The following is a 242,203-nucleotide window of genomic DNA, read 5'->3' on the forward strand; positions in this document are numbered from 1 at the left end:
TTGTAGCAGAAGCCAGAGGCCCTGAGCCAGACCAACAATTCATTGCTATGAGAAATGTTTGGGCAATTGCTCGTCATAACTCTCTTCCTGGGGATTCTGGTTTGTGTAGATTGACAAAGTTAACCTTCACAGACATGAAAGAAATTTACACTTCAGTCTGTCTGTATTTACGTGTGTGCGTGCGCCCCTGTGTGTGTTCATGCATGGGGGTGCATGTGAAGACCAGAGGAGAGCCTCAAGCGTTTTGTTCCTCAGGAGCCCTCTACCTTGCTCTGCTTTTGGTTTGGAAACAGGATCTCTCGTTGGCCTGGAGCCCACCAGTTGGCCAGGGAACCCCAGATCCTCCTGGCTCTGCCTCCCTGGCACTGGTATCACAAGTCCCTGCCACCTAGGCAGTTTTCATGGGTTCTGGGAATTTAATTTAGATCATCAAGCTGGCACAGCAAACACTTTACCCACTGAGTCATCTCCCCAGTCCAACACATTTTACATTTGCATTTATAAAGCGCTTGCTATGGGCTAGCCACAACTGCATTGCTGTAAACCATTTTTGGTCTCTAAAGGTGAGACTTCCGTATTAGTCAACTTAAGAGATTACTTCATCGGATGATAACAGTACAAGGTGTACTGTGACATATTGTGACGATTCTCATTTTATAGATGAAGATATAGATGGAGTCACTTACCCAAGGTCGCACACCTGGTTAATCATGAAATGAGGTTTCCTACCCAGAAGTTTTTGCAATAGCCAGTGCCTGTGATCTGCTTATCTAGATCCAGAGATGGCTGTCCTGCCTGGTACTTGCTCCTCACTCAACCCCCAGAACCATCAGGGCGTTAGATCAGCCTCCAAACTATTGGGGTCTTATCAGAATGCACAGAACATGTGCAGGCCCAGCCTGTGACCTAGTGCTGATGGGACCTGCAGGAAAATCGACGGGTTTGTGTGAACACCAGGCTCCTAGCTGAAGACAATGAGGCTTCTCCAAACCACAGCTACCAGAATAACAAACACCGCTGGCTTCCACAGTACTGGAGTTTAAACACTGAAGCCAAGCAGCCACGCCTCACCAGCTCGGGCTGGCAGTCCAGTTCAGGAGAGCTGTGGGTGGCTATTGTCTTTATTCCCTAGAGAGAAGATCTGAGGCTATTCCTCCCCTTCTGCCACCTCCCCTAAGGTCACTGCCTGACCAGAAATTTGTTTGATCTGAGTTGGACTTGGGGCCCCTGCGATGTCCCACTGTGATCTTCACTGGTGACTAGCAAAACAGAAAAAGAAAGACAATGTCAGTTTTTTTAAAGCAGATCCTGTTTGTCATGCCCAGCTTCCTTCTCAAGGAGACCCACTCCTATCAGCTTTTTCCCTGGATCTCAGCTTCCTTTTGGATGCAGGAAGCCTGGCTGTGGCTTCTCCACCTGCTGACTCTCCTACCTCCTTTCACTCCCTACTCTTGAGTAATGGCCTCATCCCCTCTGTATGTCTTTGCTAGAAAAACCTAAGCAGCTAAGATGCCTTTCTTTCTTTGGATGTGTGTACATGTTCATGTCTGTGGGTGTGCATGAATATGCACGTGTATATGGATGTCAAAGGACAACTTTGGGGTCGCTCCAGAAGCATCTTCCACCCTTTGGTTGAGGCAGGGTCTCTCACTGGCCTGGAGCATCACTGAATAGGCCTGACTAGCTGGTTAGTAAATCTGAGCATCCTCCTGTTTTTCATCTCGTCATTTCTGGGATTATAAGTGAGCACTGACATATCCAGGCTTTTATGTTCATTCTGGGGATCTGAACTCAGGTCCTCAAGACAAGTGATTTACTGACTGCGGCATCTCCCTGGCCCCCTAACATGCCTTACCAGACCATGACATCTGTTAATAACCAACCAATCTACTGACTAGCAGGCCCATTTGACCTCAAACTAGGTTCTTAAAGACAGGTAAAGCAAACAGGTAGCTCCCTTTGAGATGGACTTAAGGCAGGTTCTGTAACTGACAGGGTCCCTGGCAGGAAAGTCAACTCAGGTTTGTATCAAAAGTGCGTTTGTGCCAAGCAGTGGTGGCACACATCTTTAATCGTAGCACTTGGGGGGCAGAGACAGGCGGATCTCTGTGATTTTGAGGCCAGCCTGGTCTACAAGAGCTAGTTCCAGGATAGGCTTCAAAGCTACAGAGAAACTCTGTCTCGAAAAAAAAAAAATTGCATTTGCATCTTTGTCAGTCAAGGAAAGAGTCATGGCTCTGAAGAATTCTGAGACACAAAGGATTGTAAGACAGCTTGAAGTTGTTAGGAGAACAGAAAGCTGAGGGCCAGGTTCCCAGCCATTCACAGGGTTCCCCCAAGGGTCGTTGAGGCCCATTGGAAGACACCGGCTTAAAGAGACTATGAGATGACATTTGGAGCTCTGGGGAATGACCCACAGAAGGAATGGAGGACAGACAGAGGTGGTCAAGAAAGAGAGCGAGGGAGGAGTGCATCTTGTGATGGGAGGAGGGTGAGATCGTGCTGGCTCCCCAGGACAGGAGCTATCCTGCTAGATTAGCAGCAGGAAGCAGCTGTGCCAGGGTGTGATGCTCAGAAGCCTGGACCAGGAGGACAGAACCGATAGACAGTGATGGCTGGAACTATAGAGTGGATGAATGGGGGGACTGATGTGGCAACCCAGGCTTGGAATTTCCTATTGCTTCATTCCACAAGTGCCCAGGCCACTCGCTGAGACACTGCACTCCAAGAGTGCTGAGCAGGGAGTCTAAGGGATGTGGGCTTTGAGGACACCACCAAGTTCATTTCCATTCTGAAACCCAATGGTTCTGTGTCTGTGGCCTTCATCCCTAACTTCCTGTGGCCTTGGTTCCCAGTTCTCAAAGTGGCTGATATGTGCCTCACCAGACAGTGGGGAGGTTTTAGCAAGAGTGTCCGATGATGTAGGGAGTCCTTATGTATATGTGCTGCTTTTATTGGTTAATGAATAAAGAAACTGCCTTGGCCTGTTGATAGGGCAGAACAGAGCTAGGCAGGGAAAACTAAACTGAATGCTGAGAGAAAGAAGGCGGAGTAAGGAAAAGCCATGTAGTCCCACTGGAGACAGATGATGGAACTTTACTGGGTAAGTCACAGCCTCATGGTGATACACAGATGAATGGAGATGGGTTAATTTAAGATATGAGTTAGCCAGAAATACGCTTAAGTGATTGGCCAAGCAGTGATTTAAATAATATAGTTTCTGTGTGATTATTTTGGGAGTCTGGACGGCCAGAAAATGAGCAAGCGGCCTTCTGATAACAGTTTGACGTATGTAAAGAGCATTTGAAAGAAATCACAGAAGCTGGGGATGCGGTCAACTTGACTAGCATGCATGCAGTCCTAAGTTTGAGTCCCAGCATGGCAGAGACTCAATGTGATGATTGCATGCTTGTAATCCAAGCACTCAGGAGGTGGAGGGGGGGGGGATCAGAAGTTCAAGGTCATCTTCAAGTGTATAACAACAGCAACAAAAAGCAAGTTTTTGCCTGTTCCCGCCTCCTTTGCACCTGAGCAATTAAACAGGTGAAGGGTAGCACAGACATTGGCCAATGGCATTCCAAAGAACCCAGGGACTATAAAAGCTCTTTCCATAAATTGTCAGGAACAGAACCCTTGGACCAAACAGGCCTCCTTTCTGACTCCTCTGCATGGCAATGTGACAGCCCAAGCCCATTCATATGACCTCATTATTTAATGGTGGCCCCTAGCCCTCTTGCAGGACTCCCATAGTCTCTGAGGGTCTTTCCATCCCCTGTCCCATCTTCCCACTGCCTATAGCTATCAGGGCACTGTTCATGCCCCAGAGGGAGTGTATGGTTTCTAATCTCTCAAACCTTCTTGTGAGCCTTGAGCTCCCATTCTGGCACATAGGACATGCTGTGCTGGAAAACACATACCACCTTCATTGGGTGCCAGACATACAATATGTGGACATGTGTTTACCTCAAATCATAAAATTTCTTGCACGTGTATAGAGGCATGTGGTGAGTATGTGTGTGTATATGTCAGAGATCAATGTCAGATATCTTTCTCAGTTTCTCTCCACCACATTTTTTGAGACAGGGTCTCTCATTGAACCTGGAGCTCATTGATTCAGCTAGACTGATGGCCAGCAAACCCTGTCCCCACCTCCCAGCTCTGGGATTATAGGCATGTACCACAGTACCTGGCTTTTTACATGGGTGCTGGGGGATGGAACTCAGATCTTCATATTTGGTATGACAAGCACTTTACCAAGTGAGCCATCTCCCAATCCCCATGAAATGTCATGTAAAAAGGTTATAGAACCATAAGAAGAGAAATAAAGATGAGAATACTGAGCACATGTCCACTCCAGTCTAAAAGACTGATACCAACAAGGCAACAGTTTTCCTCTGGTTACCATGGAGATGATGTACTACTATTCTGTTTCTTGTTGGCAAGTTCATGATAAGTGGATCACAAGGAAACTTTTAGACTATATGATAGCAAAGTCCGAAGCTCTTTTTTAAAGGGTTAAAACAAATTTAGTCTTCCAGATTTCAGAACATATTACAAAGTAAAATTATTCAAACCATATGGTAATGGAGAAAAGTGATCAGTAGAAGCCCAAGCTAAGCCACTATATACTGACACTGAGAATAAACTAACAATAAGAAAAGTGATGGCTATCAATTAAATGTTTTGGAGATAATTGTTATGCAGAGAAAAGTTGCACACTACCATCTTTTTCTGTAGCATGTCTGAGAAACAACTCATAAAAACAAACAGAAAATTCTGGGGCTATAGAGATGACTCAGAGATTAAGCGCACTAGCTGCTCTTCCAGAGGACCTGGGTTCAGTTCCCCACCCCCAGGGCAGCTCACAACTGTTTGCAACTCCAGTTCCAGGGGATCTGATGCCCACTTTTGGCTTCCTGGGGTACCAGGAGCACATGGAGTACATGTACAACCATGCAGGCAAAATACTCATACACAAAACACAGCAGTTTTTATGTTGAAAAAAATGAGATGGAGGGTGGCCGAGGAAGGCACTAGACCTCGGGCCTCCACACATCCCCACCTATAGGTGTGCACACATAAACACCCACACATAGCCACATGTGTGCACACACAAATCAAAACCTTTTGTTGGACAAAACGTATCAAGGCCACAAGAGAAGAATAACAACCTGGGGGGAGTAACAAACTGCTGATACTCTGAAAGACTAGTAATTTTTAACTAAAAGCTAAAATCAGTGTCCAGATTCTACTCAGTCAGCAGCGAAGGAGACAAACGGTTTACACAGGTGCAGATGGTAAATAAAAACATGGGAAAGTGTGGGGTTCACCAGAAATGACAGAAATGCAAACCAGCAAGCCATAGGGGTTGCTGCATGTGTGTGGCGCTTGCACTGGTGGGAGGGTATATGGTGAAGGAGCAGGCGACAGGCAGGAGAGTGTGGAGAACTCAGAAGGAGCCCAAGTCAGCTGGGATGAGGGTACACTCTCCAGGGAGTGCCCCTTCTGGGGCCCTAGGCAAGGGCTTCACCTCTCTTCATCTGCTTTAGTTGGGCTATATGTCAAATGAGGCTTAAGGGAGTGCTTGCACACGTGTAAGAGTGTGCACTCACCTACCCACAATGCCCACCCATACCTACACACAAATCATGCTGCGCTTGGGGAATCTTTTTCACCTTTTCTGCCAGCTACGACGAAATGAGCAAATGGGCTTGGGAAACAAAAGCATCATTCATTCAACAAGTTATCGATCCCGGGGCAGCGAAGCCACCTGTGACAATCATGTCGCAATCCTGGATTGCAGACTCCGCCATCCATAACAGGAAAGGATCTAAACTGTGACTGCAGTGACCTAACTATGACATGACATATACCCACGAAGCACCAAAGAATGCCCCATGAACAAACCCTTAGGAGGCTCCTCCCACCAGAAATTCACCCCCGGGGTGGGGCTCAACCCACATCCTTGTGGTCCTGGATTTTCTCAACTGCCCTATGATTCTGCCCAGTTCAGATATTTAAGACCACCAGGTCCTCCGTGTGTCACGAGCTTCTAACAGGTGCAAAACAAAGTTAACATCAGAGATCTCTAAAATAAGTGGGCTTTGTGTGTGTGTGTTGTATGGTGTATGTGTTGTATGGTATATGTGTTGTATGGTGTGTGTGTTGTATGGTATATGTGTTGTATGGTGTGTGTGTTGTATGGTATATGTGTTGTATGGTGTGTGTGTGTTGTATGGTGTGTGTGTTGTATGGTGTGTGTTGTATGGTGTGTGTTGTATGGTGTGTGTGTTGTATGGTGTGTGTGTTGTATGGTGTGTGTTGTATGGTGTGTGTTGTATGGTGTGTGTGTTGTATGGTGTGTGTGTTGTATGATATGTGTGCTGTATGATGTATGTGTTGTATGGTGTGTGTGTTGTATGGTGTGTGTGTTGTATGGTGTGTATGCTGTATGGTGTGTGTGTTGTATGGTATGTGTGCTGTATGATGTATGTGTTGTATGGTGTGCGTGTTGTATGGTGTGTGTGTTGTATGGTGTATATGTTGTATGGTGTATGTGTTGTATGGTATGTGTGTGTTGTATGGTGTGTGTGTTGTATGGTGTGTATGCTGGATGGTGTATGTGTTGTATGGTGTGTGTGTTGTATGGTGTGTGTGTTGTATGGTGTGTGTGTTGTATGGTGTGTGTGTTGTATGGTGTGTGTGTTGTATGGTGTGTGTGTTGTATGGTGTGTATGCTGTATGGTGTATGTGTTGTATGGTGTATGTGTTGTATGGTGTGTGTGTGTTGTATGGTGTGTGTGTTGTATGGTGTGTGTGTTGTATGGTGTGTGTGCTGTATGATGTATGTGTTGTATGGTGTGCGTGTTGTATGGTGTGTGTGTTGTATGGTGTGTATGCTGTATGATGTATGTGTTGTATGGTGTGTGTGTTGTATGGTGTATGTGTTGTATGGTGTATGTGTATATACTCTCATGCATGTGTGTGTGGGAAGCCAAAGGTTAATAGTATGTGTCTTTTCTCTATTACTCTATACTTCACTTTTAAAAAGATTTTTTTAGATTTATTTTTCTTAGGTGTATGAATGTTTTGTCTGCACATATGTATGCATACCATGTGAGAGCTTCATGCCTAACAAGATCAAAAGGAGGTTTTAGGATCTCCTGGAACAAAAGCAATGGATTGTGGTGAACTGCCATGTGAGTGCTGGGAACTGAACTCCAGTCCTTTGGAGAGCAATAAGCGCTCTTAACCACTGAGCCATCTCTCCAGTTCCTTTTATAGCTTGAGACAGAGTGTCTCCCTAAGCCTAGGGCTTGCCCTTATGGCTAGGGTGGCTGGCTGACCAGTGAGCTTTTGGATTCTGCCTTTCTCTACTCCCCTTTCCCAGATCCCGGGGTACAGATGTATTGTTGCTGTGTCTACTCCCCTTTCCCAGGTCCTGGGGTACAGATGTATTGTTGCTGTGTCTACTCCCCTTTCCCAGATCCCGGGGTACAGATGTATTGTTGCTGTGTCTACTCCCCTTTCCCAGGTCCCGGGGTACAGATGTATTGTTGCTGTGTCTACTCCCCTTTCCCAGGTCCCGGGGTACAGATGTATTGTTGCTGTGTCTACTCCCCTTTCCCAGGTCCCGGGGTACAGATGTATTGTTGCTGTGTCTACTCCCCTTTCCCAGGTCCTGGGGTACAGATGTATTGTTGCTGTGTCACGATGTTTGTAGGTGTCGGGAATCCACTCTCTTCCAGCGTGGAAAGCATTTTCCCCACTGAGCCGTTTCCTTAACTAAGCTGGTGTTTTTGTGACATCTTCACTAGGAATATACAGCCGCTTACCTTTGTGTTTCTCTTTGGCTTATTTTGTTCCCTGTGAATGCCAAGCTTTTGGGATGGCTTGGACAGCCCAGTGGGTAATCCTGGTGTGCCGCCACATCTCACCCAGGGGTCTGTACCACCTCACCCCACTCCAAATGACCTCAGAGTTCTCATTCCCAAGACTGTTTATGTTTTAGGTGGTAGGGAACAAGTATTGGTGGGGCCCAAGTCTAGCACAGAATGGGGGCTCAGTCGATATTTCTGGAATAAAAAAAAGGATGAAAGTGTGGTGAATCAGTCTGGGGGAGTTCAGCTGCCTGGGAGGATGAAGATATGACACCTGTGCCTCTCCTTTTGGCCAACAGACAATCAAAACAATGGTCCCCAAGGAACTGACTCTCCCAGGAATAGTGAGCTGGGAGCAGGAAAAGGCTGAAGCTAACCAGAGGTTAACAACTCTATCAGCTTGGGATGGGGGGGGGGGGGTTGTGTGAAAATTGAGGGCTTCTGCCATCTCCCTTCTCTAGCCCTTGATTTCTCATCCAGAAAAAGAAACAAGCAAAACCTAAACATCTTGCAGATTCCGTCCAACCCCAGCCATCTGTGATTTGATTTTGTTTTATTTTGTTTGAGTTAAGGTCCACTGTAGACCAAACTGACTTTGACTCTCTGTGCCGCTGAGGGGACCTTGAATTTCTGATCTGCCCGTCTTTCTGCCTATCTAGGGCTGTGATGACAGGCGTTTCCCACCAGGCTGGGCTTCTACAGCACTAGGGATTGAACTCAGAACTTGATGCACGTTAGGCAAGCCATCCACCATCTGAGCTACATCCCCAACTTGTTTTGTTTTGTGATTTTAATATATCAATAATAGTAATAATAACAGCAATTTGTCAAACCCAGTTTGGTAGACGTGGTGCAAATTCCAGCCATTCTTGCAAGACTTGTCTAAATCAATAAATATCCCCAAGCTCACTTAGCAGTAATTCAAGAAGGACTAATTGAACCTTTGTGTGTGTGTGTGTGTGTATGTGTGTGTGTGTGTGTGTGTGTGTATGTGTGTGTGTACCAGGACCTGGAGACATGGATGAAGAAGACCTACTCAATTGTAAACTTTGTACCTTATAGACTTCCTTGTCCTACTTAGCAATCCTCCTGTGTAAGTGGCAGAAGCCAACTTTCCTGTGCTTGAGCAAAACAAGAATGCGATGTATAGAGGTAGGTGGGTCTGGGAGTCCTAGCAGAGCAAGCAGCCATCCCTGGCCTCGAACCTGGCCGAGACCGCCTACTCTCTACCACTCTTAGCCCTTGTGAGGCATTCCTGCTCTGCATGTCTCCTGCCAGACCTGGTTCTGATGAGAAGACTCTCTAGCAAGAATCTGATTGGTCCAGCTCGGTCACATGTTCCTTCCCAATCCCAGCAGCAGAACCACACAGTACAATATGACCTCAACCCTCTTGAATGAGGGGAAGTGTCTAAGACCTCTCAAAAGAGAGACTTGTCCCAGCCACAGTGGCGCACGCGTTTGATCCTAGCAGTCAGATGGCAGAGGCAGGCAGATCTCTGTGAGTTCAAGTCCATCGTGGGCTGCACAGCTAATTCTAGGATAGCCAGGGCTACATGTGAGACCTTGTCTCAGAGAAAGACAGAGACAGACAGACAGACTGTGGCTCCTGCTGTCCACAGCCTTCCCTCATAGAATGGGTGTGAGGTAAAAGGAATGCCACAGGAACAGGCAGACATGGACTAAAGCCCTGTGCCAATGTTCCGGGATCACACTCGGTGCTAAGGGAAACGTGTGTGGGGTGAGGGGCAGCGATACTGACGATGTTTTCCTGTCTCTCACATGTCCAGCAAGCGTGTGCACATCTTCTCAGTTCCTTCCTGCTTTGCCTGGGCCATTGCCTCACCTTGCTGGGTTGACATAAACATATCATCAGTTGAGCACACAAGATGCCCAGACTGGACCAAACCCATGGCCCTGATATGCTGAATGAATGAACAAGAGGCCCTTCTCCTGCCCAGCCCTCAGCGTGTCACTGGGGACAGGGTGGGTGGCGAGGAAAGGGAGTTCTTGTAATTGGTCTCCTTATCGCTTGTGTCTTTTTTGGAGACCCCATTTCCCCTTTTGTGCTTCGTGACCTAAGAATGACCTCAGAACCGGAAGACGAACTTGGGGAGATGGGGCAGGTGGTACAGTGCAAGCATAAGGACCTGAGGGGGACCCCAGAAACCAGACTGAAACAAAAGCCAGGCAATGGTGGTGCTCACCTTTAATCCCAGCACTCAGGAGGCAGAGGCAGGTGGAGCTCTGAGTTCAAGGCCAGCCTAGTCTACAGAGTGAGTTCTAGGATAGCCAAGGTTACATGGAGAAACCCTGTCTCGAAAACCAAAACCAAAACCAAAACCAAACCAACCAACCAACCAAACAAACAAAAAAACCCCAAACTGGGCACAGTGGCAACACTTACACTCTCGCACTGAAGTGACTGAGACAGGAGGATTCTGGGGTGGACTGGTCATCCAGCCTAGCTTCTCAGTGAGTTGTCAGGCCAGTGAGAGACCTCGTCTCAAAACAAGGTGGATGGCAACTGAGGCGTGACACCTGAGGCTATCCTCTGGCCTTTGTGCACACACACACACACACACACACACGTGTATACACACACGCACACACACACACGTGCGTGCATACACACAAGCACACATGTACACACGTGTACACACGTATACACACACGTGTACACACACGTATATACACATGTGTATACACACGCGCACACACACATGCACACACATTCATACACACAAGCATGGGTTAAAGGAAAGATTGAGGACAGAATTCTCATCCTCTGGCTCTGCCTCTAGTTTCCTAATTACCATGGAGCCGCTGACTTTGCTCCACTGGGCTCAGTTTTCCCACTGGCAAAGGGATACAGACACACTCGCGCTGCCTCCGTGACTTCAAGTGTTTGGAAGTTAGACGAAGGCAGAGATGGGACCGGCTTTGGCCAGCCTTGGCACTTCTCCAGTATCCGCAGGGACAACTTGTGTCTCGCTGAGTGCCTCAGGCAGTGGCGCCACCCCCAACACAGGCCTAACCCGGATGACGTCATGCATAGGCGGTAAGGTTGAAATTGGAGCCCTCTCCTTAGGGGCTGAGCAGGAAGTTCCTGTGGTGGGAGCTTTAGTTCTGGAGGCCTTGATGGTGAGGCAGAGGAATTTCCAGCAGCATCCAAGCTCAAGGAACCTGCAGTGGGGCAGCTGAGGGCAGAGTGCAAGGGTCCGCTGGGTGGCGGTTCCTCTTCCCACTCTTCCTTTATTTACACACAGAGGTTGTGCCGAGGCTGTGACCAGGTCAGCAGGGAGTCCAACTACTCTGCAGGAAAGCCTAGGGAAGTTCAATCTCTCTGAAGGTACTTTTAAAAACTGGCTGAATACTGGTTCCTGATTCCAGTCCAGCCACTGGGTGTCATTTGGTGACTTGAATTAGCCATGGGCCTCCCTGACCTTTGGTGTTCTCATCTGTGCTATGGAGATTATAGATCCTCTTGAGAGCGGTCCATAGAAAATGCTTAGCGTGTGGCGTTGGGGAGACCACAAATGCCTTCACTGAGCTGCCTCACTGCCCTAGCATGTAATAGTTATTATTTAATATGTTAATGTTTATCTTGTGTGAGTGCTGGCGTGTACATAAGTGCACCATGTGCCTCCCTGGTCCTCTCAGAACCAGACGAAGGCATTGCATCCCCTGGAGTTATATAGGTGGTTGTGGTTGCCACATGGGTGCTAGGAATTGAGACTTCTGTGAGAGCAGCCAGTGCTCTTAACCACTGAGCTAGAATATAATTTTTTTTAAAAAAATAGAATATAATTTTTAAGTGCCAAAGCTCACAGTACTAGCCCTCATCACAGAATAGGATGTAAAATCCCGCGCGCTTTGGAGCTGATGCAGGAGGCCGGAAGGAAACTGGAGAAACACTGGGTTTGTTGGAGCTGCTCCACATCCCACCCTAACCTCACCTTAACCCCACCCAAACCTTGGTCTCACTGCAGGGAGGGGTTTTTTTCTCCCCCACACAGCCTCAGATACTTTGTGCTTGGTGCTGGTGAGGGCTGGTTTGACAGCCAGAGAGCTGTGAGCACGAAGTCCATCTGTCTTTCCTCTCTTTTACTCCCAGGGTCTTATCCCTTCATAGCTCCCTTGGACTCCCTCCACTCCCTTTCATCACACATAAGCCAACATAGCGAGGTGATATTGGGCAGACCCAGGACTGGGAGAAGAGGTGCATAAAGGTGGGCATGGCAGCAGAGGAAGTGGGGTTGACCGTAGCAGGAAGCTGTCAATCTCATGGGGCTTCCCCATCTTACTGTTCCTCTGATGGTCACTATGACAGATAGGAATTTGAAAGTGAGAGTCTGCTTTCTCTCAAGGACCAGCCTTCCTGCCCCTCCCACCTGTATCACCTCAGCTGCCCACCAGTTCAACAATGTGTGTGTGTGTGGTGATGCCTTCCAATGTCCATCCCAGGCTCAGAGTAATGTGAGACCTTTCAGCCTGGCCACTTGGCTTTCCCCTGGACATCCCACAACCCTTTCCAATCGGGAGTGCATGCTGAAGGAGCTTGCATTATTAGTAGATTCTATCAAATGTCTTTCTTGATGCTGTTTTCAGTTTTTGTTTTTGCTTATCCCTTGCCTTTTGAGGGAATGAAATCCTTAGTAGCAGGAGAGTGTGGCAGCAAGAACTGAGGTGATTGGTCACATTGTGTCTGTAGTTAGGAAGCAGAGAATAAACAGGGAGTTGGGCAGGGCCTATAAAACCTCAAAGCTTGGACCACCAAGCCTATCAACCAAGTTTGATGACCTGAGTTTAGTTCTTTGAACTAACATGGTAGATGGAGAGAACTGATTTTGGCAAGTTGTGTTAATTCCCCAGAGGAGAGAAGAAAGACCACTGGCCCAAATCATCATGGCCAAACCAATTAAAGCAAGCAATTAATTAAAGCAAGCTTCTTTAAAATCTGTGTATACATGCTGTCTCTCTCTGAAGGCAGTGCTCAAGAGATTAGCATTAGACATGGGAAGTTAAGGGCTTTTATAGTTCAGGAGTAGGGATTTCCAAATGGGGAATTTGGTAGACAAATTTGGTGGAGCAGAACATAGGCATAACAAGTTGGTCATAACAAACCCCTAAAACAAAGTCGTGGTTGCAAGGGGATCATAACAAGGTAGTCACAACAAGATGGTCATAACAACATGGTCATAATAGAATTTGAAACAAAAGCATGGTTGCCATTTCCTGCAACAGGCAGAACAGAACCATTTGAGGTTAAGATTACAGGTGGGGCATTGCCCAATCCTTGAGAAACAGAAATGAATTTATAAACAGGAATGAACCTAGTTTGTTTTTGCTATAAGACGGCTATAAGATTTTTTTGCTATAAGATGGTTTAAGATGGAGGCAGGCTGGTTTATCAGTTGTTCAGACTTCCTCATGCATGCCACATCATGCTTCCTCTAAAAATATTAAATTACTACACAGAGAAACCTTGTCTTGACAAAAAAAAAAACAAAAAAAAATAAAAACAAATGAGTGGTGTACTCCTTTAATCCCAGCACTAGGGAGGCAGAGGCAGGCAGCTCTCTGAGTTCAAGACCAGCCTGGTCTACAGAGTTCCAGGACAGCCAGGGCTACACAGAGAAACTCTGTCTCAAAAAAAAAAAAGCAAAATAAATAAATATCAAAACCGTCAAGGTATGCTCCCAGTAAGACTCCACCTTCTAATAATCTCACAACCTTCTAAACATTGTCATCAGATAGGGACCAATTGCTCAAATGGACTAAAGACCTTAAAGACCCCAAATTTGTAACTGCTGGAGAAAAGGGAAATACTTGAATATATAGTGCCGATGCACAGGTAAGAATGTTCCAGAAAGGACTCTGGTTGCATAGGATGTGACAGATGATATTACCTGACATTAAACATCTCCTGTGCAGCAAAAGAAACAAACAGCAGAGTAAAGAGAACCAACTTATAAAACAGGCAAAACATTTGCCAATGTTATGGTAGATGGGCCCTAATACCCAAAATACATGAAGAACTGTAGTAATAAGAGCGGCGGGGCTGCGTCCCTGGCACCCGGCCGCCCACATGGCTAGCTCTAGCTTATGCCCCGAAATAATTACACGGAAACTGTATTCTTTTAAACACTGCTTGGCCCATTTCTACTAGCCTCTTCTAGGCTAACTCTCGCACCTGGACTAGCCCATTTCTAATATTCTATGTAGCACAGCTAGGTGCGCTTACCAGGAAGATTCTAGCCTATGTCCATCCTGGGTCGGAGCTTCATCGCGTGTGTCTGCCCAGGAGCCGGGAGCATGGCGCCTCAGAGGTATCTGCCCCTGAGAGGAGAGCTGTGGAGTCTGAGCTCACTTCTTCTTCCTCCCAGCATTCTGTTCTGTTTTCTCCACCCACCTATGTTCTAAGCTATGAGCCCAAGCAGTTTGTTTATTACTTAACCAATGAAATCAACAGATTGATTATATGACACTCCCACATCAAAGAACTTCAAAAATTAATGTTAAAACTCAAATCATTGAATAAGTGAAATAATGAACTAAAAAGACAGGCAGCTTTCAATGACAAATAAATATTTTAAAAATATTTAACAACCTTAATTACCAAGGAAACGCAAGTTAAAACTACTTTGAAAGATTCTGCTGACCTAACCAAAACGGCTATCATCACTGAAATGACAGACACCGAATACTGATGGCCGCGTGGAGAGAGAGGAGCCCTGGCATGCTGTTGGTGGGCGTGTAAACTGGGGTAGCCAGAGTATGGAGGTCAGTGTGGAGGTTCCTCTAAGAACGGAAAATAGATCTATACCATGACTCTGATCTGCACGCCTGGGTGTGTGGCACACCAAGTGCTGTAACGGAGATGCTTGCACAGCCAGGCTTGTTGATGTCCCAGTCACAGCAGCCAGGCCATGGAACCAGCCTAGATGTTCGTCAGCAGAAGAATGGATACAGATACCGTGGTTCATACAACAGAGGGGTTTTATTCAGCCTCAAATAAAAATAAAGTCATGAGATTTCCAGGAAAACGGAGGGAACGGGAGATCATTCTGTTAATCAAAGTAAGTGAGACTCAGAAGACAAATATTCCGTGTGGTTTTTCTTGTCAGATGTGGAGTCTAGACTGAAGCGTGTGTGCCTGTGTTTGATGGATGCACACATGTAGGAGTTATGAGACTAGAAAGGGACCATGAGGAGGAAGAGATCTCAAGAGGTGGGGATAATGGAGTACATGCGACATACAAGCAGTTCAGAGAGCTTACTGCTCTGGCAGAGGAACTGGGTTCAGTTCCCAGCCCTCACATGGCAGCTCGCAGTCACCTGAAACTTCAGTTCCATGGGATCCCGATTCCTCTTCTGAGCTCTGAGGGCTCCTGCACACACATGGTGGGTGCATACATACTGAGGTATACACACATAAAATAAATACATATACAGAAGAAAAGGACTACTTGGGGGAAGGAAGGGGACCATCAGAAGGGGATGGGAGGATGAGGAGAGGACAGTGAGGAAGAAGAACAATTAATATGAAAATGAAATGACATATGCGAACGAAGATGTGTTAATGAAACCTAACTTTTAATGTTTAGAAGCATTTTACAAAGACAGTCTACACAGACAAGATGGACTTTATTGAGCTGTCTTCCCTACTGCATTGGGAAGAATTTGTGTCCCCCCCCCCCCCCCGCTATGCTGATTCTAAATGAGAATGGGATTTTTATGACTGAATGCTGGGAACCTGTGAGGGTCCCCAGGGAGAGCCTGCAGGGGAGTCACTGTGAATCTCCACCCTAACTCAGCAATCCCCCATGTGAAGGGTGGCAGTTCCCCATTCCAGGGCAACCCTGACTACAGAGCCCTGGATCTCAGTGGGGAGGTAGCTGGTGACACCAGAAGATACTATGGATTGTCACAGCTTGGAGGGTGGGGGGTGGGGCTGGAGGCCAAAGATACCGTTACATACTCTGAAAGTCACAATTTGGCCTCCACACCAGAGAATGGTTTGCTCCAAGAGGTTGTTCGTGCCAAGGTAGAGAGACCTCACTCCGAGGTCAGCCCGCTTAGCTTCATGTGTCGATGCCACTTAGGGCAGCGTTCACCTTTCCTGCCTTAGGTGTTCAAGTGAGGATAGAGACACAGCTCTGTAGTAGTGCAAGTGTAGAAAGCCTTTGTATTAGTGTTTGTGGCTGCTTACTGCCGTGTAAACAGTCAAGGGTGGGAGATGGGTCAGCCACTGAGTGCCTGCCTTGCAAGTGTGAGGACCTAGGTTTAGTCCCCGGTAGTAAAAGAGCCAGGTTTGCTTGCAGTGTCAGCTCTAGGGGGGCAGAGACAGTGGATCCTTGGGTAGGGGGAAGTGCAGGGGACGAATTTCATCGATTAGCCAGCCTAGACTAACTGATGAGACCATGTCAGTAAGAGATTGAATCAGAAAACGGTGGGCGGTACCTGGGAATAACACCCAAGGTGTCCTAGGGCCCCTACATGTGTGCACACACACACAACATCCCCCACCCCATTCTCACAAAAGAAGGAGTTGACAGGAAAGTGTGACACCATGCTTGTTATATGCTAATGCACTCCAGAAAGTGTCACTGTTGTTCTTACCGATGAGGTGTCAGGGGTGGGCGCTGAGCCACTTTTCAGAGCATCACCTATAAGCACATGCATCTCTGCAGACCAGCTTTGGCAGAATTGGGAAGGCCCCATGCTGGAGTCCAGGCTTGGCCTGTGTGACAGGAACTTCCCGGTATTTAGACTTATGGTCTCAGGCTCTGCCCTTGTGTCTGACAGACAGGCTGCTCACTCCACAGCTTCCCAGGCTCGCTTCCCTATATGCCTCCACAGGCTTCCCATCCCAAACCTCCCCAGCCAGTCCCCAGCCAGGCTGTCCTCCTGGGGGCTGGATGCCAGCTTTCCCCCCATTCAGCTGTTCTCTAGCGTGTCAGGGCTCATGCGCATTCTATTGAAGCTGATGTTGCGGCCTCAGCTGACCCCAGGATGGATGCTGTCCACCAAGTGGCCTCAGCTGACTTCCTGTCCAGCTAGAGGACCAGCAAACACTGGAGAATGACACTTTTTTCATCTAGGTTTTAGTCATGCCTGCTGTATACCATACTGAGATACTTCAAAACACCAAACAGCCAAAGATGGTGTGCGGTGGTTGTGTATGTGTGTTGTGTGTGTGTGTATGTGTGTGAGGCATGTATATATTGCATGGGGTGTGTGTGTATTTGTGTGAGGGGGTGTATATAGTGCATGGGGGTATGTGTATGTGTGTGAGGGGGTGTATATGTGTGTATGGTGTGTGTGTGTGTGTGAGGAGGTGTGTATGGTGCATGGGGGGTGTGTATGTGTGTGAGGGGGTGTATATGTGTGTATGGGGTGTGTGTGTGTGTGAGAGGAGGTGTGTATGGTGCATGGGGGGTGTGTATGCGTGTGAGGGGGTGTATATGTGTGGATGGGATATGTATGGTATGTGTCTATGTGTATGTATGTGTGTCTGTCTGGTGTGAGGTATGTGTGTGTTTGTATATGAGGGGGTATGTATGGTATATAGGGTGTGTGGGGGTGTAGGCTGTGTGCCTATATATGTGTGTTTGTGTGCTATGGGGTATGAATGTGTATGTGGGGGGATATGTATGATGTGTAAGGGGTGTGCAAGGTGTATGTGGGGTTGTGTGTGGTGTGTGTGGTGAGTATGCAGTGGGGTGTGTGTGTGCGTGTGTGTGCACGTGTGTAGGCTGAGAGGGGCAGTGGAAAGCCCACATCCTAGTGACTTCTTACATAACATTTGAGAACACAGTGGCACAGTGTTTTATCAAAATCTACTCGTTTTTCTGACATGCTTCCATTGTTTACGTGACAAAGGAAGCAGGAAAAGAGAATATTAAAAACTCTAGAATTTATATAAAAAGAGAAACTTTTTACCGGAGAAATGATGGGGACAGGAGCCAGGCTTTTAAGTTAAAGTTCTATCTTTGTTTTCCGAGGTAGGGCCCATGTAGCCCAGACTGACTTCAAACTCTCCATGTAGCCAAGGATGGTCTTGAACTTCTTGGTTCCCCGGCCTCCACCTCGTAAGTTCTGGTTATACTGCTGTGCCTGATTTATTTGATGCTGGGGGTGGAACCCAGGGCCTTTTCCATGCTAAACAAGCACTTTGCCTACGTAGTCAAATCCAGTCTAAGTCCATCTGGAAAGGAAGAACTTCAAACATGCTACCATTCAGGGGACAGGCAGCTTGCAGAGGCATCCCAGGAACCCCCTCCCCACGCTTGCGGCGTATATAGATCGGATACCCTTGTGGCCTTTCTCCTAGCTGCCCAGTGGCTATGAAAGCTGCGGACGTTACATGGGGGATAAAACACAAAAGGCCTGTCCTCCTGGAGCTTGGTGGAGAGGAAGCAGGCAGGCAAGGAATGGATTGAGAAAGGGCCAATCTGTGATGCTGCTCAGAGCTGCCAAGAAAAATGGAGTCAAGGAGTTGGTAGGCTTTGGGAGGGAGGAGTGCTGCCATTTTAGAGAGTTCTTGGAAGGCCTCATTGCTATGCCTGCATTTCTGAAAAGACCAGAGGGTGTACTGCACAAACACACCAGAGTCTCCAAAGCCAAAACCATGGCAGGGCTGAACTGGTGTATTTGGAGGGCCAGTGAACAGGCTCTCGGAGGGATCAGGCAAGTGGAGGAACAGGGTCCAAGAGGCAAAATGCCTTGCAAATCCTCCTGATTTTGCTCCACCAGAGGCTTTCAGGCAGAAACCTGGCATCTCCTATTATAAGCCATGTTAACTTATTTACCAACTGTGTCTGTGTAGCTAGCAAGTGAGGCCCCACAAGGCAGAATTATCTGTGGGTGCTCAGTATGAACTGCCACAGTGAAGGCCTTTCCTCTCCCTTCCCAGCAGATTTGTCTACTCCTATATGGAGTGTACTCAGCTCCTCTCTTGCCCAGGGGGAGGCCAGAGACCTAGGGCTGCAAAGGGGGCCTCTGGGTACCACTGGCGCTCCTTGATGCTAGATATTGGGCTTTGGTTCCTCAGCATCGCAGGCATGAAGTCATGTGTGGGAAGTACCCTGGAGATCACTGAGTGTTGTACACATGGCAAGTCTTAGGAGAGATGGCAAAGAAGGTTCTAGTGATGGCTGCTGGACCTGGGCTGCTAGCATCCCAAGGTCCCTCTTTAGCACTGCTAGTGGCTGGCTGTCATCCAGGAAGACACCAGGGCCAGCTTTTGGTTTCCACTGTCCCACCTCTCCGATGCCAATTAATTGTCTTCTGGGTCAGTCGGTCAGCCTCAGAGGAAACATAGCCAAAGAGCAAGCCTGCCTCCATGCCTTGGAGTGTCCAGTGGCATTCTAGAGACCAATGATGCCATAAGAGCCATTGTTTCTGGGAACCTGAGCTTTGGCCTTCCAAATATCCCTTAGCAGCTGCCGGCTGAGGCAGACTTGTTCAGCAGTGGGGCCTGGACCCTGGGCGCTGGTCACAGAACTGCCCTGGCTTGAGACCACCAGAGTCTACAGTCCATTTCACTTAGCTGAGTACACAGGCCTGTGTATTGGGTGTGAAGGGCTTTTGGCCATGGTATGGGGCCTCAGAAGCCCCACTTCTTTTTCCCCAGCATGCTGTGGGTGGCAGTGCCTGTAGCTGGTTCAGTGGACAGCAACTTCTGTCTACCCTGAAAAGATGGTCCAGCCACCGCCCGCCTCTTGCCACCTTCCATGATATCATCTCCAGAACGGATTTCTTCCCTCTGTGGCATACATAAAGGGTACGTGGATTCGCGATTGCCGCCTGAAAGACTTGGGTGCTGAAATCTGATCTCATCAAAGAGGAAGAAAAAGATGGGAAAGAAAAGGAGAAAGGAAGAATAGGATGGGGGAAAATGCGGGGAGGACAAAAGAGGAAGAAAAGCTGTTCACATTAAACACAGCCACCCACGAACTGGGTGGGAGTGTGTACCAGAGCCCGTATCTGCAGGATGGTTTGGCAGCTGAGCGGGAGGTGACTCACTGCGAGCCTCTGTTTGCGTAATCCTCCTTAGCCCCGGCAGGAGAAAGAAACTAGGAAACTAATGCAGTGACATTTTCTGCAAAAAGGAAGCCCACATATTTGTTCAAGGCCATCCAAGAAGAGCAGGCTTCTCCAGTTTCGGGCTCCAAGTCTCTGTGTTTCCCTTGGAATGCTGAGTCGTGGCACATTTTTCTCAGACCACCCACCTGCATTCCTTCAGGTCTAATCCAGTTCACAGTTATTGCAGGCCTACTGATTGCTAGGTGCAAAACGAGGGAATGGGAAACACGGGAAGCGGCTGGACTGTGGTGCTTGAGACGCGGATAGGGAGGCCTAGGATTTGGGGCCCGGCATGGAGAGCACTGGAGGATGATAGCATTGCCACTAGAGAGCTTCGTTTCACTGGTGGGATGATAGCATTGCCACTAGAGAGCTTCGGTTTTCTTGCCTGTGAAGCAGGGAGGGCAGAGACCACCTCATCATACTACCTGAGGCTCAAATGACAGAGCCAGAGGGGACAAAAGTTAAGGTCAGGTGTCTTCCATCATGCTGCCTTAGTTTTGAGACGTTGCCTCTCACTGAACTGGAGCCCTCTGATTCAGTTAGGCCTCTGGTCAGCAAACCCTAGGGACCCCCTTATCTCCACCCCCAGCACTGGGATTGTGGATGTAAGCCACAACATCTGGCTTTTCTGCATGGGTCTGAGGATCTGAACTCAGGTGGACATGTTTCACTGCAAGCAATTTACCAACTGGGCCATTTCCTCATTCCCAAGACATGATTTATACACAAGTCCTCAGCATTGGGACTTACAACATGGCAGTGCTTGGGAGCACTTGGGAGCAATCTTTAGTTGGCATCCATTACATTGCAGAACCCACAGTGGCACAGGAGGCACTCAAAGCCATAGACAGTTTTGTGAAAAGATCTAACCAGGGTGAGTGGGAGGAGGGATCTTTGAAATGAAAGTTAACTGTGAGTTGATTGGCAGTCATGCCCCTCATATGCCCACTGGTGCCAGTTTCTGAGGATGCAAGGCCAAGGGAGACAGACCTCTCTACCACAGACAACAATTCTAGCTGCAAAACATAAGGAGTCGACAGGCGGTGGTGGCGCACGTCTTTAATCCCAGCACTCAGGAAGCAGAGGCAGGCAGATTCAAGGCCAGCCTGGTCTACACAGTGAGTTCCAGGACAGTCAGGACTGTCACATGGAGAAACCTTGTCTCAAAAAATCAAACGAAACAAAACAAACACAAAAACCCACAGGGAGTTGTGTGGGAAACAATTCCCCAGTGTGGCTGTGGACACGGATCCGGGGACAAATGTCAGCACTTTTGTTCCCACCCTCGGGGGTCAAGCAAGCTCTGCACCCACCCATGTGTGGTTTCCTTGCTTACACAGCAGAGATGTCCCTTCCTCAGAGGTTCTTATCTAGATTAGTTGAAATGATGGAAGAGCTTCAAGTAGTACCTGGAGGAGTAACCTACTAGCGCAGGCAACCATCACCTCTGCCGCTTTCCTCACTGTCACCGTGGTCACACATCATAGAGAGGAAGGTACAGAGGGGACCTGGGAAGTCAGGGTATCAGCAGAGAGGGGTCCGAAGACATAGCTCCATGGTGTCCTCCTCAGCAGCCCGAGGAGTTCTCCTAGACACTTAGAGACTGTGACTTGGGCCAAACCCGGGTTTGTGACATTGACACAAAAGAATTTCAAGACGGTCTATGATGAAGTGGCATTGGAGAGTTCATTCAATATATTTTAATATAGCCTTAAGCATGAAGTTTAAGAGAAAGAGAGGTACTCAGAGGAAAGACAAGCAAGTTGGGGTATGAGCTTCCCAAGAGAGAGCAGTGGAGAGTAAGACCGGAATCAAAGGTGTAGTCACAGTTCAATTTCATGTGAGTAGCTCTCAAGGTCCACCTCCAAAGGTTACCAAGAAACCCGTTTTTCCTCCTCCTTTTCTCTCCCTTTTGATAAGTGAGATCAGAAGGTGGTCCTGGAGATGCCCGGGATGGAATCATAATCAGGTGAGGTGAGACCAGGAGCCACTGGGATTGCACAAGAGGCTTGTCTTTTTCCCGTACCGGTTTCTGTTGAGATTCCTAGAAAATGGCAGGTTTATGGCTGGCCAGGGAGAAAAGCTGTAAACAGTTGTTCCTCAGCTAGAATTCTTGCTGGTGACAGGCTTAAGTGGATCTCAGGGTGAAAGGTTCTTGACTTTTTCATGTCTCCCAAACTCCCCTGCCTTTCTACCCCGCCTCAAGAGGACACTGTTGTTCTTGAGGTGAGTTTTGAAAGAAGGTTCTGGAAGGGAAAGGGAATGATCTGAGAATCGGCATGAATATGCTGAAGAGAGATGTTCAGGGAACAGGAAATGGCCCAGGCTGAATGCCAGGCAGGGAGAATGACCTGAACACAGAGGCAGAGGGTGAGTGGGAGAGAGGGAGTGCCTGGCCGGCCGCTGGCAAGGGAAGTCCACGCACAGGTCAGGCGGCTGGAGCCGGGGTCTGTCACCCTTCTGTTACTCTTGGCTTCTTTCCAGGAGGTATAAGGCCCAGCCATAGCTGCTAAGCTAAGCATGCAGCCATGGCTACCATCACTGTATTAAGGACGCTCAGTATTTTCTTTTAGGGTACACAGGGCTCTCTGTATGAGAACGTTCGAGATAAATTCATCTTAGAACTGAGCCAGGATGAAAAACATCATGAAAAGGAATTGCTAGTGTGGTAGTACATGTCTGTAATCCAAGCACTCCGGAGGCTGAAGCAGCAGGATTTGGGGTGTCGGAATGCTAGTTCAAGGCCAGCCTGGTCTTCGTAGCAAGACCTGTCTCAAAATAAGGTGTGATGGGGAGATAGAGCTCAGAGTTAGTGTGCTTACTTAACGTGCAGGACATCCTGGATTCAATCCCAACACTACTTAGATGGAACGTGGTGGAGTATATTTATAATCCCAAAAGGTAGAGGTAGGAAGGTCAGAGTTCAAGGTTATCAGCTCCAGAGATTAAGGCTAGCCTGGCGTGTGAGACCCATATCTCAAACAACAAATCCTACAGTTACTTCCTGTAGGAGTCCTACTGTGGCTCAGATTGGAGCCCAAAGAATTTCACCGTGATGCCAGGAATGATGTGTTTACTAAGTTGTCTTACAGGCAAGGATGTGTGGACCAAACATTTAATCCCCTGGCAGAGCCTCCCAAAGCTGTGATCCCACACCCTCCCTGGGTATGGGCTGGTTAGGGAGCATCCCCTTTGGCTTCAGCCTCAGCACCAGTTCCTGGATTTAGGCTGCTACCCTCCAGGATGTGGCCATTAGTGTAACCACACCCTGGAGAGGCAGAGAGATTAGAGAAAGCACAGGTCCAGGCACACAGCCATGGGATGCTAAGAGGGGCACTTGAAAGATGGAGCATCTCAGCTGTACCTGAAAGGTGAGAGAAGCCAGGTAGACACGATGGCAGGACATGAGGCAGCTCGTCACCTCGCAGCCACAGTCGGGAAGCAGAGAGAGATGAATGCCGCTGCTCACCTAACTTTCTCCCTTGTATTAGGGATACAAGACCATTGGGATGGTATAGGCAACTTTTAGGATGTTCCTTCCCACCTCAGTGAACCCAGTCTAGAAACTCCCTCACAGATGTGCCCAGAGGTGTGCCTCCTAGGTAATTCTAGACCCTGTCAAGTCGATAATCAGTAAATTACTATCACAGGGGAGGGGATTAGCTGGGGGCCAGAGCCTCGTCATAAGTCTGGGGACGGGGAGTGCCCAGATGTCTCCAAGACCTGTTAGTAATTTGTACACGTGGCCCTTAGAATAGCCGGAGGTGCCACAGAAGGAAGAGGCAAGCTCATCTCTATCTTTCTAAGGACCCTAATGTGGTCATGGCAAGGTGACAGACAGGGCAGCCCTGGGCTGAGGTCAGTCTCTGCTGGGTTGCTGTCCGGCTCAGCATAGGATCTCACCACCAAAGGCCGGCTGTGACCTCAAACAAGTCGATCCTTCTCTTGGGACTCAGTTTCCTCCTGTGCAGATGCTGAAGCAGGAGGCCAGATGGCCACCTGGAGCCTTTCCAGCTCTCCTATCGGAAGAGAAAAAAAAAAAAAAAAGACCTCTCCAGAGGAAGCAATGAAAATTCCAGATCGGTTTCTGGCCCGGTTCCCCAGCAGACTCACCCAGACCTTCCATATCAAGTATGACTCTGTCGTCTACAGAGTTCATCTGTGGAAAAACCACAAAAAGAGAGTTTAAAAAAATGCACAAAATAAATCACGTTTTTAAGTATGTTTATAAGTTTGTATGGATTTCAAACCCTGGATCAGATTTTCCTGCTGGAGGGTTCTATAGAAACAAAGATGCCCTTGGAGATGAAAGGTTAGAGTTCAGGGCAAGGGTCAGAGGGAGAACAGGTCAATAGGCATCTAAGGCCTCAGGAGTTTCATGCAGGCTCAGCCTTAGGGCACCCGCTCTCTCCGCTCAGGTCTCTGCTCCAGATTCTCAGCCTCTCTATCCAGACCCTGCTACACATGCTAACCATGCCTCCTTGGGTGTCCAGAAGGCATCCAACAGCCTGTGTGAAGGACACCTTAGCCTGACCTCCCATCTTCCTACTTGGTAGCAATGTCATTCTTCAAGCCACTCAGCTGAAGAGAGTGGCCTCACCCTTGACTCTTCCGCAATGCTCGTGTCCTCCCCAGCCCAGTCTGAGGTGTGCTCCGCTTCTACCCCATCGAGATCCTTGGGTCTTCACTGTTAGCTGCCTGCGTGGGTGAGGTCGTCCTTCATTGGCCTCCCGGACCTCCTCTGATCGTCAGGGTTGAAGCCACATCATTCACCCTTCTATTTGAAACTCTCCAGAAACTTCCCTTCCCACACTTAATCAGATTCAACATCCTTCCCCTGCACTACAGGCTTGTGTGATGTGTCCCCTTCATCTCCTATCTGCTGTCACCCACAGCACCCTTCCCTCTGCTCTTGCCAGTTCCTCAAACTCCCGCCTCAGGGCCTGGGCACTTTCGTCCAGTATCTTTGCATATATCTTCGTGTTTCCCTCCCTCCCTTCCTTTGGGTCTTTGCTATGTGGGGTAGAGAGGCTGTCCCTGCCACATACCATTTCTTCGGTCAGCAACATCCTTCCTCTTTCTGCTGCTTGGCGAGTGTGTTTATTATTTGTCCTTCCCCCCAGCAGTGTAAGTTCATCCATCAACCAGGACTTGTCTTCTGTTGACTTCAGTAGCTTCAAAATACCTAGAAGTACCTGTCAAGGGTCCCTGGTCTAAAATGCATGGCCAGAGATGTGTTTCCAGGCACTATTCCCTCTTAGTGATGGGGCTGGCCCAGACACACACTGAGATTCTCTGCTCTTCAGTCCTATAGTAGGTGGCCAAAGGGACCAGGAGATATAGACCAGAAGGCAAATGTGAGGTTCTTCTTGCCCTCGTTGTGGGGTGCTCGGTTTTAATGGAGTGGGGCCCAGGGTAGGGAGGGAGTGGAATAGGTATAGATGAAGGGGTGTGGCCCCTCCCTCCAGGCTCTCTGTCTCTGGGTGGGAGCAGGGTAGGATGCCGCATGGCTATACAACCTCCCTGGATTTCTGTCCTGGGGAAAAACCAAGTAGGCCCTGGGACAGTGGATCTGGGACTCTGGCCCAAGGAAGAGCAGAATAATCAGGAAAGAGGAACAAGATGAAGCCAGGCCAGCTTGGTTTCCCTGGAGAATTGGTGCTGCAGCATAGGCTGTGTTCCCAGGGGAGCCTGTGGTGGTAACAGTGGCTGCATGCCTGTTCCCATTGCGTGTGTGCTGGCCACTTTCACTGCCCTACTTGTTCTTCCTGTCCCCACCACCGCGGGAGGGGGTTTACAACCTCTGGATACTTGTCTGGGCAGCACATTCTCTATGTGCAGCTGGGATGCCCAGGATGCCCCTCACTCGTGGGTCATTGTGAGTCTGGGACCATGTCCCAAAAGAGCCTATGAATCTGAGGTCTCTTTGGCTGCAGTGACAGGATCTGGTGGCCCAACTAGTCATTATTAAAGCCAACTGCTCCCTGTGGGCCTGGAATCCTCTGACCTTTTGGTGGGAGTGGCTTCCCTTCTGTGTCCGAGAGCCTCAGGTGGGCAGGGGGACCTTTTTTCTTTGTCCTGTCATTTGGAGCTGGAAAGCCTGGAGCTTAGAAGTTGGGCCACCGGGATTCTAGGCCTTTTGATTTCTCTCACATGCTGTGTGACCTTAAACAGTTTGCTTACCATCTCTGATGTCTTACCTTTAGAACCGGCAGTCTATGACTCCTACAAACAGGGCCTGTGCATTCATGTTTCCCAGGGTCCCTCAATGGAAAGGCTGAGTGTGCATTGTGGTTAAGTTGCTTATGTGAATTGTTATGTGTTCCTGTTGGTGTGTGTGAGCATGTGTGTGTTATTTGAACCAGATGTTTTCCCTCCACTTTTAAAGTTATAAACGGCCCCCATTGTCCTGCAGCTGGAGACACAGCAGAGATTTCACACAAATGCCAAATTCACTTCAAGTTTCAGTTCAAGGGACCAGGACACAGTGCTGTCCTCTGACATAGTCAACTTGGTAGAAATTTCTCTGCACCTTTGAGGAGTTGTGGTTCCCCCACCCTTCTCATGGAAACAGCAGAACTTCAAGGTCGAGGCTAGGGAGTATCGCCAGGTTGTGTGGGAGCCAGAGTAGATTTGAGAGAGGCCTCTCTCCTACAGCTAGGGTGTGCTGAACGCAGGTGTTCAGAGATTTTGACAAAAACACCCAGAAAACAACATAATTTTAGCTCAGTTCATGCTGTAAGAGCCTCTCTCTCAACAGGCATTGGACATTGGAGAGAGGTGCGGGGAGTGGGGGGGGGGGTCACGCTTGATTCAGCTGCAACCCACGGGGAAGCATTTGATGACCTCTCACGTTCATTGTGCTACCAAGATCAAGGACATTAAATAGCCTTCTCAGGGGCGCACAGCTGGGCCCATGGGGAAAAGAACTTTGAGTGGCAGAACTCTTGTTTGTCTCCCAGGACAACAAAGCAGGAGGTAGCTGGGCTCTGGTGTGTTGAGGTGTTTTATCCTGGGGACCTGGGACAAAGCATCACAAGGCCAGGAAGTTAGATGGTAACGCGGAGCATGGCGGGAGAAGGGCAGGGCGGGATGTCTCCTTCTGAGTTTGGAGACTGGAGGAATCATGAGGCACTGTGCCTGGGTAGAGACTGGAAGGGCAGGTTGCCCAGCTGACATTCCTCAGTCCCCAGTCTTGGGTCTTCTCCGATGTATCCTGGCCATTGGAAGCTGTGAGGGGAGGGGACACCCTTCCAGGAAACTCGCTCTGGTGCTCAGCACCACAGAAGAATAGAAGGGCCACACCATGATTGCCACGTTTCACCCACATAACCTGCAGACTGTGGGCCACCCCTTCCTGTAAAGACAGACACAAGGCTCGGAGGGGTAATGCCACCCACTCAGAGTCAGAGGTCAAATGAACTCTTTCTGCTCACATTATGGAGTTGATGCTCATAACACACGATTTGATTCTGGCTGGCCCAACCCCTGTGGCTCCCTCTGGAAGCTGCCATTTTAAGCAAGTTATCTTCACCATGCCAAATGACACCACTTTTTCCTGGTGGAAGTTAGCTGAAGATACAGCAAGGAACGTGTGCCCTGAATCTGGCCAGCTTCCTTCACTTCTTGGTAAAGGCGGAGAGGGACCCATAGCTACACGCTCATCAGGGCCTGAGCATTGTCTTCTCCACCCTGGGCAGTGGTTATTGATGGCCAGGCTGTCCCTTTATAACCTGTAGAAAGCGACTTTAGCGGGGCTGTTTCATCACCATCAGAAGGAAGAAAAACAACTCAGACGCTTTTTAATAACCAGTTGCTACCAGAGGACAGAAACAAATGGGGCTTTATTAATCCCCCTGACCATTTCATCGTCTCATGTCCCTTGCTTCCAGAGCTCTCTACGTCATGCCTTATCGACAGAAACATACATGACCAATGTCTGGCCTCCACAGTAGGAAGGGAACACCCTGAAGAACCTGGAAAAACAAGGCAAGCACCCTGTGACATTTTCTTCCCTCCAGTAGGTGTCGGGGGGGGGGGGGGGGATGGGAAACAGTCATCCTGGTGGTAGCAGTCTCAAGTTTGGCCTGAAAAAGAAGGTTGGTAGCTGGGTTATAAAAATGCCAAGTGTTCCAGGTTTATCATGGATGACCAGGGGAATTTTACCAGGAGCTCAAATGGGCGCCTTGGTTGCTGGTGTACTGGGTGAGCTCACACCGCTGAGTGTGAACCATTTACCACATTCTATACATAGAGTGTTTCTAAAGCAAGGCAGGAAAACTGCTGAGCGTTCTGAATGAAATAAATGGATGAATAGATGAATGACCAAATCTGCAGCTAGCTCTTCACAAACACTCCAGAAGCAGGATGGGATCTGAATAATTAGTTGGTCAGTTCATGTCCCTGAGTGTCTTCATGAGGGGTGCATTGGCTACTGAACTTGGCAGAGAGCCAGGCTGTGCCTGGTTCCTCAGAGTCAGGTCACATAATGAGAGAGAGAGAGAGAGAGAGAGAGAGAGAGAGAGAGAGAGAAGTTAGTTCTTTCTCTGAGCACACAATACCTTTGTTCTGTCCACCGACGAAGATGTCAAGCGGTCTTGGGTTATTTAAGGAGAGAGAACCAGCATTTTTGCCTCTGAGATCATACTCCCCACCTCCCAGGATAAGATTACTTCCTTTAAAAGGATGTGTTCCTTCCCTTCAAACATCACTTCTGGGTTGCTCTGTCTACACGTACTCCTCTGGCCCCTTCAAGTCCCTTTTGTGGACCTGGCACTTCTGTGATGTTGACATGGAGTGACCCCTGAACTCCATGGCCCTTTCTCTGAGAAAAAGAAAATAAGACCCACCCTCCCCCTCTTTTAGAAGGGATAATAACTCCATTTGGCAAATATGTCATTTCAGCCCCAGCAACTGGACCTAAAGGCCACAGCTGTTTTGCTGACACCAGATAAATGGGCACTGCCCTGGTTACCATGGAGACAGGATAGTGAGAACTACACTGGGGCCCCAGCCTCTCTCTGCTCTCTGCTGGGGCCTCTTGTTTTCTGTTCAAACAGGAACAGGGACAACAATGATTTCTGCACTGACCTGAGATGCTGGGATGGGACTGGTCACCTGGGATCTCCTGGGACTTAGCCAGCTATTTGGTGACTAAGAGCGGTCATCTTCTCTCTGGGCCTCCGTCTCCCCAGCTGTATCATGAGGGAAGTCTATTAATTCTCTTAGCTTGGGTTTCCCAGGAGCGGACCCTGAGGTGGGGTGCAAGCTGAAGGAGCTGCTTTAGGAGGAGATCCGTGGGAGCTGAGGTAGGAGGTGTGGGCAAGGGGCAGAAATGAAAAGGAAGCATGAAGGTGTGGGGCCATCAGGGAGGAACCTGAGCCATCCTGCTGGAGGGTCAGGGAGACAGAACCAAACACACCCAGTGTCTCCCAGTCCTCCGGATCCTCACTGCTCCTTGGTTAAGGGCGGATCTCTGGGACATTCATGGACACAGTGCACTTGGTCCTACACTGGCCAGTGTGCTGCAAAATATGGGCTATGTGCTGAGCCAGGGAGGGTGATGGCAGCATCTACCCCCATACAGTGAAATTTATTTACAGCCTTGGTCATTGCCAGTAAACTTGGGGTCTTGGAATGATTGGAGGGCCATAGCCCCACACCCTCTCAGATGGCCCTGAGCCATTCTCTCTCCCAGGACTCCAGACCTCTAGTCTTTCTAGCTGGTCTCCAGCTTTTTAGAATGGTGAACCCACCCCTAGCCCCGGAGAAGCTTCTGTGAGACCCCACCCTCCTCTCCTGTGCCAATCCAGTTCTCAGCCCACCTGCCTCACCAGCCTCCAAAGCTCCTTTCTGAGAGGCTCTGTTGTTATTAGTGAACACTGTGGGAGATTTTGCTTTCCAACACAGATCCCTGCCCACCACCAGGCTCTCTCCCTCCCCCCATCTTTTACCCAAACGACCTGCTGGACTTCTGAGCACCCTCCAGGCTTTCATCCTCTCCAGAACTCGCCTTGAGGATGTTCATGATAGTTAGTGCTGACTGCTAACTGGATGGGCTTCTAGAGCCTCCTACGGAATCACCTATGAGGGAGTTTCCAGATGGGTTCATTGACATGGGAAGACCCACCCTATGTCACCCTCCCGTGGGCTAGGGTCACAGACTGCATAGCAAGAAGAAAGGGAGCTGAGCACCAGCGTCCATCTCCACTTCCTGTCTGTGATGCCATGTGACAAGGGGCCTCAGGTACCAGACGCCATGCCCTCCCAACCGTGATAGACTGTAACCTTGGGCCGTGAGCCACAATAAACCCTCCCTTAAGCTGCTTTACATGTATGTTGTCATAGCACTGAGAAAAGTAAGGAGATGCAGTGTTCCAGAGGCAGAAGGTTTTTTGTTCCTGGAGCAACTGTTGACAATGGAGGACACTGGCCTGACCACACAGACTCAGTCACTTTTCTGAAACTCCTTCCTACCACCCAGTGCCTGGCAACATCCTGGGAATGAGAAATGAGTGACCAAGGCTGAGCCTGGTCACGTGGTTAAGATTACTAAATGAATTCCTTTTAGCAAGTGCTTAATGACCACCTGTGTACACAGACCCTGGCTAAGGAACAATGGGGTTCCCCCCAAACACAAACAAGCTCCCCATGCTGGCCGGGAGGATCTTAGAGTCAAAGTTGTTCTGAGGAATGGAATCCCAGGAGGCTTTCGGAGATCACCAGGCCCAAAGCCCTTGATTCTCCTCTGAAAAGCGATCCTGCCTGAGGCGGTGGAGTGGGAAACTGGGCTCCTTTAGTGAGAGGCCTAGATTTTCTTCCCCAGGGCTTGTGTGAGTTCAGAGGCCATCTTCTTTCTCTTCCTATTTTTCTTTCTCTCTGAAGGAAGATGGGATGGAGCAGCTTCTGATGATGAGAAATACCAGTTACGTAACCTGCGTTTGTCTTAGTCATGCTGCTGAACAGGAAGGAGCTGAAGTTAAACAGTGCGTCTCGATTCCCCTGCGGACACCCTAATTGCTGCTGCTGCTGCTGCTGTAATTGATTCCACAGGTTATTTTTACTCTGAACGGGCCGGGTTCCTCCGTGCGCCTTGCGGATATGATCGTTCTTGAAGTCCAGGCCAGCGGTTGTCCAGATGCCCAGTTGTGGGCTGGTCACCACTGGAGGATGGGGTTGGGGGAGGGTCCCCGGGCTCTCCTGGGGACCATGGGCCTCCAGTGTGAGTAAATACTACTGTGTAGTTAAAGGGTGCTACGGGGAGGTGGGGGGGGGGGAAAGGAAGGAAAAGCTCAACAGAGCCTTAAAGGGACCAAGAGAGGAGCTAGAACATTTCTTCTAGCATGGATGTGCACGCAGAACTTTGCTGAGGGCAGAGTGGGGACTCACCAGCTTAGAGTAGCGGAGCAAAGGCCACGTGGGAAGAACTTTTGCCTACGGAGCCTTCTGTACTTTTCTGTCTATTCCAAGCAGCCACCTCTTCCCACCCCTGCAAGCCGCTCCCCGAGCACAAAGCACATAGAAGCAGCATTCCTGGCCGCCTGCCTGCAGCTCCAGCCACCTACACAGACAGCCTCGCCTTTGCACACAGCTCAGCCTGTGTGTGCACTGGGATGGGGGAGTGTGACAGGCACATGCTCAGACACTCATTCTAGGGCTCCAGAAGTAGGCAGGGACTCTGGAGGGAGTTGGTATTCTACATAGCCACAGGCCAAGGGCTGGAACAACCTTGGGGAACCTCGTGTGACTTTGGATAGCACCTAACCTTGAACTTCAGGGTCCCTAATAGCCTGTCCCCTGTGAGGTAACCACGGTTACCATCCTGTCCTCCTCTCACTAGGTCATGATAAGAGTTATCAGAAGTAAAGATTACTGAACACACATAGTGTGCTGACACCTGGTCACACGTCATCTTCACGGCATTGTAGGGAAGGTGCCATTTTTCTTACAGGCGAGGAGCCCAAGGGCAGAGAAGGAACTCCTTTAGGTGTCCTTGGCTCCTGCGTGGTAGAAATGAGGCTGGTGGATCTGGCTGTCATCCCTCAGCAGTACCGTATACCGCCTGTTAGCAGGGCTTGCCAGAGGACATGGTCTCTGAGGGGTGAGGGATGCACCTCAGCTTGTATAGAGTGCTTGCTTAGCATGCACAGAACCCTGGGCTTGATCCCCAGCACCACACACACTGGGCCTGGCAGTGCACACTTGTGAGATAGACAGGAGGATCAGGAGTCCCAAGTCAAAGCTTGGCTACATAGAGGGTTCAAGGACACTCTGGACTAGACTCCTAACTCCTTGGACATCTTTCTCCTCACGTATAAACTGGAAATGACAATGTCTACCCCACGTGATTGCTCTTGGAAATCTCGGTCAGTTCACACAAAGCCCCGGACCCAGGACCTGGGATATAGCAGATGTGCAATAATAGCAGCTCCTTTCTTCCCTCTTACTCATCCAAAGCTAAACTGAGAGAATAACCCCTTCCCCAAGCCTCTAACTTAAAGCTTTAGCCCTGAGCCTCCAAACCAGGAAGGGATCAGCCTGGTGGCCCAGCCCCAGCTGTTTTAAGCCATCCCTAGCAATGTGTGCACTCTCACGTCTACCAAGCCCAGCTGCTGTCTTTCTGTTTCTCAAGCATCCAGGATGGAGTAGATAGAAGCCCACACTAAAGCAGGCAAGGCAGGGAAGTCATGGCCCTGATGGCCCCTTGGAAGCTGGGAGAGGTCTGCCAGCCTCTGCCCAGCCCCGGACTTCACAGAACAGCTGTTTCTGGAGGCCAGGCTGGAATTCCAAGCGGGAATGTCCAGCGGACTGAAGTGGGGCAGGTGCAGATTCTGGAAGCCGAAGCAGCGTTTTCAGAGAAGTCTCTCGAACTCCACGCTGGCCTCCAGCTTTGGTCAAAATCTTCCTGGGAGTGGAAGGTGCTTTGGGCCGAGAGCAGGCCCTGAGCTGCCCGAGGATGTAGCATATCCTGGGATATGGTGCACACTGGGAACATGGTTCACCTACTATGGAAAGGTCATTCCAGGCTCAGGAAATGCAGAACAGATCCAGCTGATTGAAGGCACACAGGAGTCCCCTAGGGTGCAGCTCCATCCTGAGTACCTGTCTCCTGTACCCCTGTAGCTGCCTTTTCCTTCTTGCCATAGCCTCCCTAGGCTTATGGCTATGCTACTCCCAGGGGTCACAAGCAATACAATTTAGCCTAGGATATCTTAGCAAGCTGTCCCTTCATGGGATAGCAATAGGACCTTTTCTTCTGGGTAGTCCCAGATCCTGGCTCCAGCTGGTCTAGACAGCTTCTTGCCTTTAGGTTTCCTAGATATGAGCCAGACAGTCTTTGTGTCCCTCAGACTCTGAGGTCACACACAACCTCTCTGAGGAGTCATGAAGCACCTTCTCCTGTCTCTTGCATGTCCAGGGGCCCTGCCACACACTTGGCAATTCTTTTCAAAGATTTTTCCATCGCGATCTTCTTTCTATTCCGGTCTCTGTTACCCTAAAGTGCTGGTGGGATATGCTTGCTCACCCTGCTCAGATGGTCCAGCCTTTACTTTACAACATGGAGGTTCTTAGTGCCCATTGTGTTGTTCTGGGCCCTTGTGGTATCCGCTGGGATGAAAGCAGTTTGACTCATTGTGCCACTCTTACTAAGAGGGTTCCCTGTGCAGATATTGTGTCAAGCACCACCCCACCACACCAGGCAGCTGATATGTGGCTCAGACCATTTCTCTCTATTCAAAAAGAGAAGTTGAGACCAGAGAGGTTGAGTGACTATCCCCCAAGGCCACCAGGACAGCTAGTGGTAGAGTTAGGATTTGGACCTGGATTTCTAGACTGTCCAACCCTTTTCTACCAGGCTACGCCTTTTCTTTTCCCTCTGTTCTGTCCTGACCGGACGTTCCGCTCCAGTCCCACCCTTCTCCTTGTCCCATGAACACCTAGGCGTGCTCCCTCACTGTCTTTTGGGATGACCATTTCCTAGTCTGTATACGTAAAAGTCAAGTTGAAAGTCTGCCTGCTCTACAGATCTCATTCTCTTTACCCACACAGTACGCTCTCATGAAGGGGGTCTTTACATTATTTTTCTGTATGTATGTGCATGTGTGTGCACACATGCGTACAGCATGAATGTGGGGGTCAGAGATCAACTTCCAGGAGTTGGTTTTCTCCTTCCACCATGTTCCAGGGACCAAACTCAGGTTTTCAGGTGTGGTAGCAAGCGCCTTTACCCTCTGAGACATATTGCCAGACTACTGGTGACATCTGAGAGCCTTGGTGAACCAATGTTGCTTAAATTTCCGCCATGGTGATAGGTGTGTAGTGGTGTAGCTGTGGGCTTTGTTTTGTGTGTTCTGGCTGGTTAGTGATGTTGAACACTTTTTTTTATGTGCTTGGCACATAACAAGAATAGAAAAGGCTTCTTTTTAAAAGAATCATTCAGGGCTGGAGAGATGGCTCAGAGGTTAAGAATATTGACTATTCTTCTAGAGGTTCTGAGTTCAGTTTCCAGAAACCACATGGTGGCTCACAACCACCTATGATGAGATCTGATTCCTTCTTCTGGTGTGCAGTCAAACACGCATACAGAACACTGGACACATAATAAGTCAATAAATACGTTTTAAAAAATAAAAATGCCAGCCGGGCGATGGTGGCGCACGCCTTTAATTCCAGCACTCGGGAGGCAGCAGCAGGTGGATCTCTGTGAGTTCGAGACCAGCCTGGTCTACAGAGCTAGTTCCAGAACAGGCTCCAAAGCCACAGAGAAACCCTGTCTCGAAAAAGCAAAAAAATAAAATAAAAAAAAAAAATAAAAAATAAAAAAAAATAAAAATGCCATTCAAATTTGATATTTTAAAGTGAGTTTTTTCTTATTAATTTTTAGGAATTTATTGTATAATTTGGGAAAAGTTCTGTTTGTTTGTTTATTTGAAGCAGGGTCTCACTGTGTAGCCTTGGCTGGCCTAGAACTCACTATGTAGACCAGGATTACTTTGAATGCACAGAGATCTGTCCGCCTTTGCCTCCCAGCCCTCTGCTGGGATGAAAGCATATGCCACTATGCTAGGCCTGGATGAGAATTTTAGACATATACATTGTAAATTTCTTTTCAATATTTCTTGCCATGAGAACAGTTCTTAGTTCTAATGAAGACCACTTTACTGATCTTATTTTACAATTTGTGCTGTTTTGTGACTACTTAGGAAAATATGGTCTACTCCAAAGATATAGAGATTCTCCTATGGTTCGTTCTAGAAGCTTCCTTGTTGCCCACACACAACTTAATACTCACTATGTGTTCCCAAGCATGTGCAGTTGCTTTGTGTATGTGTAGACTTTACACAACCCCTATCCTTCAGTTTGCTCTTTGTACTCCATGGCACACTCATGTGGCCCCCATTTATTGCTCACAGTGGCTCTGACACATTTGCTTCCACACTCACAGCTGCACTGTGCACACACACCCTGTGACTCACACAGCATGCTCACGGACATTTGGGCAGTGACCAATGTCCCGCAAAGTCACAGCTTCTCAGAAGATTCCTGTGCACTCTTCCTTGTAAGAACAAGGTTGGGGGTTGGGAGCTAGAGAGATGGCTCAGCGATTAGGAGCACTAAGGTCCTGAGTTCAAGTCCCAGCAACCAGTTCACAACCATCTATAGGGCAACTCTCTGATGCCTTTTCTGGAATAAAGACATACATGTAAATAGAGTACCATATACATAAAATAAATAAATACATCTTAAAAGCATAAAAAGAAAATGGTTGGAGTGTGTTCCTCACAGGTGGGGGTGCTTGGGAGCTGTGAATGGCAGTGTTTAGAGTAGGTACCATGGGGATTGCTGAGGGGTGGGATTAGGGATCTAAGTGGGTGGGTGGGCAAACTGTGGGGCAGATAGTCCTGGCTCTAGGCCCAGAGCTGTTTCAGCCAGAGCAGACTTCATTTTCAGTTTTATAACCTCGCAGGTTGTGTTTTAACTCTTTGTTAGAAACATAGTTTCTGTTTAACAAAAAAGTAAAATATTTTTTCGTCTGAATTTTCAGTGATTTGGGTGTATGGTTCCTGTGTGTGCATATTCTCACATGTGGACACATGTACCTGTGCTTGTGGAGTCCTGACATGTGTGTATGTTCTCACATGTGGACACATGTACCCGTGCTTGTGGAGTCCTGACATGTGTGTACGTTCTCACATGTGGACACATGTACCTGTGCTTGTGGAGTCCTGACATGTGTGTATGTTCTCACATGTGGACACATGTATCCGTGCTTGTGGAGTCCTGACATGTGTGTATGTTCTCACATGTGGACACATGTACCCGTGTTGTGGAGACCTGACATGTGTGTATGTTCTCACATGTGGACACATGTACCCGTGCTTGTGGAGACCTGACATGTGTGTGCATATTCTCACATGTGGACACATGTACCTGTGCTTGTGGAGTCCTGACATGTGTGTGCATGGTCTCACATGTGGACACATGTACCTGTGCTTGTGGAGTCCTGACATGTGTGTATGTTCTCACATGTGGGCACATGTACCTGTGCTTGTGGAGACCTGACATGTATATTCTCACATGTGGGCACATGTACCTGTGCTTGTGGAGTCCTGACATGTGTGTGCATATTCTCACATGTGGACACATGTACCCGTGCTTGTGGAGACCTGACGTGTGTATGTTCTCACATGTGGACACATGTACCCGTGCTTGTGGAGACCTGACGTGTGTATGTTCTCACATATGGACACATGTACCCGTGCTTGTGGAGTCCTGACATGTGTGTGCATAGTCTCACATGTAGACACATGTACCTGTGCTTGTGGAGACCTGACATGTGTGTGCATAGTCTCAGATGTGGACACATGTACCTGTGCTTGTGGAGACCTGACATGTGTGTATGTTCTCACATGTGGGCACATGTACCCACGCACATGGAGACTGACATTTGGTCACCTTCTCATCCCATTGTACATTTTATGGTTCATGTCTGTGTTTTCCATCAACCCAGCTGGCTAGGAACCTCCGGGGTTGGAGAAATGCCATTGCCCACCCCATAGCAGGGGGGAAACTGAGGCTTGGAGACAAAGTGCAGTTTGAACATAGAGATGGTAGGTGGGACGGGCAGTCCAGCATGGCGCCCACTCTGCTGCTATGCGGCTGAGAGCGCTGCCTTCCTCCAGATGGTGATTAATAACTAACTTGCGCCTTGCCCTCTGCAGCGGCCCTTCCCAGGAGGCTGGGGTTGCTTTCTTATCTAAATAAACTGCACAAACATGGCCCCACTCCTTACTCATGTGTAAGTTATGTGAAAGGGCATTGCCCAGGGATGGGGAAATGCTCACACTGTAACCCTGACTTAACCTGGGCAAGAGCAGAAAGCAACACAGTTTTATTTACTTTGTATTTATTTTATAGTGTTGACATCAAACCCAGGGGCTTCATATATGCACGTTGCATGCCAGCCCTGGGAAATGGAGTTTTAGATCCCGAGCAGCAAAACTCAAGGTCTCTTTTCCTTGGCACCCCATCTACTTATTGAACCCCCAGGAGAAAAGGCAGAGCCCACCTGAGCTTAAGGATATCTGGGGGCTCCAGAGAAGACAGATGTCTTCCCATGATTCTCTTTGGGAGTGACAAAGACACACCAGGGGCAGGAGAAGCCATACTTAGTTCTTCTGTCTGTAACTAAATGCCTTCAACTCTGAAGCCTGATCTTGCACAGGAAGGTTCCTGGACCAGGGGAGGGCATTACAAGGCCACTGTGTAAATGAGTTGGATGTTGTTACACTCGTGGAGGTGACTGAGTGTGTGGTGGGAAAGAGGGGTGACGTTAAAGGAGGGTGTCAAGGTTGATGAGATGGCTCATTGGTTAAGAGTACCTGTTGCTCTTGCAGGGGCCCAGAGTTTGGATCCTGGCACCCATGTTGGGTAGCTCACCACCACATATAACTCTATCTCCAGAGGATCCAATGTCCTCTTATGGGCTCCCCAGGCAGTGCACTTATGTAAGCATACCCATGCTCATACACAAAAAACAAAAATAAATCTTAGGGGGAGAAGGGGCAGGGTGTCTCAGTCCCAAGGGTGCCTTCCCTTCATTACCTCATACAGGAAGGTGAGGAGCCAACAGTGACTTCTGTGATGTGCTCAGGGACCAACAGGAAGCTGCCTGTCAGCCATGGAAACTGGAGTTTGTGTCTCCAAAAGATCCAAAGGGGATTTCTTTGTTTTGTTTTGTTTTGTTTTTCGAGACAGGGTTTCTCTGTGGCTTTGGAGCCTGTCTGGAACTAGCTTTGTAGACCAGGCTGGTCTCGAACTCACAAAGATCCGCCTGTCTCTGCCTCCCGAGTGCTGGGATTAAAGGCGTGCGCCACCACCGCCCGGCTTCAGTGTTTCTTTTTGTGTTTGTTTGTTTTTTGTTTTTTTTGATTTTTCGAGACAGGGTTTCTCCGTAGCTTTTGGTTCCTGTCCTGGAACTAGCTCTTGTAGACCAGGCTGGCCTCGAACTCACAGAGATCCGCCTGCCTCTGCCTCCCGAGTGCTGGGATTAAAGGCATGCGCCATCATCGCCCGGCTCAAAGGGGATTTCTTGCAGAGACAGCAAAGCAAGCATCATCTCCTGAGACCTACATCACACACCTATGTGTGTGGGGGTGGCAGGACCAGGAATGTCTATAGGGATCACTGCCCAGCCAGCCCAGCTGGATTGGCAAGCTCTAGGATCAATCAGAGACCCTGTCTCAAAAAGCTAAGGTGGACAGTGATTGGGGAAGACACTTGATATTGACTTTTAGCCCCCATATGCACCCTATACACACAGGTGCACGTGCATATGCATGCATGCGTGTACCTGTGTGAGCGCCTGTGTGTGCACACCTGTATGTGTGTGAGCTCCTGTGTGTGCGCACCTGTGTGTATGTATGTGTGTGCATGTATGTGTGTGTGAGTACCTGTGTGTATGTATGTGTGTGTGAGCTCCTGTGTGTGTACACCTGTGTGTATGTATGTGTGTGTGTGAGCACCTGTGTGTGCACACCTGTGTGTATGCATGTGTGTGTGTGAGCACCTGTGTGTGCACACCTGTGTGTATGCATGTGTGTGTGTGAGCACCTGTGTGTGCACACCTGTGTGTATGCATGTGTGTGTGTGAGTACCTGTGTGTGCACACCTGTGTGTATGCATGTGTTTGTGTGAGTACCTGTGTGTGCACACCTGTGTGTATGTGTGTGTGAGCACCTGTGTATGAGCGCACGCATGTGTTTGTGTGTGTGAGAGAGAGAGAGAGAGAGAGAGAGAGAGAGAGAGAGAGCACCTGTGTGTGTACTGATGCCCAGATGCCCTGATGTGAGTGCGGCTCCAAGAACATGGCTTGACTCGCAGCATCTGACCCAGGACTCTGGAACTGTGGTAACCAAGCTGTGCAGAAACAAAGGCTGTTTTTCCTCTTCCTCAGCTCTGGGCTGAAAGTATGGAGCCTGGAGTGGCTGGGTTTTGGTGCCTGTGGTTGGGTCCTTGTCTGATTCATCTCTGTGCGCCTGTAGGCTCTGCCCAGAGGATGGGCTGGATTAAGAAGACAGCTTAGAAGATAAGGCCTCCCTTGAGGTTTAAACAGAGCTGTGTACTGCGCTCAGCATGGCTTCCTTCAGAAATTCTGACTATAAAATTCAGGATTTAGCCGGGCAGTGGTGGCACATGCCTTTAATCCCAGCACTTGGGAGGCAGAGGCAGGTGGATCTCCATGAGTTCAAGACCAGCCTAGTCTACAAGAGCTAGTTCCAGGACAGGCTCCAAAGCTACAGAAAAACCCTGTCTCAAAAAACAAAAAAAAAACGCAATTGAGTTCAACTTTTTTCTTGGGTTGAGGGTGGGGATGGGAGTGGGGACTTTGGCCCCTGGCCTAAGTACCTCCTTGCTTTAGTTGGTCCTCTGTTAGCCAAGGATGGTTTTCTTGGAGTGGGTGTCCAGGTTAGACCACATCTTTTAAATTGAATAAGGTGTGTCCACTCCCAGAAGGATACTTGATCCAAGCAGCAGCATGTTGGAGTATGGGCAGAAAATTAATCAGCTTACAGACACATGGGAGCGGGGAGCACTCATGTGTGGGAGTGGCAAGTTTCCTTTGTCTTGTTTTGAAATAAAAACATGCTCTTCCTTCTCATAATTAATATATCTACTTAGAGTCTCCACACATGGTGAAACCCCTTCCTGGTGCTGACTTATGAACAAAGTTCCCACTTTGAGACTGACCAACCCTGAAACACATAGCTGTAATACTGGGGTGCTGGGCTTGGAACCCAACCTTCCCAGAAGATTTGAGCCTAAGAGGAGTTTTTTAGATTCCCTGATGCAGCCCCCAAAAGATAAATGCATTTCTGCCTCAACCTGGCTTAAATCTGCTTCCAAAATACACTTAATGGATGTGTCACGTACCACAAAACCACAGGCAATGGGGTCTGAGTTTGAGGCAGAGTTTAGAATTGTGTGTGTTCTGGGCATTAAGTTAGGGTAACAGGGCTTTGCTTGGAAAAAGTGGGGTGAGCGGGAGGAGCCCCTGTGAAAACATGAGCTGCTGACTGGCTGGTAGCTTAGGGGTAAGCAGCAACTCGAAGGACGGAGTGTGTACCTCTGTTCATCCATTTGAACGCTTATGGACGGACTATCTTGTGCCAGGTGCTACCCGCGGCTACAGTCTTTGCTTACATAGTCGAGTCCCTGCCCTGTCTGTTGGGGTGAATGGGAACACAGCCCTCATTTTCTGGTTGTGGCACGAAGCTGCACTTCACCGCTCACGGGCCATGCTGTTGTCATCTGGCATTTCCTCCGTAAAATGCCCTGGATGTGCTCTCCCAAGATGGATGCTCCACATGAATGCGGATGCCCTCGTGGTACTAAGCTTCCTTCTATCGGCTCCTCTCTTGCTCTTATCTCCAGGGCCTCCTGGGTGGTCTTGGCAGGATCAGCCTGAAGAGTTCAGCTGTTGATTAAAGCCGACAGGAACTTGAGGTGTGACTCTCCCACAGTCATTTGGATCTGGAGGGGGATTCCCAAAGGCCGGAGGAATGTGTCTCCATTGGTGGGATGTGGCCAGAGCCAGAGTCTCACAGACAAACAGGTTTCAGTCAGCCACAGGAGAGCTGGCAAGTTTAAGAGGGATTCCAAGGAAGAGGAGAACTGGGTAATTGATTAGCAATGTCTGCTGTGGCTAATACAGTGAAGGGCAATGGAGTCCCATGCTTACATGGCCCAAGATGATTACAATCCTTGATCTTACAGACATGGATACCAATAGGTTTGTTGAGAGAGCCTGACCTGTCTCCTCCCCTGACACTTCCCGGAAGGCCCTAAATTTCCTTTTCTTTCTTTCTTTCTTTCTTTCTTTCTTTCTTTTCAGACTGAGGGATTTCTTTGCTGGGGCTGTAGCCACCCTCGAGACCTGTGAGTGAACACCCCACTGATGGAGAGCTGTTGGTCACCTTGCAATGTGCAGGGCTCTCTCATCCCCTAGAAAGGGTCTAAGGCCAGTAAGATATAGCACATAAAGCTGAGATCATACCAGAATCAGGAGGATGGTGATCCAGATTGCCTGGATCTCAGCAATGTGCACACACAATTGACCAGGCTTTCTGATACCACCCAACACAGACACTGCAGGTGCCCAGGGCTGCGGGAAGGCCTTCAGTGTAAGACAGTATGCCTTATGTAAGCTATGAGACCTCAGTTTCCACACTCCAAACATTTACTTTTTCCATTTTAAAATACATGTTAAAGCATAATAACATCCCTTTTCTTCTTCCCTTTCTTCTTTCCAACCTTGCCCAAGTCCACTCCCTCCAACGTCCATGTCCCAACCAACCACTCTCAATCGACAGCCTTTGCTTCTCCTTTTTTCCTCCTCTTCCTTCTTCTCTCTTTTGGTTTGTGATGGAGGAAGGTCATTGGCCAATAAAGAAACTGCTTGGCCCTGTGGGTGGAGTAGACAGAACAAAATGCTGGGAGGAACAGGAAGTGAGCTCAGAGACTCCACAGCTCTCTCGGGAGCAGACGCCTCAGAGAGAGACGCCATGCTCCTGGCTCCTGGGCAGACGCACGCTATGAAGCTCCGACCCAGGATGGACTAGGCTAGAATCTTCCCGGTAAGACTGGTTCTCACAGATTATTAGAGTTGGGTTGATCGGGATAACAGAATTAGCCAGTAAGGGCTAGGGCTAAAGGGCCAAGCAGTGATTAAAAGAATACAGTGTCTGTGTAATTATTTTGGGGCATAAGCTAGCTGGGCAGGCGGCCGGGGTGTTGGGGACGCAGCCCCGCTGCCCTTATTACTTCAGGTTTGTTTATATTTGTTTTGAGACATGATTTCTCTGTGTAGCCCTGGCTGTCCTGGAACTCACTCTGTAGACCAGGCTGGTTGAACTCAAGAGATCTGTTGTCTCTGCCTCCCAAGTGCTGGGATTAAAGGTGTGCGCCACCACACCCAGCTCAACAACCTATTTTTCTTTGATTACTATTGTTATATACACACAGACATATATGTATATATGTGTGTATATATAGATGCAAAATATGAATGCTGGGTCCGTTTTGGTGTGTGTGTGTGTTTATGGTTTCAGAGCTGACGACTTCGTATTAGCTAACCAGTTAGGAACTCGGTCCTAGGAGAGGCCAATTTGCCTGCTCTCAGCAGTCATTAGTTGCTTGTGGGTTTTTGTGTAGGGGGGGACCCCTTGAAAGACCCCTTCTCCATCTTCTCCCTTAGCATGTCTTTGGATGTTGCCATTGTTCAGGTCTTGTTAATACAGCCATTTGTAGGGGAGACTGTTTCACAGCAAACGTCTTGGTATTCTGACTTTTAAAATCTTTCTGCCCGCTCTTTTAGTGATTCTCCCTGAGCCATAGATAAGGAGCTGTGATGCAGACGTTTCTATTGATCCTGGGCTCCCCATGAGCCATGGATCTCTTCATTGTGTCCAGTTGTGGTTTCCTGTGATGGGTTATTCCGAGTTCTAAACTCACATATAAAGACTTGGAGCTAGGAAGCAATATGAGAGAGAATATACAGTATTTGTCTTTCTGGGCCTGAGTCACCTCACTTAATACATTTTATTCTAGTTCTAGCCATTTCCCTGCAAATTCCAAGATTCCATTTTCCTTTATTGGTGAATAGTATTTCATTGTGTATATGTAGCACATTTTCATTATCCCTTAATCTGCTGAAGGACATTAAGTTGCTTCCATTTCCTAGGTATTTAGAACAGGGCATCAATGAACCTTGCCTAGCTAATATCTGTGGAGTGGGATGTCCAAACCCTTGTTAAGCACATTTGATGAACTCAGGCACTGGCATGGCAGACAGAAAAGCAAGTCAAGTTCCTGGACACTAAGAGGATTAAATCTTATGTGTCGAGATCGGTGTAGCAATAGGTATGTGCACCATTAAACTATGGATATTAGTTGGCTTGAGCCCCAAATGGGGTAGAGTGGGGCTTAGTCCTACTCTGGAAATAAGAACAGGGGCGATTCTCAAACTTGGCCTCAGAAAAGTTGGTTGGGTTGAAGAGCTGGGTGGAGACTCAACGGGTCTGAGAGTGGGGGTAGCCAGTGGACAAGCACTTGCCTAGCATGGGAGGTCCAGGATTGAGGGGAGGGAGAGGGGCTCCATGAAGTGAGCCAAGGCACAGGGCATGAAAGAGCCAGAAACAATGTGATTTGCCTGGAGAGAACGCGGGATGTGAGGCAGAGCATGACACTCGAGGTGGGCCAGGTCATGTCTCCAGTGCCTTCTCTTCTCTGCTCTCCCACAGGACGGCTGCTTGCAGGTGTGGGTGCTGAGCACTTGAAATGTGTTCAGTCCTGATGAGAAGATATGTGACACGTGGAGTAAATTAGGAAGACTGAACGTATACAAAGTCGGCAGTGTTGTATTGATGACATGTTGAAATGACAATATACAGGGCATGCGCAGTTTAAAATAATACATTATTAAATTAATACCACTCCAGGCTCGAGAGAGGGCTCTGAGGTTAAGAGCACACAGTTACCTAGGGGACTTGAGTTTGGTTCCCAGAACTCATGTTAGGCAGTTTGCAACTGCCTATAACTCCAGCGCCAGGGGATCTGATGCCCTCTTCTGGCTTCCATGGGTGCCTGCACTCACACACACACAAAACTCCCCACAGATGCACAAGCATGTGCATAATTAAAAATAATAGCAATACTAAATAATAAAATAAAACTTAAAAAAACAATACCACATGTTTCTTTTTTATTCTTAACATAGTCTCCAACATTTCAAATCACACACTCATTATATTTCTATTGGACCACAGAGCCAGAAACAGTGACATCACCGACAATGATATTTTTTTTCAATGAGCAAAGGAGATGAAGATTAGGTCTGTGTCTGAGAACACTCACTCACTCTGACAGTGAGGAGCAGAAAATGGAAACAATTAGAAAAACATTACAGCAACTGGTAGAGAGCATTACAGAGGGTTGAATGAGAAGGAGGCTGGGGTGGGAGATGACCTTGTTTGGGGCTTGTGGAGGGCTGGGCTGCAGAGTGTGGGAAGGGAGAAGCCTCGGGGCTGCTGGCTGGGTTGACTTTAGAGCAAAGCTGTGGCCCTGGAGGATGGGGGACAAAAGAAAAGGCTGCTGGAGGAAGCTGATGAGTTCAGTAACTAACAGAGATGCTGAGATGCCCGGGATCCCCCAGTGGGGAGGCTTAGGGGGAAGGCTAGAGCTCTGTTGAGATTAAAGGCTGTCTATTCTCATTTGGGTATTGGTTTCCAAGTGTCCCCCTGAGGAGCTGGTGAGCCGACTCAATCGGTAAAGTGTTTGCCTGAGTTTGGATCCCAGCTCCTATGTAAAAGACCAGGTATGGTGGCGAACACCTGAAGGCCCAGCACCGAGGAGCAGAGCCAAGGGAATCCTTGGGTTTGTTGGACAGGCAGTCTCATTCAATCAGTGAACTCCAGGTGAGAGATCCCGTCTCAACAGCCAGTGTGGAAAGCAATAGAAGCCTTCTCTGGTCTCTCCATGTACATATACATGGGTGTACATGTACAAACACATGTATCTGCTTACACTAAGCACCCACACAAAACTTAAAAACATCCCGAGGCTCAGGGGGAATGAAGTTACCCAGGGAGAGGATTTAGCTCTGGGGACACCAGTAGCTGTAGGAATGTAGAGAGATCTCTGCCAACACTGACACCTTGTGATCCCTCACTGTGAGGCAGGCGGCTTTCGGCTCCATGTTGGTAAGTCTTTGGGAGAGACCCTTGTTCCCATTTGCTGGTTTTAGAGCAAACCAAAACAACCAAAGTGACAGCCAACACCAAAGCTTGCTGTCTTCATGAATAGACGTTGTCCCAGGCATCAGCTCTTTCATAGATGGTGTGGCAGGAATGGGCTGGTTCCATAGATTTTCTGAAGGCCATGTGGCCATGTCGTGGAAAGTAGCAATTCTTCTAGGAGTTAGTCAAGGTTAATCATCAGGAAAGTAAATAATGTAAACTAATGTGCATGCTCAGACATGTTAGTAAGTCACTTTTGTGACATCAAATAGAAGCAGAAGCCATTATGGGAAACGAGCTTAATAACTCATAGTTAGATCCACATGAAACATGCTCTACAGATGTTCAGGACACCGTCAGACACACATTTTTATGGACATAGTGAGACATTCACAGTGTGTTCGATGAGCGAGCAGGGGGCTGCAGTGAGGGGTTTTGTTCCTGCTGACTGCTGTTGGCTAAGGACGAGTGTGACCCACCCAACAGAGTGTGGCCACTCAGATGCCATGCTGCTCGTCTTGCTGTCTTCTGCAAAGGGACTGATCACGGCGTGGGCCGTGGGTAGTTATAAAAACCCAACAGGTTCACCCAGCTGGTCGAAACAGGGCTTCCTGCTCCAAAGATCTCAGTGTGGGCCCGCTTGTGCTACTTCCAAAGAAACCAGAGAGATACAGTCCTTTCGTACAAATCATCTAGTTTTCTTTAAAGATTTAATTAATTAGATTTCTGAAGACTAGATTCTTATAGATTTTTCCTTTAGATGTACTTACTTTATGCATGTGCACGAGTGTTTTGCCTGCATGTGTATATTATATGTGTGCCATATCCGTGCCTGGTGCCCTCTGGTCAGAAGAAGAGATCAGATCTAGAGCTAGAGTTATGGATGGTTGTGAGCCACTGTGTAGGCGCTGGGGCTTGAACCTCAGTCCTCTGCAAGAGCAACAAGTGCTCTTAACTAATTAGCCTTTTTTCGGGTCATACTTGATTTTAAATTATGTGTGTGTGCCTGTGTGTGTGTGTGTGAGGAGGCGAGAGGTGCTGGCGCTCCTGGAGCCGGAGTTACAAGCAGATATGAGCTGCTTGAGGCAGGTGCTGGGAACCAAACTCGGGTCCTCTGGATCGGTCCTCACTCATTCTCCGCTATGGAGCCAGCTTTCTAGCCCACATGTGACCCATTTCAAAAGGGGCACCTCAGCTGTGCTTAGTATATTCTGAGGTAACCTATCACACAAACCGTTTTTTAAACTCTTACCTTTTATTTATTCTTTGACATCTTCACACATGTATACAATGTTTGTTTTTGAGATAAAGTTTCTCTGTAACAGCCCTGGCTTTCCTGGAACTTGCTTTGTAGACCAGGCTGGCCTGGAACTCACAGAGATCCTCCTGCCTCTGCCTCCCAAGTGCTGGCATTAAAGGCGTATGTCACCATGCCCCACTACAGTGTATTTTGATCATCATCCCAAACTTTTCCCTTGTTCCCCTTAGGCACAACCTGAAGTTGCTGCAGCATGCATTCTGAGAGGTTTCCGAGCCACAAGGGCGTTACTAGGGATGCCCCGTCTAAGGCTGAGCACGGAAACATTACCTAGTCTCTTTCTCAAGGGGTTGACCAGGTCCAAGTCGATGTTAATTGCAGCTTGGTAGCCAGTTTAGGAACATTTTCATCATGGCATTTCCCCAGCCCTTGCCAACTAGTCTTTCTGTCTCTAAGATGGGCTTCCCCTGGACCTTCCTAGGGGTGGGATTGCTCAGTCTGTGGTCTTCTGCAACTCGTTTTTCTGCTAAGAACTGCTTTCAAGGACACAACACAGGCAGCCATTTGATTTATTTTTATTTTTACAGCAGAAAAGTCTTCATGAGCAAACAAGTCATAGTGAAATTTAAAAGCATCCCTTTGTGATGAAAATGGTCTGTTTTTACAATACCCACCAGACGTATTTCACTTTAAGCTATCATCCCTCTGCCTGGTAAGATTGAGTTGTTGGAGATGGGTAACTTTTCCTTGTCTCTCTAACCTTACATCGTCCTTCCAAACCAGACAGGACTTCCCGCAGGCTGCTGATGTGGGTGGCCAATGGGGAGCAGAGCAGAGGACTGGAGATGCACATGGGATCTTGAGAGGTCAGGATTCCACCCTTCCCCTGGTCACACCCCAGTACCCGACCAAACAGGAGTTCTGTGGCCCTCGGAGGCCCTGATGAAAGACACAAACAGCCATCATCTCCTCCTGGAGACACTAGGGTCTACTTCCTCACTCAGGGGACACTCCCTCTGCTGTCACCTGCACACTGTTTGCCTTCTGTATTTAAAATGCATTTCTACTCAGTGATTATTATTTTTTTAAACAGCACTCTGTATTCCGTTTAGACTTTTTCTTTTTCATCATGAAAAAGTTCAAGATCAAGAAAGAACTTCCCACGGCCTGAAATACATTCACATTGCTTTGTTTTGCTTTCCCCCACCATCACTATCCATTCCTAATTACATTTGTTCACTCTGTGTATTTGTGTGTGTGTGTGCATCACAGTGCACACATGGAGGTGAGAGGACAACTTTTGGGCGTTGGGTCTCTCACTCCGCCATGGGGCCTTGAGGCGCTAACTCAGGTTGTCGAACTTAATGGCAAACAGCTTGACTTGCTGATCCATCTTGTTGGTCCACTATCCATTTCTAGAACTTTCTTCATCCTGTAAAACTCTACACCCACTAAATGCTGACCCCATTCCTGCTCCTCCCCCCATGCCTATAAACCATGCTATTTTCCTTCTCTGTGACTTCATTGCTCTATGGATCCCATCTTAGCAGGATCAGGTGTCTCTTCTCCTATGACTGACTGGCTTATTGGGCGTATGGAGTCCTCAAGGTACGCAGGGGCTATAGCATATGTTAGAATCCCCTTCCTTAAGGCTGAATAGTATTCTATTGTCTGTCTGTACACACTGAATTCTCCTTCTGTCTATTGCTTGTGGCACTTGGTTGGCTTCTTCCTTTTGGCTATTGTAGATGATGCCTCTGTGAACACGGGTGTGCAAGTATTTGTTCAAGACCCTGAATTCAGTTTCTTTGAGGATATAGGTTTATTGATTTTAATGGAAGAATAACAAGACATTAGTAAGGTAATATAAAGGCACACTATCTTGTTACCTTTCTAGAACCTTTCATTGGCGTGTATCCCTCTGGGGGCTCTCCATGTGTCTGTGTTTTTAAAAATAATGCAATGATAACGAGACAGTGGTTTTCTAACTTCTATGCTTTAGGTCTATGTGATAAGCCAGGACATGAGCCGAGGCCATGTTAGTCACTAACTGTCCCAGGGAAGAGGGAAGGAAAAACACAGTGACCCCTATGAAGGTATGTGCATGTGTACAAGATAAATCCATATGAAGGTATGTGCATTTGTACAAGATAAATCCAAACATGAAGACCACGTGAATATAGGGAGAAAACTCACACGCATGTATCCATGTCACAAGAACATGTGGGACTGGGTTCTGAAAACACGACATGAACAGGAAGTATCCCAGGGAACTCAGAGTTGCAATTTCTTAGGGCTGGATGTGAGATCCTGTTAAAACAAAAACAAAAACAAAACAAACAAAGTCAAAACAGTTCCACAAACCTGACCTGTACTCTAATCAGCTACCCACACACCTGTCTTGACTGTTGCAGCCTTGGTCTTGCTCCTGGGTCCCTCATACTTTCCCTGACAATGGAAACATTGTTTTTTTCTGTCAGAGCCTTGATCTTCCAGGAACACTCCATAATCAACACTAGAGAGCTCACTGAGGGCTCTGATGACGGGGAGGGGACCATGTGGACTGGCAGTCATGGACCAGCAGTCCATTATCCATTCTAGTTTGGACGACAGTGGCTCAGCTTCTAGGCTCTCTGGTCTGACTTTCACAAAACAGTGGCAACAAGAGAAACTAAGAAGACATTTGTTTTCTTGCTTGCTTGTTTATTTAGTGCCAGGTTCTCGCGTAACCCAGGCGACCCTGGAACATTCTCTGTGGTAGCCAAGGATAATCTTGAACTTCTGCTCCTCTTGCCCTCAACCATCTGAGCGCTGGAATTACAGGCAAGCGTGACTGTGACCATTTTATTTGGTGCTGGGTGTGGCTTTGTGCACGCTAGATAAGCAAGCATTCTACCAAATGAGCCACAGCCTCAGCTCATGCCTATGAGAACCTTAAATATGACCTCATCCTTGAAATCTGAAAGCCTCACATAGAGCAGACCCATAGATGCCATTGTCCCCGACCTCTGCTTCCTAAGATGTCAGATAGGAAAATACCTGGGCCTGCACATCCCTAGGGAGGCATTTAGACAAGCATTTAACATCATTTTTACTGAGTTCACCATATGTAAGAGATCTTGATCCTAGAACTAGGAAGGACTGGAAGCCATTAACTGTCCTTTGAGTAAGCCATAAAAATGAGCATTCTTACCAATGCTATACATTGAACTTAGCACCTTAACCTTGCCAAGCTTGACCAAAATATTTGGTTAGCCATACTCTTCCTAACAGAGGACACTGATCAATATCCATCCCTGAATTTATTTTTTCCAGTTCTGCCTTAATTTTCCTGTCCATATATCCACCCTCAAATAGCTGTGTCCAATGTTTTTTTTTAAAGATTTGATTTGTGTGATTGGTGTTTTGCCTGTATATATGTCTATGTGAGGGTTCCAGGTTCCCTGGAACTGGAATTACAGACAGTGAGCTGCCATGTGGGAGCTGGGAACTGAACCCAGGCTCTCTGGAAGAGCAGCCAGTACACTTAACCACTAAGCCATCTCTCCAGCCCCCTCAATGTTTTTTTTTTAATTTTAAGTTCTACCTATTTTTAGTTAGTAACGAATATATTAAATATCTTACTCATTTAAATATTTTATTTTTATGTGTATGAGTGTTTTGCCTGCATTTAAGTGTACCATACACATGCAATGCCCACAGAGTCCAGAAGAGGGCACTAGATCTCCTGGTACTGGAGTTACAGACAGTTGTAAACTCATGTGGGTGCTGGGAATATAACTGGGTTCCCCTGCAAGAGCAGCCAGTACTCTTAGCTGCTGAGCCATCTTGACAATCCCACGTTACCCAGTTCTGAGTATTGTTCACAGTTATACTGTTTAGTGACAGCTATACCATTGATGACCCTCACCACCAGTTCTGAGTATTGTCCACAGAGTGACCCTCACCACCAGTTCTGAGTGTTGTCCACAGTTATACTGTTGAGTGACCCTCACCACCAGTTCTGAGTGTTGTCCACAGTTATACTGTTGATGACCCTCACCACCACTTCTGAGTGTTGTTCACAGTTATACTGTTGAGTGACCCTCACCACCAGTTCTGAGTGTTGTTCACAGTTATACTGTTGATGACCCTCACCACCAGTTCTGAGTATTGTTCAGTTATACTGTTGAGTGACCCTCACCATCCACTTCCCCACTCGAAGGTCCATGCCCATTAACTCAGAGTATCTCTGCCCCTTCCTCTTAGCTCCTAGCAAACACTACCTGCTTTCTATCTCTGCAAATGTGAATCACACCTTGTTAGTCATTTTGTGATGCACTTATTTCACCTGGCTTGGAGTTTGCAAGGCTCATCTGCGTCACAACACAAATCAGTGTTTTTTTTTTTTGTTTTGTTTTTGGTTTTTCGAGACAGGGTTTCTCTGTAGCTTTGGAGCCTGTCCTGGAACTAGCTCTTGTAGACCAGCCTGGCCTCGATTCACAAAGATCCACCTGTCTCTGCCTCCCGAGTGCTGGGATTAAAGGCGTGCGCCACCACTGCCCGGCTTCAGTGTTTCTTTTTAAAGCTGAATAAATCCCCGTGTGTTCAGACTACACTTTGTCTATCCACTCATAGACATTTATGGGGTTTCCAGCTTTGGGTATTGTGAAAAAAGATTGGTGTGAATGTTAGTATGAAGATGCTCTCTTTGGATCCCGGCTTTCAGTGCGTGTGGACGTACATGCACCTATAGGTGAAATCGTTGGACCCTATGGTAGTTATGCATTGATTTTTTTGAATAATTATTATGTTGTTCTCCACAAAGGTAACACCATTTCATATTCTTGGTGGCAATGTGCATATGGTAATTTTATATTTTACAAAATAGCATCATACCATTAATTTATTGATTTCATTCGGAACAGTGTTTTTCTTTAAAATGAAAATTACATTTACTTATTTGTGTATGTATATTCATTTATGGGGGCGGGGTATGTGCCATGCCTGTGTATGGAGGTCAGGGAACAACTTTCAGGAATTGGTTCTCAGCTGGACATAGAGCTCCATGTTGAGCTGGGTTTTTCTGGGGGGGGGGGGTTCTAAGAGGGTCACCTGTGGGAGGAGCTACAAAGAGCTGCCACCTGTAGACCACCAACTGCAGGGTGAGGTCCTCTGATGAAAATTCCAGCCCTGGTTTGTCTGCGTGCCTTCACCAGGTGTCACCTTTCTGTGTGAAATGGAGGCAGAACACGCCTGCGCTTTTTCTAGGTTCACCGCCTGTGGATTAATGATCTTGCCTGCGATCAGGTGTGCGCTTCTTTGCACGATTCCCAGGAACCACACCATGTACACTGTAGCATGCGGGTGTCCCTGGCTCTGACCTGAGTGTGCTGTCTGTTTCTAAGGAGACAGAGCTGCCTCCACCCCCTCTCCTGCCTCTGCTGAACTTTGCACTCACAGTGATGAAAAATTAACTGGGCTAATGTTTCCCTCCCAAGGACAAGGACAAAGTCTGCATGGCAGGCCTGGCTGGATCCCAGGAGACTAGGTGCCAGCTGAAGTCGTAGCCAACCCTGAGCCCTCACCTATTCAGTGCCCACAGGAGGAGGGGCTATTTCTCCCCCTTGTTCAGAACTTTGTGGAACTGGCCTTGTGCCCCAAATGTTCTCACAGGGAGACTTGAGGGAAAAAATCCCAGTGCTCAGGAGGCAGAGGCAGGAAGATCTCTGAGTCTGAGACCACCTCATTTATTGAGTGAGTTCCAGGACAGCTAGAAAAGAAAGAAAGGAAAGAAAGAAGGGGAGGGAGGGAGGGAGGGAGGAAGAGAGGGAGGGAGGAAGAGAGGGAGGAAGGGCGCTCTCAGACGTGCAGGTAGGTACAGCAGTTTTCTTGCAACTCAGGTGGTCCTTGTCACAGACGCTTGTTGAGTCGCACAGGTGTGTCTGTCTACTTATTTTCTTCCCTCAGAGAAATGAATGGGTGGGTAATGGTCCCTTCTGGAGCCTCAGTGACTTAAAGGTTCTTCCACACAGCTGACTCCTCTTCTCTCCCCTTCTCTCTGCAGCTTTTCTCTCTCCTCAGGCTCTCTCCTTTTCTCCAGGGTGCAAATAGCTTCGCTTAGATGTGGCTTCCCCTGTGGGCGAGGGACCTGTCCTGGAGAACAATCCTAAGGCTTCTAACTTACTTTCTAGATTCACCACGTTGTCCCGGCGAGAGAATGGAGGCTCAGCAAGATGAAGGGTCAAGAGCCAACAATCAAAATGGATCAGGGACGGAGCCTCAACACCTTGGACTTGACCTGGCTGCCTCACGAAGGCTAAACTGCCTCGGTTTGCTGAACTTGACTGGAAGATGATTGGTAGATCCCTTTCTGTCCTACTAAGCACACCTTCATTCCTATCTCTTGGTGCTTCTCTGGTCTGTGAGCATCTTGTGCCCTAGGACCTTCTTCCTCTTCCACTGTAATTTCCCAACAGCAGCAGACTTGTGACAAGGAAGTGCTGGAGAGACAGAAGCAGGATCTGACAGAACCCAGCTTCCCTGGCTGCGTGGTATCAACACGGGCCTCTGGCGTGGGTCCACTCCGATCTTGGACAGGAGGTGGAGAGGAATGGGCCTGGGAACATTTCTGGCAATCTCAGAATTAGGCACCTGTGAGAAGAGCTTTTGTTTTGCAAATTGTGTCAAAGACGCCCTTTGCAACTCCAGGCCCAAGAGCAAGACCTCAAAAACAAAACAAAACAAAACACCTGATTTTAAATCTTGGCTCCCTTCCTCAGGGTCATGCCTTCCAGGCAAATATGGGCGTGGACTTCGAGGGCAGACGCAGGACTGTCTGGGTAGAAGACAGCGGTTAAGACAGCCTACCTTTCCAGTCTCTTGATAAGGGCTGGGAAGTCGAGTGGAAGAGGAAGGCCACAGCCACGATCTAACAGGAGGGCAGGGACCGGCTTGTTAAGGTTCACTGGGTCTCAGGGATCATCCATTTAGGACTCGGCCTCCGGGATGTGGAAGGGGAGGCCTAGAAAACCACAGTCTCTGACGAGCTGTGGCTGCTGGTGGGGCATCCTCGGTAACAGAGCTGGGAGCCCCTGCAGCTTCTAGGCTGACTTTGTGGGATTGGCCACACCTCACAGGGCTTTGTAACTCCCACCGGCTCTTGGTTTGCAAATAAACTTCTTTCTCACCACGGGAGGTGGTGGAGGGGTTTCCCATCGTTTAAAACAAGCAATAGCTTTAGCTACTGGGCTAACCTGATGGGGAGGCGGCAACAGGGTAAAAGACCTGAGGGCCTGCTGTAACGCCCCCAAACCGGTGGAGGGACCCATGGGCAGTCAGCCCTGATTTCCGCTAGTTGGGGGGAAAGCCCCAGGGCTACCCAAAGTCAGGTTCTACTGGCCTCTCACCTAGGCTAATTTTGAATTAATTTCCAGAATCCTCCCGGCTCGCTCCACTTTGTGCGAGTCCACTGTTTTGTTAACGAAGCTCTCTTGCTTGTTTGGCGTCGAATTTCAGTAACACCCTGTAATGTTAATTCTCCCCCTCCCCCAAAGATAAATCCTAAAGCGCCCCCATTCATTCCTTCAGGAATTCAACAGATGTCTTTGAGGCCCGTTTTCTGCAAAGAGATTGGTTCACTAGGCCCAAGGGACCCCTGGCTTCAGCTATTGTTCAAGTTGTCACTGAGGTCTCTAACTCCACTTTTAAGTCTCCCTCTCCCCCTTCCCAACTCCCTCCTCCGCAGTCTCGGGGCAGTTAGCCGGTCAGATCTCACCCAGCAGGAAAACAAAAACAAAAAACACCAAACCAAAGCAAAACAACCCGGGCCACTGAGAGAGTTCAGTGCGCCCCGGCTTCCTGGGCTTGGAACAGAACCCCTCTTCGTGTTCGGGTCCTTTCCCGAGAGCAGCGAGCCCTAGGCGGCACACGCCTGTTCCCTGCGAGTCTAACCCTCTCTAGTCCCTGCAACTGCCTCTGAGCGTCTTGAGGGCGGCGAGTCCCCAGGAGTCCGGTCCCGCGGCACTTGGCAGAGGTGACGGCCGCCGTGCCCGGTGGCCCACGTGGGCGCGCTTGGCGGCGCGGGGCGGGGAAGGCCGTGGGTCCTCCCCGGAGCAGGGCGCGGGGGAGGAGCGGGGAGCCCCGGCGGCGAGGGGGCGGCGACAGCGCTGGGAAGGAGGCTGCACGCGGAGCTGCGTGAAACGTAGACTTGGGAGCGGGCGGGAGAGGAGCCGGGAGCGCGGCAGCACGGCTCTGGCCGGCCCTGCGAGGAGGCGATCGCAGGGGAGGAGGAGGAGCAGGAGGAGGAGGGCTGCAGAGGCGGAGGGATCTTCTCACCAGAGCCAGCCAGGCCAGCAAGTTTGGCTGGGGGTTGGACTTTCCTTCCCGGAGGCGGCACCCAAACAGCTACCCCGTGCGGAAACCCAAACTTTCTACTGCCACTCCGAGTCTCGCGGCCGCCGCCTCCGCCCCGCGCGCCCGGGGCCTGCCCGTCAATTCGTCGGTCCTCGTGGAGCTGCTCGGGCGCCGTAGTGCTCCTGATCCCCGCAGCTGCAGCGCCGCGGCCCCGGCCCAGAAGCCGGGGCAAGTTCTCCAGAGTTAGACGCGAAGTTTCGGGCGCGGCGCGGGCCGAGCTGCCCCTGTGCGCCCCCGGCGTCCCCAGTGCGCCCAGTCCCGCCGGGGGCGCCGGTGACCCTCCCGTGCCAGCCATGTCGTCCATCCTGCCCTTCACCCCCCCGATCGTGAAGCGCCTGCTGGGCTGGAAGAAGGGCGAGCAGAATGGGCAGGAGGAGAAGTGGTGTGAGAAGGCGGTCAAGAGCTTGGTGAAGAAGCTCAAGAAGACCGGGCAGCTGGACGAGCTGGAGAAGGCCATCACCACGCAGAACGTGAACACCAAGTGCATTACCATCCCCAGGTGGGGGCCCGGAGCAGCGGGGGGGCGCGCCGGCCCAGCCCCCTAGGGCGGCCTGGGTGGAGAGGGAGGGGGTGTGCGTGTGTGCGCGCGCGTTAGTGTAGGGGACAGGCAGTGGGTGGAGGGACCCCAAACAAAACCTTCTTCGGATTTGCCCAGGCTCAGAGCCCAGGCTTCCATGCGGCACTCTGGCATCCAGACCTCAAAGATCGCTAGCCGCCTCTGGGCAGCAGGGGTGCTGCTGAGCTTGGCCCCCCACTCTCCGTGCTTTGGGCTCTAAGTAGAGGCCCCGCTTTGTTCGGCTCTGCCGGCCGAGCCCCTCCTCCGCCGCCGCCTCCCGCCCCGCGCTCGTGGAGGTGGTGGCGTGTGTCCCTTTCTTTTCTTCAGCTCTGTTCCCCCACTTTTCTTCGTCTACAGGAATGCAGTCGGTACAGCTGTGGGTGAGGAGCGGGAGCCCGTTGATTGACAGATTCCTTCTTCGCTCTTTCTTTGCCTTGGGATTAGCATTTTTATCGAGTATTTTTAGATTTGGTTGTGCCAGCCTCCCACCCCCTGTGCACGCATGCACGCACGCACTTAGTTGCAGAGCAAAGCACCGACTTTGAAGCGGGAGAAACAAGTGGCAGAAAGTAGGGGCATTCCCTCTTCTCACCCCACCCCTGCCTTGTTTGCCATCATTTTAATCGAGAGTTTGCGGGTGCCGAGAACCGAGCAGGCAGCTCCAGACAGACAACAAAACACCCCAGAGCTGGCCTCCCATCCTCCCTGCATTCCTGTAGAGCCCTCTTTTCCCAAAACGCTTTGCCATCTGTCCTGACCTCCTTTATCCTTCCCGTCGGGCTAGAGGAGTCCGGCGGGAGTTCACAGATGGCTGATGGAAGGGGTCAGTGACTTCACTCCCAGGGCCTCCCCAGAGCATAACCGCGACTGGAAATTGGGGGTGAGGGCACCTTAGCCTTCTGTCTCCACTTCTCAAGACACCTTTAAAGATTGATTCCAGAGGAGGGACAGGTGGGAATGTTTGGTGGTGGGGGTGGGGGTTTGTCCTAGGCTGCAGAGAAATGGAGAGATGGCTCCCATGGCCTAAGACAGAGAGGTCATCGTCCTTCTGGGCCAGGGTGGCCTCCATCCTTGGCCACCTGCTCAAGGCAGCTGTGTATGTGCTGCCAGCCCTGACAGTAAGGCACAAAGCAACATCTGTCCACAGGAACCCAGGGTCAGCCTTCCCTGAAAATAAACACCACATATGGTGGGAATGCCTGCCTAAAAAATAGTTAAAAAACAAAACAAAACAAAACACAAAACCAACCCCCAAACCTGGGTGAGTGGATCCTATCAACAAAGGGGGAGGGAAGGCAGTCTGGGAAGAACACTTGGCCTGTGAGCCTCTGCCAGCTGGCTTTAGGGGAGGGGTGGGGATGTGGTGGTCAGAGGCACCTGGGTTTTAGCTCCGGTTCCGGTTCTTCATTCTTCTTTAGCCTTTTGATAAAGTGGGATGGTTGAGTCTCAGGTCTCTGTCAGATCCTGAGAAATGGCCTTTTCCTAATATGCCTGGGTGCACCCAGACCGATTGCTTTATGATTTGAGCCCCCTCCTCGGAGTGATATCATTTACGAAACAGCTGTGCAGGGTGTTTCATAGTGTACAAGGCACTGTCAAACGGCCTGGCGAAGGCCAGGGAGAAGGCAGAGCTGGGAAACAGAAACGGCAACCAGGTCTAAAATGATTTTGACTTTGAACCAGATGGAACGTCACAGGAGAGAGGGAAAACTTAAGACTGGGTCTAGCATACCCTTTTCCCCAGGCTCTTTTGGACCCTGGGAACCAGAAGCATCCTTATCCAGGGTGGGCGGTGGAGCTCCATCTGGAGGGTTCTCAGTTAATCTTTGGGCTGGGGGCATCTTAGAGGAGAGGCTGTTTTCCTTAGCCTGCATTTGCCTTCTGACCTTGCTTTCCCTTGCAGCCCTTCCCAGCCCGGGACAGTTGGAGGTTTGTGTGCTTCTGAGAGTTCATGCTGACCACCCTCACACCACCTGGACCTTCTAGGGCTAGGCATCTTCAGCGTGCACCTAGAAGGTGGGGTGTGGAAGCAGGGTTTTGGTTGGTTGGTTCTTTGGTTGCACTGAGGATTGAACCTAAGGCTTCTGAGGTGTTAGGCAAGCCCTCTGCTCCTGACCTACACACTCCTAGCTCTGGGATTGTTTTCTTTCCTCTCTTCTCAACTAGAGAGCCCCAGTTGCTTGGGTGGATCCAGACAAAGGTGGATTTCCATCCCTGGATTTTGTGCCCACGCCTCTGGGTCACGCTGTCTCCCTTGGCAACAGCTGCTGCTGTTTTGGCCATGGGCAGAAAGCTAAAGGCCACGGCTTGGGGAGGTGACTAGCTGGCTTCATGCTAGCGCTATCCCGGTGGCTGCTAAGCCCCAGGGTTGCGTGTTGCTTGTCACATTGCTGTCTTTGAGAACTAGGGCTTTGGAAAGTAGACAAAGGAAAGTGTGTGACTTAGTCACCCGCTTCGTGTGGGGCAGGAGGCGGGGACACTGGGTGCTTCAGCACATTCTGTCAAATCTGGAGCGCCCGGCTTTGACGACTCTCAGTCTGAGATATGGAGTGGACATCTTGAGCAGCAGAGGCACCGTTTGGCTGTGGTCGCTGTCTGCCACATGCCGGGTTGGTTCCCCCAGCTTTAGGCGATTTGAATGATCCGGAGAGCTGGAGTGGTACAATCTGGAGAGATGAGGTGTAGGAATTTGATCTTACGCCACAAAGGGGAGAGCAGGGCATCTCAGATCTGACAGGCGTGGGGCAGAGCTTGGGTGAGTTCCACACCAGCAGTCCACTGCTTGAAAGCCTGAGAGGAGCCACAGGTGTCCTCCTCTCCAGTTCCTGCACGGGTAGGTGAAGCATCTGCCTCTGAGAGCGCGCTCAGCAGCAGGGGCACCTTAGCCTCCTTTCCCGCAGGCAACCGCAGCTCACACTACGGTGTGTGGTCCATGGCTCAGTTGTTTCCAGCTGGACCATGCTAAAGGTATTGCTGGTTTAGAAAGTTATCTTAGGCTCTCTTACAACAGAGCATCAAGCCCAGAGAAAATTGGAGAAGTGAAGTAGGTCTCAGAGGGAGCATCTCCTACCTCTTTGTTCACCCCCTTTGTAGTGTGACCTCCTCCTGGGGCCCTCAGGAATGTTGCTCGGCTACCCTCAACTGGTGGAGAGAGGAAAAGTGTCTCCACCTGTACCACAGCTTTCTCAGGCTTCTGCGGACAAACACCAAGGCTATAGATGATGCCCTGTAGGTCTCTGCACCTGAGGCCTCCACCCTCTGTAAACCATCGGCAGGCAGCAAGCCTACTCCCAGCTGCCGTCCAGGCAGCCCATCCGATAGGGGCTGCAGGACACAGGGGAACTAGCTGACTAGAGGGCTGACCCAAGTGTCATTTAGCATTCTCTGGTTGGGGGGGAAATTTGACCCTTGCAGCTTGGGGCTGGATGTTGGGACCCATATATGTTGCAGACAACATTTTACTCTCCATCTGTGATCAGGCCTTGTTTTTGTGTATGAGGTGATATTAACCAGACCCATGCCCTTTAGTCTCTGAGTCAGTGTTCTAAGTTCTCCTGGGGAAGGATGCAGAGATACATTTGAAAAGATAGAGGGACTTTTGGAGAATGGTGAGGTGGGGTGGGGAAGATGCTTATGATAAATATTTTAAATGTGAAGCCACAGCTGTAGAATAGTAAACAGTGACAGCCACCTGTTTCCTCAGGGGAAAGATAAACCTCAGCCTCCCTAGAATTCAGGTTCTGGGTCTGCCATTTTAAAATCATTTTTATTGTATTAATGTATTTGTGTGTTTGTGTGTGGGGGAAACCAGAGGACAGCTTGCAGGGGTTGGTTTTCTCCTTCCACTATGTGAGTTCCGGATATGGAGCTCAGGTCACCAGGCTTGGTGGCAATCATCTTCATTTCCTGAGACATCTCGCCAGTCCAGAACCTGCCTTTTGCTACTTGAATGGGTTCGGGACGAGCAGGTTTCAGAACCCTCCTGTCTGCACCTGTGAAATCGGGGTGAGAGGAGGGACCAGAAGAGTTTGCAGATGTGCTGGGGAGATGTGTGTGTTTTGTCTTCTTTCCTTAGCACACATTGATGGGAACTTATTCAATCACTTATCAAGGGCCTTTCGAGATGGCAGTGCCTGGGCACTTGTATTCCTGGAGCTCAGCCATCCTACCCCAAGATGCAGGGCTCCCAGGGTGGTTGAGGGCTCCACAGTGTTCTGTGTTGGGAGCAGGTATGTGTGTGTGTGTGCGTGTGTGTTGGGAGGTGATGTGTGTTGGAAAGCTGAAGTTGGGATCATGGTCTGAGGAGTCTGGACTGACTGCAGGAAGCCCATGGGAACTGGTCTTGTTTTTATTATTATTATTAATGTCTATTTGTTGTACAAACTAGATTTCATTAAGACATTTTCAAGTCTTGTATTTTGCTCATATTTATCTCCCATTACCCTCCCTGATCTCCTGTTCCCCACTGGTTTCCTTGTAGACCCTCTTCTCTTTCATCTCTTACTTACTTGAAAGAAGGAAAACTCTAGATTCTGCACATGAAAGTGTGCTATGTCTGTCTCAGTCTGGTGTTTGCCTAACATTGTGTGTGATCTTCAGTTCTACCCATTTCCCTTGAAGCACTTCGTGTGTGTGTGTGTGTGTGTGTGTGTGTGTGTGTGTGTGTTGGGACCCGAGGCCCTGTGTCTTGAATGACATCTTCATCTTCTGACTTTTGCCAAGCAGACAGATGCCATGAATCTCTTACCTGTCACCTGCACAGCCGTGCTTGTGGGCTGAGTACTGCCTAGGACCCAAGTTTAAAGTGTTTTCTCTTTGAAGTAAAAGACAACTTAGTGTTGTAAACCTGAAATTCAGGTTTCCTTCCTGGGATCAGGGACTCTAGCAGATGACTGTGAGTGCTTAGCCTTTCCTTTTGGTGCAACTTGGCTTTTCGTGTCCCTAAATGACATGCTAGCCACAGGATGTGAACCCCAGCTTCTGAAAAGACAATGGAACTTTTAGTAGACCAGCTTTAAGCAGTCTTTGCAAGGATATAAACACTTGAAGCTACTTTGTTTACGTGCATGTGTGTATATGCATGTCAGTGCATTGTCCCCAGAGACCAGAAGGGAGCGTCACCTCTCTCCCCCAGATGGAGTTGCAGGCAGTGTGAGCACCCAACCTGCTGCTGGGAGCCTAACTCCCTCCCGTCTTCTGCCACAGCAGCCTGTTCTCGTAACCACCTAGCTATCTTTCCAGCCTCTGAAAATGTTTATGTTTGTGTGTGAGCGATGAGTGAGGATACCTGCATACCATAGCTCATGTGTGAAGCTCAGAGGACAACTTCTGGGAGTTTTCTCCTCTTACCAGGGGCTCCACACCTTGAACTCAGGCCGTCAGGTGCATGGCCAGAGAGTTTACCTGCGGAGCCATCTTGAAGGCCCTGGACATAAACATTTAAATGACCATTTTCATGATAGAAAAAAAATGATGAGTGGAGCCATCATTTAGTTTTGTTGAGAAATGCAAGAAGTTGATGAAAATGGAGAGAATTAGGTTTGAGCTTATCATATCAGGAATCTAATTAAAATGAGTTTTTGAAAAATAAATATTGGCTTAATAATGTAAATTTGTGATTGCTGCTGTATTACAATGGAAGTAAAATTAACACAATTTAATGGACTGAATGACTATTAATTTCCACTCATTAATTTATTAGGAGATTTTAATGCCATTTTGTGCTCTGTACAGCAATTATTCTTCATGTGCCTCTTTGTGGAATAAATGGGACTGGGCAGGGCTTGCTCGTTTGAAATGAGATTTTATTTTGTTATGGTATTCCCCCTAGATCTTCAGCTTCTACAAGCCCTCTCTTAGAGTCAGATTCCCAAACCAGCAGGGCCATGGGTAGCTAGTTAACTTCTGATCTTATCTCCTCTGCTGGACTGACTGATACATTAGCGGTCTTTCTTGGTACTGCACAAATACTCCCACAAAAAGCAGCTGAAGGGAGGAAGGGCTTATTTTGGCTCGCAGTTTCAGGGGATAATTCATCGTGGTGGGAAAGCCACCATGGAGGGGACATAGGAGCTTGGAGTGGCTGATGACATGGCATCCACAGTCAGGAAGCAGAGAGAGCTGAATGCAGGGGCCCCCTTCATTTCTCCCTTCTCTTTAGTCCAGGACACCTGATGCCCACAGTTAGAGTGGGTCCTCTCACCTCAGTGAACCCAGCTGAGGAATTATTCCCTTATAGACACATCCAGAGGTTTGTTTCCATAGTGATTCCAAATCTCATCAACTTGACAATCAAGATTAACTGTGACAGCTGATTAAAACCAAAAACAAGAAAATGGCCCCACTTGTTATCCCTAGTCCATGTCTAATAGTGTTGTTTTGCTGGCTGGAAGGTTGCTCTTGGGCTGGGACCTGGGGGAAGGATCCTGCTGTGTATGTGGCCCAGGGAGGAAACTGAAGCTGGTGTGGCTTGGAGGGGACCAGCTTTTCCCCACAGTAGTTCCTAGAAACAGTAGTACGTTGCCATGGGGATCCTTTGTTTATGTATTTGTGCATGAGGTACCCATGTGCCCAGGCATGCATGGGTGTATCAGAGAACAGTTGGGAGAATCAGTTGTTTCCTTTTACCAAGTGGGACCTGGAGATCAAATTCGGGCTTGGTGACAAACGCCTTTGCTTCCTGAGATCTCTCCTCAGTCCAGGAGTGTGGTTTCTAGAACAGAGAAGATTCTAGAAGACCTTGTCCAGTTTATTGTTCTGTTTTCTTTCGGTGCACCTGCCAGGTGCTCATTCCCCGCACTGGGTGACAGGTACATGATAAGGAAGAAGGCCAGCTCCTTCCTTCCGGTCTGCAGCTTCCCATCTGCCAGCTGGTTAAATGTGGCTTCTTGGGAGTTGTAAGACCGTTGTGTGTGTTTATCTTTAGCTAATTTGTAAATAACCTTTGCTTGGTGCTAAGAAACCAATCCCCTCAAACTCTGAAATGTATTAACTCCTGACAAAGCTGACTGTGTGAGTGTGTGTGTGTGTGTGTGTGTGTGTGTATGTGTGTGTGATGTGTGCGTGTGCACGTGCGTGCTTGGGGGGGGAGGAGAGAGAGAAAGCACACATTATTCTGTGTTGACTTAATTAACAGTGTGAGAAATAACATATCTGCAGGACAAGCGCCTCTGTCCTCTGTGGTGGATCTGAGCCCCTGCTGCCAACAGCTGCCTGCCACAGTAGCGCACTGCTACACAGTGTTTTGACAGAGAGACTCAGTTTAAACAGAAAACACAGTGGAAGCCTATTAATGAAGAAGTTTGGCTAATTCTGGACCAGGCTGAAAGTTTGTTTAGCAGGCTGCACAAATGCTATCGAAGAAAACTTAATGCGCTTGGTCACAGGTTGTTTGGCAAGTGGGCATGGCAGACATGGGTGGTTCTGGACCTTTCCCTTGATTTGCTGTGTTACCTGGGGCAGGTCACTCTCTTGTTTCTCGTGTTCTCAGGCGGCAGGTTGTCTAGGTAGACAAGCTCTGGTGGAGGGATCTCAGGACTCTGATTTGATTTTTGTGTAAGCATCCTAGGAGTTTCTGAAGGCATTTTAGAATTGCGTTGTCTTTGTGTTGTGTGTGGAGGGGTCACACGTGCCGTAGGTGCCGGAGTGAAGGTCAGAGGACTCCTTATCGGTTCTCTACTCCCGTGAAGATTCCTGGAGGAACGAACTAGGTCGTCATGCTTGGTGTTATGCACCAGTTACCCATCTCACTAGCCCTGTTTTAGAAGTTCTTTCTTTTGGCATACAGCTAGTTCATTAATTGAATCATGAATCTTCTTTAATTATTATTCCAAGACTCTATCGGTCCGGTTCCAATTAATTTATAAAAGTGAAAAAACAGCTCTATAATTCAATCTTTAATTTTGGTTATCTTCTCTACTTGCCCTTCCTGGTTCCTTGCTACTTGGGTCTACATCGGTAAATCTGAACTATAAAGGCATGTAAAAATACCCAACCCTAGCGTGAAGCTGGGAGACTGTGCGTCTTCAGATGCAGGGCGCAGTTTGCCTGCCTTTGTTGCTATTTTTGTCTCTTCTTGGAGCAGGAAGTTGACTTACACTAATGACCAGAGATGCCTAAAAAAGGTTAACGACAAGAGGTGGGCATTCTAGAAGACACCTGTGGAAATGTTTGCTCATGCCAGTGTTTACCCCGGAAGCATCCTCTGTTTATTTTCCAGTGTCTGTACTGAGACAGACATTGCCCCCCCACCATTGTGTGAGCACGGAGAGAGCAGGGAGGGTACAAATTTGAACCCCATCTAGGAAATGGAAAACGAGTTCCTCTGAGTTTGTTCTTTCTCTATGTCCCAAGGCTTTCCCCACTCAGTTCTGGCAAGTTCTCCGTGCTCTCTCTGCTGGGCTCTGCTGGGAGTTTGTTTGGGGCGAGTACTGTTTAGAAAGCAGCACACAGGTTTGCCTTGGAAACGCGTTAGCCTCTGCTTGCTCTCTCTGCCAGGCCTTGTATTGCCCATTGCGGAGCCAGTTTGTCATGGCTCAGAGGGGCCCCTATGTTGTTGTTGTTGTTGTTGTTGTGTGTGTGTGTTTTAAAGCTTTTAACAATAGTAATGCTTTTTGGGTGTGTGTTTTTTAAAGGTCTGTTTTGATGCTGTCACAGCTCAAAAATGCCAAAAGGCATTTTTTCCTTAAAAAATCACCTCTGGGCTAAACCCAAATGTGGAGTAATGGATCCAGAAAGAGCTCCCTTCCCTTTCCTTTCCTTTCCTTTCCTTTCCTTTCCTTTCCTTTCCGTCTCCCCCGCCCCCACCCCCAGTTACAGAGTGCTGAGGCTGAACACTGGATCTCTCTCTGCTCCAAAGCCTCACGAGTGTAAATTTTTAGGTTGCCTGGGCTCTGATTGTAGAGGCCCCGCACCTCTCAAAGTATGGTGGCCCCTTCTCTGTTTCCTAACGTTTGTCTTAAATCACCTGTGGAGCAGGAGAGGCAGCCAGAACGTTAAAAACAAAGCAGAGAAAAGGACAGCATAGAACCTAGTGGCTCTGGATGTACCTACTTCAACTTTCCCATTTGACAAGATGGGGAAAAAAGGACCACCAGCCTCACATGAAATAATGTCTAAGATAAGATGGGGGCAAACACCCAGCCCATGTATGTGGCTCACTGTGCCTCGTAGGTGCTCAGTAAATGCTCTCTTTCTTTTTCAAGAAGGAAATTTGGTGATGACATCAGCAGGGGAGCCTGGAGATCCCTGGTCTCAGAGGTCACCCTCGGGAAGAAATGGCAGTTCATTTACCCCTATGCCTGTACCCCTAGAGTGCCTAGAAGTGCCGGTTGTTGGCTTAGGCCTTGGTAGACTATTAGAAAAGTAGCTGTTCTTCAGCGACCCTCTCTTCCCCTCCCCCGTTCTCTACGGCGGTTTAAAACATTGTTTGCCTGACTAAAAATAATAGCGTTGAAAACAAACTTCGATGAATCAGTGCTCCTGGGTGGGGGATGGGCGAGCTCCCCAAGCAGAGCCCTGTGACTCACAGACTTGTCCCTGATAGCTGCCTGTAAGTGCTTGATGTTTATTGTTGCTGGTGTTTTCTTGGGGGCAGGGCTGGAAGGCTGGCCTCCTGAAGTTCACCTCAGCAGCTGACTTGGCTGTTACCAGAAGCTAGTGGCTCCAGACTGACCTGGACATGGGCCATGGGGCCTTTGACTGCATCTGGAGCAGAGGAGAAGGAACTCAGGCTTTAGCGAACCAGGTTCAGCCCTCCTGTTAGGCTCTTCCTCACGGGACAGAGCATCTGCCGTGCCAAGGGGCAGGCCTGGCCTGTGTCATGCCCGCAGCTGCTCTCCCAGGTCCATCGTCTAAGGGCAGATCTACCACAGACCGCCCGTGTTCTGAGAGGCACGGACATGGGAGACAAGGTGCCAGGGACCTAGGTAAAGAATTGTCTGGAATGGGAGATGTGGCATGGAACATAGCCACAGTGGACATGAGACATCTAAAGTGTAGGATATCTCCAGAGGGACCCAGGGCTAGCTCTCCTGGGTCTCCACGTTGGGAACTAAGGTGTCAGAGAGTCCTAAATTCCCAGCTGGACCTCTGGGTTATGCTAAGGTGTTTCCCAAGGTTGGATTGCCTGGACAATCTGGTCTAGTTTGTTCCTTGTGCTGTCTCGTTGGAGGATGCTGTACAGCACACAGGCCCACCTGTGTTAGTAGCAGGCCTGTTAGTACCAGGTGATCAGTAAAATGGCCTTGATTAGGCCCCTCCCACTGTGACAGGGACTATGGAGAAATCGCCAGGACTTGAGTTTTCTCACCTGGAACCCAGGCTGAGGCAGGCAAAATGCTGCCCATGGCTCTGGCTGTCTTGAGAGCAAACAGGGAGCCTGGCTCCTAAGTGTGCATTTAATTTTAGAGAACTGACTTCGTGTTGGGCCTCACAGATCACAGAAATGAAATCCTGTCTGGGAACTGTCCAGAGGCCAAAAGGGACATAAGGACCAGTAAAACTACCAAGGGCCCTCGAGGGAAACGGTCTGTTTAAGGCCGCCGAGTGCCATTTAGGAGCCCAGAGGGAGAGCAGCCATCCTCCGAGTACCAGAAGGTTTCGCAGAAGAGGTAAATGCTCTAGCTGGGCCTTCATGGATGTGTCCTGGGCTTGGAGTTCAGGCCAGACAGCGAGGAGAGGGCCAGTGTCTGGGAAAGGCAGGGCAGCTCGGGTGGCTAGAGCAAGGAAGTGGGAGTGGCCAGAGGAGTTGGGAAGGCTGGTGCCAAGCGCTTGGGTCCGCCAAGCTCGGGCGGGCGCGTCCGGGCCCTGCTCTGTAAAGTCCAGATTTTAGAGCAGAGGAATGATGTGTGTCTAAAGCCACTGCCCGCCTGCTTTTCTTCCCAGGCCTCGAGGCCAGTAACAGCAGGTTTACTGCCCTAGTTATCCAGGTCAGAGACATAATCCTTACACCGCCATGTGGACAGCTCTAGGCTATGTCTGGAGCAGGTTGAAATAGTGTTTTGCCCGTCAGTAGCAAAGACGCCTTGTTCAGCCAGGAGGCTCCAGAGTGAGCGTTCAGGTAATCAGCCATGACTCATGTCATGGGTTCCTTGGGAAATGAGGGGGAATGTTCCTGGCTCTGTGGATGCCCAGGCTCCCTACACAAAAGCTGTAAGGCAGGAGCACGGTCCCTCTGTGGCTCCCTAGGCCTGGTGCGTAGCCTTTATGCTGACTGCCTCTGGCCGGTGTGCCACATTTATTGGCTATCTAGTCCAGGTTTCCGATTCCAGAGCACACTGCAGCCAGCCAGCGTTGCTACACTGCCCAGTAGACTCAGAATGTTATCAGTGTATCAGAAATAGGCGCTGTCTCCTAATGAGTGTGTCTGATAATCGAGGCCTGGTGGTGCCCAGCTACAAGCCTGGTACCCAGGAGATCCAGGCCAACCTGGACTTCATAAGAAGGCCCTGGTTTAAAAAAAATGTGAGCGGGGGTGGTGTGATATTTCAGCTGCGGGGTGGGGGTGGGGTAATGCTTGCTGCTAAGACTCAGGACCTGAGTTCGATCCCTAGAACCTACACGGTGGAGGGAGAAAGCCAACTCCTATCATCTGACCTCTATACCTGTGCCTGCACACACACCCAAACACAAAATAAATACCCTAAGCAAACAAAAAACAAGAGAGTAAAATACTTGTTTAAACAAGTATTTCCCTTTATCACTAAGAAAAAACAGAAATCCCATCGCATATCTGGACAGTACCTACAATTCACCTTATCGGTTGTGAGTCCCTTGCTATTGCTGCTAATCTGGGTTGATTAGTTTTGTCTTTTTTAGATAAGCTTTTGTGTCCACGGACTTTTTTCTTTCCTTTTCTTTTCCTGGTGAGTGTGTGACATTGCTAGAAATGCAGGTGAGTCCAGAGCCACCCATAACTCTGAAGTGCCCTGCGTTTGAATCTCAGATTCTCCACATAAGGTACCGGTAACTGTGTGCCAATGCCTCCCTGTCCTACTGAGCAGAGAGAGACAGGGCTTCTGCCGTAGGCTTATGAAAGAGATTCGCGTACTCTGTGTGGAGCCATTTGCGAGAAGTAACATGTTAGGCCGTGTCACCTCCCACAACTTTGTCATGCACAGTGCTTCAGGTTTCCAAGTTCACACCCAGATTCTTATGGGGACCGCAGGGAACCACGAGCAGCGTGCACCTTGAAGAGAGTCTAAACTCAGGGCCTGTGGGCACCTGTGCCTTGGTCTTAGAGAGCTGCTGAGCTGTCGGCTCTTGTTCCTGTCAGAGGATGGTTGGCTTGTTAGTGCAGGCGTCCCGATCTCCCGTGAGCTTATTCTGTTGTGTGGTGTACAGACAGAGCGCAGGCTACGACGGGCTGGCTGCCGGTGTGAGGACTCGGCCACCGGCTCTCTTCGTCTCAGCACTCTGGATGAGTGAGACCTGGTGTTCACGTAGGGGAGGCTGAGGCCTAGAGTGTCAGCGGCAGGATTTGGAATTAAGGTGTCTGAGACTCGTCCCCTTGTGACCGCCATTTTCTTGTTGCTGTGATAGAAGCAGCATTAGGGAAGACCGAGGGTGTTTGTGTCAAGGATGTGGTCCTCCGTGTGGAGAAGATAGGTGGCATGGGCAGCTTGGGCTGTGGTAGAGGAGCTTGCAGCTCAGCTTGTTGATGCCTTGGCAAACCAGGAAGCATGGTGCACAGCAGAAGCTGGGCCAGGCTGTTGTCCGCAAAGGCCCACTCTGCAGTGATCTCACCCACCAGCCAGGTCTATAACCTCGTCACACTGTACCCCAGCTGGGAAAGGGAGTAGGTGTCCAGACACAGGAGCCTGTGGGGACATGTCAGATCTAAGTAGTATCACTGCTGCTGTCTGCCCTCTATCCCACGGTCACCAAGGAGGAACATCCTATGCATCCTGATGGGAAAAGCCATAAGATTTTAGCATTGTTTGCAAATGAGAAAATCAAAACCAGAGTCCTTAAGAAAGAAAGGGGATGGGCAGAAAATGGGTTTATGCATCCTTTTAGAATTGGAGTGATACATCAAACCACTTTGGATATTTCTTCTTCTTTTTTTTTTTTTTTTAAAAAAAGTGATTTAAATTTTTTTGTTGTACATGTATGGGTGTTTTGCCTGCATGATCTGTATATCAAATGCATTGCTGGTGCCTGAGGGTCAGACGAGGGCATCAGATCCCCTGGAACTGGAGTTATAGATGGTTGTGGGCCCCCAGTGTGAGCGCTGGGAACTGAACCTGTGTCCTCTGCAAGAGCAGCAAGTGCTCCCTAGGAGTTGAGTCATCTCTTTGGGCCCCTCTGGGTATTTCTAAGAGCATACTGTGGTTATGCCATTAATAATTACAGCCAGATAGTAGTTTTATCTGAGTGAGTGGCCATCCTGAGTCACACACCTCTGCATCAGTGACTGTGGTACCCAACCACAGTCACTGGGAGAACCAGCCGGTTCCCATGCTATTGCTCAGAGTGACTCTAAAGTAATCAGGTGCTGCCTGGGGAAGGAACTGGTCTGAGGTCCTGAAGTGAGTAGGTAACTTTAGGTATTATGAAGTGGGCCCAGACTCTAACCCGATGTGGTGAGGTCAGTGCTAGGGCAGGACTGGCTGAGTTAGGGTGATACTGACTGGATGGAGGCAAGAGGAGGAAGGGGTGGGGTTTGGGGATTATAGGGGTGTCTCTTACCAGGCCCTTTACAAATCCAGGACTTCATGCCACGAGGCCTCCTGCCCCTGGATGGTGTTCAGTGGTCTGGAGCAGAGTTGTCTATGGGGACATAGGGCATCCCTGCTCCATGTTAGCTGAGCTTTAGAACTGCTGTTTATTGGCTGGGACTGGCGGAAGTTTAGTGGCTCATCCTTCTGCTACAGAATTTTGGAAGGTGACGAGGAAGGAATTAAAATAACACCAAGCTTGCCTTTTCTCTTTGAGTTCAGCACATGCACTGTTTGCCAGGCTTGTGGGTCGAGCACGTGCCCAGAGTAATGGATGCCTGTGCCAGGGGAGTACTGTAGAGGACAAGCAGTAGGAAAGCATGGCTTCCCCGACTCCTCACCCTCCCCTCCCCTCCCCTCCCCTCCCCTCCCCTCCCACCTCAGCATTTGCCTTTGCCATTGTCTGAAGCTCATCTTCCTGCTGGTCAGCTATGGAGAGCCTTGAATTCTCTTAACTCTTAAACCGTTGCACAGGCAAGCCCCCGGCCCCCCACGTCTGAGTTCATAGGAATACAGCCCAGGGGACAGGGGACAGTAATAGGATGAGAAAAACAAGATGTCAGCACTTGATTGGAGAACATCAGTGAGTTCTGAGGTGCCCATTGGTCTCCCTCAGTGGCTCTGTGGCATCTCATAGATGTAACGATTTGGATTTTCCCTCTCAGTCACCTGCAGACACATGTATGGAGTGAGTGGAGGCACAGAATAGTAACTACTTATGCCCGTTGGAGAATTGGCACAGGGAAGAGCCCTTCCAATGAGGCTAAACTGATATGCGAATATTAAGCTGAGGCCCTTGGCACTTGTTCTTAGAGCCTGCAGTTAGCCCAGGGCCCCCGCTCCCTCTGCTCCATCCGCCACTCTGCCATGCAGCCAGGCCTGCTGTATCAGGATGCTTTTGGCTGAAGCTGTCCTGAACTCCATGAACAACTTCTGAGGTGTAGTGCCTCACTGTCCCTTCCACACCGGTGTGAGGTTCAGTCCTCAGATGGACTCGGGAGCCTTCGTCCTTCCACCCTGCCTGCCATCCTCAGCTCACTGGCCTTGAATCGCATCGTCTTGTGGTTGGTTCACAGATGGACACAGCTGTTGAGAACATCATTTTCTTTAAACATGTACAGCCCCAGCAGCCTCTCCCCAGGGGCCTCTGTCCTGGAAAGAATCCAGATGTGTCATTAAGCCTCTGTCATGTTACATACAGTTAGTGGCAGCAACAGTGGATTGTCAACAAGCTCTTTGGATGCACTAGGGCACTTAGTGTGACATTAATGGCCCTGGCTGTCCTGGAACTCACTTAGTAGACCAGGCTGGACTTGAACTTGCAGAGATCTACCTGCCTCTGCCTCCGGAGCACTGGGATCAAAGGCGTGCGCCACCACACCAGGCCCGCTAAGTACTACTACTACTACTACTTCTTTCTTTCTTCTTCTTTCTTCTTTATAATAATGTATTTATTTTTATTTTACATGCATTGGTGTTTTGCTTGCATGCATGTCTGTGTGAGGGTGTCAGATCTTAGAGTTACATACATCTGAGAGTTGCCATGTGGGTGCTGACAACCAAGCCAGGGCCCACTGGGAGAACAGGCAGTGCTCTCAACTGCTGAGCCATCTCTTCAGCTCTCCACTAGGTACTTCTTAGTTAAAACTTGTTGACTCGTAGTCTCCTTGAGTGGACTCCCAGCCTCATCTGTGTGTGTGTGCTTCCTGTGAACAGCACGGGTGAGAACTTAGGTGCTTGGTCCCATCTCCTGTTTTTGCAGTCAAGGGGGAGATGTACTCTGCTACTCAGAGCACCTAGCAGGCAGCTGATGGCATCCTGAGAAGATCGAAGGCTTTAGATGGGTCTTAGGAGACAAGACAGAAGGGAGGACCAGAGGGAGCTCTCACCTCTGAAGACTGTGCCCAAGGGCTATGCTTTTTTTTTTTTTTTTTTTTTGTGACCCAAAGTCAGGTCCCCTAAGGCAGTTCAGATATCTGTCTTCACCTGTTGCTCAGCTTCTCCTTTTCCTCTGAGGGAAGATAAAGCCTGCCTTAGCATTTGCAGTGAGGGCAGGTACCATGCCCAAAGCTCCTTCCCTGGGGGATGGAGTTGTCTAGAGGTTCCTGAGGATTGGTTCCTGCTTCGGAGTCACTCACAGTTAGGCTAGCCAGTCATGCTCTAAGCTAGCAGCGTCCAACGAGTCTCCAGGTTGCTCTGTGCCATCTCCTAAAACCATACTCTTGGCGATGGAAACCTGTAAGTGTTGCGTTGGTCAAAGCAGAGTTCCTACCATCACACATGGCAGAGCCCTCTGTAGCAGAATGCCTCCAATCTTTTCACAGTGGAGGTGGTCTCGAGGTCAGCTGCAAACAACCTGTCCCTGTCCCAAGCCTTCACCTTTTATTTTCGTATTGTTCTAGGAGTTGTGATAAGTTGGGACCCCAGGGAGTATCTTAAAGCTAATTCAAGATGTTTCAAGATGCCTCTCTTTTTCTTGCTTGACTGAATCGCTGTTTGGGCACACTCTCTCCCCCCTTTGTGTGTGTGTGTGTGTGTGTGTGTGTGTGCGCACGAGCACTTGCAGCTGTGAGCGAGTGCTGTACTCCTGCTACTGTCTGTATGCGCCTGTGGAGGCTGGAGGCTGGTATCTTCCTCTGTTGCTCTTTATTCTTTTAAGACACAGCCTCTCACTGGACCTGGACTTCGCCAGGTCCCTCGATTGACTGACCTACCCCACCCTCTAAGATCCACCCGTTTCTACCTCCCAGCACAAGGATTACAGGTGTGCCACTGTGCCTGCGTCTTCATGTGGATGGTGGGGATTTGAACTCAGGCCCTCCTGCTTGTGCAACATACATCCCATCCACGGAGTTGTTTACCCCAGTCCCTTTGATGGTTTAAAAAGAGTTACCATTACTGACCCCACAAGTGGAGTTGCTAGGGTGGCATGCAGAAGGTCAGTTGTCACACTGCAGAGTCTGACATAGAGATGGACCTTTGAACGTGGGCCTGGGACCCGAAGAACTGTTTCCCTTGAAAATTCTCAGGTTCCCAAGAGCAGTGGCCAGGTGACCGTCGCCGTGAATCCCAGCTAGGTTATCCCAGTGTGAGACCGCTTTTGTTTTGTAAGCCCTGGTTCTGAAGTTACTGGTGCAGGTTGACCACACATGGTGCAGTGGCATATGGGGAGCTGTGTCTGAGGCCCCCAATCTTTGATGTAACCACGCCGTGGACCATCAGCTTCAGATGCTTGCTGTTGCCTGTTGATGAGCAGGAAGTGTAGTTGTAGTTGCATGTCCCTTGTGGGCTGCACGGTTGCCTTGCTGGGGTTTGTGTGGGAAGTGGTTACAGCAGAAGGAAGATGGAATAGCGCTGTGCACAGAAGGGCTTTGCTCCAGAGATCTGTTTGAATGTCATCCTTTGCCCCTTCCCCCCTTCGTTTCCTCCTCCCCCTATCTGCTGTAACTTCAGTGATGGGAAAAAATGGAACCATCTGCTGGCATTGTCTTGCCCAGCTAGGCTTAGTCAGAATCCGAAATCACACTTCTCTCTCTGGGGTTCATTCGCAACCACTGTGGGGATGGCTTCCAGGCCTGCAGTCCTTCCGAGCTCCAGGGCCTCAGCTCTGGCTGCTTTCTTGGCATCGTCCTCCAAACACCTGTGCCACATCTGAAGCTGAGTGGGTACTGTTGCTCTGTCCACCACCTGCTCGGGTGCATGGGCGCCCCCACGTTCAGCTAAGTAAGCATGAAGAGAGTGGAACAGACAAGCTGAAACGCAAAGAGCCTGTGATATCTGGAGGTAATGGCTCACACCTGTAATCCCAGCATTGGCAGTGGAGGCAGGGGGATCAAAATCATCCATAGTTCCGTAGCAAGTGGGCGGTCATGGAGATCACAGGCCTCGGACAGAATGAAAACAGGACCTGCAATTCTCGTGCCATGCTTCTCTAGTAATGCTGATGTCCCTTGACCTACTGGTGGGCTTGGGCTCTGTGACCCTGGAAAGGTCACCTTGGCATCCTGCTTGCTGCTCTTCTCACCTACAGAATGACAGAGCTTGAAAGAGACTCTCAGGAGGTCCATGGCGGTCCTGTTATTGTAAGCTCCTCTCTAAGTGCTCTCTGGCTTCTTGCCTTCCTCTATAATACATTTTCCTGGGAGAATTCCCCATTCGTTAGCAGCCTTATTTGACTGACTGTACCACAGCCATGCTTTATTCTATTATTTACCAACCTGCTATCATCAGTGGTATTGATGGGGACTCTTGGGAGCTGCAGATGGATCCGTGAGTTGGAAAGCCATTTTCTTAGTTAGGATTTCTATTGTTCTGATAAAACACTGTAACCAAGAGCAAGGTGGGGAGGAAAGCGTTTATTCCGGCTTATACTCCCATATCACAGTCCGTCACTGAGGCACATCAGAGCAGATCTCAAGGCAGGAACTGGATGTAGGAGCTGATGCAGAGGCTGTACAGTGGTGCCACTTACTGGCTTGAAGCTCTTGGCTTGCTTAGCCTGCTTTCTTCTAGCACCGGAGACCACCAGCGGTCTGGGCCCGCCCACATCAATCATCAATCAAGAAGATGCATCACAGGTTTGCCCACCAGCCTGGAGGGAGCGTTTTCTCAGTTGAGATTCCCTCCTCCAGAATGAATCTAGCTCTTGTCAGATTGATAAAGAAAGTCGCCTGCATATCCATAAACACCTTGCCTTCGCAGAGCCTCACCTGGCTATCTGTGCCAGGGTAGAAGAAACCAGGCCACAAGCTAAAAGGAATTCATGTTGGGCTTCAGGCTCCGGTTTCCTGTGCTTCAAGGCACCAGCTGCACCGCAACTACCCTGCTGTAGAAACACAGGAAGGGGACCGCGTTCGCAGGTTGGTTAGAGAATGTGAAACCGACAGTCGGCTTTCTCCCATCCCTGAGTCCACTGCTGGCTTCGGTCTCTTGGTGTGGCCGCGGCTTCAAAGAGCACCCTTTTGAAACTGGCTGAGACCCATTCTGCTAATGACTTTCCTCGGTCAGCCACAGGGCCACGTCTGAGGACTCCAGGTGGTGACAGCAGTTTCAGGGGTTTCACTACCTTTGCCTTCAGGCTTCTTTTTTTTTTTTTTTTTTTTTTTTTAATTGAGAAAAGGAGAAGAAAAAAAACAAGTTTCCACCTCCTCCCAGCCTCCCATTTCCCTCCTCCTCCTCCCACCCTACGCCCCCTCCTCCCACCCTTCTCCCCCTCCCCCCACTCCTTTCCCCCTCCCTCTCCAGTCCAAAGAGCAGTCAGGGTTTTCTGCCCTGTGGTAAGACCTAGGACCTCCCACCTCCGTCCATATCTAGGAAGGTGAACATCCAAACTGGCTAGCCTCCCACAAAGCCATCACATTACGTAGGATCAAACCCCCGTGCCATTGTCCTTTGCGTCTCATCAGCCCTCATTGTTCGCCATGCTCAGAGAGTCCAGTTTTATCCCATGCTTTTTCAGTCACAGTCCAGCTGGTCTTGGTGAGCTCTCAATAGATCAGCTCCACTGTCTCAGTGGGTGGGTGCATCCCTCGTGGTCCCGACTTCTTTGCTCATGTTCTCCCTCCTTCTGCTCCTCATTGGAACCTTGGGAGCTCAGTCCAGTGCTCCAGTGTGGGTCTCTGTCTCTATCTCCATCCATCACCAGATGAAGGTTCTATGATGATATGCAAGATATTCGTCAGTATTGCTCTAGGATAGGGTCATTTCAGGTTCCCTATCCTCAACTGCCCAAGGAACTAACTGGGGACCTCAGCTTGGGCACCTGGGAGCCCCTCTAGGGTCAGGTCTCTTTCCAACCCTAAAGTGGCTCCCTTAACTAAGAATTGTGGTTCCGTGCTCCCCTGTCCAACCTTCCTTTATCCCAATCCTCCTGTTTTCCCAAGGCCCGACCTCCTACCCCTGGACCCAGCAATACCACTCTTGGGAATATACCCAAGAGATGCCCTATCATTTGACAAAAGCATTTGTTCAACTATGTTCATAGCAGTATTATTTGTAATAGCCAGAACCTGGAAACAACCTAGATGCCCTTCAATGGAAGAATGGATGAAGAAAGTATGGAATATCTATACATTAGAGTACTACGCTGCGGTAAAAACAATGACTTCTCGAATTTTGCATGCAAATGGATGGAAATAACACTATCCTGAGTGAGGTATCCCAGACCCAAAAAGATGAACATGGGATGTACTCACTCATAATTGGTTTCTAGCCATAAATAAGGGTCACGGAGTCTACAATAGGTGAATCTAAAGAAGCTAAGTAAGAAGGGGAACCCAAGGAAAAACATATAGTTATCCTCTTGGCTAAGGGAAGTAGACAAAATTGCCGGGGAGAAAATTGGGATCTTGGGGGTGGGGTGGGATGGGGGTAAGGGGAGATGGGGAGAGAAAAGCCTTCAGGCTTCTTAAGTGGGTGAGGTGAAGCCTTTTGATTCGGCACCCAGAGGGTGACCGTGAAAGGCATCCAGGAAGTACACAACCTACCTGTCCCTTCTACTTTCTTCTGTCCCTTTGTGCTAGCCGGACAGGGACTTAGAGACTTGGCTCTTGTGTAGCAGCTTTGTGGCCCTGGCTGAGTCACTTTGCTTCCCCAGCTGAAGGTGCAGGGCTTTCAAGTTTCTTCTGCCTTCAAGGTCAAATTCTTGTACTTGCATTCAAAGAAATGATAGTTACTCATTTTGGGAGTTTCAGAATCACACTGTAATCTCTCTGGGACTAGAAATTGGGGCCCATAGTTGAAGACAGGATGGAAAGAAGTTTGGGGTTCAAAGTACTGTGTGGTGTTGAGACTCTTGGTTCCTTGTGACTCACATTTGGTAGTTTGGACCACTGGAGGGTTTTGTTTTTTTGCCTTGGCTGCTGTCTTAGTTACTGGCTCATTGCTGAGATGAAATGCGTGGCAAGAAGCAACGTAAGGAAAGCAGGGTCTGTTCTGCTTCATGGTTTGAGGGTTCAGTCTGTCGTGGCCGGGAAGGCCTGGTGGCAGAAGCATGAGAGAGAGAGAGAGAGAGAGAGAGAGAGAGAGAGAGAGAGAGATGAATGAATGTGTTCACGTGGTTCTCTCAGAGTCTGGGCTCCCAGCCCGTGAGATACCACTGAGTTATCGTGGGTCTTCCAACTTCAGTTAACCGAATGTAGACACTCCCTCACAGGTGTGCTCAGTGGTCTGTCTTCTGGGTGATCCTAGATCTCATGAAGTTGACAGTCAGTGCTAACTGTCCCGGCTGCCTACAAACCTTCTGATCCTCAGACCACTGGGTTCCTAATTGCCGCGAGTCAGAACGGCAGCACTGCCTTTGAATTTTCCCAGGTGACTGTGGTGTGTAGCCAGGGCTGAGAGCCACAGCTGTAAGTGCTTATGTAAAGCTGTGGTTTGGTGTGACGGGCATGTGTATTTTGGGTGGAAAGTGATAGCGGTTGGCTACAAAAATAAAGCACGCGCACTGAGAAGAGAGGCATCCTGGGTCTGGAAGTGCAGATTTGGTCATCAGCTGGCAGCCCAGTTCTCCTAGCATCTCTTGGGCCGGAGGTTTCTCAAGAACTTTGAAGTAGTGGAACCATCTGCAGCTGGTTATTTCTGCTCAGAAAACACAGAGGAGTTGGGGGTGGGGGTGGGGCCGGGGTGGAGAAGGAATGGATTAAACAGGCCGTGACACACACCCACATTTGGTTCACGAGAACGAGGCCTCTGCCAGTGCTGGCACCCCTCCGTGCCCGATCCTTGGCTGTGCCCTGGTGGATTCTGGGGGCTGTGGAAGGGTGAAGGAGTGATGGGTGATGTTCCCTGGGGCTTTGGCTAAAGGGTTCCTATCTTTGGTGGAGAGCAGCTCCAGCTAAAGCAGCCTGAGATACCTGATAGGGCACGAGTAGGGTAGAGGGCGGCTAGGTTGGAATCTCTGGTCCAGATAAAGGAGCAGGCTTGTTTGGTGGGAGGAAGGCAAAGATGAGTATTCAGTCGGTGTGGCATGAGTCACAGGAGGTAAGAAAATGTGTCGGTTTGTATTAACCTTTAAGGTTCTCAAGAGCTGAGTGGGTAGACTAGGAGCTTGGCAGAAGATAGCCTTGGAGATACAGGTGTTGGCAATTAGGGCAGGTTAGACCGTCGCTCATTCAGAGGATGGAGAAATCTGTCAAGGCGAACAAGGTGCTTGGAGAAATGGAGAGTGTGGTCCTTGTCCTCGAAGAGCTTAGCGTGGCCCTGCAAATTTTAGCATGTGGCTGTCAACCAGCAATCATGAGGGCTTCCTGTGCCAGAGTCACACAGTGAATACCCTAGGGACTAGGAACCCATGGGTCCTGGGTGGGGACAGGGACATGAAGCGATGGTACCTGAGCTAGAAGGTGATACACATGGCCCAGCTTCTGCCTCCTGGTAGGTATGATGCTCTGTATCTGGAAGCTGCCCTGGTGGGCACCTCGTTGGCCGTCAGCTTTAACATGCGGTTTTGTTTCCAAGCACTTTCCCTGACTTCAGGAATCGTTTTCCTCGGGTGGGATTAATTCTCTGTGTGCTGGGAAGCTTCGGTTTGTTCTTTGAGGTAGTTGGTGATGAACTGTAAATGCTGCTTATGTTTTGTTCATCCCCGGTGTTGCCCAAGGCTGTCATTCTATGTGGGTGACTATTTCAGGTTTCCCGGTCATGAGCTGAATGTAATGGGGGCAGATAAGGAAGCCACATATAGAACAAAGTACATATTTTTAAAGGTGGGCAGCAGAGGCGTTTTATATATATGTGTGTGTGTGTGTTGTGTGTTAAAAAAAGCCCATATTTTCTGGGCAGCAGAACTAAAGTTTCCAGTAAACATCTCCGCCCTTTTTACTTTACCTTTTAATTTTGTGTTTATGGTCCGTGCTTTGAGATTGCATGCTCTGAGGCCAGCTCTGCCTGAATCCGGTTGAGCAAGCTACCCTTTGCAGCCTGTGGTACAGAGCTCTTGGCATTGCTATAGCCCAGCTGATTAACAGCTCCAGCCGTTTTCCCAGTTCATGGGGAAGAATCAAAATCAAAACCTCAAGGCGGAGGGAGAGGCTGTACATTCGTTGGCTTAGCCCCAGTGATCACCTTTGCTGGCTAAAGGAATATGTAGCTACATATGTAGATACATATGTAGCTCTGACCCAGGCCTGGTTTTTCTGGGTTCCCGTTTTTGCTTCTGTTGGTTGTAGGAACCCCAACCTGTGGTCCTGGGGCCTGTGTTTGAGGATGGGTGCGGTGTTGGCTTGGGCTAAGTGGCTATTGGTTGTTGTTCTTCAGCTCTGAAGGCTAGATAAGGGGAAACAGGTGGGTGAGCAGGGGCTGGGGGTAGCCCGCCATGGACACAAACCAGTGAAGTGAGAGCTGGGCTGCTCTGGGGCCAGGTGTGCCACCGCAGGTGCGCAAACAGGAGGAAGAAGGAAGCCAGCAATCAAGGCTGGGGAGAGAAACCCACAGAGGTAGCAGAACCATTCAGGGACCCTGTGTTCAGGGGAGGGGGGCGGGGCAGAGATGAGAAGACACCAAAGGCTTGCTGCCTTCCAGGCCACTTTTAGTTTTGACCTGCCAGGAAGACTTTTTTTTTTCAAATGTTGTCTCTGAATGAAGGGGGACGAATGGGAGGGCACCCTTGCTCTTCGTCCCAGCTGGAGGGAGTGGCTGTGTTCTGCAAGAAAGGAACAGCTTCCTGGCTGAGTTGGCGCTCACCTCTGACCTTTGTCAGGGTGACTTTTCTCAAACAGAGCTTATTCAGTGAGCCCGGAAGGGAGGGCCCCAACACTTGAACCTGTGGAGTCCCCCGTGTGAATTGTGCTGCCGGCAGCTTTCTCCAGCAGGGTGAATCTTTTCAGAGCCTACGAGTGGGACTCGGGTGCTGCTTTAACGCTGTTCTAAAGATGCAAGCTGGGAGCCCAGACTTGGAGAGGAACACACTCTGGAAACCCTAAGCCTCACCCTTACCCAGGCTGCTCTCCAGGAGGCCACTGTATGCTTTGTAGTTTTCCAAAGGTGCGATCCGATCCTTTTCTTCCTTTTTTTCTTTATGATCATCTCTGTGATTGGGAACTGAAGGAAATCGAGCCGGGCTCTCTTCTGACTGGGCTGGTCAGTTGCCCCCACCCTTGGAGGGGTGGGGCTGGACTAGGGCAGCAATGAGCCTACATTATGGTGTGCCATACACTGGCCTCTTGCGTCATGTCTTCATGGCCCTGATGGGAGTGGGGCAAGTGTCTTGTTCCTAACTTGTAAGTGACCAGGGACAGTTTGTACTGAGTGGAGGAGCAGGTTCCATGGCTACTCCCTTCAGGTCTACTTTTCTTTGATGGCGCCATTGCCTTAGAAACGTACCTGATGTGTGTATTCTGTCTTAGAGAACCACAGATTCTCCTTTTACGGCTGTCACTGGACTAGGGGGAGTAGCTCCACTTTCTCGTTTTCATGATGGTCTCTGGCGTCGCCTTCCACATGTGATTCCTTCTTGTCATCTCAGCGGTCCCTGGAAGTAGGTGCTAGAGCAGATTGGGGGGGGGGGCAGGGCACGCAGCTGTTTGGTGGTAGGTGTTTGTCCCTGTCTTGGGGCTTTGGATAAAAGGGTCGTGGTGCAAGCCACTATCAGTAGTTTACTTTGTCCCTTTACTCCTCTGCAGCCACAGCCATCTGTGTTGCTGAGGGCTGTCCTCTTCTGCATGGCTGACTGTATGCACTCTGCCCATGCAGTAGCCTGGGCAGAGGCAGAGGAGAACTAATGTTGGTGAAGCATCACCCTGAAGAGATGGCAGCAAGCCCCACAGGGGGGACTTCAGGTCTCTCCCAGGGAGCAGGGAAGAAACCATGCCTAGTATGGGGTGGGGTGGGATGGACACCCAGCTTTGCCGCTAGGTATCTGAGGGCACTGGAGTTAGTCGTGTGCCCTCTTCCACGCTCACCCTCCCTCAGAATCTATGAAGACATCTGTGGCACAAGATGGGCCTTACCCTGTTTATTTCCTTGTTCAGAAATGACTCCAGTTGTGCAGTTAAACCCTGTTGGTGACAGATGGGGAAACCGAGTCTGGGGTGAGGGGTGTACAAGATCAGGCAGTGAATTAATAGGAAAGTCAAAGTTAGGGATAGGTCTTTGACTCCTATGCCTGGTTTTTCATTGTTCAGTTTTTACATAAGGTCCAATGTCAAAAGATTTTTTTCCCATGGGGCATTTGCTTTCACTCACCCAAAGTAGGGTGAGCACAGATACACCAAAGGTGAGTCTGTCCAAGTCCAGCTTGCTGATCTGGTGAGTTACCGGGATCACTGGCAGGAGTATGGGCCTTCTAGGCAGCCACATCACCACTGACAAGAGCATCCTAGCGTGAGTGACAGCACCCCAAAGCTGCGTTCCTGGCGCTCCCTGCACAATCTACAGGCAGCTCCATCGAAGAACCCTCTCTCAGCGGTGATTTTTCTGCTTCTGGAACCCAGAGAGGAGCCTTTGCTCATCTTTGTAAGAGGATTGTGAATGTTTTAAGCCTTTCTCTTGTTCCTGGATGTTTGACCCTGAAGACGTAGCTGCAGAATACTAACTACATTTTCTTGGTAGCTGGCAGTCTCGCCAATGGTCACCTCCCAGAGCAGCCAGAGTCCTGCAGGGTAAAACCAGTTAGCAGCATGGGGTGGGTATATGGGCTGGGAGAGCAGGTAAAGAACTAGCAGTACTGGGCAGTGTTTTCTGCTGCTGCTGGCTTAGAGTCCGATGTGGGCTGGGTTTGTCGAGCCTGGTTTTCTTCTTGTGCTTAATGTCAAGTGTGACCCAGGAGCTGAATGGTTCCACTCAGGACTTTGAAGAAAGATGCACGTTTGCCTGGCAGCCCTCAAGGCTCTCTGCTGCAGGCCTCCTCCTTAAACCCTAGCCCCTAAGCTCCTCTGGCAAATCAGCTGGGGCTAAGGGGGAAGGACCCTTTTTATAGCGGTAGGTCATGCTCCGACGGTATAGTGTCAGAGGGCGTGTCCTCCTCTCACCACTCTGTTGGATCAAGTGTGTGCATGGGTGCGCTTGGATCAGAGGACAGCTTTTCAGAGTCATTTTTCTCCTGCTCCTTCCTTCCTTCTTTCCTTCCTTCCTTCCTTCCTTCCTTCCTTCCTTCCTTCTTTTTTTTGAGACAGGTCACTCTGTAGTCCCGGCTTAGCCTGCCTCAGTTTTCCATGTGTTGGGATTACAAATGTGCACTTCATGCCCAGCTCAGTCTAGCTCCTTCTGGTGTTAATTTATGCTTGTGGGAGAAGAGCTAGAAATCTCTCTCCCCTTGCTTTCTGGTTCTCTGTACCCTGGCTGGGCTCTGTCACCATTGTTGTTGTCCCCTTCTGGGAGATGAACCGGCTCCTTGCACGCGTGTGCCACAGGTGTTCTGCCACCCAGCCCCTTCCGTTACCCTCACATCCCAGCAAATCACGAGGCATCCAGACTGCCCTCCAGACCAGAACCTGACCCCGTCTCCAGCTAGAAGGGCTGGGTTCGGGGTCTCAGCTGGTCACCTGCTCTCCCCAGCAGCTAAGGGCCCAGCGTGGTACTTGTGTGACCTCTTCAGCAAGTGAGTCACTCACCTCTGGATAACCACCAGGTACTTTCAGGAGGAACCTCTGGTGTCATTGTGGCTGTGGCCATGGTTTCAACAAAATAAGGTGTTTTAAGAATTGAAAGTACAGACCTGGGTTGTCTTTTCTTGTTGTCATGGATTCTTACCTTCCCAGCCTTTTTCTTGCCATCCCTTTTGCTTTGTACTTGGCACCGGTTTCAGATAGTAATGATATTTTGGGTAAGAATGCTTTTTATCATTTTGCATCTTTAAATTCTTGCTCGCGGTCTTCCAGGCCCCTCCACTTGTATAAGTGTTTCTAGATTGCCATAACTGTGTTATTCGGAGTCTTAACTAGGAAGTGGGAACTGCGCTGTGTACTACCACAAAGGGAATTTAATACGGGCCTTTGGCTACACAGGCGAGAAAGGAGCTGAGAGCCAAACAAGGGAGGCAAGGTGACCCAGAGCTCAGTGGGAGGCCACTGCCACCGGTGAGCTGGAAGGACAAAGCTAAGAGGTGTTCCCAGTGCTCAGGATCAGGGTCACCGTGGGCCTTTCTGGAGATAATGCTAGAAAGGAAGGCCCGGGTCAGAGAAGCATCTTGACTTCTTTTCCCCTCCCCCTCCACGCTAACACGCAGGGTCCAGAAGGTCAGGGACCAGTCCTGGACAGACAAACAGAGTATAAAGAAATCAGGGAGAGATCAGAGAGCAAATAGAACTAAGGCCGGCTTAAGGTACAGGCCTGAAGTTCTAGGCTCCCCCCCCCCCCTTGCTTTCCTGTGGTTTTTGAATTTCCATGCTGTTACATCAGATAGGTGTCCCACAGTTAATCCAACCAGTCCCTGCTGTTTGTGTGGGCAATTCTCAAAGCATGGTCCTTGGCTAGCATCAGCATCTTGGGGACACTGGCTGGAAAAGCAGCTTCTGGGGTGGAGCCCAGCCACCTGTGTCTTCAGTCCCTCAGGGGATTGTTTGAGAAGCTCAGTTAGAGATGAGGCTGCAGGGTGGAAACCGAAGGTGCTGGTGGTCGGGGCTCTCCCCAGAGCAATGCACTGTGGCCTACAGAATGGTTGCAGAGCCACACACCTCCCAGATCAAGACTGCCTTTCGAATAGCCTCGGATGGAGTTTATCTTTCCTCTTTTGTCAGCTAAATGTGGCAAACCAGAGGCTGGGGAGATGGTTTAGAGATGGAGAACACTGTAACCATGAGGACCGGGGTCGGATCCCAGCATGGATCTCACAAACTGTGTGTCCTGTCTATATCTATAACCCCAACTCCAAGGGGAGAGAGGCAAGAAAGTGGTTGGGGCTTGTTGGCTTCCAATCTAGTAGAGAAAACACCAGCCTTGGGTTCAGAGAGAGACCCTGCCTCAAAGGAGTAGATGGAGAGTGAGAAGAGGTTAGTCAGCCTCCATGCATGTGCACAGATGCACACACCCACACACATACATGTGTACACACTCATACACACATGCACATAATTTTTAAAGACAGCAAGGATCACACTTGGTGATAGACATGATGCTTCATCTATGCTGGGGTTGCCCAGTGCTGTGTTGAAGGAAGAAGGAAGTATGGTCATAGCGGCTGACCTCCAGGCCATGGGAAGCTGAGCCCATGCTGGGGTGCTCACACATAATTAGGCTGTTCCCCCCCACACACTTTTGTTGTTAATGTTGTTACTCTGATGCTAATTCCCAAAGTAGGGTTTCCAGGCACCCTTCTCCCTAAGGCATGCTGACAGAGCCTCCAGAACTGCCCTGGCCTTCTCTGTCAGACCTCTGCTCCGTCCCCATCCTGGCCATGGTGTGGATCAGGAGGGACATTTGACAAGAAACTGCTGTCAACCCCACCCATGACTGGCTCCCACATACTCCTCCTGAGTCTGTGATTAGCCTGGGCATCTTTGTGTACTTCCAGCCTTGCCCAGTGTAGGTGCTCACCAGGGAAGGCCCTGAGCTAACTTCCTCCTCCCCCTCCCCTCCCTCGTGGTCCTGCAGGCCTACCGCTCAAATCCTGTCAAGCAGGGTGTCTTTGACAAGAAACAGCAGAGGCTTCCATGGTGTAGGAGGAAGGATGTGAGCTAGCCCGGTCCCCAGAGGCAGACAAAGGCCACTGTGCTTCTGAGCCATGTGCTGTGTGGCTGCTGCTAAGAAGGGGAAGTGGAACTGTAGATACTCTGCTGACGCGTGCTATATGTTGGGACGATGAGTTTGGCAAGGCCGGTTGGAGCTGGTTCCCCATAGAACGTCAGGAAGCTACTTGTGACTGTCTTCTTGACTCCTACAGCCGCTGGGATCCATGCGAGGCCTGACTAGTACACAGTGTACGCTTCAGTGAGGCTGGTCAGTGCCTTGCCTGTCCGGAGCCTTCCTCAGTGACTGAGGACCGCACGGCTCAGAGATGGCAAACAGTTCACCTGGGGTGAGTCCGGCAAAGAATCCGGCCCCAGTCACGTTATTTCTGGTCCTCAGCTGTTCAAGCACCTCCCCTACAGTGTTCCAAGCTCTTGCCCATCCGTCCTTTGGCAAAGCTTTGGGCACCAGAACCTTCTGAGGCCGCCTGCACAGTGGCCCATGGGGAATGGGCCTAGAAAATCCAGCCTGAGCCCTGGACGGGCTTGGACTTGCAGCTTCAGACCTTGGCACTTCTCTGGCTTGCGGTCGGAGGTGACATTGCGATTAGTGGTGAAGATGAGACTGGTTCCTGCTCACCCTGCCCCTGGGGTCTGCAGGCCCTGTCCCCTCAACCGCTGTTCCTACACAAGGTACAGGTATTTACCTGGCTGCCTTCTAAGGCCGACTCAGCACAGAATCCTCATGCTTGGCTCAAAATTGCTGCCCTGCGGAGAGGGCTGTGGCGGGGTGTGGCAGTGCGATAGCGTGGAGTCAGGGGCCTGCTCCAGCAGGTCCTAATGACTCTAAATAACCATGTTAGAAGCAGGGCCTTGAACTTAATAAACACACGTTACTTCTCATGCAGCCGCGACCATCGGGAGCTCATAATTACCCGAGATCTGCCGCACAGGCTACACTAATGCAGGCAGGGAGGTGACTGCATCCCTTATTGCGATCTCAGGGACTCGTGCTTGAACGTTTTATTTAAATCCCAGCAGGTTGTGGCTGCCTCGGTCGGCCACAGCATGTGGACTCAGAGTCACTGTCATTTTCTCTGCAGTTAAGTACATGTGTGTTTTGACCATACGGATAGCCCAAGCCTGAGATACTGCATGCGGGAGAGGCTTGGTGGCAGGGATGGAGGTGATAGTCACCCTGAAGCTAGCTCTCTGGGAAGGCCATGGGCAAGTCATGTCACTTCTCTGAGGCTATCTTCCCTCCACCAGGTAAGTGTGTTTTAGGGCTGTGATAAGGAAGTTAATGCACGCACATTTAGCTTGTATCTGTCACCTTGCTCACAAGCCAGGAAGTAGCTGGTCCCATCCTTCCATCCTTCGCTGATGATTAGATGTGGGTGGACACTTGGCTCACATATCTTTCTGTATTTTAAAGGTATCTATTTTTATGAGTGTCTGCAGTGTGTGTGTGTGTGTGTGTGTACGTGTGTGTGTACGTGTGTGTGTACGTGTGTGTGTGTACGTGTGTGTGTGTACCTGGTGCCTTCTGAGGCCAGAAGGGATGTCCTATTTCCTGGAACTGGAGTACAGATGGCTGTGAGCTGGGAACTAAACCTGGGTCCTTACAGAGCATTCAGTGCACCACTGAGCCAGCATCTCCATGCTCCCCAACGTGACTACTTTAGCTGGGTAGGCGAGCAGGTTACCTGACAGTGTGTCAGCCTCAGCCAGGGTAAAGAAGGCCCATGAGGTTTCCCAGTCCGCAGGTACTGAAGTAGCCAAGCCAGTCCCTTCTCCTATGGCCAAGTCTTTCTCCCCTTTCAGTGTTTGAGGTCTTAGCCAGCATTTCTCAGACTCGGGCCTCTGAGGTGCTGTCTTTAGCTCCAAAATCTTCTGAGTGTCCAAACTTCTGACACTATGACCCAACCTTGTTGTTTTTTTTTTTTTTGGTTTTTCGAGACAGGGTTTCTCTGCAGCTTTGGAGCCTGTCCTGGAACTAGCTCTTGTAGACCAGGCTGGTCTCGAACTCACAGAGATCCGCCTGCCTCTGCCTCCCGAGTGCTGGGATTAAAGGCGTGCGCCACCACCGCCCGGCCAACCTTGTTGTTTTTAAGGCTTACACCAGGGACAGACACAGTTGAGTCACGCAAAGAACCTCGCGCAAAGGGCCTCATGTTGCTTTAAGTGAATTCATGTAAGTTTTGGGTTAGGCTTCATAGTTATTACAGGGCACATGCAGATGTGAGCTGGACACACATACCCGCTAGACCAGTCAGTAAAGGGCAGCTGTGAGACTTAGTCTTGTGTGTGTGCTGAGCGTGTGCGTGGGGGGGTGGGGTATGCCGAGGCCAGCATGTGGAGATCAGAGGACAACTTGGTGGAATTGGTTCTCTCTCTCCACCTTGTGGGTCCCAGGGACCAAACTCAGGTTGTCAATGTCAGAGACAGGCCGCTTTGCCAGCCAGAGAGTGCAGCTTTCGTGTGTTCTAGCAGGTGTGACCAGCCGTATGGGCTGTCGTGGGCAGCTGCAGGCCTGCTTGGTTCAGTGCCCTGTGGTCACCATCTTGCACCTCTTCCTGGTGATTATTTTATTTGAATTAATGTTCTGTGAGGGGATGGTCAGTGAGCCGCAGAACCGGGAAGGGAAAGGAACACAAAGTTCTTTCTGCCAGGTCTCGTGAGCACAGGATTCAGGCAGATGCACAGTGCGGGGGATTGGAGCGGAGTGCTAGATAAAACGTCACAACTGTGGCCTGGACCTGTAGCGCTTAAACCAGAGTTTGTTCTGGAGCGGAAAGAAAAGACTTCGAGTCACCTCTGGGATACTCGCTGACCTGGCAAGCCTGTCTCCTCCCTCATATTTCTTCCCACCATTAGCCAACAACTTACTCTGAAAGTGAGAGTGAGGAGGAAGAGGAAGGACAGGGCTGCCCTAAGGCCTTCCTCACAAGAACTCCCTTCCCACGGCTCTTCAGGGAACTGAGTTCACTGGCTGATGTGAAGGAGAAAATGGCGAACGAAGGTTGACCCTGGGCAAATGCAGGGGTAAAATATAATTTCTGCATACAGTGATTCTATAGTTACACGCTCATGTAAAATCAACATCACACAAGATCACACGTCCTGGTGAATGGTAAATTGAAAAGGAGAAAAAGCTTTATTTTAGTGTCTTGGGTGGCAGGTATTCCAGTTTTTAAATTTTTTTTTTTGAATTTTGTGTGTGTTCATAGCTTGGAATTCACTATTTTTTGCCCCAGTCTGGCCTGGATCCTTCTGGTGATGCTCCTGCCTCAGCCTCTGAGTGCTGGGATGATGGGCAGGTGTCACCAGGCCCAGCTCATGGACTCTCTGCTAGGATACACACAGTGAGGTCCCGGGCTGGTCTTGTGCACACAGGCCCTTGCTGGATCCTGGCTCTGCTCGCAGGTTAGTTGAACTGAAAGACGGCTCGTAGGCAAATGAGCACTGCTGTACAGTGGTGACGGTGTCCTCACAGCTGAGAATTTCAGAGGTTACCCACGTGCCCTTGGGGAAGGCATTTTGAGGGTATTGTACATTCACTTTCAGGAGCTTTTGCACTGTCTAGTGTGGAAGCCTGGGCAGAAGGAAGCTGAGAACAGCTCTGGTTTGAGTCCCAGCCCCAGCGTGGGCTCCCTGGGTGGGTCACTTCATCAGGACAGGTCTGCTGTTCTGTGGCTTTTAGGAGCATGGGCCACATGGAGGCCGAATTCCTTGGATCGGACGGCTCCTTCTCTCACTAGTTGCCTATTCTGGGACAGGTCATTGAATTCTCCCGGAGCCTCAGTTTCCCCATCTGTAAAATGAAGACAATGGTAACTGCTGCCTAGTGTGGTGTTGAGGATGAGGTCAGTGCAGGGAAGGGCACCAGGTCCCGGCTGTGGTGTCACAGAAGTGCTTGCAGTGGTCATGGAGACGAAGGCTGGGAGGACACAGATCACACCGGGGTCCCCTCAGAGCCCCAGCTCCGAGCTTTAACTTCAGAGATGGTATCTGTCCTGAGGGATGCAGCCCCAGCCCCCTCAACAGCTCTTCAAGTTGTCCTTTTGCTGTAACAGTTGGGATTTGAAGATCTAGGTCCTCATTCCCTCAGCCTCTGTCCCTGCCAGTCACGTGCCCTTCAGCTGTCCTTTCCTCAGGAAAGCCCCTGTTTCTTTATCTGTGAAGAGAAGTGAGGATGGGGTAGGCCTGTCTTCTGGGATGAGGTTTTAGCTGAGATGCTGTGTCGAAATCTGAGTGTGAAAGGCTGTGGAGGAATTGGGATGGGGAGAGGGATGAAGAATGAGGTCTGTGGAGGGGAGGAATGGCTTGGATGGTGAAGTGTTCGCCATACCTGATACTGACCTCTGGCATCAACATACATGTGCACACATGTGTATGTGGACACCCCCCAAATGTGTGCATGTTAATATTCAAAAGTAGTTTTAAAAACAAAGTATGTAGCCAGGCAGTGGTGGCTCATGCCTTTAATCCCAGCACTTGGGAGCAGAGGCAGGCGGATCTCTGTGAGTTTGAGGCCAGCCTGGTCTACAAGAGCTAATTCCAAGACAGGCACCAAAGCTACAGAGAAACTCTGTCTCGAAAAAACAAAACAAAACAAACAAGAAGTATGTATGAAAATGTCATAATAAAGCCTACTGATGAAAAAAAAAATACCCTGAGTACCAAATGCAGGGAACTGTGGTATTTCAAATTATTCGTAGCATCTGTGAGGTAAGGAGGACTAGATCCTGTACCATCCAACTTCCTCTGTCAGGTTAGGAAGGGAGGAAGGGAGGAAGGAAGAGAGAAAGCTGATGGGGTTTGGCTTTGTCCCCTGGCTGGAGCCACAATGGCAGGTTTTGGGGCCTCAGGAAGGGAGCAGCCCTGCGGTTGCATGGCCAGCGTCAGCTGTGGGAAGGGAGAGGCCAGAGTGAGTAGCGGGGGTTTCTTCCTGCTGGCCTCCCAAGCAGGCCTCTTTCTGCCTGGCTCAGGCCCGGCAGCCCAGAGGCAGACCACAGAGTACATTTGAGGCCTCAGTCTCTCATTTCGAGGGTGGGGCAGCGTTTTTCTCCTGCCACAGTGAGCTAATTAAAGAAAACAAGCTTCGGGAGTTGGGAGAACCGGCCACAGAGTGCCGGTGAGGATGGCTGTGGCAGTGAGAAGCTTCGGTAGCCCCCATAGACCAGGTAGAAGTAGGCACCGATGTGTACCCAGGAGGTGGGGGGGGGGGGGACTGTGGGTGTACAGTGGGATAGAGGTGTGCTTGTCTCTGAGAAGACCGGTGTAGAGGGAGTTTAGGCTCTAGGAGGGCCAACATTTTGAAATATTGACAGATGTGGACTTTATGTTCCTTGGGGAAGCTGCACACCACTGCACATTCCCAGCTCCTCTGCTCCAAGACCATGTCCTTTCCATTCTCAGTCTTGCCTGGAGAGAGTAGGTGTGACTTCTGAGTTCCTCAGAGTGAACTGGGACCACAAGCAGGAAGTGACTGGAAAGCAGGGGCGAGGACTTGGGGCACGGGTCGCTGCTAGATTAGGCACATTCATTGCAGGGAAGGGAAACCCACCCTCAATTCCTAACCTCCATTGCCGGGGATGAGCTCTTGGCTCACACAGCTGCCTAAGCTGCTGAGACACTGTCTGTGAGAGACCAGGAAACCCATTCAAAACAAAACAACAACAACAACAAAAATCCTGTTGCCAGCCATTTTGCAAATGAATCAGAGCCCCCCACCCCCATAGTATTTTTATTTTGGTTAATTTCATGTGCAGTCATGGCTGGCAGAGGGGCCTGCCGGTCCCTGTATGTTTGTATGTATGGTTGGTATTACACAGGGATGCCTTCTGCCTCGAGTCATACTGGCCAAAAACTGGGAGGAGGGTAAGACTCGTGTGTAGGAAGAGGCTCCATTCACCTGCATGGAGGTTAGAACTTGAACAGGACCCCAGGCGGTGACTTCCAATGAGATGTGATTGCAGGTGGAATATGCCCTGAGATATAATACTGATGCTGGACCAAGCCAATGAACGCTCACCCTCACTTTAATTTTTTCTAGTAATTAGTAGTTCTAAAGTTTGCAGATGATCTACTTACTGACTCAAAAGGATATTTAGGGGCCGGGAATGTGACTTAGTGGGTAGATTGCTTGCCTAGCATGTGTGAAACCCTGGGCACCATCCCCAGGGCCATTTAAACCAGGCACATCTCATCCCAGCACTTGGGAGATGGAGGCTGAAGGATCAGAAGTTCAAGGTTGTCTCCATCTACATAATGAGTTTGAGGCCATCCTTGGCTCTGTGAGACTCTATCTCAAAACAAAACATAAACCAAAAACCCAAACATATCCCATAAAATGTTTTCAGTTAAGAAGCAAAGAGTACTTGCTGCATTGTGGTGTACCTTGAAAATGGGCCGAGAAAGAAGCCGGACTCCTCGCAGCCGTTATCGAGTGATTCTGTGCACACAGGGTATCCAGGTTTGAAGCAGGTGGATGGTTACATGGCCTGAGGTGGAGGCCTGTGGAGTGACTGCTCTGGGCAGGGGTAGTGTGCCTACCCTGCAAGTACAAACAAGTGGTCTTTATTGACAACATTGCAAATGAGCTAAACACCACTTAAACTGTGTATGTTAAAGCTTCAGAAGCCCGGTGGTGGTGCACGCCTTTAATCCCAGCACTCAAGAGGCAGAGGCAGGCAGATCTCTGAGTCTGAGACCAGCCTGGTCTACAGAGCAAGTTCCAGGACAGCCAGAGCTGTTACACAGAGAAACCCTGTCTCAAGTTCCAGAACGTTAGCTTTTTATCTATCATCTCTCTACCCAGACCAAACACATTCCTCTCCTGGTGTCCTTCTGATGCCTTGGTTAGTGACAGGTGTGTTGCTAAAGGAAGAAGGGGTTGTGTGTATGTACTGAGTTCTGTTCAGGCCTACCTTTATGAGGAACCAGAGAGCAGGGAGGGCTAGTGACTTGCCCAAGGCCAGAGGAAGGTGCTGGAGTTGATCTTTGGGTTCTAGCTTCAGCCTGCACTGGGAATACCACAGTGGGCGAAGTGGAGGTTTCGTTTTTACATTGCTGGGCACATTTGTTATAATTGGTTTATGTCTTCCTAGAATGCTGGGGATATTGCCTTTGCCAGTGGAGACTATGCCTATGCCCTGGATTGGCTCTGGAGATCCTGGCCTGTGTCCGCATGAATGTTCTAGAATAATTCTAGCAGCACTGCTCAGTTTTAGTGCTGAACAAAGGAACTGATTATGTGTGAATGTGTGCATAGGCTATGATGGGACATCTCTATGGTCTGCTGTTGCTGCACGTGTGTGCATGTGTGCAAAGGTACCCATGAAGGCCGGAGATCATCCTCAGATGTCATCTTCAGTTAGTTCTCCACTTTGCTTTTTGGAGGAGACAGACACTTTTACTTGGACCATGCCGATTGCCTAGGCTGGCACCTGCTGAGCTCCAGAGTTTCTCTTGTCTCTTTCTCAGTATTGCGATCATGACTGCTTGCTACCACGCCCACTTGTTTTCCATGGATCCTGGGGATTTGAACTCAAGTTCTTGTGCTTGCACAGTCGACTCTTGACTCACCGAACCATTTCCTCAGCCCTGCTCTTTCTTTTTGACTACAAACATGACAGGAAACAGGCCTTTCTAGGGCCCAGTTACTACTCACTTCTGTGAGACCTCTGTGGCCCTGGTGCAGGGTGGATGAATCTGTTTACAGTAACATGCATGGGAGTCAGTGAACTCTGTTTATGCTGCTGTGTCAGGAGAGGACTTCAAACTGAACCAGCCCCGTGTGGCTCTGCCCTCTCAGGAGCAGCTTTGACATGCTGCCCCGGTTGGTGACAATGGCCATAGTTGTGATGGTACCATCTGAAGAGACTAAGCTGGCATTGAACTGAATGTCTACTTAATCTTAGAAGAATCAATAGGAGGTTCCAGGATCTCGGAAATTTCATTATTCCAGGGAAGTTTACTGAAGTATGATCCAGGGACAAGGAGTGACAAGCCCGAGCCTTCTTAGCCCTGGCACTTTGAGGACACTACCTCTCATGCCCAAGCCTAGCTGTCTTACTCTGAGGGTGAACAGCATGCCGGCCACACATCTGGAGCTGATGTGAGGTGATTGCCTCGGAAGGCTTTCTTACCTGTGGGATGGTGGAACCGAGGGGTGGAGGAGATTGTAAGAAGGTCCAGAGTGCCATCGGTCTTCTCAGGGGAAACTAGACTCGGAGTGCTTGGGATCCATTCTGCCCCTGAGTCCGCAGGGTCTCCGGCACCTGCTCTGTTGAAGGTACTAGTGAAAGCTCCTCAGCTCCTTCTTTTCAAGGCTCCCAGATCAATCATATTCTCCCATCCAAGTACTAACCAGGCTGCCCCCTGCTTAGTTATAGCAGATGAACCCAAGATTAGGTGCACTCAGGGTGGTACGGCCAGAGACTGACTTAGTGCTTTCTCACGGGTCATCTGGGAGGTGATTGTATTGCAAGTGAGTGGCATTGACCTTAGGGTCCTCTAGCTCTGCCATGCTAATTGGTGTGTGTGTGTGGGTGCGTGCGCGCTGGAGACATGCATTGGAGCTTGTGCCACAAAGAGGCAGGAGAGTAGTGTGAGTCAGAAGGAACCACCGTTTTTTCCCTTTTGAAATGTGTTGTTCACACACTCAGCCACCACACCCTTGCTCAGAAATGTGTGAAAACCACTTACAATATCCAAAGACCGCTCTTTTCAAAGTGAGCCGGCCCAGTCACCCTCTCTAAACCAGTGGGATGTTTGTGGACATTCAGGGCCTTCCTCAGCTGCAGGAATTTGGGGTCTGCCTGGGGTGCTGGTCAGGGCTGGTGCTGACTGGTGGTTGTGAACGGATGCGAGTGGAGAGCGAGCCCCGGAGTCTGTTACACAAGTGTGAATCTGGGTTTCTCCACGGCCTTGGTTGGTCCAGAGCAGGGACAGATGGAAGTGGCTGGGAGGACCTGAACTCAACCTGTTCCCAGCCTGGTACATAGGCCCCTAGCACTGTCTAGATCTGTCACTCCTTCCAGGACTCACCCTGGTCGTCACCCCCCCCCCCCCCCACGCCCCGCCCTGGGCATGTTCTGTGCACCTGCAGCCACATTCATTACCCCTCACGTCTCTCAGGCTGCATCCCGGTCCTGTCTGCACCCTTCTTTACTTCTTTCGTACCCAGAATGGTTCCATCCCCTTTGCCTTGATTACCCCCAGCTCGCTCTGGCCACCTTTCCTTTCTCAGAATGTCTGCTGAGTCACTTCCTGCCTGGGGCACAGAGGTCCGTAAGTATTTTTTGAATGTATTAACTTGGCCCTTCTCCACGAAGGTAGCTTGCCCGTGTGTCATTCATCCGCCCAGTTCTGACGGCTGGCCTCTGTCTCCGCCTACTCCGCTCTCCATTCCCTGCCTCCCTCCCACGACTCAGGGAAGTCCAGGTTGCTGTGGCTAGGAAACAGGGCTGGGGATGGGAGAGAGTCTGAGGAAACAGCAGAGCCTTGTGCAGATGTGAGTTAGGGTTCCAGCTGTCTGTACCTGTGACCTGACCTGGGGTTGGTGATGGCTTAGGGTACCCAGAACAAGTGGAGCAAGTGGGAGCCTGGGGGTGCTACTGGCCCAGGAATAGGAACTCAGAAGTCCATTCCCTGCTGGGGGCTTCCATCTTAGCAGCTCACCTGGGATGCCGGTGGCCTTTGCACTGTCTGTGCGTGAAGGCCCAGTGTCTGTTCTTCACTCCTGTGTGGTTTTCCTAGGCATCTATTCGACATCGCTAGGCCCGAGCCAAGCTGACAATGAGAGTTTTTGTTACCTGATAATCCCTCTGGGGAGGCTGTGGCACCCTGTCACTTCCAGTAACCAATGTGAGGGGCCGCAGCGTACATACCCCTTTCTTTGTGTGTAGCTTATACCTGGACCTCAGTAAATCCTCAGTGTGGGCTGATCAGTGAGGCCTTGTGCTGTGTTTCAGGCGTGAGTAGCTTCACCTTTGCCAAGGTGTTGACATTCAGGCTGTTGGAGGTGACTATACAGAAGGGAGACAGACCTGGAGGAAGGAAGGGGGCCAGGGCTGAGCTGTGTGTAACAGGCCCTGCTTTTCAAAGAGCCTGGCCTGCTGGGTTTGTTGTGGCAATGTTCAAAGGCAGGAAAGTAGATAAGATCCGACTTCAGACTGCTCGCCCCCACCCTCCCCCGCCTCTAACAGCCCACAGTGTCACCCAGGGCGGGCAGGCAGGGCAGGCATGGGTATTGCTGCTAGCACAGTGCGTGGTACTTCCTTGTTCTGGGACAGTTTGGTGAATGAATGAGCTCATGGTTTCCCATTCTCGTGGGAGTGGGCAGGTGCCTGTGTGCACACTGAGTGATGGCACCCTTGGGGAGATGAGGCATGCTAACCATTATGCCTCATCAGAGAAGAAGAGAGGGTCCTGTTGGGTGAGGCGGGGCGTACCTGTAATTCCAGCCCTTGAGGATCCTGAATTCCAAGTCAGAGTAAGACCCTTGTCTCAAACCAGACCAAACTAAAACAAAACCAAATCAAGCCTGGTGGTTCATGACTGTAATACCAGCACCTGGGAGACTGAGGCAGGAGGATTGCTTTGAGTTCATAGTTCAAAGCTAGCTTGAGATATATAATCTGGAAAACCAACCAATGGGACAAACAAAGGCTTGTCTTTTGATGTGTCTTCAGTGGGTCATGCCACCCATCCTGGGTCCCGTTCAGAAGCATGCGGACCTCTTACCCTCTGTTTCTACAGGGGACACTTCTACATTGCGCAGACACTGTAAGCATCCATGTGCACTGTGGGCAGTGTCCTCCATTTTCCCATTAATCCTGTTCGTCTTGGCAGGTGGCGGAGGGCAGATGACTTTGGCGAGGGATCTGGCACAAGTGGCCAGGTTTATACTGGATCACTGTACTCCTGCTATCTCGCTATCTTGTTTCCTCGATGGTCATTGTCACACCAGAAAGTACTTCCTCCACGGGCGTCACCCACCCTCTTCCCTTCTCAGAAACCAAATGAACTTGTAACCCCTATCATGTGACAGAACCTGTTTCTGTCAGAGTTGGGATTTGCTGTGAGCACTCCTGGGAGGAGCCTTGGGGCCCAGCATTAGACACGAACCCCTACTTTCCAGGCGCAGGAAGGATAGACAGGTGGCCAAATGCGAAACAAACTTTGCAGAACTTCTGGTCTTGCTTCAGGGTGATGCTGCTAGGGCTTCAGTGTGGAAACCGAGTTACCCTCCTGATCAAGGGGGCGTGGTCTGTCAGGGGCCTCTGCCAACTTGGACCTTATCGCCAGGACTGCAAAGGAAGAGTCCCGACCTGGATTTTTGCCTCTGTTTTGCTGAGTGACATTAAGAAAGACACTTGATTTCCCTGAGTCTCTGCTCCTTAGAAAACCAGAAGGTTGGCCGAGGTGCTCTGCCATTGCTGCCAGCTGCCTTGAGTGAGCTGCCCCTGTCCTGTGGAAGGGACTTCAGGTAGAGGGGTAATGAGATCATGGCATCCCCCGGCTGGGGCACTGCAGAGAGCCTCATAAGACCTGTGGACAGCGAGTCTGGGATGCTGAGAAGTGGCTGGTGTAGGGGGTGAGGGAAGTTCTTTGGTAGCCAATGGGATTGCTGCCTTTATTGCATCCCAGAAGCTCATTCCTTTCCTTCAGGTCTTACCAGAGCTTGCAGTTGCAGACCTGAAGGGTTGTTTCCTGTCTTTCCTCCCCTGGGAACAATCAGTTTTCACAGGCACAGATCATATGTGTAGGATGCTTACCCTGCTGTCACAGGTTCCTTGGGTCTTTGTCCCCTCCTCCCCATTGATCAGACACTAAGCCTGCCTCTTTCTGGCTTCCTTTCCCCTGGCATCAAAACTTTATCAGTCCCCATCTCAGTCTTTTGCAAGGTGACACTTCATCTCATTACCTAATTCACACTGCGGTGTTAATGGTGCTAATGACATAGTGTTTATTACCCCAGGGGATGCATAATGATGGTATCAGAACAGATCTCTCCCCTGGGCTTTAAAACCCTTCAGGGGTTTCTCCGGTGGGTCAAGTCAGCCCTTTCTCCAGAAGCTTGGTTTCCATGGCCCCAGCGAGGGTTCTGTAAGCCTTAGTCACCTCCTCCCCCTTGCCCATGCCCAGTGCAGCACCTGGTGTGTTTACCATGTGGATTTAAGAGGAACAGGTTATGGTGACTCAGATTCTCACCGAGCTCCCTCAGAGTAGCCAGATGGCCTTTGCGCCAGATGCCAGATGCATGACAAAGCGGTGGGAAAGGTAGGCACAGTGGCTCTGATGGGCCAGGAGAGGGGTGTGCCATCTGGGTGGAGGGTGCTGGTCTTTTAGACTCTTGAATCCAGAGGCGTGCTGGCCTACCAACCTAGTCACATGGTCTATGTACTCTGTCCTTTTGCTGAAGATGAGATAGGGGACCTCTGGTTTCCCAGGTGCCAGAGGAAGGGGCATGGTGTCCTCTGCACACTTGCTTTCCCTGAAGCCCTCAGGTCATGGCCTCCGTGTCCCTGATGGCGAGCCACCTCTGAGCACTGCTAGGGCATGTCAGTGACCGGTTCACACCACTGATGACTGTCCTTTCTACATGAGGAAGCCTCTTCTATGCCTTGTCATCCTGCCCCCGCCATGCCCCAGTTGTTCTGAGCAGGGTTTCATATGGTTCAGGCTAGCCTTAAACCAAATATAAAATCAAGGTTAACTTTGAATTTCTGATCCTCCTGCCTCCACCTCTCAAGTTCTGGGGATACAGGCACGCTCTATTTTGTTCAGTTCATATGCTGCTGGGGGTCAAACCCAGGGGTTTGCACATGGTAAGCAAGCAACTGAGGCACATCCCATCTCTTGGGGTGATCTCTGTAAAGGACTTGTTCAGCCCTTCCCAGCCCAGACCCTATTCCTTGGCTTCTGGTCCTGCGCGCTGTATCTCTGTCTGTGTCAACTGTCACTTGACCTGACCCTTGGTGGCCCTGATGAATGACTTTCCACCCAGACTCAAATTCCGATTTTCTTTGTAAGTCTGGGGGTTGAATGATGTCAAGGACCTTGTGAGAGAGGTCTGTAAAAACTGACGAAGCTCAAAATAGCCACTGTGTCCAAAGGGGCCAAGAACACTTCTCTATGGATGCTGAACCCTGCTCCCCTGACACCCCTTCCAGCCTGTTCTCACCTCTGCTTTGTGGTGAGCAGCCTGGAGTACCACTCAGCCAGCTGCCTCCAAAATGCCCCTCCTTGGTTCCAGCAGGGGACCGGATGTCCTCCACTCTGCTGTCACCACTGAGCATCCTGCCTCTGTGTCCCCTCTGTCTACCAGCACGCCTGGATCTTGGCATGTACCACAGTGTATTAAAATAATGCGTGTGGTCTTTTTTCTTAGTCCCAGACAGGAAGTCCTTCACGGGCTGGACGTGGTAGACTGACCTCTGTGTGGGAGGCTGGCCCAGGTCAGCCATTCCTGTCTCTCATCTAGATCCCGGGGAGGTCCCTGCCCTCTGCAAGCTCTGTTTCTCATGAGGCTCTGGTTCTAAAATCCAGTGTTTGAGCTCTTGTGTCCTGCTTTGTGGTCGGTGACTTCATAGGGTGACAAAGATAGCCAGGCTTCAGTTGGAGAAAGAAAACTGGAATTATGGAGATGCGAGTGACCCTGAGGTTGAGAAAAACCCATGCTAAGGGGAAAAGAACTTAATAAATACCACATAGACCAAGGCACTGCCTTCTGTACGCTTACACGTGTGTGCTTGCCAGAAAACTCCAGTGGTCCCTGGTGTCTGTCTCCCTAGCGCTGGGTTTAAAGGCTCTAATTGCCACACCTGGCTTTTTATGTAGTTGCTGGGGATTGAACTCAGGACCTCATGATTGTGTGGCAGGAGCCTTGCCAGCAGAGCCATCTCCCCAGCCCTGCACAGCACTTTGGAAACTGACTTCTGAGATCTCTGGGTTGGCTGGTCCCATCCTCAGCAAGGGGACTGATTTCTTGTTCACCTTCAAGGCGTCTGCTCAAGAAGAATAGCTGGGTGATTGTTTGTTGAAGGAAAGGCGGGTGCATGTCATTTGGGAGACTTGACTGCTTGGCTGTTAGAACTTTCCCCGAGCCTTTTTTAGGGATAAGACACGATTTCCATTGTGAATTCTTTGCACGTGGGGACTGATTTTCCTGTTGGAGGCTTGCCTGGAGGGGAAAAAAACTGTTTTGTGGTAGCAGTTTTGAAAAATGGAGTCATTTTATTCCAATGGAAGCTGGGTGACCTAGGGCTAGTGCCTGGGACCCCTGACCCTTATCTGTAAAGTGGGTGGAGGCAGGGTCAGCCCCAGGGACTTCTGGCAGCCTTGGGCTCTTGAGTACATGAAATCTCCTCATCTCTTTCCTGGGACTCTGACCTCTGGTCAGAGTGGTGGAGGGGGGAGAGGAAGGGGCAGGTACACAGGGCCGGGATCCTCTGCAGTGGGTAGAATGCCTTTGCATGGGTGAGAAACGCTGATGTGGGGTTCAGAAATGAAGCCGGGAGCTACGGGATAATTAAAACATGTACACAAAGAAGGACAGGGAAGAGGAGGAAAGAAAAAAAACCATGCTTCATGGACAGGATGAGTAAAAGTCAATGGACTGAGAAAACCCAGCTCTGAACTTCGCATGACCCTGCGTGCTGCCTGCAGTTGCGACATCAAATGCCCCTTGAGTACTCTCAGCCGCTCAGTGATGTCAGCAGGCCGTGGCCCCACAGGAAGCAGGGCTGCCATCAGCATGGCTCAACACGGCCGGCTCCTCCTCCACACATGAAACCACAGCTCTGGCAGGGCAGTCAGAGGGGGACCCATCGCAGCTTCTTGGAAAACAAGCTGTCACTCATCCGTTCATCCCTTAGTGTGGTGTTCATGCTCGCAAGAGCAGCCCTAGAAGAACCGTTCACTTACGGGGTTCCCTGTGGGGTGTTGGTACCATGGGCTTCTGCTTTTCTGAGTCTAGGTCTTGCTATCCAACCCAGGCTGGCCTCAGACTCATGACCCTTATGTCACAGGTGTGGACCTGAGTTCATATATGTCAAACCCATCCATGTACAGCCAGATGCAATGTTCACATATAATCACAATGGAATTAGAGGTGGAGCCAGACAGAACAGTCCCTGCAAACTCACAGGCCAGGTAGCCTGGCATAGGCAGCACCAAACGATAAAAGACCATCTCAAACAGGGCACCTGCACTCAGGGTGCCTTCTGACCTCTGGACGATTACCTTGGCACATATGTGCCTGCGTGCAAATGAACATGTACACACGTGCACACAAGGTTTTAAAAAAATGACAGCTTTACTGACATATCCCACCTCCCAGAAAAACGCTCTCAGAGCGTGGCGTTCATGTGCTAATGAGTCTGTACAAACCACCAGCGTGGATGATTCTAGAGCATTTTATCACCACAGAAAGAACGCTTACCCCCGAAGTCGCCCCCATCCCTGTCCTTGGCTCTGGCAACTTCATCTTCTTTCTGTGGCTTTGCCATTTCTGGATGGTGTATATAGCAATATGTGCTCTTGCTGGCGGGCTTCTTTGTTGTAGCAAGCTGCAGCAGGCCTCACCAGCCTTCTGACCTTTTATATGCCTGAATAGTACTCCGGGGCATAGAGAGAGCACCTTTGATTTGTCCATTCTGCAGATGACAAGCAGTCTGAGTTGGTTTTTAACTTTTGGCTTTAATGAATAAGGCTGTAATGATCATGTGTCTAGCTTTTTTTTTCTTTTTTAATGTGTTCTCATTTATCCTCAGAAAATACCTAGTAGTGGACTGATGGGATCTTTTGTTACTCAGCATTTACATTTTTTTGTGCCATCAGGATTGTGTGAGAGTTTCAGTCTCTCCAGACTCGCTGACACTTGCTGTTGTCTGTCTCTTATTTTAACCAGCCTAGTGTGTGTATGAGGTCGAATCCTATAGCTGTTCTCATCTGCATTTCCCTGATGGCTGAAGTGCTGGGCAATTCTCACTGCTGCCCACTTTAAATGGGTCTGTCTGTTGATGCTCCAGAGCCCTGTGTCTGTCTATCCATCATTTCCCTTCATTTTGTGGATTTTCTCTTCCACTTCCCTGGTAAGCTTTGACACACAGAGATTTGGATAAAATGAAGATAAAATTGTTTTCACATTTCCAGCCATGCTCTTGGGAGCACAAGTTGCCAAGATTCGTTCCCCAGAGGTTTCTGACTCAGCTCTTACATCTTAGCCTTGTCCCTGTGTAATGTGCCGTGCCAGAACTCGGCTTCTTTCCGAAAAGTGTCTATTTAGCTCAGGTGCTTGAGGAAGATGATTCTTTGCCCACTCAATTATCTTGGCCCCTGGGTTGAAAGTCAGTTGACAGCAAATGCTGGAGTTGATTTCTGGACACTCAGGTACCTCAGTGATCCACAGCCTCCACCAGTCTCAATAATTGTAGCTTCATAGTACTGATCAACTTTAAAATATATGTGTATGCATGTATGTGTATGTTTTACACACACACACACACACCTCCTGTGTGGTGTATGTTTATATATGTATGTATGTATGTATGTATCTATCTATCTATCTACTTTTTATCTTTCTCTATATATAACTTTTTTACTTTGATGTATTCATGTATTGTAGCATTTTATTTCATTGTTTTGCCGTGTGGCGTGTTTGTCTGTGTGTATGTGTTTACGTATGTGAGAGCTCACACATGGAGGCTAGAGCAAGACACTGAGTCTCTCTCTTTCCCTCTCTTTCAACTGGGATCTCACTGTTTCTGCCTCAGTGGCTGGCCAGCCAGTGAGCTCCTCGAATCCACCTGTCTCTGCCAGTGCTGGGGTTCCAGGTGGGCCCATGGCCATGCCTAGCTTTTGGTTTTCTGGGGTACTGGGGATTCAAATTCAGGTCTTCATAAATGAGCAACAAGTGCTCTCCCAAATCCCTAAGTATGTTTTCTTAACCTACCTGTTCCAGATACACAAAAATTGCCAAAACTCTTTAAAAATATAGTATGTGTATATGTGTGTTTATATAAATATGTGTATACACACATACACACATATATAGTGTAGTCAAGGGAAGGAGAGGAGAACTAGGGAGAAAAGGTGACACCCGAGAAGTTAGCACTCAGTGCTACAGTAATGTTTCGTGGGATTATTGGAGAAGGTCCTTACATTTGGCTTTGAGCTTCCTAGTAGCCAAAGGTAAAATGGAAATGTGACTTGTGATTAGTTATACATACCTGTTCAGAATTTTAGAAAAGGTTTCCCTCTAGGGAGGAATCAGATGATTCAAGAGTTCTCCTGTAGATCTGGACTCAGACCTTCTTAAACACCGATTGCTATGTTTTTCTTAGCTCTACCCCTCTAGATTGACAGCTCTGGGACCCTATCTTATTTCCCACATGTGCCCCATATTGCTTAGGACAGGGCACAGAACAACCTAAGCACTTAGCGTAGGGAGGTGGCTCAAGGCAGTGCTTTGCCACAGGTGAGGACTTGAGCCAGGTCCCCAGAACAGCGTCCAGCCGAGACCGGACACACATCTGTCATCCCAGCATTTCTGCGGTGACCGTGAAGGCAGACTCAAGCATCCCTCGATGTTTGTAGGGCAGCTGTATGAGCAGTGGCCGACAGCACAAGACCTTGTCTCAAGGAAGGTGGAAAGGTGAGCGCCACACTCAAGGCTGTCCCCTGAGCTGTACACATGCACAGTGGTATGTATATGCCCTCACTCACACCAACATGCATAAGCGCACATAATACAAGCATACAAATACATGAACCCAAGTACACACATATACACAAATGCTAAAAAGTATCTCATACAAGCACATACACAAACATACAACTCCACACAGATACACATAATAAAAAAAAGTATCTTCACTAAATTCTACAGTTTAGACAGATACCTCTCTGTTTCCATCTTCAGGTGGAGGCTAGCTGAGACCAGGTGGGACCAGTTGGAAGTACAAGTGGCAACCTTGCCTTTCCTTGCACTTTAGTGACTTCTTGCCTTGAGCAGTGGGCACACTGTCAGCTGGGTGTGTGTGCCTTTGTCCTGAGACAGTGGTGACTTGCTCTGCCCGTCTGTCGCCCCCCCCCCTGCACTGGAGGGTCATCAGTGTGGCTCTCTGCCATGCTTTGCTCTTTCCCTACCTTATGGAAAAAGCCAGCGTGTGTGAGGGAGGTCCTGGCCCAAGCTGGCCAACTTCTCATGGATTTGGGGCTACTGCCACCTCTGGTTGTGCTTGGCACGGGCATGGCACTTGGCTGAGTGGCCACCCAGACAGGCCTCCGGGGGGCAGGGAACAAGCAGCCTTTAACTCACTACATCTGTCATCGTGGGTGGCCCAGTCCCCAGTAAACAGGGCTTCACTGTTTCTCAGTAGCATCTTCTTTTCATCCTTAGGAGATAGGATGATAGATCTTTAGCGGGGCTTGGGGGCGTATCATTATTTCACCATTGTCAATTGAGGAAATGGATAGAATGTGGGTCTGTCACAGGGCTAGTGACATGAAGAAAAGTATGACCTCAGTAAAGAATCTAACTTTGAGTCTCTTGGTTGGAATCCATGGACTCATTGGCTGGCCTCTTTTTTTTTTTTTAAACAACAACAAAAAAACAAACAAGAAATCCTAGTCTGTCATGTACCCCAGGCTAGCCAGGAACTTAAAATATAGCTGAGGATGACCTTGAAATCCTGATCCTCCTGCCTCTACCTCCCAAGTGCTAGGATGGCAGACAGCACACCATGGCCCCTGCCCTGGCTTGTGTTCCTGGGACAGATCCCAGGGCTTTGTGCCAACTAACTGAGCTGTGTCCTGTGAGGAGCCAGAATTCGTCCTTGCTGGGGACTTTAGGATGGGTAGGTAGAGTCTCTTCCATGTTTGAGGCTGTTGACCAAAGCTGCCCCCATGTGGGGCCTGACACGTTCTGCTGGCAGAGTCTCATAATAACTCCACAGCTGGTGACTGCGCGCTCACACCCATTTCCGTGGAGCCTGGCCATAGCCCTGTGTAAAAGGCAGAGCAGGTGTCATTAACCCCTGTCCCCACAGGGAGTCCATTGTCAAGGGCCATGCAGGAAGCTGTCCTGGGCCTGTGCTCTTGTCTCGGTCCTTCACTGAGAGAGAGCATGGGTGTGAGGTAACAACGGCAAGTCTGGGCTTCCTGGAACCCTGACGAATGCCCGTAGGACACCTTAGCTCGGTGTCACTCAGAGGACGCAACTGTAGGAAAGTCACCCATTCTCCCACGCAAGTCACGTCTCGCCCACAGGTTTCTCTGTGTCTCTCCAGCACTGAGTGGTGTTCTCAGAACAGGGGTCCGAGAGGAAAGTCACATGGTACACACAGCCTTGCTCCTTACAGAAATGTGCTGAGCAAGCGAGCTGTCTGGCCTCTGTGCCCTCAGAGCACTGGGCAGACCTCTGAATTTTCTTCTGGTTGACACACAAATCTAGCAAGGAATGAGTGTCCCTGTCCCCTGAGGACACTTCTGTCATCATCTCGAAGGATGTCCCCCAGCCCAGAGAGGGACATGTGACCTTGAAACCACAGTTCCCTGGGGGGATGGTGACATCTGGCTAGCCTCCCTGCTAGAGTGATGGGTGGCAGCCATCAGATCCGCTGTTCACTCACAGGCCTTGCTGTTATTGACCGCTGAGTGGTGCTGGGGGCTGCTTACAGCGGTGAGCGAGGAGGAGGGACTCTGGGAGTGGCATGGCAGACTGCAGGAATGGAGTGACAGCAAGACAGGGAGCCAGGTGAGAGACACTGGGTTGGAGCCATAGCACGGAACGAGGAGTCACCAGAAAATAGGACTTCAGGATCTTGAGCATCCTTCTCTCTTGTTTCCTGTTCCATTTAGTCTGGTGGGTCTTTCCGTTTCATTTTTTTTTTTTTTTTTTTTTTTTTTTTTATGTTTTGAGACAGGCTCTCATGTAGTTCATGCTGATTTGAAACTCGCTATGTAGTCAAGGATGGCCTTTGAACTCCTGATCCGGCTGAGTGCTGGGGTTAGAGGAGTGCATCATTACATTCTGTTTTCTGTGCTGCTGGTGACCAACCCAAGGCTTTGTGCACACTGACCAAGCTCTCTGCCAATCGAGTTATACCCCAGGAGGCCTTTTCTGAGTCTCTCTTGGGTCCCAGAGCATCCTCAGGTACTGGGGCCTGAGCATGGCAGGGATCCATAGGGCCCAAGAGTAGCCTCCAGGTCAACCCGGGACCAGCAGGAGTGAAGCCACGCAAGCACAGCATGGCTGTGTGGCTCTGTGCCCACAGCGGGGGCACAGGCATCACGGAGGGTGTTGCCTTAGAGTGCAAGTCCACAGCTGGCCTTGCAAGGTGCTTCGAAGTGTTCCGCTTCTATAAGGGTTATAGGTTAGCCATGTGGCCTCAGTCGCAGGGCTTGGGCTTTTCCATCCACTCTGGCTACAGTAGGCCCAACAGTAAACCCCATTGTTCTACTTTGTTTTCTCTTGCCACCGATGAAACACTGACTATGTCAACCTGGGGCGAAGGGTTTATTACACCTTACAGATTGCAGGGAAGGGAAGTCAAGGTGGGAACTAAAGCAGAGACCGCAGAGGAACACTTGGTACTGGCTTGTTCTCCTGTCTTGTTCAGTTACCTTTCTTAGATAGCTGAGGACCATCTGCCTAGGGACTGCACTGCCCATAGTGGGCCTGGTCTTCCTACATTAGTTTGCAGTTAAGGAAATGCCTATAGAAGTGGCCCTAGGTCAGTGTGATGGAGGAGATTCCTCAGTTGAAAGTCCCTCTTCCAGGGATACCTAGGTTGGGATCAAGTTAATAAAAATGGCCCAACACATGCATCTTGTAGAGTGTCATGGACATTGCCATGGGCATGTCTGTGATATGACATAACGGGTCCTGGGCTAGTGGAATGGTCACGGGTCTTCAGGACATTATTCATAGCAGGTAAATTTTGACAGTGAGTGCTGTGGTGAACTCAGAATAAAGCACCCACTACTGGGGAATGCCTTCAGATCTGTCTGGTCCCAGTAGGCGCTGCGGGACATGGGGGAGCATTCTCGGGAGCGGTTGGAATTCTCGGCCCCAGGAAACGATTACCTTTGGTGTTAGGCAGGCAGGACATGGACTTGTGTTTAGGAAGCTGGGACCAGGTAGCTTCTCGACCACCAGGAAGCCAGCCAGCTCCCTATGTAATGGTTGTCAAACCTTGTGACAGGACACATGGCTTGTCGCCTATGTCAGGGTTGTTTATCTTGATAAAGCTTGTGAGCTGCCTGGAAATCCCCAGGCTCACTTCCTCCAGGAAGCCATTCTGGACTACACCCAGTTCTGTCTGCTTGGGCTTTCCACCTCCCGGCACTCAGCCGGGCATCCGTCTCCATGCATCTCTGCCCACCCTCTGAGAACTGGGGCTATGAATGGGCTGGTTGATGGGTTCCAGAGGAAAATAATAGTCTCTTTGGAGGGATCTTTGAATCACAGGTCGAAAGGCCCAACTGCAGACAGATCTGGATCTTTTGACTTCAAGCCAGATATTCTTCCAAGATGATATTCTTCTCACTCAGGTGGTGGTGACCCCAAGTTATCCTAACGTAAGACTGGGAAGGTCGGAAAGAGCTGGATGTGAGAACCAGCAGGATCCTAGCTCTCAAAAGTTCAACTCATTCATTAAAAAAGATTTTTACTTATGTATATATGTGTACCTATGTGTCTGTATATGTACCATATCCATTCAGTACCCACAGAGGCCAGAAGAGGGCATCGTATCCCTTGGAGCTGGAGTTCCAGGTGGCTATGAGTCATCCGATATGGGTGCTGGGAACCAAGTCTGTTCTTTGCAAGAGCAGTAAGCCCATCTCCTTCATTAAAACAAAAACAACAACACGTCCCCCAACCTTTTTAAAAAATTATGTTTATCTCTATGTGCAAATGTGTGCAGGTGTTTGTGTAGAAGTCAGAGGTCAGCCTGAATAGGAATAGGTTTTTCCTGCCCTTCTCCCTCGTGGGTCCTGGGGATGGAACTCAGGCTTGATAGAAGGCACTTTTACCCACTGAGCCACCTTGCTGGTCCAGCAATATCACTCCCCAAAGCAGCACCCAAGCCTCACACTGTGCCATTCTCTCTGCATAGCCTCCAGATCACCGATGGACTTTGAGCAGGTGGACCAGGGAGAGAGACTGAGGTTCTATGTCCACATCCCGGCTCCTGCTAGGAAGCTCTCTCCAAGCCCTGGGGGAGAACTTTCTCTATGGAAATCTGATATCAGCATCCATAGACCTGGCAATGTGCTGGATGCTGTTTTAGTGATACTTTTGTCTGGGATGATACTGCCTAGCACACACAAAGCCCTGGGTCCAGCTCCCAGGGCCACAAAAATTGGGCATGGTGGCACACATCAGTAATGCCAGAACTCAGGAGGTGGAGGCAGGAGGATCAGAAGTTCATGTCTTCCTTGGCTCCTTATGTACCCAAGTTTGAGGACAGCCCGGGACTCATGGAACCTTGTCTGAAAGAGCATTGTATGCAGGTGGGGGTTCATTTATGCTTGGGGTTCCCAAGGAAGTGTCTGGAACTCATTCTTTAGCATGCTTAGGTTGGGTTAGCCAGGGGCCAGGCTACCGGCCTAGAGGGAGTAGGAGATCCCATATACCAGTAGGCGTGGTCATGACAGTGTGATGGAGCTCCTATAGAGACAATCTCACCACCTTACCACAGCAAGATAAAGGCTCTAAGGTGCCTTTTGGTGACAAATGGCCATTCTGGGTTTGATGTTTGCCAACAAAACAATGTCCTATTGATGGATATTGATGGATATATAGAGAGAACTGGGCTCAACAGACTCAGGTCTGTTCCCATGTCATGCTCAACTAAAATTTGGGTGGAAAAAAAAGGAATCAACCATGATCACAAAAACACCAAACAGAGCTCTGGTCAGAAAGATTGCATTTTCCTAGGCATCTGTCACCTGGTGTGGGTTGGCATACAGCTGTGAAACAGCTGGCTGTCAGGTGTGGGACCAGACAGACAGAGCATGTAAGAGGTCACAAGTTCCAGCATAGATAGGTCTGTACAATAATGCTCCATCTCAAAACAAAACCAATAAGAGAGAGGTTTTTGCTCTCAGCATTGTATCTGTGGGTACCAGGTTATAATAAGCACCCCACTCCCTGGGCTAATAGTGCTGCTGTCATGAGCCGGCCTTTGAGGCTCAACCCTTTCGCCAGTGTCCCAGTACCTCAGGATCTCCTGCCAGGTGAGGTCTGGCCTGCCTCTGATTCACCAGGGTGTTCTCTGAGGTTAAAAATGTGGGGGGCATCTGGCATTGGGTGGATACACATAGAGTTCCTGGAGGTCAGAAGTGAGGTAAGAGGTAACAGGCTGATAATCATAGGAGACCCAGCATGGTAAGACTTCAAGATAACACAGAGGCCACTAGGTGACAATAAGGGCAGCTGTCTTTACCCACTGAGCCATCCTGCCAGCCCAATGCTGAGTTTTTACTTTTATTTTTATAGATATGATGGTACAAGCCTTTTCCCCAGGCACTTAGGAGGCAGAGGCAGGTGGATCTCTGTGACTTTGAGACCAGCCTGGTGTACATAGTGAGTTCCAGGACAGCTAGGGCTACACAGTGGGGGCCCTGTCTCGAAAAAAAAATAAAAAAGGCAAAACAAAAAAATGGTACTCTCAGTCAGGAGCCCTTGTGGGATGTTGGGCACTTTAGGGACCTGGAACTCTTTAATGTGTCGGAGGATGTGTTTGGAGATGGGGAGGAGTTTCTGGTGGCGCAAGACCCTGCCTTGTCATGCAGTCTCATAACACATTTTGTTTCTGTTTTTGAGCCCCTTTGTTTCCTTTTTGGAAACGAAAGGCGTGGCCTCTGTGACACACAGCCATTGTGACTAAATGGGAAGCCTGGGAGAGGACCTGATTAGGACGGTAACTGTCATTGGACAGAGTCTCCTAGGAGATGCCCCAAGGATCTGGGAGCCAGCTAGCCCAGCCTAGGGGATAAGAGGGCTCTACTCTGGGGAGTGGAATTGCCTGGCATCTGAGGGGTCGGACTCATCCTTTACATTGTCCCTTGAGAGCAGGCCTGAAAAGAGGGGTGGGTCCCTGCAGCTGCTGACACAGCGCTTCCTTTAGAACGGTGCATCTTGGGGTCGCAACAAGACCAAGGATCCCCAGATTCATGCCCTTCATCTGTGCCCCGCATCTCAGTGTCTGTAGCTTGGTGGATGCCAAGCCCCTGCATCTTGGTGTGTAGATGCAGTGACCTACTTCCTGTGGCCGCCTCTCCACCCTGCCTGGGGGGCTGGGGTGGGAGGGGAGCTCTCTGGCTGCCTAGGACTCTGAGTCACAGCCCGGCGTGGAGCCCAGTGGGGATTTCCACGCGGCTTCAGTACTGTCTTCTCCTGTTTCCTGTCAGCCTGTGATGCAGGCTGGCTGCCAGCAAGGGCCCTAGGGCACTTCCGGCCCCAGTCACCAGCCTGCCTCTGAACTCTGAAGACTCTTTAGTTCCCTGCTCCCTCTGAGTGTGTGTCTTCTGCCCCTGTCCTGACATAGATGGGCAGGTGGCTCCTGGAAGTCATGGGAGGGTATGTGGAGGAAGAGAGCTGGGGCACGAGATGGCTATGCTCAGTCAGGGGCAGCTATACTCGAGTTCTTTTACTTGCTGATGAGAACATTCCTGAAGGAAGCAGGACAGGACGGCAGGTCTTGTCCACTCAGGTCCCAAGGATTCCAGTGGCTGCTTTCAGACTGGGGTCTCTCTCTCATAATCTGAGGAAGGGAACAGAGCTTTGGGGGCTGTGCAGCTCACAGTCCAGACCCTGCTTTTTGAAGAGGAGGTCACAAGACTGCCAGTGGTGACTTTGGCCTTCTAGACCTCTTTTTTTCATTTCTGGAATGACACACCCTGTGAGTTGGTTTGGAGGGCTAAATCCTCTGTGTTTCAGAGATCGGCCCAATTCCTGGCATTTTGTAAGTGCTTGTTGCAGGATATCTGTTGTCACCTCTCCCTCATCCAGCAGTCATTTCATGGCATCACCTCCGATGCACAGTGCTGTACCCCAAAGTGGGGTGGTTAGGTTGAGCTTTCCCTGGAGAGCCCTAAAGAATGGGGCCGGGCATGTTTCTGCTGTAGTTCTTGGACTTCTTGGGTAGCAGACTCTTAGAGGGTCCCACCGCTCATGAGACAGTATGACAGGAATAGCATCCATGGTGTCCAACAAGCCTGGAAAAAAAGAGGAGAGAGTGCACCCCATTTTCCAGCTTGTAGGTACACTGTAGGTACAGCTGAAATGGTGGTTAGGCTCTTGTCTGCTTTGTTTAGAGGTTGTGTCCTGTGACAGAAGCCAGTGGCTGTCCAGGGTGCCGGGTGACTCGAGGCTTGCAGTGAAAATATTCCCTTCATCCTGGGCTCAAGGAACAGAGGATTGATAATCTCGGGGGGGTGGGGGATAAACTAATCTATTATCCCCGGCAGGGGGATTGCTTCGCTGGTAAGGCTCTTCCTGCACAGGGGTGAGGACCTGAGTTCAGTCTCCAGACTGAGGTCTGGTTCTGGTAGAGGCTCTTATCTGCTGCTAAGAACATTAGTGAAAGAAGGACACAAAAGGCTGTCGGCTCCGCAGCTGCCACAACGGAAGGCGCCTCCAACAGCTCTCAGGATCTTTCCAAAGCGCCTGTGTGTTAGTATCAGTCTCTAGAGCCTCTATTCCAGTGGTTCTTAACCAGGCATGGACTCAACCACTTTGGGGGGTCAAACGACCCTTTCACAGGGGTCGCATATCAGATATCCTCTGTATCAGATATTTATACTGTGATTCATAGCAGTAGCAAAATTGCAGTTATAAGGTAGCAACGAAAATAATTTTATGTTTGGGGGTCATTACAACATGAGAAACTATTTAAAGGGTCACAACATTAGGAAGGTTTAGAATAATTGCTCTACTCCATAATGGGAATATGGAAGCTGGGTGGACACTTGTAATCTCAGTAATCTCAGTGCTGGGGGGCAGAGTCGGGTGGATTCCCGGGCTCCCACTAGCCAGTCTAGTCTATGAAGCAAGCTCCAGGCCACTAAAAAACATCCTGTCCTGTTTTATTTTGTAAGGATTATTTTTTAATTATATGTATGGGTGTTTTGCCTACATATTTGTAAGTCTACCCCCTGTGTGCATGGCTGGTGCCCACAAAGCCAGAAGGGGCATCGGATCCCCTGGAACTGGAGTTGCGGACAGTAGTGAGTCATCAAGTGGCTACCGAGAATTGAACCTGGGTCTTCTGGAAAAGCACCCATTGCTCATAATTACTGAGCCATCCCTCCAGTCCCAGAAACCCTGTTTAAAAGACAAGGTGGTTGGCTCCTGAGGAACAACACTTGAAGTTGGCCTCTGGCCTCCGTACTCAACGTGCACATGCGTGCTAATATACACCCATGCACAAATGGGAACATACACACCATGTGCACATGTGTGCATATACACATGCTCACATATACAGGCAGAAATGGAGGGAGAGAGAGAGAATCTAAGAATCTATTACCTTCAGAAAAAAATGAACTTATTGAGAAAAATTTAGACGGGTATATTCTAGAAATATTTTCACAGTGAATTCAGAAAAGAAAGGGCCTAGTTGTCGCTGGGATAGTGAGATACGTTTCTCTCTACCCAGTCATACTCTCGGGGTAGGCTAGGCTGCTCAGCCAGCAAGCCCCATGGAGCCTCAGAGCCTTGTCTGCGAATGCTGCAGTGGAAAGTGCTGTGTACAGTTCTGGTTTCCATGTGGCCTTGAAAACCTCACTGCTCAGTGCCCCCAAGTGAGGGCATTTGACGAGCCTGGGAAAGAGTCAGTCAAGGACAGCCAGGGAGGCTGGAGGCCAGATGCCCTGACTTGGACAAATGTAGGAACCCGGGCCTGGTCTTTAAGATTCAGAAACTTCATTTTGGAAGATTCGGAATCAGGGTGATTGGTGCTCACTGACTAGCAAGGAGTTGAGGGACAAGTCAGACCATGAGGTGGTCACTGAAAAGCGCTACATCATGAGGTTTGGTCAACAGCAGGCTGTATGTGTTTGACAGCCGTCCCCGAAGATTATAATGGAGCTGAAGAAATTCCTAGCACTGAGCAGTGATGTCACGGCTGTCATAGCATACCTTCTTGCACTCACATATCAGGTGATGTGGGCATGAAAAAACCCTACTCTCCAGTAGGATAAAAGCAGAGTAGTATAATCCTACACAGCACACAAAACTTGAGAATGATAGTCCGTGGCTATTACCCATTTTCATATTTGTTATATTTTTCATTATGGTAGAGAGTGTTCCCTAATGATCTGGAGCCTCATTGTGTGAGTTTTGGAAACAGGGGTGCTGGCTTCCACTGACCATCAAGTAGCCGGAGCACAAATGAAGCCACAAGCTTTTTCACTGAGGTAGACGGAGAGCAACCATTGCCTACAAATGACTCTACACTCTGCTGACAGAGTCAAAAACCCCATGTTTATACATCTCTCGGCTATACCATTTTCTCCTGAGTATGATGTAATCTCTGATTAGTTTGCTCACTGTAGCCCGAGAAGCTGGAGTCCATCGCATTTATGTGCCTAGCTCCCACGTCACTCCTAGCCTGTCGGTATAGCGGAGAATGCAGGCAGCCTAGATGTGAGGCTGTAACTCAGCCTCAGTCACCTAGCCAAGCCTTTCCCAGATCGTGTGTCACCATGACTGTGTCACCACAATGGGCTCTTGTGGGCACCCACCAGGGAAGCCAGAGGGCACAGAGGCGGAGTGAAGGGAGGCAGAGTCATCAGAAGTAAACTTGGTGAGCGGCTGTGGGTGGATAACTGGTAACACCTCTGTGCACAGTGCAGACCCAGGCCCTGTCGCTAGACCTCACCCCTCCCCCAACACCCCACTTGTGTGTATCATTACCCTCAGCCTGGAAGCTCCTGTGCCATCTGTATACTTTGGCTGAGGCTTGTTGCTGTCAGTGCAAATGCAGGGGTCTTCTGGGAGCTGGCATTTCTGGTGTCTACCTAGATCTACAATGTCTTCTCATGGGGACAAGCCTAAAGGGCCCTTGTTTTCCTAACTCTGGTGCTAGTAAATGCGTGTGCCCTGGCCTTTACCAGACACTAGCCTGGGACCTGGGCTTCCGGCTCGCTCTTCCAGCCCATTGTAGGTGAAGGCCGTCAGCACAGGGGAGCGTGACCCACTGCTTTCTCAGCCCCCTTGGGCCTTTCACTTTTATAGTTCTGCAGACATCTGTGATGGCTGGCTTCCAGAGTGCGTGGTATTTATTTTTGATTGGAAATATGAAAAGCATTTTTTTAAAAAGACAACTGACTCCTCTGAGTCATGCCCAAGGGAGCAAATGGCCTGAAACATGAGCCTTGTGCTCACCGAAGGAGGATGACAGAGAGGCTGCTGCAGAGCCCACTGAGCTGGCTTAGGTCACCGCTCGGCTCAAGTGCGCTGACCAGAAGAGCAACATGTGGGTCAGAGCTGCGGCCGTGGGGTGATTGATTCCAGCCGCTCACTTAAGCGGGAGCCCCACATTCTGGGTTCCCACAGGATGGGACCATGGCATGGGAACCCACACACAGGCTGAATTAAGCAACTTGCTTGAGTAAGAGTTATCTGTCTTGGCAGGGCCAGTGTGCGGGGGCGGTCGTCCCTGAGAAACAACCTTTGATGGACAGCCTGAGTCCCTGGGCTGCTGTTTGGGTTTCATCTTTCCCATCCTAGCTCTGCTCTCGATGGTGATCTGGTGTCAGAATTGACGTGACTCACTTTTTAGTGAGCACAGGTCACCTTGATGGCCTTCTGGGGGCTTAGTTCCATCTTGTCAGGTGGGTTAGGCCAGGTGTTCTGACAGAGACTGAGGCGTGGACTGTGATTCTTGCCTCCTGTTGCTCCTTGAGTGGGGTGGGGTACAACCGAGGCATTGGGCCAGACCCCAGACTTGCAGGGCTCTGGAACCTTCTGCCTCCAGGCAGCTGCAGCAGGGATTTGATTTTATTTGTTTCTCCTTAGGCTTCGGGCAGAGTCTGGGAATATACATCTTGAATATAAATGGTAGTGATCGTTAGGGCTTATATTCAAGTAGACCAGAGACTGATGCCCCACCCTTGGAGCTGAACCCTCCAGGCAATCAATCTGTGGCAGCCATGAAATTACTGTAATTTGCCATTCTGTGTTGAACGAATGGCCACTCCCTAAGGATGGCTCTTCCCTGTCTTATCCATGGCTGTCACTGAGAACTTTGGACAATATCTGGCACACAGTAGGCCCTCGGGAACTGTTCGTTGGTGTGTTGGTGTCTCCCTCAGTTTGTGGAGAGTGTGATAAGCCCCAGTGGTGGCGTGGTTCCATCGTGGTCTAGAGGCCATGTACCTCCCATGCTGCTCCCTGGGGAAGAGATGAGCATAGTCCTCATGGGCGGCCCCAATTGCCAGCATGGCCTGGTGCCTGTGTGTGAGCAACAGGGTCACTACGGTGGGCGTTCTCTCACTGCCGTCCAGTGGGATCCATTTAGCTCTCAGACAAAGCAGGAGACTGGACTCTGTGCCATGGGCTAAACACTGGCTGCCTTGGGCCTCAAATCAAGACCAGATGCCAGTGTGAACCCAGGCGGCCAAGCTGAGGATGCTCTCAGAGCCAAGTTCACAGTGGACGAGCAAATATTTACCCTGTCTGAGGTTGAATGGGAACCGTCTACTGGCGTTTTGTTTTTCTGCCTCCTCCCTCTCTGTTGGCTGGCTGGACACCTTTAAAAAAAGCATGTCTTTAATCCTCAGTCCTGGCCCTCCCCAGGCAGGTCCTCTCCTTGAGGCAGGTGACTGGCCACCTGTTCCTGTTCTTCTCGGAGCTGCGACCTGCAGAGGGCAGCAGGCTGCTCAGTCTCAGCCTCCCCCTGCCATTGACAGTGACTTCTATGCAAGGTTCTCATTGTCCTGTGTGTGATATCCTTGGTCTTATTCTTGGAAGCCGTGTCCTTTTTGCCTGCCTTGGAGTTGATTGGATCGTGGCTCATTGGCTGGTTGTGTATCTACTCACACCTCACAGGTTTTCTATCTTTGGGTTCTGGCCAGTATGCTGGCCAGGAAGTTCAAAGGCAATAAAATAAAATTGCCTTCCCCATTGCTTTGGAACTTTGACAAGTTCTGGACTAGCCAAGGCCCAGCTGGACGTGGATACGGTTCTCCATGGACTCTGTTTTACGGTCTTTATTCCTGACCTGCTGGGAAATCTTTTGGTGGGGGTGGGTGGGTGTTGGCTTTCTCTGGGTAGAAGATTTACTAGGATGTGTGTAGTTAGAGAATGGTGCACTGGCTGCCCGCTTGTTAAATGGGCTGTGCGGAAGAGCATGTGGGTAAGACTCAGAACTCAGAGCTGAGTCTGGATCCCAGTCTTCTGCTCCTGATCTATTCTATAGCACTGGCCAAGTCATTAACTCTTGTCTCTCTCTCTCTCTCTCTCTCTCTCTCTCTCTCTCTCTCTCTGTGTGTGTATGTATGTGTATTATGCATGTGTGTGTAGGTGTGTATGTATGTGTATTATGCACGTGTGTAGGTGTGTATGTATGTATGTGTATTATGCATGTGTGTAGGTGTGTATGTATGTGTATTATGCATGTGTGTAGGTGTGTATGTATGTGTATTATGCATATGTGTAGGTGTGTATGTATGTATGTGTATGTATGTATGTGTGTAGGTGTGTATGTATGTATGTGTATTATGCATGTGTGTGTAGGTGTGTATTGTATGTATGTGTATTATGCATGTGTGTAGGTGTGTATGTATGTATGTGTATTATGCATGTGTGTGTAGGTGTGTATGTATGTGTATTGTGCACGTGTGTGTAGGTGTGTACATACGGGAACTCGTGGAGGGTTGAGATGAACGTCAGACATCTTCCATTCTTACTCTCCACCATATTGTTTAAGACAGGCTTTCTTACTGAAATTAATTCACATTAATTCAGCTACACTGATATAATTCAGCTAGGCTGACAAGCACCCACCCATGTCTGCCCCAGTGCAGCCCCTGGCCGTGATGTGGGGAGCTGGGGACGTTCAAACTCAGGCCCCCACCCTGTGTGGCAGGCCCTTAACTGACTGGGTCATCTCTCTAGCCCCTTGGTTTCTTTCTTTTTCAGATTTTATGTATATGAGTATTTTACCTGTAGACATGTATGCAAACCACGTCTGTGCCTGGTGCCTGCGGAGGTCAGAAAAAGGCATGTGATCCCTTGGAACTGGAGTTCTGGATGGTTGTGAGCCACCATGTGGGTGCTGGGAACCAAATCTGGGTCCTCTGCAGGAACAAGTGCTCCAGCCTTCCCATCCCGGTCATGTTCCTCATCTGTAGTCTCCAAGGGGTACGATTTCCTTGTGGGGGTTTTGGGAAGATTGGCAAGGCTGGTGTGCGTAAAGCCCTTGAGCGTTCTTCAGGTGTGTAACGACTGCTCGTCATTTCTGAAGTGTTTGGAGTTTCTAGTAAGGTTCCTCTGTGCCTTGATGTGTGCTCGGGCCAGAGGGAAAGTGAAATAGGAACCAGCCGGAGTCCTCTCTCAAGGAGACATTGCAGATTATCTGGGGAAAGGCATTCTGGACCAGGGTCGGTCGGTCGGTCGGTCGGTCTGTCTGTCTGTCTGTCTGTCTATCTATCTATCTATCATGAGTTGTAGAATCATTTTAAGTATTTCGGTCTCAGCCAAAGAAACTGAGGCTCAGTAGCCACATGTGACTGGTGGTGGGGGTGGGGTTGAGTCACTGTACTCTAATAGTACCTCCATAGCATCTACGGGGTCAGCTAGCGTCCTCTGCTATTTGGAGGGTAGCGATGAAGTTCCCCGAGGCTGTGACTTGTTTGAGTTACACAGCCGGTGAGGAACATGGTGGAATTTGGAACTTCATATTTTCTCCAGGAAGGAAGAAAGGAAACTTACTTTTGCTGAGTGTCTCCTGTGTCCTAGGGGTGGAGGTCTACAACTCCCGGATTCCCTTTAAACCTCGCAGTCACCGAAGGCCACATAAGAGCTGGGACCTGGACCAGGACCTCCCGACTCCAAAGCAGATATCCCCTCCACAGAGGAGAGTTTGCACACAGTTTCCCAGGCTAGGGACTAAGAGGTGGAGAGCCTGTGGCATCAGCAGCTTGGAGTATTGTTTCCAGAGGTCCAAACCTGAGTTGGCTGGCTGGGTCAGTGGGCAGGTCAAAGCATTCCATTTGATTAAGGCTCCTGATGCTTCAGCCTTGGGCTGGTTAGAGGTAACAGGTGGGGCAGGAGGCAGTTGTGAGGAGGGTGTAGTAGACAGGGGCAGACATCGGAAGGCTGGCTGTATTTCCCCTGACACCTGAGAGTGTTGAGCGCTTCATGAGACTCCGAACGGTGGGACTTTCTGCTTGGAGAACCTCCAAGAATGTGGGAGGCGGGATTGAGCAAGCCCTTGAACGCGTGTATTTGCACGGTCACTCAACCATCCACTCACTCAGCAAGAATTTAATGACTGTGTGCTTTGGGCAGGAATATCAGCCTGTTAACATGTCCTGCGCAGATATTGTCCCAGTGTGTTTCCGCCTCACAGCGGCCCACAGCGACTCCATTAATACTGTGCGGGAAGCTGAAGCTTAGAGTGGCCAACCCTTGCTGGACTGATGGCCACTGACTGGAAGAGGCGGGGCTTCAGGACTAAGGGCCTTGACTCACTTGTCCTTCTCTCTCTCTCTGCACAGCTATCAGCCAACAGAAAGTCTGGGCATTGAGCTACATTCTCAGGCTTCTGGGCTTTTCGCTGTGCCTGCTTGGTTTTTAAGAAGCATCACAACAATTAGTCTGGATGCGGGGCCAGAGACAAGTTGAGGGATTCCTCCCAGTCCTCTTGAATGTGAGGTGTGTGTGTGTGTGTGTGTGTGTGTGTGTGTGTGGTGGCGGGACTGACCGGTGTTCAAGGATGTGTGACTTTCTGAAGCCTGCACAACTCACTGGCTGCCCCTCCAGAGCCTGGACTAAGTTGTTGAACCCCAGCTACACCTGCCATGGGTTGAATACCGGTCCTGACACAGTGTCCTGGACCACAGAGGTCTGGCCCTCAGTTTTGCCATGTGTGAAATGGGGCGGGGGTGGCCGAGCCACCTCCTCTTCAGGAGTCAGCCTGCATGTTTTTCTCAGGGCCTTCCTGCCTAAGACCTTTGCATTAATGGGACAGAGATGGGATGAGAACCCCCTCCCCTCACACACCCTTAAGGCATTTCTCTTCTCTCCCCTTGCCTGCAGAGCAGGCTCCGGCTGTAGCCCTCCCCAGCTATTGGAGGACCTTGAATAGTCATCTCTCATGGAACTAACAGCCTACGCCAACTGGCAGAGAACCTTTCTCAGACGGATGCCCACGAATGGCCCTGCACTTAGAGACAGCAACTGCCTGGCAGGAAGACGTCTTAGCTGAGCGAACCTTTCTTTGGATCTGTGAGAGGGTTGTGGAGATGGCGAGGCTTACCTTACCTTCCTATATGGAGCAGGAGCAGCGTTCCTTGCTGGGAACAGGAAGTGGATGTTGAGAATTAAACACTCCCCAGGCGAATGACTCTGTCCCCACAGCCCTCGCCAGAGTCTTTGTGGATAGTTCACCATTTTACTTCTGCTTAGATGAAAACTTAACCCATACACACTGTAGAGTGCCCTCACCCTTTCTCAGCCCCTTCTCACGGACAAAACTGAACGCAGAGCAGCTAATAGCAGTGGAGTGCCCTCCTCTCCTCTCCCTCCCTCCTCTCCCCCCCTCTTCCCTCTTCTTTCCTTCTACTTTCATCCTCCCTCCTCCTCCTTCCCTTCCCTCCCCTCCTCCTTCACTTCTTCATTCTCTTTCTCCCCTTCTATCTCTCTTCTCTGTCTTCCTCCTTTTCTCCCTTCCTTTCTCATCCATCCACCTTCCCTCACTCTCCTCTTCTTCCTCCTCTTCCTCCCCGTTTCCCTCCTCCCTTTTCTTCCTCCTCCCCTTCCTCTTTCCTTGTTCTTTCCTGTTCCCCCTCCCTTCCCTCCTTCCTGCCTCCTCCCTGTCTCCTCCCTTCCTCTCTTCCTTTCTTCTCCCTTCTCCTCTTCCTTTTCTAGTCCCTCCTCTCTCCTTCCCCCTCCTCTTCCGGCCTTCCTCTCTCCCACCCCTCCCTCCTTTCCCTACTCCCTCCACCCAGGTCCCCGACAGGCAAGCACTCTACCACCGAGTTACATCCCAGCTAGAGTTTGTTGCAGGGGCCCGGCAGGGCACTGGAATACCTGCTCCTCGCTCTCTTCTGGTACAGGCTTTCAGGGTTAGGAGCAGAGGGCACTGTGGGAAACTCCTTGACTGGACCTGTTGTTACCTGTTAGCTGTATGGCTAGCATTGCTCCTGTGCCTGTATCTAGGAAGAGGACACACACATAGGGTTTGAGCTGTTGCCCTTGTGGATCTGTGCTTAACCTTCTGAGTGACCTGGAAGCGTGGCTCATAGGAAAGACCAGCTCTTTGTAAGCTGCCAGGACCCCTATTCAGCACTCCTGGCAACCTTCAGTGATTTCTCTTTGTTCTAGTACACTCTTTCTGGGGCTGAGCAGAGCCTGCCTCCCTGTGTGTACTTCCTCCACCCTTGACCCAGCGCTTTACGAAGCTTCTCCTCTCTGGGACATCCTGTGCTGTCTGCTGGGGCGGCTCTCTTCTCCCTGGCAGCGCTGCAGCCCTTCCTTGCCCTTCTGCTCGCTCTTGCTTTCACCTAAATCACTGTCCCGCTCACCTTCAGCCCATCCAGTTGATAACCAGGGCTGGATGCCACAGCCCCACCAGCGGTCTGGGGACCTTCCCCACTAGCCAGTGTGGAAGCTGTCTGCGATAAGCTGTCTTTATGGGAGTATTGACCGAGCTTCCGTGAAAATCGGAAAAGCCCTTCTTCTAGATGTTTCTCTGCTCTTGCCAGAGGAAAGCCACATCCCACTTGGTCTATTTGGGTGGTTCCCAGCTTACAGCTGTGATGTTCCTCACGGTGATGTAAGGTTTGCTCCAGATGTCAATAAGATATTGTTGGTTTTCCAGAAAAACTTAATTGGAATTTTTTAACATATTTTTTTAGGGGTGGGCTATGTTTCCATTTGCCTCTGAAAACAATGAGAGGGAAAACAGAATATGATTTTATTGCCAGAAATGATGGAGGAAATCTGAAATTAATTTACAAAGTCATTAGTGTTTTCCATTTGTGAACCCCCAAAAAAATGAATGTCAGTATGGTTCCTTGTAATTAACTACAAATTAGAAAAGGGCTGGGAGGAACTTTGAGGGAATGCACACGCCAAACTCTTAACAGAAGCAGATGGGAGGGGGCACAGGAGCGGCATTGGTTCCCCCTAGCCTGTGGCTTTAGGGGTACGTACGAGACAGACTAGGCACTCTCTAGAAGACAGCACTCTGCTAACAATGCTCGGAAAACCAGGAGGGACCTCACAGTGCTCTGTGAGGCCTTCTCATTTTCTTCTTTTTATGTTGTGTGTATGTGCGTGTTTGTATGAGGAGGTACACGTGAGGTCAGAGGACAGCTTCACTGTGAATCACTGGGTACCAGCTAGGTTTTTTTTTCTCTCTTTTTTAAAGATTTACTTATTTTAAAAAACATTGACTTATTTATTTTGCGTACGTAAATGCTTTTCCTACATGTACATTTATGTTCTGTGTGAGCGCCTGTGCCTTTGGAGCCCAGGAGAGGGCATCTGAGCTTTAGCACTGGTCTTCCAGACAGCTGTGGGTCACTGTGTGGGTGCTGGGAACTAAACGTGGGTTATCTGCAGATCAGCAGGTGCTCTTAACCACCGAGTCATCTCTCTAGCCCCCGACCTTGTATTTTGAGTCAATTCTCAGTTAGTATGGCAGGCCAGGGAGTCCTAAGGATCCAGCTGTCTCCTTCCATTGCTGGGACCACAGGCGGACACACACTGCACCTGCTTTTGTCTTTTTTAAAGCAGGCACTGGAGATCAAACTCAGGTCTCGTGGTTGCATAGCAAGCACTTCAAAGTCTAACCTGCTCTCCACTGCCGGCCCAATATTCTGATCTTCTGGATGCGGCAACAGAAAGATTCAGGGATGGTGCGCAGCGTGGTTTGAGTCACACAGCCAGCAAGGTCAGCACTGGGGCTGGAGCCCAGGGATTCTGAGACCGTGGTCTCCAGCTGTCACAGCTCCACTGTCCACAAACTGCCCCACTGTGTGTTGGCCTGTATGTGACTGGTATGGTTAGCCCTAGGTTTTATGTGTAAAATGGTGCCCCTCTTGTGAGTGCGGGTGACGGAATGACTCGTCACATTGCCGCCTTCCACATCTGCTGCCCACCGAGGTCCCAGCTTCTTTAAGCAGACTGGTTATCCCCCAGGCTGCCTCTCCCTTCCTGAGGTATAGCCTCCTGTTGCTGCTCTGAAGGAAACTGGCCTTGGGTTCATTAGCTGAGACTCTCTGTTTGGGCTTTAGTGGTCCCTGCTGTCCCCTGGTCTCTGATATCCTAAGCCTTTGTTGTCATAGAGTCATTTACTAGAAAGCAGCAGCAAAGGCCTTGGCAGCCCTGTCCCCTGAATGGCTGTGCCCTGTCACCCTGGAGTGTGAGTGTGAGGTGACCAGTGTTGAGAGTTTACAAGTCTTTATTGCTTCCTGGTTAAATGCCTTCAAAACTTTAGCGTGGCCTTGGTTCCCAGCCATGCTAAGGTTTTGAAGGTTTTTCTTTCCTTGATGAACTTGACTGTAGCTCAGTCCCTGTAGTACTAAGTACCGTGTGGGGAGTGGGCGATGGAGGTCTCCACGTGTATACTTGCTTTCAAAGACGGTGAGCCAGGTATTAGGAAGAGCTGGGTTTATAGGCTCCTGTTGAGAACCACTGACCCTAGACAGGATAGCCCATGACTTTGATCCCCACTCTTAGGAAGCAGAGGTAGGCAGATCCCTGAGACTGAGGTCAGCCTGGTCTGCCCAACAAGTTCTAGGCCAGCCAGGGCTACACAGTGAGGCGTTATCTCAAAAGAAAAAAACCACGGAAAACCATCCCACAGTGGTAATGGCTTTAAGTTGATGCTGTGCTCTCCCTGCGGAGAGCCGACTGTGCTGTACACCACATATGTGCCACGTGGGCAGTAGGCAGTAAGACCTCCTCTGTGGACAAGGACCCGAGCTGGGGTGTGTGTGGCGGGGTGTGTAGGGTGGGGAGGGGTGCTGGCTGGTTGCCCGCCCTTCAGAGACTGCCTGTGTCCTGTAGGGTAGGGTAGGGACATGTCATCTTTGGGCTGTGCTAGGAACATGGAGATGGGATTGGGCAGCCTATGCCCTGCCCTCCTCCCGAGGAACAAATGGTGGACTCTAAAGGAAGAGAGGGTTTTGCGTGGAGGGTGAGATTTTCTTTAACGGGAATCCTGTTGTCCTTGGTAACATCTCGTGTGCCCATCTCTGTGTGACTTGGCTCCTTTTGTCCCTATCAGGCGGTAGCTCTCAGTGACTGCTGTTTTATTTTTATGTTGAGGTTTTTTTTTCTCCCTTGTGGAATTTATTTTTTCTCTGGTCAATTTTTCAGTTTTTGATGTTGCCAAGAAATCTGCTACTTCAGTCTGTTTTTTATTTTCAACAAATGTTTAAGAAGTGTAATTTTAGCCATTACTGGTCTTGTTTGAGGTTGTTAATTTCTCTCATCTGATTCCCTCCCCACCCCCACCCCCCTGGGTAATATGGTCAGAATGTTCAAGAGGCCAAAATGGAACCAGATTATCATGTCCATGCTTGTGCATGCGCACGTGTGTGTGTGTGTGTGTGTGTGTGTGTGTGTGTGTGTGTATTACTGAGGATTGAACCTAGGAGCTCACCCATACTAGGCAAGCACCCTACCACTGAGCTAATCCCTACCCGTCTTTTCACTTTTAAAGACAGTTTTGCCTAGGCTTGTCTTGAAGGTGCTCTCTAGCTCAAGTGACACTTGACTTAGTGATCCTCCTGCCTCAGCCTTCAGACCTTCATGGCCTGAACCATCTGGCCCATTTGTCTTGCTTCTTCTTGGAGTGTAGAGAACTTGTCAGATTGTGTGCCCAGGGCTTCCCTGACACAGCTGAGGAAATACAGAGGTTGTTAGGGTCCAGTGTGATTCTAGAGAGTGCTATGCTGCCTTTTCATGGCAATCCCTCCCTTTAGATGTACAAACACCCAGGGGCTGAATTCCAGAAGGGCAGCTCCAGGCTCTCACAGGAAGAACTGTGGCAGATGGGGAGTCAGAAACCTCTCACAGGTACACAACATCTTTTGGGGTTTGTTTACCCATCTGTCCTCAGAGTTGCTGGTCAGAGGGCTATTAAAAATTTTCCAGCTTTATCTTTCTGTGGGTGGGGTGCAGACTCTTGGAAGCCAGGAAACCTTATTCCTGGAGGAAACCTCATACGTGGGCAGTGGAAGCCTTATTCCTGACTTGATACATACTGCTGGCCCCTGGGACCCTGCTCCCTCGCAGGACATTAGAGTTAGACCTTCTGGTAATGCAGATTAGTTAACAACATGGCAGGGAGGGTCCTCAGGGGAATCTTCCCTGCTGCTGAGGGCTTCCCTGGGGTGGCTGTGCCCAGGGGAACTGAACTCATCTGTCTCCTCTGAAGGACCTTCCTGCTCAGCAGCTGCAGCCCCACTCCTCAGGGCCAGGCGTTCTGTTCGCCTTTTGTTTTTTCCCTTTCTTTCACCCTCGCATGACCCGGGACTGTTTTCAGTGCACATGCACATGCGTCATATTTTCAGATGGATACGTGCACACACAGGTCATGTCTCATGCATCAGTGCTGGGATCTGCATACAGAACAGCAGCCAGAGACAACCCAGCTGAAATGTTAAACTCCCCTCCTTCAAAGGGTGAGAAGTCCCGCGTGAGGGTCTTAGTCCAAGGCTGTTAGTTGACTTCATCTGGGAAGGTGTGAAATATTAGTTGTTGTTGGTTTTGCATTTTTTTCTCTGTGTATGTTGCACATGGATGCTAAAATGCACTGATGGAGGTCAGAGAATATTTAGTGGAGAGTCTCTTTTCTCCTTCAGTTGTGTGGGTCCCAGGAACTGAACCCAGGTCCCCAGGCTTGGTGGCTATCATCTATCAGGCCTCAGTATTAGCTTTTCAGTGTTTTGTCTTGACATTTTTGTGGAATTTGGTAGTGTTGAAATAACTACGGCCCTCCCATCCCACCTCAAAAAGATCCCCTGCATGTTACAAAATAATCTTTAGAAGCCCTGGGTTGAAAAAACAGTTAGCATAGAACATGACTTGTGTGAGGTCTCTGCTGCCCAGTAAAGCAGGCTTGGGGTACCCAAGGAGACCTGGACACTCATTCTGACTGAGATGCTCTCATCTTGGAAAAGAAGAAGGTTAGGGGTTTAAGGTCACTTGAACCTTAAAGATGCTAAGAACTGGATGTCTTTCTATCGCATCTGGGGAAGAAATAAGCAGCAGATGCACTGTGCACTCCAGTGACATCAGCTGTTCTGATAAAGCGTCAGGACAGCAAAGGTGGTTTACCTGCCCTGCTTTACCCCTCTTGGCTTTTACCAGGACTTTCACCGAGGGCAGCAGAGTGTTTCCTTACTGTGCTACCTCTTGAAATCATCTCTCCCTAGTCCTTAAGCCTTCAGGGATTCAGTGTTAACAACAGGAGTCCTTATTGGCCCAGGCCAGAATAGAGGGCCCTGGAGCTAGGTGGCAGCTAGAATTTACATTTCGTAGAAGAGGCCCTTCCTGTTATTTGTGTCCTTTCATGAACCTTCTCAGGCATTCCCTCTGAAGCTGAGTTCACCTGCAGCTGAGGCCTTGGACATGATAACAAATCCAAAGTGTTGGGACCATTTGTTTTTTCCCTTAACCCTGACTCACCAGGCGTGAGGTAGGCGTGGGTAGAAACTGCTCCCTAAGTGACAACTGTTTGATAGAAGAGGGCGGGAGCGAGGGAGGCAGTGGGGACAGATTTGGTGACGTGTGTCACCATGTCCCTCGTGTGGTGTGTGGATGTGCACAGCTTTGTTTCCTGCTCCTTTTTCTTGCCCTTTTCTTTCCTCTGCTTTCTCTCTGTCTCCTCTTTTACCTTCACTCATCTCAAATGTATGGGCCTGCTCGTGTCTCCAATACAGCCACAGGCTCAGCATGGCTGTCTAGAGCTAGGGTATTTGGAGAGAACCCTGCCAGGCGACATCAGGAGACTGGCAGGCTGTGCAACCCCAGAGAGCAGCACAGTTGCAGAGGACTCTGACCCACATATTCCTTGGCATGAGCTACCTGGTCTAATCCTGGCAGAGCTCAGAACTTACTATCCAGAGGGGCCTTTGGGAGTTCTCATTTCCATGACAAAAGACCCCACAAAGGCATCTTAAGGAAGGAAGGGTTGATTTTGGCTCAAGGTTTAAGGGCATACAGTCCGTCATGCTGGGGAAGACATGGCGGCAGAAACATGAGGCAGTTGGTCATCTTTCCTCTGTAGTTGTGAAGCAAAGTGATGGATGCTGGTGCCCAGCTCACTTTCTCCTTTTTATTCAGTCCAAGACGCTAGCCCATAGGGTAGTGCTGCCTACATTCAAGATGGGCTTTCCAGTCTCAGCCCTCTCTCTATGGATATACCCTCATAGGCATGATCAAAGATGTGTCTTATATATAATTCTAAACATACTTCTGTTGACAAGTTTAACTGTCGCAAATACACCCCTTGTCAACTTCATACCTAAATATATCACTTTTAAATCATAACCTTCTACCTTGGCCCCTAAAGTCTAATGTTCCTCCTAGAATGCAAAGTGTGTTTTGCTTATTTCTGAAAGTCTCCCAAATTTTAACAGTTCTAACATTCACAAGTTCAAAGTCCAAACTCTTAACTGTGAGCCCCTATAAAATAATAAAAAGTTATATATTTGCAATACACAGTGGCCCAGAGTGAATATTCCCATCCTTCAAGGGTGGAATGGGGGCAGGGCAAGGAATTTTGTAGTTCCATGTTCGGCATGTGGGGCTCATGATGGAATCATCTGGGCTCTGCCTCTGGACTTGGGCAACCACACTCCTGTAGTTCTTTCACCAAAGCAAACACAGACTTTTTTAGGCTGCCTTTCTCTGTGAAGACTGCAGCTTTCCTCAGCTATATCCCACAGTCTAGGCATCTTTAGTATCCTGGGGTCTCCACTGAAACTTAGGCCTTCCCGTCACACCTCTCAAGGAATCTGACCCTGCCAAGTATTACCTGGTTTCAGTGGCTTTCTGAAACTCCAGTACATGCATTTATGGCACCATAGTGGGATGACACTAAGTTCTGCTGCCAGCTCAAGATGGAGCCAGCCCTGCTTGGATAGCAGTGACCTTTGTGAAGAATCTTGTAGGATGCAGAGTTCAGCAACATTCTCAGCCCATGGTCTCTCCTCTCAAATACATTTGCATTGTCATAAGCAGAAACTGTGATGGTTGGGGACGGGTCCTGGGGGTGGCTTTCCCATTTTCCCATTACTGAGGGTTCTCTAATAAACAGTGCCAGCCTTTTTAAGAGTTCCGCCTCTCTCGCTGTGTCCACCTTACACGCAGTGTTAAGTTTGCTTCTGTTCCTTTCCTCACCAAACTCTTTCACACTGTTTTGGTTTTTTTACTCACCCTAAGTGTGAGAAAGGGCTGCGGACAGTAGCCACAGCACAGCCTGGATGTTATACTATCTTGAAATTTCCTCCAGCAGACAACTTAGCCGGTTATTTTTGAATTTAGCTTCATTTGAGTGAGTGGGCCATGGATGAAACACAGCAGGTTTCTTTAAACCCATATGAATAGTCTCTAGTCTGGTTCCCTTGGTCCTTGCTCCCTTTTGAAGCCCAGGAGCTTTTTTTTTACGTTTTTATTGGCCTTCTGCTCTCTTGAGCTCCCATCAGAATGGCCCCTTATGCTGCTCTGTTCAAAGTGTTTTAGGGCTTTTCTAGCGTTCGTCTTCCTACTTTTGCACATTCGCCTCACAGACCACACGGTCAGGTTTGTCACAGTGACAGCCCCACTCTTTGGTACCCCCCCCCCCCCGTGACAAGAGCAAGTTAAGGAAGGGTTTATCTGAGGATGGCAGGAATTGTGGGGGCGGAAGTATGAGAGCTTGAGGTGGCTGGCCATGCTGCATCAAATCGGGAAGATGGGGGAGAGAGGGGAGGCTTATTGCATTCACTTTCTTTTCGTTCACCTGGGGACCCCAGCCCCTCAGAGGTTACCACCCACTTTCAGGGTGGGGCTCACTCTTGGGTTAAAGTTCTCTAGGAATGTACTTTACAGTTATTCCAGAGTGGCCTACTGAGCAGTTCTAAAAGTCCGGTGAAGCTGCCAGTCAAGATGAACAGTGACAGGAGAGAAGAGGGTAGTACTGATGGTTACACAGGCCAGGAAGAGCGACTCCTACGGCTGTGAACCAGCTGGTGTGTACAGCTGCCTTACCAGTTCTTTGGGTTCCATTTCGTTCATATGGAGTGGGGACTCCCTGTTTGGAACCCAGCAAGCGCTACAAACCACGGTGCTTACAGAATGAGCAGAGGGTGGGAAGTGGGAGCCCCCTGTCAGAAGTGGGTAAGTGACTTGAGGTTCATCGTAAGTCCAGTTGGGAGCACTGGCAACTGGGTATCAGCCAGTGGGTGCAGCATCTCACCAGATCTCCATTTTCTGAGACCAAAGCCTAGGTTTACATATGAAATCTTCCAGCTTTTAAAAGTTGGCAAATAATTTAAAATTAAAAAAAAAAAAACACTCACAGGCCAAACAAAACATCTGTGGGCTGCTGCCTATTTTTGACCTCCGGCCCAGACCAATTAATGGATAGCTGTCTTTTCTGTGTGTCCCTTTCCGGCAGTGGGACGCGTCCGGAAGTCTCCAGGATTGACCACTAGCCCGGCGGTGAGGTGAGGGAGAGAAAGGCCATTCTGGCTTGGCTTCGGCCTGTCAGCCATTTGTACAATAAATATTTATTGGATGGGCTGTATTCAAAGCCCTTCTGTTCCTCCGGCTTCCTGCCTGGTGCTTTAGGGGGAGTCCTGTCTTGTTCGTGCTGGCAGACTCAAAGATTCTGTGTTTCTCTCTGGGTATAGCTAGGATGGAGGCAGCAGGAAGAGACTCAGGAGGTCAGGTGAGGGGATAACCTGGACCCACCAGGTCTCCAGCCCTCAAAGGCCCTTGGGAACCCAGGCAAGGAAGCAGAAACCCCAGGGTAGGCATTGTCTTCTGATCAGGAAAGGGCTGGAATGAAGCAGAGGGAACCTGCCAGGTACATCTTCCCTGCAAGTCATGGGGGTTATGTCAGGAGCAGAGGAAGAGAAGTGAACAACATGCAGCACTGCATGGGGTGGGCTATACTTTGTGTGGTTGTGGTTTTTATTTTTTAATTACTTTTATATTAATTTTTTTCATATAATGTTTTGAATAAATTCTTTCTTCTCCCCCAACTCCTCCCAGATCCCCACCTCAACCCCTCTCTCTTAAAAAAAAAAAAATGCAAACTTCCCTAAAACACAAAAACTGAAGATCAAAACAAACTAAATGCATGGCATGCCTGCACACACATACACACATCATACACTCACAGAACAACCATGGAGTCCTTTTTATATTGGCCAACTACTCCTGGACATGAACAACCACATACACACATACACTCACAGAACAACCATGGAGTCCTTTTTATACTGGCCATGGGGCCTGCTCTGGAGTGTAGTTGGTACACCCAGTGACACTCTACTGGAAAAATGGATTTTTCCTTTCCCAGCAGGTATCAATCGTAAATAGCCTCTTGGTTAGGAGTAGGACTTTGTGTCCACTTTCCCTTCCCAGGGCTGGGATTTTGTTTGGTTTGAACCTGGGCAGGTCTTGTGTGTGCTGCCACAGTCTCTGAGTTCATATGTGCAATCAGTTCTTTTGTGTGTGGAAGACACTGTTTCCTTGGCGTCATCCATCACCTCTGGCTCTTAAAAGTCTTTCTACCTCTTCTTCTGCATAGATCCCTGAGCCTTGAAGGGATGGGTTTGATGAAGATGTCCCCAAGTCTCTCACTCTTGCACTTTGTCTATCTGCCCACCTGTGCCCTGTGTCTTCTGGTTGCTAGGTTGCTGATCCATCGGCTTTCTTTCCTTACCCAGAATGCTCTACACTCAGAGAGGTACCTTAGGTTTCTGAGCCTGCCTTTCTTCTTCTCATCTTTCACGTCTTTCTTTCCTGTGTGTGTGTACACACGTATGTGCATGTGTGCCTGTGCCTCTTGTATGTGTGCACATCTTTGTGTAGAAGCCAGAGGTCAGCCTCCAGTGCCATTCCTTAGGTGCCCTCGTTTTGTTTGAGACAGGGTCCCCCCCGCCCCCCCCAGCTTGGAACTTGCTGAGCAGGTCAGGCTGGATGTCTGGGGAGTCTCAGACATTTGCCTGCCTCTGTCTCCCTGGTGCTTCTATGCCAAGTGTGACTCATTATTGGGCCTTTTTGTTTGGTTGCTTGGTTTTGCTGTTTTAAACAGGGCTCTGGGGATTGAACTCGGGTCCTCGTGCTTGGATGGCAAGCACTTCCTCTACCGAACCCTCTCCCCAAGGCCTCGGGTTTTATTTTTGACAGACTTCCAGAAGCTACTGGGAGTTATTTGAACTCTCTAGCTGCTGACCCTGGCTTCTTGATGTACAGGAGAGCACTGTCTAGTTGGCTTAGAGTGAGAGGCCAGGCTCGAGGTGTCAGTGGCCAGAGTGACTGCAGAAGCTCGTGGCTTCTTACGACGTTTAAAATCTGCCTCACCAAATAACTCTTGTTCCATGTGGTTTCGAAAGCACAGCCTTCAAACAACCGAAGATCTTGTGCAGCAGGGCTTGTGGCGTCCACGGAAGAAGCTCTGTGGGTCGGTAGGGGACATCTCATGTTGAGGGACAGCACAGCATCCGGCCCCTGATCATCCCTCAGAGAAATCCTCAGACCTCCATCCAGCACTATTCTTGGATATGCCTTTCCCTCCAGATCACTAGAGGGTCAATTCTGGCTCTTTGTGGAGTTGGCCATGCAGTGAGCAAAGGGTGGGGACACTTGTGGCTTAATCCGTTGATTGTTCTGTGCCTTTTAAAATGTGGCTTCTCATTGGCCCCCAACAGAATTTTGGGGAGTCTTTCTTTTAGATGCCTAGATTGAGGTGTGATTGACATGCAGTCAACGGCGCACATTTAAAACGCACAGTGTGGTGATTTTCATGTTCGTGTACACACCTGAAGCCATCGCAACAATCAAGACACTGAACTGCTCGCAGTAGCCTTCCGCCTTTGGTGGTGCCGCCCTTCCGTTGCCGTACTGCCTGCCAGGTGGCCCGTGCCTTGTCTCTGTGTCTAGCTTGCATCTCCTGAAACTTTGTAGGGGCTGAGTCATGTGACATATTCTCTTTTTGTCCAGTTTCTTCCACCTGGCATACTTTTAGATCTGGCCATGTTTAGTGTGTTGAGTAGTGAATTCTGTTCAGGGTGACGTTTCATCACAGGGATACAAAGGGATGAGCCGGGGCTGGAGAGCAGGATCACTGGTTGAGAACCCTTGCAGCTCTTTAACAGGACAAGAGTTTGATTCCCAGCACACACAGGACAAGCTACAACCTCCCGTACCTCCAGCTTCAGGGAATCTGATGCCCATTCGTGGTCTCCGTGGACACTGCACTCGTGTATACACAGACACAGTCATACACATAATTAAAAACAAAATAAAATCTCTTAAAAAATGGATGTTGACACTTGGGGACTTTAAATTTTTTTTATTTTATTTGAGTTTGGGGGTGTTTTGCTTCCATTTTAAAAGAGTTTACTATAGGAGTGTTTTTTTTTTTTTTAATTTTCTGAAAGTGTCTTTTGAAAAAAAAAAAACCCAAATATTTGTTTAACATTTATTTATCCCCATGTTTTCACTTGGTCAAATCACTGAGGAAATGTGTTCATTGCCTGCTGTGTCTGGTAAGTGCCAGGCTGGGTGGCTCTTCCTCGGCCAGAGGAAGTCATGTCCCCGTTGTTGGCCGATTGGTTCATGAAACCCCGTCATTGTGACACCTCGCCGTCTGTGTGGCATAGCCCGAGAGCTCACCTGTGATCTGTCATTCTCAGTCTGCTGAGATCTCGCTCCTGACCCCTCGCCTGGCTTTGTCTTGCCACCCTGTAGGACATAGACATGGCTTCCATGCGCCGACTTCATGCAGGACAGGCCTATGCTCTGCCGCTGATCTCCATCTCCCCAGCCCCCCACCCGTGCCTTTACTTTTTTAAACTTTGAGACGGGGTCTCACTGAGTTGTCTGGGCTGGCTCTAGACTTCCAATCACCGTGCCTCCTCAGCCTCCCAAGAGGCTGTCTGGTATTACAAGCCTGTACCAACAGGCCTGGTAAAAGGTGAGAATTTCAAGAAAGTGTGGCAGAACTTGGCAAGCCGGTGAAGGACACGGTGTCCCTTTCAGTCTGATCTCATAGCTGCTTGCACCGTTAAAAAAAGAAAAAGAAGACTAAATTGACCCCAGATGCCAGTGTTTCTAGAATAGTCTCACATCCCCTGATCTTGTTCGAGGAATAACTGACATTCAAGAGCGGCTGCTTATTCTCACCGTTGGGTGGTATTTTCTAGAAGGCAAGGGAAAAGTAACCTGTGGCATTTTATGCCGGCATACACTGCTCAGGCGAGGAAGGGCCTGCGTGAGAGGTCTCTCAAATGGCTCCTCTTACCCACAGGGAAACTTCCCGAGAGAGATAGGAAACCTTGCTTAAGGTGTCCGCCAAGTAGCAAGGAGAGAAACACGATTTGGAACCCAGGTCCACAGCCCTGTGTTCCCACCATGTCTGCCTGCAGACCAACAGTGGAGGCTTCCTGTCTGTTGTCCTTCGCCATGTGGTCTCTGGATGACTCTGAGTCTCTCTCAACTTCATGATCTTCTTTCGGAAAACGCGGCCCTCGTTCCGCCGAATTAATGTATTTAAGCTACTTTATAAAATTCCTGGCGTGGTGCTCGCTCTGTGAAGCAGCTGCTCCGATTATCTCTTTAAGGAGGTGAGGTAGGGAAAGCTAGTTCCAAAAGAGCTGGAAACAAAACAGGATTATTTGTTGTCCTTGATCTCAAGCAAAGGAAGTTGGGAAGACACAGGCACTGAGTGCTTTGCACATAGTAGGTACTTTAATGGAGACAGACCCGATAATCAAGCTCTCCTCGTAAAGGGTGATGAGGGCAGCCAGCTGGTCACAGGTAGTGAGGTTGGAGGGCTCTTCACGACGCAGGCCAAGAGGGGTCAGTTCAGTCCAAGGAGAGCTGGTATTTGCTGCTCTTCCCATGAAGTCTGTGTTTTTTGTGTGCAGAGGGCACTTCCTTAAAGAAGCAGGTGCTTCCATGCCAGGGCCTGTTCTCTCTTCAGGAAAAGCCAGTAGCTGCCTCCTTAAGGGGTATGAGGACAGCGGGGTTAGAATTCGTTGACAAGCTCCCCCACATCACCTCCCATTCAGCCCAGGTAACAGAACACTGGGTAGTGTGGGATACACTGGGGTGCTTCAAGGGACCATACCTGACCCATAAAGCTGCAACCCCACTTGTCTCAGGAGGAGTTTGGAGGAAGGCCTGAGTAGGAAGAAAGAGGGTGCCCCTCACCCCTTTCTTCCCAGCCTGTGTGGTTCTCTCAGCTGGTGTTTAACACTCCCATCCACCTTACCCATCCTTGAGGGCCAGAGGGTCTGAGAGGCTGTTCTCTGGGCCTCAGCCAAGCAGCTGGCATTCCTGAGAGACAGACTGCAGTGACAAAGGGCTTATAGCAGGGTCCATGGGGATGAGTGGTTGCAAGGGGCCTCTGCGTTTTTGTGGCCTCAGCCACTTGTGGTGGTGCTTCAATGTATTCAATTCTGGGACATTTGATGGTTTCAGGTCATAGCTCCCTGGAGTAAAGGAAAACATTAGACCTCCCTCTGAACTATCTTCTGTAGACATCCACTCATGGGCTTCTTTCCTCATGGTGATGCCGAGATGCCCTCCCCCCTTCCCCCACTCCAAAGTCCCGTGGTTCCCAAGCTCTGAAACATCTCACAGGTCCCCTTCTGCTCAGTTTCAGACACAGAGTAGATTCCACCAAAGCCATCCATGGCTATGAGCTTGTCTGACCCACCCCATCAATTGAAGAGCCCAGACTTGAGGCTAGCCCTAGGTAACCCTGTTCACCCTTCTGGTATGAGGTAGCCTCAGCTCCAGGAAGCGGTTAGTATTAGTTTGGCCTCTTACACGCAGGCTGATGGACAGGTTTCATTGCTGTTGCTGCACTTTGGATTTCTTTGGGTTTTGCTTTTGTCCTGTAGGAGTGGTGGAAGTCACGAAGCTTCCCTGTCAATATGCTGTTCGTGTCTAGAGGAGAGAAAGACCTTTCTGTAGGTGTCCTCACTCTTCGTCCCAGTTTGCTCCACTTTAGGGCTGATTCCTCTCTGTCTCAGGCACTGAGTGGCAGACTCGGGGAGCTACAGAGTCTACAACGCTACAAAATAGTATCTCTCCCTGGTACTTGGAATACCATAATGTTCTAGAAAGTAGAGTCCCTGGAGATCAGTTGAACATGTTGCTTTTTGAACTAGATGACCCACGCTTCGAGACTAGTGCTTCAGTGGGTGGCACAGCCCGAAGGATAACGCTGAGCCCTCCTCCTAGGGAGGGCCTGCCCCCTGCGCCTGCCCTAGGATGCTGGCCCAGAGCTCTGCGCTCTAGGCTGTTGAGTCTGATGCTTACGAAGGTCCAGTAGATGATGCCGGGTAGGTTGATGATTGCACGGCCCTCTGTAACCATCCTGGCAGGAATGGAGGTATCTAAAGAGACACTTCTGCCCCTTCCCTTGGCGATCAGGCTATTGATACAGCAGACCTTGAGGAACTGACATTTCCCAGAGGTCTCAGGCTGGTAGAAGGAAGAGGCTGAAGCCTGGTGCCAGCCAGAGAAGGAAGAGTTGTCATGCTGTTGTGACAGCTTGCCCGACCACCTTGCTGGAGAGCCCGAAGCTGATGGTAGATCAGTCACAGGTGGGGCCAAACCCTGAGCGGGGCTGCCTAGCTGTGTACTTGTCTTGCCTGCTGCTTAAGTCTCTGAAGATGGACTGGGGAAGGGAGGTCACTGGAAGACATCTTTATTTGTTCCTCTTCCCAATGTGGTCACATGGAAGCAATCTTTCTCTGTGCTCGCTACTCATGTGATTGGCTGTCGTGACTGGGTACCTGAGTCTGGCTTGTCAGGACTGCCAGGGTCCAGGCATTGACCGCATTGCTAGTTTGTCCAATGTCTATCTGCACCTTAGCCACAGGTGACTTTGTCTGCCAGGTCAGCTTCCCCAGTCAAGAGAACTGCGGCCTCCGGTCCTTCTCAGCTGCCCTCTCCCACCCCTCTGCCCAGATGACCGGCACCCATGTCACTCCTCCACTGTTTCAGACTAGCTGTTGCTGACAGATCACTTCTGGTGGCAGCCTGTGTTGTGTGTCTATGGTTTCTTTGGACTCAATTGGCTATAGGATGGCCTAAGATCTGTGTGTATCTTCTACATGTTCTGAGACATGGAGTGTAGCCTGCTGCTCATACACAGAGTTTAAGTACTATGTCTGTGGCATGCTTCTGATGTCACCATTAGTACCCCTCTTCCAGGTACAGGGGAAGGTCACCTGGGTCTCCTTGCCAGCCAGGAGTTCCTGACCTAGATAGACAGGAAGTTGGATCACACGAGGCCATGAGGGCTAAGATAAATAGTGGCGGTAGTAGGGATTTTAAGATGCAGGAGAAGAGGCTGGCGGGAGGCCACTGGGCAGAAAGAACCACAGATAGGATGCTGTGGAGGCCTCAGTGTGGGATGGGCAGCTTTGGAAGGAATGGAGTGTTCTGGAGCCAAGGGAGGGAGCCTTGCCTTAAAGTCATTCTGCCTTTGTAGTGGCTGCTTCGGGAGCTCAGGCTTTGCCCAGGAAACTGTTTGAGCAGGAGGCCAGCTTGGATGGGGTGGCGTGGTCATCTCTTTCTACAGGTTGTCCATCTGGCTGTTTGAAGGCCTCTGTTCAGAACTCCTATCTTCCAGCCTGGAAGGGGTGTGGTGTGTGTGTATGTGTGTGTGTGTGTGTGTGTGTGTGTGTGTGAGAGAGAGAGAGAGAGAGAGAGAGAGAGAGAGAGAGAGAGAGAGAGACTGAGACTGAGACTGAGTCGGCCAGGTTGCCAAGGGCTGGAACATCCTGGGTACTCTGTGAGTTATCTCTAAAAGACCAATAAGCAATCTCAGTCCCAGTTCTGGTTCAAGTGCAGGCAGCAGAGTTTTCCAACGCAGTGAAAATGCGGATGGATGGTTTCCGGGGCCTGGCAGCATTCCTTTGGCTTGCAGTGAGCAGAATTAGTTTGGTTCTTAGCAGCATCCTCCGTAGCTAGAAAGGTCTGCCGTCCCCGCAGCATGGAAGAGCTGCATGCTTGTTGACATAGGGCTCGGAGGGAAAGCCGGCAGAACCATGAGTAGGTCTCATGAATCAGCCTCTCCACCTCCTTCTCTGTCCTCTTTCTCCCCCCCCCCTTCTCCAAACTTTACCCTGCATCTTGTGGAGAAGAGAGGGGACAAGGACAATTTTCTCAGAGTCAAAGGAGGTCATCTGCGATTCAAATACACTATTTAGCAGTCATCAAAAGTGGGTTCTGCAGTGTAGTGCTGAGGTTAGTGGGCTCTGCTTTCCTCTTGTTCTTGGTGACTTTGGATGTCACCTCACACCGTATATGGTTTTCACTTAAAAACAGGAATAAGGCCCCCATCCCAACACACCTAGGACCCTTGAATTTCACGAGAACTGCTGGGACAAGGTCTGCCCTGAGGTTTCCATTGCATCTGTTTCCCTCCACCTGTGCCCACCTGTAGGCTCGCCCTTAGTCCTGGGCTCTCCAGGGGAGTAGGGAAGCAGATGCCTCTGCTGCTGCTCATGTCTAGATTTTCCTGTGAGGCCAGGGTGCTGCTGATTGCTGTGCAGGACACAGGAAGTGACGACACCCCTCCTTCTCCATCCCACGGCCACCATGTCCGAAGTGCTCACACATGGGAAGCTGGGCTTATTTCATTCACAGCCAGGACCAAAGTTCCCATTGACCACCCTCTTCCTGAAAGGCCATACCCTGAGCCTACCCCCAGGCTAGCCCAAGGGCCAGAGGATCGGTCGGTCTGTGTGTGGGGTCCACTTCCGAGAGAGCAAGGCTGAGTCCCAGGATTGCTGGGGCGGTCTTTTGCATAGAAGGAAAATTCTGATATGAGTACTCCAAGGGCCACTTATGGAGAGGTCCCACACTGATTGCCCATAGTCCCAAGACCAATGCAAGGAGCTGTTTAAGGCACCAGTATCTCACCCTCAACCCCACCCCAACCCCTGTTATCTGATGAGAGCATCTAAGCAAAACTTGAAGTCACTTAGCTTCGCTCTTTGGACCAGAAAGCGGGGTGGGGAGGGGGAGACAATAAACCCACAGATAATACAAAACTCAAGAAAAACAAGTAAATTAGCGAAGCTCTGAGGCATGCTGGGAATTACATTGTGCAGACAAATGGGTGTTCCAGCTGGCACAGGCATGACCTGGGAGTTGGTAGATAGGTGTGCCTTTCACTGGCAAATCCAAAATGGCAAAGAGCCTTTTCCTTTTTATACCAAAGCCTAGCAGGTGTTGGGGAAACTGTGAGGAGTAAACCAAAATGAGGTGAGTGGGGGTGGAGGTTTGGCTTCGGGGTGAACGCTCTACTCTTGTCAAGTTCAAAACCTTCACAGGAACCTTTAGAGTCAGTCCGTGCTTCTTGTAGATAACCCGGAAGGCCCAGAGGAAAGTCTTTCTCCACACACTAAAGATAAGTCCCCGTGGAATGGCTAAGGCTTGCTTGGATCATGCAGTTGGAATAGGGTATGGGGGTGAGTCCCACAGGCTGTATGTGAACTTGGGGGGAAGGGGGTAGAACATAGGAAAGTCTGTCAGTCTCTCAGAAAAGGAAGGAATTGGTGTTGCAAGCTGACTGAGAAGACCACTGGCAGAGTCAATGTATATTAGTCAGCTAGTGCTGTGTGAGAATCCATACCAATCCCCCAGCAGGCCATGGGGCAGCAGCCACCTGGTGCTTCATGGTGCTCACAGAGATACGGGGGAGTAGGAGGAAGTACACAGTGCCTCTGCTGATGTCTGGGAGAGGTCAAGGGACAAGACAGTATTTATACCCGTGACAGGCTTGGCAGAGCCACAGGGCAGGGTACTTGGGTCAGATGTCACAGTCGCCAGTGACCAGCATTGTCCAGGGACTACATTTCAGCATCGCCTCTTGGTGATGCATATACATGAGGCAGGATCCTGAGAAGGCTCAGAACAGCGATCACTGTCGCTGTTAGTGCTCCACAGGATAACGAAAAAGAGAATGCTTGTCTGTGAGAGGCCAGAGTTCAGTAATGAGAGCGCGGGAGAGAGGAAGGGAGGTGAGCTCTTCCTTCAGATCGTCTCACATCAGGGCACAGGTTTCTGAGACGCGGCTGGAGTTTAGTAATGGTTTGAGGTGAGTTTTTCTGAGGGTGATGGAACAACCCTTTTTTCACCTCTGTTTTCAGCACTGGTCTAGGCTTGAGTCTGCCTCTGCCTTCCACAAACTATGTGGCTTTAGGCGAGGCCCTGGAGGTCTGAGCTCGGCAGTAGCAGGGATTCACGAAGGGTTGCCGTGTTGGCTTCTCACATGGTGGGTCTGGCACCTGTCCATGCTGAATAGGTACCAACATGTTTCTGGAATTTGCGTGTTCTGCCCCTGACCTGTGACCCCTTGCCATTCCCCACATGGCTACTGGACCATAGATAGGAGTAGTATTGGCTTAAGGTGGACCCCAGCCCAGCCCTCTCACCAAGGCAGTGCTCTGACCGACATCCTCCTCACCATCGGCTCCAGCCTCTGGCAAGTCCACATCCTTGGCTGTGGCTCCCACCACCATTTTGGGACACTTTACGGGTCTCATTTGAAGCCAATGGGAGGAAGCTTCATTTCCTGCCACAGGAAATTGTTTGGCTGGGGAAGAATATGTTTAAAGATTAAAACCTTCTGTCCAGGGAGCTGGAGGGAGATGCTAAGAGGTTTGGGGGTCAACCATGAGGAAGACACTGGGTGTGGAAAGAGAACTCAGTCACAGTTGGGGAGCAGGTCTGCCCTCTCATCAATTGGTGAGCCGCTGGGAGGAAGGAAGGCCTGCTTTAGAGAGAGAAGCTAGCCATGAATACAGCCTTTCCTGTTACTGAGCATGCTCGTGGCAATATGAGCTCAGAATGGGGACTTAATTACTGGATTTACTTAATGGGCCCCAAGCCATGCCTGGGGAGGGCGTGTTCTGGACACATCAGCTGTGTTAAACCCAGCAGCAGGAACGCCCAGTTCACTCATACTATTTGGTAAGCATTTTGAGTGGGAAAGAGAAAGGGAGGGACAAAGGGAGGGAGAAAGAACGGCTTAGACTTTGAATCAAGAGGAGCTGCCACAATGGTCTGTGAAGAATGAATGAGATGCCTTTGTCATCTTGGGATATATATAATGATTTTATGGCTTCGAAGCAGGGACGTGGACCAGATGACTTCTTGAAAGTCTGGTCAGGTGGTCATGTGCTCAAGAGCCTTGCAGTTAGGAGAGCTGGCCTCTGGCTGCAGCCCTGGTACAGACTGCGTGGCTCTAGGGTCCCACCTTTGCTTTGGACTGGTCTAAGGGGTTGGATTTAATGAGCCAGGAGCATTGGAGACTTACTTTATGAACCATACAGCATGGTGTTGGTGGAGACCACCTAAGATGAACCAGGAACAGGCACCAGGGAGACAGGAAGCCCCATGGTGGCTGCTCCTGTTACGCTCCTGGATCACCCAAGCCAGGAAGGACTGACTTCTGAGCAGCTAGGCTCCTTCCTTAGCCTAGCATCATGCACGGGAGTGAGGCAGTGTGGAGCCTTGGTGCTAATGCAGAAACCTGCTGATGTCTGATGTGTTCTCACGGCACCGGGGCTGCATGGAGTGTCACCCAGGCCTCTCAAGAGGCTGTCAATGGTACTTCTAGTTCAGACAAAATACGAAGGCTGAGGTTTGCTCAAATTTATAGAGTTGCTGGACACAGAAATGGCAAATCCAGGCTTAGGCAAGTCCAAAGTCTTCTTTGCCCCCCTCCCCTTGGAATTGTGGTATAATTTACAAATCAACTGTGCATACCCAAAGTGTGCTGTTTGGTAAATTTCAGCACGTGTCTGTCCATAATGCCACCACAGTCAAGATAATAAATAGAGCCTGTATCCCGCCAAGGTCTCCCTTGCTAACTCCATCCCTCCCATCTCTGCATGCATGCCTCACCTTCCCGGGCATAGCTTGCTGGGCATGGTGGTGATGCATGGCTGTAGTTCAAGCACTTAGGAGGTTGAGGCAAGAGGATCATACAAGTTTGAATTGGCCCGGGGACTATACCGTATCTGCCATCACCAAAGCTAGAGTGAGTGACAGCTGTGTCAAAATAAAAAACCAAGCAATAACAATTTTACATACACAGAACGACCCAGTTCCTTTCACTCATGACCTTGATCCATCCATGCATTGCTCCAGAGGCCAATATTGTCAGTCATCCTCTTTGTGGACGTAGCAAAGTACTTAGGTGTCCGTACACTTGTGGGCGTATGGCTTTGTTTCTCTTGGGGGAATGCTTAGAAGAAGAATAGGTAGATCCTATGGTAGGTGTTGTGGCTTGAGTATGAAATATACTCTATAGGCTCACATGTCTGAACGCTTGGTCTCAAACTTTGACAGCACTGGAAGGATATGGAACCTTTAGGAGGGAGAGTCCCCCTGGAGGAAGTAAGTCCCTAGAGGTGGGTTTTGAGGCCCTATAGCCTAGCCCCACTTCCTGTTCACTCTGCTTCCTGAGTACAGATACAATATGACCACCTGACCTCTGGCTCCCGTTGCTTTGTCTTCTCTTCTGCAGTGAAGGGGTTGTAGGTCTCCGGAAGCCAAAAGAAGCTATTTGTTCCTTAGGATGCTTTTGTCAAGGTACTTTATTACAGCCACTAATTAGCTAAGACAAAAGCTGGCACCAGGAGTGGGGTGCAGACCATCGCTGTGGGAAGTCAAGGAGGCGGGCGCTTGAGGCAGCTGGTCATAGTGCAGACATGGTCAGGAAGAAAACAGAGATAAAGATTGTTCCCCGCTCACATTTTCCTTCTCAACAGTCCAGGATCCCATCCCAGAGAATGGTGCTACCCTTAGCGGGCTGGTCTCCCATCTCAGTTAACCCAGTCAGGATAATACCCCTGTGACAGGCATACATAGAGACCCATCTCCCAGGGGACTCTATATTTGTCAAACTGACCGTTAGACAGACCATCACAATTTATGTCAGATTATTTAATCACAGCAACTGAAAAAGAAACTAGTATAGTAGGTTTCTACGTTGGACTTTGAAGGAAACTCCCCACCGGTCAGAGCCACTCTATCACTGTTTCCCGTTAGTGACGTATACGAGTTCCGGTTGCTCCACACCGTTGCCACCAGGAGGCACACACAGTCCTTTTAATTTAGCTGTTCCCATAGTTGTGTGGTGGCATCTCATCATATGTAGTTATATTTTATTTTACGTGTGTGGGATTTTGCCTGCACGCATGTCTATGTACGATGGTGTGCTCCATGGCCCAAGGAAAAGGCATACCACCCTCGGGAACTAGAATTATGGGTGGTTGTGAACCTCTGCGTGAGTGCTGGGAATCAAACCCAGGACCTCCGCAAGAATGGCAAGTGTTCTCAGCTGCTGAGCCAGCTGGAGAGTCCCTTGGTAGTTTTAATCCACTGCACAGATTTATAGTTCTAGTCCCCTACCCCCTGTACTTTGCTAATTAGTAATGAAATAGAACATCTTGTCATCTCAGACTAGCGTCTGTCTAGATGATTCACCTGTTAATTCCAGATTCGGTTGTTTTGGCATTTTTTACCCTAGAAACGGAAGCTCTGTGAGATTTAGTCTTTGCCAATGTCACCTGTTATTTTTGTTTAAGTCTGCAGATCAGGAGCCTCTACCCTGATTTCCTAGTTATCGATATATGAACTTGGATTTTTAATGGATTGTGCTTTTGGTGTAGTATCCGAGAAGTTATTGTTCAAGTCACAGAGATCTTACAAAGTTTGTCTTGACTTTTTCGTTGTTTGATTTTGTTTGTTTGTTTTTCAAGACAGTTTCTCTGTGTAACAGCTCTAGCTGTCCTGGAACTCGCTCTGTAGACCAGGTCTTGAACTCACAGAGGTCACCTGCCTCTGCCTCCTGAGTGCTGGTATTAAAGGCGTATGTCACCACCATCTGCCTGTCTTGACTTGATGTTTTTGTAGTTTTGAGTTTTGTACTTTGACCTTCCATTCCTACAGAGGTGTAAGGTGTAGGTTGAAGTTCACTTTTCTTGGTGTGGCTCTCCAGTAGGTCCAGCACCACCTACTGAAAGGTCCACCTCTCCCAGCTGGTGTGTCTTTGGCCCTTCGTTGAAAGTCAGCCTTCATGTATATGTGACTATGTATGGCCTTTCTTGGGTCCCATGGGTATGCTGGTCAGTTTTGAGTGCATTGCCACATTGCTTTGATGAGGGTAGCATTCTTGCTTTTTGGAACTGTATTTTCTATGCATGTATTTGTATGGGTTTGTGTGTGCAGGTATGCTGATGTGTGCAGTACCTATGCACATGTTTGTGTATGACTGTGGAGGTCAGAAGACAACTCTGGCTGCTGTCCACTTTGTTTTTTTCATTTTTTTTTGAGACAGGGTCACATTGGCCTGGGTCTCATCAGGAAGGTGAGGCAGGGTGGTCTCGCGATCTGGCTGTTTCTGCCTACTCAGTGCGCTACCATAGCCAGCTGTTTTTCCTTGAGCTCCGAGGACTGAACACAGGTTCTTGCGCCTGTGACACAGCTGGCTGGCCATCTCCCTAGCTCTCTTTGTTACTTTTAAAGCAAGAAGATACCCCTCCCACCATCCAGGTAGGCCTGTCGGGCCCATTCTTCCTCACTGCTGGCATGGTCCTTCTCCTGCCACTTCTCTCTTGTCCTCGTCTTTCCCACCAGAGAGGTGACCTCAGCATCCAGCCAGTCCTGTGCCTTTGTCATACCCTGAAGAGTCAGTGTGGCCTCTTCCCTTATCTTTGGGGAATTCGGTAGCTTTGAAAGAAAGTGAGGAGAGCTGAAGGATTTTATGTCTCCACTTTCCCCTCACCCTTTCTCTTTGTCAACCCCACAGCTCAGCCGCTTTGCCTACGGCTGGCTTAGAGAATGACCACAGTCACCAGTGACTGAGAGGAATGCTCACCGTGGGCTGGAGCTTTGTAAAGCAGTTTCTAGTAGAGATCAGGCAAGGGGGAGACTGTCCCCATCGTAACAGACGCAGCAGTTGAGAGTCCTGGTGCCCAGGGTTGCAGAGTCAGGAGCGTGAGCCACATCTCCAGTCTTCTGGCTGCACATCCGGCTGACTTCCTTCTGTGCCTCAAGGACTAGTCTCAGGCTGTCCTCTCTTGTTCGGCTCAGTAATTACTGTTTTCAGCTGCAGGGGCTATTTGGTCTGGGCCTCAGGGGGGTGGGGAGGTAATTACATCCTTCTACAGGCCCTTAGTCAGCAGCTCTCGGCCAGTCCCTGTGACCAAGCCCAGCACTGACCTTTGTCCCTCCCCATTTCAGGCCAGTGCCTTGGAGATTGGTTGGACCCTGTTTGGTTCTGGTTGGCACATCTACCCAGCCCTCTCTCTTATAAAGCATCATAAAATCTGTTGGATCAGTTTGTAGTGGCCCTCTGCTGGCTTGACTCAGCTACTAGAAGCATCATGCCCCTAACCTGGAGCTCCTAGGACAAGCCTTCTTATGGAAGAGGCAGTCCTACCTCCATTACTCTAGCCCCACCCCCCCCCCCCGCCCCGCAACCTGTGGGCCACACGCAGTCAGACTTATCACAGTATTTGCCTTTTTCATCCATGTGCATGAACACAGCCCATGTAAACATCTCAGAGGCCATTTGCTGCTTCTGGGGAACAGTCAGACTCGTTCTGCCTGCCACCTAACCTCCTCTGTATGCAGCCTCTACCCTGTCCAGTGGTCGTCTCTACAAGGGCAAGATTGGTGGCAGGTATACCTGCTTGAGTGTATCTCAGGCAGGTTCCCTTCCTTGAGAGCTGCTGCTGGGAGAATTCTGGGGTCTGCTGGATGCAAGGCCTTTCTTTTGGCCTGGGAAGCCTCGGCCTTCTTTGGTGGGCCTCCTTGCTGCTTTTGGGAGCTGGGCACATGTCCAGTAAGAACAGTTAGCTGTGATGCTTTGATTTCCTGGTCCCCTGTGTGTGGGGGAGGAAAGAACTTGAGAGTGTCTGCCAGCAAACTTGAACTCCCCAGGAGCTGTTGGGGGCCGGAGATGGGAGACAGCAATCCAAGCCTCTACCACTGACACCTCCTGTCCCTTCTCTGCCATGGCAGGTCACTGGATGGCCGGCTGCAGGTGTCCCATCGGAAGGGGCTCCCCCATGTCATCTACTGCCGCCTATGGCGATGGCCTGACCTGCACAGCCACCATGAGTTACGGGCCATGGAGCTGTGTGAGTTCGCCTTCAACATGAAGAAGGATGAAGTGTGCGTAAATCCTTACCACTATCAGAGAGTAGAGACACCAGGTATGTGTGTGTGTGTGGCCTTGCCCTCCCCGTCCTACCAACTCTGGAGGGTCTAAGGTGCCCTCAGGGACTGAGACTTCAGCGACCTGGCACTGACCCACCTCTGTTGTGTTTTCCTTGGGGACAGTTCTACCTCCAGTGTTGGTACCACGCCACACCGAGATCCCGGCTGAGTTCCCCCCGCTGGATGACTACAGCCATTCCATCCCTGAGAACACTAACTTCCCCGCTGGCATTGAGCCCCAAAGCAATATTCCAGGTAGGCATTGGCGGCTGCACAGGCAGCCAGGAGGCAGGGATGGCGCCATTTCCCCATTCTCTTCACGTCATCCTGCGTACAGCAGGCTCGTGGGCCCTGATTATGAACCATATCCCAACCGGGAATGATCGGTGGCCCAAATTCCCCTAACGATGTTTTTCTTGGCATGGGAGACCCTGTGACCCTTGTGCAGGGCTCCGGTGCTGTCATTTATTTTGAAAGCGGAAATAGCAACACTGTGTCTCTGCTCTCCCTCCCAGCCCACAAGGCTGGCATACAGGCAGGGTCCCTGAGGGGTACAGGCTGCAGAGTGTGGAACAAGGCAGCAGAGGGCCCTGTAAATACCCTGAGCTTTGGACTGGGCAGAGTGGGAGTTGAGGCAGTAAATAGAATGTGCCTCATTGTCATGGTGCCAGCATTTCTGGAAGCCCCTCATCTACATGCAGATCATGTGTGAATCACTGCCGGGCACTCTGGGCATCCAGGAAAGCTGTGCTTGGCCATGCTAGGGCCAGTCAGGGCCACTTTTTGCTTTTGGGGCAATGATCCAGCTGTGTTCCTTTTAGAGTGTTCTAATTTGGATGTGGCTTTTGCTCTCTGGGTTGGCTTACTGGGCTGAGGTTAGCTGTGGCCCGTGTCTTGGGTCAGAACGCATGCACGCAGAGGCCAGCTGTCTGGCTTCTCAGATCCTTGCAGGTAGTGCTAGTCTCGGGGGGGGGGGGGGTGTTAAGCTGTCCACTCCCTATCAGATGGCAGACCTTGGAGGGCTAAGGCAGGGTGGGAAGGTGAGGTCGAGTTCCGAGAAATGGATCATTGAGGGCGCCACCACTGAACGGCAGCCTCACTGGGGAGTTAAGCCACATCCCCTAGAGACAACAGTGGCAGGAACAGCCAGCTTGCACAGGGACAGCCTCAAGGCCACAGCTCCCAGGGGACAGAGATGGTAAAGTAGGCATGTCCTAAAGCCTCCCTTCTTTACCTGACCTTGAAGGATGGGGACAAGCCAGCTAAACCGTGGTCCTAGAACAAAGCATTTCAGATTTGGGAGTCAGTGTGTTAGGATCCAGGTTGGGAGGCAGAGGGCAGTGCTGGAAAAGGCCTGAGCATGGCAGAGTCCAGGAACTGACACCTGCCCTTGAGGCCCAGCTTTCTTCTAGGCACTCTGCACTCTGCGGTGGAGTGAATGTATGCTATATTGGCCAGCAAATGGAGCGCCAGGGCCAGGCCTTACATTCCTTCTAATGGGACTGCCTGCCTTCTGATCCCCAGAAACCCCACCCCCTGGCTACCTGAGTGAAGATGGAGAAACTAGTGACCACCAGATGAACCACAGCATGGACGCAGGTCAGTAGTGGTGGCTTGCCCCTCCCTTCTGCCCCCCTGCTTTCCTGCCTGCCTGCTGTCTATAGAGTACTCCTCGTGTGCCTCGTACGTCACTGGAGATACACAGGGGCACAAAGTTGTTTTCCTGACAGTGTAGCCTGGCCATGTGGGTGAGGTGCTGGCAGAGGGTGGGAGAAGGACTCCCACACCCAGAGCAGTGCAGGTGAGCAGGGAGGAAAACCTGCGTGGAGGAACAGCCCTTTCTGGTGGCCAGCAAAGACACCAGAAGCAACTGTTATTATTATTATTTTTTTTCAAATGTAGTGGACAAATGAGATCGGCATGCCCCTGCTGGGAGGGACTGGGCCGAGTTTTCTCTTGCTGCGGTCCCAGATGTTTCCTGTGTCATATGTTATGGGACCAAATTGCTTCCAAACGAGCAGCTTCTTGAACAGAGCCCCAGCTGCCACACGGGACCTGCTCGGCATTGTGTGGTGGGTGAGGAGGGAGAGAGCAGATGTTCCCACGATGGCGGGCTGCCTCACGCACAGACCACAAGAGTTTACACAATCCACAGGAGGGTAGAAGAGGGTTACATATGCGGCAGAAGCACAGTCACGGGGGTATTGTGCTCTTAGGTCAAGCATGCCCCCAGACATACCTATCCAGGCCTGTGGCTGGCAGCATGGACCCAGCTGAGTGCACGGGAGACCTTCTTGTACTCAGTGCCAAGTGACCACTGCAAACTTGCAGCTACGGGCAGTGAGCCAGCTAGGCAGCCTGCCTCCAGCTGCAGAGCTTCTCCTCAGTCCCGCCCCCCCCCTCTGTGTGTAGAATGACCATTATAAACAAACATGATCAGAGAGGTCTGTATGTGGGAAGGACTAGTCAGGCATGCTTTCACTGGCTTCAAGCTGCTTGCGCCCTTCATTGTCTTTCTGTCCCATTATACTGTGTCCCCTCTCCTATCTCTCTCTTTCTCTTTCTCCATGCAAAGCTCTGGGGGGCCAGGGTTTGTGTACCCAGCTAACCTAGGCATGGATGGGCAAAGGTCTCTCTTTGTCCCTTGGTTTTCCTCAAAGTAGCCTGTTTGGCTCCTAGTCCAATTGCTAATGGGCTTTTCTTCTCTATCAGGTGAGGTGTGGAGGTGTCTCTGGTCTGAGGGTCACCAAAGTCACCCTCAGGTCTTGCCTGGCAGCATATGTGCCCTTTCAGAATAACCCTGACCTTCATGATTTGAGCTACTGCAAAATAGGAAACAACTATTGAAGGTTTCCTGTATGCCAATCCTGGCATTAATCTTTTTTTTTAATGTAACTATCTTATACTTAGTTTATATAGTTCAATAGATGATTATTCCCTTCTTTGTACCAGGGGAAAAATTAAGGCCCCATAATGTAATATATTTTTACCAAAACTACAGCCAAAGTTATGGCTATTATGTAGCAAGCTTTTCAAGCACCATTATGGCCTCCAGAATTGTTTCTTATCTCCACCGGGTCAGGTGCTGCCACAGGGGAGAAGAGAAAGCCTGTGACCTGGTCTTTACCCTCAGAGTTCAGAGCTCTTCTGTTGGGATGAAATAAAAGAGCCCCAGGGACAGCTCAAGGCAGCTTCAGGGCTCAGCCTCAAGGTCTGGTGGATGTCAGGGGGTGGGGCCAGGCTGTAAGACATTCATAAATAAGTAACTGCACTCCAAGGCATGCGGGAACAAAGGAGGGTAGGATGGGGCCCTGTGGAAAGGCCGCCACTGGCTTTCTTTGAAGACTGGTGTGTGTGTGTGTGTGTGAGTGTGTGTGTGTGTGTGTGTGTGTGTGTGAGAGATTTTTCTTGGTAGCTGGGGCAGAGAGAAGATCAGAGTATGAATTCGGTAGAATCCTGCCTTGCACAAAGTATCAAGTCAGTCGCTGAGTTGCAGGATTTCTGAGGCTGGGTCTGTGAATTTCCTGAGGTGATCTCAGGTACCTTAGAGCTAGACTGTGGAGTTGGGCAGTGTGGGAGGGAGAGAGGAAGGCTGCCCCTCCACAGTACCCGGCTGTGAGGCATGGGAATGTGTATCTTTACCCTTTCATTTCCTCAGGATAGTCAGCTGTCCCTGAGGGCAGGTGTGTGCGCTGGCCTAGCCGAGCCTACCACGGCCTGTGCCGGAGAGGCCCTCTAAGGCTGGTTACTTAACCCACCCATTCCACAGAGAGGGCAGCATGCCTAGATGTGTGGCGGGGAGTGTATGAGGCCAGGTCAAGGCTGGGTTGCTTAAGGTTTGGTCCAGGGCTTCCTTATGGCATGGTGAGGGATCCTGTCTTGACTGTAGAATACTCCAACAACATCTTACAACTGCGTATCACCTTGCAGGCTCTCCAAACCTATCCCCGAATCCGATGTCCCCAGCACACAATAACTTGGGTGAGTATTCATCGGTAAGCTGGGGGCCATCTCAGCTGATTGCCTGAGTGGGAAGGGACAGTGAAGGTGAGCCCTGACCCTCTCCGTCACCACCAGCCCAGCTTAACCCATGGGGTTTCTGGTTACAGTGATCCTGGGGTCACCTCAGAACAGGGAAACCCGAGATCAGTGGTGTCAGGAAAGACAGCCTATGCTGGGGTTCGTGTTTCCCCTGGGCGGCATTCAGACGTGAGTGAACGAAATCTCCCAGACCTCAGGCCCAGGAGACGGGGCCTCAGCCAGCCAAACGCATGTGTGTGGCTTGGGGCAAAGCCACAGGCGGCTGCCCAGACTCAGCCCCCGGCTCCCAGAAGCTTGTTTCAGACACACGGTGGGATTTCAGCTGAGTTTATCATCTCATAATAACTTGTTATTAAAGCAGCAACATATAAGGAATTTGGGGGAAAAGCAATGTGCCCACGATCGCACTGCCCAGCACAACTGTTTTATCATGGTCTGTCCGGTGTTTGTGGGGCAGTGTATACATGTATACTGTGCCACTGAAGCCATGGCCCGTCTGATCCTCTACAAATGCGTTTCTCCATTTGGAAGTCTTGATTATCACTGTACTATCTCACGATGTTTCTATCAGCTGACCCCACTGTTCCCACAACAATCTTCAGCTGTTGGACACAGGTCAGCGTTCTGAGGGTCACCCTGCCAGCCTGCCAGCATCCTTCCAGCATTGGGGAGGGAGACTCTTCAGGAGTCCTTGGGGCTAGAAACGGCAGAGGGGCTCAGAACAGATGAGATGTCTGTGTTTTTATCAAAGGTAGCTTTGGATATTCTGGTCTGTAGTTTGGGTTCATTGGGGGCGGGGCAGGGCTGGGGTTAAGGCTGGCACTTGCTCTCTGGCCCAGGAAAAGCAGTTGATCATGGTGGGACACTTTGGAGCAGAGCACACTGGACAGGCTGGTGTGCCCATTTGTTTCAAGACCTTGGCCGATAATGTTGGCGAAAACTCCTCATGCGGAATACTGGGAAACACATAAAGAGTCTTTGAAAAGTGCCGACGGGTGGGCGGAGCAAAACATGACTTTGAGATACAGTTTAAATCTTTGGAGTGTAATCTCGAGGAGCTTGGCTGAGGGAAGGTCACATTCTTGATAGTGGAGGCCCGAGTTATTGAAAACAAACCAAGACTAGATGCCATTAAAGGCCGATCATTAAAGGCATCCAGCTTTGGGGATGAGCTGCTTTAGATTTATTTCTGGAACCATTTCACCTTAAGTATTCAGGCAGGTGCCACTGGGAAAGCCATCAAGGTCACAGACCAGTCTGCCGGTGGCAGCAGCCTCAGGCTAGAATTTTCTGACTTAGGATCCCTCATGTGCATTTAAATCTTCGACCTGGGTGCAGGCTGGGAGGAGGGTGAGCCAGGGCAGAATAATGATGGGACAAGTGTTTCCTGGGGGCCCTTCGGGGTACCCTGAGGGCTGGTCTTCATAACCATGGCAGAAGCTTGGTCACTTTTCATGTCACAGCTCAGGAGAGCCTCCTCGATCCATACCCTGTGTAGATGCTAGGATCCGGGGCAGTCATTCTCAACACTTCTAATGCTGTGGCCCTATAATATAGTCGCCATATTGTAACCCCCAGCCATAAAATTATCTTTGTTTCTACTCTATAACTGTAATTTGGTTGCTGTTAAGAATCGTAATATTGGTGTTTCCTGATAGTCTCAGGTGACCCCCATGAAAGGGTTGTTTGACACCCCCCCCAAGGGGGTTGAGACCCGTGGGTTGAGAACCATTGGTCTAGAGCCATGCTAGAAACATGGTCACAACATGACCACACCTGTATTTCCCTATGGAGCTGAGGGAGCAGGCATAGAAGTGTGGACTATGGCCAAGAGGAAGCCATAAGCAATGTGCTGGGCAGACTCAGCCCAGACTCACCTTGGGCCAGGTGGACATTGGAAAATAGAACGAGATGAGAGATGAGGGACATTGCAGATGGAGGAGCAGGTGTGCTCCGAGGAAGTCACCAATGTGGTTATCAGCTAGCAGGAAGGGCAGGGGCAAGGTGCAGCTGAGTCTTGAATGCAATGTCACTCCGCTTCCCTGCCCTCACAGCAGGAGGTTGCAGGTGTGCTGGAGGGGTTATGGTGAGATCCTAATAGCACCATCATAGAGGAAATCTGACCACTATATAGCGTATAAATTTGATGAGGCATTCTTGGAGGAAAACCAGAAAGAAACCCAAGTAGTTGGTGGGCATCCTAAGGGAAGCTAAGGTTCACACGCTAGAGAAATACGAAAGGCCGTTTCAAAAAGTGGCTGTGGACCTGTGCACACAGGACGGGGACCATAAGGAGGCCTGCCCTGATGAGGTGTGATGGGCCTAGAGAGAACTGCCAGAGGTCTCTATGCTCCATGGAACCTCCCTGGGAAGTCAGGGAGGCAGGGGCCCAAGACAGGAAGTTGTAACCTTTGCTTTGTGTTTGCTGTTACTCCAAGGCATTGATAGAGAGCACACGGTACCTGTGTGAAGCCACCTCCCCAAGTTCTGTGGTGAGCAGCATAGCAAGACCTCCAGGAAGCCCATAGGAAGGGGTCCAGTCCATCTCCTGTCCTTCCCACAAAGACTGCTAGGTACTTTTCTCCCTTACCCACTGACCATTCCAGCAAGTCCATTCAGGAATGCCACTGAAGGTTTGGCTGACATCATAGGAGTGGGTGGATTGGGTAGAGAGAGGACCCTGGCTCAGGAGAGAGCCAAAGACATAGGCGGAAGGAGACACTGGGGACAGAAGACAAGAGCCTGAGGCCAGGAGGAGGATAGGGTTATGGGCACAGTGGCCAGGAGGTAGAGGTGCTGAAAGCCAGTGACAGCAGAGGAGACTTCTCAGGAGTGCAAAATGAGATGTCAGAAGAGCTGAGGAGGGGCATCAGGAGCTTGGGAGCAACCTTCACAGAACAGTCAGAGGTGTGTGGTGCAGGAGAGCCGCAGGCTGAAGGGCATGCAGAAGGGGGCTGTTGAGGTAGCAAAAGCCGCACCCTTTGTGATTGGTGACTAGGTACCCCAAACTGCAGAATGGAGATCAGAACACCGAGAGTGTTGTCTTAGATAGGGTTACCATTTCTGCAATGAAACCATGATCAGCAGATTGGGGAGAAGGGGTTTGTTTGGCTAATACATCCACATCATAGTCCATCACTGAGGGAAGTTAGGACAGGAACTCAAACAGGGCAGGAGCCTGGAGGCAGGAGTGGATGCAGAGGCCATGTAGGGGCATTAACTTGGTTTATTCCTCATGGCTTGCTGAGCCTGCTTTCTTAGAGAACCCAGGACCACCAGCCCAATGATGGTCGCACCTACAATGGGCTGGGCCCTCTCACACCCATCGCTAAGAAAGAAAATGCGGTACAGGCTTGCCCACAGCCCCTGCTCTGCAAAACAAAGGGCCCAGGGGTTCCCCAGGGTTAGCCTCTTCTGGAGACATTTTCTCAGCTGAGGTTCTCTTCTCTCAGACGACTATAGACGATTATAGACGACTATAATTATATCAAGCTGATGTAATTCTAGCCAGAAGGGTGCTTTCTAGAAAAAGATGGGGACATCTCAAGATTACAGGTATGTCTTTGAAAGGTCTTGTTAAGAAATTATTATGCAGAGAAAGTGTACCACATTTGGTTATGGCTTCCATTTTCTTCCCCGCTCAGGCCCCAGCTCAGGTCTGGAGAAGAATGAACTTCTCAAAATCAGCGGTGCAGTGACCTGAGAGACAAGGCCCAAAGGCAGGACTGAGCCCCAGCCGGGCATGGTGCACAGAGGTTAACCCTGGGGAACCCCTGGGCCCTTTGTTTTGCAGAGCAGGGGCTGTGAGCTGGGCCTGTTTCTGTTCAGACACATCATGCTGGGTGGGTCACCTGAAATTTCCCAAGTGTCTACGTCAGGAAGATTGAGGAAAACAGGGGAAGGAAGCAGCAGGTTAGGGAAAGGTGACCCTCTGGTGAGTAAGTTGTTCCCTGTCACAGTGACACATGTAGGGTGTGCCTGGGCTGAGGAAACTGAGGTCCTTGTAAGAGCCCGACACAACAGAGAGCTGAGCCTATTGTGGTAATGGCTTCCTGGAGTGCCCATGACAGGGTGAGCCTTCCTCTGCTGGGTTAGGGCTGGGCTGGGTGGCAGGATCCGAAGCCCACCCTTCTCCCCCCACCCCTCACCTCCTTACCCCCTGGAATGACGAGAAGCCAGCAGGATTCATGCTGCCAGACACAGTACTTCTTAAAGGCCAGCTGCAGCCTTCAGTGGCTTATGGAAACACAGGCAGGGGCTTGGGTAAGGGACTTGCTAGGTATAGCTGTGCACACACAAGGACCTGAGTTCAGACCCCGAGAACCCATGTAATGCTGGATGTGGGAGCATTTGTCTGCACTCCCAGCGCTCCTACAGCAAGAGACTCCTGGAAGCTCATTGGCCAGCTGAACAGGAGACAGGTGGGGATTGGCATCTGAGTTTGTCCTGAAGCACATGCGCATCTCTCTCTCTCTCTCTCTCTCTCTCTCTCTCTCTCTCTCTCTCTCTCTCTCACACACACACACACACACACACACACACACACACACAGGATGGCAGGAAATCAGCTGCACAGGGGTCTGGTTTTCAGCCCGTGCTGTTTGCCTGACTTAGTAAACTTGTCTGAGGTCAGAGCAGCTTCTACTCCTTCCTCCGTTCGTCCTAGCTCTTTGCCTCAACCTGGGAGGCAGGGTGGAGTGAGGACCCAGGTGCTGGGGCCACAGAAGGCCAACGCCCCCCAGCACAGGAGATGGTACTCCAGTGGCTGGGCATGAATTACTTTGCATGAGGGGAATGTCTCATGTCACCGGTACTGGCCCTTGCAGGTCAGGGTCATACACATGGGGACGGACTCTCCAGTGGAAGCAAACAGCTAAGGAAGAGACAGCCAGAAGGGCTATGGGGTCAGAGGGTAGAATCTTCAAGACGGAGGCAGAGTCACCCTTCATGGGTGGGGAGGGCATCTCTGCTTTGACCTCAAGTACTGTGGTACCCACCATACAGACCTTTACCCATCGCCTGCCTGAGGTTCAGGAGAAAGCTGACGTGCCCCCCTCCTCCCCTCTGCTTCTGCCGACTGGAATCTTTTGCACATGTTTTTAATAGGCACCCCTTAATCCAAGTGTCGCCTTCTGGGTTTTATTCTGTTTTCTTTTCCTTAAACAAAACACAGAGTCTGTGCCAGCTTGGAATGGGGCTCAGAACTGAAGCCAGCCAATGCGTTAGGCTGGCCAGGGGCCAGCGGAGAACTGAGTGCCCCATGCCAGTCGAGAGGCCTGGCTGACACCATGCTGGTGGAGGTGGCGGCCCTGATGGCTAGTGTGGAGGTTTCGTGTCTTCAACACCTCTGCTCTGGGAAGAGATTAGCAGGGACTGGGCTGAATGGAGTCAAGGTCTCCTCTAACATCCCAGGTGTGTGGAAGCCTTGGTCTGGCAGAGCAAACCCATATATATTCCTTGGGGTGTCATCCATGGAGCCCCCAATCTCCTGCAGTCTTGCTGCCAGATGGGCCTTTGAACAGCAGCTCTTCAGGGCCTCTGTAAACCACTTCTGCACTTATTGGGGGACTCTGGGACCTGGGGTGTTCTCACTCTGGGAGGAAATGGCATGGTGGCTGGAGCAGCTAAGCCCATGTTGGCTAGATCTTGAAGCACAGTTTGTCCAAACCTTGGTAGATCAGGAAGCAGAGCATGGAACCAGAACTCAGGGCAGGCTGTAACCCTCCAGGCCTGCATCCAGGGACCTACATCTGCCAGCTTGGCCCTGTGTCCCAGAGGTTTCATAACCTCCTTAAACAGCACCGCCAGCTAGGGACCAAGTATTCAATTGTATGAGGCTAGGGGGCACATTTTAGGCCCAAACCTTAACAACTCTGTTCCCTTTTTGTTTGATCTTCTAAGAAGCTCATAGTCGAGCTGAGTGCTGTCAGTGGCTGCTATCACATTCTTGTACCAGCCATGGCTCTTGTCTCTCCAGAGTCCTGACTTTTTCTAGAAAAGATTTGTAGGGGGTGGGAAGGGCTACCATTGCAGGGGGGAATAGTAACTATACTTTTTGCTATACACCCGCTGTAGCAAAAGTGCCTGAAGGAAAAAGCCAGGGCTGAAAGGTGGGGAGGGAGGGAGGGAGGGAACTCAAAGGCACAGCCTTGCAGAGAATTAAAAGGGGGCTACCCTAGTCGGCCCTGTTTCTGAGTCAGAGAGACAGGCACCCTTTGAAGTGGCAACCTTTGAGCTGTGCCCTGCTGCCATGACATAGCTGCTGTGAGTCCGGAAGGCGTGCCCATCTGAGTCCAGACTCTCTACTGGGTTACTAAGGGTGCCTGGAGGGAGGGGGTCACAGAGGTGTTTGGGGGAGGGAGGGTATAGATCTGCCTGGAAGGGCTGCCTTCCGTGAAGCTTCCCCTTCCCCAGAACACTGCTCTTCCAGGTATGACAGACACTCTGGGGGGTGTGCCAGGCTTTGTTTGGATCGGTGGTGTCAGTATTCCTGGGAACCTTAACACCAGGTCTCTTGTGCCTGGACTAAGCCCACGAAATCCTAGGCAGGACTTCGGAATTTGGGGGTGAGGACTTTGTTATACACGTTACTAAGGAAGCCAGGGATGACCTGGATCAGCCAAAGCTGTTGCCTCTTTAGGTTGAAACATGGCAGAAACACAGGGACTAAGATGGCCAGCTTTAGCTATCTTCTAGAACCATCCTTGATATAAATGAGGAAACAGACCAGAGTGGAAGGTCATGTCCCCAGGGACACACTTCAAGGTAGGTGACCCTTGGGCAGTAGCAGCTAGCAGCACCAACAGGTCACCTGCCCATTTTAAACTTTGGCTAGCACTGGGCTTTTTTTTTCTTTTTTTAACAAATTGTCCAAAGCAGCATAGCTCACATTCTAGTGGCTAAATTGTTTAGAATCTAGCTTATCTCATTGGAATGTGGAAGCGTGGAGCAAGGCCAGGACCGGACGTGGCTGCTGTGGCTCAGTCCAGCCTCAGGAGCCAGGGGCACAGGCCACAGCTGCTCCTGTCTCGTCGCTCCCCTTCTCTGCACGGTAGCTTTGATCCTCTGCTTCCTTCCCCTCGGAGGAAGCTTTGCCCATCTGCATCTGGAAGGTCAAGACAGGACCAGGGTGTTCCCAGGTTCCTAGGCAAGGTTATTATTGCTGTTGGTACCTTATACTGCTTGCTGCATGCCCATCTATTACTAGAGTTAGCTCAGGGAATCCACCAATAGCTCCAGTGGCATAGAGGATGCGACCATGGGCAGGGGCGATGCAGAGCCTGACACAGGGAGCGTGAATGAATTATTCTGAGATCTGGTTAAACATAAAGGGCGGTGGCTTTTTGGTGGGGAGTGCTTCCAACCCCTGGAACACATCTGGCAGTGTCTAGGAATGGTTTTTATTGTCAGGACTTGGGAGGATGAGGTAAATATATGCTATTAGTATCCAGTGGCTTGGAGGCTGAGGATGCATTTGACCATCCCATAATACCTGGCCCGCCTTTCTCCCAAGCAGTCATCTGCCTTAGCTTAGGGCATGCTGACCCTGCAGCTGGCTCTGGCAGTGTGCACTATGTGAAGATGGGGGCTATGTCCCCGCCTCACTCTTACAAGGATCATTTACTTTGCACTGCAGGAGATCCTGGCCACTGTACCACTAGGGGCCATCCAGGCCCTCCCCTGTGGGCAACACAGCATCTGCTGTTCTTTTTGACTGGGCACTTAGGAGATACTGAGCACAGGTCCCAGCAGCTCTCTACTTCAGCAGACAGGATTCTCAGGCCAGTGCTGAGCCATCCCTATTCCCTTCTTACTAGAGCCCCATGCACGGGAGGAGAGGGGACTCTAGGACCTCACAGTCAAGTGAGACAGTCACTTACAGATATTAGCCCTCACAAAGGCACACACAATCACCAGGTGGTTGCAGGAACACTTGAGAATATTCCAGGTTGGGGGTGTAGGTCTGAGATGGGTGGCCACGATGAGCAGGGCTTGAGGCTCCTCCCCAGGGCCAGCAGGGCAGCTACAGTGGGAGGAGCATCTGGGGGTGGCGCCCAGCGCATGAATTCCTGCTGTAGGCCGTAGGCTGTAGGCTTCTGAGGGAAGAGCTGGCAGAAGCCAGCCTGCTGAGGGGACCCTGCCAGCGGCATGCTGTAGAGGTGTGCGGATTGGGGCAGGGCTGTTTGAACTCTACATGGGTCCCAGGGCGTGGAAGTGGAAAGCTGGGCTATTGAGAGGACTTGACTTCTTTTGAAGCAGTCCCCAGCTGTCGTAGGAGAGAGTCGGCCCTCATGTGGTCAGTCTACCTTGAGGAGCACCTAGTCGAGGCTGTACAACCACAAAAACAACAACGAAATCGTCAGAGCTGCTTTGTGTCCCGTCATCCCAACAGCTGGCAGCTACATCAAGATGGGCCATGGTTTCTGCTGTGACACATGGCCAGTCCTGTTCCGGATCCTGGTCTGCATGTTCACACATGAGGTGCTGCTGCACTCGTGAGGCCTCTGTGGCCATGTCATTACAGATGCCAGAGGAACAAACTGCTGCTCCTCAGGTCAAGAGGCACCAAAGCAAAAGCCCTTTGGGAGGCAGAGATTGACGCGGGCTCCTCTGAGGATCCCAGAAGAGAGAGTAGGAGGTGACTTTTGAAGGTGGCACGGCCGCATACCACATCCAGAGCGTACCTAGGGCTGCTTATAGTGATGCACCTGGTGCCGGCTGGTCCTGACCTGTTTCGTGTCTGGGCTAGCCTGTCTCCAAAGGCTGCTTCTGTTCACAGGAAGGCTAAACCCTATGGAGCAGGGTGTGTGTAGGCCCAAAAGAAAAGGACCTAGTACTGCTTTCCTTGGAATCTGGCAGGGTCTCCCTCAGACCCCGAGGACCTTAGTCCCTGGTATGGCAATGGAAATTGGGAGGAGGGGGCAACGAGGAGAAAGTCTTTTAGAGCTTCTGTAGGTACCCACTGACCCAGCACACTCCATGTCTCTGCAGACCTACAGCCAGTGACCTACTGTGAGCCGGCCTTCTGGTGCTCCATCTCCTACTATGAGCTAAACCAGCGAGTTGGGGAGACATTCCACGCCTCACAGCCATCCATGACAGTGGATGGCTTCACTGATCCCTCCAACTCTGAGCGCTTCTGCCTGGGCCTGCTGTCCAATGTCAACCGGAATGCAGCTGTGGAGCTCACGAGGCGGCACATTGGTAATCGGCCCCCACACCCACAGCTGCGTCCTGGGGACACTGAGACACCCGCCCCCAGCACCGAGTGCCGTGGGACCTAGATGAGAGGAGGTGGGAGTGTGGAGTAGGCAGTGTATAGATGTCACCTGAGCATACACACAGGACTTTGGTCTTCAAGTCCAGCTGTTTCCTGGCACTCTGGGCCTCTCCTAAGCATAAGGGGACATCCCCCACTGGGCAGAGCTCAATGTTTACATAACCGCTGGAGTGCTGAGCCAATTGAAAATTAATTTCTGTCCATCTGGGTTGGATTTAGGTGATGAAGGGAAGGCAAGAGTTGCACTAGGGAACCACGTGAAGCGAGGTCCCTATGGCAAGGAGCCAGAGAGGGCTGATGTCTCAGTAGCACCCTGGCTTCACCAAAGCACTTCTGTGCCCGCTGTTGGGGGTGGGACTAGAGCAGTGGGGTGGCAGCAGCTGTCCTCACCAGACACTGTGGCAGTCACCACTGAGGTAGGTGATTACCACTGTCCTCTACACAGGAGCTCAGGCTGGGACTGGGCACAGGCTCCTTCCCTTGCCACCTATTTCAGCTGCTTTAGGAACCCCGAGCTGCCCGTCACATTCTCCCACTTGGCTTTGGGCTGGGCTCTGGGCTCCTCTTATCTGGAGCAGCCCCCTCCCCAGCTAGCCTTGTTGCCCAGTGGGTTGGTCTCTCTGACCCAGTGTCTCTTGACTTCCCTAGGGAGAGGTGTGCGGCTCTACTACATTGGAGGGGAGGTCTTTGCAGAGTGCCTCAGTGACAGCGCGATTTTTGTTCAGTCACCCAACTGCAACCAGCGCTATGGCTGGCACCCTGCCACCGTCTGCAAGATCCCCCCAGGTAGGTAAGCCCCTGAGGTGCTGCCTTGGGCCATGGCCCCTGGGGCTTTTTTGCCTTTCCTCCACATTGGTGTCTGCATTGTTGACACTCTGTACCTGTCTGTCCTCCTGTACCACGGAAGCTCACGAGATCAGAGGTGCTATCTAGCTAATCTCTAACCCAGGGCACCCTCCAACACACACGGGTATGCACTGGTGTCTTTCCGTCAGCAAACAGAGGAGACGCAGGGTCTGTGGCAGAAACTGGAGCAGGATGAAGAGTGGACAGGGATGCTCCTGCACGCACAGCTGTTATAGACCCGGGCTATTCAAGATGAAGACGGGGAATGTGACACAGGGCGCTAAGACCCAGGCCAGCAGCTGATAGGGAGAAATCGGGGAGGGCATCCTGGAGGAGACATTAGGTGCCAGGAGAGGTGGGGTAAAGTTTGTGAGGGCATGCGGCAGGAAGGACACCGCAACAAGGGCATAGAAACGGAGGGCGGGATACTGGCTGGAGGCGCCATGTAAGGCAGGAGATGTTTAAAAGGCTTTCTGGGCCTTGGGTGAAGGGAGGAAGTTTGGGGTTTATTCTGGGGAGTTGAGGGTTTTCTGAGGATGTCTCATGGACCCCAAGAATGTCCAGGCTTGGACTCCACCACGGCAGAAAGCCAAAACACTCCTCATATATATATATGGATATATATGGATATATATGGATATATATATATATATATATATATATATATATATATATATCCTCATATATATAGCACGTGGCCTGTGTCCGGCCATTGCTTGGGATGTGTAGTTAGCTCCTTTTCCCGTTTGTGCTTAGTAGGTGATGGTGGAGTGGTGGGTTGTGGCCGGGTAAACCAAAGAACGCCGAGAATTTCAGCCAGGAATGGAGCTCTGCTTTGGCAGCTTTTGTGGTTTCATTCACAAAGCACACTCACTTCTCTGAACTCACTCTTCCTCTCCAGTAGCCCCTGGGGCTCGAAGAAAGGCTAGGGAGAGAATTCAGAGTGAACCACGCATCTAAGTCCCAGAGCTGGGAAGAAGCCACGGAAGGCTGGCCGACTAGTCGGGTGTTCAGTCTGTTGGCTTGGCTGGGGTGCAGCCCTGAGAATGGGTGTGGACTGAGCCTTGTTCTACCCACTACCCACCCCCCTGGGAGCATGCAGGGGTGGAGGTGGAAGCTGGGTGGTATTCCCAGCCTGCCACCTACCCTGTTCACCTCCATCCCTGAAGCCTGAGGGGTCTCTGGTAGTGTCCTGTCAGCTTAGGGACGGTCAGGACCCAACTCCCCACCCCCACCAGACACACCAGATCACAAGGAGAGGCAGCAGAGTCACACAGCAGACAGGGTCTCTGCTGGTTCTCTGGTTCCTGGCATGGACTTTGGCCTTTATTTTCTGGGTTATGCTCTCTTGGCATTTGGGCAGTAGGATTTCAAACAAGGTTTATTTTCAGTATTATTTGTGCCTGTCTCTAGCTGTATTGTAGAGAATTAGGTACTTTGTTGTTGTCACGTTGGCCCAAGCTTGAATGGAGAGGTCACCATGTGACTCAACTCTCTTCCTCCACCCCAGCATGAGGCAGGGCCATCGGAGGAGCCTAGAGGAGGGTGCTTTCGACTCGAGAGAGTATCCATTCTTGTGTCGGTAGGCCCCACACCCACCTCGCTGCCCATGCCCTGCTGCCATACCAGTGAAGGAGCACCTGTGTCCAGGTGGCTCCTACACCACAAGGCATTGGCCACCAGGCTCAGGTCCCTTGCCTCTCTGAACCAGAGTCCTGCCTCAGCCTCCCCAGATGATCCCTGTGTCATCCAAGCCCACTTCCAGGCTTCCTTCTTAGTATGTGGCTCCCCAGAGCGGGAGGAGGTGGCATCTGTGGGCCAGCCTTTGGTGCCCCTTGCATGTGCATCTCCCTGCTAGGGGTGTGCAGATCAAGTGTAGGAATGGAGAAGGCCCATCCTTGCATGAGCACAGAGCAGGTGGCCACCAAGTGGAGCCACCGTTTGCCACTTGAGGCGAGTGAATCGGGTCACTTGGGCGGGCCCAGGATTGCTGTATCTGACTGTCTGTGGTTGGCAGGCTGCAATCTGAAGATCTTCAACAACCAGGAATTCGCTGCCCTCCTGGCTCAGTCGGTCAACCAGGGCTTTGAGGCCGTCTACCAGCTGACTCGCATGTGCACCATCCGAATGAGCTTCGTCAAAGGCTGGGGCGCCGAGTACAGGTCAGTGACTGAGCTGCTTTTAGCAGGTGTTGGGGAGGAGCCAACTCTAGGCCATTGGCCTAGGTCCTCAGGGATCAGGGAGGCCAGGTATGGAGGCCAGGTACGGTGGCATAGTGGCTCAGCACTTCTCCAGCTTGGTCAGCATTTCCGGGCTCAGTGTGGGGACACTGGAATTGTTCTTATAGAGATGTGGGAACTAAAGCCTATAGAGAGAAAAGAACATGCATTAAGTGGAAAAGACAAAGACATGTTCCATCCTGGCCTCTCCTGTGTTTTCAGTCTCTCTGGGGACAGACTCACTCTCAGGGTGACTGGCTCCCTGACACTACCACTGGCTCCATCACTATTAAACTCAACAAAGGATGAGATTTGAGTGTTTATAAAGAACAAAAAAAAAACATTCCAGTTAGCACTTAAAACATGGCACCAGTAACAGGCAGGCCTACCTGGTCTACTCACGAGGCCCTCAGACCGTCTAGACTTGGGCTAATGAGAATCTAGTCTCCTTTCCCCATAGTGGACAGGAGCATTCTCGGAGGCAGGGCCACATGCCCTTCTGTTCCATGCCTCCTTCCCAGCTCCCAAAGCAGACAGACACAGAGGTACCCACACATCAGCTGCAGCCAGCGCCTTGCTAGTTCCTCGCCCCTTCTCTTCATTTTTCCAGATGTTTGGAATCAGTTGTTTTGCAGTCATTCTGCACCCTGGCCAAACCCATTTCGATGCTGGCTCCGGGCCACCGTGCGTAATGAAATCCCGATGAGCGTGACTTATGGAAAGTCGGACTCCCAGCAGAGGATGGAGGTCAAATCCACCTTCTCTGTTTAGCTCTCAGAGCTGCTGTTCTTCCGGGGATGCCTCATGGTGCCAGTGAGCCAAGCACTTTGGGCCCTTTAATCTGAAACCCAGGGAGGGCAACCAAGCAAGAACCCAAACGGTTAGACTGTGGAAGAACTTCCAGCCATGTTCTGATGACCCGGCCCAGAGGTCTGGCTGGAGAACTGCCTGAGCCAACCTTTTAGTCCAGGATTTACATCATTTAGGAAATGCGAGTGAAAGGTTAGAAAACTAATTCTTTAGAGCAAAATCCCCCAAGGCAGAGAACTGGGGAGGCCCACGGTCTTCAGGCAGACACCCCAGGCTTAGTGGACTCTCCCTAAGTATTCAGACGAAGCACTTGATGATCAAAGAGGAGGGGGACTCTCAGGATAGTGGCCCTGGATGTGCTGGCAGAAGCCCCTCTCTAGGGCACTGTATCACTATGCAGGGTACCATGCCAGCACACCCCGTCCTACACAGCTCGCTGCGTCACTGCCGCCTGGCAGCACGGCACAGCAGCTGAGTGGCGGGTGCGGCCCCTTCCCAGAACAGACATGCCCTCCTGCATTGTGGGCCAAACAGAGTAAGGTTTCAGGCCGGTTTTCTAAAGCAGCTGTAAGTGGGCCTGCATCCCAGTCCTCACCTCCAGCTGGCACCCGCATGTGGCCACAGCAGATAGCCTTTGCTCACTGGAGGCTTCTGGGAGCTTGCCTGCGAGCTGCGTCACCAAGTAGTCTGAATTTAGACAAAGTGCTCTGGAGGAAAAGAAATGTGTGGTGTGCCTTGGTTTTTCCAGTAATTGTTCCCCGGCTAGCTCTGCTGGTAAGATTTTCCAAAATAAGCTGTAGATGGGATTATAGCGGCACACTGGGGCCTGAGCATGTGGGCTGTCAGCACTTTGTGAAAACACCCTCCATCAGACAGACAGGCGTGACAACTGTGGGGCTGGCCCAGATTTGGGGAGGGGCTGCAGGTACCTACCCAGGGGCAGAGCTGGGAGCCAAGGAGACCTTCATTCAGGCAGGCCATACATGGGGGCCTGTCACAGTCCTCCTTTAACTCTGAGATCCTCTCCCTCCAGCAGAACCTGACTCAAAGCCCTCCTCGGCTGCATTATTGGTACACCTCTTGGCATTATCTAGCATGAAGAGATCTCTGGCTTGAGGTGGCAAAAAGCAGTGTCCTGACTTACATGTGTCCTTCTGGATATTTTAAAGTCTCCCATCTCTTCCCTCTCTCTACAGAAGACAGACAGTGACCAGTACTCCCTGTTGGATCGAGCTGCACCTGAATGGGCCCTTGCAGTGGCTAGACAAGGTCCTCACCCAGATGGGCTCCCCCAGTATCCGCTGTTCCAGTGTGTCTTAGAGATACTGGGAGTGGAGGGAGTGGGTGGGGGAGGGTGGGCTTGGGGAAAATGGCCTTGGAAGAGAACTCCATCCAACTTGTTTTTGTCAAAGAAGACAACAAATTTCTCTCAACTAAGGCACCAACCTGTTTCTGAAACCACAAAAAAAACAAACAAAAAAAAAATTCCCAGGGATGATTTTATGAACAGCTGTGTCTGCATATATGTGCCCCAGTTTGAAGCCCAAATCGTGGCTCCTGATCTGGTGGCTTGAGCTAGCAGGTGGTGTGTCGCCATCTGACTCCTGTTCAATGTCAGAGAGCTGGGATGTGACTGTCAAAGAGGGAAGTGCCTTTCTCAAGGGCTGGAGTGTACCTTTGGAAGAGCATCCTGGCTTTCGGAATCCGTGGATAAAAACTACAATGGAGCATGCCCTGTGCCATCACTTCCACACAGAGAGTGTGCCTGGTGAACCGGATGGCCTACAGTGGCACTCTCCCCGCCCCCAGAATGCAGATTGGAACATGCCAGTGGGTAAAGCTGGTGAGAGCCATTTCTTCATTGTCCTTTCTCCCTCGGAAGGACCTGCTGAAGCTCTGCGTGGATGGGATGTATAGTTGTTGTTGTCACAGTGCTCTCAGATACGGATGTTGTCCAAGTGTTCCCAGAAAGCAGAGAGGGCAGTGGTGGAGCATGGCCAAGCGAGGTGGCACCACACTGAATGTGTCTCTGAAAGCTGGCACTGTATTCGGATGCATATGGTGTGCTGGTTTACGGAGCCAGTTGCATTAATGAAGTCACCTAGCACAGGCTCTTTGCAATGTCTTCTGTTTTATAAAGACAATGCAGTGTGTGTACATTGGCTGGAAGACCAGAGCGGACCCACCAACTGCTGCTTGCCCTGAGGTTTGGAAGCTGAGATTTACAGAAGCCAATTCACCAGAAGGTAAGACATCCCCAGGCAATCCGACAGGGGCAGATGAAAAAGGGCTATTACAATTATTTTACACCTTGGGAAATTGCAGGCTTGGCACAGAGAGGCCTGTCACCTTCACTCTAGGATGTAAGATTCCCCAGCTTTGGTAAAGGACTGTCACCGAAAACTGCTGCAGTGATATTGTGCAGTGAGCACCGTTCCCAGTGGCAATGACAGAGAAAATGAGTATAAATTACTTCAACTGGAAAAAGAGTCCCTTTCCCTGCTTTTGTAGAACACAGCACACAGGATCGCTACCTGCAATTGGTACTTTCTTCTTGGCTGCTGCTTCTGTTGTGAAATGACCATCCACGTTTTCGTATGGATTTCCTGTGGAAGTCCTGTCTTGTTCCAGAAGGGAAGAAAGTGCTCCCTCCAATGTGACCAATCTTCTGATGCTTCAGAGACTCTGGGGCACATTCTGATGTCTCTCCTGCAGACTCTTTTGGCCTCTGAAGCTCTGGGCAAGATGTTTCCAGTAGGCACGCTGTTCCCCAAGCCTCCTTCAGACACCTCCTCCGCAGGCTGCTGCTACAGAACCCAAAGGCAGTCCTGAATGCCTCCTCTCCTGAGAGGGCATAGACAGTGGGTGTGAACACTGTGCCAGGCTTGAGATGGTCTGTGGACTGCTGCTTCAGACACAGGAAGTCCTTGGAACTGCCTGCATGTCACCCAAGCTCTGAGTCAGGCCCAGCACAAGGATGTTCTGATGGCTCCTACTGAAGCCATAGGCGGTGGTTCATGGGGACCTGTCTTGTCTACTTGCTGCCCAGTTCCCTAGGGGCTCCCATCTCATCCCCTAGGTGCCTGGCCAGAGAAGAGCTCCACGCAGCACGAATGGTGCCATCCATAGCCTGCTCTGTATCTGGAAATGCACGGGAGCCTGCAGTGCTCAGCGGACGGCTACTCTGCTGCTCCTGGGAGGCACAAAGTTGAGAGTATCTTTTTCTTTTTCTCTTCTTGCCAAACGTTACTTCCTTGGCCTCCTTGCTTTATTGGCCAGTCGCTATAGGATGTACAAGGAAATTCTAGGCAAGTACTCTTTGCATCCTGGAAAATAAAAGGCTTTGGAATCTAGAAAATGCCACTCCATCGTGGAGAATACAGGTCCTTTGGGTACGAGTAATCTAAGTGTCCTCCCAAGTTAGCTTTCCATCTTGTCTCGTACGGACAGCACTTCTACTTCTAAAGGACAGCTGGAAGTCAAGAGGAAAGCAGTGCAGCTGGCTGCTGTGGCCTTTGAAGTGTGGTTCCTTCAGGTGCCCTAACCGCATGTGCTGTGCCAGCCTCGGGTTTCTGCTGACACTGACCCCATGGCTGGCGCTGGGCAGAGATCCTCTTCTTCAGCAGCCCAGGGAGCTAACTGTATCCTGCTCCTCCAACTTCACTCGGTGCGTGTGCAGGTAGCCCAGCCGTGCGGATTACAGGCCTGTGCCGGCATGTCATTGCAGCTGGCCACCTGCCAGGAGGCCTGTGGAAGACCTGGCATCTCGAGAAAAGCCTGGAGTGCACAGCAGGGACTCTCTTAGGAAGAACATAGGGAGGGCAAGGCTGCTGGCAGACTTCTCCACTGTCCTGAGAGTGTGCTGTATTTATTTTTACTGTCAGTGATTCTTTGCCTACCCGTTAATGTATTGAAATGAGCTGCGGTGCTTCAGGGTGCTGTGGCCTTGCTCTTCTCCTACTTGCTTCTCAGAGACGGGATATATTCCAGGGCTTGATGTCTTCACTCTGACCACAGAAAGGTTTTCTTTAAGTAGTGTGTGTGGTCACACATGTGCCTGAGTTGTCTGGGGCAGAGGCAAATATCCGACTTCATTCTTAGAAAAAAATCAGAAATGGCAGCTTGAGGCTAAGTCCCTGAGAGGCTGGAAAGGCGCCTGCACCAGGAGGGCCACAGCCACAGCGCTGCACTGTATTTCTCACTGTGTGACTAAGTGGCTAGATGTTTGTGCCTTTACATTAGCCGGAGCCTGGTTGGAGCGCACTCGTATTTCTCATGAGTGGTCAGTGTTCCAATCACTTGGCCTCTTTTCAGCAACTTCCCAAGTGGGCAGGAAGCCACACACCAGGATGCGGGTCAAACATGAAGGTGTGCATTGCTGACAGGGTACTGGACGGAGAGGAACATGTTGATGCATGGCTATCACCTTCGAAACAGCCCCTGCAGCTGGCTTGTGTTAAGACAAAAGTGATGTTTAGCATTCTGCTGTCTGCATATTTATGTAACAAGTCTTTAAAGCCATTCAGATGGATAGGTATTTAATTTCTTAAAGACTGTTGTGAAGCTCTCCCCCCCAGGACAGCGACGGGCAGAGCTGGAACACAGCCAGCCCTGAACACGGATGGAGGCTGCAATGGCTTTTTTGGCTCCTGATCCACAAACGTCAGACCAGACTGGGTCAACAAGTGATGGCATGCACGAACAGGCCGCTCTAGTCAAGCCCAGGCCCTCGAGAGCGAGCACGTCCTCTGCGCTGAAAACTTCACATAGAAATTGGAGCCATCTTTATCCCAGAAGCCTTTGCTGTTGCCAGGGCAGGTGGGCTGGTGTGGACTCTCGTGTGGGGATGCCTGGAGGCTGAGATCGCTGTCACTATTCAGCCATCCGGGCCTTTAGTATCTTTGTAAAAAGCATGTATTTATAGTGTTTTAGATTTTTCTAACTTTTGTATCTTACAGCATTGTACCCCAATGTTAAAGAGCCGTGTCCCCTCTTCTTATAAGCGCCCTTCTAATAAACTTTTCACTGTAAAGCTCCTGGGGCAGGAGAGTAGTCTTATTCCTGCTGCTGTCTATTCCCCCTCTACACCAAGGCATTTGGCAAGTGACTGCGGGCTACTACCCCAGCCTCCAGCCCTGCCACTGCTTCTGCTGGGCCTCCCCAGGCTGTCCTCTGCCATAGTGTCGCTGTGTCCCTCATGCCTCTATATCCTCACAGAGACACACAAGAATTACAAGACTCTCAGGAGGCAGAGGCAGGCAGATCTCTGTGAGTTCAAGGCCAGCCTGATCTACAAGAGCTAGTTCCGGGACAGGCTCCAAAGCTACAGAGAAACCCTGTCTCGAAAAACCAAAAAAAAAAAAAAAAAAGAATTACAAGGAACCCTGTAACTCCCGAGATGTCACTCTGAATCCTAAATTCAAAACAAGAACGAGACGTCAGCTTCTGTCCCGACTGAGGCTTCAGGAGATGTACCAAAATACCTTCCCCATCCTTCAGCCCCTCAGCAGCTCCTTGTGTTTCTTTGCCCCATCCCTCACCTACTTGCTGAGGCTACAGTTGAACAACCCTCCCCTTTGCAAAGGCCCTGCCCCCTGAGCCTTCCTAGTTCTCCTTGGATCTGCCTTTTTCCTGAGCTTGCATCTCCTTTGTTCTCGGGTGTTCCCAGACTATGTGTGTGCTTTTGACGATCTTCCAGGAGTTCACCAAGCCTCAGGGTTTCCAGCCACATAAATGCTAGCGTCTCCTGTATCAGCCCTGAGCTTCCAACTTGGGGACAGAGGTCTGCTGGTCCATCAATTGTTCATGCTCACAATTCAGAAGACAGATTTACAAAATGATCATTGCAGACCATCACCCTGTAAACTGTATGGCAAAAGTTATTGTTTTGGGCTTCCCACCTCCATCTGCTCTCGAGTCTTCCCAGTTCCTGCTCAGCCCCTGCTCCCACCGCCCTACATGCCAGCTTCTCCTAGATCTGGACCCCGCCCCAGCACCCTGACTGTTGCGGTTTCCAGTCTGCTCTAACAATCCACACAGCCTATGTTAGAACTGTCCTGTAATGAAATGCCTGAGAGAATAATCTTAGTAGTGACACCATTTTGGCTCATGGTCTCGGACCTTTCAGCCCACAGTCATTTGTCCCTGCTGTTGTGGGCCTGTAATGGAAGGCGGCAAAGAGAGAGCAAGGGCATGGCCTCCATGACTGTGCGGTCAGGCCTACCTCAAATATCCCTCCAGTTCCCAACAGTGCCCTACAGCCTTTAACACACGGCTCTTTAAGGGCCAGCATTTCAAACCCAAACCAACATTGCCCACGGCAAATTCTAAGGTCATTCTATGATACTTGACCTTTGTTCCTGCCCAGCTCTCCACTCCTTGCTCTAACTCCAGTGCAGCAGTGGTGGGGCCTATGGCCTCACCCTGTCTCCACGCCTGCCTGTGCTGCTCCTCCTCCCCATACCGTCTACCTCTGTCTGACTGCAGCTCCTCTGACCCACACAGGCCAGCCTGCTGTGCCTGTGCCTTGCAGCTCAGCTCAGCTCTCCTCCAGGAAGCCTTTCAGGATCTCTGTCACCAGGCTCCTCCGCAGTGTGTTACCTGTGCCTGTCACCCCTCGGCAAGTGCCAAGTCCCCTGCGAGCAGGGCTATGCAGTATCCTTCCGTCCCTGGCTTCCTGTGGCTGGGTATGTGTACCCAGGGCTCTGGGTTTTGCCTCAGTGCTGTGCCTTCTGCATCTTTCCACTGTGCTACTTCGGTGTGAGTCTTTTGTGTAACCCAAAATCCAGTTCCGGGTCACTGGCTATTACAGCTGTCCCACAACTCTAATTTGTGTCCCTTTAATTCAGGAGCACACTTGTGACACAAGGACTACTATCCCGTATCTGTCTACAGCAACAACCCTTAGTCACAGTCTGAGTCTGCTCAGCCAGACTCCCCCTCCACGCAGCTGATTAGGTACCTGTGCACAAGGTTGCTGCCAGCCTTCTTGGAGTACACCCGTGGTGAGAGGCCCTTTCTGCCTGCAGCCTGTGGCATCTCAGTCCTTCTGGTACAGGCGGACTCTTCTCTGCCACCAGCATTTTTCTGATGGGACTGCCCTGGGACTTGCCAGCATGCTTGTTTGGGCTCTCATTTCTATACCTCTATTCATGCCATGACTTACCGGAAGAATCTTTATGTTCTTACTTACCTATGTGCCCAAATTCGTTATTCCTTTTAGCTGGAGTCCAGCATTACTTACCTGATTCTCAAAGTATGCTCCAGGAGTGTCAGTATCACCTAAGATGCTAAAAATGAGGCTTTTCAGGTCCCACCACACACCAGCTTCACCGGGAACAGGGTGGAACCTCTCAGGTGGTTCTGAATGGGCCCGTGTTTGGAAATGACTGCAGTGTAGGCTGCCTGCAACCAACCTCTTCCCATTCTGCTTGGCCTTCTGTCATCTGTGACCTCGTCTTGCTTGCCTCTGGGCACCAGGAGAAAAGAAACTTCATTCTCAGTACCGACTCCTCCTCGTCCTTGCTCATTCTGGTTCTGGCACCAGCAGTCACAGCCCATGGTGGCTGGTTCCCAAGTCTTTGTTTCGGCCTCAGCAGGGCAGAAAGACAAGTTTGAGGCCACCAAACTGTGCTAATGATGAATGCCTGGAGATTTCCAGGGATGGGCCATTGATACAGTCCACGTCCTTGAACTTGAGGCTGAATCAATGTCTCTTCCCACCAACATTTACCTTCATAAAGCACAGCACCTGAGCATTAATGAGCCCACATCTCTGTAGCACAAAAGCCACCTGGCTGGTAACAGAAGCACAAAAGCCATGATGGCCGCCACTTTCACAAGCTCGGCAGGGAGGATTCTGGTTAGCAAGCTGACCTCTGCTGCTCAGGTTCTTGGTGGCAAGGGAAGGGGTATGTGAGCCACCGACAGTGCACACGTGGGTCTGCACACTTGTCATCCCAGCTCTCAGGAGCCTGAAGCAAGGCCAGTCTGAGCCACATGGCGAAATTCCATCTCAAAAACAAACAAAAAACCCAAAAAACAAAACAAAAAAAAGGCTGGCAGGATGGCTCAGTAGGTCAAGGTGTTTGCTGTTAAGCCTGACAAGTCCACATCTCAAGAACCCAGATGGTGGAAGGAAAAAGCAAACTCCTTCAAGCTGTCCTCTGACATACACAAAGCAACACCCACATGAACACACAACAAAAGGTAACCCCATACAAAGGTTTTCAGACCACCACCATGACAAAACACAAGCAAGCTTGTGTTCCAAAGATACAGTAATAATTTTAAGGCCAGGTTTTGAATCTGTTCTTTTCTTAAAAAGGCGGGGATGGGGGGTGTAGAACCATTCAGTCAGTTGGACACAGGAATGGGGCTCCCTAACATTCTAAAGAAAGGTGCACATGACTGCCACTGGTTCTTTTGTTAACTGTTCATCCCACTATCAGAGGAACAATCCATCCAGAACCAAGCAAGATACTTCTCTTGACACTGGAACCTGCTTTACTCCTAGTAAAAACACAGAGCAGATGCGGGAAACACAAGACTCAGAGTGTGTGTTCCAGAGGTGTGGGGTGGGTCACTGAGCAGACACCAGCCGAGCTGTGCAGAGACTGAGCAGCCCTCGGGCCCATCCCCGGTTCAGCACACTGGAGAAGGCATTCGCATTTTCTCTCCCTTTGCACTCTGGTACTATCTGATAATGATCTAACACTAGTTGATGGGTGTGTGACAAGCAAATCTGGGTCATCAGAACACTTGCTTAAGCTCTCCTTCAAGCAGAGCACTAGTGAGCCAGAACCCCTGACCATTCTAGATACGTTAAATTTAGTTTGTAGTAGCCAACACCCATGCTCAAAATAGTCCTCAGAGCCCACATCTTACCCTTCCACCATGATCCTCCTGCTTGCTACAGCATGCCACAGCAGGAAAGAGGCATACCTCATGTTCTCTCAATGGTCATTGTTCGGAGACCATTCCAAGAGCACTGGCTCCCCTTCCAGAGGACCTGGCTTCTGTTCCTAGCACCCACGTGGCAGATCATAGCCATCTGTAAGTCCAGTCCCAGATGGTCCATTGCACCCTTCTGGCCTCCACAGGTACTGTATACCTGTAGTATACAGAATACAGACATACATGCAGGCAAAACGGCAGAGCATCTTTACCCACAAAATAAAAATAAACTTTAAAAAGATGGTCCCAAGGAACATGACAAAGCATGGCAAAGATGTTTTCCCCCAGCTGCCACAGTGGGGGGATGACACTGGGCACATACCTTCCTCATGTATGAACGGTTCCCAAAAAGGCCTGGTACTCTATGATCCCTGTGCCACATCCTACATTACTCAACCATCTAAATGAGCCCAGCTTCCCCCAATCTGCAGTCTCTCTGGATCAGATGTGGCCAAGTTCTATAAATAGAGAGCAAGCCAGTTGGTTCTGTCAACCTTCTCATACTCTGCCATATTTTAAAATTACAAAAATAGCCATGCCTTCATCACTTTGAAATTATTACATAACATGATTGTCTCAGAGAAGAAAAATTTGACTCTTGTCTCTCTCTAGTTTCCAGAACTCATGGCTCATCAAACTCTGTGGTCATTTCTAACAGGCAAACCGTACCTGCCAAAAAAATGTGGGCCTACTATGTACCCAGCGCTGTCCTAGAAATGCAGCAGCGTTAAGACAGGAAGCCAGTCTCTCACCCCCAGCGCACTCTGGAGATCTAAGTTACATGCACGGGGCGTATCAGAAGATAGCACCTGTTAGAACAGCAGCAGCTCTGACCCTCAGCGTCCCTACAAAGTGCCAATATCCCTGACGATCAGCTGAGGTCTCAGAAGCAGGAGCAGACATCACACACAGGCAGACTCTAAAACATAACTGACAAAACTCTTTAGACACTTTGTGTGCCTACTACAGAGGACACCAGGCTTCCCCAAACATAACAATACACATTAGAGACTTTATAAATAAACCATCTTTTAATTACCTGGCTTTGTTTAGTCAGCAAAATCAAATACAGCGTTTTCTAGTCTACTTAATCATGTAGCCTAACAAATTTTCTAAAATCTTCCATGTTTTAAGAAAAACATGTTCTGCCTTCCTGGCAACTCAGAGTCAACTTCCCTAATTTTCCTTCTTAACCAAAGGCTAACACACTCACTTCAAAGTTTCAGTCCTACTGAAGGGAGGGTGTAAACCCAAGCTCAAAGATTACAAGATCGGTGTAGGGGGTAGGCACAGGGACTCAGAGCAAGCCAGCACCCACTGTTTGCTGGATTGCTACCATCACTGAGATGCTGTCTCCTCCCTGTGATGGTTCTGGCCTGGCCAACCATCTGTTTTAAGTCCTGTAACTCAGGGAAGGCGAGCTTTGTTTCTGTTTGTGACCCACCCATGTTTCCCATGCTAAATCAGGACCAGCTCTCAGCCCATGATGGGCACCATCTATCACAGGCTGCACCTGCTCAGAAACTCCTCCCCAAAAGTCTGTGATGGAATAAGGCTCTTTGTTTGCTGTACTTTGCTCTCTTCTTTAAAACGTTGCCTTGTGCTTCCCTGGCACTGATGCACTCAAGTACAATAAAGGAGAAGGGGCTGGGCCCTGGAGGGGTGCAGAGGAGCCCACAGCCCCGGAGCAAACCATGGTGGTGGCTCAGGACTGTTTAACGGCTCACCTTCCCCCACTGCTCCATTCAAGTGCTTTGACAGTAATCTCTGGCTTCCAAACAGAAAGAAGGAGCACTTGTCTTGCTTTCAGAGCATCAAGTGTGATAGCACAGCTCTGAAATCTCAAATATCCAGGAACAGCACTTGGTCAGAGTGCACTGTTGCCCGCATGTCAGCAGTGTGTTCAGAACCAGCACCGTGCTGCACTAAGGGCCCTTGTCCTGCAGCTGGGGAGAGGGGTGTTTTACCCACCCCACCCCCCACCCCCAGAGAAGGAAACCTTTGCTTGTTTCTTATACACAGACATCTGACTTTTACTTCTTTGTGGCAGGAACTCAGATACTGAACTTCAAATGTCCATAAGGGCTTGCTTAGAGACAAACCCAGAGCCACTTGTCCCCCCACCCACCGGGCGCACACTAGATCTATAGCTGCCTCCGTTTTTTTCTCAACAACATCCACCTTAGCTCAGAGCCTGGCTCTTAGTGGGGACCAGGGGAAGTACACAGGAAACAGCACAGACTCCCGACCTTCAGCCAGTGTGAATGCTGGCGATTCAGCAAAGAAGCAGGCCTCCTTATGGAGCCCAAGTTGGCCTCTGACCCCCAGGTGCTGGGATCACAGTGTGCTGACACCTGGCTCTCCTGTACAGACCTCTAAGACTCATTCTACCCTGGTTCTTAAAACGAAGAATAGAGATCCGAAGATGTAGATCTGAAGATGTCGATACTGTCATTTCACTCCTCATTCACTTATGACCCAGGAACAAAGATGTCTCCCTATTTCCTTCCTAAAAGCCCACCTAAAGGAACCCCAAACAGTCAAGCGGCCAGCATGATGATGGCAATCTTGGCGGAGCAGAACCGGGTTGAGCAGGGAAGCACTTTGAGTGCACAGTGCTGGCATCAGTGCCAGGCAAACCCAGCAGGAAGAATTTAGTGCTCTTCGTCTGAAGAAAGGCTTTCGATCTCGTCTCGGTCTCCTCCTATGGCCATCCAGAAGGCTTTGGCCACCTATGGAGTGAAGCACGGGACACGTTTCAGGCTAGCAGCTGACCTTCAGCCCACCTCACAGGCCACACCCGACCAGGCTGAGGTCTCCAGCAGCACACAATAAAATCCCTGGGCAGCCTTTGACCCAGACTTCTGTGCTAGACCCGGGCTAAGCCTGCGATCAGGGCTGTACATGAATGTGAAGGGTGGGGATAAACCCAACTTCATTACTGACAGAAGCAACAACATGAGCACACAGTTGGCCTCAACGTCTGGAACGGAGCTGGGCAAATAAATGATGACACAGTTCATATAATGAGATGTCCCGAATCATGTCAGTTTCCTGCCAAAAACATGTGTTGCTTTGGTAATAACAAAACAAAACAGCTAGGAGTTTTCTGGCCTAATAGGAAGGCAAGTATCCCGAGTCTTGGGGAAGGCTCCATGTCATGTAACATATACTAAAGATATCTCAGTTTGACTGTAGCAACTGTGTTACTATTGTACAAATAAATATCCAGTTGGCTACAATACCCAGTGCAACACTCACAGAGGCCCCGTGGCACTGCTCACGGCACAGTTAAGACCTTTTGTAGATGAGAAACACCTGCTGTGTCTTCTTACCTTTTCTGCGTGCAACTTTCTTTGCTCATGAGGAAGTGTCGCAGCCTTGTCTAGGGGGAAAATAGATCTTGAGAAATTTGTCTAATAGCAGGAGAATCTGGAGTGCATGGGTGTGCTAACACTCGAAGAGGGTAGATGGGATTCTAAGACATATGCTCATGATACAGTCATTACAGCCATTAGAAAGCTTGAGTCTCCCAAATTTTCCAGATGGGATGTGAGTGACTTGGTGGGAATTTGACAGATGCTGTGATAATGAGACTCACTGAAGAAAAGAGAGACACTTAAGAAGAAAGGAAAGTGAATTAAGACAGGAAATTTTTCCCCCGGGAATTTTTACCAATAAAATGGTCCAATCTCGTAAGCAGCTAAATTTCTCAAGCCCAGAACTCAGAATCCAATCTAGTCATTACAGAGTGAGATGCTACCACATAAACTAGAAAAGCATCGGCATGAAAGGATTGGGACACACAAGACAATTACCTTTCATTTCCTTCAACTTTGAGAAGAGCCTCTCGAAGTTCTCCAGATCTCCTCCTCCAGTGGTAAGACTCGCTAATTCTTGAATATCCAAGTCTAACATGGGGTCTGAAATCAGAGTTGGCCACACATGACTTATGTGCTCGGTACCGTCAGCATACCCTCGTGAGCATGGGCAACAGCAGAGCGCTGGCACATGGTGCCAGCTTCACAGATTGTACAGCGGAGCCCGCTGGGCTGCCGGGGGGGCCCCCTTTCCAGTCTCACCGCACTGTGAGGAGGTGGAGGACACTGCTCCCGTTTAGCACCAGGGATCAAACCCAGAGCCTTGCACATGCTAGGGAAGCACTCTTCCACTGAACTATACACTGAGCTATACCTTCATCAAAATGGAGGACTTTAACTTACCAGGATGTACTTCCACTTACCAATAGCCCTGGAGGGCAGACTGCTTACTCCTGCTTGCCAGAGGCAGAAACTCAGACCACTGAGGCGAAATCATCTATGAGGCTGTATCACCACTAGAGGTACAGCCTTGACCTGAACCCAATTACATGGTGGTCCAATGCCCACAACCTTGACTGTAACAAGTTCTATCTCTATACACACCTGTTCATAAACTGTTGAAGTGTGAGCAGCGGGCTACGTTCCTGGCACCCGGCCGCCTGCACGGCTAGCTTTATACCCGAAATAATTACACAGAAACTGTATTCTTTTAAACACTACTTGGCCCACTAGTTCCAGTCTCTTATTGGCTAGCTCTTACATATTGATCTAACCCATTTCTAATAATCTGTGTAGCCCATGAGCTGGCTTACCAGGGAAGATCTTAACCTGCGTCTGTCTGGAGTGGGAGAACCATGGCGACTGACCTGACTCAGCTTCTTTCTCCCAGCATTCTGTTCTGTCTACTCCGCCTACCTAATTTTCTGTCCTATCAGAGGCCAAGCAGTTTCTTTATTACTCAACCAATGAAACAACAGATAGAAAGATGACCCTCCTCCATCAATAAACTCTTTGACGGCAGGGATGGTGATTTATAAACCTTTTCACTTATCACACTGTCACCCAATTTGTCAAGTGCATCTGGGGTCAGAGTGTGTTTTAGTTCAGTGGTTGTTGGTGCACGAGGCCAAAGATGACATTTCTGATTTATCTGTGCACAGAGATGGTAACTGAGCTAGAGACAAGGACAGAGTCACTTTGTGCTTTAAAAATATGTTAAAAAGAGGAATTTAGATGGTGCACTGAAGAAAGTAGTATTTACAGTTTGGGGAAAGGAGAGCAACCTTGCAAAGGCATGCAGGAGGGAAACCAGAAGATACTGCTGGGGAGTTGAGGGGAAGACACTGATAGTGAGGCTCCGCCCACAGTCCTGAAGGCACTGTCAGTGAGGCTCCGCCCACAGTCCTGAAGGTGAGGATGGGGAATACTAGTCTTAGGGCACAGAGGCCACAGGTGTCCTTCACAGTCATTTGAATGTCAGAATGGGAATGAAAGCAAGAGGAGCTAACTGAGTGGACCAGTCTAGTGGGTGTGCCGTTCGTGTTCATTTTCTCCTCCATGTTTAAAGTCAGTTCTCCCCTCAGTGTTTTCTGTCCTGGTTGGTGCCTGTCACCTCTAGGGAGCTCATGAAGGAACTTACCCACAATGCTGTCAACCTGTGCACCTGCTGAGCCACATGCACCGCCACGATGCCCCGGAAGGGACTCTATCCTCTCAGCTGCTGGCAACCGGGCCTGCTGCTGAGGGGAAATACACAGAAGCAACAATTTAACAGTAAGCTATTTCAGTGAAAAATCCAAGAACTCACTCTTCCCATCCCCAGCTAAAGCAGAACATGAAGGAGGAGACAATAGGAACGAGGTCACATTCAAACACAAGGCTGCAAAGTCACTGTCCCAGCTGTTATTTCCCTCAAGGAACAACTGGGAAATGTTACTACAGGCTACTAACACATGTTTGGTTTGCCTCATTCAAGATCCATGTTATGGGCTGACTGACCCAGGGACCTCAGAATGGAGCTACTGAGGACAGGCGTAAACTGTCTGTCAGTTCACTCAGGGTTGACTTGGGACCTTGGTAAAGAAGTACTGAAAAAGACTCACTTTTATTTTCTACGTAAAGATCTGAAAGTAATATTACGCTGCAAGGAAACCCTTGTAGACTTGAAAAGTGCTCTAGCAAAAACTCTCCCTGCTATCCCTGAGGGAGAGCCTGCCGTGGGGGCTGGACGAGCCTCCCCCCTCAACAGGGGCCGGACACAACGGCTGCTGAATTCTCCTCTGCTGCCTCCTAAATAGAAACTAAATAAATGAAGGCTGTAGAGATCCATAATAACAAAGATATTAAAGTCAAAGAGGAGAAAAGACCCAGAAAATTCTTTACCTCTGAGTGACAGCTCTCTGCTGATCCAATGCTGCGGTTTGCTCCAGCCAGCGAGTTGAGGAGGCTGAAGCCTTGGCTCCTGTCTGAAGAGAAGACATCAAGAGTGCTGTTGCTTAGGCTTCACACTGTGAAGTGACAAGCAAAGGTTCACTCTGCTAAATCCCACCTCTCACCCTGCTGGTCTAGTCAGGCAGTGGTGGCGCCCGCCTTTAATCCTAGCACTTAGGAGGCAGAGGCAGGTGGATCTCTGTGAGTTCGAGGCCAGCCTGGTCTACAAAGGTGAGTTCCAAGACAAGCAAGGCTACGAGAAAGTCTGTCTTGTAAAAATAAAAGAGAGAGAAAGAGGGAGGGGGGAGAGAGAGAGAGAGAGAGAGAGAGAGAAAGAAACAGGGGGAGAGAGAGGGAGAGAGAGAGAGAGGGAGAGAGGGAAAGAGGGAGGGGGGAGAGGGAAAGGGAGAGAGAGAGAGAAGGGGGAGAGAGAGAGAGAGGAAGAAACAGGGAGAGAGAGGGGGAGAGAGGGAGAGAGGGGGAGAGAGAGAGAGAGAGAGAGAGAGGAAGAAACAGGGAGAGAGAGAGGGAGAGAGAGGGAGAGGGAAAGAGGGAGAGGGGGGGGGGGAAGGAGGGAGAGGGAGAGAGGGAGAGAGAGAGTTTGGATCTGAAATGTACCCTGAAGGCCTGTGTGTTCAAGGAGGTGGCAGAACATACTTGGAGGAAGTAAGGTGATTGGGTCATGTCCTTGAAGGGGACACTGGGAGTGGGCCTCTTTTTTTGCTTCCTGGCCACCATGAGGTAATAGTCATCTTTACCACACAAACCTACCGTGTTGTACTGTGGGGTGACAGGGCCAAGGAGACAAGGCTGATCAAGTGTGGACTGAAACCCTGGATCAAAGTAAGTTCAGCCATGTAAGCTGATTATCTCAGGCATTTTATTATAACAGTGACAAAGCTGACTGGCACACATACTCTCTCGATCTGAGTTTGTTTTACATAACAAAATACTGGCCAACGTGGCAAACTAGTAGGCTATTACACACAAATGCCATTCCATGGCTCCATCTCTAAGTTACGACACCAGTGTTTTAACAGATGCTGTTGATTAAAGTCAGGAACATTTTATAAGTCAGCTTGATTGAAAGCATTACTATTGGGTAAAGGGGCATGATGGTTAATGCAGCTGTCATCTTGCTACTGTGGAGCCACCTGCACTCAAGGTTCCCACGGTGTTTGTGTCACAGCGAAGACAGGTCTGGGGCAGAGCATCTGGAACTGATCCAAGAATCACCTAGAACATATACTAAAACTAGCCCCAGACTTAAGGCCTCTGAGGCTCAACCACTCCTCTCAACTCAGGATCAGACAGGAACTGAGCTTTCTCTGGCTTGCAGGACTGCGGCCTGCAAACTTCCTGTAAAGGTTTCAAAGCCAGAGGGCAGGTAGCTCTCTCTCTGAGCTGTGGGTATGCAGGACTGGTCAGTGACACATGAGCACTTACATGCCGGGTGGCTAGGATGAACGGCAGATTCTCTACAGCAAACACAAGCGCCCTCCCTTCATTACTGGACATCACTTGGACTTTGGGTAATTTTCAAATCTAATTCAGAGGTCTCTCATATCCCAACTCTACAGCCTGGCATTCCCTAAACTTGGCAGGCTGCCACTCATGCAAGAACATAATATGAGCTCGGCTTGGCGCATCTTCGACCAGTGTCTCTCTTCTTACAGTGGCTCCTTCCAGGAGCCAGGCAGAGGAGCTGCAACGGACAACCCAATATAAACCTCTGGGTACTTTTGATTGGTTTTTCTATGTCCATCCCTTTTTAAAATTTTGACTGTTTTACCTTATGTGTATTTGGCCACGATTTTAAAACCAGCAAAATAATGAATGCTCAGTGCTCTGATGTTAACAGATAAAGCTGTGAGAAAAGAACACTGGGAAGGGGCGGAGCTTAGCATCAAAACTCTAGCTTTCACTCATGGCTCCACCCATGTTACCTAGACAACCAACTACCTCCCCTCCACCCCCGCCTTGGTCTGCTGGTCACCAGAATCCAGTGACTGAGAGGGATTGTCTGCACCCTGTCCTCATGCGCCTTGGAATTCACTGTGCTTCCGTACTTATTTTTTTAAAACAGGTTTATACACATACACACACACACACATATATATTATATATATTTAAAATCCTAGTATTTCAAAACCTTAAAAAGTTCAGAATGAGCCAAGAGTTTAGAATAAGCTGGAGGGAGTTGTGTCAGTGCTTTCTGATAAACAATGGAGGATCAGTCAGCTCATCGGAGGGCTCACTGTGTCCCCTGCTTACATTTTAAGGAAATCAGAGACACATACATTTATACAATTGAGAAAGGAATCCACGTTTGTTTATTCAAAGCAGAGTGCCTGCATGGAGCGTTGCTCCAAAGGCTTGGATACACTGACTTTTCTGCTTTGGTGTTCTTCACACTTCTGCCCACGTGCACCCACTGCAAGCTAAACTCATGGAAAAGAATTATATAAATCTTCTCTTATTTGCTAGTAACTATCCGCCCCCCCCCCCCCCACCAGGTTTCTAGCATGGGAATAGTACTCCTACTGAGAGGGCCTTTCCCTTCTGCTGCTCAGACTAGTTCTAGCATCTGTGGCTTCACTGACAGCACAAAGACACTGAACTAGGAAGGAACGAATCAAGGTACTTCTTCATCTGATTCTTCTAGAACTTCAGGGGTGTGGGAGGGGCAAGTTTTTATAAAAAGAAATCCGTCAGGAAGCATAAGAAGGAACCCTCTCCTCTTCCCACCCCACCCCTGCCCAGCATAAGAAGGAACCCTCTCCTCTTCCCACCCCACCCCTGCCCAGCAAGGAACCAAGAACACCAGATGCTTACAGCTATGGGACTAAATCCTCTCCATACTGTTTCCCCAAACAAGTTAAGCAATTTAGAAATGCAAAATGCTCCAAACCCCAAAACCGTCTGAGCACCAGCGCAGTGCCTCCAAGGAAACCTCTCTGCAGCCAGCCCAGGCGCTTTATCAACACTGTTCCGAACGACCTCCAGACCATACGCATACGGTATAAGAAGACACGGACAAACAGCATGAATGGCCTGCACACATATGTGCCAACTATTTCAAAATGCAGAAAGTCACAAAACCTGCGAAACTGAGTCCTAAGCATTTCAGTTACAGACACTCAGCACACATATACAAAAGGTTTAATTTATAAGTTAGACACAGTTAAGACAATTACTACAATACAACAAGTATTTTAAGCAGAATACTAAAATAATAAAAGTTCTCTGAAGAGCTGGAGAGATGGCTCAGCAGCTAAGAGTACTGGCTGCTCTTGTGAAAGACTGCAGTTTGGTTCCCAGCAATCACATGGTGGCTCGCAACCCTTTGTGAAATCCAGGTCAGGGATCTGGCATCCTCTTCTGACTTCTGTGGGCACTGCATGCACATGGTATATATACATATACTAAATCCTAAACACATACACATAAAAAAATTAATCAAATACACCTTTAAAAAGAGTTCTGCAGGAAAAGTGGCTCTCTCCCCAAATATCTCCATGTACTGAACTCACTCCTCTAGTGACAGTGTTGAGAAGATCCTCTAGGAATTCCTGGATGGCTTCCCTGCAGCTCATGCCAGTTGCCTAGACAACCAGTATCACTAGCACTGCCTCTGAAGCCGTTATTAACAAAGTAAAGATCATGTGAACATAGGCATGAAGAACCTAAGCAGTAACCTGGCAGAATGGCCATTCAGTAACTGCTGGGCAGTGGCAACGTGAGGGACGGGCTGCTCCAAAGGACAGCCACGTCCTCCAGCAGAGGAGAAGGATGGTACACATGCCACCTTGTCATCCAGAAAAGACACAAATGGAAAAGAAGAGCTACTCACTTCTAAAACCTCTGGGGTAGTTTGTTGCAAGTAGCCATGGGTAATGAGGGACCACTGTGTACTAAATTCATCCCCAAAACACCTGACTCCATTCCATTACAGAGGGAAGATGCCCATGCCATCCATGGAAAGTACAAACAAGCACAATTTGTTACTAACGTAGACTCTTCAAATGTTAGGAATCTCCTTGGTCACACCCCCAATCCCCGTGCCCTGTCAGACATTTTCTGTGTTCACTTTTCAGTTTTTATTTCTTGAAAGCAGCAACTATTTGGCATCAGCTCAGCAGGTTCAAGTATTCTCTGCATTTTAAGGTGTTCTCACTGTTCTTACATTCTGTTTCTCTTTGCACAAAATATCTTCCTTTTCGTGTGAGCCTGGTCTTCTCTCCTCACACGGTAAATGATAATAACCAGGCCCAGGTTCATTACAATCACAGCAAGGCCTTCTAAAAGTTCATAGAGAAGTTGCAACTGCTTGATAATCTTAAACCATGACAGACCACCTGAGCTACACAACCTTTAGGAAAGTCACAAATGTTGCATGCAAATGGATGGAAATAGAAAACACTATCCTGAGTGAGGTAAGCCAGACCCAAAAAGAGGAACATGGGATGTACTCACTCATAATTGGTTTCTAGCCATAAAAAAATGACATTGAGCCTATAATTAGTGATCCTAGAGAAGCTAAATAAGGAGAACCCAAAGAAAAACATATAGGCATCCTCCTGAATATTAACCTTCATCAGGCGATGAAGGAGACAGAGACCCAATTTGGAGCACTGGACAGAAACCTCAAGGTCCAAATCAGGAGCAGAAGGAGAGAGAGCACGAGCATGGAACTCAGGACCGCGAGGGGTGCACCCACACACTGAGACAGTGGGGATGTTCTATTGGGAACTCACCAAGGCCAGCTGGCCAGGGTCTGAAAAAACCTGGGATAAAACCGGACTCGCTGAACATAACGGACAATGAGGACTACTGAGAACTCAAGAACAATGGCAATGGGTTTTCGATCCTACTGCACGTACTGGCTTTGTGGGAGCCTAGGCAGTTTGGATGCTCACCTTACTAGACCTGGATGGAGGTGGGTGGTCCTTGGGCTTCCCACAGGGCAGGGAACCCTAATAGCTCTATGGGCTGACAAGGGAGGGGAACTTGATTGGGGGAGGGGGAGGGAAATGGGAGGCGGTGGCGGGGAAGAGACAGAAATCTTTAATAAATAAATAAACGGAAAATAAAAAAAAAAAAGAAAGTCACAAATGATGTCACCAGTAACCAGGAAAAGGACCCTATGTTATTATAGAATATTCCAAGTCTTTCTGGTCAGATACCAAAAACAAAACAAAACAAACAAACAAACAAAAACCAAAAAACATTGTGGGGGAGATGGTTCAGTGGTTAAGAGCACTGGCTGCTGGTCCAGAGGACTGGGATTTAATTCTCAGCACCTAATGGTAATTCGCAGTCATCTGTAACTCTAGTCCCAGGGGATCTTTGCCATCTTCTGGCCTCTGTGGGCTCTGTACCCACATGGCACATAGACATGCATGTAGGCAAAACAACCATGCACATTAAAATGAACAAACAAACAAATAGAAAAACACCACAAAACCAAACCCTTATTTATTCTCTCTAACTCGCCCACTGCTTGAAGTCGTGAATATGCTATTACAGCAATGCTTACTTAGGCTCACTTAGACTCAGCACAGCACGTGGCTCCACTTGTGCTAGATCCAGGAACATGCTCCTCTGCTCGGCCGGTGACACAGAGGGAAAGTGAGATGACGTTTTTCTTGCTCTCCTCCTCATGAACAGTATGTGCACTGTAGAGAGCTATGTATCAGGAAAGAAACGACAGCAGCAGACACTAGTGAGTGCTGTGCCGAATGTCCTCCCACTCCTGCACATAGTCCCAAAGTTATGACGGAGAGCTCAACATTCGTCACAGCACAGGCCCTGCTGAGTCCTGTCTCTGAAGCCTGGAGCACACACCCGACAATCCTCAAAGGGGAGCTGCAATCAGGAGCAGCCATTCAGACCCAAATAAGGGAAACAGCAAGGAAGATCATGAAGAGATGGCTTTCTTATATGGCTCGTGACCAATTTTGGAAAGAGCTGCAGTGGACACGCAAAGCAGTCAAGAAGAGTGCCTTCAAGGAGACCTGTGGAGCCAAGCTCCTACATTGCTTTGTGTGTGGACACTCCTGAAGGCCATACCTGGAAGGCTCACCATTTCCTCCGCTCCTCCGTTTACAACACAATCCTTCCTACATATATGGGATGTGTTACTTACTCATTGTTTTCTTTTTTGACCATGACGTTCATAGATAGGGGACACTCTGAGTGCTCAGGTCATATCTTGTGTTCCTCAAGGTTAAGTTTAAAAATTAGAGCCCAGTTCAACTTCATGAGATTTAATGAAATCCATTTCAGTGGATGTTGCCCCTGACCGGACACTGGCAGGAACATAAAGCTGGTTGCCCAAGGTTATACAGGTATAGAACTCTCTTCATTGGCCATTCGTCCTCTCACTAATTTGATGGTTAATTTTTCTGTGATATTAGGTTCAAGTTTTTAAATTAATATCATTTTTCACTTCTTAAAAATGTATATAGAAGCCGGGCGATGGTGGCGCACGCCTTTAATCCCAGCACTCGGGAGGCAGAGGCAGGCGGATCTCTGTGAGTTCGAGACCAGCCTGGTCTACAGAGCTAGTTCCAGGACAGGCTCCAAAGCCACAGAGAAACCCTGTCTCGAAAAACCAAAAAAAAAAAAAATGTATATAGAGTTGGATGTGGTGATGCATGCCTGTAATTTCAGCACATGGGAGGCTGAGGCAAGAGCATCAAGTTCAAGGCTATCCTGAGCTATGCAGCTGTTGCTAATATTAGAAGTAATAATAATGATGACAGATAATCTTTTAAAAAATGAAAGGCATGAACTATCCACTTTCTCAAGTGAACAGCTTCAGGCAGAAGTGAGAACTGGGGCCTTGTGTTGTGGGCACTCATTTCTTTTTTTAGTTCTATTCATCAATTACAAAGGTCAGCCTGACCTGGAATCTGGAACTTCCACCATGGAATCATTTACCCAGGACACGAGGGGGCAATAGATGACCAATTCACCTTATTTATAATGGTAAGGGAGAACTGCTGCATGCAATAGTTGCCCACTACTCAAGTCCAGCTGCATTCTGCCCACTGGGGTGGAGTCACAACTCTCAAGCATTTGTTTAGTTTAACAGTACTTCTCTGGTTCCCGTCCCTCTCTTCACCTATCATGGTGCCACTTGATATAATACCCAGAAGTCATCAGTGCAGAAAAAACCCTCCTTAGAACTTGCCAGTGTCCAGCTTATTAAACCAGGGACAGGAACAATTTTATGTGTAACATAAAATTGATACCTATCAAAGACTCTGTGTATACTACTACTCTCCTCCATGAGTGTTAGTCTCAATAAAGTCAAAAAAGAGCACAATGTACCAGACTTCTATCTAACTCTTTTAGGTACCACTCAAGTTCAAGGCACTGCCTCAAGCAGAGAGCTTTGCTACATGGCTTTCCAGTGAACCAAACTGAAAGACACTCTATTAGGAAACTCAAGGAGAGGGAGTGGGGACTTAAAACATCTGTCATATTTGTCATGAGGCAGTGACCCAGAGTTTCTACTTTCGTGATAGTGAAAATAAAGGGGCATTACCAAGCTATAAATGTCAAACCCAACTGGCTGGTTTTCAAGCCATAGAGCAGGCTCTGGCGGGAGCGTGGGGGACATAGCAAGGAGCTGAGATTTGTATCTACATCCTTTCCTTGGGTGGCAGCCTAAGCTCAGACTGAGGAAGTGTAAGGTGTGACAGCAATGAAAGGGTAAGCAAGCCGATGAGGCCCGATTAGCCCCAGAGCTGCCTTCCATGGCGAGTGTGGGTCTCGCCCACTTCATCTCTTGGACCATTTGTGGTTAGGTCTTTAATAATGAATGCAAACTATGGCTTCCCTGGAAGTCTGGGGATTTCCCCTTGGGCAGACCTTGTGCTCAGTGCTTCCAGCCATCTTCATGGTAGCTCCTTGCCATCAGCAGTGTTTTAGGCACTGTTTTCTCCCAAGTGCAATTCAATGCAACAGATACGCTGCCTCTGGTTGAGAGCCACATAGAGTTGTGTCTTACACATGAAAGTGTGGGAATTTGTTTTTGTCCCCCAAGCATCAAAGCTTATCCTTTTAGGAGCAGTAGTGAGCTCACTGGGAATGTTATATTTGATGAAACAGGACACTGACAGAGCCAACAGCAGAAACCGCATTGAAGTCAGTATGTAAATCATGTCTACCAGGAAGATCTGCACATCTTTCTAGTACAGTCATATACTGCATGACATTTGGATCAACTGGATCTTGCAATACATGGAGGAAGTATGTCACTGGGAGTAGACCTTGAGGTTTCAAAAGCCCATGCCAGCCCAGTGTCCTCTCTGCCTGAGAAGCAGAATGTAATCTCAGGTACGTCTCCAGCACCACACATGCATGCTGCCATGCTTCTGCTACGCTGACAATGGACCAAACCTCTGAAACTGTAAGTAAGACCCTAATTAAATGCTTTCTTTCCTAAGAGTTGCCTTGGTCATGGCATCTCTTCCCAGCAATAGAACAATGACTGAGAGAGGAGGAGAAGACTGTTGCCTATTAACGTCTTAGTCATATGTTACAACAAAGTCACAGTGACCCCTGGTGTAAACAGGTCCACTGCACTACCCCTCGGTGAAAGAACATCACACACAATTATGCACAGCATATACTCCTGGAAATGATATTGGTTGTTTGGTTTAATCTTAAGAAAAGCCACTCTGCCAATGCAAAGAACTCCAATCAAACCAGATTAGAACAAATTAAAATGTGTTAAATAAATGTGGCACTCGGGTGGGCCAAGAAAGCATGGCAGGGAGAGGAGCCCACGCAAAACCAAAACCACATGTTCCTTTTTCCTGTGCAAGCCTAAACACCCTGTGGGAGTGGTCCTGACCTCCTTGGGGAGGGGTCAGCACTTGGCGGGCTGGGAGTTGGAGTCCAAGCAATTGGCAGACTGGGAATTGGAGTCCAACTCAATATTATGGTCTAGACTCTGGATATAGGGGTGTTAGAGGGCTGGGGTCTCACTTTTAACCAAACACTGGTTTATACATTTATAACTCTGGTTTTTACTTCTGTTATTCCTACTTAAAAAAGAAAAGTTTATTGCAAAACTATGAATAACAGCCTTCTATACCTTCTTACTGAGTCTTAAGGCTACACTTAAAGCCACATCCCATGACTGACCTATTCCATCTGGGTTTGTGTGAGCACATCCCACAATGATCGTACAATGATGACTTCTCTGATGGTGTCCTTCTCAGGACATACCTCCCTGCTAAGCAAAGGAGGACGACAATGATTTGCCTGCAACTATCTAAATTAATGTTTGCTTTTAAACATGCCATTAAGCTTTAAAAGACATTAACTGAACACCTACGGGGTATACATAGTCATAATTCAAACTGAAAAGTATGCTAATCCACCTTGACTGCAAATAATATAATGACAATATGCTGTCTCCCACTCAAGGTAATTCATCACCATTTGCTGTACTAGCTAGCTGGAAGCTTTGCTGTACTTTCTTTGGACTAAGTTCAGGGACAATGGGTTAGGACTAACATCATGGTATACAGATTATATAGGATTTAAAAGCAATAAGCAAAAGAAACCCCAAACCTCAGATATAATCATTACCTCCAGTCAGTCTCATTAAAATCTTACTCACAACAGAGCACCCAGGCTGAGACAACTTGTGGCAAACAACTCACCTGGCTCTGCCAATGGTTCCCATGCAGCCCAAGTCACTTACTTAATCTCTCTGTGCTCAGCTCTCTAGTGAACTAATAATAACCAACTGAACTATCACAGCATGATGGAAACAGCATTACTGCTCAGGAGAACCTGTGGTCCTGTCCCATCTTAGCTAATTCACTGTGTGAGTACGGACACGTCACCTCTCCTGCCCAAAGCCTCTTTCCTGTAAAAGGAAGAAGCCATACCAAATGTATACACGGAGATTTCAATGCCCTGCTCTGGCTAATTCACACACACAAAATTGTGTCAGAGAAAGCAATTTCCCTTACATTCTATAAAACACAAGGACAAGTACAAAAGAGATGGCTCAATGGGATAAAGTCCTTGCCAAAAAGTGTGAGGACCCGAGTTCAATACCCAAGGCCCACATAAAAGTCAGGTAGGCATGGTGACCCATTGGTAAATTCAGCATGTAGGAGGCAGTGATGGGGATACCCTGAGAGCTGGCTAATCAAAGCAGCCAAAATAGTGTGCTCCAAATTCAGTGGTGAGAGACCCTGCCTCAAAATCTAAAGTAGAAAGTGAGATACAAATAAGATACTGATGCCTTCACAAGCTCACACAAGTACATAAGGCCCCATCTGTGAACACATACACATGCACCAAAAGAACCCTACAACAAACTTATGAGGGCATTACAATTCTTTAACAAACCCACAACCATGCATGTTCTTGGGTGCATCTTGGTTTCTTCTTAAGCATCTTTCTTTTAACTTTGTGCTTAACCTCTATATTAGCTTTATTAAACTACATGCTTACTCACACGTGCACATATACACAGGAAATTTAATGAATCAATGATGTTTCTTTTTTTTCTGTGTTTGTATGAGTGGTATAGGAGGTCCTTCTGTTTGTGTGTTGCTTTCATTGGTTAATGAATAAAGAAATTGCCTTGGCCTAGTTGATAGGGTGGAGCTTAGGTAGGTAGAGAAAACAGAACTGAATGCTGGGAGGAAGAAAGCAGAGTTAGGAGAAGCCATGGATCCGCTGCCTCAGAGGGACGCTGGTTAGAATCTTGCTGGAAAGCCACAGCCACATGGTGATACATAGATTAATAGAAATGGGCTTAATCAAGATGTAAGAGTTAGCCAATAAGAAGTTAGAGAGAATGGGCCTGGTAGTATTTAAATTAATACAGTTTCTGTGTGGTTATTTCAGGTGTAAGCTAGCAGGTGGCTGGGACGAACAAGCGGCCTCCCCCTTGCAATACATGAGAATGTATAATGTAGAAGAAATGACATGTGATCTTCTTGTTTGGTTTTGTGTGTTAGACGACCCCCACTCTTCCCATCTCCTTAATTATTCACCCTGTTCTGAGGCAGCGTCTCATTACACAGTCAGACTGGCTTCACACTCAGGGACCTCCTGCCCAAGTCTCTTCAGTGCTGGGCTTACAGGCACGGGTCTGCACACCCAGCACCTTACTTCCATAAAAACTTTCTTCACCTCATAGGAAGACGAGGAAGGAGAGCGGTCAAATGAAAGCTGGTACTGGGTAAAGGCATGGGAACACACATCATTGACAGATAAAAATGTTTTACCACTGGTACAGAATTATAGCATAGAGTAAAAGATAGAGCCTTTGCCAGACCAGCATAAAGAGATGCTCTACCTGCTAAGGCCTTTGATTTTGTTATGCAATTGATTGCTTGTGGAGTGGTGTCACACAGCTCTGGGCTGTTAAAGTACTCCACCACAAAAGGGCGAGTGATCATCTGGCAAGGACGCCACTGTGCTCTTCCTGCATCATTTGACAGACAAGCTCAGAGGCTCCTGGGAATTTTCTGCCCAGTGTAGTCGAGAGAGGCAATCTGACCCCCTACTCAGTAACAGAGCTTAAGTTAAGCGGTTCTCAAAAACCCCTTCAGAGGTGAGTGCAGCGCCTGATACTAACAATCACTCAACTGAGGATGCCAAGAATCGCCCGTCTCTCACCTGGAAGAGGTGGTATCTTTTCCTGCTTTCTCCTGACCTTCACCATCACATAGCAGCCTCTTTCAGTCCCTAACTATAAAATTATTTTCGTTGTTACTTCATAACTGTAATTATGTTACTGTTATGAATCATAATGTAAATATTTTGGGAAAGTGAGGTTTGCCAAAGGGGCCATAAACCCCAGGTTGAGAACCGTTTAGTTGGGTCATACCATTTCTTTATTCCAAGCCTTGGAGTAGCCCCTGTTTTACCTGAGTAGATGCCACAGTTACCTAGATGGCCTGCAGAGCCTCAGTACCCAGGACCTCCATCCCTTCTCCCATCATCCCCTCTGTGCACAGGAAGCACCTAGCTGTTCTTCACACGCACCAGGCACGCTCTGGCCCTACATGCCCTGTCACGCCCCTCAGACTCAAGTCTTTACCCACCAAGGGACCCAACCTGACCGTCCTGTGTATACTGCAGACCCAACCTGACTGTCCTGTGTATACTGCAGACCCAACCTGACCGTCCTGTGTATACTGCGGACCCAACCTGACCGTCCTGTGTATACTGCGGACCCAACCTGACCGTCCTGTGTATACTGCGGACCCAACCTGACCGTCCTGTGTATACTGCGGACCCAACCTGACCGTCCTGTGTATACTGCAGACCCAACCTAACCGTCCTGTGTATACTGCGGACCTAACCTGACTGTCCTGTGTATACTGCGGACCTAACCTGACTGTCCTGTGTATACTGCGGACCTAACCTGACCATCCTGTGTATACTGCAGACCTAACCTGACCGTCCTGTGTATACTGCAGACCCAACCCGACCGTCCTGTGTATACTGCAGTCTACCCCAAACCTTAATCCCCTTCTCTGTTTACTTCCCACTGCCTATCATCTTCTAGCACCCTATATAACTTACCAATCTCCTGTTGCCTATGACTACTGCTCCCCCAGGGAGCCTCCCAGCGCGGATACTGACTGCTCAGCAGTGTATACCAACCACAGGGCCTAAACACAGTATGTGCTCAGCAGGTAATTCCCGAGTGAACTTCAAACTCTAGGCCAAGAAGAGACTGGCAGCCAACAGAAGACAACTCAGCCAGCCAACTGTGGAGTCTGAAGAACACACTTATAAAGACGACAGGTGCCAAGGAGCACAGGTGTCCCTTGTGCTATACTAACCACACAAGATCCAGGTATGAAGGAGGATGGAGGGGAGTACTCACTACTGTCACCTTTTCTAAGGTGAACAGGTACTGGCCCTGTCTTGTCTTTCTTCCTGCTGCTCTGCAAGTCAGGTTTCAGGAATGTGAGAATGCAGGTCCTTGCTGCAAAAGCAGAGGCTAGCACAGCTTCCGAAATGTCCGATTCACCTCCCCCACTAAGCACACTCTTACATGTCCGAACTAGCTGACTGTTCTGAGCCAGCAGGTCTCACCATGCCTACACAACTGAGTCCCCGTGGCCCTGAAGAGCGCAGCTGCCGCCTCCCCACCACGTCCCTCCTTCCTAGTAGATAGAAATGATCTGGATGCAGCCCAGAAAGCACAGGCTTCAAAAGCTCCCAAAGTGCAGCAAACACTGGAAGCCACGGATGAAGACCAACTTCATCCTACAGATCAAAAACCTAGCCCAAGGCTGGGGAGCTGGCTCATGGGTTAAAAGCAAACCGCCTGCTCCTGTTTCAGAGGACCCTGAGTTGGTTCCCAGAACTCAAGTCAGGCAGCTCACATGGAAATGCCTGTAACTCCAATTCCAAAGAGGGGATCCAGCACCCTCTTCAGGACTCTGAAGACATTGCAAATACATGTACCTCCTCCTACACTTACTTAAGACTGGAAACTGTCACCTGAGAAAACTGTCAAGAGAACAAGAAATATGAAGGAAACTTCCTTAAAATGTAATACTTCATAAACATAATGAGTTAAGTGCACAGAGTTTAAAGCATAAAGGGATCCTGGAAGTCAAATCTCCCCTCAAACCAGTCACAAAGTCTAGGAGGGCAGTCTTAGTACAGCCTGGTAACGAATGTGACACTTGTTGACCTCTGAGCCTAACTCACACTGGATACTGTGAAATTAAATAGGATAATCGGCACAATCTATCTCGTGGATATGAACATTCGTGATATTGCTTCCTTTTTATTGAGAGCTAACTTTCAGATATCAAAGTCACCCTCTTTACAGTATAGAATTCAGTGCTTTAAACTGTACAATAATCATCACTGAATTCAAAACACTTTTATCATGTTCTGATAAGGAAATTCCATCTCCTAAAAGTTCTTCAGTCTGTGGGAACCACAACCCATACTCTGTCTCTATGGATTTACTGCCCTGGACATCTCATCAAAGCACAATGACATAAAAGCCCTGAGCATGGCGGCCGAGTGGTGAGTTAGCCCTGGGGTAGCCTGCACACACCTCTTTAGAGCTGAGTAATAGTCCACTGTATGACCTTACCACTGTTTTCTGAGTTGGCTCCACCTTTGGGCTGTTATGGATAACACTGCTATGAGCACTAATAATGATGTTATGCATGGACACATTTTTCAGCTCTATTGAGTATACCTAAGAGTGTACCAACTTGGGCATATGGTAACTTAAGCACAACTTTCTCAATCTTGTCATTTTTGATATGTTCACATGTGCATATAATGTATTTTGGTCATTTTCATTCCTTCTTCATTACCCTTCCTCACCCTTTCCCACTCTCCTGAGCCAATCTTCTTCCCGACAGGTCTCTTTCCTATTTTCATGGTTGATTTGAGGTTTTCTGTTGTTGTTTTGTGGCTTCTTTTGTGACTCACAGGGTTTAATTAGGGCTGCAAGCATGAGAGGTTATTTACTGGGCAACTTTAACAGCAGTTACATCACAGAAGAAAATGACTCCCTTCCCAGCAACCATTAACTGCCAATAGCTCCTAAGGTAGGTGGGGCTTCATAAACCCTCTCCCACCCACGATGGACCATGGATGGGCCCTTCTCCTATGCCTAACTTTAGACTTTCATAGAGCCTTCTGTGTGACTGGGTAGATAGCTTAGCCAGTGAGGTGCCTACAGTGGAAACGGGAGGCCCAGAGCGTGTCCCTCCACCCAGGAGGGCGGAGGCACGTGTCTGTAATCCTCGCGCTGATCTAGAGACTGGTCGGTCTCGGTCTCACAGGCTAAGGCAGAAGAGGCCCTGGTCCCAGTGAGAGATTTTGTCTCAAAATACAAGGTGAATGGCTCCTGAGGAACAATATCCAAGGTTGACCCCTGGTCTCCACACATGGATACCCCATCTTGCACACATACACACACCTGCATATATACACAGGCAGTGGCTGCTGAGGAAGATGAAGCTTGCTGCCATTCACATCAGAAAGGCTGAAGGTTCTCATGGGCAGAGAAGGCAGGTTGCCCTGGAAGGATACTATGGCCCACCATACGGTTACACAGAGCTGTCTCTTTTGGGACAGTTTGGAGGCTCTGTGAGAATGTTCTCTACTTCCTCAGCCCTGGACTTCCACACTGCATGCTTCTCCTAGGAGGAGAGAGTTTATTTCCTTCAGAACACAGACCTGCGTCCTCTTAACGTGAAAACAAGCTAATGCCAAAATCTGGGGTTTTAGCTAAAAGCACATCAGTGTCCCAGGATCGTAGAGGAAAAAGTAAGGAAGGGAGGGAGGCAGGCAGGCAGACACTTCAGGGCAAAGAGCCATGCAAGCCCACAATGAGCCTCCTTGCTTCTTCACACCTAAGAATACTGTTGCAATGTGCACACAGACTGGCACTGGAAATATTTCCACACAAAGAAACTGTCCTAGCTGCTCTCCACTGCTGTGATAAATGCTAACCCCAAATCTACTGGAGAGGAAGGGGTTTAGTTCAGCTTACAGTTGTAGCTGAGGAAAGACGGAGCAGAAACTCAAGACAGGAACGGATGCAGAGACCGTGGAGGAACACTGTTTACTTTTTGTTCTCCATGGCTTGCTCAGCCTACTTTCTTATAGAACCCAGGCCCACCTGCCCAGGGGTGGCCCCACCCACAATTAGCTGGGCCCTCCCACATCAACCACCAAACAAAACAAAAAATGCCCTGCAGGCTTGCTCATGGGCCAAATGTTCTCACAGAGAACATGGGAATACCCTTTTAGATGACCCTGGCTTGGGTCAAGCTGACAAAAAACAACCAGGACAGAAGCAAAATTGTTCAGCGCATCTTGAGGATTACATATTCAGACTCTCCCTAATACCAGAACCAGTGCCTGCTATAGAATGTTACAGAACTGGCACGAGCTCGACATCCCTCCATGCTCCTTCCCCTCTCTTCATTGCCTGCGGCCGCTAACACCATATAACTACTAGGGGGTTCCCTCTTACACTGCTGTTTAGGGAACAGTGACAAGAAAAAGAATGTGTGTGTGTGTGTGTGTGTGTGTGTGTGTGTGTGTATTCAGACAGCCATGTTCCTCCTAACCATTTCCAATCTGTGGTTTGTTAACTCCAAGGACACGGAGGCCATAGCTACAGTCTGGCTGCACAGCTATAAATGTGAATTATAAGCCAACATTTCTTTAATGCATGAAATGGGGGGTCAGAGTTTTCAAAGAATGATTTAAGCCAAAAAAGCTTCACTAAATTTCTAGCTATTTCAAGAAATTTCTAACAGGCAGTACAGAAGAGAACTTTATTCTAAATTGATCTAGTTTATGGACCATATCTAAAAGTTAGTTTTATACTGTACACAGTCTAAAGCAGTAGCTTACTAAAAAATGCTCAACAGAGAAGTGACGGAGCAATGGATGTGTGAACAGAAGGAAAGGCCCCATCAGACAGGCCAGAGCCCTCCTAACATGCAAGTGGGGAGGATGAAGGAGACAGGAAAAGACAGGAGAGAGGAAACTGCCTTATCATCAAGAAGGGGCTTTGCCAAGCACAAGGGGTAGATCAGACATCAGGGTGCCAACCATACTTAATCCTCAGTGTCAACTAACTGCTGGGATGAAGCACTCTGCACCCACCAAGCTGGCCACCCACTCGCCCTTCACCTCAGGGAAGACAGACTACAACTGCTGTAAATGTTGCTTTTCTCACTCCCTCTGTGGAGTTTCACCCAACCCCGCACATGTTTTAAGGCACTACACGCTAGACTTGAATTGCAGCTCCCCAAACCTCAAAGTTAAGTCCTAACATCTAATACAGCAAAATGCACTTCTATTTGGAAACAGGGAAGTTAAAATGGGTCACATGACCATAGGGCGGGCCCTAATTTAGTATCACTGCTGGCCTTAGAAGAGATATGTACAAAGTCATATACACAGGGAGAAACCATGGGAAGATTAGACGTAGAGTGTCACACTGAAGAACTCACAGAAGCCAAGATCAAGGCCTGGGGCACTCCTCCAGCACCTTTGGAGGGAGGTGGCCTTGGCACCTCAAGGTAGGACTTGTGAGCTTTTTCTATAACTGTGAGGCAGTAAATTCCCACTGTCCTAAGCCATCGAGTCTGTGAGCTTGTTCCCAAAGGCTGAGAAAGCTAATGCAGGCTCCAAGAGCAGGTTCCAACCAGCTACAGACTGCATGCCATACCCAGGCTTCCACCCCCACAGCCGCCATCACAACACTCAGGGCCGACACTCACCCCCAGGAGACTGTATCAGCTCAGGTTTCCCTAACCTCAGACTCTGCTTCTACCTCCAACACATCACTAATGTCAGCCCTGCAGAGACCCCACCTCCAGGGTCTCACACTTGTTACAGAAGAAAGCCCACAAATAAATAAATAGATAAATAAATACAAACAAACAAAAAAGAATTTAAAAAAAAAAGAAGAAAGCCCACATCTCCTTGCCTCATGTTCCAACATTCACGGGAGCGTCCACTGCTAAGTGAGACTCTCCCAGGGTCTTTATGACATAAAATCCTTGTTCTTGGAACCATGTGTCCTCCAGCTGAGCATTCTCCCCTTTCAATCTTTCCCATCCCATGAAGAATGGTACGGGAACCCATGCTCTTCTGGAAGTTCTCTCTACATCAGGACTAATGCAGCAGTCATGTCTCTGAGTCTGTGTTCATCGTACCCCTTGCCTGCACACCCAGCACGTGAAAAGTACACACAAACTCCATTACCATAAAATGCCTAGAAAGGGCAGGACGGAGAGCACTAAAAAGGATCGCATAGTAGATGGGAAGCACCTCAATGGTAAAGATCATACCTTAAAAACTTAGGTTGTTCTTAAAGCCAGGACAATGTGAGGCATACTGTAACATTTACACGCTTGCTGAAACACCTATTCAGCACACTACACAGTCCCAGCTTGTTACTTCTGGCTCTTCCTTCAACTGAAAACTTGAGAATGAGAACAAAAATTTCACAGAATCCTACAGTTCCACATAGATTCAGATAATTTAAAACTTGTTACTTAGTAAAAACGACAACATCCAGTTACTCACCATTCTTCATCACAACATTGGACCAGACATTGGCATTCAACGCTTGTACAATCCGCTTTACACCTGTGGATTCAGGGAAGTCATCTGCCAGGGAGAGAAGCACACAGGTCTCTATATATCCAGATAAACCACACATTCATATACAGGCCTATAAGTCCCAAAGGCATACTTTTAAATAACCGGGTTTAGTCATCTTGTTTACTTGGCTGTTGCTTCCTAATGTGCTGTGTACAGAAGGAAATGAATAAAGCAATACAGAGCTCCGAGCTCCTGATACGAACAGTCACAACAGAAGAGCACTGTGTGATCAAGCTGTCTCCATCTCTTCACCCAGAGAATCCACTCACAATCTCCAGAAAACGCAAGCTCTTATTAAACAACCACAGTGTAGCATTAAAGACACTAATCTTGGGGTTGGAGAGACGGTTCAGTGGTAAGAGTACTTGCTGCCCCTATAGAAGTTTAATTTCTAGAGTCCATGTTTGGTGGCTCACCATCCCTGGAGTCCAGCCCCAGAGAACTGCAATGGTAGCAGGCTCACAACTGCCTGTAACTCCAGCCCCAGGGATGCACCTTCCTGCACACACTTTAAAACAGTAAATCTTCAAAAAATGAAAAAAATTCTCTCATCTTGGCTAGCTATACAGGATGAATTTCCAGGGGCTAGTAAGATGGCTCATGGGGAAAAGCACTTGTGTGTGAACAAGCCTAGTGACTTGAGTTTGATCCCTGGGAGGAAGACCTCTCTGTGTGCCACAAAGCAACTCTCTGTGTAAGACGATGCTGTCTTCTGCCGCAGACTGTTATCACCTGTTACCTATTAGCTCTTCATCAGAGAAAAACGCTAGGAGTCAAAGTTCAGCTGGGACTGGTAGCAGCCTCAGGAAGCCTGTTAACTCTAGCTACTTGAAGGCTGTTCTCATATTGGAGGCTAGTCTGGGCAACAGAAGCTGAAGCTCAACTTGGCAACTCAGTGGAACTTTGTATCAAAAGAGAAAGTAAAAAGAAGGCTGGGAGATTCTCAAGCAGAATGTTTGCCTGAGGTTTGAAGCAAAGTTCAGGCTCCTAGTCCAGTACCACAACATGACCAAAAGGACAAGCAGCAACTGCTTGAGAGTTCACACCACCCTGTCTCTAGGATTGGTGGTCTACTTAAAACGGTGCGGCCTTACTCTCCAGCAGCCAGGAATGCAGCTTCTACAGTGCGGCCTTACTCTCCAGCAGCCAGGAATGCAGCTTCTACAGTGCAGTCTTACTCTCCAGCAGCCAGAAATGCAGCTTCTACAGTGTGGCCTCCCTAACAGCAGCAGCCAGGAATGCAGTTTCTCACTACAGTCCAGGCATCACTGTGTCCAGTAAGCACAGGTGCTTCAGACTTCAGGTGGAAAGTGATGAAAGAAACAATTTACCTGTGGTGGGTCAGAGCGAGCAGAGTTCACAGAGCTCCTGTCTAGTGGTCTAGCCTAGTCTGGGTTAAATAGGAAGAAGAGAGTTTGACATCAGAAGCTCTGAACTTGACCCCAGGCTCTGTCAATTACTGACCACTTACTACCTGGTCAAGGGCAGCGCTCTTACACTAGCCTCTGAGAGCAGCGGGGACAGCAGCACTCTGATGACCTCTCTTGGAGGCATGATGGTGGTACTGGGAACTCACTGGTGTATTCCCCCTTTACACTGGAAGCTCAGGCAAGCAGGAACCATGCCTTCCTGAGTTCATCATGCTGCTGCCTGACAGTGCCTGAGTGACAGCCGACAGTATTTCATGGCCAATGAATCATCTGAAGAATTGCATCTACCGACCTGGCAGCACTAACTGAGGATAATACTGGAAATACTCAATGACGGTAAGTGTATCCCATTGCTATCTGGATGAGGACAAAATGCCATGTTCATCTTAACTACAGAGGATGCAGTTCTTGAAAGAATTACTCATACTTAAGACAAAACAGAATTAAACGGAGAGCTAGCAACAGTGAGAAGACGTGATAAAACAATGGGTGCGCGCAAAGTACCCACGAATGAAGGATGAAGAAATGTGGCTTTGAAGCAGTTTGTATTTAAAAATTCAAGGCAGTTTTTATTACCTTGCTCTAAGATGACACGTCTCAGAAAAATCTGTTTTAAGACTATACTGAATTAAGAGTTGGTGAGGTGGCGCTGCAGGTGTCGGGGCTTGCTGTGAGCCTGATGACCGCAATCCCCACCCTGAGTCCACTGTGGGAAAAGAACCTGCTCCCAAGAAGTTAATGTCCAACCTCCATAGGTGTGCTGTGCGTGCGTGTGCGCGCACACGCGCGCACACACACACACACACACACACACAAATCAAACATGGGTACTGTCTGCAGAGCAATTCCCTGGTAGAAAGGAGCAAATTCCAAGATTACAATAGTCAAAGTTGACTCCAAGGACAATATGAAGAAAAGAAGATGAGAAGTAAGAAATTATACATGTTCATATACACCGAGTTGGGCACAAGTTTTAGGGAACTTAGAAAGTATGGAAGGGACTATTTCACTTGCCAACCTTTGGTATTCTTTATGGAGTGTAGGAATGAAGACCTCCTTCCCTAGTTCATCCTCACCCTGTTCTACCTAGGACTTCTATCCACACGGTTTCCTTGCCTGGAATGTCTCCTGGGACAGCCTGTATCTTCTACAGGCTCCTTCCACCAGGTCTCTTCAAGTCCAGTACCTTTTCGACTTCTTTCCCATGAAGAGTCTGATACATTAAAGTCAGGGTGCCAAGTGCTCCCCGAACCATACACAGGAATATCCCCATCTAGGGAACACCACATTCCTTCTTGGTCTGGGGACATTTCATTTAGGAAACTCAATTACTTGTGAACGTAGATTCTTGTAGGCCAAAGTCTGCCCCAGCTGGGTCGAGTTCATACAGGTGTACTTGGAAAGAGAGAAGATGAAGACTGGAGAGAGAGCTCAGTGGCTAAGAGCACTGGCTACTCTGGCCCGGGGCCCAGGTTCAGTTTCCAGCACCCACTTCAGGTGTCTAACAACTGTCTGGAAGTGCAGTTCCAAGGGATGATTGCTCTCTTGTGACCTTGGAAACACACTGACACATAAACATAAATAAAACTGTAAAAGTAACAATTTTCTCTCTCCTTCCTTTCCTTTCTTTTTTAATGGAAAGGTGGGTCAGCAATTAAGAACACTGGCTGTTCTTCCAGAGTACTGGAATTCGTTTCCTAGCATCTACACGGCAGCTCACAACCATCTGTAACTCCAGTTTCAGGGGATCTGATGCCTTCTTCCAGCCTAAGGCACCAGGCATGAATGTGGTACACAGACATACATGTAGACTAACATTTAAACACATAAAATAAAAAATAAATCTTACCAAAAAAAGAAAGAAAGAAAAGAAACTGAAGGCCCAGACGGTTGCAGAAGCAGCAGAAGGCAATGCACAGCTGCCTTGGGGGAGGGGAGCAGGAGGCCCTGGTTTATTTTTGGCTTGGGTATCAATAGGTCTGGCATGCCTCCTGAGGTTTCTGGGAATTCTGCCTTAGCTTACTATGAATTCAAAAGAAAAAGAAGGAACATAAACTCCACAAACACAGGTCTCACTATCCTTGGCTGGCAGGAGATGAAGGACAGGGGAATGGCAATGGTTTTCAACAGTGATCTCTTACTTTTATCTGTTTAAGTACACACATGGATTTTCAAAAGTTCTAAAGCGATGGTGAAATCAGGCAATCTATGGAAGTGCTGGTGGGGCACTATTGGTTTTGCTCAAAGTCTTTAAACAGCTGGCGACATTAGCATTTCTGGGCTCTTGCTGTGATCCCCCTACCCTAGGCTGGAACAATCCCTTAGACTTCAACCCAAAGCCAGCTTCCTGTAGACACCACCACTCACCATCCTCCTCAGGCAGCTCCTCGGGGCTGAGCTCTACCAGCTCAAAGCCATGTTTGATGCACCACTCTTGAGCCTTCTGCCGGTTTACTCCTAAAACAACACGTAAAAGCATCTAAGTAAAACTATCATAAAACACCAAGAACCTTCAACACTCTCCTTTGGCCTCAGTGTTTCCCCCGGATGTCAATGTCATTCTACAGGCATCTAGAATTAAGCTACATAGACACAATGATCTCAGCCTCAAAGGATACTGAAAACAACATAAATCTTGTAGGATTTTCACAGCGTAACAAGATGAGCTGAGGACACGGAGTACCCTGTCTTCACTAAAGGGCACGTGTCGGAGACCCTTACCGTCTTCACAGACTCTATCACAGACCAGGATCATCACCTCGGGTAACCATGCCTCTGTCAGGGGAAGCCATGAGGAGACACTGTCAAGACCCGATTTCTACAGGGGCAGACACAAGCAAAAATTAAAAGACACATTGAGGAACTCAGAGAACGTAGGGGAGAGAAAGAAAGCACAGGACAAAGTCTGGCTGGTGAAGGCCCCACTGGAAACAAGAGCTTACCTGTGTGCTGTCAAAGTAAACCACGAACGCCTGGACTGACTCAGCGATCTCGGCAGTGACCAGGAACTTGCTTGGCACCACACACAGATTGACCTCTGCTGAATAGTACTTGTTATCGATGGTCCAGGGGTAGAACCTCACGGCCTCGCTGGAAGCTGCTTCCACAACAGCATCCTCTCTTCCTAGGATATCTGAACAAACAGCACAGTATCACCAGGGAAGGCACTAAACCAATGTACACTGGTCAGTTTGTTCAGTGAGATGACCAGATTAACCTGGAGCCTCAGCTGCTTCCCTTTATACAAGGAGTCCAAAGAGCCCAGAATTTATTAGGAGATTGTTCTTCTCTAATCATTAAAAAAAAAATGGTGACGTTATTTAACTAATCAGCATTTTTTTTTCTTTTGCAATCTTGGGGATTAAACCCAGGACTTCTCAATACTTGTTAAGTGCTGTACCACTGGGCTATATTCCTTATCAGAAGACAAAATTTATTAGCTCTAGATTAAACAACAGCCGGCGGGATGGTGAGTACTTTGATAAATATCCAGAAAAGAGCCAAGAGTAGAGAAAGAATGAGGGTATGTTCATTTTATTACGTTAGTCCTCCATGGGAAGGAGATGACTACAAGAATTCCTAACTACTTTACACTTACTGCGTGCTAAGAGGATGAGCGGATTAAGGCTAAGCCATTAATAAAATAGAGCTGCATATATTCCTTGGGCTAAATGCTTAGACATTAATTCAGTTAATGAAACAAAATAATAGATACTGATAAATGGCCCCAATTCTATTTATATCCATTCTTGTTCAGTCTTTGAACACCAACCCAAATCCTTATTTCACAGAGACACCTCTGGCAAATTTAAAATCGTATCAAAACAAATTAAATGCTTCCCATTATTTTTTTTAAGCTCTCAAAAATTTATGTGCCATGCAGGTAGGAAGCTTTCACTGCAGAAGATGAATCAGTGGGCGAACCCAGAGCTCTGGTCATGCAGCCGTGGGAACACTCTGAGTCCCAGCACCATACAGCATTTAGAAACAGAAGAGGCGACTGGAATTGTTCTCACCCAAGCTCCCAGCTCCTACACCATCCCTACCACCTTCACTTCATTCAGAGGTGGACAATGAGAGGGGTACATGTGCACAAGTGTGTGCATCTGTGCAAGCCTGTGCACATGCACAGAGGCCAGAGGAGGACATCAGGTGCTTTGTCCTATCGCTCTCTACCTTATTCCCTCGAGACAGGGTCTTTCATCAAACCTTGAGCCAAGCTCGTATCCAGGAGGCCTGGGATTCTCCAGGGGTTCCAGGGGCACTCGCAACCACGCCTGGCACGGTTCCTCACGCTCAGCACTCCTTGTGCTTGCTCAGCAAGTGCTCTACACACCGAGGCATCTCTCCAGCCCTTCTTGACATTTTCGCCCAAATCAGAGTCATTACTCTTAAAGGAAAAATCTGTACCCATAAAAACGGGTCCTTTACCTCTTTAAGAAACTGGCAATTCTGCTTCACTTCTGTTTTCTGTGATAATCCTTTACGTAGTGTTAATCCCATAACAACCAGCTACAATGTCCCTTACAGTGCACTATGGCAGCTCAGGTGGGCATGCAGCAAGGACAGTGAACTATTAAAGACTTCATTTCACAACAATGTCTCATAGAGAACACAAACAAACAACTCCTAGATCCAAGTCTCCCTCACAGTCCAAGTTGACACTCTAAGCTGAGAGCAGCCATGTTTCTCAAGCTTCCTATCACCCAGCCAACAGAACCCATTATGTCAATAGCATACAGGGAGGCAGGCGACCCTCGCCAGGAGACAGTGCAAACACAGAAACAGACTTTGAAAGGGTAGAAGGAGCCAACATGAAATCGGTCCTCATTCTTGGCTAATTAAAAACAATGAACTGGCTAGCTTTTAAAGGAGAAGTACAGAAGGCAGCACTGTGAAGAGGCAGAGGAGAATCAAGGGGACTAAGTCCCACCACTTGCCGCTATCTTCTAAGTACCATACTTAAGAGCTGGCATCTACCTGGGCCTACACTTTTTCAATGAAAAAATACAATCAATTACATTGCAAGTACATGCTAACTGTGACCATGACCATCTGGACCGACTATGGGGCTGCACATATGAAGAAACACCAGCTGGTGTACATTTAGATGGGTAAACTATGCTGCACAGACTGTATCTTAATAAGGTTTTTTAAGGTAAGCAAATAAAAACAAATGGGAGACTATTTCTTTCTGTTTTTGCTAAACTTGGATGGGAATAGAATCAAAAAGCCAGGATGTTACTTTCTGATGTTTTGGTAGCTGCCTGGGTTCTGCTTTATTCTTCGAACTGCCTCAAACAAGAACAGCCCACTCTACTTAGCAGCGCTGACTGTTTCTAGCACGTCACATCTAGTCAGACTGCCCAGAAAAGTGGGTAAGGACTTTGTTATCACATCTGTGCCAAGGCAGAACAAGGGGAAGAAGATGAAAACTGTGTGATTCCAGCTCCTATCATCAATGTCAGTGTGGAAAAAGAGACTATGTGTGGAAGCAGAAACTGAAGCTGAAGCCAGATTATGTCTCCTGCTTCCTCAAAATGCTGACACTTGCCACCTGGGCACAAATCTATGCCACTCTGGAGTATGACCACAAGACAGCACACCCTTACACCTAAAGATTCACTGCCCCCCCCCCCCCCCCGGGACCAAAAAGGAACAGCAAAACAAGGGGACCATTCTGCGAAGCCATTTACAAACTGCTCACGGCATCTGAGTATCTATGCCAAAGGTGCACCAGAGTTCTGAGGGTCTGCTTTGTTTGCATGGCCCAAAACACTCTCCCTTCTTTGCCTTTCATTATACCTCATGCGGATGTCCTCAACTCCACACATGTGCAAATAACTTCTCAGAGCAGCTTCGCCCTCCAACTCTCATCCATGCTGCTAGCGGCCACCTGGTGGAGCTGTAATACGTAACTTTTTAAGAGACAAATGAGGTGATTGGTTGCCAGGTCTGTTATTACACACTTAGATTCACACCTTGAAATAGTTCATCTGTGAAGCCTTCATGTAAGACGTTAACACACCAGTCCAGGTTCAGCAGCAAATCCAACCCACTGCCACCCCCACACAGGTACCCGTGCAAGTACAAACAGCAGGCCTTATCTGAGAACTGGTTCTTCAGCAGGCAGGGAGTCTCCAGCCACTGTCAGCCCCCGGGGACTTTCTCACTTAGGTGGCTTATTTTCCCTATGGCCCCAGAAGAGGTGGTGAAAAGAAAGATTAAAGAAAGTGACAAAGGCTGTGTGCATCATGGTCAGCGGAGTGACCCAACACCTGTCATCCTCTGCCTGGGCTGTGCGCCATCACCTAGGAGAGTAAGCCAGTTTGGCAAGCAATCAAAGGAGAGGGAACACAGTAAGGCCGTGCTTCAGAACCAGTAAGAGGGGAGCCTCTTTTTGGCAGATTAGGAAGCAGAATGAAGTTCAAGGATTATTCTCCAAACACCACGCATACCATTTACAGGCACGTGTGTGCACACAAACATCTGACCTCTATATCTAGCTACTCTTGGCCCAAAACAACAAAACAAATGCATCCCAACGATGACACAGCACTGCTGTGCCTGCAATCAGCCATGCCTCCTTCAGCGGCAGAATGAGAGCACTGAATACCAACAGACCTAATGGCCAAATCACACTTACGAATCAGGACAACCGTTCCAGAAACCAGTATTATTCTGAGAATGCTGAGTTTTCTTGAACTTCTGATCCTCCTGCCTCCGTCTCCCTAGTGTTGGTTACAGGGTGTGGCGTGCATCTGGTTTATGAGGTGTTAGGGATGGACCCCAGGGCCTAGTGCAAGCTAGAGAAGCACATCCTCAACTTGTTCTTATTCTTCTGCAAACTGAAGCTGCCTTTCTAGCCATCTCCACTCCAGCCCCAAGAGTCTTTCACGGTCTCCTCTCTCCTGCTGACCCAAAGTTTCTCTTCCTTCTCTGGGTGCAGCCAGCACGAAGGAAGCAGAAGAGACCACAGGAAACTGAGCTGCCATAGCCCCGCATCCCAGTGCTAGCAAGAGCTTGGCCAGAAGGACCTGAGTCATACCGCTTCAAATAGAGACAAAATTCCTCTGTGGTTTCAAGGCTGAAATGTGCAAGACGGTGCAGGAGTGAACACAGAGGACGTGCAGGAGTGAACACAGAGGCGGCCCAAGGTGAACGCTCTCTCCTGGGGCTACAGGGAGGGCTCAGAGCCTCAGAGGACTAGCTGCTGTGAGGAGAACCCGCATTCAGTTCCCAGCATCCACAGTGCCTCACAACCGCCTGGAACTCCACAGGCCCCAGGCACAAATGGAGTTCACAGATGTACAGACAGACAGAACACCATACATATAAAAATAATACCTATTTTCAAAAACACGCTCATTCCCCCAATTCCAACCCAGTGTTCTCTATCGGTGATTCCAGACTGCAGTTGGAGCCACAGGCAGTCCTGTAAGGAAAGCATCTCCTTCTTCAGGATGCTCTGGGGCCTCTTTTCTTTTCCAGCCTGACCACCTGGTAAAATACGAGGTCTCAAAGTTTTCTTTCCCATTGTTAAGGCAGAAGAGAAAGCAATTAGGAAAATTACAGGAGGCAGCAGAGTCTGACGTCAGCCAAAAGGGAAGACAGCCATAATGACAGAAGAGAACCCAAGGAGATACGGCTGGGGAAGAAGCTTGAGACCCAGAAGGGCTTCTGTCAGCCAACAGGTAAAAGGGTGCTAGAATCCTCAACGTGCCTCTGCTGTTGCAACTGGCACAACCACAGGGCCCAAACTCGGAGGGAAATCTCTTCTGGGGGTTGCATGCTGTCCCACTACAGCACAGAAAACCATACACACGAGAGACCACAGTGCTGTGTCAAGGACCCTAGCCATTAAAACCATAGTGCTAGGGCTGTGACTGAACAATGCCAGCAAGTTCCTATCTGGAATTCCCTGAGTGCCATCCTGCAGCCTCCTGACACAAGCACAGGTAGTCTGTTTTGGGGCCTCAGGCAGGTGGCTGCAGGAAGTATGGAGATGCAGAGAGGCCTGGACTGCTAACCCAGCAGGGTGGTGCAGCTGCATTGTGCAACCACCATTCCCTTTGCTCCCAGCACCCGCACCTCCCGGCCACCCCTTCTCTCTGCTGCCCACACTCTAAACTCCACAGGCCCTCGAGCTTTTTATACTGCAGTGGAAAGTTTCAGACTTGAAGCCGAGGAAACCCAACCCAATCCTCCCGCTTTGCTTCCAGTTTACTTTCTCCAGTCATCTGGAATTGGTCATCATGGCCTCATCTTAAAATAGTTGTGCGCGCAAACACTTGCATGTTTTCTGCTTGCCTTTAGGAGACCTCACAATACGACAGAACAAACGCTCAAGAATATAAAGAAGCTGGCAGGAAGAGATTTGTGAGAGCCACGCAGAGCCCATCAGCCTTTAAGTTTGCATGCTGCGTGCGAAGACCACGACAACCCAGTCCTGGGAGTTCGACTCACAGCCAGCTCCTGCCCAGAGTCTTCAGAAAGAGGAAACATCTCTGAATTTGATTCCTTTAAAACATTTTATACCAGCACTCGGGAGGCAGAGGCTGTGAGCTCGAGACCAGCCTGGTCTACAAGAGCTAGTTCCAGGACAGGCTCCAAAACCACAGAGAAACCCTGTCTCGAAAAACCAAAAAAAAAAAAAAAACAAAAAAACATTTTATATTTATTCATGTTTACACTCATGTGCCTGCTCATCTGCATGTACACCACATGTGTTCAGTGTTCTTGGAGGCACATCCCTTGAAACCGGAGTTACAGGCAGTTGTGAACTGCCTGGTGGTGAGTGTCGAGAACCAAACCCTGGTCCTCAGCAAGGGCAGCCAGTGCCCTTAGCAGGTCAACACCTTCTCCAGCTCCTCTTCTGTTTTATACACTCATAGTTCTAATTCCATCCAAAGCCATGGCTCTCTACGGGGACATGATCTTGTGCCCCACAAACATGTGGATACCTGGAGACTTCCTTTTGTGGTTGTCACAGTTGGGAAATGGCACTGGCATCTAGTGCACAGAGGACAAGAATGCTTGCTCAGCAGCACAGCCCCAAACAACAGAACTGCCGGTCCAGAATGGCAACAGTGGATGCTGAGACTCCCCAGCTTAGAGGAATGAAGCCCCAAAGGAGTGGCCTAGCCCTGTTCACAAGCAAAATGAAAATCCTACAGTACTAAGTTGGCGTTTTCCTTTCTCACAGAACTGAAACGAGTCAACACATCCACAGGAACCTCACATTCCAGGTACAAAGATCTTCCCCTGTATTGGTAAACTATGTCTGCCTAATCTATTGCATGGCTTCTTTGAATATTAATAATAAAAAAGTATTTGGCAATTGAGTCTAGATGCCTGAAAATAACCTGAGTATTTTTAGTAGGAAGACTAGATAATCCTATCGCATGAGATAGTGCTCTGAATTTGCTGACAACAGGGATAACCGGGGCACAGGGTCTCGGTGTTTACAGTGGAGGGTCCAGGAAAGATGATCAGTAAATATCTGCGGAATAAAGTTAACTTACTTAAAAACAGATAAATAAAACGAGGCTACAAATCAGCGGACAGATCCCCCCCCCCCCAAGAAAACCCCAGCAGAGTCCAGACAGAAGCATGCCCATCCTACCGGCATCTCTATGCTGCTTACATCCAAATGACTGCACACTTCCCTCCCCTGGACACACAGACGCTGATCAAAGCCTCTGCTGGCAGAAGCAGTGGTCAGGTCTGCATGGAAAATTAAACCCAAGGCTGGTTGTTTCTGAACTTTGTAAAACACCATAAAGGCTCTTTGAGTTTTACAACTGTCCTGGGTTGCCGAGACCTGCATCAACCTTGCTTCCTGGGTAAGCTGTCTGCAGCGATCTATTTGAGGCACCTGTGCACCGGCTCCAACTTAAATACAAAGTCATGTCCAGACTGTCATTCTTGCCAGGAAAGTTTCTCCAACAACTTTCAGACTTTAACCTTCTAAAATGATTTTATATCAGATTTGATTATTCATTGAATTCACAAATAAATTCAGTTATTGCTGGAGGAATTATATGGGGCAAGAGGCACCGAGTTGCTAAAATCACATGACCACTGCATGCTGTCTAGAATGTTTTTACCTTCTACTGCACAAAAACCAGCAGTTAGACAGACACACCAGAAATGAAAGTCAGTCTAGACACGCTTGCTTGGGCCTTCCAGGAGGATGAAATACTGTATAACAAGTGGTCCTGTATGACACCTAAGGCACCAAAGAGGTGTCTCTCCCCACTTACGCAAAGGCAGTCCCTCTTAACCCGGGCCCTCATTAACAGTATATGACACTGAGTGTCAAGCTCCTTCCATTAAGTCGGATGTTCTGCTCCACAGACAAGGAAGCAAGCTGCAAGCACCTACAGGGACGTTTTCATTTACGTATGAGTGACTCGATCCACTTCCCCCAAAGGCTACAGAGATCACACACCAGGAGTATAAACTTATTTTAAGAATTATCAAAGTTCTTGCTCTTGTGGGAAAATCTTCCACCATTTCTACTGTCTCCACTTCGACAATGTGCAATGCCGGTTGCCAAAACGTTGTCATGTTTTGCAAGAACAAAAAGATGGATTAATTCTTGACTCCCTGACTTTTCTGAGTGAAGTTCGACTTCGGAGAAGCTCACCTCATGCTGCCTTGGATTCCACACTGGAGCACAGCGTGGTTTTGCTTGTAAGGCCATTTGGCCTGAGAAGGAAGGCCTTCTCCGTTTCACTCCTCCTTCAGCTAACGTCAACATCTCTCTTGTAATAAACACAAAAATCTCAAGTCCTAACATTAGCTGAAAAACTTAAATGTATTAAATATCACAATAAAAAACACACCAGTTTCTGCCCCCTGATATCCAGTGGGCATCACTGTTCTTAGTCTGACAACTGACTGCGTTGCTGTGGTGACAGTTTTGGGTGCTTGTGGTAGATCTCTTGTCCATCTGCGAAAGAAACTGAAGACCTAGAAACAACCTTCGTGTGGGACAATTATCTGTATTCTGTCAATTATATTTTAAATAAACACTGACTGGTCAGTAGCCAGGCAGGAAGTATAGGTGGCCCCACCAGACAGGCAGGTCAAGGAGAACAGGATAATTCTGGGAAGAGGAAAGCTTGGTTGGCAGACATGGCCGAGCCACAGAAGAAGCAAGATGTGACTGCCTCGCTGAAAAAGGTACTGAGCCATGTGGCTAACACAGATAAGAATAATGGGCTAATATAAGTTGTAAGAGTTAATAAGAAGCCTGAGCTAATGGGCCAATCAGTTTATAATATAGACCTCTGTGTGATTTCTTTGGGACCTACCGATTGCGGGAACCGGGCAGGACAGAAAACTCAGTCAACACATCCTCAACCACAGACATCTCCAGAGCAGACCAAAGGCTCCCCTCAGACTGTCTCCAGAAGCTGTAGGAAAACCACGTGTTATGACTCAAGCCCCTCCCTGCTGTCACCAAACAACAGACTCCACCCTGAAACAGGAAAGTCCTCTGAGTAACACAGAAGCCCTTTCCAAGCATCGGAGACTGGTGGATGGAGAAACTCTCTCGCTCTTGCTGAGAATACTTGTTTTGCCAAGAAGCAACATCATAAGTACTCGCTGTGAGAGTCTCCAAGGTCATGTCTATCCATCAAAGAACTGAGCTTTCATGGTCCCACTGTTTTAGAAACCTGAGGACTAGGCTTCTAAATTCTAATCGCAGAAAGTTAATTTTCCCTGGGAGAGTAGCTCAGCGGCAGAGGGCGCTTGTAAGATGCACACAGCCTTAGGTTCAATCTCTTGCACTACGTGGGGGAGGAACACATTTTCTCGGCAATAGTTAGGTGTCTTGTCGTCAGATCATCTTTTTGTACACTGTGAAGATATGCCTTTGCCAAGGAGCCTTTTCATTGGTTTTTAATAAAAGAACTGAATGGCCAATAGGTAGGCAGGAGAGGATAGGCAGTATTTCCAGCGGGAGAGAACAAGAAGAAAAGGATTCTAGGCACAGGGGTTTTGACAGCAAGTCAGACATGCCATACTGAGGAGAAGTAACCAAGTCACATGGCAGAATGTAGGTTTTAAAAATTGGTTAGTAAGTTATAAGGGCTAACTAGAAACAAGCCTAAGCTAAAGGCCGAGCTTTCATAATTAATAATAAATCTCCATATCACTGTTTGGACGATCCAAAGACAGTCTGACAAGAAAGCTCAAAATAAGGCTTGATTCTTAAAAATAAATAAAAAGTGAAAGTACTCTTGGGTTAAGAATGGCAGAATTGCAGGGTGTGGTTGTGCACACCCTTGATGCCAGCATGCAGCAGCCAGAGGCAGGCATAGTTTTAGGATAGCCTCGTCTAGATAGTGAGTTCCAGGCCAGCCATGTCTCGAAAAAAGAAAACCTGGAATCAAGTTAAGAAGCACTGAACGACCAAACACTGTAACACAGAAGCCTCCATCTAGTTGGGACGTCAGAGGAATTTGCTGATATTAATCCTCCGCAGGAAGAGTGGCTAACAGATATGTCTCTTTAAATGTAATGAATTGAGAAAACAAAAATCCAGACATCGCTAAAGACTTAGATAAAGATGGTCTTTCACTGTATATTTAACACATCGCATACACTTCCTTTGTTAAAAGCTCTGTTTTAATACAATATGCATTCTCTGGGCAGATTTTCCCCCTTTCCATTCATAATTACGTCTTCAACCATCCCAGACAGCAACAAAAGCATATTTAAACGAGTTTGTAAGTATCAGTCCTCTCGCCACCGTAAGTAACTCTGATTTCTGTTGAATAACAAACACTTCGGCTCTCCCTTCCTCTGGCTAAGACTTGACCAAGAACACACAGGGCAGCAGTTACTGCCTGAGCACTTTGGGCAAACCAAACCTTGTATTTCTGCATTAGTTTATCATAAAATGGATATTACCAATCCTATTGCAATTACAATAACTAAAGTAAATTAAAGTTTTTAAAAACACAGTTGAGGGTGCCTGGAGAGATGGTTCAATACTTAGAGCACTTTCCGCTCTTCCAGAGGACCTGAATTCAATTCCCAGGCCCCACATGGTAGCTCCCAACTGCCTGTGACTGCAGCTTCGAAGGCTCCGACATCCAACAAACACCCTATTCTGGCTTCCTCGGCACTGCATACATGTGTGCACACACACACACACACACACACACACACACCTATTAAAAACACACTAGGAAGAGTTCTACATACACATTAAAAACTATTCAAAGATCTCTAGATTTCTGTATGGCACTAGTTGAAAGAATTTATCTCCAGATGTTCTGGAAACTTGTCCAGATGTAGACATGAAGTGACCTATAGTTGCTGGGTTGGCATCACACATTTTAAAACCAAACCACTCTCCAGGGATTCTTCTATGTTCTTTCTGTAGGAATAAGATGTTAGCTCCTTACATTTTACCGTTTTCACAGGTAAAGTACACATTTTGACCACATTCCTCGTGAGGGTAGGAACAGTAGCTTAATTCATGACTTTTGAGGCAGTAAGTAGAACAGACACTGGCTCCATGTTTGATACACATTTACCAGAACACACCTTTCCCAAATAAAAGTATCAGCTTCACAAAACATATTCCAGGCAGAAGGAACTCCGGCCTGAAGCACGGACAGTTGCTCTCGGGGCCACACCTTGCATAAGCTCCTCAAGTGTATTGAGCTTTGGCTTCCTTCTAATGGTCTACGCTGTGGGACTGGTGAGGTAGCTCGGCAGGAAAAGACGCCTGCAGACAGGCCCGACGACCTGAGCTCTAAATCAGGGAGCAGGTGACGGTGCCGCAGACAGGCCCAATGACATGAGCTCCTTCTCAGGCAGTTACACGATGGAAAGAGAGAGCTAACTCCCACAAGTTGTCTTCTGACCCTCAGAAGTATACCACCCACAAATAAATAAATAAAATTAAAAATTATTAAAAGTCTACAGTGTAAAACAAAAGGCCTCCTTTAGTTAAGTACGTATCTAACTAGGGTATTGCAAATAAAACTTCGCAAAGTTTATTCAGATACTTCATCTACAGTCAAGGCCTACTAATTCTTAAAGGGAATTTCTAACAAACTTGGTATTTGATTACAAAATAATTTCCATTGTTGGTCAAGAGGAGTAAAACAGATCAGATACAGAGATTGACAAGAGGCAGGATTCCTCTTCCAAACCAAGGAAACCTTCTCCTCAAAGCACACCAGATTCAACCCAAAACTTGTGTCCTAGCCAGACCAAGACATTCATCCATCCTAACTAGATCAAAGTCATTTATTCATCGTGGTAACCTCCATCTTCTATTCCTAAATCAAGTTCATCCCCTGACTAATGTAACTCAGCCTTTAATGATGGTAAAACAGTAAATGCTATGCAAATACTTCATCCCACTGCTATCTGTGGCCTCTTGCTTCTTCCAAGAAGCGGCTAGGATACTGCAAAAAGCAATGTCTTGGAGGAACCCGACCAGCAACCTCCCTTCTGCTTCTCTTATTCAAATAATCTGTTGGCCGTTCTGCTCTTGCCTTCTTAACTAGCAGGGCACTAATGAGTGGCACTTAATTTTAACAGGAATTGGAGCTACCTAAGACGCTCTGCATTCAGAGCAAACTGAGCTATTTCACAGTATTTTACCCCCAACAATGCTTAAAGTCTCTCTATAGAAGAACAGCGGCAGAATGTCACCATTTGCCAGCTCCTGGTGATCAGCTCCTTCGAGGCACTGACCATGTTTGCCAATTCTGATCTTTGATGGGCAGGACAGGGCCAGGCATGGTGCTGCCCACCTGTGAACCCAACACTAGGGTTGCAGGTTCAGGGTCAGCCTCGGAGAAAGAGCAAGACCTTGTTGTGGGGTGAGAGGGAGACAGAGTACCAAAGCTATTGGAATACATAATATGCCTGAGCTTGGCCTTAAAAGAACACACATCCATCACTATCGGGAATCCAAATGCATATAAATCTTGTAGAAAATCATATACACTCGTAGACACCTTGAGAAAACTCTGGTATATTCACTCTATGATGTACAACAGAAAGAAATTTTTTTGGTTTGTTTTTGTTTTTTCAAGACCGGGTTTCTCTGTAGCTTTAAAGCCTGTCCTGGAACTAGACCAGGCTGGCCCCGAAATCATAGAGATCCGCCTGCCTCTGCCTCCTGAGTGCTGGGATTAAAGGAGTGCACCACCACCGGGCAGGGGATGAGAATATGACTCAGTAGTAAGGCAGTTGCTTACCATGTGCAAGGCCCCCCCCCCCAACACCACGCGCACACACACCCCAGGCTAAAACCTATATAGGAAGTAGAAGTATATATTCACAGTAATTACAAAATGCAGAAAGAATTCAGGGCCCAAGGGAGACTGCAAAGACCACCACCAAAATGTTGGCTAGCATTCTTTCCTCCGTATGCTAACTTAACTTACAGAGAGTATGAACTTGTTTTAAGAAGAAACAATATGCCGGGCGATGGTGGCGCACGCCTTTAATCCCAGCACTCGGGAGGCAGAGGCAGGCGGATCTCTGTGAGTTCGAGGCCAGCCTGGTCTATAGAGCTAGTTCCAGGACAGGCTCCAAAGCCACAGAGAAACCCTGTCTCGAAAAACCAAAAAAAAAAAAAAAAAAAAAAAAAAAAAAGAAAAGAAAAGAAGAAACAATATACGGTGAAAGGATGGGCGACCTGGTGGGAGGGAAAGAGGAGACTCGCTTGAAGGAAGTGAGGGAAAGGCAGGGAGTTTGGTTACCATTTACTAGGTGCTGTTGACTAGGCTTTCACCCTAGTAAGGAACTTTCCACATGTTCACAATAAGCAAATGACAGAATACCTGCGCTGGAAGGGCAGCGCGCCTAATTTTGTCAAGAGGTGTAAAAAATAATTACAAACGGCTAATGCTTTACAGGTTAGAACACATTTGCAAGTCAACATCAACTAGCTCTTGAAACACCTGTGCATACGCCCCCTTCACAGACCAGCAAACCCTGGGCTAAACAGATGATCTGCTTTTCTAGTGATGCCAGCCACTCAGCCAGTGTTTGCACGTGCTAGCCTCTGGTGAAACAATCCTCTAAGACCTGTCCTCACCCCATCGACAGTCATCTCTCTCTCCATCCATCCATCCATCCATCTCTGAGTCAAGAATATCTACCTACCTATATCTATTTGAGTCAAGAATGCCCACAGCGCTCACCTCAAAGGGAATAAGAGTTTATTCTGGAGCCAAACATGAGTGATCAGGGACAGGGAACAGGAACTGGGGTTGCCTCAAAAGCCACGTTCTAACATGGTAACAATCTCTCGATGTTTTTATAGTAATAACAACAAAAAGTCGCCTATCAGGGTCTTTTAAAAATACATCGGTGGGAACATCAGGTAGGTTACTGTAAATAGGTAAGCCTCTGCTGCAGGCCTCAGATACTATCTGATAACATTCTTAGCCTTTGGATTGGTGGAAACTATGGGTCTGTTTGCTTATTTCCAAAAGTACTGATAATCACAAGGATATTAGATCAGACGCTGAGGCAGGCTACAAATGGCCATTAAGCGGCCTAAAGCCAGTCCAAGAGCTACAGTTAGTAAAATTCTAGTTCTCTGCAAGCACAGGAGTTCTGGTTAGGCGATTCCTGGCAGGACATTTAGCATCATCCCCCACCCCCAGCACTTCAGTTAAAGGGGCATCACCCCCAAACCACAACACCAAAACTCCAGCGCCTTACATTCGCTTAAGGGCACAATTTCCAGGGCCTTGAGTATCATGTTAGGGGTCGCTCGCCAAGGTCAGAGACTGGCCTCACTTTATCCAGGAAAAGGGTTAAGTACCAGGCGCAGACACCTGCGGAGGAGCGGGAGCCCGGGCCCAGCGCTGGCAAGGCCAGAGAAAAACCGCGGCCCTGGGCCCGTCGCTCCGAGCTCGGCCTTGCAGCCCGGCCCCGACGCCCAGTTACTCACGTTGCACCAGCCGGTCCCCGGTGAAGGTGGCGGAGCAGCTGGTGACCAGAGCGCAGGGGACACCCGCAGCCATCGCTGCGGCAGACCGGGTTCCGCGCCGGCGCCGCTTCCGCCTTGGACCGCACCACTGCGGCCGGCGCGCGGGGGAGACGCTCCCGGAACGCGCTCTGGGCGGGGCCGTGCCTTGAGCGCCGGCGAGCCAGCACATCCCCCTTCCGCTTCTCCAGTGGAGCGCGCCGGCTCGCGCGGCGTTGCCAAGGGGACGGGCGTCCTCCCGCCTCGTAGAAGGCTCTGGAGGCCGCACCTCCGGGGGCTGGTGTCCTCAACCCGGCCCAACCATGGCGCTGGCTGAGGAGGGCGACGACCCCATCGGATCCATCCTAATCCAGGTGGGAAACCGGCCAAACTGTCGGCCGCTCAGACCTCCCTGTGAGTCCCGAAACCTGGGTTCCCCAAGCACCATTCACACTCTGCCTCACAGAAGGAAACAGCTACCCTTTAGCGCTTTCTTTTCTGGGGATGAGCGCTAAGGAAGTGCTCTACCACTAGGCTGCATGCCAGCCCTCTTTTTAGTTTGAGACCTGGTGGTCATTAAATCAGGCTGTGTTTAAACGCACTGGCAGTTCAGGCAGGCCTCGAACTTGTGACCCTCCTCAGTAGCTGGGATTATAAGTCTGCATTGCAGTCAGGGCACCATTTAAAAATATATAACAAAATGTTGAAAGTCCATGGCTTGGTATGACAGAGTAGAGACAGATTCATTAAGAGGAGGTAAAAAATTCGAAGAGGAAGAAAAATATGGGACCTGTGCTTCTAAACCTGAAATATTCACTGCTTGCCTGGGAATACACACTAAACATATATTGAGGATAACTTGAAGTACAAATTAACATAGAATTGTGGCACAAATGAAAACTTGGCGAAATATCTTTATAATCTAGGGAGAAAGCTATTAAAGTCTTGACGTCTTCAGTATAATTCAGCTTGTGATAGTTAAACAGATTTTTTTGAAATAGCTAAGGTATTTTGGTTTTTTTCCAAGTTTAGATATGGTCACTTTAAGATGTGTCTTCACAAACCATAACTTCTAAGTCATAGTTAGCTCCTTTGGACCAAGGCTGAAAATAATTTCCTGGAAGGTCAGTCACTTCTAGAAGAAACAGAGCCCTAAATTCACCAGTTTTCTAGACTTCCCTGTCAGGAATTGGACCTAAAATCTTACCTTATATTGTTGACTGAGGTTTCTGTCCTGCCCAGTTCCCACAGTTGTTAGGTCCCAAAGAATCACACAGAAGTCTACATTAGTTATAAGCTGATTGGCCCATTAGCTCAGGCTTCTTTTAACTCTTATAATTTATATTAGCCTATTATTCTTGTCTATGCTAGCCACATGGCTCAGTACCTTTTTCAGTGAGACAGTCACATCTTGCTTCTTCTCTGATCGGGTCAGGACTGCAGAGGAATGGGCATCCTCATTCCCAGAATTCTCCTGTTCTCATTGACCTGCCTCTACTTCCTGTCTGCTTGTCCCACCTATACTTCCTGCCTGGCTACTGGCCAGTTAGCATTTATTTAAAATATAGTTGACAGAATACAAACCATTCTTCCACACCATTGTATTATTCTCAACAGTTTACCCTGTGATGAGTTTAGCTGAACTGGAACACCAGAGGGGACAGACTCCAACTAGTGCCCTCACTCTGACACCAACTTCAAGGTTAAGAATCTCCAGGGCAAGTCTCATGTCAGACAAGCTGGCTATGACCCTGTGGATACCGCGACACCCTCACATTTATTGTTTGTGAGCAAGACTCGTGGAACTGAGAGACGTGCTACGCTTGTGATTGGTATCTGTCATAGTGAAAAGACGGATTAAAATTAGCCAAGGAAAGCGGTACATAGGGCACACTCCAGGGGCCATCCCACAAGAGTCAGTGGCATCATCACCTCCTTCTGGGCACAATAAGTGGCCAACTGGAGACATTTACCTGCTCTTTTTCTACCCAGACTTGGAATGCAGCTCAATCTCACACTGTGCAGATTCCGATTCCTCCAGACATCACAGCTGACACAGGGTGCCTCAAGAACCCCACTGTGAACTCTGTATTTGTTATTAGACTGTCTTGTGGCTAAAGCATCCAGACGCTTCTGTCAGGCAGGACATTCCAGGGGCTTAGAGATCCTCTCTCAGTAGCTAAGGGTGAAGGCCAGACCTCTCTTTGGGTACAGTTAGTCTTTCTTTACACAGAGCCCCCTTTTCATTGACACTAAACAACCAGAACAGTAGTGAAGACTTCCCCAACCCTGGGATCAGCCAGTTCTTCCCCACAGGGACCAGACTACAGGAACGGGCAGTTTCCTGTGTCTCCAAACCTGGAACACAGCAGAGAGAGAGAGCACTCTGGGGCTCAGTTTCACACTTCCCCATAGATTGTTTCCACCACTTCTCTTATGGTCTGGAATCGTATAGAACAATATATTAAAAACCTTTCTTCTTTGCAGTGAAATCCAGATAAGGTTGTAAAGTTGTTTGGCTAACCTAAGATATACAACAGTGAAAGTCAACTTTTGACATTGGATTGTAAAACTGTAATGGAAAGGTGCACCATAGTCATCTCTACATTAACAGGCATCCTGCTTTGTAGGAGGGTGTTGCAATGAATTGTTTATATGCAGATATGAACACAACATGTTCTTCTCCCAGATAAGGTATTGTGGTGTTTTGAAAGAAAATGGCTCCCAAAGGGAGGGGCACTTTTAGGAGGTGTAGTCTTGTTGGAGGAATTGTGTCACTGTGGAGGCGGGCTTGGAGATCTTATATATGCTCAAGCCATCCCCAGTGAGACAGTTCACTTCCTGTTGCCTTTGGATCCAAATGTAGACTTTAAGCCCTGGTACCATGTCAGACTGCATGCTGCCTTGCTTCCCGCCATGACGATAGTAGACTAACCGTCTGAACTGTCAGCCACCCCAATTAATGCTTTCCTTTATAAGAGTTGTTATGTCATGGCCATGGTATCTCTTCACAGCAATAAAACCCTAACTAAGACAGACACCAAAGCAATGATTCTACCCAGATGTAGCTTGTGAAAAACAAGTTTTACTGGGATGACTTCCAAGAGTGTAGGTGACCCCCAAACATCTGAACCACCCAAGTCTCACCCCAGCATCAAGAGCTTCTTTCAAGCTGCACACACGGAGCCCTCTGCTTTAGCTAACCTTCTGCCCTGTATAGACCTTACTTCTGGAGACCATGAGGTCACATGCCACATGGGAAGGATTGCATACGGGGTGTAGGAAGGAGTGACTGGAATCTCAGTCGAATGGCCTCCCCACCTCAACCTTCTATGAGGGAATATTAAAGGGCCAGGCCTGAGGGATGCTCGTCAAGAGTCATAGCTGCCCTGCCCTGAGGGAGGTGCTGATAATGGCTGGGGTGCTTGGAGAAGACATTTCCACAGCAGAAGCTCTCTCCACACACTGAGTGGAGAGCTCTGTGACGGCAGAGCGCCTACTAACTGCCATTCTATCTACGGGAGCTGATCTCTGTGTAGGGTTGGAGTCTCTATGTAGAATCTGCACGATGAGACAGAATGGAAGCTCCCCTACTTCCCGATGAGCCTGGAGTTCTGGGACAAGCAGCACTGCTCGGTGACCACATGGATCACACTTCTGCCTGGGCCTTCGATTATTTCCTTCAAACAGCCTACCAGTAAGCCAGTGCGTTAAGGAGAAGGAGCACTTGGATAGGAGCCAGAACACTCAGGCCTGACTGTACTCTGATAGCTACACAGGCAAATATCTTTGAGCTGGTCAGTTCCTCTGTAGGCTTCACTGCCTTTTCTACAGAATATGTTGTTTGTATTGGATCCACATCTGACTCTAAATTTATCTAGTTTCCCCCCACATTCCATGGTTTCTTTTTTACTTTTAAAAGTAGAGTTCCTTTACTTTTAACCTAGGTAAAAAGATTGTTTCCACTAAGTATGTATATATGTATGTGTTATTGACTGTCAAGAACAGATATTTTAAATCTCCACTTGACCCAGCCAGGTTCATTAAGCCACTATTCTTTAGACCATCGTTTCTCAAGGCATGGTCCCAGGACGAACATCATCAGCACTAGCTGAGATTTCAGAAGGGCATATTCCCAGGCCCCACCCTATACCTACTGAATCAGAAACTATGGGGCCAGAGCCCAGGAATTTGTATTTACAGACTCTTCAGAGAATTCAGAAGCATCCAAATCTGACAGCCATTATTTTCAATTGTATTGCAAAACATAGAATCTAAGATAATTTCAAAGAAAAATCACAGCAATCAAGCAAATATAGCATTTATCAGGTATCTCATACCATTCTAAGTACTTGCTGCATATATTTTGATTTGACCTTGCAACAAAGCTAGTACTATTAATTCATATCTTGGAAACTAAGTAAAGATAAATATTCAGGTAGGCCCATATATTCAGAAAATGCCAACATGGTTCTCAAGCCTTCCATCCATTGTCCCTGAATAAACAGGACCGTTACCCATGTCTCCTTTTGTTACTGAACATTTAAATCCTTCCTTTTCCATTCCAGTGTATTAAAATAATTATACCAGCAACCAATCCATAATGGTCTAATTCTGTTTCAAGTGGGCATGGAATATAAAGCCATTATTAATTTTAAGATCGTTTAAATGTTGCAACTTTATAATGTTCAACCTCAATTTTAATTTTAAATCAAACTAGAGAAGAATTACTATCAAAAGAAAAGCATGTGATACTTATGAACAGCCTGAAAGCAGTGCCCTCAAATCACCTCCTTAATTAGAAATTTCAGAACTTAGACTGTGTCATCTAATAAGTTTCTCTGTGGGTTTGTGACATTTTTCATCCCATCTATAAATGTTTGCAGTGCGGTCTGTTAGAAGCCTTTACTTTCTCATAGACTCCCTGACACCAGGCCAGGTAACATGACTAAGTTGATATAGTCATGAGCCATGAGCATCAAAGGGTTCAAGAAACATCCCCTTTACTGGGTTAGCGTCAGACTTTAACTAAAGCACAGGCTGATTTCACACCACAAGGCTTTCTGTAGCATTTAAAAGAGCAAGCCAAGCTTCCGTATGCTCCATGGTGAATGCACACAGTGAGGGCAGCAGTTAGAGGGTAAGGGATGATGACAGTATTCCTTTATTCTGTACAGAGGCCTGCTAGGCACCCTTCTGGTAACTATTCCTTCACCAACAGTCCATGACTCTCTTAAGTTTATGTGTGTATATTTAGAATGCATGAAAAGATGATATGATCTATGTTAGAAACTAGACATTCATTTGTAAAACTGTATAGTTTGATATTTACAGAAGGATTCTATGATAATCAAATTCTCAGAAAGTAAAAACAAGCAATTAGAGCTGAACTTATTAGTAGCCTTGAAAGACCAGCTCTCAAGGCTACTCCAAGGATTTGAAGAAAAACTCCACGGCATAGCAAAACTGATCTTAAGATTTTTCTATCTGAGGGATATGGAATAAATTCACACACATGCTGTTCTGGTCATGCTCTTTATTTTCCTGTCCTCTAATTTCTTGTAAGTTCTAATTCTTTCTAGTTCTCCTTTGTTTCAATTCTCTCTTGCTTCTTTGTTCACCTAGCTTAAATACGCTTTTTACAGGAGGCTTGAGGCAATAAGAAAAAAAATTTCAAGAGTTACATCTCATCGGTCATAGCACATTCCTTGGGTAAATGATAAAAACAGAGCCATTTACCATGGCAACACAAAATTTCAAGGTTTCTGGTGTAAGACTGATCAAAGGCCAGGGGCACAGTGCCCAATGAAACAAGCTGAAAGACATGGGTTTTTATCAGCCAGACTTGGCAAGCGAGGAATTAGCATGTTCCTCTAGGTTGCTTTGTGTTAATAACCTTGGTTAGACATCAGCAACTCTGACATTGTGCATATCTGTAAAGTTTTTAACTTATCCATTTACAGAAACATTTAGTCTAGTCTGAACTTGCTCTGAGGTGAAAATGAGCTAATTGTGTGCAGTTTTTCTCAAACTGGGGAGAAATTGTTGTTTTCTTGTGTTAGTCTGAGTGAAAGGAACAAAGCAGGCTTTTAAGTACCTTACAGTCCTCGTGGGACAATAGATCTAGTTATGAAGCATATCCTAGTATATTTTCTATATATCAAAATTATACAGATTAATGATAAGTCATCTTCCTGACCACCCACAGATATATGTACCCATAAGATTGAGATGTGATCATGAGATCACATATACACATCACATGAGATTACACACTATAATGCAGGTGTTGGAGAGACATCATAGCTGCTTTTGTATATGTGAAATTACAGACAGGAGCAATAGTTTCCAGAGTCAGTGGTTCTACCTGCCTTTTCCAGATGGGATTCTCCTCCATCAGAGAATCATTCCTCTGGTGGGTTGACATCTGAACACTAGTTGTCACATGCTGCAACTCCCACAGCTTCTGACATGATCTAACATTTAACATACACAGAGACCGTTTTCTATGAGTGGGACAGATTAGTGTTAGACATTATTACAGGTAGCTTCCATTGTCAACTTGAAAGAGCCCAGAATTATTCGTCCTTCACATAAGGGACTGCCCCATCAGATTGCCCTGTAGGCAAGTCTGGGGTATTTTTGGATTGCTGATTTATGTCAGAGAGCCCAGCCTACTGTGTATGGTGCCACCCCTGTGCAGATGGTCCTGTGTTGTATAAGAAGGCAGGCTGAGTGTGAACCAGGGAGAACAAGACAGAAAACAGAGTTCTTCCATAGCTTCTGTTTCAAGTTCCTGCCTTGCTGGAGTTCCTGCCCCAGCATCCCTCAGAGATGGACTGTAAGCTGTAAAATGAAACACACCCTCTCCTCCTCACATTGCTTTGGTGTTCATCACAACAGAAAGCAAAGTAGGTCAGTGATGCTTTGAGAATAGATCTGAAGTCCTTAGGAACAAATTCAAACACAAGTCATACTGTTGTAATCAAACTATCTGGGTGACTTGTTAGGAAAGCTCAATGTTTGTATTTTCCAGAATAGTTCCAGTTGTCAATATTTTGTCCCATTGTCAGATTTGGGAACCAGAGAACTGCATCTTCATGGAGTTCAAGTTGGCAACATTTTATTAACTACAACTTCTTTTGCTTTAGGGCCTATAATTTAGATATTCTTACTATTTTAGCTGAATCTTTCCTCAGCTAGTCAGGTTAGTGAAGTAGAGTAAGGAAAGTCATATAGCCAGGATATGGGAGAGCTGGGCCCTGCTGGGAGCTCTGGGCTATTGCATGGAATCCTAAAAACCATGCTAGACAAGTATTAGGCCTCAGTCTATAAAGAAAGCCAAGTACAAACATGTAAAGTAATTTGATATAAGTAAGTGTTGTTGATTTTTAAGTAGGTCATGTGTGTAGATGTACATGTGTGTCCTTGTATCTGTATATTTAACACACTGTTCCTGCAAGGAAGGACACCTTCTCTTTCCATCAAAATCACCTTTTTAATAAGTTTTAGAGAGGATGTCACAGAAGTCCAGCAGTTATGTCTTAACACATTGTTCAGAAACAATGACACTAAACTGACAGTTTGGTGTTTTCACTAGATTTCTCATCAGTCCCTGTGTATGACTTATAATACACACATATAATACGAAAATGAACAAGATCAAAAGTAACTCCAAGAGATAAGAACGAGTCAGCCAATGTGTGTGCTGAGTAGAAGTGAACAAGAAGAATTTATATTGCAAATGACTGTGTGGCTTCTGGTCTTATGGGGTCTTTCAGGGCTGACAGCAAATCTTTGCTGCATTAGGCCTTTCAAGAATGTCTACTAATAGTGGCTCTGTCCCCAGACTGTCAAAACAATAATAGTTTCTATGTAGAAACCGTATGGCAAGTAATGTTTTTGATGTTCATAGAGGTAATGGGTGACCTGTAAAATTTCAATATGGCAGATTGGATGTAACTGAAGAAAGAACAGAAACAGAACTGAACCTCATTTCCTGCTGGGTGGGTGCAATGTTTCCCACAGTGCTCATCTCTAGTGCAGTCATACAGACAGGTACTTCTTAAGAGAGAGGACAAAAATAACCTAAGAGAGCTGAGCGAGCAACCTCACTCAGCAACACTGTCGAGTATCAGCTCATCACATGCAATGAGCTTGCTAGGGTTTTCAACCCAGGGAGAGGGCTCCACACCTCCTCTGTGTCTCACCTGCACAAAACATGTTTCAGATCATTTCTGACTCCATTCTGAAGCAGTTGCTGTGAACTCCCTGTCTTCCCGGTGAGAATTTCCCAAGTTCAGGCAGGATTCCAGTTCCCATGTGTCTGGTGAGAAAGTCTGCACTGCTTCCTTCTGTGCCGTTACCTCACTTTTACTTACTAATTTCATAAGGTAGGGGATGATTCTAGTCTGGCAAAAACAAAAACAAAACAAAAAAAAACCCATGGAGGTGCTAAAATTTTGGATAATAGAGTTAGTGCAAGGAGCTCTGTGCAGCTGCCATTTATGGAGTTCTTCTGTATTGGGCCTGTTACATATTCTCTCACAACTCTAGGAAGCAGTGTTGTTGTCCATACAAGGGGCAGATGGAGGAAAACTAAGACCTTTGGTTCCTTGGTGAATAATGCAACACAGTTTCCCTCCCTCACAGGATTGAAAGACATCATTATAGAAAGACCCGTGGAGCTGCAAATACGGGGGTGGGGGTGAGTTCACTCCTGGGAGGAAGCACAGTGTAAGGGTCCCAAAGGCTCTCCCCTTGAACTGCCCCTTACATAGTACATGTTTTCAAGCAGTAGATCAGGACAAAAAAAAAAAAAAAAAAAACCCAACCCATGCCTTTTCATCATTGGTCCCCACCGGCAATAGTGAGTGTGTTCAGGTATCAATCTGTGTGCCCTGCAGGTTCTATGTGACAATCTGAGCAGAGTACAAGTAATAAGATGTGTTTGCCAGACTTTGATGTGCATCAGTGAAAAGATGCAAATTCTGCCCCTTGAATATGGCACTGGGTTCCGTGGGAACATCCCCAAGTAAATAATAACACAGGCTGGACCAATGTGCAAGTCCAGTTATTCTCCCAGAGCACTGGTAGACTTTTCAAAATGCCTTTAGCGACCCAGTCTGCAGATTGCTCTTGGTGTGACTGTTGCTGAAACAGGTGTCTCGAGTTGTGAATTAGCATAACAAAATGGTTTCCTTGTGGCAGCAGCCCATGAAATAATCGGTGCCATCTGCATTTATCTGAAGTTTGGTTTCTAATATGCACACAGAGAGTCAGCTGCTTCCTTGTGTCATGATGCCGATTTGATCCCGAGGGTGCCTGATGGAAACATGTTCACCATTTCCAAGAAAAACACACATCAGCAGAGCAAGCTAAAGCAATGGCATAGGTTACTTTTCTCCTCCCCGCCCCCGTGGATTATTTCTGTTTCTCACTAAGCAAAACAAAACTCAAATGCGCACATAAAAACTGCTTCCTCGGAACAGTGTGTGGCAGAGCCTGCTGGGACAGAAAGCCACCAGGCTCTGTGGACACATCTGTTGTGTTCTTGAATCACCTCTGCTAGAGCCTCACTTTGGCTGGAAGTTCCCTGTTTTCTTACCTTAACCCGTATGTAGCAACCAGAGCCTGACACAGACTTAAGTCTCTGGCCCATCTGCTTTACCACCTGGGAGAGCAGGAACCATCCAGGCTACCCTTCCATCTTGACTCAGCACAAAGCAAATGGTGCAGAAGGCTTCTTGTCCACACTCTGAGATGATAATAGAATCCTCTTAAGAGCTGTCCTAAAGCCATGGAGGCAGTTCTTTGTAATGAATACCACAGAGCCATAAGTATCCAGCGACTCAAGCCCACTGTAGCTCTGTACTGTCGGTAGCTACCAGGCTGGGAGTGTGCTCAGCTGCTAGAGCGCTTGCCTCGCCCTGGATTCAGTCTCCAGCACTGAATAAAAACCAAGGTGTTGGTGCATACCTACAATCCCAGTGTCCAGAGGTGGAAACAGCAGGATGAGGAAGTTCAAGGTCATCTGTAGGTGTAGGCTGCCCAGACCTGAAATAATCACAACACTGCTTGGCCTATTAGCTTAGGATTTTTATTAACTAACTCTTACATTTTAAATTAACCCATTTCTATTATTTTATATTTTACTATGAGACTCGTGGTTATACTGGTAAGGTTTTGACCCGCATCTGTCTCCCTAGGCAGCTACTCCCTGACTCTGCCTTCTTTTCTCCTCTATCTCTGCTTGGAATTCCCACCTTGCTCTATTCTGCCCTGCCGAACATCAAGGCATCTTTATTCATTAACCAATAAAAGCAACACATACTCAGAAGGACCTCCCACACCAGTCATCGTTGACTACTTAGTGAAAACTTCAGGGTAGCCCAGACTGCAGAAAACCACGTCTCAAAAACCAACAACAAAATCTGCAATAGGTAGACAATATATACTTCAATCCATTTTCATTTATTTATTTATTTATTTATTTAATTTATGCATTAGGTCCATGAAGACCTCCATCAATTAAAAGATAAATTAACAAAATTCTCAAGTGAGGAGACAAGAGACCCTCTAGACATTCAAAATCTCGAGACAGCAATCCAAAGAACTGAAATGGGGTTAAAAGTGAGTAAAGCTTTGGACAGTAAACAAAATACTGGGAAGAGGAGAGAGGACCCAGTGGTTCTCATGGGTCCCCATGTCGTTCTTTAGCAGAACTGGGTTTAAGGGAACCATCAGGCTATCTTTCTCAGATGGCTGCTTGAAACTCATGTAGGAGAAAGATATTATTCCATGATGTTATGCAGGTCAGAGCTACACAGCCAAGCTATTTATTGACTTTGTGCACGGTTTCATTTGGGATGAGGGCTGCGGGTCACTTAGACTTTGAGTCTCAATTGTTCATTATGCTTTTTGGGACATTTGAAGTAATTTGGCCTTGAGATGCCTAACCTTAGGCATGTAATAACACACAGTGTTTTGTGCGTTTTGGGGGGCTTAATTACACGATTCAAAGTATTGACCTAATGAAATGAAGTAAATTAGCTAAGTATTTTACATCCACCATAATGGCCTGAGCTTTGACTTTTCTGTAACAGATTCACATTGAGAAGTATCTAGATGTTGTAAACCACCAGGTGTTAATGGCTCCTGTGCACGAAACCTCACATTCCAAATGGTAAGTAAAATAACCACGTTACAGCCCAAAGTAAAGAACACCAAGAACCTTTTATCCCTTGGATAAAATGCCTAACATTAGTCAGCATTTGGAGTTTAGGCATTGTAGGCTACTCTCAGTCCTACTGCTTGGCAGCATGACAGTTGCTGGGGTCCTATGTTGCTGTTGCTTTTGGTGAGAAATGGTTAAAATTCTTCAAGGAAACATTTAAATGAAAACAGGTTGGGGTTTTCACTGCTTAGATCACATGATACTTGTTTACTTTTCTGTACTTCCATGTGTGCTTTATTACTTAAGTGATTTGGGGACTGGAGAGATGGCTCAGACATTAAGAGTACATATAGCCCTCTGGAAGACCCAGGTTCAATTCCCCACACCCACAGTAGGCGGGTTCAGAACTTCTTGTGACTCTAGCTCCAGGAGATTTGACACCCTCTCCTGGCTTCTGTGGAGGCCTCCATCCCCTAGTAAACACAGTGCATACAATTCACACAAACACATATAAAGTCAATCTTAAAGGTTGTTTTGGTATCTATAGCAAGTAAAAAAAATTAATATAGCTTGGTTGAAATACCCACTATGTAATATATCTTAAGAGACGATTTATTGAATTCAGACTGAGTTTTAAAAAACAGTCTTGCCATGGGGCTCCTACTGAGTGAATATAGATAAAGCTTGGTAGTTAGTCTTAAGTCCCTGTGGCTCCTCTTTGTGTTTTGCATATGGACCTAGCTTATGTGATGGATGGATGGGTGGATGGATGGATGGATGGATGGGTGGATGAATGGATGGATGGGTGGATGAATGGTTAGCAGTAAAGGCAGGGCTCTGAAACTCTGCAGAGAGACATGGGGAGGTGTGGCAGAGCCAAGTCCCAGTGCTAGACAGTGGGGAGCAGAGCTCTGAGTAGGCGTCGACCATTTCCTCCTCATCTCCCACCATGGGGGTAGTGATGCAGGTATCTGTTATCCTTTTTTTTTTAGAGGTTACCCTGTCCTGTCATCCCTGGCTCCCTAGCCTTGTATACATAAGTATCTACCTATCAGGTTATGCCCTATTCACCACAATTTTACCCTCACTTCCTAGATGGAGTACCATCTAGTGAAGGCGTAAGTCACAAACAATGCCACACCAGTTTGGAATTATGATTAATAGGGTGGCATTTATTTAAAGGGGAAAAAAACTCACAGATCACTGTCCCAGGCAACAGCCCTCTACGCAACCAGGAAGGGAATCTAGTTGCCGGCGGAGCAGGAAGTGAAGAGAGAGAGGAGAGGGAAGTGGCCGCTTTTTTAAAGGGAGAGAGACCACGCCCCAATGGGCTGGTATCTTAGCAGCTATAGGCTGGAGGAGTGGGAGGACCTCCCGCAACAATCTAGGTATTAATTATTAATGTTTTGTAACAGATTATCCAAGCTTAATCTCGTAGGACAGCAAAACATATTATCTCATAGTTTGTTGTCAGGAATATATACGGACACAGCCAAGCTAAGAGCCTCTGCCTCAGCGTCTCTCACAATCTAGGTGCTGACTGCAACAGTCCCCTTTAAGACAGCATGGAGAAGGGAATTGGTAGGAATCGGTGTTCAGCCTTGGTCACACAATCACCATTTGCCTTTCAAGCCCATTATCACATGCAATCATATGAAGTTCTCATTCTGAGGACTAGAAGAAAATCCATTCCATCTAGGAGCCTCTGGAAGCAAAAAAGGGCCTGGGAATGGCCAAGTGACAGGAGTATTGTGTCACTGTGATGGTCGCTTCAAATGACAGTGATCCTTCTACTTCAGACTCCCTCGTGTTGGATTAGAAGAGTGAGCAACCATGCCTGGCTTCATCAAGGGTTCTTTGCTGTATTGATACACCAACACTCCACACCCCCACTTTTACCTGGTGTTTGACTCTAAAGCCTCATTCTCCTTCGTTTTTATCCTGAGTAGGACCGTCTTGTCAGCCCATGTTTACCCCAGGCTATGGAGTCTTCCAGGAATCTGTACTCTGGGTAGCACTGTGGCTTGTATTCTATGGTGTTGTATAACGTTTTACTCTTTTGGCTTTTTGGGGTGCCAACCACGCAGCTCCCAAATAAATCACACATGGAGGCTTATTTTTTCTTATAATCATCTGGCCTTAGCTGGGCTTGTTTCTAGCCAGGTTTTCTTAACTTTAAATTATCCTGTCTATGTTACTTCTGTGTATCTTACTTTCACACTTACTACAGAGCTGGCTGGGTGACTGGCTCCTGACATCCTCCTCCTCTCCTTGTTCTCCCTCCTCCCAGAGTTCCCTTTCTATTTATATTCTCTGCCTGCTAGCTCCACCGATCCTAGCTCCTGCTTCGCTATTGGCCATTCAGCGTTTTATTAGACCATCAGGTGTTTTAGACAGGCAAAGTTACACAGCTTCACAGAGTTAAACAAATGCAGTATAAACAAAAGTCACACACCTGAAAATGACACTATGGGATTCAAAGAATTTAAGTTTAGAGCAAAGACTCTAACTTGGTGAAAATTGCAGTTCATGATAGCACCTGCGTAGATGGAGACTCAAGCCCAGCCGGCTGGAGCGTGGGAGGTTACTCTAGGCTGTTCTAGAGAGTCCACGGGTAAAGTAGTTCATGGACTCAGGCATGCTGAAAGGAAAAGGGAGGGTTTTCTGAGGAAAATAAGATAGCACACGTGAAAACCACAAAGAGAGTGATCCCAGAAGGTCTGTTCATCAGGGAGATAACTCAGCTTGGTGGAGGGACATGGAAGAAAAACGGGCAGGTAGAGCAGGGGACAGACAGGGCAGGAGTAAAGTCTAAACTCACTTTCTTAGGAAGGAGGAAGTTCTGATGGCTTTGTGTCGGTTTGTGACTGAATGGAAACGGTGTTTGGTAAAGATGACTCTGGAAGTGTTATCGCCAGCGGCTGGGGAGAGTCTAGAAACAAGCAGCTGGGTTACCAGCAGAGGCCCGTGTGTCATCAGATGGCTTATCTGTCACTCGTTTATTCAGCAAGCATGTATTGAACAGCTGTTATTTGGTAAGCATGCTTTTAGATACAGGAGCTGTGTCAGCCACAGACCTCGTCCTTCTGATGGGAGGTGTAGATCTAGAGGAAGATGTTCGCAGCGGGAAGTAAAAGGAAAACTTGATTTGAAATATCTGGAAAGAACCTCAGTGCGTATGACATTAGATCGAGGTAAGAAGAATGAGACTCAAGAGTGACCCCAAAACTTTGGGGCCTGGGCCACTGAGAAGGTAGAGTTGTGTGGATCTAAAATGTTTGCAAAGGGAGAACAGTGGGTGGGAAAATGGGCCGGGTTCTGCTGCTGCCTCCCTCCCTCCCTCCCTCCCTTCCTTCCTTCCTTCCTTCTTCTCTTCCTCCATCCTTTTTCTTCCTTCTCCTCCTCCTTCCTTCTTTCCTTCTTTTCTTCATCCTACTCTTCTTCTCCCTACTCCTCCTTTATTTTTTTTGTCAGAGAAAACAACTGGATTTAAAATTCAGTTTAATGAAAGCAGTTTCTTTTCAATACTGCAGTTTGTAATCTGAAGCAGTGTGGTGTCAGGACTTGCCCTCTGTTCCATGGATTGTCACTTGCAAATAGGCTAAATTATAACTGGCAGATTGGTCCACTTATTCTTTGAAAACAAAGACTCTATAGGGAAAATAAAGAAGGCTTCTTGGAGAAAAAAAATATGGAGTTATACACCACTGAGGATATTGAGTCTTAGTTTGAAATTATAAGAAGCCACAGAGACACAGCCGGAGGCCAGTGAGATGACAGGCAGGTCAGGAGCAGGTGGAGTCAGTGTATGTCAAAATGGCAAGCAAACATAAACATCTGGTAAGAGCCTCAGAGTGAAGGGATTGGCTAAAAGCCACCAGAGGAGGCATCTTTCACCAGTGAAATAATCCAATAGGTGAGCTCTCCTATCTTGAGTGAGCTCTGGCTTCATGTCTCATCAGATGAAAGGGCCGGGGTGTTATGTGAGGGCTGAAAAGAGCTAGCCAGTAGCAAGTGGAATAAAACAACATTTCTGGGAAGAAACCTTTTATCTGGCTCTCCTCTCTTGCCAAAGCAAGTCCTTTCCCCTTTCCCCTTATTAGGGTCCACTAGAAGAGTGGAAAAGGACCTGGACCAGGTCATGGGGTTGGCATCCACATGTGGCCATTGGGTACTTGCTTTCGGGTTTTATACAGTTGTATAATAATGGTCCTCCTCTCAGGAAGGTAGGAAGCCTGGCAGGTTTCTTGGATCCCCACAAGCCTGGAGGAGGTGGCGAGAGCATCCCTCGGATCTAGCTGTTAGGGTATGGCGCTAAAGTGGGTTGCAGCTCGAGATGAAATGAGATGGATCAAGTACACTAGAACGGTACTCAGAGTATTCTTCAGGGAATCCTGGGATGTGCAACCTGCTTTGTGTATCATTTTCTGCAGACCACAGAAGACTTTGAACCCATGTCTGTTCATGACATTCTCTTAGGTCAAGTACAAGACAAGCCATGATCCTCCACCTGAGAGCAAAGAAGATAGCATTCCCAAGAGTGTGGCATTGTAGTTGTGCTCTTTAGTTTTTCCTGTCAACCTATCAGGACCTGGGGTTGCCTTGGAAGAGAGAGTCTTGACTGAGACACTGGCAGGACCAGGTTGGCCCATGGCCATGTCTCTAGGGAACTGTCTCAATTGTCTGTTGGCATGAGAGGGCTGGCCACCCCTGAGCAGGAGGTCCCAGATTTTATAAGAAAACTGGCTGAGCAAGATGGATGCTAGCCGGTTCCTAGTGTTCCTCCCTAGATTCCACTTTCAATTTCCATCTCCAGGTTCCTGTCCTGACTTCCCTCTGTGATGGACTGTAACCTGAAACAAACCCCACCTTCCCAAGTTACTTTTTGGTCCTGGTGTTTGTCACAGTCATAGGAAAGCCAACTGGGATACTTGTACAAAGTAATTCCGAATTTATTTCTTATGTGGATAGAATCCTTATGTCTTCCCTGTACACACCTGGTGTCACCTTGCACCCATCTGTCTCCTGGTCATGGTTCTCAAACAGGTGATTTTCTGTTACTGCTTCCCAGTCAGAGGTGATGAGGTGTCAGAACCTGACGTTCCTAACACAGGTGATTTGTGCTTGAAATCCCTGGGATGAGCATGCACCCGTGATCAGCACTCATTCAGCTGCACGGAGGGTCAGCCTCTGCATGAAGAACCTGGTCCTAAACGTCCTGTTCCCTCTGGTTATGAAAGGCTAGAGCAAGCCATTGCACTGGGCTGAACCAGGGATGGGAACTGGTTGGTCAGACTGGCAGGAATTCCAAGTGTCTCTCAAACTAAGACTGCTGCAAATGTCCTGGGAAGTGAGTCCCTCTGAAAGGGGAAGCAGGCAGCAAACTCCCTGTAGGCCTCTGCTGCCCCTTTGCCAGAAAGGCACCGGTGCTGTGAGTACCCAAGAGTCAGCATTGCCCAGACCTCTGAGGCTTTCCTCTGCTAGACACACTGGAGAGGTGGGAAGAGCGCATTCTGCACTGAGCACCTAGGAAAGTGATTTAGATCAAATGCACCACAATTGTCGTCCCTCCTTGTCACCATGATCCCTGTCACTGCCAGTGTTTTCACAACACATCACAGTTTGCATGACCTCCTTTAATGGTTTCTTCATGTGTGCATAGGGCTGTAGATGTGTGTATGCACATGTATGTGTACAGAGGCCAGAAGAGGACTTCAGGCATCCTCTGTCACTCTCTGCCGTGTTCCCTTGAGAGTCTCTCACTAATTCTGGAGCTAGGCAGGCAGGCAGGCAAAGAGCCTCAGTAATCCTCCTGTCTCTGACCCCCAACAATGCTGAGGTTAGAGGTTCAGAGCTATGTCTGACTCTGTGTGGGCACTGGGGATTTGAACTCTGGTCCTCATGATTGTGCATCAAGCACCTTTACCCACTGAGACATTTCCCTACTTCTAAGGATTTTCTCTCTTTTTGTTTTTGTCAAGACAGGATTTCTCTGTGTAAGAGCCCTGGCTGTTCTGGTCCTCCAACTCACAGAGATCTGCCTGCCTCTGCCTCCCAAGTGCTGGGATTAAAGGTGTGTGCCACCACCACCCAGCCCCAAGGACTTTAAGCATAAGAAATTGATGCTTCCCCTTTCTCTAAGTCCAAGAGGTTGATATTTTCCCCATGAAGAAAGTGAGACTTAAACGATAGAGGTAGCCGGTTGTAAAGGCCACATTCAAGTCCGGGCCAAATGTCTGCCATCTGGTACCTTCCTCTTACTCCATAGCTTGCTCTTCACAAATGTGGCTTTCCTTGTAACAACACTACTTGCTACTACTCAAGAGGAAAATGTGGTGGCGGAGTCATACCAACGGTCAGTAGGTACACAAAGGAATCACTGACGCTGGCAAGTGCAAGGCTTTCCTGCCAGTCCTTCTAGTGATAAGGACATCATCAAAGGAGCTGTTTTAATCTGGGCAGCGGGACTGTTTTGTATAATTCACTCTGACCGCCACGCTGGCAGTGGTGCTGGGTGAAAATGCGCTGCTTGCGCCCCTGTTGCTGCCGGACAGGCTTCCTGCTCACACTGTTCTTAATGGCCACGTGCCACTCATTGACACTAGCAGAATGGCTGCCATCTGGACCAGCACTGTCAGGAGCTTTCTCTTTATACACGATTGTGCTTGTGATGGGGGGGGGGGGGGGCGAGTAAACAAGAAAACAAATGAGTAGCAGTGAGGACCAGCAGACAGAAAAGAGGCTTCTCTCAACAGTGGGTGCGGACGGGGAAGGCTAGTCTACATGAGGGGCACTTGGATGTCTAATAAGTGATAATAAACAGTGTCATAATATCATAAATACCATTTACAGCAATCCACCAAGAGACTCCCTCTGACAGGGGGGGCAGAGGTTCTTGTTTTCATGCTCTCCCCTAAATCCCACAAGAAGCCATGTTTGTTGCGTACAAAACCAGCTTAGCTGAGAGGTAGAAAAGCTGCTAGCCAGCAAGGGCTGCGGGATGTCAGAAGCATGGTGGAGAGCACCGGGTTCTTGCTGCCTTGGATAACCCATCTGGCTACATTTTCCTTCCTTAAAGATCTTTAGACATTTTTTTTGAGACAGATCTCAGACGAGTTGACCGAGCTTTGATTTGTGTGCTGATGTCTTGATTTCCCCTTCAGTTTGGGACATGGTTTTGCTAGACAGGAATTCCAGGTTGCTATGTGTTTTCCATGTTTTGAAGATTTCAGTCCACCTTTTCTTGCCTGCCTGGTTTGTGGAAAGAAGTGCCACTCGATCAGGACTCAGTTCCGCCCTCGTGGTAAGCTGTGCTTTCTCTCTCGCAAGACTTCCCCTTTGTCTTTGTTTTTGTGCCTTGTGAATTCGATATGCCTAACTTTAACTCTTGGTACTTATCCAGGCTGGTATTTCTGAGATTACTGGATGTTTCACGAATTTCAGCAAATTCCCAGCCATCACTACTCACTTTTCTTTTCTTTTGTCCATTTCCAGGGTTCTCATTGGTAGGTGCCCCACGGTTCTTGAAAATGCTGCTGTTCTGCTCATCCTTTTTCCACCTCTACACTTTAGTGAATTTGCCCCTTTTTTGTATTGATAAACCTACCAGAGGCGTTGTTTATTTCGTACATTGTGTGTGGATGTAGCATTCTGTTTCGATTCCATCTCAGGTTATCAGGAGACACACTTATCCATTCAGTCTTGCATGCTGTCCCCCTTTTCCATTAATTCCTTAGCGTGTTAGTCATAGCTATTTTATATTCTGGGTTGGATAATTCCAAAATATTCACCATCACTAAATCAGTTTCTGGATCTTAATATGTTACTCTAAACAATATTTATTGTCCGTAGCGTACTTCAGAGTTTCTGTCGGATATGAAGGTGTTGTAGGGGAATGGGCTACATAGACCTTCATTGCAAGGGGTCATCTGACTAGGAGTTATGCAGTGTTTACCCTTTGCTGTGACTATAGATCTCTGCATATTCCATTTCCCCCATATCTCTCTGTCTCCACTGTTGTCTCTGGGTTTCCTCAGAAGCTTTAGAGCCCAAACCCTGCAGCTCTTTCATCTGCATCCCTCCATTGCACAGGGGTTCTGTGGCGTCCATGTAAGCTGTGTGAGGAAGTAGTCTATGTTCCTGTGGGAAGACCTTTCAGGTGTGTGTGTGTCCCTGAGCTATCATCCGCACAGCTTTCTTTCAGCACTTCCTGCTTCTACCTTGGGTGAGACAAGAAGGCTAGATGGATTAGGATCACTATCTACAGTTCAGATGAAATCTTTGGTAAAATACTTTTCCCTGAGAGCTGTCTTTCAACACAAATGCACAAAAAGCAGAACCGCAGGAACATTTCAGAGTGGGTGTGTCCTTCGCTGGAAACAAGGCGGAGGGCTTTTCTCTCATCCCCACAGTGAGAAGATGATGTGGACCCTGAAGTAAAACATGGACCTTTAATTGATGAGCATCTCTGCAGTGAGCCTCCAGGAATTTGTCAAGCGGAGTTTAAGTGCCCTCCCCATGGCTGCAGCTGCTGCATTTGTGCTCGGGCTCCTGCTCAACTGCCCTGAGTTGTCAGTCTTTGCATCTTAGCATCTTGTTCTTTCACGGCAGCCTTTTGCCCAGTGATCACAGTCCTCTGGTGGATGCAGGAAGTGGTATTTTGTCTGCTTTTTGCTTATTGTAAGGATAGATGTGATCATATTCATCATCTCTAACATGTTGGAGAAAAATCCAGAACTCTAAGTTGCTCTTTAATGACAATTGTGTTTGTTTTTGTTTTTCAAGTCAGGGCTTTTCTGTTGCTTTGGAGCCTGTCCTGGAACTAGCTCTTGTAGACCAGGCTGGTCTCGAACTCACGGAGATCCACCTGCCTCTGCCTCCCGAGTGCTGGGATTAGAGGCATGCGTCACCACCACCTGACCTTTAATGATAGTTGTACAAAAATGGACATCATAGTAAAACTGAGAGATTGAGTTATATTGTTGACCATATTTTATTCATTTTGATTATTTGATCATGTTATAGAAATTGAACCTGCATTTATATGTAAAAATTAAGTATAATATGAGACATATATCCTCATTCTTAGAGTTTTACATTGCTCTAGAGCAATCTACTGCTTAGTAAGGAAAACTCTTCACCAGCTCTGTTTTTAATCTTGCAACTATTAAATCTGCAGAGATGTAAAGAATATATTTACCATTGGCTATCCTATCATTTGATTTATTGAACAAAATACAGCACTACTCTCTCTCTCCCAAGATGTGCTTTATGTCTAACAACTGTGTCAACTGTTAGTTGTATAAGCAGAGCCAGAGCTGGTGCTTTTGTTAGTGCTTCAGGGTCCTTATCAGATAGGAAAATTCTTGTGCTTAATTAAACAGCTGCGGGTTAGAGTGGCCACACTGCTAAGGACTGCCCTGGTCCGCTGGAGTCACCAATAGTGACTCCATACTAAGTAGGAAGCATTTTTTAACATTTCGATTTGAGAGCTTTTGGAGCTACAGCAGATTTTAAACCCCTTTTCTGTTTACTTAGGATGTTTCCAACTGTACTTGACCAGAAAGCCTATACGTTCCCCATGGAGCCTGAGGATAAACTTTGGCGACCTCAAAAGCAGCACGGTTCATTTTCACATGGCCTTACAAGAGCAAAGGTAGGAGCCTATGAAACAGGCAGCCAGTGGGGAAGGCAGGTGGGGGAGGGGTGAGGCCAGAGGGAGGGGAGGCCAGGGTATGAGGTTCCTTCAGGGATAATGAAAACATTCCAGAGTTATATAGTGGTGAGGGTTTACAACTCTGTAAATGCACCACTGAATGTACACATTCAAAAAGGGAACCTGCTAGTAAATAAATTATATCACAACAAAACTGCTAATTTTTTTTTTCTAAGGTGGCATTTCTAGTATTTTGGTGGTGATTGTGGTGGAGAAGGTTTCATTCAGCTTATACTTCCACATCACTGTTCATCATCAAAGGAAACCAGGACAGGAACTCAAACAGGGCAGGAACCTGGAGGCGGGAGCTGATGCAGAGGCCATGGAGGGGTGCTACTTACTGGCTTGTTCCTCACAGCTTGCTCAGCCTATTTTCTTATAGAACCCAGGACCATCAGCCCAGGAGTGGTACCACCCACAATGGACTGGGCCCTCCCTGATCAATCACTAATTAAGAAAATGCCTCACATGCCTGTTTTTTATTTTAAAACATGATAAAATAAAATATAATAAGATAAAGCAAAAGCCATCATATTGCAGTTAGACATGACAACCCCACAGGAGGAAAGGATTCCTAAGAGCAGATATAAAAGTCAGAGACCACTGTTCTCACCGTTAGGAGTCCCATAAAAATACTAAGCTAAATGTTATAATATATACACAGAGGGCCTAGGGCAGACCCATGTAGGCCCTGAGCTCGCTGCTTCAGTCTCTGTGAGAAAACTGCTAAATTTTTAAAAAGAGTAAATATTTACATTGTGTTTTTTAATTTTTTTCCTTTTTTTATTACATAAAAAATACCAATCCAAATTCCACCTCCTTCCCCTCCTCCCAGTTTCCTCCCTCTCCCTCCACAGACACTCTCCCACCCCTTCATCCCTAAGGGGGTGCCATGCACCCCTCTCTGTGGAAAGTCCAAGGCCCTCCCTACTACGTCAAGGTTGAGCAAGGTTTACATCCAAAGAGAATAGTATCCCATGAAGCCAGTATATGCAAGTAGAGACACATCCCAGTGTCAGTATCAGTGGCCCCTCAGTCTGCGCCAGCTGTCAACCCCCTTCAGAGGAGCTTGGTTGTTCCCATGCTTGCTCACTCCCAGTCCAGTTGGAGTTGGTAAGCTACCATTAGCTCAAGCAGACTGTCTCAGTGGATGACCCCCTCATGGTCTTGAATTCCTTGCTCATACTCTCACTCCCTCTACTCTTCAACTGGATCTTGGGAGCTCAGTCCAGTGCTCCGATGTTCCCATCTGTTGTTGGACGAAGGTTCTATGGTGATATTTAAGATAATCATCAGTCTGACTACAGTTCAGACAGCCTCTTCTCTATCTTCAAAACATATAAAGAACTCAAGAAATTATATTGTGTTTTAAATTAGGTAATACAATACATATTTTGGTCTGTTTCTATAATTTGATGTTACTGTTGTTTTGGATGTGTCTATAGCACAGTTAATTTCTCAGCAAAAGAAGTTTCTTTAGAAGTAAATCAGTCAAAGCACACTTTTTTCCAAACAGAGCTCAGAAGGAACATGTTCTGCTTCTCTGCTGAGCACGTTTTTCAGCTGTAGGAACTTCTTGGTGCAATTTTGGGGATCTTAGGGAACCACGTGATCTGCAGATAAAGATGCTTTGGCTTCCTCTTTTCTCATTTGCTGCCTTGATCCCTGCTGGTGGTCTGTTGAGTAGAAATGGAAAAAGGAGACATCTTGTCTTGTTTACTGCTTTAGTGGAAATGCCTGGAGTTCTCCACTTATCAAGGTGTTGGCTTTGGGCTTGCTGTAAATTCCTTTACTATGCTGAGATATTGTTGTCCATATCTCTATTCTCTCCAGGAGATGATCCTTTCATCTATTTATGTGGTGGATTATGTTTATTGATTTATGCATATTGAACCATCCCTGAATGTCTTGGATGAAGCCAACTTTATCATGGTTGATACTCTTGTTGATGTGTCATAGAATTGGATTTATTAATATTCTATTGAGAAGTTTTTCACTTTTGTTCATCAGACATTTTAGCCTAAAATTTTCTTCCCTTTCCCTTTTTTCCTTCTTTGTTTGGCTTTGGTATCAGGGTAATTCTGGCTTGGTGGAAGAAATCTGGTGATTTTCTGTCCTTTTCTATTTTACAATACTTTGGAGAGTATTGATGAAGTTCTATGAAGGTCTGGTAGAATTCTGTACTAAATTTATCCGGCCCTGGGCTTCTTTAGCTGGGAGACTTTTAATTACTACTTCTATCTAACTGCGTATTATGGGTTTATTTAAATTATTTACTTTTCTAGGCTTAGGTAGTTTGTATGTTTTTTGTTTTGTTTTTGTTTTTGCTTGTTTTTAAAGAGCTGATGAGGTCTCTGGCTTTGCCTCCATGGAGTGTTTTTTAGTTTGGTTCTGATTCCCTTTGTGTTAGTCGGTTCAGTCCTCTCCAACAGAAGATCACAGACCAACATGAAAGAAGTCTGCCTCTTCTAGCTACTGATGCTACAAGGCCCAATTCATAGGCTGGCAGATCGGGTATGTGATGAGGGCCCATTTCCTAGTTTGGCACTACCTACGTTCCTGAGGCTCCACCCTTATGATCTCCTCACTGAGCATAGGCCTTGCCTCCTGACAGCAGCACACCAGGGCTAAGCAGATCAGCAGAAGCTGTGGGGAAGGAACATGCAGTGTGTACTGGCCATCCCAAACATGCAGTGTGTACTGGCCATCCCAAACATGCAGTGTGTACTGGCCATCCCAAACATGCAGTGTGTACTGGCCATCCCAAACATGCAGTGTGTACTGGCCATCCTAAGCATGCAGTGTGTACTGGCCATCCCAAGCATGCAGTGTGTACTGGCCATCCCAAACATGCAGTGTGTACTGGCCATCCCAAGCATGCAGTGTGTACTAGCCATCCCAAGTATGCAGTGTGTACTGGCCATCCCAAACATGCAGTGTGTACTGGCCATCCCAAACATGCAGTGTGTACTGGCCATCCCAAACAAGTCATAGGTCATTGCCCTTGGGACTTTGGAAATACCAACATGTCTAATGTTCAGGACAATCCTAGAAGGAGGCGTTGTCATTATCATCAGCTTATTTGGAAAGAGACCAAGGTACATGATGCTAGATATGTTGTGTAAGAGCTCACAGCTTAGAGTGTCTGAGTTGGGATTCGGAACCCAGAAATGCAGGGTCACAAAGCCCACTGTGGTATTCTTTTTATGACAGCTTTATTGACTTCAAGTGCCCATATCATAAAGCTCTCTACAGTGCTTAGTTGGGTGGTGTTTTAGCATATCTACAGTTACAGTCAGGGGAAGAAACCCTTCCTATAACTGCTTATATTACCTGAACGTGTAAGTCACAAACAATGCCACACCAGTTTGGAATTATGATTAATAGGGTGGTATTTATTTAAAGGGGAAAAAAACTTACAGATCACTGTCCCAGACAACAGCCCTCTGCACAACCAGGAAGGGAGTCTAGTTGCCGGTGGAGCAGGAAGTGAAGAGAGAGAGGAGAGGGAAGTGGCCGCTTTTTTAAAGGGAGAGAGACCACGCCCCAATGGGCTGGTATCTCAGCGGCTATAGGCTGGAGGAGCGGAAGGACCTCCCGCAACACCTCCCCCTTTTGTTTAAGTAAGAGAGTTCTAAACTTACTACGAAATTATATACAATAAGTACAAATATCCTATTCTAACTAGCTTAGGTCTTGTATAATAAATAACTTGGCCAAGTCATGAGAGAAAAGTAACTACATTTATATAGTCTTCAACCCCATCGAAGATCTGAGAAGGGAAATAATGTTACCTGGGTAATTAGAAAGTTCAGTAAAACAACTTCCAAAACATGCAACAAATCACAGAGACAACTAGCTACCTGGGCAATCACCCAAAGTCACGTTAGCAGCGTTGAAGCAACCAACTTTGGCTAAGGCCTAACATAACTGACATACCATTTTCAAAGGCAAGCAACTTTTCAAAACTATCTTACCCTGTCTTGGCAGGATATGACAGTCCTGTTTTATCCATTGATGCATGCTCTGTATCTCTGTCAGTGGTTGAGGTACGGGCATTTCTTTGCCCAAAGGCCAGTTCTGCCAAAAAGAAAGGCTCCAGGTGGAGTGTCTTTGGTGCTCAACATTCTCTCGGGAATAGAGTGGTGTTGCCAGGAGCAATTGTGTCTCACTACCACAAAACTCTGAGTTAGATTAAAGGCCATTTTCTACAGCTCTTTGAAGAAGTTGAAGATTATCTATCTATACTGAGTATAATCTGTATATATCTAAAGATCCTGATTAGTCTAATTATAAATGACAAACTTAGATGACTATTAATTCTCAATATTTATCTAACTTAAAGACTAAGAAAATAAACGACTGTGAAACAAATGAGGACAATGACCTCCAAATATAAACAATGTACAAATATACATTGCAATAGGTAAATATATATCAATACACAAACATTATATAAGTATCTTAATCAGAGGTAGAAATGTACACTGCAATATGGTAAATATATACAATATATATATCAATACAATATATGTCAATACATAAAAAAATGTTTTAAACAGAGGTGGAAACATGCATGCAAACAATAGTCAATATAATTTAACTTTGTATCAATATACAAGAATCTATACCAAAATATTTGTCTAAAAACAGTAACTCACAATTACAAATCTATTATCCCATCATCCCTCTTATTTTTTTTTCAAAATGATCCCTGAGCTTATAAAATTCCTCCCTCAACCCTCAATCGTATACTAATTATAATCAACCCCTAAATGATGTCCCTAAACCCAAGGGCAAACTTTACTGGGAGAGGGGACGTCGTCCTCTAGAATTACTTCCAGCTGTCATGGGGGCGACGTTCTTTCTGGGGGATCCTGTGAAAGTAAAATGATGCTTAAATTTCAAGATTAATGTCTTTTAAAATTGCCAATAGTCTCTGAGTATTTTGTGCAGGTCCGGCCAAAATGTTGTATAAGATGTGCACCATTTCAGCTAACCAAGTTGGAACTGTCTTGTGCAGCTGGTACCCAAAGCAGGTCTTGTAGTAGCACTATCAGTATCATGACGTCATATCAACCAGGTGGAGTTGTTGTTATGGGGCCCCATCTTCTTCCTGGAAACTTCAAATGTCACTTCAGGAAAAACTCATTGTTCATTGTGAAAAACTTAAACATTAATCATATAGACATATATGTATATATTCACTGAAAGGCATGATAGATATATTCAATGAAAAGTATGATAGATATGAAGAAAAGCAAAGATGTTTTCTAAACTCATATTTCTTTCTGTCCCATATCATGGCTCTTGACATGAGACAGAAACTCCAGAAACTCTGGGTTTTTCTCTTACTAACAGGCTTGGAATTAGAGAGGGACTGAGCCAGAGTCCAACTTCAAAACCAGCTTTATAAATTTAGAAATATGGTTTAATATATTTTACTTACACAACCCATTCAGTTTTCTTGATATTTCCTATTGGGCAGGTATTTTTGCATCTGTCAGTATCCAAACATCCAGGGTCCCTTGAATTTTTCGAAGATGAGTGTTTTCCTGTGGAGATAAGAACAGAACCCTGCCCCCATTCTATATGTTTTTCTTACCACCTGTATGCATATCATCATTGTGGATGAGTTGTCATTTCTCCTTTCCAAGAGGTTTCTCCTCTTCAAATCGAAACTTTATTAATTTTGATGGTATCCACATTTTTCTTCTCCTGTGGAAACAAGAGCAAAACCCCTTCCCCAACGTAGCACAGCTCCTGGCTTCCATTGGGAGGTCAGCACATCTTTTAAATAAATCGGTTGATTTAGTTCAGCAGACTTTTCCATTATCCAATGTCTTTCTGCTGCTGTCGTTTCTTTCTCATTAGCGTTAAGAAAATTCAAGGTTAATAAAGCATTATGTAATCTATTTCTGGGGGTATTTTCGGTCCCTTTCTGTTTGTTCAGCATATCCTTTATAGTACGATTTGATCTTTCTATAACTGCCTGACCTGTAGGATTATTTGGTATACCTGTAATGTGTTTTATATTATGATAATCAAAAAAGCGTTTTATTTTCTTAGATACATATGCTGGACCATTATCTGTCTTTATTTGTGCAGGTATACCCATGATGGCCATAACTTCCAATAAATGTGTGATTACTGAATCAACCTTTTCTGAGCTCAGGGCAGTAGCCCATTGAAAACCTGAATACGTGTCTATGGTATGGTGTACATATTTTAATTTACCAAATTCCATAAAGTGGAACACATCCATCTGTCAGATTTCATTTCTCTTAGTACCCTTTGGGTTACTCCCTGCAGGCAACGGTGTTTGATTATAGAAAGAACAAGTAGGACATCTCTTTATAATGTCCTTAGCTTGTTGCCAAGTAATGGAAAATTCTTTCTTTAGGCCTTTAGTATTGATATGATGCTTCTTATGAAATTCTGAGGCCTGCAACACACTTCCAATCAATAATTGACCAATCTCAGCGTTGCCTTGGGCTAGAGGACCAGGCAGACCTGTATGAGACTGGATGTGTGTTATGTACATCGGGCAAAGCCTGTTCCTGATTAGGTCTTGTACCTGGATAAACAATGAAGTCAACTCTGTGTCATCTGGTATAAATTCAGCGGTTTCAATATGCAAGATAACGCTTTCTGCATATTGTGAATCTGTAACTATATTAAGAGGTTCTTTAAAATCCCTTAGCACCATAAGAATGGCATATAATTCTGCCTTCTGGACAGAATTATAAGGGCTTTGTTCCACCTTACTCAATTCATCTGACCTGTAACCTGCTTTCCCTGATTTAATTGCATCAGTATAGAACGTACGGCCTCCAGTTATTGGAGCATCACGTACAATTCTAGGAAGAATCCAAGAAGTTCTTTTTATGAGGTTAAGTCTACCACTTTTGGGATAGTTGCTATTAATTTCTCCCAAAAAATTAGTACAAACTCTTTGCCACGATTCATTGTCTTCCCATAACTTTTTTATTTCTTCAGTAGTAAAAGGCACTATAATTTCTGCTGGGTCTATACCTGCTAGTTGACGAAGTCTCAGCTTACCTTTTATAATTAATTCAGAGACTTTTTCCACATAAGTTTTTAATTTTTTACTTGGTTTATTAGGTATAAATATCCACTCTAAAATAATATCTTCCCTCTGCATTAGAATCCCTGTAGGGGAAATTCTGGAAGGCAATATGACTAGGATGCAGCTAAGATTTAGGTTCACCCTATCCACATGTGCCTCCTGTAATTTTTCCTCAATCATTGTCAGTTCCTTTTCTGCTTCAGCTGTCAGTTTTCTTGGACTATTCAAATCTTTATCACCATCTAAGGTTTTGTTTAAATGAACTATTAGATCAGGTGTTATCCCAACAGCTGGTCGTAGACTGGAAATGTCTCCTAACAATCTTTGGAAGTCATTAAGAGTCTTTAACCGGTCTCTCCTAATTTGTGACTTTTGCATTTTAATTTTCTCTAACCCTATTCTGTAACCTAGGTAATTAATAGAATTTCCTCTTTGAATCTTTTCAGGGGCAATTTGTAATCCCCACCTAGGCAAGACTTTCTTTACTTCTTCAAACATCCTTTCTAAAGTATCTTTATTTGAATCAGATAACAAGATGTCATCCATGTAATGATAAATTATGGACTTGGGGAATTGTTTACGAATTATTTCCAATGGCTTACTTACAAAATATTGGCACAATGTAGGACTATTGAGCATACCCTGTGGGAGGACAGTCCATTGATCTCTCCTATTAGGCTGAGAATTATTATAAGTAGGCACTGTGAAGGCAAATTTTTCTCTATCCTTTTCTTGTAACGGTATAGTGAAAAAAACAATCTTTCAAATCAATAACTATAAGAGGCCATCCTTTTGGTAACAGAGAAGGCAAAGGAATTCCAGATTGTAGTGGGCCCATAGGTTGAATTACTTTGTTGACAGCTCTTAGATCTGTCACCATTCTCCATTTGCCAGATTTCTTTTTACAACAAACACAGGAGAATTCCAAGGGCTGGTTGATTCTTCAATGTGGTGAGCATCTAGTTGCTCTTGCACCAGCTGTTCCAATGCCTGTAGTTTATCTTCAGCTAGAGGCCACTGTTTGATCCATATTGGCTTCTCAGTTAGCCATTTTAAAGGTAGGGCTGTTGGTACCTCTAAAGGTTTGGTATTTGCTGTATGTTCTTGTACAGCCTGAATGGCTGGTGACCTTTTTCCATAATACCTCATCATATCTTTCCCAGAATTATGAGTTCCTGGAACTACAGGAATGTTAATCTGGGTATTCCATTTCTGTAGCAGGTCACGGCCCCATAAATTTATGGCAATATTGGCTATATATGGCCTTAGTCTTCCTATTTGCCCTTCGGGCCCTATGCATTCAACCCATCTTGTGCTTTGTTTTACACGAGATAGGGTTCCAATTCCCAGGAACTGAACATCTACCTCTTGAAGAGGCCAATTTGGATGTCAAGATTCTGGGGTAATGATACTTACATCTGCACCTGTGTCTAATAAGCCTTCAATAAAAGTGCCATTTATACAGACTCTTAGCTTTGGTCTTTGACCGTTAATAGAAGTCTGCCAAAATATACGTTTACTCTGTCCTACTGGGTTTTTTGACTCATCCTCCACGTGTAACTCATCATTTAGACCAGTATTACTTTTTACAGCAGAAATTGGATCTTTTAATTTTCTTGGTGAGGCACGTTCTCCACTGTGACTGGGAATGACTGGGCCACTGTTGACTTGGGGGCCTGCGAGAGGCCCCTCAAGGAGTTTCCTGATGATATCGGATTGCCCTGTCTGTCTGTTGTTGACTTGCATTTGTTGGACCAATGCCGTCCTTTACCGCATCTCCTACATATACCTGATGGCCAAGGTCTCCTATTTTTGTCATTCCCAGAATAGATATTATTCCTAGAAATTCTTTGCCTGCAATCCCTTTGAAAATGTCCTAATTTACCACAATTAAAACACCTGGCAGTTTGATGTCTCCTCATTGCTTTGGAAATCGCTTCTCCTACCCAAGATTCATCATTATAGCTAAATATCTCAACATTCATCGTATGCTGAATCCATTCATCCATAGGTGCTGATCTAGACTTTAAAGGCCCAATTATCTTTTTGCATTCTATGTTTGCATTCTCAAAAGCTAGAGATTCAAGAAGTATTCGTCTAGCTTCTGGGTCTGTTACCCCTATGTCCAGAGCCTTAATTAATCTTTGCAAAAAGTCAATAAAGGGTTCTCTCTGTCCCTGCCTAATTCTGGTATATGATTCAACCCTTTTTGCTGGATCTTGTATCCTATTCCAAGCATTTAAAGCTGCTTGGTGACATAGACACAGTACTTCATCATCATAAAGAGCTTGGACCTGTGGATCAGCATATTCTCCTGCACCAAGATTTTGATCTTGGGAAACCTCAACACCTTTTACTCTTCCTTGCTGTTCCATATGTTTGGATTCTTCTCTGAAATAAATTCCAAACATCAAGGAAGGTCCATTATCTAAAACTGCAGACACTAACTGATGGAAATCATAGGGGGTAGCTCTAGCATTAGAAGCCCAAGTCCTTATCATTTCCTTTATTTATGCATTGTGCAAGCCAAAATTAACAACAGCTTGCTTAATTTCTTTCAGATCATTCATTGCTATTGGCTTCTCTGACTCCCTTTGAGCCTTTAGAAGTTGATGCTTTGTTAGAATTAAGTATAGGGTATGTTGCTAGAACCCTGGGTAAGCCAGTTCTAATAGCTGGTGGAGGCATTGTATCCTGTCCTTGTGCCTCCTTACTCTGTTCACCAGCTGCAATAATTTCTCCAATCTTTTCAAATCTTTTTATCATT

General features: G+C 48.5%; 2 protein-coding genes across 6 annotated transcripts; one reads left to right on the forward strand and one right to left on the reverse strand.

Moving 5' to 3' along the window:
* The first annotated feature begins 54,721 nt into the window (after positions 1 to 54,721).
* Smad3 (SMAD family member 3) lies at positions 54,722 to 164,734 on the forward strand. 4 transcript variants are annotated; one of them, XR_005976710.1, is made up of 10 exons: positions 55,080 to 55,421; positions 142,289 to 142,482; positions 142,610 to 142,741; positions 144,011 to 144,085; positions 146,417 to 146,467; positions 155,519 to 155,731; positions 156,456 to 156,593; positions 158,671 to 158,815; positions 160,879 to 161,928; positions 162,194 to 164,734. XR_005976710.1 is itself a non-coding variant. In XM_041679488.1 (9 exons), exons 1-9 carry the CDS (start codon positions 55,216 to 55,218, stop codon positions 161,000 to 161,002), a joined length of 1,278 nt encoding a protein of 425 aa, XP_041535422.1. In that variant the 5' UTR covers positions 54,722 to 55,215; the 3' UTR covers positions 161,003 to 164,734. The 4 variants fall into 4 exon arrangements, 3 of the variants coding, with proteins under 3 accessions (XP_041535422.1, XP_041535424.1, XP_041535423.1); XM_041679488.1 differs by having other exon boundaries at positions 54,722 to 55,421; positions 160,879 to 164,734; XM_041679490.1 differs by lacking the exon at positions 55,080 to 55,421 and adding an exon at positions 79,054 to 79,177 and having other exon boundaries at positions 160,879 to 164,734.
* Positions 164,735 to 169,646: 4,912 nt separating this feature from the next.
* Positions 169,647 to 211,695, reverse strand: Aagab (alpha and gamma adaptin binding protein). 2 transcript variants are annotated; one of them, XM_041679852.1, is made up of 10 exons: positions 211,441 to 211,695; positions 197,432 to 197,622; positions 197,211 to 197,307; positions 196,857 to 196,946; positions 192,982 to 193,065; positions 174,841 to 174,923; positions 174,098 to 174,194; positions 172,456 to 172,560; positions 171,973 to 172,022; positions 169,647 to 171,369 (listed from the first exon to the last, which is right to left on the reverse strand). In XM_041679852.1, the coding sequence occupies exons 1-10, from the start codon at positions 211,646 to 211,648 to the stop codon at positions 171,292 to 171,294; spliced, it is 1,083 nt and encodes a 360-aa protein (XP_041535786.1). In that variant the 5' UTR covers positions 211,649 to 211,695; the 3' UTR covers positions 169,647 to 171,291. The 2 variants fall into 2 exon arrangements, with proteins under 2 accessions (XP_041535786.1, XP_041535785.1); XM_041679851.1 differs by having other exon boundaries at positions 174,098 to 174,197; positions 211,441 to 211,693.
* Positions 211,696 to 242,203: the final 30,508 nt, after the last annotated feature.

The sequence above is a fragment of the Microtus oregoni genome, unplaced genomic scaffold (genome assembly GCF_018167655.1).
Source record: "Microtus oregoni isolate MIOR12 unplaced genomic scaffold, Mior012 000032F_ref0000030, whole genome shotgun sequence".
In the NCBI taxonomy this organism is placed as follows: domain Eukaryota; kingdom Metazoa; phylum Chordata; class Mammalia; order Rodentia; family Cricetidae; genus Microtus; species Microtus oregoni.

Bases quoted from the DNA above. Each gene is read 5' to 3' on its own strand.
- Smad3 (XM_041679488.1), top strand. From the start codon at position 55,216: ATGTCGTCCATCCTGCCCTTCACCCCCCCGATCGTGAAGCGCCTGCTG. The intron at 142,742-144,010 runs GTAGGCATTGGC...TCTGATCCCCAG, and splicing joins GCCCCAAAGCAATATTCCAG to AAACCCCACCCCCTGGCTAC. The intron at 158,816-160,878 runs GTCAGTGACTGA...CTCTCTCTACAG, and splicing joins GGCTGGGGCGCCGAGTACAG to AAGACAGACAGTGACCAGTA.
- Aagab (XM_041679851.1), bottom strand. From the start codon at position 211,648: ATGTGCTGGCTCGCCGGCGCTCAAGGCACGGCCCCGCCCAGAGCGCGT. The intron at 197,308-197,431 runs GTAAGCTCTTGT...CTGCCCCTGTAG, and splicing joins TTTACTTTGACAGCACACAG to AAATCGGGTCTTGACAGTGT. The intron at 172,023-172,455 runs GTAATTGTCTTG...TTTTCCCCCTAG, and splicing joins AAAGTTGAAGGAAATGAAAG to ACAAGGCTGCGACACTTCCT.